The sequence below is a fragment of the Leptidea sinapis genome, chromosome 21 (genome assembly GCF_905404315.1).
Source record: "Leptidea sinapis chromosome 21, ilLepSina1.1, whole genome shotgun sequence".
In the NCBI taxonomy this organism is placed as follows: domain Eukaryota; kingdom Metazoa; phylum Arthropoda; class Insecta; order Lepidoptera; family Pieridae; genus Leptidea; species Leptidea sinapis.
In genome coordinates, this window is record NC_066285.1 from 3,030,665 (window position 1) to 3,319,022 (window position 288,358).

Genomic DNA, 288,358 nt, shown 5'->3' on the forward strand with positions numbered 1-288,358 from the left:
CAAGGTGACGAGCGCAATTGTAATGCCGCTCAGAATTTTTCGGTTTTTCAAGAATCCTGAGCGGCATTGCATTGTAATGGGTATTGCGTATCAATTACCATCAGCTAAACTTCCTGCTCGTCTCGTTCCTTATTTTCATAAAAAAAAATACAAAATAATATAGATGTTAACAATAATTGAATGTCGTAAATTTTGTAAGAATAGAGCCGGTCCCTATGATAAACTAATGATACTTTTATTGATGTACCAATCAATCTTTTTAATATATGGTGTATAATGGATTCGTGATGTAGCCTTGTTTTGTTTACTATTTGTCGAGTCATCAGAATACTATTTGTATCGTCCAAATAAGTTTTATTTTTAGAAACATATATACCTAGTCCTGCCATAAATACTGAAACAAATAAAAAAAAAGTGTGTGCGTGTAATCTTTACGCACGTTGAAGTAAAACTTAATACTAATTAACTTTAGGAATAATTAACAGATACATTAAATAAAGCCTTGTTACCAAATAAGCACTCACGTTTTACAGAGGAGCTTTGTTAGATTTTTGCAAATTTTTTTCCTCGGAAACGCTAACAATATAACTTCATCTTTTGAGCAAAGTTGGCATTTTCTCTACCTAAAATAAAAGAAAGCCTTTATAATAAATGATATTATTCAATCAAGTGATATTTTATATATTTTACAAAGAATGATATAATGTTATATTTTGATATTATTATTCATTAGAAAATAAACACTTTTTACAGGTGAGGTCATTATCAGGTACTTGATTTTCTCTTTTATGCTTATTTATTGATGATAGAGTAAAATGTTCCTGGGATTCCGCCATTTTATTTGACTGATTATTATTTTCATTTTATATTCAATTTATAATACATTAATACCATTCGCTATATTAAAAAGTTTCACTCATTAAATAAAATAATTGATAATAAGAAATTGAAGGTTATATTAGCCCATATTAATATTACGTTGTTATTGAATATTAACGAATATGGCTGTATGGGCTCTGACCCTTTGCCTTTCCTAATAATGGACGAAGAAACCAAAAACAAATTTACGAATGTCGCAAATGTCAGAAAAATTCTGATAACTTATATATTATTTATTACAAAAGTAGTACCTACCTAATAAATAAGCAAATTATACACTTGGAGATTTTCAAATATTGAAATATTTGTTTTAAAACCATAAAATAATAACGGGTTAAAAATTGTTTCAAGTGACTTTTTTACAGAGCGTTACTTCCGTCCGAAAAAAATGGTAAATTTCCCCGTCAGTCGCGCCTAAAGAAGTTTTACTTCTAAATTTTCTATTTCAAGTAACATTCATTACTTTTATAGTGTGTTAGTTTAATACATAAATATAAAACAATTTAAAATCTAAAAATCTTTTTCGAAATGGTCTCCATTGGATGCAATACAGTCCTTTAAAAGTTGAGGCCAGTTATCAATGGAAGCATGCACTCTTTCCATGGAAAAATTCTTCACTGCAAATCGCATGGATTGTTATAGGGACTCCAAAATTATCATGGCATAAAGAGCAAACCGTACTCTATAAAACTGACAATAGGCGACGACGGCCAGTCTTCAGCCCTAATGAAGTCCGAAACGTTCGTTTCCAACCAAGACTGTGTAGACCGAGCATTACGACCCGGCGGCGAGTCTTGCTGGAAGGACCATTCTTGTTTATTGAACATGGTGTTGTTGAGGGGCTTCACTACCTTCTCAATAATGGTATTTTGATACACTTGTGCAGATATTTTGATACCTTTTACACAAAAGTATGGCTCAGACACTTATTGGAAAGATCTTTTTCTGTCAAAACTCATTGTACCTATCAATAGCCCGGTACACAAACATTTTACACTAAGCGTATGAAGAGTTATAAAAATTGCATTTTGCTCAATACCTACTTTGTGTAATGCAATCACAGCGATTCGGTTCTTTTTATCATCTCGCTCCGTTTTAATATCGCAAAATATGTAACAATGTAGTGGCGCCACAATGAGAAAACTCAATGAACAATCATATAAAAATGACAGATTCCAAATTGAAATGTAATATTTTGTTTATTTTTAATTGTAACAGTATATATAGCCAGACTAAGTATCGATATAATTTATTATATCGATATGCATAGAGCTATAAAAATCTTTAATAGTCGAGTGTTTGTATCGCAGTAAACTCAGCATTACATAGTTCAAATTCAAATATTTTTATTCAAAATAGGATGTGACATCTCTTATTGATAGTCAAAAACTACCACCAACAACACAACGTGCAACAAACTCAGCGGGCTTTTTTTTTTCATCGAAAAATTATGTTTACAAAGTAATATTGTACAATTAAACTTATTATTTAATAGCCTGAGGGCGGTCACTCCATTCCCAATTGTGGTATCATTAAGAAAGTCATTTATGTTAGTAACCTTAAGCACACAAACGTTTATAAACAATTCTTTTGAATAACGTAATTCTTTTGTTTTGAACATTTTCTGGGATCTTGTTGTAAAAGCATATACATCGCCCCACAAAAGACTTAGCCGAGTAGTAGGCATTATAAGTTTATGTCTGTTCCTGGTGTTAACATACTTGCAACTCTTTCGACTTCGACCAGAAATAACATGGTTCGTAAAATTGATAACTGTGTACTCTTAGATTATAATTAAGTAAATTTATTGATGTAGGCGTTACTTTTCGGAAATCAATAATAATACAAATGTTTTAAGTTTTCTTAAGTGTTAATTCCGCCAACATTTGTCTTTAAACAATTCCACACGTGTTTCGCTTCTGCACGAGGCATCCTCAGGACATGTTGACTCGCCAATATCTGGAACTAGACTAAGATGCCAGAGTTTGGCGAGTCAACATGACAACTTAAAACATTTGGATGTAATTAAGTATTCTGTCGAAACACAGTAATGCTTACACATTACTGCTTCACGGCAGAAATAGGCGACGTTGTGGTACCCATAATTTAGCCGAGCCTCCCACTGGTAAAAGACTGAAAGTACCGCTGAACCTTTTGGGGTTTAACTTCAATACGCTATTAATCTAAGCTCTTCATCCCCAGCTCATCAACAGGGCAAGTCGCAAGTTTTTATAAAACAGGGGAAACATGAAGAGCGGTAGAAGAGATCCGCGACATTGGCGTACTGGGTAAGCTGAGCCTTCTGGGGCCTGGGCGAATCACACGCAAAGAGCGAGAAGAAGGCCGAGAAGGGAACTGAGCTCTGAGGGACTCTTGACCTAATGGGTCGTTGCAAAGAGAGATTGCCCTCGACGCGGTTACGAAAATTTGTAAGGTAATCCCGGATTCTTTGATTATTATTTATCATTTTCTGCGGCTTGAAGTATTTAAAAAAAAAAGGGGATACTTAAACAGCAGTAGTAGTGAGCTGCTACGTCATTGGCGTACTAGGTGAGTTGGACTTCAGGGGCCTGGGTCACACACAAAGAGTGAGAAGACGCTGTCTTCTCACTCAGGGAGGGAACAGAGCTATGAGGGACTCCTGAATGGATCGTTTCGGAGAGAGATTGCCCTCGACAAGGTTATGAAAATTCGTAAGGTAATTTATTTATTTATTGAGATAGTTACACCAACAACACATCATTATATAATTAAAATTTTAGCTAGTACACAGGGGATAGTACAATAGGACATGTCTATGCAGGTGTAAACAACATTTACAATAGTGAAGAAAAGAAGAACAAACTTGAACAGTTACACAAAATAAAATTAAAGAAATGAAGAGGGATTATGGGTACCACAACGGCGCCTATTTCTGCCGTGAAGCAGTAATGTGTAAGCATTACTGTGTTTCGGTTTGAAGGGCGCTGTAGCTAGTGAAATTACTGGGCAAATGAGACTTGACATCTTATATCTCAAGGTGACAGGCAAAAACCGGCTCTCCATTCATACCATCAGCTGAACTTCCTGCTCGTCTCGTTCCTTATTTTCATTAAAAAAAAAAGCATAAACGTAAAGCCGTTAAGGTAAACCGTATCGAATTTCATTTCAATTTGTTAATGATTTGATTTATCATCAATTGGATAATTAAAACAGTCAATCACTTTCTTGCGTCTGAAAAAACTTAAGAAGTGAACGATATTTTAGTATCAGTCTGAAAAACAAATAGCTTACAAAAGTGAAACAAACTCTCGGATATCCAATTACATTGAATAGTGTTTTCCATTTAATGTAAGCTGCAACTTCAACTTAGTTTCTTAAAGGAAGGTTGGGTCGCTTACAATGAACGTGTTTCCTCCTAAAGTTTCCTTGACGGTTTTTCAGTTGAGCATTATTCAGATAATAGTTTAAATAGGACTTGCTCTTTCTTTATTTTCAATTTTCAAATGCTATAAAAGATTTACTTTAAATCACATTGGATTACAATTTTTTACACGCTTTTTATTAGCTTCACCTGTTTGTTTTTAACCGACTCATGTGAGCGCGATTTCGTCCCACTTTAAACGGCCATACTTCGTTCTTCGTAAATTGATCGAGGACCGATGACAATACAATAATTTGATAAAATCATCCCATTTTTCGATTTGCAAAATTAGATTTCTATTAATTTATATAATTTTTATCTCTAGTCGATAAGGCTGGAATAGATGTAAATTTTAATTTCTATTCATTATGTTCAACCGATTTATCTAATTTAATAACAAATTTTCGAATATCAAAGAAAATTTTTAATTCGACAATATTAGCAAGAATTAAAATTTACAATTTTTGAGGAAAATGCTTTATCCGCTATTGTTATGAATGGTGATTGAGAATGTGACTGTTCGGTCATTGTAAGGTTGGTGGGTAGATTTAAATTCATAGTTTCAACTACCCTCATACCGGTTGCTGGATATCTCGCGCCAATACCCTTAGTGTTACTCTTGTTCGTGACAATTGCGTGCCAAGCACCTCCGAGGAAACCAAAGCAGAGCAATTAGGTGGGAGTTCAAGGTTAGTGGATGAAATTTTTTATTTACCATTGCCTAGCTTTGACCGACAGGTTCTCATTCGAACCACCATCTTTTTTTATAACCAACTATATCTACAGTCCACTCCAGTTATCGAACAGAGACAAACTTTAGATATCAATGTAGATAATTAGAAGTTTACGGATTAAGGGCAACATCTGTATGTCAGGCTTAGGCTGCATTACGGCTATGTCGCTATTTCATTAACCGTACGATTTTGTGACTCAATGTATGTGTAATATAAATGTAACTGGTAACACAAATGTACCACTACAATCAACATTTAATAAATCATGCAGAGAAGACCAGTACAAGCTTCTTCGTCTTCATCGACGATCAAGTCATTGACGATCAATTCATCAACATTCGACAAACGATCATGGAGTCACGATTACGAATTAACCGCAGCCCATACTTTCTTGGGACAGCAGAGGAATCATAGGAGCTTTGCCGACCTTATAGAGCGTCGAATAAACGTACATATCAGTTACATGTACTATAATTATTACTGTGGCGAGGACTGAATTCTGGCCTTCATGGGTCCATGTCAAGGGTTTAACTTTTTTTATGACAATAACGCCCTGCCCATGACAATTCAACAAATGATTCTTCAACAAACCAAAAATCTGAGTGGCACTACAATTACGCTCGTCTCCTTGACACATAAGATGCTAAGTCCCGTTTGCCCAGTAATTTCACTAGCTACGGCGCCGTTCTGACCGAAACACAATAATGTTTACACATTACTGCTTCACGGCAGAGGTAGGTACGGTTATTGTACTCATAATCTAGTCGGCATCCTGTGCAAAGGCGCCTCCCACTGGTAACTTACTTATTGTACTAATTACGCTAAAATCTATCTTGTATTGTATAATATTTTAAAAAAAATACTATCTCTATAAGAATAGTTTTATAAAATTCTCGAAAAGTTAAATTAACGTTTAAGTGAACCAACTAAGAAAATGTCACTATAAAGTCTCATAAGAACTTTTTAAATTATAATAAACTGTAGGACATTGTATCGCTGTAGAACCAACTCTCTATATTTTTAAAATTATACTCCACAGATTATATATACCTTGTCCCATAACTATGAGTGAACCAAATATACCATCTATATATATAAAAATGAATTGCTAGACTAACGAACAGTCTCGCTAAAACTCGAGAACGGCTGGACCGATTTGGCTAATTTTGGTCTTGAATTATTTGTGGAAGTCCGGGGAAGGTTTAAAAGGTGAATAAATGGGAAAATGCTCCTAAATTAAATAAAAACAACAAATATGTTTTTCCTTTAATGTGTCCATACATAATTTCTATGAGAGAATTTATTGACGCACGGTTTGACAGTTCTGCTGTGAAACAATTTCATTACGACAGAAGGGTGCATATTTTACGAAGTAATTTTTGATGTTATTATATATTATTGACAAATTCATACAAAAACATAATTTTATTTATCATATACAGAACAACGTCTGTCGGGTCAGCTAGTATTTAATAAAAATAATAATAGTTTATTATCATGAATTATTAATTTAATTATTTTTATACTAGCTTTTACTCGCGACTTCGTTCGCTCGGAATAATTAATTTGGGCAGCATATTTTACTTTTGAGGATACTTCAAATACAAACTGCTCTTTCCACTGCTTGCGGCACTCATCTACAATACAGCGGATGTCCCTTGTCATTATGAACGGTCTCTTTTATAGTATTTCCCTGTGAACATTAATATCCTATTTCATCCCCATGTAGTTCAAAGTTTCAAAAATGCTCCAACAAATGTTGATAAATTACTTCTTATCAAGTGCCTAAATACAAAGTTTCATGCTAACAAAAAACTGTGGATTGTAGATTGATGGGATTTCCCACAGAAAATTTTAATCTCCTTTTTCATCCCTACACCGTTCGAAATTTTAGAAACGCTAAAGCAAATATTTATTTATTTCTTATTGTTATCTTCTTATCATGTGCCTAAATACAAAGTTTTATGGTGTCATCTTCGATAATGACGAACTTCTATACAAACTTTCATCCTTTATTTATGCTCTTTATACAAAAAATGGTCCTATGTCCTATTACAAGCTCTAGTCTATATCTGTACCAAATTTCATCAAAATCGGTTCAGTGGTTAAGGAGTGAATGCGTAACAAAGTAACTTACATTCACATTTATAATATTAGTATGGATTTCTAAAATGTTCTAGGAACATCTAAATCCTAATGAATATTATAATTATCATGGAAAAAATAAGAGTATCGATTGGAAGTTTCTCGGAGTCCTCGCATATGATTCCAACAATATGGATATCATCTACATATCAGTCGGAAGACGTCTACTTCTGCACAAAGTCCAAAAAAATTCATTTTGATGTTTCACATCTTTCACACACAACGTGACATATTTTGATCGAGTTTCCAAAGGATACGCGATACGTATTTGTTTTTTGGTAAAGGAGGACAAACAGTACGGGTTACCTGGTGTTAAGTCACCGCTACCCACATTCTCTTGCAACACCAGAGGAATCACAGGAGCGTTGCTGGCCTTTAAGGTCAGTTGATGCTGATGATTTAACTATTAAAATTATTAATTTAACTAGAAAATGAATAAACCTTGATGAAACAATAAATAACCTGTAGCTTTTAAAGTGTTTTTGGAACTAATGGCTTTTGTGAACATTTTCGTTTTTATTAAGTTCTTAGGAGCTTTTAGTGAACCTATTAAACCTTCATTCTTTACTCTTTTATTTCCGAGCAAATAAATCTCAAACCTAAAACGGAATACGAACGTAATTCACTCTCTTACAGTCTCAGAGAAAATGGAAAACTTTACAATTGAATTGTGAAAGGCTTCTTTATACAGAATGCTTTTCACTCCGTCGCTCACAATTTTGGGTTCAATCAAAAATCCAGAGTGCCCTGCCCAATAAATTGTGCACTGCAAAGCCTATTATTTACAATCAGAAGACTTCTTGCTCGTCTTGTCCTGTCATCTCATAAAAAAAGCGTAGTAGCAGTTTTGTTAATTTTAAGTGATATCCCTTACTTCTGGGATTAAATATACAATTTTATAAATTAAATATCCAAAATTTATGTACGATGTGGGACTCAAACTCGCGCCTCTCGGGTTCCATCCGAGTGCGCTTGCCAACTGAGAGCTAAACAAGGCATACCAAGATTTACGATCATAGTGTCACTCGAACGGTTGGCTCAGTTAGTAAGAGCGCTCGGAAAGAACGCGAGAGGCGCGGGTTCCAGTCCCGCAGCGTTCGTAAATGTTGGTATAAATTAAGCTTATGTTTCGATAGATATCATCATTTGTCGTCTTGATCTGGCAGACAGTGCCAATAATATGAATCTGGCTCCGCAAGCTTTAATTTTAAATATAGTGATGTTAGGCAGTTCATCATCATATTCTGTATACAAGCGAGCAATGAACTGAAAAATGATGTAAGCCTGTTTTTTGAACCATTTATGGAGAAACCTGATAGAAGTTCTCTGGATTTAATAGATGAAGCTATCAGAAGCCAATTTAAAAATCAATTGTGATATGGATTAAGATATACTCAAATTACTGCTTCCAAAGTGTATGAATTAAGTAAATGCCATACACCATTGTTGAATTATATATTATTTGATGAATAAGTTGCAAGAATTATTGGTGATAAAACAGCGGACACGCCAGCTATGAAGAGGCATAAAGTTGTAATCAGCTGTTACAAATACTGTGCAAATGAGTACTGATCAAAGGGCCATTGCAGGACTTTCGATGAATACAAATAAAACAAAAATTTTGACCAATGGTTCGCAATCCTATAACATCACAGTAAATACGAAACAAATAGAATATGTAAAGGAGTATATTTATCTAGGTCAGCTTATAGCCGCAACTGACACCATGCCTAAAGAAATTTATAGAAGGATAGCCAACACCTGGAAAAGATTTTGGTTTCTTAGCGAGATTATGAAAAATGTAGATATGCCAATTAAAGAAAAAAGAAAAGTATATAATACCTGCATTTTGCCATGTCTAACATATGGTTGCCAAACATGGGCATTAATAGAAAAGTTGTTGAAAAAAATCGAAATCTGCCAAAACGGAATTGAAAGAAGTGTTATTGGAATTAAAAGAAGAGATAAAATAAAACTAACAATAAATTAAGAGTATAACCAAATTCAAAGATGTCAAAACTGTGTGCAAAACATTAAAGTGGAAATGGGCAGGACATATGCTACGTAACAAAAGCGAAAAATGGACAAAAATCATAACGGAGTGGTATCCACGAGAATGCAAAAGAAGCAAAGGGCGACAAATAAAATGATGGTAGGATGACCTTAAGAGAGTGGCTGGCCCAGAATAAATAAGAAATTGCCCAGATGATTGTGAAACTGAAGGGGCAGTTGAGTCCTCGAATTTGCGACCACGTGGAAGGCGAAGTGTTGGTAGGCCCCCCACGAGATGGACCGACGACCTGGTCAAGATCGCCGGAATAGCTTGGATGGGGACAGCGCAGGACTGATCATCATGGCAATCTTTGGGGGTGGCCTTAGTCCAGCAGGGGATATGTCTTCCGGCTGATAATGATCATGATGATGAACAGCTTATACTAAGTTTATAATATTACTGCCAAATTTTAAGATTATATTGTCTGTTTAATTAGATCAGTCTTGTGTATGTATACTTATATTCACAGAACAGGTTAAAGAGATTCTAATTCATAAATTCTAAAGTCTTTTATCTATTCTGTATATGTAATCATATAGTTTTGATGTTATAACTCATTCATCGGTTTTTCAAATTAATGTATCATTAATTTTATTGTGATATGATGCTGATGATCAATCAAGTATAGGCAACATGAAATTTAAACATTTTCATGAAACGCATAAATGAATGAAGAAAGAATGTCCATGGACACAAAATCAGAAATTATGACTTAATCTTAATAATATAATGTCTTGCAGGACATAAAATAACTTTATGATTTTCATATATTAAACGTAGTAAAATCTAAAGATACCATCATGTTTTAAACTCTCGTAGTTTAAGTTTCGATATTGCAAATTTTATTACGTATAAAAATTTAAATAACAATTCGCTGAATTCTAAATGTTATTGGCTTGTTAACTTCAATATCTACGAGTATATTTTAAGAGTTGATGTTAGATAGATGTTTTTTATCTCACTGTATACTTTGAAATTGTCTTCTTGTATTTTTATAAAAATTTGAAATATGTATTAATACTTTTTTTGATTCAGTTTCTGGTATAAATATACTACGTTAAGCCATATAATATGAGCTATCCGCCAGCACATGAGTAACTAAACGCTACAGAGAATAAGCTTCGGGCGGGCAGAATCGTTACCTATTTTGGTAGGGTTTTTTTATGAAAAAAGGGATGAGACGAGCAGGACGTTCAGCTGATGGTAATTTATACACCCTGCGCTTAAGATTACAATGCAGTACCGCTTAAGATTATTGAAAAACCCAAAAACTCTGAGCGGCTTTACAATTGCGCTCGCCACCTTGAGACATAATATGTTGTCTCATTTGCGCAGTAATTACACTAGCTACGGCGCCCTTCAGACCGGAACACAATAATGTTTACACATTACTGATTCACGGCCGAAATAGGTGCCGTTGTTGTACCCATAATCTAGCCGGCATCCCGAGCAAAGGAGCCTCCCACTAGTATCGTTCCTTTACAAATTTCAAGCCTATTTACATAAAATCTTTGTAAATTTCTATATGCATTAGAAGATTTAAGTCATGAATCTTCTTTTAAGTCAGCCTCAGCATTATTCTGATGTTTTTCAATCTCCAGAATAATTCGAATTCTAACACGATTCAACTTTATGAGTTCCATATTCTCTCACAGCTGCTCCCTGCACGTTGCCGTCGTAAACTTGTATCTAACGATAAAAATTTTCTGCTTCCTTTATTTAGACTAACTTAAAATACATGCAGTCTTCAATTTTGCTACAATAGAATATTTTCTTTTTAAGAATGATGTTTATTTTATTTATAACTAGCTGATGCCCGCAACTTCGCCTGCGTAGATAAAGATTATCTCATGTTCTAATTCCAGTTCAGTGTTCCCGTTTTCGCTCCCGTACCCAACATAATATATGAATCTTATTTCGAGCTGATCGACGTGAATTTCAGTTTTTTACAAATCCCGCGTGAATCATGGATTTTTCCGGGACAAAATGAAGCCTATGTTCTTTCCCAAACTCTATTCTATCGCTTTACCAAATTACATCAAAAACGGTTCAGTAGCTGCGGCTTAAAAGCTTAACAAACAAACTTACATTGACATTTATATTAGTAGGGATAGACATCGTCTCCTTTTTATTATAACATTAATAAATAATAATAATAATAAAATAAAAACTAATTTGTCGTTATTTTTATGCAAAAGGTGGGCAAACGAGCGTACGGGTTACCTGGTGTCAAGTGATCACCGCCGCCCACTTTCTCTTGCAACACCAGAGCCGAATTACAAGTGAAAGTGTACGCGATTTTTTTTAAGGTAACCATGTCGTATCGTCCTGCAAACACCGCAAAAGGATGTTCATTCCACAGCTTCGTAGTACGTGGAAGAAAGCTCCTTGGAAACCGCACTGTGGAGGACCGCCACACATCCAGATGGTGAGTATGATATCCTAACTTGTGCATGTTGTGCGGAGGTGGAATTCGGCGGCAGGAATTAGGTGAACAGCTCTTCGGAACACTCCGCGTGATAAATGCAATAGAGGACACACAATGAAGGGATGTCTCTACGCAACGCCAAGTGATCTAGCCATTCACAAAGCACTGAGTCCCCGACAGTTCGTGCTGCTGTGTGTTGCACGCGGTCAAATGGATCGAGCTGATACTCCATATGTGGCCGGAAGTGCGCTAGAATGTGGGTCAGCTTGAAGTATTCACGTGCTCTATTTATAACGCCCAGCTTCGAAGCCAATTTGGCTATGCTCGGCGGAATTGGCTATCGCTCGAGATTTCGAGACCCATAATTCCGATACTAGCGAGACTGTAAGGGAAGTGTTGTCGAAGTGCGGTGATACGACAAATGGTTTTTTATAGTGGTAAACGCGCAATCTTGAGTCTGGGGGTTAAATTGGACAAGGCTCAATTTACTCTATTCCGCTACCTTCTCGATAGAAGAAACAAGTTACTTAGGTCTCTCTCTGTAAGTTCGTGTGGCACGTAAATATTGAGCTATTTAGCGTACCTCTGTTTTCGAACAGGTCAAGACAATTGTGTGATGATTCTCAATTCTTCAGATGTGTCCTTTACATTTCAATAAATGCCATTCATTTTAACAATAATTCTTAAATTATTAAATATGTAATGTATTTTTTTAATGAAATAATAATGAACTATATCATTTTCATGTTACTATAAAACAAACGCGAGGTCTTTTAAGCTTCTAATCAAATTGGCTGCATCTCGCGAGTTAATCGAAGGTTAAATTGGCAAGATACAGCTTAATGAAACGTTTAGCAAGCTTCCCTCGAGCTAGAGTTGGCTCAGAGTTACTAAACTGTGTCAAAGCTATTTCATTTTAAGTTTATTCATAATAATTAGTTTTGGAATTCGTAGCAGGGCTTATTCGTAGCGAAATATCTTTATTAACATTTCTTAGAAGTTTTGTGTTTTAATTATTTATGCAGAAATTTAAACAAAGTGCTCCACTTTTGTCATCATTTGTTTTTGTTATGAGTTGTTTTCACCGTGGCGGCCTCGCTGAAGTGGTAGTTTGTGCCGAAGTCTTCCCAAAATATAGCAAAGGAAGTATTGCTCAATGTGACATAATCAGGTCATATATTGTTTAAAAGAATATATAATTGGCAATTTCTTTAAATAAATTTGACATATTAATATAAAGATAGCACAATATATATATATTTTTAACATAAAATTTAACTTTATTTATTTACAGTGTCTACGGATTGATCTATTATTACTCGTCCCGATATTCGTAACTCTTTTTTATGTTTTTAAATAATTCGGAATAAACATTTATGATTATTATTATTATTAAAAATTCTAATAAGTCGAAACATTTGAGCATTGTTCTAATATTGTATATAAACATTAAAAAAATTACAATAAGTGTAAAATTCAACTATTCCAATTTTCCAAAATGTGTGATAAATATAATGCCTACTTCTCGGTTAAGTCGAGTTAGTACAACATATCCCAGAAAATGTACAAAACAAATGTGTTACAATAATTAAAGGAATAGTTAAGAAACGTTTGTGTGATAAAAGTTACTAAGACAAAACACTTTCTTGAAAATACCACACCTTAGAAATAGAAACCACTCTCAGGCTATGTAATTAATAAATTAAATTGTATTTCTATTTAACAAAAAGAAGCCAGCTAAATTTCATGTGCCTCTTCTTCTCAGGCCAAAGTTTTATTTTTACAAAATCTTACTTTGAATAAAAATATTTGAATTTGAATGGACTTATGATTTGGCACTCATTTTAATTACACTTTAGAGAGAATTAAAGAATGTTTCTGCATTTAGACGAATGAAGTTAAGTTTGGATTTTTATGCCTCGATACCATAATATCTTGAATACCTAATCTAATACCTGTACCTGAGGATACGGTTTCAATAATACGCAACGAACAAATAACTGATAACAACAATATTTTATATCTTTAGTTACAGAGGAAAAACTATAATAAAAAGGCAAGCAAAGTCGCGATCAGAACTTAGCTACCCCATAATAGCTATAGTTTGGTGACGTAACGTGGTCGCATGAATATACTCTTTATATCTAGTATACCAGGATATGGCTTCCGATGGAACGGAGATATTCAATAGTTATGTGATGACTGATTCAAATGATTCAATGAATGAATGGAATACAAAGGATCATTGCAATATGTTGAACGCATACAAAGAGAATGAAGCGTAAAATTAGTTTTTGTAGTAGTACTTACTAAACCTATTCACAAGATCACAATTATTCTACATCGCCATAAAAGCTTGAGACTGAAGTAATGAGAGTGACTCCTTGCCAGAGCTAACAATGTTTATTTACGGCCAATACTTCTCGTCCAGTACAAGATGTTCTGGTGTTTCATTTATAACCCGCAGTGAGTTTTACGACCAATAAACTGGTAATTCCTCACGTTTGTCGATAGCACGCACTTCATGTACGACCTCCAAGTCTGATAAACTTTCTTTATTTTTACTCAACCGTCATGAACTTAAGTTCTTGTAGTTTACGTTTACTCGGTGCTGCTTATGGTTTTCTTATGAAGATAAGGGACGAGACGAGCATGAAGATCAGCTGATGGTAATTGGTACCCCTTCCAATTACAGTGCAGCGCAGCAGAGTGGCGTTATGTCTCATTTGCCCAGTAATTTTAGCAGCTAAGGCGCCCTTCAGATCGAAACACAATAATGTTTACACATTACTGTTTCTCGGCAGAAATAGGCACCGTTGTGGTACCCATAATTTAGCCGGGATCCTGTGCAAAGGAGCCTCCCACTGGTGCTGCCACACTGCTGTTAAGAAATGATTGTAAACATGTTACTACTAATACTAACAAAATATGTTAGAGTCGTTGAATGTTTTTAGAGCTCCTACAGTGATGGATAATGTTTACAAAAAAAAACATAATATAGTAAATAGTTAGTATTGTTTCCGGGCGACACTTCACTCGTATAAAAAATGAAAAGACAAGTATTATGATGTATGTATGACGAAGTAAACGATATTCTATCTGACATCGTGTACTGGTTTAACTTCAACTAATAATCTATGTTTTAAGATAGATTATTGCTTTTAGCAAGAAAACGAAATATATAAATGTAACCGGTTAATAAGGTCTAAAAAACAACCCCCTTAACGCTTAAACACCGAACAATAAATTGATCAAATTCAAATTACTGATTATGTAGCATACTTTCGATATCAGTTTAAAGTTTTTTGATATTTTTTATAGTTACGGAATAATCGCCTGGTCACACTTAAAGATTACATCCTGTATAAAGATTAATTATATGACATGAGACAGTAATTAGCAATACGATTCTCGCTCAGATCAAGTGGAAGCGGAGACTACTTTATGGAATATTAAATGTCACTCATGCTCACTAGTAACGTTGCGATTATTGTATATCAGTAATTATCTATGATAGGCAATATTTGGAATTTGATGTTTATTACCGGCTTAAATCGGTTTGATCAATTTATCGTTCGGAGTACAAGCGTTAAGGGGGTTGTTTTTTAGGACTGGTCACACTTAACGATTACATCCTGCATATAAAAATGAACCCTTATTTTCTATTTCTCCTTTTTTTGTAATGTTTTCTAATATTCGTAACAATAAATTAAATTAAGACTTAATTAATTATTAGATTTTTTTTTAAATGTAATTTTAGCCCCAGTGTTATTTAAAATAACTGTGAATTGTTTGGCAGTAAGAGACAGATCACACACCGTCATATTTTGAACAGATCAGCGTCTGTCGGGTCAGTTAATAATTATTAATTAATTTAATTAATTTAACGTATTTAATATTAATGTAAATGTTACAAAAACAGCAGATAAATAATACACATGATATTTTCTGTACTTATAATTTAATAGCATCGATCTGAGTAATATAAGTTAAATTATTCACCAATTATCCTTCGTTAGAACCGATAATATTTTATATCATTAATTGTAAAGCTTAATCTATAAATTAATCTAAATATAAATTAATTTCTACTATTTGTAAATAAAAGGTAGGTATAGCACAAATTTTTGATGTATAATTAAATTTTAGCAGTCTTTTTAATATATTTTTATATAATTTGTGCCACCATTAGGTACTTACTACAAAAACATCATACCCACACGTATAAAATTTGTTATGAGAAGCTATTTCAAAATATATACCAGTAACAATATTAAATAATGAAATATTGCATTATTAAATCTAAGACACCTAAACTTGTAAAACCTGTAAAAATCCTGTTAAAAAGACTAGGAAAATGTAATTTTTATTATTATTTTGTCAACCGTACTTAATAACTTCGAAATATTACATACATAGCTTATAATAGCTTATGATTCTCATAACAAATAATATTTCCTGCTTATGTATCTATTCATATAACTATATATAAATGCAGCTTTTGAAACTATAATTATTCTATTTAATTTTACATTCACTTCTATTAACATTGTTTGGCCAATCACAAACATTAAGTGCCGTGTTGAAAACTGTTCCTGGTTGACACATAAACTGCACACTTTCGCCATTTACACAACGCCAGTACTGTAAAAAAAAATTTGTTATTCGCATTTTGGTGTAAAATATTGCAACTGCTAATCAATGAAGGTATGTCTTCAGAACTTGAATTAGCCATCATTTAACCAGAGATTTAATAAAAGATAATAATATCTTTCGAGGGATGTCAGAGTTCCTACACTAGAGATAATACAATAAATGTCATAAATAGGGCGCATTAAGTAAAGGTGCTCAAATATGGATGTTTCTGGCGGTCTGACTTCTTACGACTGATACATTGGTAGGCTTGGTGAGGTTCGAGGCTTAGTTGTGATGATTTTACGATTTTTTTTTTATGGAATAGGAGGACAAACGAGCGTACGGGTCACCTGGTGTTAAGTGATCACCGCATCACATTCTCTTGCAACACTAGAGGAATCACAAGAGCGTTGCCGGCCTTTAAGGAAGGTGTACGCGCTTTTTTTGAAGGTACCCATGTCGTATTGTCCCGGAAACACCGCACAAGGAATCTCATTCCATAGCTTTGTAGTACGAGGGAGAAAGCTCCTTGAAAACCGCACTGTGGAGGACCGCCACACATCCAGATGGTGGGGATGAAATCCTAACTTGTGGCGTGTCGTGCGAAGGTGGAATTCGGCGGCAGGAATCAGGTTAAACAGCTCTTCGGAACACTCCCCGTGATAATTGCGGTAGAAGACACACAATGATGTGACGTCTCTACGCAACGCCAAGAGATCCAGCCGTTCACAGAGCACTGAGCACTATTTAAATAATATTAGCTTAGCGTGGACTGTAATCTCATAAGACAATCGCCTAGTATCGATGGTAGACCTTTACACGTGAGTAAATCATATGTTAAATGGAGTAAAGTTCTCTTTTCTGATGAAAAAAAGATCACCGTCGTCATCATAAGTGGTCAAAAAAACCTCTTCAAATTTATTTTAGCCTAGTATTCTCTTGAACAATTGATAATACCTCGTTATAAATATAATATTCAAACATTATAAATGAATATTCATTCATACCTTATCACAACGTTTCTTGTCGGCAATATAATCTTCGTTCGAACTGCAAACTTCTGGACTGTCCACTTCGTTTTCCTGATGAATAAAAAAACATTAGGAAAAGGGCCATTACTCATGACTCATCAAGTTCTTTAATAGAAAGATAGAATGGTTTTTAATTACGCATCCTTAGCTTATTTGTAAATAAATAATGATTAATTTAAATTAGGTTACGTCAAGTTAATGAGACTATTTTACGACCGTTTTCAATAACCTATCGACATAAACCATTGGACTATAACTATGGATAGATAAGATCTTGTCATTAAACGGTGACAGCAATGTATCCGTAACTAGAGATACGTTATTGAAAACGGCCGTTAAACGGCTGCAATGTATGAAGCAAATCTTGTTATCGTCACATTAAAAGTAAATAAAGAAAACATGATTTACTTTACGTACCTACCAGTCATTCTTAATATAGAATAAACAGTTACATACCACGGATCACCAAACTGTTCAATATGTATAATTGTGATAGCCGATTTGATCTTTTTAGTGGTGGTATAAAAAACATAAAAAGTGCCTTCGCCAAGGATTTTACGAGATTCTAAATCTATAGTTATACTAAGCAAATTTCTTTCGATATGTATAAGCATGTAATTGGCATTTAGAATTAAGTTTACTTGACTGATTTGTAAATGTTGCTGTAAACGCTCCCCAAATAAAATCAAATAAAAAAGAAAAATAAAATAACCTGTGTACAATAATTACAACTGGCTGATTTAAATTATTTTTCCTACTATCGTGCGCAAAGTTCGATTTTGCGCATGAATGTGCGTTCGCAAAGTACTACTTTCCCACAGGTTATCAAGACCTTGCGGGAATGTAGCTGAGCGTGCGGGAATGTTTGAAAATAATTATAGTGGTCGAACTTTGCGCAACTACCACTCGTACTGCAGGTCATCTCCTACTTTGCGCAATTGTATCGTTATGTTCTATTATACAAACCGATGGTGGTTGCTCTATTTCATTGATTATTTCTGGTTGCTCAACCGGTGCTGCCGTCGTGGTAGTTTGCTGAACAACCGTGGGTTGCGTCGCAGGTCTGGTTGTCGGTGCTTGTGTTGTTGTGGTGGTAGGTATTGGGGCACCTTCAGAAGCGTCTGAGGGTGTTGAAGGTGGTTTCGCCCATTCTGGCTGCAATGCAATCAGTCAATGTTAATACGTTTTTTAATGGAATACTTATGAACGGATTTTAATGGGTGTCCATGGAGTGCAAATTGGTCCAACTTGAGAGATAGGAAAGTTTTATTTCGATTTGGGACCCATATATAATTATTATTTTATATATTTGTTTTGTATGGACATATTTTCTACAAGAGAATAAATTAGTGACGCACGGTATGACAGTTCCGCTGTGAAACAATCTCATTATAACAACAGGGAGCGTTTTTTACGAAATAATTCTTAATATTTTGAAATATAATAGGCAAATTTCTATAAAACTGTATTTTTTTTATTATCTACAGAACAACATCTGTCGGGGCAGCTAGTAATATTATATGTATTAGTAGCAAGACACCCGAAAGTCAATATAATTAATAACTTCTTTTCTCCGCTCTGTCTATCTGATCCGCAATAATCTACGTTATTAGTTCGCTTTAGGTATCATACAGAATGTAATAAATTGGACATATTCGTCAACTTTCGCAATATCGTTTCTAAGTCATATTATTATTTTGTCCCATATATATTCGCAGCGTAAACAGACTAGAGGGAACTTTTATGATTACGAAAAGCAATAACCGGTATTATAAGATTGTACAAAATCAAAGAATTAATTTGTTTTCTTCTGATAAATTTAAGCTAAAATATAATATTACTTTATTATTTATTGTTTAGCTTCGTTTTTTCATTACTTTATAAAAGCTAAATTCTAGTTTTGATGTATAATGAATAATAACATAGCCGAAATATGAAATATCCTATCAATTACAGCATAGGACGACTAAGGAGAAAAGTGTGCGTACATTGTCTTGTTAAGCACACTTTTGCCGTTCCGCTATCAGATTGCGAATTATATCTCCTTATATTATATGTATAGAACGTCATTGATGTCAATGACAACGCCATATTGGCAAGAAATTAAAAAAAAATAAGTTATTGTGAAGATAATTGAGAAGTAAATGACACTTTATTATATCGTGTTTGGACATTAGAATTGTCACCAATTATAATCATCTTAAACTGTGACTACTCAAAAACATGTAATTTTGAATACAAATGTGGATTGCGATTTGTTAGAAACTTCGATGATTCATTCATCGAATTTTAAGTTAGGTTTAATATTAAGTTAATATTATATCACAATATTGAAATGGGCTGTTAAACAAAACAGTATTGCAGTAATTGCCTTGCAGGAAGCCGTCAGTTATTTTCATAAAACTTCAAAAGCTGGGTATCAGGTTCGTTTAACGTACTTTCGATAAACGTATCAATACGTCCTCACTCGAAGACCATAAAAGATCAAAGCGGTCGCGTGTTATTAGACGTAAAGGTTGCTGATGCTACTAAAACAAAAAATAATTTACTTAAAAAATTCGCTGAAATCTAATAAGAAACAAACGAAAATATCGCGAGGGACGAAAATTCCTGTTAGCTATGGTAATAGTAAGTATTCACGATTTTAAACTTGGACGCGAGAATAAACTCTAATTGCAGCCACTTGCATTCATTTCTCACAAATCACACGATTAAATAGGACAGCGCTATGGCAGCGATGTACATTCCATCATTAGCGAATTATGAAATGTCAAACCTATAATATATTAGTTATTTATGCAACTGTTGCGTAATAAGGGGCATTAAAACACGAATGTGGATTTATCTCACGAGGCGAAGCCGAGTGTGATAATAGTATCACATGAATGTTTTAATATCTAATTATCAACAGTTGCATACAAGACTTTATCTACACCCAAAATATGAATCCTCTAAAAGATTCTGGAACAGTTAGCTTACTGCTAACATTAAAACAGCAAGTCCTAGGAGTAACCTAATATCATCCATTACTTATTATTGCATTAATTATTTAAGTAGTAATTTACATTTTGTATAGTATAATAATTAAAATTCACTTGAATATTATGTTCTTTTGGAAATTAATCGCTCATTTTTTTGTAAACAAAACAATAAAAATATCGACGAAAACCTACTTTTTTTACGGCGCGCGACGTTCTGGTTGTGTGGAACGCGCGTAACCCAAAATGTTCTTTTTTTGAAATTCATACAGATACCACACATCGAGCAATAAGAATGTGGCTGTCTGTTAAAACTCTATGAGCATGAAGGGAGTGTTGTTATGAAATTCAGTACAACTTTACAACACTCTTTTGGATGATGTAATGGTTATTAGAACATAGGGTGTTTTAATGTTGGCAATAAGCTAACTGTTTCAGAATCTTTAATAGAGGATTTAAAGCATGGGTGTAGATAAAATATGTAACTCAATAGTACTAGATCTTCACTATTATTCAGCGGGATAAGAGTGTATAAGCAGTAAATCCTTAGATAAACATAAGCAATGTAACTTAGATTAGGGATTGGTCTCCGCTTTGCTGCAACTAGATACCGCACTCCCTAAGAACAATAGTTTTTTTACACTTAATGGTGTCTTTCAAATTTTGTAACATACGCTTCGTGTTATTGAAATTAATAAAATACAAAATATGTGATCCCAGTGTCTTTCTTATACATTGCAGTATTCATTTTACAAAGTTTTACTGCGGCAACCCGGCATTTTAGTTTCAATTATTAGTAAAGTTGTCAACGTCACACAGAGAGACTGGCAAGAGTACGCCCACTTGGGCGTAGCAATAGTTGCCGCACTTTGCGACTACGCCTGCGGTATATGGTTGGAGCACAGCAGAGACCAATCCTTAATCTAAGCAAGGTTACTTATTAATATAGGATTCAGATTGTGACAAAAGATTTGAGAGTTTTGATATCTATTGTCGCACGTCAAGCCAAATCTTTGTGTTCGTCATTTATATCAAAGTTTTTCTGTTTATTATTCCATTATTTTTGATTGATTAACTTACCGTTGGAGTGGTGTTTCCAGTACGTGCAGGTGGCACAGAATAGGTGCTCATATATTGATGAAGAAGTTTTATCAAAGGATTCTTTTCTCCACATACACCCTGGAAGTCATCCATGTCTATAGCCCAGGTCATAGCTCCAAGGTAACCTTTCTGCTTGATCCAGTTCATCTTGATCTCAACACTGCGCGGATCTTCATAGCCAACCCATTGCGTTCCTTTGTAAGCGTAGGGACACATGCCTTGGTCATCCCATTTCTTGGTCCAACCGTTCTCAGGGTTGTTGACATCCATGCAAATCTATAACATTAGGAAATTATTGAATTTTGACTGATTGGGACGCGTGATTTGCAATTTCCATACAAACTTTTATCGCTGGTAAACTATACGTCGTCCCATTGACAGACAGCGTGTACGGATAAGGTGAGTTACCATCGATAAGTTTATTGGAACAGAAAATTCAACGATAGTTACGATTTTTATCTCAAGTAAGAGATAGACTGAATATTGGGAATGGCCGTTATATAGTAGATACTAGCTGACGTGACAGACGTTATTCTGTGCATTATAAAAAAAAACTCTTACGGCTGGAATTTCGTAAACTCCATTCTTAGCTGATCTCTACTCGGCGAAAAGAATATCCATACTTAATTTCAATACTCTACGCCTTATGGTTCCAGAGATATGATGATGAGTCAATATATAGGTGGAAATCTCTTATATAGATGTGGGCATAAAATCAACCATAAGAGATTCATCAATCAAATCAAATACATTCTTAAGATAATGCATTTGATTTGATGCCATATTTAACAAATTAATAATCAAAATAATTGATTGGAGAAACTCAACCTCAATAGAATTCGAAAGCAAATGAAGAAGAATAATAGTCTGTAAGTCACCTACGAGGCGATATTCTTAAAGTGGCTTTGTCACTTCTAGAACTTCTTATTTTGATCTATTTGGTTTTCATCTGCCTAGTTTGATTTCGAGACGGACCTTGCAATGCGGTGCGGACCTTGAAATATACGCGATACTTATTGACATAAGTATCGCGAAGTTACTTAATTGACTTATCGAAACTTTTATCCAGATTAGCTCAAACACTATAATTGACACTGCAATTTTCCACCTTTATATCCGTTGTTACAGTTTGCACTAAATCACCACTTACTCGATAGCATTGTGTAAGTCACCTGCGAGGCGATATATTTAAAGCGGCTCTGTCATTTCTAGAACTTTCTTATTTAGATTTCTATGGTTTGCACCTGCCAAGATTGATTTCGAGACAGACCTTGCAATGCGGTGCGGACCTTGCAACATACGCGATACTTAAGTCAACTTATCGATACTTTTATCCAGATTAGCTCAAACACTATTAGTGACACTGCAAATTTTCCAAATTTATACAACTTCTCTACATGACCAAACCATATCTGAAATTAAAATTAAAGTAAATATGTTGTGTTTCATAAATCTTTCACCGGAATACTAACTTCATAATAAGCAGAAAATCCGGTAGCATTAGTGAAGGGTGCAGGCAACCCTCCGCCGGCCTCCTTATTGATGTATGTGCCCAACCCGTAGTTAGTGTTGCCAGACGACAAAGTGAAGGATCGCCCGTAGAATGGAATACCCACGACCAATTTGTTTGACGGACATCCCTTTTCTTCCCACAGATTGAGGCCGTCGTTCTGAAATGATTAATTATATTCTATTCATTTCTCACAATTTGTAATCGTGACGTCAGCAAGGTTTATTTACTTGTGGAATCCATTTCAGTGCAGATTTTTGGGTCGGGTGAAGAAAATGTACCTATTTACATATATTTGCTCAGAAACTTTGTAATAGTGCCAAATTAAAGAACAGTAAGAGGTTTTAGAGGATCTTGAGCCATTGAGAAGTAAAGTGCATATGGATACCTCAATATTATTTAATGAAAATAAGGGACGAGACGAGCAGGGCGTTCAGCTGATAATAATTGATACGCCCTGCCCATTACAATGTTGTGCCACTCAGGATTCTTGAAAAACCCAAAAATTCTTAACGGCAATACAATTGCGCTCGTCACCTTGAGACATAAGATGTTAAGTCTCATTTGCCCACAGTAATTTTACTAGCTATGGCGCCCTTCAGACCGAAACACAGTAATGTTTACACATTACTGCTTCACGGCAGAAATAGGTGCCGTTGTGGTACCCACTATCTAACTGGCATCCTGTGCAAAGGAGCCTTCGACTGGTTTTTGTTATAAGTTTTCTCACATTACAAAATTCCTGAGTAATGGGAAAGTCAACGTACCACATTAAGTTTCTCATACGCCCACTGATCATGTGGCCGTTTGTATAGAGGTGAGTGAACATCAGCAAACCCGGCCCAGTTACCACGAAGATCGTACGACATCACGTGAATGGCATCCAACTCTCTGAAAAACAAGAAATGTAACATTTACGAGTCAAATATCTAGACAACGAACGATTATTTTACTAAACATAGACATTTTGGTAATATAAGAAGTATTTTTTATTAAACAACCTAAACAACAAGCATAAAATATTAGAATGATTAATTTAACCTTTATTTAATTTCAGTAATAGAATATCATTAGCCACGGTTCCCCTTTAAGCCAAAACACAAATTTTGCTTACACACTCTACCGTCCAAGTAGTTTTAGCGGCTGCTAAAGGCACCGGTTTGACACTCATTCAGCCAGCATCCCATGTAAAGAGGTCTTACATGGCGTAAGGATTAAATTTTAAACACAATATTACTTGTAACATACTTACCAGTGGGAGGCTCCTTTGCGCAGGATGCCGGCTAGATTATGGGCACCACAACGATGCCTATTTCTGCCGTGAAGCAGTAATGTGTAATCATTACTGTGTTTCGGTCTGAAGGGCGCCGTAACTAGTGAAATTACTGGGCAAATGAGACTTAACATCTTATGTCTCAAGGTGACGAGCGTAGTTGTAGTGCCGCTCAGAATTTTTGTATTTTTTAAGAATCCTGAGTAATAGGCAGGGCGTATCAGTTACCAGCTGAACGTCCTGCTCGTCTCGTCCCTTATTTTCATAAAAAAAATTACTTACTGGCACAAATCAGGTACATGGTATCCCTCCATCAGTCTGAAGTTGGCCATTGGTACAGCAGCAGTAAGTTCCCACCCCTTCCCTGCTCTGATGAATGCTCTTCGCAACTCTTGCACCAGGTACAAGAACTTATCCTTATCGGAGAATGAACCACCTCGGTCAGCTGCTCCTGGGTACTCCCAATCCAGATCCAATCCATCAAACTCGTATGTGTTCAGAAAATCTGTAGATGATCAAAACATTTACTCCAATCTATGTATATAAAAATGAATTGCTGTTCGTTAGTCTCGCTAAAACTCGAGAACGGCTGGACCGATTTGAAAAATTTAGGTCTTGAATAAATAGGAAAACGCTCGGAATTAAATAAAAACAACAAAATAGTTTTCCTTTGATGTGTCCATGCATAATAATAATTTATTGACGCACGGTTTGGCAGTTTTTCTGTGAAACAATTTCATTACGACAACAGGGTGCATATTTTACGAAGTAATTCTTGATGTTTTGAAATACTATTGACAAATTCATTAAAAATATTATTTTATTAATTATATACAGAACAACGTATTTCGGGTCAGCTAGTTAACAGTAAAAGATTAAAAGCAAACTATTTTTTGAAAAATGTCTCCTTATAAAATGGACAAAAGAGATATTATTACTGATGTAACTATTGTTTACGTATTTTATTTTCAAGGTTTATATAAACATTTAATAACAGTATATTATAATATTATGTTTATATACCATTTTGTTCAATGTCTTTTTACCATCTTGTAGGTAGTGACATAATCCCGTTGCTGAAGAAATATTGGGACTTCTAAAAAAACCTGACAACTTAAATTAAGCATTGGTTCAGCGTTCCAACTAGATACCGCAGGCGTAATCGCATAGTGCGGCAATTAGTACTACGCCCAAGTGGGCCTACTTGAGCCAGTCTCGAACAATGTGTGAGGTTGACGTACCACATGTTCTGTTAAGCTTTGCTAATAATTGAAATTAAAATGCCGGGTTGCGTAGTAAAACTTTGTAAAAATAATACTACAAGAATTTAGAAAGACACTGGGATCATCAGTAAGTATTTTGTATTTTATTAATTTCAATGTAAAATAATACGAAATGTATGTTACAAAATTTTAAAGCTGCCATTGAGTGTCAAGATTCTACGCACACACGGCATCTAATAGTTGCCGTAATAACAAAAAGCTATTTGTTCTCAGGTAGTGCGGTATCTAATTGGAGCACAGCGGAGATCAAACCTTAATCTAAGCCTGACAAGTAGTTTTTAGCCATTGCCTAAAGAATTGTTGAGAGACAGAAACACTTCAAAACCTGTAGGTGCAAGGTCAGGGCTATGCTTTTTGACGGTACATCGTAAAACCATCGCACTAAGAGGTAAATGCCAAATTTTATTTATGTGATAAACTGTAAGAGTGGACAGAAGGATCACCAAAACCACCAAGGTTCGATTTATGAAGTGCCTTGTGTTTCCAATCTTCCTCTACGGGGCTGAAACCTGGTCCCTTAGACTGCAAGACCGCCGCAAGATTAATGCCTTAGAGATGTGGTGTTGGAGGCGACTCTTGAAGATCAAGTGATCTTCAAAAGTCGGAGTTCGTTTTTCATCCTGAACCAACTTCTGAACCAACAATTCCATCTTAAAAGAACTGAAGATGAACGAAAAGCTATCATCGACTGTGCAACTACGAAATCTGTCCAGAAATGAAGGATCGATTAAGCGGTTGATAGTGCAGTCCAGGTGGAGGGGAAAAGAGTGAGAGGACGCTCACCCACCCGATGGACGAACCTTATCAGTGACCCAGACACCTGTGGTGGAGTGCTCCCGCAATGCAACAAACTGTCAAAAGTGGAGAACCATCGCGAGGAAGGCAATACGAACCAAAACTAAGGAGACCAACGGCGATTAATGTTGCATCATCTTAGCAACTACGACCACTCGGACAAGAGCGACCGATTGAGAATGTAAGAGAGGCCCACATCAAGATGGTGAAGAGAACTTACCAACAATGCTTCTCACAAATGCCATTCTTGAACTCTTCTCTGCCACCATCCTTGAGTACTTGGAGCCGCCTTCAGCCCATCCACCAACAGCCACCATAAACTTGACACCTGGGTGGGTTCGACGTAACGACGTAAAGTTTCTATAACCCCCCTTCTCTACATCCAACTGAAAGATGAATTAACAGTTCTTAATCAATAACAAAAGTAGTCTAATAATGTGGTATAAGTAAAGAGATAAAGAGAAATTATTCAGTATAGTTTTTTGTACAAGAAAATAATAGAATTTCATAGCAGAAGTAATAACCATATTTTCAACTTATTTATTTCTCATCTAACATTCCGTTCCGGGAAACTCTGATCGCGCGCGGTATGCCTCAAATCGGCGTGATTTTGTCGCGCGCGCAGCGTTCTGTGGAAGCATATTATTTTACGTGTATTAATAGATTGCATAATATAATACAGATGATTTGAATGTATCTGAAATCTATAGAAACAGGCTATAAGAACATGCTATAAACCATCTTGTAAGCAAAATAAGGGTCATAACTTGGTGAGGGAATAGTGTGCCATATGGCACTTTCGATTATGGTGTATCTGAAAAATCTATTGGCCTGGGGCACTTGCCGATTTCGAAAGGTAAAAAAAAGTACGGCTAGGGAATAGGGTATTACTCCTACTACTTGTTGTTTAGTGGAGATATTGTCATAATCTATTAAAAAGCTCATTGTTGATTTCGTAACATATAAATTGTGGCATTACTATATGTAGCCTATATGTTGTCGAGACCTCATGTTAATGCAAAATTGAAATACATTCAGCCGTTTTTGTGTTTTGCCCGTACAAACATACAGACAAACATACAATAACTCTACATACAACCTTTATTGCTATTCTGTTAAAAAATAATCAATGTACAGTTTTAACTTTTTTGATATTTGTATATGGCTTTTTAATTGTTTATATATAAATAAAATTAAGCCGTCGGAAAACAAAAAAATAATTATAAACTGCCCATTAATTTTGGTCGCTTCGTCAAAGTATTCAACTTAAATTTCATACATTGGTAACATTAAGATTTTAAGGGCTCCGAACATAATACAACAATAATATTATTGAATTCCCTTCAACCAATATTGAACTTTAGACAGCTTTTAAGCCTATGAAAACAGCAAGCCTCTAAAGCTAAACTAATGTTAAATGAAAACATAATACATAATATTAACTAACTTTGCAGATAACTTGGCATGTTGTTAGATATAGCCAAGCATCTATAAATAGTTTTTATGAACGCCGACGCTTTATAAGGTAGGTAATGTTCTTCTGATTTCGTCTAGTGTTACAAGATAATATATGCCGCGGTAATTACATCCCATAACATGACCCGTATATATGTGGTACCAGTGGGAGACTCCTTTGCAAGGATTCCGGCTAGTTTATGGGTACCACAACGGCGCCTATTTTGGTGAAGCAGTAATGTGTATTATAAATAGCATTATTGTGTTTCGGTCTAAATGGCGCCACAGCTTGTGAAATTACTGGGAAAACGAGACTTAACATCTTATGTCTCAAGGTTTTTCAAGAATCCTGAGAGGCACTGCATTGTAATGGGCAGGGCGTATCAATTACTTTTAGCTGAATGTCCTGCTGCTTGTCTTGTCCCTCATGAAAAAAAATGTTCGTTTGTCCTTTTTCATATAATTGGAATTGCTTCGAGACTCTTCGTTGTGTGTCTTCTATTGCATTTATCACAAAGAGTGAAGTGCTGCTTTACCTGATCCTTGTCTTCACTTTCGTAAGTAACGCACAAGCTTGGACATCACCCTTACCATGAGGATGTGTAGCGTTAAAGTAAATTTCGATCATAAGTACCCAAATGATTGTAAAGAGCTTCAATACGAGAGACGATACAATAGGGAAACCTTCTAAAAAAGCATGTATAACGCGAGTACTGTGGTGTTTGTAGGAACCGGTGATAATTACTATTAGATGCAGTTTTCCTGGTTGTTTTCTTCTTCCAATAAGAAAATGCCAGATATGACTCTGATCTTAAATCTAATATTTAGCATTTTGGGTTTGCAGGCTAAGGGGACAGTTGTTGTCGCCGCAGACACTGTGCCCTTATCAGATCTACTGTATCCTTTGCCAAAAATATACATATTGTACTGTCATTGCTATTGTTATAAAATAATCATAATCTACTCCCAGGCTGTCCGATCACTAAGATATTCAGCTGTGGAGTAAATCCTATTGATTTACGACACAGCCATTTTTTAATAAAATATTTAAATTTATTTATAGATAATGCCTGAACAGTGGCTGGGACTTCATTATAAAAGTGTATACATTTACCTTTAAAGCTATTATGTATCTTATGAAGCCTACTAGAATAAGTTAGAAGCAATCCCTTATTTCTAGTGTTATAATAATGAAAATTACTAATAAGAGCAAAAAGGTGGCGATTTTTGTGAATGTATATTAAACTTTCATAAATTTTCTGACAATGAGCAGTCATAATATTTAGTTCTTTAATTTTTTTTAATTGTATATCTCCCAGGAGAACTACTTTTATAAAGCTTAAAAGTTCTAGGTAGAGGAGGCTTGAATAAGCTCTGTAGGGAGTTCATGTCGTACTAGATATTTCAAAGCCTTAATCTAATCTAATAAGATATGTAGATGTTTGCTTAATCTGTAGTGGCCAGTAACTGTTCTTCACTTTCATCTTCTTGAGGTGCTAGGAACTTCCTAAAGTTTGTTTATATCTAAAGTATTTGAGAAATGCATTTGAATTTCTGTGGCCCTCAGTTCTCTCCCAATGCCAATTTGTCTGGTTTCTGACCCATTTATGAAGTAGATTTATTACAGTTGTGTTTTCAATTATTACCTCGGGATCAATGACAAGGACTTCATTTGAGTTTTCGGTGACACCGATGAAGGAATATATGATGTGGGTGCAGAGATCCACAGGGATGTCATCGATACCGTATCTGCCGATCCCTGGTCTGTACACCGCCCAGTTGCTGAAGTAACATACTATTCGCGATTTGCTGTCCGCTGAAACATTACAGTAAAATTAACAAACTTAATCGTTATTGTCACTATAGAACAAGTAAAAGAACAGTAGCTTAACTCAGCAGTCTCCTTGAAATTTATACCTACGTTTGGGTGGCGCGCTAGGGTTGGTACATACGAAAAGTAAAATATGTGTTTAGATTTTTATTGGGTGTGTGTTGTTTAAGCTTAGGAATGGAACATGTTATATTAATGATTATTTTTACAAAGTTATATTATAAATAAGTAAATTTAAAATATTTAGTTTTAAATATTCTGTTATCCAATTTTATTTAAATAAAAAATTATAAACGACTCATTGTCCCGTTACCGCCATTTTCAAATAGCGTTACTGCCAACGTTACGTATTGGTGTGCGGACGGCGCGGCGCAGCTAATTTAACTCGGACAGCGACCAGTCTCGGCGTGACACTCAATTGTTTTGCCTTGTCAAGATTGCTTAGCGGCCGTTTACATGTGTGTTTGTGTGCGTGATTCGGTCTTCGGACGCTATAGTTTGATCACAGTAGACATATGTATCAGTATGGAAACTAAGCCTTGTTGATAAAATACACGTAGGTACGTGTGCGTACACTTCATTGAAGCAATAGGGTTGTCAGGTTATTTTTTAACCGGCTTTAAAAAGGAGTTTTGGAACGAAGTTCCTTGTGGGGCGCTGCGGAGCGTAAAAAAGTAAAAAGCGTAAGATTTTTATGTTTAGTGGATGTATACTAGCGATATTTATTTGAAATATTGACGGGAAACAAAATAATATATTTAGTTGATAAAATTTTATCGTATTGCAATACCAACTATCAGAAGGGTAGCCTAGATTGTAGAACGCGCAATGACACAAATAAAAAAAAATAAAACAAAATTTACATAAATTTCTGTGTAATAGAAACATGATGGTACAAGACAAAAAAGAAACTAAGAATAATAATGACAAGCGAGAAGAAGTATCATCAGTCAGCGGAAATGAACGATATGAAAGTGTATTTGAAGAGTATCAAATTAATGTATGATCTACTTTCGCTAATGTAAAAAGTATCCTATATCAGATTAAATGATTCATATTCAGTAATTGATTATTCAAAGAAATAACAATCTTAATAGTCAATAAATCAGGACTTGAATTGTAGAACAGAAAAAAAAATGTTGACAGGAGAAAGAACTCATTAACATTAAAATTAATGGAAATGAATAGTCAAACGAATAACAGATAATAAATAAATATTGACACACTTTTACACAGATTATCTTGCCCCAAACTAGGCATAGCCTGTACTAGGTGTACAAGATAACTGATTAACCTGATTCCTGCCGCCGAATTCCACCTTCGCACGACACGCCACAAGTTAGGATTTCATCCCCACCATCTGGATGTGTGGCGGTCCTCCACTGTGCGGTTTTCAAGGAGCTTTCTCCCTCGTACTACAAAGCTATGGAATGAGCTTCCTTGTGCGGTGTTTCCGTGACAATACGACATGGGTACCTTCAAAAAAAGCGCGTACACCTTCCTTAAAGGCCGGCAACGCTCTTGTGATTCCTCTGGTGTTGCAAGAGAATGTGGGCGGCGGTGATCACTTAACACCAGGTGGCCCATACGCTCGTTTGTCCACATATTCAATAAAAAAAAAGGATAACGATGTATTTAATACAATATACTTAAAACATCCATGAGTCGGAAATAAACATTCATATTCATCATATAAATGTTTACACCTACCAGGATTAATAACTAATAAATAATAATCACAGATAATGAAGGGAAATAGTAAATAAATACTTACATTCGGCTAAAGTGAAAACGGCAAAAACTGCCAACGCTGCCAGTAGCCCTCTCATTATCAACTGAAATAAAAAACAACTATTAACTATATATTTATATATGAGAAAGCTCATGGTCGCTTAGAGGGGCAATGGAGAGCTCGCTATGCTTGGAGTTTCCCTGCGAGATCGAATCAGAAATGAGGATATCCGTAGGAGAACCAAAGTTACCGACATAGTCCAAATGATTGCGAAACTGAAGTGGCAGTGGGCAGGGCACATAGTTCAACGGACAGATGGCAGTTGGGGCAGTAAAGTCCTCGAATGGCGACCACGTACCGGAAGACGCAGTGTTGGTAGGCTTCCCACAAGATGGACCGACGATCTGGATCACTGGATGAGGGCAGCGCAGGATCGATCGTCGTGGAAATCTTTGTAGGAGGCCTTTGTCCAGCAGTGGACGCTGGCTGATAATGATGATGATGAAGAAGTATACATTTAATAATTAAGTAACAAACTTGATTGTAGTTGCAAAAAGAAAATCAGGACAAATTTCAATAGATCATAACGGTTCTGCTACCATGTAAACAAACTGAAAAGGCATGGATCTTAGATAATTTACATCTTTACATCTATAATCTAGATAGAGTGTCTTGGTGTTAGGCAACGCATGACAACAGGCAAGTTTTTTCATTTAATTATGCGTGCATTGCTGAAAAGAGGTGACACCCAAAAAAACGCCTCTAGCATTTCTGAATCTCTCTTCTTTTTACACTGAGTTTTTAATCAGCAAAAGGCCCGTTTAACGTAATTGCTAATATCAAAAATCAGGCGTTTAATTTTAAGCATGGAAATTATCTTTAGCAATGCGAAGAAATATATTTGCCATAAGTCTGTTTGAATCCATTAATCTAATTTGTTGAAGACTGAATTGAAAAATATTGCTTTACCTTTTATTAACTTTTTTTTAGTTTGTTAAGTTAAAAATTTTGTTTTTCTTTTGAGTTCGTGTAAATGTACTTAGATTATAATGGAGCTGACATGTACATACATATAACAGCCCTTAAATAAATAAAGAAAGAAAAAATAAATATATTTTCACATAGCAATACCACGAACCGAACAATACCTACTACAATATGAGCAAAAACTCATCTTTTGTACAAAATACGCTGAATATTAGTTATTACTCTGTCAATAGGTAACGCTGCGTAAATCCTTTACCCTTTTAAGGTTTTAAATTATTTACCTTTACTGTGGGCCATACTAAGAAAAGTTTATTTTATCCATATAAGTAGGCTACTTATTCTTCTTTTGTCAGCTCTACAGGAGAGATTTATTTCAATTACCACATTTAAAAGTAATTTATTTAAATATATATGCGTGTAATAAAATGTTGGGTTAAAATAACTCAGGAAATAAGCAAATAATGACTATTGAAGTTATACTGTTTTAGGCGCGTTATGAAAAAATTATGAGAGTGAAATTTAAAGATGCGCGCGCATCACTCTAACACAAAAGTTTTCTGCCGTTTGCGTCATTCGTTATTTTTTAAGCTATTGCATAGCTTCTATCGCGGGCCTTGAGCGTGGAGACCGAATCCAGAAATTCCGTAACGAAAATAACCTAACACTTACTTACTAGATTTATATAGATATTTCGGCACGGTCATTACAGTTGCCGTGGAGCAGCGGTTATCACGTATGCTTTTTGAGCAGAAGGTCCCAGGTTCGAGCCTTGGGTACATCTTGATTTTTTTTATCACGTTTTTTTAATTTTTATTATTATGACAAGCATTTTTATTTAGTTTCACCTGTACCGTTGTCTGTCTGTAATCAAATCTTGCAAGTTAAATTTTACTCACTTCCTGTTTGCTTTTTTTTAATTAATTTTATCAATAAAAGATACTGCATAATAAATAAATAAATAATAAAATAAATAAATAATTATAATTGCATAAGTTGATAAAAAATGCTATGCAATAGCTTTACGGCGGCAGTCCCCGAGTGCCACACGTCTTTTTTTTTTTTGCTTTCTTCGTCCATTATTAGGACAGGCAAAGGATTTAAGCACATACAGCCCTATTCATTATTTAATAATTAATTGTCAAAGCCATCTTTGCAAGATTTTTACAAAATTGTTCTTTCTAAAAACGTACAATAGCACGACGAATAATGTTTTTAATAATAATTTAATCATTTTAAGGAATTTTGCTTCGTTAGTATGTAAGAACTATAACTTCTTGCACATACATAAGTGACTCGAACCCACGACCTCTCACCACGTTTGGGTGACGTATCGTCATAAGATCTGGTATGCTTTGTTCTACTCTCAGGTTGTGGCTTCATCTACAGGATCTACTTTACAGTGATAACATGAAATTGGATTAGGACTTGAGATGTAGCTCTTGCAAATCTAAACAATTTGTTATATTTTTAAAGTGATAACCCTCACTTCTAGGATTAATACACAAATATAATTGGAAAACATTTAACAACACAAGAATTTTACATAATTAAATTAAACATTTATTAAGCGTATCTTGAATTATTTGAACAAAGTTATCACCGGGCTTAAGATAAAACTGGATTGCATAAATATTTACTGCAAGAGGCAATCGAATAAGGCGAGATTATTGAGATAATGAAGCTGTTACGAATAACGGAACAACTTAACGGAATGTTCCAGTTTGTCACCATTTGCCAGTCCACTGACCTACTGAGTAAAACCTATAGCATACTAAAATAGATCGTATTCATTATTGAGTGGCATTTAAAATGTGAGATCTATTTGCATTCGCGTATTCATGTTCAAGATTATTATCAAAGAAAAATTTAAAGAAATAAATATTATGACTGTTCATTGTCAGTACATTTATGAAAATTTGATAAACGTTCACAAAAATCGTCACCTTTTTATTCTTAATAGTGATTTTCTTTATTATAACACTAGAAATAAGGGATTGCTTGTAAATAATTCTGGTAGGCTTCATAAGATACGTAATAGCTTTAAGGGTAAATGTATATACTTTTATAATATAGTCCCAGCCACTGTTCAGGCATTATCTATAAATAAATTTAAATCTTTTATTTAAAAAATGGCTCTGTCGTAAGTCCTATTACTCTAGCTGAATATCTACGTGATCGGACAGCCTGGGACTAGATTATGATTATTTTATAGCGATAGTAATGACTGTACAATATTGTATATTTTTATTGAAAAGAGCGCAAAAAAGTTTAGTTAGTTTCTTGCGCCGCTTCTTCTCTCTCAGAGCGCCATTTGTTTCCGGTAGTATCTAGTATATTAGAAATTACATCAAACTGAAATCTAAAGTAATCAATTTTGAGAAAATAAATGCCTTTTATGCCTATATAATTCGAATTAATTATTATTTCTTTTTTAAGTTATACTTCTTTAGGCGCGTTATGAAAAAATGATGAGAATGAAATTTTGAGATGCGCGCGCATCACTGTAACACAAAAGTAACATGGTGAAGTTGTTTCCTTAAAACATTCTGACGTTTGCGACTTTCGTTATTTTTTTTTTGGTTTCTTCGTCCATTATTATGATAGGCAAAGGGTTCAGCCCGTACAGCCGTATTTGTTAGTTAATAATTAATTGTCAAAGCCATCGATGCAAGATTTTTACAATATTGATCTTTTAGTAGTAGAATAGCACGAGTAATAAAATATAATTTCAAAGATTTTTGCTTTTTTATTATTTAATGTTAGTCTAAACACACCTCTCTAACACGCCTTTAACCTCTCCAATATTAACAAATTCAAATTCAAACATTTTTTTTCAAAATAGGATGTGAAATCACTTATTGAAAGTCAAACAAACAACTTTCAAAAATCAAAATATCCTTATGACGTTTCGTTTTTAATATTTAATATAATCATTTAAAACATTGACATATTGAGAAAATCTAAAACGTTATGCATTATCAAAAACATGAGATTAATAGCTAACTTCTATTATGAACAATGCACGCACACTAACACAATGTGACGTACAAATCGCGAGTGTAAAACGTAGCTTGTCACGCACACTTGAGTAATCAACCTGGCCTGTTTTCATCTGTTGGATAGCATTAAGAGGCTCTATCTAGTCGCATAAATTATCGAAGCCTGTATTCATAACGAGATGTGGGTACAACAACAAAACAAAACGCAAAAGGAAAGTCGACATATAAACATGTTTGTATCTTCAGATAATTAACATAACGGGAGCAGGTTTGACATCTGCAGAATCTCTAAATACATTTAATTTATCAATTACGGATGCAAATATATTCGCTCTTCAGCCGTCTGTCGCCATATTGACTATTTCTCTACTAACTATGGGTCTTACCATGCGAAATATAGTTAAATGGGCACTTTGGAATAACGGGTTATAGAATTATCTGAATCGAATCAGCACTTATTTAATTTCTGGTTGAATAATAATAATATAATATAGACATTTATACCATATCTCTAAACAAAGTGTACATTTGAAATATTGTTAGGTTTTTCTTTTGGTTGTTAGTACAATTGTTATTTTTTTTATTCAACTGGAATATAATCCATAAATTCTAGCCTGTAAAATATTTTTTTAATGTTGTGCATTTACAGTTTGACATTAAGTTTTGCCATGAACTGTATTATATGTAATGTCATTAGACGTAAGTTTCGATTTTTGTAAAATAAATATCTTTGAATCTATGATTTTTATAGTGATATAATTTTACTAATTATAATGATAATATATAATATAACTTTATTATTTAATAATTATAATTATAAAATTATTATTATAACATTTGTATTTTGATTTTTTCACAGGTTCAAGAGACTTCAAGAGACCTGAGTATATCGTTTTAATTTCAACTCGATACCTCCACGCGTTCCGGAGATAAAGGGGCTTAACAGACAGACAGACCGATGGGCAAACGTTTGGACAACAAAGTAATCCTATAAAGGTTCTCTTTTGAAGTATGAAACACTTAAAATACCAATGAAATGTGGGTAGAACTTTAACATTGCAAGTTGAGCAACAGTTCCTCAGTTAGAAACTTACTGAAATCACCATGTTTGACCTTTCTCGACCGCCGTTTTCATTGAGTATTAATACTCAATCACTACTTGTACGCTGGTAATCTACATATCACCTGTGAGACATTTATAAGGTGCCTATTTTAAAGGGACTAGACGAGCATGACGTTTGGCTATAGGTAATTAATAAGCCCTGCCCATTACAATGCAGTGCAGCTCAGGATTCTTGAAAAACCCAAAAATTCTGAGCGGCACTACAATTGCACTCGTCAGACACTTATGTCTCAAAATGACGATGACAATTTCTTAATATTAAGCCTCAATTTCCCAGTAATGTCACTAGCTACGGCGCCCTTCATACCGAAACACAATAATGCTTACACATTACTGCTTCACGACAGAAAAAGGCGCCGTTGTGGTGCCCATAATCTAGCCGGCATCCTGTGCAAAGGAGCTTCCCACATGTAGTTCTTCTTATATCGATTTCTATGTTATGCACTTGCTTATACTTTATTGTAACAAGCTAATAAAGTCTCGGGTTAGATATAATATTCTAAAATGAAATCACGACATCCTGCAAACGTATACAATAGATGTATTATTCAATGTATGTATCCCATTACCATTCTGTTCACGACATCCCTATTGGAAGTGCAAACTATGTTTTCCTTATTTCAACTTTTTCCTTGAGCAACGTTTGCTTATGATGAATATCTATATTCTTGCTTTGTGATCAATTGACAACATGTGTTTAGCATAGAAAAACGGTTAAGGCGAAAAGTAAGCAGAAAACACGCAAACATGGTGATTTTAGACAAGTTTTGTGGTGAAAGTATAGCATTTAGAGCTATGAACACTACTTAATCCTGTTACACATATCCTTAAGTCTTATTTGTAGGTTGCTAATGCTTGCTGTTGGTTATAGTTAACACTGCCGAGCCTTTTTGAACTACCACATTTCTTTTAAGTTAAACAAGTTTTTTGGCATGGTGTGACGCATTTTTTTTTTATACTTCTCTCAGAAAAGTTATTCTTGTAGCTTGTACTTTTTTTTGTAGGTTCATTTATTCAGATAAGTAGTGAATAAGGAGGATTGTAAGCATATAAACTGTTTTCCACGAAAGAATTTTGAAAATATTGGCTTTGTTATATAGATGGCGGGCCGGCAGCCGTAAACTCATATCGCTCAAGGTCGCTGGCATTTAGTGTCGCCTTAAGTAAGCTTTCTCATTAAACTAAGAACTACTTAATTTGAATAATTGCTGCATTTTTTTTCTGTAAAATGAGTTCATATTTCTTTCGCAAAGTAGTGGTAATACTGAAATTGCAACTGTATAATTTGCATCCGTGATATAAATGGTCAGTCTCCACTTCGAGGAACAAAGTCTTCCGCCGCGTCTGTCTGTCTGAATAATAATGTCGCGCTAAATCCAAAACTCCTGCACTGATTTTCATGCTGATGTTACTAATGGATAGCGTGGTTCTCAAGGAATGTATAAATATATAATTTAAGCTTCTTTTTTTATGGAATAGGAGGACAAACGAGCGTACGGGTCACCTGGTGTTAAGTGATCACCGCCGCCCACATTCTCTTGCAACACCAGAGGAATCACAATAGCGTTGCCGGCCTTTAAGGAAGGTGTACGCGCTTTTTTTGAAGGTGCCCATGTCGTATCGTCCCGGAAACACCGCACAAGGAAGCTCATTCCACAGCTTCGTAGTACGAGGAAGAAAGCTCCTTGAAAACCGCACTGTGGAGGACGCCACCCATCCAGATGGTGGGGATGATATCCTAACTTGTGGCGTGTCGTGCGAAGGTGGAATTCGGCGGCAGGAATAACAATTATATTCCCACACACGCAAAATAGGCGCACATTCGTCGAGTTGCGGAAATTGGCCCGATTATACCATACATAACAAGTATATATTATTTGTTAAGTTTTTGTATACATTTACGTTATTAAAGGCATTTATTTTTCTCAAAATTGATTCCTTTAGAATTCTTTTGATGTCATTTCTAATAACTACTAGATACTACTACCGCTTCGGAAACAAATAGCGCTCTGAGACAGAAGAAGCGGCGCAAGAAACTCTCCCAGAATTCTTTTTTTACGCTCTTTTCAATAAAAATATACAATGTTGTACAGTCATTTCTATCGCTATAAAATAATCACAAATAATCACTGGGACTACCCAGGCTCTCCGATCATTTAGATATTCAGCAGTGGAATAATAGGATTTACGACAGAGCCATTTTTTTATAAAACATTTAAATTTATTTATAGATAATGCCTGAACAGTGGCTGGGACTTTATTATAAAAGTTTATACATTTACCCTTAAAGCTATTATGTATCTTATGAAGCCTACTAGAATTAGTTACAAGCAATCCCATATTTTTAGTGTTATAATAATGAAAACCACTAATATATTTGTTGGAGGTGTCATAAAAAAATAAGCCGTCTGTGAGCTTTCAACGAAAACGCTGTCTAAAACCTTTGAAATATAATAAAATAATGTATGGTGGAATTGTGTACCTTTTGTAGGTCTATAGAAAATTCTGCGATGGCATATCAGTGGCCCATATGTCTATCTCTCAAGAATACTATATCCATCTCAATATTTTATTTTAAGTTTGGCAATTGGACGTAATTCCAGAAAAACGTTCCAAGCCACAATCATGTCGAAATTGAGTTAAGAACACAAAACTGTCACGTGATTCATATTAACGGACTGACAAAAAATAGCAGCCCTACTGTCATTCTTAAAATGACATCATGACTAGTACCCATAATTTTTTTTTTGTTTTTTTTTTTTTATGGAATAGGAGGACAAACAAGCGTACGGGTCACCTGGTGTTAAGTGATCACCGCCGCCCACATTCTCTTGCAACACCAGAGGAATCACAAGAGCGTTGCCAGCCTTTAAGGAAGGTGTACGCGCTTTTTTTGAAGGAACCCATGTCGTATCGTCCCGGAAACACCGCACAAGGAAGCTCATTTCACAGCGTTGTAGTACACGGAAGAAAGCTCCTTGAAAACCGCACTGTGGAGGACCGCCACACATCCAGATGGTGGGGATGATATCCTAACTTGTGGCGTGTCGTGCGAAGGTGGTGATGGCTGTGGCTTGGAACGTTTTTCAGAAACTACGTCCAATTGCAGTATTTTTTTTTTAATAATGATTAATAATCTACCCCTAACCAAAAGCTGATAATGTGAGAAGGCTTTAATAGACTTCATTAGATTTGTTAAAGACTCCCAGATGCAGGCTCCTTTTATTGTGGAACGCAATACATCCAGTTAGAACTAGATGTTTCATCCTTTCCGAGAGAGACTCAATGAGCCCTAAGGTATTTTTGTGTTTATTTATTCTACAATGACTGGGATTTTCTCTCCTAAGTAATCTTATCAGACCTCTCATTTTTGAGAGAATCTTCTGATATTAATATATAATGTAGGGCAATGCTGTTCAAAACCGTTATTGTTTAAAAACTAGCAATTTGATAATTAAACTAGTTGTTAATTCCTTGAATGTTTTAAATCTCATATTTTTTCTGAGGTCAGCTTGTATTTTATGTATATACATGTACTATCGTTTCTCGCCCGCTACGTTGGGGGAATTTTAAAAGGAAATAAATTAATGAAGGAACGTTGGAATTTGAAAAATAGTAGCCATAAACCATCTAGGATAAATTTCGCATCGAATGATGGTACTTTAATGTCGATACGATCAGTGGTTTAGGCGTGAAAGAGCCTCAAACAAAGACCATTTTCATTATATATATAGATTAAAATATAATACTAGCTAGACGGGTCAGTACCCGAAAAACGTGAAAACTGTATTGCCATAATAGAAATTAATAAAAAAATGCAATAAAAAATTGAGGTATGAAAAATTAAATTACAACCGATTCTTAGAATCTGAATAAAATTACATAATATAAAATTTAATAAAAATCGGTCAAGCCGTTTCAGATTTTGCCAACTAACATTGTGACACGAGAATTTTATATAATACATGCGGACCTGACATACGTTATCCTGAACACACGTGTTTTTGAAAAATCGGTCCAGACGTTAGGAGATCACTAACATACGTAGGAGAAAAATTGGAAAGTAGGAGTAAAAATCATCAAAATCGGTTCAGCCATTTAAGAGGTAGCTCAATTGTACCATCCTCGAATCCACTTGAACACACACAGAAAATTTCATTCAAATCGGTCCAGCCGTTTAAAAGGAGTTCACGTATAGACAAATTATATATTACACAAGCTGCACATATGACTAAGCACGTAGTACTTATAATTTTTTTTATTTCTTATGACAAAAGTTAAGATAAATCTTAACAAAATTTTATTTGAGGTAAAATTTAGTTTATATTTTATCTGCTGAGAAAGTTGGAAAGATATAAAAATTCTAATTAATTATTAATTTTAGACTATTCTTTCTGATTTCCTAACGACGGGGGACACATCAAAGGAAAAACAAAAATGTTGTTTTTATTTAATTCCAAGCATTTTCATATTTTTTTACCTTTTAAACCTTCTCTGGACTTCCACAAATAATTCAAGACCAAAATTAGCCAAATCGGTCCAGCCGTTCTCGAGTTTTAGCGAGACTAACAAACAGCAATTCATTATTATATATATAGATAAAGATATTATAGAAAAAAAAGGGTACGGATTTGTTCTGTTCAAAACTGTTATTGTTTTAAAAAGTGTTATTATTAAACTAATTGTTATTTCTTTGAATTTAATAACAAGATTCCGCTTGGGCGACGACCACAAGAGACGTGTGGTGCATCGTAAGTAATGAGTGATGGCGTCGTCTTTGTCATCTGAGGTCAAAGGCTTCTTATGGTAAGCTTATGACGAAACGAACATTATATTATAATGGTCAACGCTATGGAGTAGACTAAAAAAAAAGGTGTGTGTACTTATGTATGCACGCAAGAAGTTATATTTATTTGGCCTAACGAAGCAAAAATCATTAAAATGATTTATTCTACGTTTTTAGAAAAAAAAAACTTGTAAATATCTTGCAAATATGGCTTTGACAATTAATAATTAAATAATGAATACGGCTGTATGGGCTTGAACCCTTTGCCTGTCCTAATATTGGACGAAGAAAGCAAAAAAAATCACGAATGACGCAAACGGCAGAAAATGTTAGGAACGAACTTCAACCTGTAGCTTTTGTGTTACAGTGATGCGCGCGCATCTTAAAATTTCACTCTCATCATTTTTTCATAACTCGTTAAAGAAGTTTTAATTCAAAAACTGCCTATCACGCGATTATGAGTTTATCACCCGCTGGGAATATTATATTTTATATATGTTACAAAAGAGTTGGTTTTCAATCAATTTAAATTTTGAAGTGAAATTTTCTTTGGGCACGCCGAGCACCTAATTTAGTGGTAAATTGGTATTGTGTGCTTAATACTATAAGAGACAAGTAAAAAATTCATCAAGGCAAGACTATAACAATATATATATTTACTAGCTGACCCAGCAAACGTTGTATTTCCGATATTAAAATCGTGATACAAAAGTAACTGTTGATCGTAGATATGTGAAAATTTGAAGTTGTATGTATTTTTTTATGCTTACTCATAATCAAACAAATTAAAAAAAAATTGTCAAAAAATAAAAAAAATAAAATTGGCGTGGACCTCCCTTAAAATTTAGGGAGATGAAAAATAGATGTTGTCCGATTCAGATCTCAGACCTACCCAATATGCACTCAAAATTTCATGAGAATCAGTCAAGCCGTTTCGAAGGAGTTTATCTACAAACACCGCAACATGAGAATTTTATATATATTTATAATTGTGTATACTCTGGCATGTTTTACTTCTACCCACTGACTTAGTCAACTCTTCGACACTAACTTTTTACATTTCTAATCAAGCCCACTTTTTGCCAAACGAGAGTTACATTTCCAAGAATGACAATACCCACAAAATAAAATACGAATAAAGAACTTTCACTTCAAAAGCCTAAATAACAGTGACAAGTCGATTTAAATCAAAATTGATTACAAAAACTGATTGTAAAACGGTCGAAGTTGTCGCGAAAAGGTTTTAATTTAAACATTTATTTCAATTAAAAATATAAATAAAAACAAAATATTTTCCACATGATGACATACAAATAGATAAAAAAAATATAGTCCATAATTAATGTAATCCCAAACGGCGATAGTTACAGACACAACCATATAAAATATCTGTATCATGTTCTTTCAAACTATCACAAACTATTAAAATATGATGGAACCTCTCCAAATGTATTTATCTTCTGGATAACTGTTTTTATTGATATTTATAAATTATAGGTCGTTTAAGGAATGTTCTAGATTCGAATTCCGATAATGAAAAACATTTAGATAATAAATATGAACATTTTTTTTCTTTGTCACGACTCTTTCATTATACTTATGTAGTGTATTATGTAATTAAATATTGTTATATATTATCTGGAACTATAATAAAGTAACTAAAGGCTATGTCGAATTCAGTGTTAGATAATTTGTGTGAAAGTGCGTATAAAAAGAGCGCAGTTCTGCAAGAGAAATCCTTCTTTAAAATCTAGTCAACTTTTAAAGATGACTTCTCCAATCAGCTTCACACTACATAGGGGTAACTCGTGAAGGATGTAACTATTCACATTTTTTTTTATTCAGATGGGAATGTCTTTTTTTTTATAAAAATACGGGACGAGACGAGCAGGACGTTCAGCTGCTGATAATTGATACGCCCTGTCCATTACAATGCAGAGCCGCACAGGATTCTTAAAAAGCCCAAGAATTCTGAGCGTCACTACAATTGCGCTCATCACCTGAGACATAAGATATTAAGTCTCTTTTGCCCAGTAATTTCACTAGTTATGACCGAAACACAGTAATGTTTACACATTACTGCTTCACGGCAGAAAAAGGCGCCGTTGTGGTACCCATAATCTAGCCGGCATCCTGTGCAAAGGAGCCTCCCACTGGTCTCCAGAATATTCAGGACATCATCTTAAAAACAATGTAAAACATTTCTATCACCGCAATATTAGAAACAGTTGGAATTTTCTGATATATATAGTATTTCTACGATATTTATTGTAAGATATTCGTATTTACATAAAAAGATCTTAACGGGGCTAATATTACTAAAGTTTGTTGAAAGACAGGGCAACAAACGTATCTAGATGACACAAAAACATTTTATCCATAGACAGTCTGGCGGCATAAAATGAATTCAATTTAATGCTTTTGAAAAGTGGGAGGCTCCTTTGCACAGGAAGCCGGCTAGATTACCACACAAGGGTACCACACAAGGGTACCACAACGGCGCCTATTTCTGCCGTGAAGCAGTAATGTGTAAAAATTACTGTGTTTCGGTCTGAAGGGCGCCGTAGCTAGTGAAATTACTGGGCAAATGAGACTTAACATTTTATGTCTCAAGGTGACGAGCGCAATTGTAGTGCCGCTCAGAATTTTTGGGTTTTTCAAGAATCCTGAGCGGCACTGCATTGTAATTTGTAGGGCGTATCAATTACCATCAGCTGAACGTCCTACTCGTCTCGTCCCTTAATTTCATAATAAAAAATGCTTTACAATATTTTGAAAAGATCTCCGTTCAGCCCAAGCCCATTCAAATAACGAGTATTAAAAATTACTGAAGATATTATAATTAATTCATTAATTCGCAATATAACGATATATTTTTTTTAGATAAAGCTTTAATAGAATTAATAAGATTTAAACTATGTATATCAATTCAGAGGGGTATTCATTCAAATAGATACTTGTTCTGGGTTGAAATGTTCTGAATATTATGACAAATTTAGTATTCAGTAAAAAGCAAAAATCTCTTGGTTTAAATCTAGGACGGACACGAAAGATAAACAAATAAACATCCACATTGCCATGCCATTATCTGTCTCATAATTATTTTCCGATGTACAGCATAATGTTATCATTAATTATAAAATTTTGACTTTCTATTTAATAAATGATGAAAAGATATGATGGCGATTTAAATTTTAATTTGTAATGAACAAAATATTATTGTAGATTTATGTGTTATTAAAATATGTCTACATAAACATTGTCTCTGTGACAATAAAATTTTATATTACATATTAAAGAATATATATCACGTTAACATTTATATCGCTACTAACTACTGTTATGAATGAGAATGCCCTACACTTTCGTAAAACATAATTTGATATAATTAATATAATATTCATATTACTAAATACTATTTTATGCCCTTTAATTTTATACTTTACTAGCTGACCCAGCAAACTTTGTATTGCCGATTTTAAAATCGCGATACAAGAGTAACTGTTGATCGTAGGTGGGTGAAAATTTGAAGTTGTATGTATTTTAAATGCTGACTCATAATGAAACAAATACAAAAAAAAATTCAAAAATTTATATTTATTTAACATTTAGATGAAAAATAGATGTTGTCCGATTCTCAGACCTACCCAATATGCACTCAAAATTTCATGAGAATCGATCAAACCGTTTCGAAGGAGTTTAACTACAAACACCGCGACATGAGAATTTTATATATTAGATAAAACTAGGTGTCTCAACTTACTTCGAAAGTAAATTCATCTTATTTAAATATAAAATATCACTAAAATAAATATTCAATATTGGGATCTGGGATTTAATTTTTGAATCAGAACTTGAACAACGTACTCAAAAAAATAAAAAAATAATAAATACTCATCAGCTGTTTCAAAACACTAAAATTATTTGTATTCAATATTAATTAAATGATACTCACAGTGTTCGTTGCGGTGTCGCGTTAGCGATTGCGGTGTGACATCCTCGCCTCTTGGTTTTATGCGCACGCGCATCGACCCTATGCACAGGGTGTTTTCTTTGTTCTTATTACTAACTTGTTTTAGTTTTTACTACAAATTAATATGTACCACAGATGCTGAATAGCAATGTGTATGTTTTTACATTTGTATGTTTTTATGAAGTTGATTGAACTATATAATAATAATTCGCAAATTAACATTATATTTTCTTCTTTGCTTGTGGCCACAAATACTTTACTAGTATCAGTATTATTTTTAACAACTGAATTTTCTTATTTATACTTATCAAACTGTCGAAACCAATCCAATTAGCTGAAATTGTAACCTTAATCTTCGCAATGACGTATAGCCAAAGTTTTCTAACAAATTAGTTGCATCTCCAAATTGTGATTGGGTTTTCTACAAGTCAATCTTATCTCGTCCAACTTTCTAAATACAACAGAATAGATCCAGTGATCTTGTTTGTTTTAATATTCATTGTAGTTTATATGTTAAGGGAAAAAGCTGGTTACTTTATCGAGGTATGGATCTTTGCTATATGTAAAATAATCATAGGTTGAAAGGATTGCAGTATTTTGTTTTTGTTTTGATGAGATACATTTTTTTTATTTACCTTAGATCTGGGTTCTCTCTGCATTTTCTACAGCATTTATCACGGGGCATAGAGGAGCTGTTCGGATTGATTCCAGTGGCCAAATTCCACCACCGGAAATAACGTCAAAATGCAAAATACCACTCACATCACACTTACGTCTGGTATTCCACAACCGCGAGCTTTGCAAGAAATCTCTTGACCCGCACAGCCACTTGCTGGAATCATTTACCGGCTGCTGTTTTCCCGAACCGATACGACTTAGGGCCCTTTAAGAAAAGAGCTTACTCCCACCTCAAAGGCCGGCAACCCATCTCTTGACACCTGTTGTTCCTGTATTCCTGTAGCCTCCCCTGAGCCTCTGACCCGTTTTCCCCCTCTGATATGATAAAAAATCTTCCAACTTATAAATTTCTTTCTAGCTTAACTATTCATTATTGGCACAATAAAAATGGAAATAGAGCGTAATTTTTTCCACGACTTCAAAAATCCTTTTTCTCCGCTTGATTGACGGCATCTGTAAGATTACAGAGAGTTTCTTGCGCCACTTCTTCTCTCTCAGAGCGCCATTTGTTTCCGAAGTGGTAGTAGTATCTAGTATATTAGAAATGACATCAAAAATAATTCTAAAGGAATCAATTTTGACAAAATAAATGCCTTTTATACCATTTTATGCATTTTATGCCTTTTTACAATTAGATGGATTGTTTGCTTTTGGTCATGGTTGGATTCCTCGATTGCTCTGTAGAGTCACATACTAGAAAGCCTACTATGAGAAACATAAGAATAAATTTATATAAATAGAGAAAATTTTATCTCAACACACAAAGTATCTGATCCTGTTTACTGCGTGGAATAAACCAGGCCAACCGGTATATAATATGAAAGACACACTAATTGATTGAAAAACACTCACGATGCTGGATGTAAACAAGAACCACTAATTGATGCTTATGATATTGAAACATAAGATGATAGCATTTGATCGATAGGTCTTTAGTTGATAAAGAGAAGAATCAAATTAATACAAAAAGAAAAGCTAGAGATTCAATAAACTTTTTCTTACAAAGCAGTGATTTGGAAAGTAATTTAATACTATAACTTTTCATTAGCTTTTAAGATAAAGTCAAAAAAGGAATAAATAAAATTAAAAATACAGCTAATGTTTTACCACATAGGCTTTAAATGAATGAAAGATGAACCACGAAAAATCCAAAATAGAATCATCCAAAAATTGCTGCGACTTCATGTTACGTTAGTTGTTATCTTGACTAAGTATTTATATTAATAAATGATGTCAATTTACTGTGTCCTAGTAGACACAAAAAAATACTGTTTACCGAGGACTCTACATCATGTATAAGAAATATTTTCTTACTGTCACTAGGAGCTAGAATATAATCATTTTGTAATGTTATGGTTGGAGTGTAGTTGCAACAAATTGCATCGCAACCTAAAATCATCAACTGTAACACTTCCTTAAAAATTAATATTATTTACTTTTAAATTGTGTTCTTTTACTTAAGACAAGGAGAAGTACTTAATTTCTTGTAGGGTCCACTTAAGTTAATCCAAATTTGCTTCTATTTTTATCTTAAAGCGAAGAGTAAGCAGAAAACACGCAAACATGGTGATTTTAGACAAGTTTTGTGGTGAAAGTATAGCATTTCGAGCTATGAACACTGCTTAATCCTGTTACACATATCCTTAAGTCTTATTTGTAGGTTGCTAATACTTGCTGTTGGTTATAGTTAACACTGCCGAGCCTTTTGAACTACCACATTTCTTTAAAGTTAAACAAGTTTTTTGGCATGGTGTGCCACATTTTTTGGTACTTCTCTCAGAAAAGTTATTCTTGTAGCTTGTACTTTTTTTGTAGGTTCATTTATTCAGATTAGAAGTGAATAAGGAGGATTGTAAGCATATAAACTGTTTTCCACGAAAGAATTTTGAAAATATTGGCTTTGTTATATAGATGGCGGGCCGGCAGCCGTGAACTCATATCGCTCAAGGTCGCTGGCATTTAGTGTCGCCTTAAGGTCATATATAAAGTACAAAGAAAATTATTAAAAGTATTTAGAATGAGAACTCGGAGGAGACCTATCCTAATGTTTGAGGATTAATTTATCAATTTTCTTAAATATTCCATAATCAATAGCCCTAGCATACCTTGTAGAGCAACATGCATACTCAGAGACTGATAAATATGGAAGAAGCATGTTTGGACATAGGAACTCTTCCCCGTAATGATAGTTTTATTTTAAAGTAATCATAGTATTGTAAATATATATAATAAGATTGGCTTTGCTTGAACAAATTATGATCCTTTTACTGATAGTAGGTATTTTAAATATTACTCGACTTTAACCACTTCTGTTTGGTAAACTAGAGTTTCTAAAACAATGAAATTTGGTAAACTAATGCAGTCTGGGTTGAAGACGTGACTAAATTTAGCTCAGCAGTATAGCACCCGGATTCATTTACAAATGTATTATTATTAGGTATGTTATGTTGCTACAGATATACGTATTTATAATTTACACTAGCATGCCAATGGTAATTTTTCCTGTCCCAATAGTTAAAAGTTCATCGGGCACATATACATATTTCAAAGCAATAAAATTAAAATTCTCAATATTACCGAAAGTATTTTCATCCGATGAATTTGAATCTGTGTATAATTTAAGTTTTATTAAATTGCCTAAAGACCTATTGATGTAGAAGTAAGGATTGTAGATGTGGAAATAAGTCATCCGGGCTTGGATTTTTTTTTTACTTTATCTTACTGCATCATGTAAGCCAAGAGAATAATATGAATAAAATATATTGTATTTGGCAGCATTATTATTCTTCTTCAAAATAAAAAATATTCTAATAAATACTGCTAGTAAACAGTACAATATATATTATAATTAAAAATAATGTGTTTGTGTGTAATGAGATTTTTTTTTTTACTAAATGTATTCGAATGTTAACCCGGAAGTTATACCTCTTTTGTCTGTCTTAAGCTACCTTAACTTTTACTTCAGATGCCCACAGAAATTTGTTCTACTTATTTATATTGTAAGATTTAAGAAAATTTTTGTGTGTATGTTTGTGTGATAACTTTTTAATCTAGGAGTCGAATTTTAAATAATGCTATCTAGCAGTAGGCTAATCCTATCAGCTATCCTTGAATATGAATTTTTGTAAAGTTAGTTTAAAGAAAAAGAAACAGCTTACTAATCACCAAAAATAAATGTTAATGAACGATATAGATACACCCTGTATGGAAGCTATAATTGAGATTGTACTCCCAAAAACTGCACAGAGTTTGCAGTTTGAGAGTCAACCAGATCAGGTCAAGCAACGGTGCAGAAACCAGTATCAATATCCAACTGTTAATCCGCCCTTATATACACAACATTCGCTTTTGTATGCTCTACTAAATACATCGGCACACCCAATAGTGGAAGGGGTCATTTATGATTTATAAATTTGTTTTATGAAGATAATCTTGTGTTAGTGTAGTAATTACTATTCTTTAGTTATTTAATAAGTTTGTCGGGGAAAAAACTAACTACGGTTTGTCGGGATAGGATATTCGCGTCTCGATCTACCATTATGATAATAAATGGCCGACGGCCCATCGACCCACTATTCCCATCCCACATAAGGGCCGTTAGGATTCTATGGTCTTTGTTCATATTCATTTCGCAGTATTTGAATTTAAATGAAGTCTTAGTCAGTTGTGAATTATTAAAGATCTGTCTGTGCTCACGACTTCATCGGCACTTTATTCAGTTAAACCAAAATCCCTTAAGAATTTTCAAAAATTTCATAAATAAAATAATCTCCCCCATTAACCCCAATAACCTACCCCTGAAAAACCTACGTGCAAACGTTATTGTACGATTTGGTTGGGGAACCGAAATAATCGTGATAGGGCAGGGCAACAAACAAATTAACCGACATATTTATAGTAACTATTATGTGGTTATCACCTTTTATAGGGTTACTCCTACTATTTAGCCATAAAAATAATTTATTATATTGCCCCTGAAGATGTGATCCTGCAAAGCTCACAAGACATCGGGTTAATAAAAATGTATATTTGTAAAACTAAATCCTAATGTTAAAATACAGTTACAATTACGCGCGTTTTATGCTCTAAAAAGTATTTATATTAATAAATTAAGAATTAAATTTGATATCAGTAGAATTACTACTTCGCTAAAAAAGCGTACACCTTCCTTAATGGCTGGGAACGCTCCTGTGATTCCTCTGGTGTTGCAAGAGAATGAGAGAACCAGGTGATCTGTACGCTCGTTTGTTCTGCTTTTCGATAAAAAAACGCTTCGGAGAGAAATGGCTCTTTCAGAGAAAAAGTGGTGCAAGAAACTATCACATAAAAAGCTCACCAAACCAAAACGAATAACGATTGGATGTATTTGTGTCACGCCACTCTCTGCCTTTGTTTGTCATTGTCATCGCCAGAGAAGCGTGGGGTTGCCCTATTTAGGAATGATAACCCCTTTCAAATAGTGCACTACCAACTTACGTACAAATTGAAAAACATATACTAGCTAGGTACGGAAATCTCTTAATATACAAAATATTAAAATAACTAATATTTACTTAGTCTGGCAATAAATACTGTTACAATTAAAAATAAACAAAATATTACATTTGAATTTGGAATCTGTTATTTTTATATGATTGTTCATTGAGTTTTCGCATTTTGGCGCCAATACATTGTCCAATATTTTGCGATATTAAAATGGAGTGGGGTGATAAAGAGAACCGAATCGCTGTGATTGTATTACACAAAGTAGGCATAAAGCCAAATGCAAATTTAAAAACTCTCCCTACGATTGGTATTAGTAAAATGTTTGTGTACCGGGCTATTAATAGGTATATTGAGACCTCCTCTGTTTGTGACAGAAAAAGATCTGGCTGTCCAAGTAGTTTTCGTACGAAAAAGGAGGTCAAAGCAGTATGGGAAAGAATTCGAAGAAATCCTGTTCGAAAGCAAAAAATTTTATCTCATGGATCTTCTTGATTTTATTTAGATAGCACCTAGAACCAGGTCGAGTATTTTAAAAGATGACTTGGGAATTGCAGCCTTTAAGAGACGTACTGGTCATTTCTTAACTGTATATAATTTAAAAAAGAATACGGTGGTAAAATCGAAGCAACTACTGAAGCGGTACGCAATGGAAGGTCACAGAAAAATTTTGTTTACGGATGAGATTTTTTTTACAACTGAGCAATAATTTTATATGATCTTTAAAGTGAATTTAGTCGTGTTTGTCCGTTTCACTTATTTTACAGTTTGTTTGATTTGCACTATGTTTATTTGATGTAAATACTAATTTTAACAGCGAGCGGATCGACCTGTTTTGTTGTACTGTGAGTGCACTCACAAGGATTGCAAGGTGGGCTATATGTTATGATAGTAATATATAGTACTTATTAGATTAGGTACTTTAGTATTAATTTATGAATGTAAGATTAAGTGTATATAAGGTACCGTACGTTATTTTTTACTTTTTTATTTTATTTTTTATTTATGGAATAGGAGGACAAACGAGCGTACGGGTCACCTGTTGTTAAGTGATCACCGCCGCCCACAATCTCTTGCAACACCAGAGGAATCACAGGAGCGTTGCCGGTCTTTAAGGAAGGTGTACGCGCTTTTTTTGAAGGTACCCATGTCGTATCGTCCCGGAAACACCGCACAAGGAAGCTCATTCCACAGCGTTGTAGTACGTGGAAGAAAGCTCCTTGAAAATCGCACTGTGGAGGACCGCCACACATACAGATGGTGGGGATGATATCCTAACTTATGGCGTGTCGTGTGAAGGTGGAATTCGGCGGCAGGAATCAGGTTAAACAGCTCTTCGGAACACTCCCCGTGATAAATAAGTTTATGCTCATTTTATATGTTAATTTATTTTTATAAGATGAATGTTACACTAGCGCATTAGGAATAATCCTGTAAGGCTAGATGTAAGTGTTGAAAACAAATAAATAATATAAAAATCATAAAAAGTTTTCCCGACTTACGAACCATCTTCTTTGCCTTTATTCTTTGACGCGTCCTTACACAAACCTTAACAATATATAAATATCTAGTGGCTTAGATCTAAAACATCTATTAAAAGGTCGTCAAAAAATGTCCCAGCGGCGTTGTGTATATGTATACATAATTTTATACAGATAACATTAAAAAATTCATTCAAATTAATACCTTATTTCGTGTCAGTGATGGTCAAAGCATATTATATACGCTCATTAGAAATGGACGCGAACAAGAGGCGGGAGCATTTTGTGTTAGCAATAGAAATGTAACTGTCGAACGGTTGGCTCAATTGGTTAGAGCACCGGCACGGAACGCCGGAGGTCGTGGGTTCGAGTCCCGCATCGTTCATAAAATTTTATTTTTCAAATTTTATTTGTGTATTAATCCTAGAAGTGAGTGTTATCACTTTGAAAACATAACATATTGTTTAGATTTACAAGAGCGACATCTCAAGTCAATTTCCTAATATGCAAATATTGGGGTTGAGCAGGTTATCAATTGTAAAGTAGATCCTGTAGATGAAGCCACAACCAGAGAGTTGAACAAAGCAAACAAGATTTTATAACGATACGTTACTCGAACGGTCGGCTCAGTTGGTTAGAGCACCGGCACGGAACGCCGGAGGTCGTGGGTTCGAGTACCGCATCGTTCATAAAATTTTGTTTTTCAAATTTTATTTGTGTGAAATGTAATAGTTTAGCAAACTGATTTAAACAGTCATGTTAGTATTACAAATATGATAATTTAAAGGGACACATACCTGTAATACGACACTTATTTTTAAGTTTGGATTTGTTGTTATTTGGACAGTTTTTCACTGAACACTTTGTGATTGCGTGGCATTGTATTCAAAGCGCGGTCGAAGCACAACTGAACAAAAACTCTGCCTAATAGACCCGTATGCAGAGTTTTGATAGAGACTGTGAGTGTAGTTGTTTATTGTGCGTCAATGCTTACGGGGCCTTATGGATTAAATTACTTGACCGTCATTGTTTCATATTAAGTCCAATAATGATTTGCATCTCAGTGAATGACTCGAAGATCGTATTCATTGTTATACTTCTCTGGAGGTCGTGTTGAGTGGTCAGGTAATCTATGTATAGGTAATATAGGTAGCGCATAATAAAATCGTAGCCATGCGGCGTCTGTACATCAGTTTAAAAAAATAACTATATACATTTCGTTTATACATTATAGAGTTCCTGATATCGTCAGATATAGCCGTGAGGATTTTATTATTTGAGTTCTTATTACTATGGCAGGAAAGTGTGATTACATTGTAAACACACTTTTCTCCTTAGTCGTGTGTCAACTGTCACTGACCGAATCGGGTTCTAAATTCAACATATGTAGGTAAACCTGCACTGAATAAACGGTTTACATTGCTGCTTATTGAACAAGAATATTTTAAACAACTGGAGTAAATGCGGCAATGTATAGATATAGCAGTCAAAACTTATTATGGTGTGATTTGTGGCATGTTCCATATTACGACTTTGTTTCTATGCGACGTGATTTGTCTTTACTATATGTATTGAACGACATTGTTATAATACCATTAATATTTGGGCTTATGCGAGACCAATTACCACTACTCTTATTACACATTACTATTCTCGACCAGTTTACGAGTTCTCGATTAACCAGTGGCTCCTTTGAACAGGATGCCGGCTAGATTATAGGTAACACAACGGCGCCTATTTCTGTCGTGAAGCAGTAATGTGTAAGTCCTGGCTTCCTAACATCAGACTAACACAATTGTCAGCAACAAAAAGTTAATAAAATGTGATGGTACTATAAATTATTATTTTTCAATTAACCCGGTGACATCAAAGTTTCGAGGTTAATCGAATGTCATTCACATTAGGTGAAAATTAGGTGACACCAATAGTTGAGTTTCTCACATTTGATACATAAGATATTTATTACCTGATGGTAGATGAGCACCTCGGCCCTTATTCTCTTGTAGCACCAGAGAAAACACAAGTGGGTTGCCAACCTTCAAAATAAATGCACAACTACCTTCATACGCCAACAACACATTGGAACATGGCGGGCGAGAATTCTTCCCATTGCCAGGGGCTTCGTGGTGGAAGCGCCACGCATTAACAAAATATTTTTTTTAAATATACTAATTACAATAATGTTTCATTTAATTTTTTTTTTAAATTGCTTATTTGATGTCAATATCTACCATTAGTAAATAGACCCGAGAAGACAAGGCACAGGAAACACATCGGGCCACATTTTCTCGTAAAATTGTGTAATTAATCCCAGAAGTGAGGTTATCACTTTAAAAACACAACAAATTGTTTAGTTTGCAAAAGCGACATCTCAAGTCAATTTCCTAAAATACAAATACTGGGGTTGAGCAGGTTATCAACTGTAAAGTAGATCTTGTAGATGAAGCCACAACCTGAGAGTTGAACAAAACATAAAAGATTTAATGAACGATACGTCACTCGAACGGTTGGCTCAGTTGGAATGAGCTCTCGCACGGAACGCTAAAGTTAAAATTTCATAAAAATTTGTTTTCAGTTTTATTTGTGTATTTAGAAAATATACTTAAGTATGCCATAGTAGGTTATAATACTTACCAGATAAAGCATTTTTATCAATTAACTAAACATTTAAATAAAAGCTGTTTTAAGTTATTTAAACCTGGTATTGATGCGTTTACAGCTGGATTTTATGTGACGTGACCCACTCGCCCGTTTGCCTACTCTAATGTAAAAAAACACAAGTACTTATATAAATGATTTGAGTTTTCTTTAGGGTTAATTGCCAATATCTGACACGATACTTCAAGTCTTGTGCCAGTTTTTGGCGAGACAACACGTCCTGAGGATGCCTCGTGTAGAGGCGAAACATGTGTCGAATTGTTTAAAGACAAATATTGGCGGAATTAGTCTCGTGCCAGATTTTGGCGAGACAAAACGTCCTGAGGATGCGTCGTGTAGAGGCGAAACACATGTCGAATTGTTTAAAGACAAATATTGGCGGAATTAACACTAAAGAAAACTCAAATCATTTATATAAATATGGATTTCCGCAAAGTAACGCCTACTTCAATAAATTTACACAGGTACTAGTCACAATAAAAGTTAAATAATCATTTTTTTTTAAACAGATATAGAAGAGAGGTGGTCAAGTAACAATAATATCTTAAAAAGGAGAGGACGGTGGAAAATTCGTCCATGATATACTTATTAGTGAATGCATTCAGTTAATTTTTTATTTCTTTTTTTTTTGCTGTGGGCATCCCTAAGGCAATCTAGTGTTAATATCTGACCAATGAAGTAAAATATTTTATTACAAACTCGGTGTTTATATAAATAACAGTGGTATTGTGTATTACTTTATATAACTTTAGCTGGTTTGCCTCTCCTGTGATCCATCAGCTGTTATAAAAATGATGACCCGAGGAAACAAAGCCCGCCAAGCTGAGGAACACCTCCAACTGGCCCTCGTGAAGCTGAAAGAGTACAAGGGACAATACGAACAGCTTCTTAAAGAAAGGGATGACAACGATAGAAAACTCGATGTTATTAGAGGAAAACAAAAACTTGCGTACAATACTGTTTACAGCCAATCAAAGCTTTGAGCAGTGTAGAGGAGAATACGAGGAAACCTTAGATCTTGTGGTAAACCTAAAATCCCAGCTATATGAGGCTGAGGATGTTATTACCTCTCTTAAAACATCAAGTCAAGTCCCAAGGCTTCCCAAACCCAATGCCTATTTGATTTGGTTGGGAGTGCTTAAGCTCACCAGCCAAAGCCCAGTTATATTCAAACTGCACGCCTATTTTTGGATGAACTTGTTTCCGCTGTGTTTTCTGGTTGGCTTACCATCAAAAATCACGTCCGTTTTCCGTCGTTGCTAGAAAAATGTGATCACTTTAAAGTGAATATGGTGGATAAAAAATATTTGAGTTTTTTCTCCTAATTATTATTATTAATTTATCTTGTTTAATATATAAATAATATTTATTTTCATTCAGAGCATTAAATAGGTTAAGACTGAAGCCTAGCTATAGCATACAAAATATTACGAGTTGGGGAACTCAAACAATGATTAATGATCTATAAATTTATACTCCTTACAACGAATTACGAAGTTCGATTGTAATTGTTTGAATTCCTAGCTTTAATTCTATTGAGGTTTCTGGAATAAATAGTAGGTAATCTGCCATAGTTGAATCATTTGCCATTGCTTTCAATAACCGACATTTTAAATTATTTCTGACACTAATCTGAGGATATTGACTTTGGTAGTTAAAACGTTGAAAATTTATTTAAATGAATTCAATGCAATTGTTAACTCTATTATTATATTTTTCCTCGCAACTCTTCAGCCGAGCATCTTACAACACAACCCATACAATATGTTAATCATTAGTACCACTTGCACTGTTTCGAAAAGCGAGAAATATATTTCGAGAATCTCTTACTTACTTAAAAATGACTTCTGACTGATAGAAGAATCGTCTGTGTATGTGGAATAAAAGATAAGTAATAAAAACAAAGGGGGTGACTAAAGAAGAGTAATTATAGTGCACATAAAATTCTTGCTAAAGGGGCGGAATTGCTCCTGATATTCCTCTGGGGTTGCAAGAGAATATGGAAGAAGGTGATCACTTAACCTCCTCCTCTTCTATAAAAATAGAAGATTTTCATGTAGTTTGGCCAGGTGGACAGAGTATAATTAGTAGAATTATCAAATGATTATCAATAGTATTAGAGTAGTTAAAAGTAGTAATGTTTCTTACTATTGGATATCAGGAAAAAAAATCCGTAGACATTTGTTTATTAATTCGTTGAAGATGTTCGAATGATGAACACAAAATATAGATATAAAGTTCTATATAGAATAAACTTGACAGAAAAATTAGTTTAAAAGTTGAACGCGTGAGCAACATTTACATAAATTATGCATGTTATTTACCCTGACTCAACCCAAGTATTGGCTGCAGTGGATCCCGTGCTCAAACCGAATGAATCTAAATCTTAGATTGAATAGGGTAGCCATAAATATATTTTATTGAGCGGACTCTAATTTGAGTTTGATAACGTAAAATACGATAAACTAAATTTAAATAACTCATGTTTAAGATAATCAAATCCTTGAGAACAATTTTCAATTATACTTTATGTAAAAAATTACAAAACTAAGGCTCTATAAGGCTAAATCGCAGCTCCGGCCACACTTTAGTAGTAGTACTTGGGCAAAATCAAAAGTGTTTAATTCTTGAAAGCTACTTATACTACCTAGATTCCTCTGGTGTTGCAACAGAGTATGGGTATTGGCTAGCATCAAATGACTGTGCGATTTTTGTCTTCCCTATCACATGAAAAAGTAATGACAGTAAAATAAATAAACATAGTTGTCCATTAGTATGTTTTACTCTGATTTAAAGTATATAGTGACTAGCTTCTGCCCGCGACTTCGTCCACGTGTAACTCGTTTATATCGTAGCTCTTTACAACGATAATACGACTCGCTTGACAGACTCTAGCAGGTAGGTTAATGAATAAGGTTTATTCGCTATTTTCGCTATGGTGGTAGACTTGTGCTGAAGTTTACCAACAAAGTGATATTACAAATTACAATGCATTATTGTAAATGCATGATATTATTGTTGTTTAAACAACAATATTGTAATTGTTGTTGCATTAGCTATAGTAAGTACTTCCTTATACACTACATTAGTGGTCCTGCCTTGAGGTGCTAGTATGACCAAACTGCTCGGCGAACTTACTCTTAAACAAGCCACGTAAAGCTGCCTGTGTGAGAAGCAGTCCCCCTTAGGTTAATCCCTGCCGTTTTTAACGACTGACCCGACCCTGTGATTTATTAATGGCCATTGCAAAACAGACAGAGGTGGTATTAGAGGCATGCGTGGTATATACATGGATTCACCTCTATCGCAACCAGTAATGACAGTTGCCTCTACCACATTGTTATGTAACGGTTTAATCACAACCTGGTCCCGTTGTACAACTTGGGAGGGTTCAGATTACGCAGTAACATTACTGGAGCACCTACTTTAAGGACAAGTTTATGGGTTGGTAGTCCAGGCGGATTGAGTGCATTCAAGAATTCCACAGGATAATGAACAGCATCATCCGTATTTACTACAGAGTCCACAGAGTTATATTGAAGTTCTGCGCCTTCGAACGCCTTCAATAAAGTGTCATTAATGACAGAAGCTTGGTCGTTCTTAGGACTCAGTATAGCACGTTCACACAACCACTCCATGGCTTTATTGGGCATCTGGGTAAATTCGGGCTATTAGGTCTTGAACGGTGTGCACAACAGACGCAACTTCTGGTGGAATTACAATTTTGCCCTCAGTTATCGGATATTCTCCATTCCCTATTTTAAGCAAAAGATCGGAGAATTCCCTGGCGCACACGTCGCCCTTAAGATTTACTCGCATGTTTTATGTAATGTTTAGTTTTTTAATTAAGGGCCAAATATTTGACGCCTTAATGCATGCTTTGACTTCGTCAGCTCGAGTTCCCCTCGACTCTACGGGTAGAGTTTGACGAAAGTCTCCAGCTAATTAAACTGTGACCCCTCCCATCGTCAAGTTGTTCCCTCGGATGTCTTTTAGGGTTCTATTTAACGCTTCAAAGGCCCCCTTGTGCGACATTGCTTTGTTTTGGGATATTGTACAATGGAGTTTCAGTATGATTAAGATTTAATAAGTCTGTAAGTAAAGAAAAATTCAAGAGGCAGCCTGAAAGCCGTGTGAGCAGTTTTGCATCCCTCCAGTGGTGTAGCAGCGATTCCTGATGACGCGACAGCCAAAGCGATACACCTGTTATTTCTTTCTTTTGCTAATATTAAATTTATAAGAAAAGTTTTTCCAGTGCCACCAGGAGCATCGAAGAAAAAAATATCCCCAATCTCTCTTTTAATACTGGCTAGAATTTGTTGAAAAACATTTGCCTGTTCGTCTGTCAATAATTCCTCGTGATGCGATAATACTACCTCTCCCAGGGCGCAAGGGTCATAACTTGTCTCTCGTAGATATTCGCGATAATCCAGGTTTACTGCGGATCTTTTTGGTTTAGGTAAACCGAATTGATCCAAATGTTTTCCAGCTTGTGCTAAAACTACATCTTCCGTCAATGTCAAGCATCTGTTAAACACCTCATTCATGAACATTCTCCGCACCATTTTGCAATTCTCTTTCAAGTTGCCGTTAAATGTCTTCCGAAAAACTGTCCCTATATTTTTCCCAAAGGCTCAAGGGATGAGTAAGTTGACAAAAACCTATCATTATTGTGAACAGTTCGCGCAGCTTGAAAGGAGAATCGCACAATGCAGCTTTTTCTAAAGTTGTGTCCCAATGTTTATCGTCGTCTAGCAGTCCAAGGGTGTTACACACTAATTGAAATGTTGGATGGAGGATACCGTTGACAGTTTTTAAATATTCGAAGGATGTCGGCCCTCTAACCTCAAGTAATAAGCGTAGGTGGTCGGCACTCGGTGTTATTTGGATGTATCGTATAGACCCTACCGAGTAAAACGGCAAAAATACACGTTTGTTTTATGGAAGCCACCTTAAATATTTATTTTATTCTGTTTTTAGTATTTATTGTTATAGCGGCAAAAGGATCTGTGAAAATTTCAACTTTCTAACTATCACGGTACATGAGCCTGGTGACGGACAGTCAGATAGACAGACAGACAGATAGGCAGACGGACGGACATCGGAGTCTTAGTAATACTGTCCCGTTTTTGCCCTTTGGGTACGGAACCCTAAGAAAAATTGATGTGGGCACTCCATACCATACTACTACAACTAAATGTAAAAAAATCTATTTAAACCAAACGGTTTGGGCTGGGCGTTGATTTAAGTGAGTGAGTCAGTCAGTCAGGACTTTTACGTTTATATATATAGATTACAATATAATAGTGTACTTGAATCTTAATAGTTCAAAGCCGGGAGAAAACTTTACTTATTGGAAATGCAAAAGAAACAAAATTTTCGAAATTTTATAACGAATGGAAGAAGAGGAATAATTAAATAATGAACCATTAAGATGCATTTAACTTATTTACTGTTGCCTCTCAACATATTCTTGGTATACCTTATGTACATTAGTGCATTTTCTAGAAACTGAATAATCAGGAGCGAACAGATTCAGTTGAGTTTATAACTGTCTTTTGTTGGGTGATGTAAATGCTTTTATAATCCCAGCCTACTCATCACGCCACGTAGACTTCTAAGGCAGCTAGCAGCAGTCATTTTAAAATGTGTGTGAGTACCGCAAGAAAACCACTATTTTGTACTTTGAAGTCATTCAAGACTATGAATTCAGCTGTGCAAGGGCTTCGTCAACTAACAATTGAACGTCTATTATGAAATTCAAAAGAATTTAACGTGGTCAATGAAACGATTTGTTCCTGCATTACAATTATGGGAGCTGTACACACTCGTAGATATAGACGTGGTCATTGTGATGATGTTAATATGCTGCACCGCTTGGGATGTGTCGAGATGTCAATTTCCGTCACTAACAACAAGGCCAGTTTGGACGGCGACCTCTCAACGCGATGGAAGAGAGATAATTATGTGATATCACAAAAACATGTCCATCTTAAGAGACCCAAAAGAGAGAAGCTTCGAAGTTAAAGCGCATGCAACGCAGAGCATCTTGAATTGTCGGGAACCCAGTGCTTTTTGAACGGCTGGATCACTTGGCGTTGCGTAGAGACGTCACTTCATTGTGTGTCTTCTACCGCATTTATCGCGGGGAGTGTTCCGAAGAGCAGTTTCACCTTATTCCTGCCGCCGAATCCGACCTTCGCTCGACACGCCACAAATTAGGATATCATCCCCAACATCTGGATGTGTGGCGGTCCTCAACAGTGCACTTTTCAAGCAGCTTTCTTCCACATACTAGAAAGCTGTGAAATGAGCTTTCTTGTGCGGTGTTTCCAGGACAAAATGACATGGGTACCTTCAAAAAAAGTACGAATACCTTCCTTAAAGGCCGGCAACGCTCCTGTGATTCCTCTGGTGTTGCAAGAGTACGCTCATTTGTCCACCTTTTTCCACAACAAAAAAAAATAGCAGTAGAAACTCACCTAACGAACCATCTGCTCGTCTGATCTATTATTCCTATAAAAAATATTAAATGATATAAAATTGCCAGACAAATCTTGATATAATAGTCACCCTAACCAAGCTTTGGGTGCCAATGGCGTGGGCGTAACTCAAGACGTCAAGCTAACGGAAGGAAGAGCGATCGACATTGACAACACGCGTGCCACACACCGACCGAATTATAATATCATCACAATAGAGTTGGGGACAAAGAACTGGCATAATATGGATGTGTATATCGGGCTTAATGTAAATGTGAGTCACAAAACGAAATAGTTTGTTTTTTGAGGAATCGTTCGTGAGGAAGCTTTGCATCGTTACTTTAAAGGTTCTTAGTTAAAACTAGGCATGATGATAAATTTTGAAAAATTGATATTGACTATTTTCCATGTCCAGTTTCTACAGAAATAAAGCTTTGCTTGAATTTTATAGTAGTACTAGGGAGAAAAGTAGGACACTGCCACCCACGATTGTAACAATCACAATATTCCGCGGCTGAGAATGACTAATGAGAAAAGTCGTCATGCCGGGAGAGAATCGGCCTATTTTCTCCAGGGTCCAGGGGTACCAGGGTCTAAAAGTGAGCTTTCATTGAGGTGGAAAAAAAAATACAATGTCATATGAAATTCATAAAGTAAAAAAAAACGCGTCATGGCGGGTTAGTGACGTCAGCTGCATGATTGTTAAAACGGACTCTTAGAGAATTAGTTGATGGAAATAAAGTTGGCGGAGTTTTTTGCACGTCTTCAGAATGTGAATGTGTTATATTATTTTTAATGCAGTACATATACAGTTTATGTTATCATCTATCTTTATATATATAATGAAAATGGCCTTTGTTTGAGGCTCCATCACGCCTAAGCCACTGATCGTATCGACATGAAACTTCCACCATTCAATGCGAAATTTACCCTAGATGGTTTATGGCTATATGGCTAATTTTTTTAATTCCAACGTTCCTTCCTTTTAAAATTCGCCCAGCGAAGCGGGCGGGAACGGCTAGTATAATATAAAAAAGTTTAATTAATTGATAACAAAAAGAACATTCACGTTTTTCAGTATACATCTCTAAATTTAGAGAATAGGAATATAGTAGTTAATACTAGCTTTTACTCGCGAATTCGTCCGCGTGGGATAGTTACTTTGGGCAGCATTTTCATTTTTGGGATGCTTTGCCAATAACACATACAAACTGCTCTTTCCGTTTGCGGATATCCCTTGTCATTTTGGACAGTGTTTTAATGGTATTCCTCTACTAACTACTATATCGTATTTCATCCCCATGTAGGTCACACTTTCAAAAATGCTCGAACAAATGTTTATAAATTACTACTTATCAAGTACCTAAATACAAAGTTTATGGTATTATCTCCGAAAATGGCGAATTCCTATTCACACTTCCATCCCCTATTTAAACCCCTATAACAACCGCAATTAAAGCCTATGTCCTTTTCCAAGCTCTAGTCTGCCTCCGTATTAAATTTCATCAAAATCGGTTTAGTGGTTTAGGCGTGAATGCGTAACAAATAAACTTACATTCACATTTATAATATTAGTAGGGATTGTTATTATACACAGAAAATCTAAACGGTGGGCTGTTTTATATGCATTCATTGTGGGCAGCATTCGAAGACGAACACTTCCGGTTCCTTACATCATTCTTTACCAAAGCTGTATTTCATCGTAAATTTTTTTCAGCTATTGTTTATTTTAACATTCAGTATTGTATAGTATATTGTTCAAGGCTACGTAACGTATCATGGTACCGGGGCATCCATCGCTTAATGGTACACGAGTGTTATCATACCATGACACTTTGATAAGGTTTGATTGAGGTTACTTCGGATAAGCTTAATTATAACTAGGATTACGGATGCTGAGCCTACCTGCCTTTCGTGCAATGTGTCACGAGATAAGTTCCCACAAAGATTAACTTACTTAGAAACACTTCTATGTATTTGTTGTGCATAAAATAATATTACATTAGGTCGTCTGCTATCTATACTAGTCTATTTAAGTCTCACACATACACAGACTGTCATCGCTAGTTGTAACCCACACGAGTTACTTTTCCCTTAATACCATTAACGCGAGTGTTACACATTTAAATAAAACACTTTTAAAGGATTAAAACGTGTGTCATTGTAGGTAACTGTATTTTACATACATGAGTCAACCTGAAAACGAGATCTGGAAAGGTCTTGAAACGTCGGTCTCACTAAAATAATAATTAAAATGTTACTTTTCATTTATTATACTCGGAAAGTAATGTTATTTTGATCTGATTATGGGGTGGAAAATGCTGCTTCCCTCCATAGAGAGGGAAAAACTCATGCAATTTACTTCCCACCTAAGGGCCGGAATGAACTTTAAAAATAGAACTGCTATCAGCCGGGAAGAGCTTAATGTAAAAAAAAAATAATTAAAAAAAATGCTGCGGCCATGTGACTTTCTAAACAGCCAGTGTGAACTTAGCGCAAACTTCTTTGAGCGGAAGAAGCCGCAACGCGGTGAGTTTCATATTTAAAATTTAAAAAGTCGACATAAATTTTCCTAATTTGAAAATTAATTTTAAATAGGTACTACTAATATTATTATATATTATCAATAAATAGTTTAGATAAACAACTAAGTAGTTTTATTTTCCTCATATTCGAAATTAAAAGTAGCGTGTTCAACACGCGTGGTAAAAGAATCAATAATCAGTAAAAACACAGTTACAGATACTCGCGTTTTAATCCTTTAAAAGTGTTTTATTTAATTGTGACAATTAGTTATATTAAATATTTTAACTGTGCACACATAGGAACGTATTTAGATAAATAATATTTAATAACACTAATTACGCTAAATCTACCAGTGGGAGGCTCCTTTGCACAGGATGCCGGCTAGATTATGGTTATCACAACGGTGCAAATTTCTGCCGTGAAGCAGTAAGTTGTAAGCATTATTATGCTGCCTGAAGGGCGCTGTAACTAGTGATATTAATGGGCAAATGAGACGTCTTAACATCTTATGTCTGAAGGTAACGAGTGAAATTGTATCGAGGCACTGTACTGTAGAGGGCGTATCAATTACCATCAGCTGAACATCCTGCTCGTCTCGTACTTATTGTCATAAAAAAAAATGAATTTGATGTTAATTTCGTTTGTTTTATAAGTATATGTCAACACAAACATATTCTTAATTTTCATTGATCCCATTCTATCTGAACAAAGGCCGAAATTTAAAACGTAATATTGGTAACTTACAAATGCAATCATAAGTTCATCAATATAAATTGGAGCGGATGCAGTCTCATGTGAAATTGAGTCTGTATAAAATATATTGCATGAAATAACAACGAGCATAATAAATGGAATGTTGCTTTCAGGTATAACTATCCCATATGGAAAAAATATTACAAACATTTAAAGGAACTTAATGTCAAAATCATTTATATTATACCTGCTCTTAACGTGCCCTTTAATTTGAAGTGTCAACTGGAATTAAGTGCATTTCGACTCTGTTGCAAAATATATTTTTCTTTTTTACTCATTCAGTTCATACCCTCTGTTTAATTGTTTTTTTATGAAAATAAGGGACGAGACGAGAAGAGAGTTCAGCTGATGGTAATTGATACGCCCTACCCATTACAATGCAGTGCCGCTCAAGATTTTTTAAAAATCCATAAATTCTGAGCGGGTCTACAATTGCGCTTGTCACTTTGAGACATAACATGTTAAGTCTCATTTGCCCAGTAATTTCACTAGCTACGGCGCCCTTCAGAACGAAACACAATAATGCTTACACATTACTGTTTCAGGACAAAAATAGGCGCCGTTGTGGTACCCATAATTTAGCCGGCATCCTGTGCAAAAGAGCCTCCCACTGGTGGTCTTATAATCCTCAAAACAATGTTGAAGAAAAAATTTATTAACTCATAAATTAAATTAAATTTTGTATCAGAAATGATATACTATGTATATCTAAGTTATTGAACCTAAGAATAGCGCGCAGGTGGAAACGCTTTATAACTATAAACTTTGTTCGTGATCGAACTGTATAAATAGCAAACAGCGATAGGTATTAGTTTGAAGTAGTATTAACGTAATAACAATTATGGAATACAATACGAATCTACAATCACCAAATAAATTGCTCGGATGCACGCCTTGACTTTTCAAAGCTTTGTTGACATTAAAATAAATGCAGTTAGATAGTAAATACCTACTGTTAAATTATTAACAATTGATTTTAATAATATGCTTATATGTTTTGGAGTGATTTGCCGCTTCAAAAATCAGCCACCGTTGTACTTCTTCTTTAGAATTTAGCGTCACAACCCAAGTTTGATACTCCCATTTGATGCTGCTGCTTTTACTCACATATCGTACCAGGTTTGTGATCTGCTACCGATCTTGGTATAAAAGTATCCACGCCCTGTAGTGTAACATCGGCCAATGCAACAGCAGAGGCAGAAACAGAACAGAAAAAGGAACGTATCCTATCGCAATCTGCTCACTTGTAGTGCCAAAAAAATGATATTCTATTTTTTATCCAGGGTATGTGTCGCATAAATACGTTGTGTCGCATGGTCGAGACACCTGCGTCGCCCGACGAATAACAAGGCTGGCGGCACCTTCGTAAGGTAGACCAGGTCGGCGTTTGGAGCTGGTAGAGTCGTGTTGTTGAATTGTTTGTCCTCCTGTACTTTCCCGGGGCGTAAAAAGAATAGGGGAGTCCCAGGCCCATGGGTGTCGTAAGAGGCGACTAAGGGCTTTTTAGAAGTGGGAGAGCCACGCTGCCGTCTTATGGCGTCAGCACAATCGGGCCAGACTCGTCCGGGTTAATTACCACACTCGCAGAGAATACCGGCGTGAAGTAGCGGCCTAGTGCCGCTATGTTTCGCATAGGTTAGTGTCGAGGACCGGAGGCCATATTGGGATAGGATGCATTTCTTTTTTGCATCCTACCCTTAGGGCAAGGTTTGTTTCCCTCCGGATGATCCTAGTGCCTTCGCCGTTGCAGTAGCCGTTGTGATACTACAGGGCATGGATATTTTTATACCAAGCTCTGTAGTTCCGATCGGTGGCAGATCACAGCCCTGGTTCGATGCGTCAGTTAAAGCAGCATCTGATAGCAAAAAACAGGCGTATCAAACTTGGGTTGCGGAGCTGAGCTCTAAGGATCCGAACTACAAAGTCCTGAAGAGGAAATATAAAATATTCACATTTTTTAAGCGGCAAATCGCCCGTGCGCAATCAAAGCACGTCGTCAAAATCGGCGAGCAGCTTTCCAGTTACTCAACAGGAACACGCAAGTGACACACGGTCGTTGTCGAAATCTGCTATTGGTAACTTCAACCAGCCGTCCCTGCCGCCGTTGCACATGAAATGACACCCCGGCCAATACGGAAAAAGAGAAACACGATCTCCTGTGCGCTCTTTTTGCCTCCGACTCGATTCTTGACGACAACGGAAAAACACCGCCGACCATCCCGCGGCGTCAGAGCTCTATGCCTGAAGTTCAATTCAGACAGAAAACTGTTAGCTGAGCTCTGTTTTCGTTGGACATCAGAAAGTCGAGCGGGCTGGATGGCATTTCTCCAATCGTGCTTAGAACCTGTGCCCCTGAGTTGAAGCCGGTGCTAATGCGTTTATTCCGACACACAAGAAGTCAGCCCTTGTCCATCCGATCCAAAAAAAGGTCACAGTTCAGATCCGGTAAACTACAGGCCTATAGCTATTACCTCCCTGCTCTCCAAAATCATGGAGAGCATAATTACCCGCCAGCTCTTGGTATACCTAGAGGGTCACCAGTTGATCAACGACCGACAGTACGGCTTTCACCATGGTCGATCGGCAGGTGATCTTCTGGAATACCTAACACATAGTTGGGCGGCGGCTATCGAAAGCAAGGGGGAAGGCCTTTTTATTTTATTTTTTTTTTTATATGAGAGGGGGCGAGAGGCTCACGGGATGGGGAGAGGTGAGGCAACCGCCCGTGGACATCCGCAACAACAGGTGTGTCAAGAAATGCGTTGCCGGCCTTTAAGGTGGGAGTATGCTTTTATCTTGAAGGTCCCCAAGTCCACAAAGTGGCTGTGCGAGGCAAGAAATTTCGAAGAAAACGCGCGGTTGTGGAAAGCCAGACGTCTACGTGATGCGGATGGTTTTTTGCACGTAATGTCCGATGGTGGAATTCGGCCGCTGGAATCAACCCGAGCAGCTCCTCTGAGCACTCCCCGTGATAAATGCGGTAGAAGATGCAGAGAGAACCCACATCTCTACGCAATGCTAGAGAATCAAGCCGATCGGAGATGACTTGATCGTCGATGATTCGAGCCGCTCTTCGTTGTATGCGGTCAAATGGAAGAAGCTGGTACTGGGGAGCACCCGCCCTGAGGTGAGAACAGTACTCCATGTGAGGCCGAATTTGCGCCTTATAAAGTTGCAGGCGGTGGCTTTTAGTGAAGTACTGTCTCGCCGTTAGAGGAGTGATCTCGAATCGAGGGGATACGACAAAGGGAGACTTTTTAGTGGTGAACGCACAAACTTGTGTCTTCTTGGGGTTGAATTGGACTAAATTATGTCGGCCCCATTCCGAGACTTTGCAAAGCATAGTCTCGATTTCAGACACAAGTTTGTTCCGGTTCTCGTCGACGCTATCCCGGGACATGTTGGCACGGCCGGTGTAGGAAGCATACCCTGTGCTATCGTCTGCATAGCAATGAATATTGCTGATTTGCAGCATATCATTGATATGCAGAAGAAACAGCGTAGGGGATAGCACGCAGCCTTGCGGGACACCAGCGTTTATGGGTTTTAAGTCGGAGCATGCACCGTTGATAACAACCTTGATGCTCCGATCAGCCAAAAAGCTAGTGACCCATTTGCACAACTTCTCGGGCAGCCCATAGGATGGCAGTTTCGTTATAAGCGCTTTATGCCACACCCGATCGAAGGCCTTCGCTATGTCCAAACTCACCGCCAACGCCTCTCCCTTCGACTCAACCGCTTGCGCCCATTTATGGGTGAGGTATGCAAGAAGATCACCAGCTGAGCGACCCTGACGGAAACCGTACTGGCAGTCGCTGATCAGCTGGTGCCCCTCTAGGTATCCCAAGAGCTGGCGGTTGATGATCGACTCCATTACTTTGGAGAAAATGGAGGTAATGACAATAGGGCTGTAGTTGGACGGATCTGAGCGTACACCTTTCTTAGGGATCGGGTGCACTAAAGCCGCCTTCCATAATTTCGGGACTACGCCTGATGAGTAGGAGAGCCGGAAAAGACGGGTAAGGACCGGCGCCAGTTCCGGAGCACATGTCCGCAGCACTATCGGCGGAATGCCATCGGGCCCGCTCGATTTGTGAATGTCCAAGGTGAGAAGCGCCTTAAGCACGGCACTATGCCGGATTTTTACCTCCGGCATATATGAATCGCACCGCGGAATATGCGGTGGTGGTGCACCTTGGTCATCCAGAGTCGAGTTGGACGCGAAGAGGGAGCCCAGGAGATCAGCTTTCTCTTTCGCGTCATAGGCCAGCGAGTCATCATCCCTGTGCAGTGGCGGAATGGCTGGCTGGCAGAAGTTTCCTTGGACAGCCTTGGCGAGCGACCAGAACGCACGAGTTCCCGAGGGAAGGCGTGCAAGTCTCTCGCCAATTCTGCCAATGTGCTTTGACTTCGCGTCAGCAATAACTCTTTTGAAGGACCTGGAGGCATGATTGAAGTGTTTTTTAAGTTCGCTGGAATTCAAATCCTTAGATACCACCGCATTGACCCAAGCCTGATAGCACTCCTGCTTTCGGCGAGAGGCCATTTTGCAGGAGCAGTCAAACCATGGTTGGGACCTGCCACCGATAGGCACAGAGGAGGATGGAATGAAGAGTTCCATACCTTGCAGTACCACATCAGCAACAGCGTCAGCAGCGGCATCTCCCAGCGAAAAACAGATCTGCCTCCACGGGTAGGATGCAAAAAAGCACCGCATCTCGTCCCAATCTGCTGACCTATAGTGCCACACGCGGCGACAACCTAAGAAGCGGGGCCGTGTTAGGCGCGTGATCGGCACGGTGCTCCGGATCAGGCAGTGGTCCGACGATCCCAGAGGAGGGTCAACGGAAACTAGGTAGCCTGGCAGTTGGCCTGGATATAGCGAAGGTCTTTGATCGTGTATGGCACAAGGCGCTTCTCGCAAAACTTCCATTCATTTGGCCTTCCCGAGGGCTTATGCAAGTGGACCTGTAGCTTCCTCACTGGGCGCAGCATTCAGGTCGTTTTCGACGGTTATTGCTCGAATCCCAAGCCCGTGAAAGCTGGAGTGCCCCAAGGCTGTGTGCTATCTCCCACACTGTTTCTCCTGCATATCAATGATATGTTGGACACCTCCAACATACATTGCTATGCAGACGACAGCACGGGCGATGCCATATACACGGGCCATGGCAAGTCTCTCTCGGAAAATCATCGAGCAGTGCCGGGAGAAACTTTTGTCTTCTATCGAGTGCTCTCTTGAGGTCGCGGAATGGGGTAAATTGAACCTTGTCCAATTTAACCCCCAGAAGACTCAAGTTTGCACGTTTACCACTAAAAAAACCTCATTTGTCGTATCACCGCTCTTTGAAAACACTTCCCTTGCAGCCTCGCCTAGTATCGGAATTCTGGGTCTCGATATTTCGAGCGATTGCCAATTTCGCGGCCATCTGGAGAGCAAAGCCAAATTGGCTTCGAAGAAACTGGGCGTCATAAATAGAGCACGGCAATACTTTAAGCCGGCCCACATTCAAGCGCTGTACAAAGCGCATGTCCGGCCACATATGGAGTATTGCTGTCATCTCTGGTCTGGCGCACCCCAGTATCAGCTCAATCCATGTGACCGCGTGCAAGGCAGAGCAGCTCGAATTGTCGGGGACCCGGTGCTCTGTGAAAGTCTGGATCACTTGGCGTTGCGTAGAGACATCGCTTCATTGTGTGTCCTCTACCGCATTTATCATGGGGAGTTATCCGAAGAGCTGTTTCACCTGATTCTGAATTCAACCTCCGCACGACATGCCACGTTAGAATATCATCCCCACTATCTGACCTGTGTGGCGGACCTCCACAGTGCGGTTTTCAAGGAGCTTTCTTCTACGTAGTACAAAGCAGGTAAAAAAAAGCACGTACACCTTCCTTCAAGGCTTCTCCTGTTCCTTTGGTGTTGCAAGAGAATGTGGGCGGCGGTGATCACTTAACACCAGTTGACCCGTACGCTCGTTTGTCCTCCTTTTCCATAAAAAAATCACATCTCACGACATCTTTTGAGCCTGCCTGCGCCTTCTCAATATTTTATACGCTTAGAATACAGAAAAAAACAGAAACCGTCGACGTGCTCAATAGCGAGGCGGTGTTAACTTGTAGTTCATTAAAAATGGCTGTACTGTTCACAACTAGTTGCAGGTCAGTTTTATAATAACGCCGTTGTGTAACTTTCTTCTTTTTCACTTGTAAAAACACCAGGCATGCAAAGTAATCCAATGGGAGTACATTTCATCTGTAAAAGCAGTAATGCATGGAGTATGGAACACTGAACAGGAGTGGGGTTAGGTGCATGCAGGGACACATTATTTTGAACGCAATGTGCTGCGTAGAAATGTGATTAAATCATTAAACACTCCTTCTGCGTTTATACGATTCAGGAAAACACAGGGAGATAGCGTTGTTAACACAAAAATATTTTTTATTTATTATAATTATTTTTATTATGTACTATGCCAACTGAGCTAGCTCAGTCTGCAGAGCACTGGCACGGAACGCCAGAGGTCGTGGGTTCGAGTCCCGCATCGTTCATAAAATTTTGTTTTCAAAATAATTATTTCAGAATAAAACTACTAAATACATAATATCATCATTTAATACCCCATATACATTGTAAAACAATATTTATTCTGATTATAGGTACAATAAGTATTGAATTGACACAGATAAATAAATAACACAAAATATACAATCAATACTACTAAAACACAGACTAAGTAACTACAAAATACAATAAACACGGTGATATTAGAGTGTTTTTGGTCAGGAAAATCAAAAAAGTCAATTTGTAATAGTTTTTATTTTCACTCCTATTTAGAAGTTCTTGGCTCGTACGTTGCATATATTTGCCAGTTTAGAGTTTTCTTCAATTCACAATAAATCGAAGTTTCCCGCGCCTTTTCGATTTGTGTACTTATTTGCTTTAATCATTTATGGGTCTAGATAAAATGTGAGAGTGTGAAAAAAAATTGAGAGTAACAGTTATCCTCTATTTTAAGCAATACACGCACACTATCACAAACTGGCATACAAATCGCGAGTGTAAGACGTAAGCTTGTCACACACACTAAAGTAATAAACCTGGCTTGTTTTCATCGATTGTCTAACAGCAAGAGGCTCTATTTACGCATAAATTATCTAAGCTTATTTGCAATTAATGACGACAGGTAAATAACTCTTTGTCATGAAATACAGTTTAAGATATTTCAGGGCAATCTTTAGAGGATATGCCCTCATATTCATAATCCCCATTATTTTTAAAACACAAATTTCTAGGCCGCACATTTTTATTATTATTATAAAATTCCATCGCGTCGACCCCATGTAAACATATAAACACGATTAAAGGGACAATGTGCAGACCAAAAACACTATAATCTTAACAAATGAAAATACATTCTATAAACAAAAATGTACAAATAGATTGAAAAATAATTTTTGAAAACTTAACAACGCATTTATTTTATAAGTACTTCTAACATAATATCAGTAAGGAATATAGATCAATTTACACAGTATACAGTATTGTTAGTACATATATTTATATATAATATAGATTATATAGGTAAGTTATATTAACAATCGACTACAACGAGGGTTAAGTCATAAGAGGTTTAAAGCTTTACTGTATAGGCTCTTACGATTGGCCTCCTAATACTAATAGATAAATTTTTAATCATATCGACCATAAACAGAAAATATTAATCTTCTTTCAGTATGTGTATATAAAGATTTATAAAATTCACGCTTCAGTAATGCCTAAGCCAATATGAATGTTATAGAAAATCGTTTGTTCAATCGTGTTGTCAGTTTTTAGGTAATTTCATGAGCGTTGCAGCAATGTGCAAGCGAGCGCGCGAATCGATAATACTACTCTAGTGCAGAGAGTAGGCGGCTAGTGTAAAGAACTAATCATCAATTTTCATATTAAATTTGTATGAATTGTTCTTACAAAGTACATTAAAGTTAATCAGCACCATTCGAAAATTGTTATCCAAATATTTGTGAATCGTTTTAATGGAACGTATTAGTTTTAGGCGATGATTTATATATACATACAATAAGAAGTAAAATAATTATTTTCTATTTATTTCCGATACAGCACAAAAGGCCTATGAACACGTCAATGAACGAGCGAAAGAAACACCCTTTATCAAACAGACTTCAACGCCTAAGGTTTAGTCCTGCACGCTGGAGGCTTATAGAGGGCGTGTGGTCAGCTGATCTTTAAATATGTGTACAAAGGTAATAATTTATCAGTTATATAAGTTCATATAAGTTAATACAATACTATTAGTAAGTAAGTATATCACAAGAATTCTAATTCGTTGGTTACAAAAGCAGAATAGGTACTTGTAAAAGCATTAATTTACATTATTAAACTTTCGTGAGACATTATAACTTTAAATTTTTTTTTAATTTAATAACACGGCTTTAATCACGGTTCATCGGTATGGGTACCAACGTTGTTTCAGACCATTCGGTGGTAATTCACCAGGGTGAGTGGAGTCGATTCGTGATAGCCCGTCTCATACTGCAGATTTGTGCTCGTAGGGCGCGGCTTGACAGGGCCCCGCCCTACGGAGTGCGCCGGCGGTGATGTCGAGCACTGTGTAAATGAGACTTGGGGCTTACATGTGAACAAAATGTCTATTGGACATTGTGGGTACATTGAGTATGTATACAATGGAACAGTGAGTATTGTCGAGCCATGTCATTAAATTAAGCATTATTTTATAACAACCGATATAATTATTTCGAGTATGTTATAGCATATTTAATATAATGTAAACGTTTTTTGTTTTAAAACTACGTTAAGAATTCCAATAAAGGTGAAAATACTATTGGCTTATAATACATTGTTTCTTAATCGGCCGTTCCCAATATACTATCAGCTACAGATAGAGATAAATTACTACCTTCTACTGTCAGTAATTAGCTGTCAATAATCTGAAGCTGTCGCAATATACCCGATAAGTCATTCTTATCGCCTTATATATTGGGACGCGCAAATTGCAATTTCCATGCAAACTTTATATCGCTGGTAAGCTATACGTCGTCCCATTGACAGACAGCGTGCACGGATAACGTGAGTTACCGTCGATAAGTTTATTGGGACAGAAAAGTCAACGATAGTTAATATTTTTATCTCAAGTAAAAGAGAGACGGCCGTAAGTATCCGTATAGTTACAGTAATATAGTACACCCCATCTGTAGATTCAGGATGAAGAATTCATTGCAATGTACTCGTAAATGGTACTATCGATGGTACAATTCAGGAAGATGATGCAAGGACTAGTCGACTACACACAACAGTGGGCGTGATGATAGTAAAGAATCAAAGAATATGGTTGGTTTAAAAAAAAATATCGTGAAAGGATTGCAGAGGTTTTGATCACGGACGAGTAAAAAAAGAAGGACTCCGCGCCGTGATATTAGCAAGTGAAGCACAGTTATGCTAGTGTGTGTGCGGTTACGGGGGATACTAGATACACAATTCTTTCTCCCTTATATGATATATGGCCACAAATACTTACATAGTATCGTTTTTACACGTTTTCACAACGCACGACAGCATTTTTAAAATATTTTATTGAGACGCAAACTGATCTGTCATAGACGATGACAATTCTCATAATGGTCGCCTATCGGCCAGGAGTAGTGTAAGTGTGTGCGTGGGGCTATGTATTTACACGTTAATAGGCTTGTTTTGGTGCTACACTTTTATGTAAGGTGACACGGAGTCCTTATTTTTATACTAGTCTGTGGGTTTTGATATAAGTATTGAGATAAAGAAGATATTCAATAAGATAAAATAATAAATACGACAATCGGCCATATTAACTGAAAAATGTGACGTCACTGATCAATAATCATCAACGCGTCACTTGAAGTTTTGGTTGATATATGACTTCATGACCCGATTATGAGAATTTGCAGAGAATTTAATGAAGTGTGTGCTGATTTTGATATTATCTTTACAAATATAAACTTGTTAAAAAATACTCTTTATAGAACTTGCTAGTTTACGTAAAATCATTTAATGATTAACTACAATTTCGTCATAATGTCATTTCTGTTGTGTCCACTTATTATTTTTTACTGTATTTGGTGAATGATTTGTACAATTTTAATTGGATCTCAGGATCATAAAAATATTCTGTAATTGTTATTAGATGATAGTTATATCTTGTTATCTGTTATTGTACCTACTTGTAAATAAATAAATAAACAAATGACACTTAATTTTGTGGCGTTTAAAGTAGATTAGCCCGTCAAATTATTTGAATCAGTTTTTATTTCAATAACATCAAACGAGTAGTTTTTAGTTACATTAATGCCCGCGTGATGTCATAACGCGCGCCGCTATGAGTGGAGTGACATCACAGTAGTTAGTGACCCCTCTCCGCAGTACTTACATGAATAATAATAATTTTATATTTCTAGAAAGCTTTTACGTCGTATCCAATTTTTTTACCTATTTTTTTAAAGGTAAAACCCAAAACTTGATGATAGGTATACTTCGATGTGGTGTACGATTCTGTTCTTAAAATTTGTTTCTAACTTCTGTTGTTACTAAGGCAAGAGTTAAAGCCGAGATTGTTCTCGGCCAAAGATATGGTAATTACAATATCGTAATTAAGAAATAAAATATCTCTTCTTGAAGATTAGGTAACTATTCTAAAATCCGATTAGGCTTAGAGATGTTGACATTTTTACACCTTTCACCAAATAAAAAAAGACCATTTCACATAGATATTATTATCTATTTCGAATTGAAAGATACTGGATTAATTTATTTCTCCTAATTTGGGTCGCTGTTCAAAGAGAATATTTCAGATTTATTTTAAGATAAGCTTTAATTCACTTTTATGAATTGCTTCTATGTATTTAATATTACTAATATTTACCCATTGTTTTACATATAGCATAAGTATGGCATCTTAAACACTTACATTTGGTTTTCTGCTGACCAACGTATATATTAATAGTTATTTATGCAACCGTTGTGTAATAAGGGTCATTCATGTGATACTATTATAACCTATAAATAAATAAACCCACATTCGTGTTTTAATACCTAATTATCAACAGTTGCATACAAGACTTTATCTACACCCATAATATGAATCCTCTATAAAAGATTCTGAAACAGTTAGCTCACTGCTAACATTAAAAAAGCCAGTCCTAGTACCCATTACATCATCCAAACGAGTGTTGTAATGTTGTACTGAATTTTATTACAACATTCGTTTGGATGATGTAATGGTTATTAGGACATTGGGTGTTTTAATTTTGGCAATAAGCTAACTGTTTTAGAATCTTTAATAGAGGATTTAAAGCATGGGTGTAGATACAAGTAGTTACAACATAATACATACATGTACTTAAATTTATGTTAAGTTCTTAATTTAACAACAATAATAGGCATTTTGCAACAGGAATGTACTAAATCTGAGCAATTCTAAGACTCAATTCCTATATTTCCTAATAAGCAGATATGGCAATCACTTGATATGTACAACAATGATAATATAATTTATTAAATAGGCCCGTTATCAAATGTGTTTTGTACAAGTTCAACTTAAATATCAATAAATAAAACCATTAACTAATTAATTTAAATTAAAACTAAAGGATTATATCAGCTAAGTGTTGGTTACATTTATAGGCATTTTATGTAAAGGTTATTTACATAAATAGAGGGCTAGTAGGTTAACGAAATAAAATCATAACCACAGTTGTCCTGTCCAAGGTACTTTTACGGAATATAAAATGTCAAAAATGTATTTTTCTTTCACTGACCTGTATATAGTATACCACCACTGGACTGGCGGCTATCAGTGCTTTTTTGCCTGTTTGATATTCGCCATTTCGGTGCTGTTGGCCATGTAGCGAGAGTCTGCGGTGCTAAAACTAGTGATGACAACCTCAGCAAACATCGATATATGGTGGGAAAATATTTACAAAAAAAAAAATGCGTACTTTATAACGTTGATTTTTGAAGTATAAATAACTCAAAATGCAAAAATACTTCTGAGTATTGTACGTTCCTTCGCAGCCATTTGTATTATACGTCAAAATTAGTTATCTGGACGCTCGCGAGTGGCGCTCTAAATATGCACAAAAATTTGCTGTCAAACATATGGAACAGCCTGTCCAGTGGTATTTATACAGGTCAGTGATTAATGCCTTAGATTAAGTATTGGTCTCCATTGCGCTCCAACTAGATACCGTACTACCTAGGAACAATATAGCTTTTTTATTACGGCAACTTAATATTTTAGTGTGTATTAGCTATTTGAAAAGATGCTTGTTTGAAATTTTATAAGTTATTTTTCTTGTAGTATATATTTTTACAATGATTTTTTAGTTTCAATTATTAGCAAAGTTTAACAGAACATGTGGCACGCCAACGCCACACATTGTTCGGGACTGGCCCGAGTATGCCCACTTGGGTGTAGTATTGTTTGCGACTACGCCTGCGGTATCTAGTTGGAGCGCAGCGGAGACTAATCCTGAATCTAATACGATGGCATTTGCCAAGGAAATGTAGTTTAAATACCTACTATTTCCTCTTGCGAGACAATCGGAGTAGTACTTTTTTTCGGGACCTTAGTTACTATCTTTGTTTTTCTGTGTTCTTGAAGCCTGAATTCAAATGATATTGGGAAGGCTTCCATGGAGGCGATAAAGTAGCAAAAACAGTTTGCGTTCATTTATCGCAAGCAGTTTTTGCAAAATTTGATAAGGAGGTACGCCATTTGCTTTATATATTATAGCCGTGCCAAATTTGGTTGAGAAAGTTTAAATCACATAAGTTATGGCAATTTTCGGGCGTATTTATTATTATTACTTAACATTAAATGTAAAGTTTGAATAAGTACAATTATTTATATTTTGATTTTAAAGTATTTTAGGTATTTATGATGATAAATAATTTAATTAATTCTTTGCTTTCTTTTTTCATCTCGTAAGTACACTGTCACGATATATATATATATATATATATAGCACAAATATGCCACAGCAAAGTTCCTAAGCGATGTCATTGAACGCAGGACGCAATTTCTATGAGAGAATTAACTGACGCACGGTTTGACAGTTCTGCTGTCAGGTAGCATATTTTACGAAATAATTCTTGATGCTATGAAATATTATTGACAGATTCATAAAAAAAAAAAAAAAGTTTTTTATTTATTATGAACAGAACAACGTATGTCGGGTCAGCAGTCAGTTAGTAATCCCATATAAATTACCATTCCATATCCACAGTTCCTGCATTCGCGGCGTATTCGCGGAACATATAACCGGGACGAGCGTCAAGAGCTTTTACTGTATAAAACAATCTATATATATAAAAATGAATTGCTGTTCCTTAGTCTCGCTAAAACTCGAGAACGGTTGGACCGATTTGGAAAATTTTGGTCTTGAATAATTTTTTGTGGAAGTCCAGAGAAGGTTTAAAAGGTGAATAAATAGGAAAATGCTCGGAATTAAATAAAAACAACAAATTTGTTTTTCCTTTGATGTGTCCATACATAATTTCTATGAGAGAATTTATTGACGCACGGTTTGACAGTTCTGCTGTGAAACAATTTCATTACGACAGCAGGGTGAATATTTGACGAAGTAATTCTTGATGTTATGATATATTATTGACAAATTCATAAAAAACATTATTTTATTTATTATATACAGAACAACATCTGTCGGTTCAGCTAGTATAGTATAAAAATTACTTGGCTTGTGCTCTGAATTAGTATAAAATCGTCAAAACGAGAAAAGCTTACAAGTGGGCCGTGTATCAGACATACATTTATGGCGCGTTAATTTTGGCACAACATTTCTATCGCGTCATATTACATAATGCTCCTGCATTAAGGCCGCTATCCCAAGAATTCGCCTAAATATGGCATAATTGAAAACATTACTTTTACGGTTTACATAAAGCTTATATTTTTACAAAAAGTAATTATATATCTACAGAATATTAGAAGAAAATTCATTTTTTAAACCTTTTTTTATTTTATAGACAGTTTGAATTTAAATCACCAAAATACCCCTTACTTTTACTGTTGGAGCCTAGTCATTCAATCTAGATAAAAATAACACGCAAATTTATTAATTGTACACCAATACTATTTAAAATGACATACTTTTGTAAAAAAAATATCATGTTTGTAATAAATTAAAAATGCTTCTAATTCTGAATTGAAACTATAGCGATCGGCTCGGTCCCCAGCCTTAAATGTGACGCGATAGAAATATACGTGTACCCACGTGTTTGCATTCAGACGTACTCCAACATATCGATCAAATAAATAACGGCTCTGGAGGTCTATTACCAAAATCGAAAGACGAAGTTTCGGTCCGAAACGAAACGAACTTCGAATTAAATCCTATAATGATGGACTTTTCGGAACCATAGACATAACCATGAAAAGTGAAGTTGTAGTTATGATCTTGTTAATGTTATACAAAGAATAAGTTAATGTCAAGTGAATTTGGGAATAAGGTAAACGAAAGACAGAATGTCTAATCGCGAACTTTGTGTCGATCTTCGGGTCTGAAACACTTTCGTTATAGGAAAATGTACGAACCGTCAACAGAAACTTGGTATTTCAATTTTGGTAATAGGGCTCCTGGTGTACTATGTATCGCGATTCAAATGTGGCGCCACAAATGTAAATGTGGCATAAAATAAATTATCTGTAACACATAAAAGTAATGTCTTATATTATCTATGGTACTAGGTAAAGAAGTTTTCTCTCTGTTGATATATCGGTAGCTCAACATCTGGTGATCGGTCGGAGTCCTCAGCAACCTCATGAGTCGGTAGATCTTCTAATGCTTTCACTGTATATAAAAAAAGATTGAATTATTTTCAAAGCATATATAAAAGGCTAACTATGAGGAAAGTTACAGGTGAGCTGATAGTAAAAAGAAAGATCCATACTTGTTTAAGAATAATTATAGACAGATAAGACTGAGATCTGAAATATACACAGACAATATTGAAAAGATAAAACGTGTGTGCTGCTAATATATCTCTTTTCTGTGTCTGTAGAAGATCGAGACCTACGGATACGTGCAACAATCGAAATTCTGTATATAGATAACTAGACTCCACTTTTTCAAAAAACTTCTTACCGTTTTTAGTCTATGGCTAGATAAAGGCTACCAAATACTCAGTCTTTCAAACGACGTGTTTTTATTACTTCTTCATCATCATCATCATCAGCCGGAAGACGTTCACTGCTGGACAAAGGCCTCCCCCAAAGATTTTATTACTTCTTGTCTATAAATCTAGACAAGTATACGTCTTCAATTAGCAAAATTATTATGTTTTATAAATGTCAATTCATTCTAAAGCTCTAGAATATTATCAAATTTAGCAATTTAATTGTCATTTTATACTTTTTACTAAATATTTTCTTAATCTCAATATTTACCATTTATTAATATTATTCACATCACTGGGTGAGTATTTCTTTATAATAATTTAAAGCATTTATTATTTGATTCCGCAACACGCAAGAAACTGATTCCTGCTCTTTTCAAATTAACATTAGCAGCTTCAACATTAAAAAATATTTATAGGATGCTTGTAAAGTGATGATATAAAAATATTTATATGTATCTTGTTGATCCTTAACTATATCCAGGTTGAAGATATTAGGGATTGAAATAGTTTTTATTTAATTTATTTGGGCAGCATTTCGATAGCAGCGGCACCAGTAGTGCTAACTTCAACTAGGAGCTACCCCCGTGGTCTTAAAGATATGAACATAAATATTAATTCTTATATGACTTACTGAATAACTCTAACCTAAATTAATAAGAATTTTAGGCATTTCTAAATATACTGCTGTGCTCTTAAATATAAAAATGAACTACAAGTAATGGTCGAAACACAAAACTCTCATTGACTTTTTTTGCCTCAGAAAACTGTCACGAAAATCTACGAAGATGTTTTGTGAGGTTTGGACAGGTTGCACCATTTTTGGAGACACAAACAAGATTTTTTCGAGTCAACTGAGGTTTAGCTCTCTTGCAACACCTAATTACAAGAAACTTCTAAGTCTAAGTCTAAGAATTGTACACGCGTTTATCGAACACTCACATGTCAGACTAGAAACAATAAAGCTTAAGTATTACAATGTGTGGTAAGTGTATTTTTACGTCCCTCGTACGTGGGACATATTTCCAGACTCTGTAGAAATGCCTCTGAGAATTTCGGCCATGTTAATGGCAAAATAGTGTGTTTACACTACTGTGTGTGCACCACACTAATGCACAACTCAGATCGAACTCAAGATCAAAAGAATTCTATTTAGGTATTTTGCAATTTAGCAATTTGCCGAGTATAATACTCGCTTAATAATTGTGACGCCCTTCCGGATTTAACGGTCTAGGCACAATCTTGGTTAACAATCCTAGTAGGGAGGGAAAAGAAAAAAAAAATACAAATTGATGCCTAGCAAAGCTCCACCTATCTCTCTTAAATTGGAGTAATGGGGAGATTCATTAACCAAGGCTGAAATATACCATCACAATGCACAGCGTTTATATCTGTTCACTGAGTATAGGTGAAAAATATTCTTTCACAACAAAAATCGTTATAATATCGTATCACAGCTTTGTGTTTCGACCTTAAATTAAATTTAAAAAAAAATGCAAACACTACTCACAACATAATGCATAAAACAAGCATGCTGCAGCGACGCTGCCAAGGACCGTCCGAACGCCAATTAAGTTTATCAGTTAGCGAGTTACGTGTGCAATGTTTGTGAGTCAGTTGGTTGAGGACGGCCCTTGCTCGCTAGTGGTACCTGTGGAACGAGACATCAAGCTGTTTGTTACATGCGTGGACGCACCACACGTGATTGTGCCGGTTGCAATAAACAGATTTCAGAGCAACGGATCATATAAAAATGTGAAATTGATTTTAATCTGGATTAAACTGTTAGTTAAGGAGTTGTCGATGTAATGGTGCATTGAAAAGTTCCACAAAAAAGTTCGATTATCGTGCACAAAGCACTGAAACAAATTGATTCAAAAATGGACAATTTGATTTTATTACTTCTGCTCTAAAAAAGGCTGAATATGCACTATCAAAAAGCTGATTTATAATATGGATTCAAAATCAATCCCCAATTATTAAAATAAAATGTTTGAATTTTCAAATTATTAAATACCACACCAGTAACAATTGTCATCAAAGTATTGATCAGTTACCTTGTTATGGTTAACATGCATTTTTTTTAATGGCAAAAAATTACAAAATTATCCAATAAGGTTATAAATATCTAGGACATACATGTCGGAGATGCAACAAAAAGACCGAATATGGAATAAGAACATAATCTGAGTTTATGTAATTCTTGATTAATATTTTCTCTGCCAATTTTAGTTTAGTGCAACCGGGCATCAGAGTTAGTCACTACATGACATTTCACGTCCATAATACAGGAGTAATATTAATATTCTTGAAGAAGGTATTTTTTTATTTCGATATATTACGATTATTTTCGCAAAAGGTACAATATCAATTTTATGTTTAATTATATTCAGGAAACGAATGATGTTTCATTCGTTAATTGCGTACTGTTGTACGCAATTAATTTTACTCCATTATGGACGTGTGTAGATTATATTTTGAATCATCTAAAATTCACTTGCGAGTTTTAAGCTATTTAAGCAAACATCACAAGTGCACAACGATAATTCCAATAAAAACAACAAAATTGCATAGTGCAAAAAGAACACGAGTTAAAATATTGCTAAAATCAGTTTACTTAATCGTGATTAGTTAAAATCAAAAATAACATCAGCGTTAAAAACGTTAAGAGAAAACCAAAGTTGTAAATTCTGATTAAATTAATTCAATTCAAAATACTAAAATGCATACTGTATAAGCTAACACAAAACAAACATATAAATACATACAACACACAAAGCAGGGACAAAGTAACACGAGTTTCGAATGGAAATATAATATATAGGCCAAAGAGGATGTAAATACTATGTAATAAGAGGCGGAACTGTCTAAGTAAAAATTAAAATTTAGTTTAGTATGAAACGTGCAGTTATTTGACATAAGTTTGATGTAGTAGTAGTAGTAATTACAGTATCGCGATTGGCCACGAAATATAGTCCAGCTAAGTTTGAAAGCGAACAGTTGCTTATAACGTTGTGGATTTCGGCTATGTCCTTTTTTGACAAGATTATCGCCGTCATCTGTCAATCTTTCAATGACTGCACGTTTCATACAATCGAGTGAATCGCATCTCTGGACTTCATCACTATACATATCGGTCATTTTGTCATAGACTATGTTAATAAAATTTAAAAACAAAATTTTATGAACGATGCGGGTCTCGAAGCCACGACCTCTGGCTTTCCGTGCCAGTGCTCAGCTAACTGAGCTAGCCGTTCGAGTGACGTATCGTCATAAAATCTTTTATGCTCTGTTCAACTCTCAGGTGTGGCTTCATCTACAGGATCTACTTTACAGTTAATAACCCCAATATTTGCATATTAGGAAATTGACTTGAGATGTCGCTCTTGTAAATCTAAGCAGTTTGTTATGTTTTTAAAGTGATAACCCTCACTTCTAGGATTAATACAAAAATAAAATTTAAAAAGAAAAATTTCAAATTTTTAAAAAAAGAGGTCGTGGATTCGCGTCCCGCATGGTTCATAAAATTTTGTTTTTAAATTTTATTTCTGTATTAATCCTAGAAGTGAGGGTTATCACTTTAAAAACATAACAAAGCGTCTATGTTGTTGTCATAATAATATTTGCGTTGTCGATGACGTCATAAGATGGCGGACTCGTGTTACCATGCACGTGCTACTAGATAATTTATACGTCTAGATAAGAGCCTCTTGCTGCTAGACAACCGATGATAAAGGCCAGGTTTAATACTTTAGTGTGCGTGACCATCTCAATTTTTTTCGACTGTCAGTCTATCTAGACGTATAAATGATAAAAGACGTATACATCAAATAAACATCAATGTAATTGCACTCACCGGCGATAATTTTGCTCATCTCCGTGACCTGCTTGGCGAGTATTTGGTTCATCTGAAGTAAGTGTTCCCTTTGACGTTTCTCTGGTCCGTCCGGGCTCTAATAATAAGCACACGTATAACAGTGCCTTTATACAGCCAACATTCGAAGCAATTAATTTGAATGCGCTTACAGATTTGGCAATACCGATAAACTATTATAATATTGTGTAGTTATTAATAAATATAGACTGAGTAACAGCGGTTTAGAGAGCGGTCGGTGACCTTTATTTATGACAATAAGACGCGACGAGTAGGAAGTTCAGCTGATGGTAATTAATACGCCCTACCCATTACAATGCAGTGCCGCTCAGGATTCTTGAAAAACCCAAAAATTCTGAGCGGCACTACAACTGCGCTCGTCACCTTGAGACATAAGATGTTAAGACTCATTCATCCAGTAATTTCACTAGCTACGGCGCCCTTCCGACCGAAACACAGTAATGCTTACATATTACTGCTTCACGGCAGAAATAGGCGCCGTTATGGTTCCCATAATCTAGCCGGTATCCTGTGCAAGGGAGCCTCCCACTGGTCGTTCATTCCACGATTAGGTTAGGTTACGCTAAAGAAATTTGAAAAATTTGATTATTTAGGGCTATATCTCACTGGGACACCACGGTGGTGCAACCAGTTTGGTAGCTGACGGACACCACGGTGGCGCAACCAGTTTGGTAGCTGACGGACACCACGGTGGCGCAACCAGTTTGGTAGCTGACGGACACCACGGTGGCGCAACCAGTTTGGTAGCTGACGGACACCACGGTGGCGCAACCAGTTTGGTAGCTGACGGACACCACGGTGGCGCAACCAGTTTGGTAGCTGACGGACACCACGGTGGCGCAACCAGTTTGGTAGCTGACGGACACCACGGTGGCGCAACCAGTTTGGTAGCTGACGGACACCACGGTGGCGCAACCAGTTTGGTAGCTGACGGACACCACGGTGGCGCAACCAGTTTGGTAGCTGACGGACACCACGGTGGCGCAAACAATCTGGTAGCGCGGCCAGCTCGGACGCGTCATGACTCTATGTCTATATGGTGTCTAGTTTGGTTAAGCTACCTATGAACTTACTGCAAGCAGTCGCGTCACCGTGGTATCCGGGTGAATATAGCCCTTAAAGTCAAAGTCTTTACTACCATTGGCAAAATTTATATTTTATCTTTGGTAAAAGTAACAAAAAATGGTTACGCTGGTATGGGCATGTAATGCGTAGAGACGAACATCACATGACGAGACGAGTCATGGATATGGATGAGGTGAAGAGAGTGGGGTGGGGTGCTTATATCTTAAAAGGCGCCACACGCTTTTTTTACAATAAAATATATTTTATACACTATTTTCAATTTAAATTTATTAAAAATTATTTTCTATTTTTTAGTTGAATTTTAAGTATATAAAGCGTGTTTTTTAGTTTTATTAAACTATTATTTATTTTTCATTTTTTAGTTAAATTTTCTATAAAAGCGTATTTTTAATTATTCCTGCCTTATCGACTATAGATAAAAATTATAGAAATTGACAAAAATCTTAGTTTGCAAATTGAATAATGGAATAATCTTATCAAATTAGTGTACTGTCATCGGTCCTCGATAGATCTACAAAGTTTGAATGAAATCTGGCTGTTTAGTGGGTCAAAATCGCGTCTAAAGGAATCAGTTACATACATACAAGTGAAGCTAATATAAAGCGTATAACAACAGGGAGCATTTTTTACGAAATAATTCATGATGTTATGTTATTGACAAATTTATAAATAACAGTATTTTATTTACTATGCACAGAACAACGTCTGTCGGATTAGCTAGTATTCCTTATATATTAAAAATACTAGGTATTGCCACATTTGCAAGCGCAGCAAATCTATGATACGGTTTTAATTACAATATGTAAAATGATTGATGTAAACTGTAAGAAGCATGCGACGATTCATACGATACGAAGTTCAAAGCACAGCAAGACAATAATGATGAAAACTACAGCGACTAAGAACAATGTCACTATATACATATAGATATGAAACATTAAAGTAATGTAAGAATGTCAATATCATGTAAGATCGAAACTAGTCCATGAATTAATAAACACGTGTATTTGGATGACGGTCAAGACAGCTTCTAGCTCTAACAAAGACGATGAAATAACTACGTAATAAGAGGCTGCCTGAGTAAAAATTGAAATGTAGTTTGGTATGAAACGTGCAGATAGATTTGACATAAGTTTGATATACAATATGGCGACGAAGTATAATCCGTCTAAGTTTGAAAGCGAACACTTGCCTAAAACGTAGTGAATTTCGGCTATCTTCGTTTTTTACAAGATTGTTGTCGTCTGTCAATCTATCAATCACATTTCATGCAATCGAGTGAATCGCTTTTTTCGTAGAGAGTTTCGCTAGGTGGCTTCTAAATTAAATTATATGTCAATGAAATGTAGTGGACACTAAATATGATATGGAATGCTCTGATTGGTCGCTGGGAGTCTGGGAGTAATATTATCGCGCGCTGATTGGCTCCCGCGAGTGTGCACCTGTTTACTGGCCAATGATAAATAAAAGCAGTGGAGATGCAACATGGCGGCCAATAAACACATTTCCGATGTAACTATTTGATTGGTGTAAAGAAAAAGTGTACAGCCGAACGTATTAATGAACTCTGATCTTGTTTATTCACCTTGTTAGGATCCGCTGAAGTGCTCGTAAGCATTTTCTTAATTGATTCAACTTTCTCTTGTCTCTTTTGCTGTTCCTCTGGCGAAAGTTCTGGAGGCTAAAATTGCAAGAATATCATCAGTCTTTCTCTTTTTACATCAGTTTTTCTTACTACCTACGTTTTTAATTATAAAACAAATTCAAAATATTTCTGTCTCAAGTCAAACTGTCTGTCAACAGTAAATTGAAATACATAAAAACAATTAATGTCAAACTGACATAGTTACAGTTAAGATAGTTACATTTAAATGACACCTTTTATAGGGATGAAAAAATACTTTATTAATTATTCATTTAGGGCCGTTTTCAATAACTTATCTTTCCTTAGTTTAACTTACTAGAGGTAGACAAACCTATCCTTTTACGCTTATTTACATTTGAATAACCTATCGACAGATAGCATTGGACTATGATTAATAATAATATAACTATATTGGACATAACTATGAATAGATAAGATCTTGTAATTAAAAGGTGATAGCAATAATATCTGCTACTAGAAATTCGTTATTGAAAACGTTGTCCAAACAATCGAATTACAATTGAAAATAAAACATCGCATAAATTTTTTCCACCTTTGCTACTACAATATTACTTTGATACTCGAGGACTATCTTTTATAATTGGTTTGATAAGATTCCATCCCATTAGCAAAGTATATTACGATATTTATACTATCTTTTTGAGTTTTTCAAAGAATTATATTTATTCTTTAATACCAGGCCATAATTTTAAGAAGTATTATGTCGATAATCGTATTAATATAATGGCATGGACATTTATTTAAGGTTATTGTCATAATGTACGATGCAAAAATAAATCCTCCAAATTCTTGGAATGTTTCCTATAAAATTGTGGTAAAGTTATATTTGTAATTTTCTTAGACATGCACAAAAACTTATCAGTTTTGTTTATTTGCTCACGACACGTACGGGCGAAACAACATCTGTTTGTTTCGCCAGTATTTAATAAGAATACATCAAATACTTATAAGTCATACCTTTTCAGGTATATACCGTTCAGGTATAAGAATTTTCTGCGGTGCAGCTAGGAGCTGGTCGATGGAATCTGTCATCTTTTTGGAAGGTAACGCAGAGCGTACCACGTCTGGGGCTGCACCACGTAGAGCTCGCTCCATATCCGCATCGTCCACAGAACGGGCCATAGCCTGCTTATAAGATATAATGAATAATTATGAGATATACGCAGATCAAAATAAACTGCCCAAAAAAACTTGCCTCATGCTTCAGTGTACATAAAAATAATAGATATTATTAAATTCAAAAGGCGATCGAAATAATGACAAAACAAAATAAATTTTTAACTTAGCCTTAAGCTTACCGTATGCTACATTATAATGTAACCTTACCTAAAAGAAGTTTTAATAATTATATTGATAATGAAAGAAATAGGTCGGATATACGTTACCATACAAATAGAATATTTAAACTCAGTAAAACTCATTTTGACAAAAAATTAAAAAAAAATGTGTACGAACAATGGCGACTTAAATAAGCACATGGGTAGAACTACTTGACCGTAATCATAAAAAATATATAAAAAAATAAAAATACATTATTCACCTAAATAAATAAATTTTCCATAATATCATTTCAAAACAACCTCTAAGGAATCTAGTAGCCGCGCGCTAGTGTAGCCTATATAAATACCTTGTTTATTTTAAAATTTCAATTTTTTTTTTAATTTTAGAATATTTGTTTTTACGATTAAGTTTAGATAGCTCTATACACGTGTGTTCATTCAATGTAGACACTATAGCGTCACTCTGTATAAATGATGAATTCCTTGTGTCGTATTGCTAAATAAAAAATCTTCGCCTTTTCGCAAAAATATAGCCGCAGCAGAAGAACACTATGTAGGTATCTTTAATACAAACGTCTGTAGTACTTAGATTTTTTGCTGCCATAGTTATCTATGATTATGTATTCTCATAGTAAATGTAATGAATATTAATTTCACTTCATACTATTATTATTACTATATAGGGAGATTTATCGAAAAACTTTAGTATCGGAAAATAGTTAGGTTCCGCGCTCTTATTGTAATAGATTTTATTTTTTTTTCGAACGCGCTATTAGAAAAATAATATTACAATAATGAAATTTAAATGTTCAATAATCCTTACAAAACCCACGGACTAGTAAAAAAGGACTCCGCGCCATGATATTAGGAAGTGAAGCACCTTTATGCTAGTGTGTGTGCGGTTATGGGGTATACCCAGTTACACAATTTTTTCTCCCTTAAATAATCATATATCCAAATACTTTTATAGTATTGTTTTTACACATTTTCACCAAGCACGACGGCATTTTTAAAATATTTTATTGCGACGCAAACTGATCTGTCGCAGACCATGGCAAATCTCATAATGGCGGCCGATCGGCTTGTATTAGTGTAAGTGTATACGTGGGGCTATGTATCTACTCGTTTAACGGCTTGTTTTGGTGCCTCACTGCTATGTAAGGTGACACGGAGTCCTTATTTTTTTAACTCGTCCGTGACAAAATCAAGCAAGAAATTTTCTGAGATAACCACAATTTAAAAAAAAATACTTTAATATAATATTCAATACTCACATCATGTTTGTATCCTTCTCTAGGCAATTCATTCAATGTTTTTGCGCTTAAATGATGGGGCGCAGTATTATGCCTTCTCTTTTCTTTGGGCACTTGTCGCCGATGAAGAGACCCATTATTTTGCGTATCAGACATTTCCGTAATAATTTGTTTAGCTGCCTCGCTCTTAAATATCGGTGAAAGTTCGAAATTGGATCTCGTGAGACTCATTACGCTGCTGGTTTTAGAAATCGGATCATTAGTCAATGTTCTAGAACTATCCGTGGGACTGTTTAAGTACTGCGTCGACGTAGACATTTTGTCGTATGGCGACCGATCGTAACTCTTTTGGTAACTGCTGCTGAGAGATAAGTCACGAGAGAAGTCGTAGTTAGATAGAGATGGACTTGAAGGATATTTGGGACTCAATTCCATGTTTCTTTCGAAGCGTAAGTACGGTGCTTCTATATTTTGCTTCGCGGAATATTCTTCGAATTTGGTATAATCTGTGCGCGGTACGGACGCTGCTCGATAATTATGCAGTGGTTGTACTAGTTCTTCTTCGAGAAACTGGTCAATATTGGTTATGTTGTTGCCAGACCAGTCGGACATGGGTTGGAGAGATCTCTCTCTATCTCTCTGTCGGCGTTCGCTCTCTCGCTTGACAATTCGCACTGTTTTTATTTCTTGTTTCTCGACGTTTGATAAGTTACCTGAAAGAGAGTTTAGAATGGAATCATTATTACATGCTATTCGTCACCGTGCAGAGCATAATTCATTGATAAAGTTACTAAAACATAAATGACCTTCTTAATGATGCTACAGATTGGGAAAGGAGCGACCGCCCTCAGGCTATTAAATAATAAGTTAAATTGTACGATATTATTTTGTAACCATATTTATTATGAAAAAAATAAGACAAGCCCGCTGAGTATCTTGTACCCATTGTTTCTCAGGTCTGAGATCTTTTTGGAATGCGTGGTAGTTTTTGACTTTCAATAGGTGATACCATATCCTATATTGCTAAAGAATATTTGAATTTGTATTTAGCGATAACAAACATGTTAAAGACATTCCCGACTCGTGCTCACACCAGTTTGTCACACCAGTGTGACTACGAGTAATTTTTTTCCTCATCGTCACACCAAGGGTTTTACTACACCCTGTTGGTAATTGACAATTTTTAGATGACGTCATAACATAAAGCTATTGTTAATGTCAAATACAGCGGCCTGTCAAATGTTTCAAATAAATATTCGTAATTGACTCGATATTTCACTTTTTAACATTAACTTTTTTTTACAGTTACATATATATATATATATCTCTAGTTTATTGTATGTAATTTTATAATACGTACAAGTATTTATTTTACAAAAAACTGATGAATATAATTTGTATTATTCCTAGCTCTGTCAAGTGCTCAGTTAGTAAATTTGATTTTTTTATAGTTTCGACATAGTAGATTTATGGGAAGTGTCTGGCAATACTATTTATCAATTTTAACAAGATTCTGTGTAGTAAAGACCAAGAAAAGTGGATCATCGTGCTAAGCAATGACTGGGCTCCTTGTGTTACTCCATGTTTATACTAATTTTTGTAAGAATTACTACTTACTGAACGCGGAGTGTTGCATATCCTGGCTGCTCATTGGCGATGTGACGTCATTGGGACTTCTTGTGTCGACGTACAAAGGCTCGACATTCTGGCCATAATGCCCTGGACGCAGAATCTGGCTATCATAGTCATAATGGTGGCCGTGGTCCTTCGTATGCCCTGTGTCCAAGTTTGTTTCTTGCCAATTTGTGGTGACCCCTTGTTGTTGACGATTTCCTTTAAAAGATTAATATAAATATAAATCTTTAATAATCTTATAGCAAAAGTTTTTATGTATGGATGTTTGTTACTCTTTCAAGCAAAAACTATTGAACGCATTTTAATGAAACTTTACAATAATATATCATAGACATCAAAATAACATAATCCATAAATTATTAAAATATTGTGTATATGTATCAAGTAAGTAGGAAAAAGTTCTGGCTACTGCGAGCTATTGTTGTTTATGTCATTTCATGTGTATTTCATGCCGCTAAAAAAGTGAACCATACATACAAACATAATAATATCTTAATATATATGAATTACGTGTCACGTTGTTCGTCCGCGATGGACTCCTAAACAAATGAACGTATTTTAATGGGGATTACTTCATGGAGTGCAGTTTATTCCAACTTGAGAGATAAGATTTGGGCCGCATACATTACTTTTATTTCCAATATTTGTTTTGTATGGACATATTTTCTATGAATGAAATATTAACGCATGGTTTGACAATTCTGCTGTGAAACAATTTCATTATAATAATAGCGAGCATATTTATGAAATAATTATTGATGTTATGAAACATTATTGACAAATTCATAAAAACAGTATTTCATTTATTATGTACAGAACAACGTCTGTCGGGTCAGCTAGTATACATATAAAAAATGATAACTTATTTCTACTGCACATTTGGTAGTAGCAAATTGATCTATAAATCAAAATAAATAATTTTATTTGCTTCTGTAATTTAAAGTAGTTAAACTTTGTCGTTCACATTACAACATTTGAACAAATATTTTAATAGTTACGACAATGACCAACCAAGTGCGCGATACTATGGTGCGGTCCGGCGGCGGGCGAACTACTGAAAAGATTTAATTCATTTTTGCATTTTTAACAAGAGGTTGGGACAACTGATAATGATAATAATAATAATAAAAATGATAACTAGTTTAAGTGCTGTTTTTTGTTTCTATTATTTTGAGGTACAGATATTCTGTTTATTTTTTTGTACCGAATAAGCAGAATGTTAAACGAAGTTCAGCCCATCCCATCCCTCCAATCCCGACAACGCACCCCATTGCTCGATACACAGAAGTGGACCACAAAATCAACAGCCTTACCACGTGGATATCTTATAGCACCGCGGGCACCGAGTTTTTAACATTAGTAAAATAACTATCGTACCAGGCATAGAGTCGTGTGTCGTCTGCAAGGCTTGAGATTGCTGCGTCAGAGTTCTCACCGCTCTACTTAGCTCTTGTCGTTGACGCTGTAGCGCTGAAACTAGCTGCTGAACACGTGTCACCTCTGAGGACAAATCTTTTTCATTAAAATATAATACGTTTCAAAGGATTGAAGGGAAACTGAATATAATATTGATTCATCATCATCAGCTGGAAGACGTCCACTGTTGGACAAAGGCCTTCCACAAAGACCTCCATTGGTCCTGTGCTGCCCGCATACAACCTATTCCGGCGTTCTTGGGCCTGCCTACCAACACTGCATCTTCCGGTACGCAATATATATTATTTGGTGCAAATTTACATTATTAATTCAAGGTGACGTTTCCAGAACAACGTTTTCAAAGGTGCAAATGACTACGAAATGTGGGCTTAAATAAAAATTGAATTGTATAAATATTGTCTTCACAGATGGACATCAGATGTAATGTAAAAGTCGTGAAGCGCGGTGCGGATATTTTGACCATACGTCTTGAAACAACCGGGATGTTGGTGATAACATACCATCCAGCCCGATGTTCATTCGCTGATCTCTCATGAAGCTCCTCCTCCTCTCGTCGTATTCCTCATTGCTGAGGGTCGTAATTCCTCTGAGGATTGAACTTTCTGACAATAGTTCTGTTAGTATAGTCTATGTCTCTCTTTGGCTACATGCAGTGCTCAAAAGAGGTTAACTGTCAACCTAAATTTTTTTCGACGTGTTCACCGCTGTCACAGTCTATCTAGACGTATAATAGGTATTTATGCAACTGTTATGTAATAAGGGGTATTAAAACACGAATGTGATAATAGTATCACATGAGTGTTTTCATACTTAACTATCGACATTTGCATACAAGACTTTATCTACATCCATAATATGAATCCTCTATAAAAGATTCTGAAACAGTTAGCTTACTGCTAACATTAAAAAAGTAAGTCCTAGTAACCATAATATCATCCAAAGGAGTGTTATTATAAAAACGGATGATAATATAATGTTGTACTGAATTTCATTACAACACTCGTTTGATGTAATGATTATTTATCTACACCCATGCTTTAATTTCTCTATTAAAGATTCTAAAACAGTTAGCTTATTGCCAACTATAAAAAACCCAATGTCCTAATAACCATTACATCATCCAAACGAGTGCTGCAATAAAATTCAGTACAACATTACAACACTCGTTTGGGTGATGTAATGGTTACTAGGACTGGCTTTTTAAGGTTTATTTTTATTTTATTTTATTTCTTAGGGACAACAAACAGTTCACACAATACATTTTACAATTTCAAAGTATAGTAGATATTAAATTAATTTTAGTGAGAACCCACACCGTTATCCACAGTTTATACCCACATTCGTGTTTTAATACCCCTTATTACACAGCACTTGCATAAATAATTTTAATATTAATAAAGGTGTTAATCTTTAATAGAGGATTTAAAGCATGGGTGTAGATAAATGATCTAAAGTTTTCGCTTCAAAATCCTTACCATCTTCCAGCATTGCGGTGGGATGTGATTGGTGCGGGGGATGGGCCGGGTGGTTTTGATGCGGCGCGGACGCCCGTCTGGCTCGCAAGGCACGCCGCAACTGCTGCAGTTCACGCTCCAATCTTGCATTCTCAGCAACTGTGTGTTCCAATTTCTGTAACAAGCATTACTATGACAACGAAACTCTATTACTCACTGAGGGAATAAAGTTAGCGAATTCTACGAGGGTGCAGTTTTTAGGCACGAGGCTAAGCCTTGGGTCTCTATACACCTGAGTAGTGGGATCGCACTTTCCCTGAGTAATAAGTGCTTACTATCTACGTGCAATAATAATATTAGGAAATTAACTTCAAAAATAAATTCAACATCTTAGATTAAGGATCGGTCACCGCTACGCTCCAACCGATACCGCACTACCTAAGAACAGTAGCTTTTTTATTACGGCAACTATTAGATGCTTGTGTGTGTTGCATCTTGACACTCAATGGCATCTTTCAAATTTTGTAACATACGCTTCGTGTTATTTTACATATATACCTAAATTAATAAAATACCAAATACTTTCTGATGATATGTGATCCCAGTGTCTTTCTTATTTCTTGTAGTATTATTATTTGAAAAGTATTACTACGCACCCTGACATTTTAGTATCAATTATTAGCAAAGTTTAACAAAGCATGTGGCATTTCAACTACACCTGCAGGCGGTATCTTTTTGGAGCGCAGCGGAGACCAATCCTTAAACTAATTACTATATTACTACATATTAAAAGCTATTTGAAGTCATTTTGACATCTCATTTAAAAAAGGTTTTAACATTGTTTCTATATAACATTGTAACTAGTCAGAATTATTTAACGAACTACAAATATATACATACAAAATGGAAATGTATTTTCATACAAGTTTTCTGCCCGAATATTCGTGGTTTTTTGTTTCTTATATGGGCCTATCTGGCCATTAAAGAAACATTTCTCTGTTTTGAGGTTAGTTTACATCAATTTGATTTTCAAGAGAATGCGTTGCCTTTTCATAGGAGTGATGCCTGGGGACAGAGGACATCTCTCTCCCGGGAGGAAGGGTACTCTCACCCCACTCCGCCCAAGACATGAGACTAAATTATTACCAGATTATGTCTTACCAAATAAACCTTTTAAATACTAAAGAAAAGACTTTTTGTCATTTCACCGAACCAACTCTGGCATTTGGTCAAATCATTAGATTTGTTTCGAGATGATAAAATCGTGTTGTTATTTTAACATCCTCAGTGATATGACCAAATCACTGTTTTTACCATATCCCTGCGACATACATCGCCCCACAAAAGACTTACTAACTCGACTTAGCCGAGTAGTAGGCATAGTTTATATCTGTTCCTGGTGTTAACATTATGGTTATGACCGTTCCTAACTAATTCACTTATGTACATACACATAACATTATCAAGAATATTTTGAGAAGCAACAGTAAAGATGTTAATTTCTTTGAATTTTGCTCTCAATTATTCCTTAATTTTAATTAATAGTATCATATTTATTATTCAAACAAAACAAATCTTATAACTATATTTACAATACTACGACTACATAAAATTAAAACTTTCATTACGTGGAAGCGTACCAAGAATACTGGCAGCATTATCGCGTTGGATAGCAAGGCTGATCCGTTGACCGAAATAGCTGCCAGCGCTTGGGTTTCCAGTAGCCTTATTGAGGCGCGAAGATAATATTTTGAACATTAATAGTAGAAATAAAAAAACTCCATACAATAACAATAATAAGTGCATGACATAGATGAAAACCTTATAAACCTTAGAATTGTGCGCCAACATCGCATGGACGCGTGCCAGTTCAGCTTCTAACCCTCCGCCCGTGCCAGGAAACTCATCTAACTTCATTCCGTTCACTTTCTGTCGCACACCTGTAGACAAATTATTAATAAAATCAATATTTACCTTCTTTTGTGACAATAAGGGACGAGACGAGTAGGACGTTCAGCTTATGATAATTGACACACCCTACCCATAACAATTGTAGTGCTGCTCGGGATTCTTGAAAAACCCAAAAATTCTGAGCGGCACTACAATTGCGCTCGTCAAGATGTTACGTCTCATTTGCCCAGTAATAATACTTACACATTACTGCTTCACAGCAGAAAAAGGTGCCATTATTTTACCCATAATCTAGTCAGCATCCTATGCAAACGGAGTCTCACACTCCCCTTTACAAAAATACTTAATTAAATCAATAATTTTAACGAGCTACGGCTGAGAGTTCGAGTTGAATCGCGCCTCTTACTAATTATTGTCCACCAAAATCTGAACAAAATATAAAACAACGCACTCTTTCACAACAAAAATCTTAGATAATTGCACAAAGTATCTATACTAATAAAGCAGGCAAATTGATTGGAGAACCGTTTTTTTTCCTTCTGTTATACTGCGAAAACTACTAAACCCATCGGAATAATACTTATACCATTAGATGCAGCGTGTTTCGGAGAAGGTTTTAGTACATAAATTATGGTGATTTTTTATCCATAAACAATAAAAACCATAACGAATAATAAACCATAAAAAAATCTGAAAATGACATTTCATTTACATGGCAAAACAACGTTTGCCGAGTCAGCACTTGTATTGATACTAAATTAAGAAATATATCATATTATTACATTATTTTATCTAAGAAACAATGAAAAATTTTCTTTTCATAATAATACCATAGATTTAGCTAAGACAATATTGTCTTTTTTAGAATCATGCTAGTTAGATAGGTTTGTAGTTTAACCATTACAAATAAGAACATTAAAATACTAAATTTGTATCCAAAATTTATAAAAGATGCGGAGCTCGAACCGCGACCTCTCGGGTTCCATCAGAGCACTCCTCCATTGAGCCAACCGTTCGAGCGACGTATGGTCCATAAATCTTAGAATGACTTGTCCAACTGTCAGGTTGTAGCTACAGGATCTACAGTTGATAACCCGCTCAACCCAAATAATTGCAAATTAGGAAATTGATTTGAGATGTTGTTCTATAAAAATATCTAAACAATTTGTTTTTTTTTTTATCTTATTAAAACATTATCTTTTCAATCACTATAAAATTTTTACCTGTTAGTAAATTATCGATAGCATCCTTGTCAGTTTTCAGTCCTTGTAGAATGGACGCTTCATCGGCAAGTTCCTGTTCTAAAGCCCACAATTCAGCCACTCTTACTCTAGCGGCCTCTGTCTCTAATGGTTTCCCAGCTGCGGCACTTTCCAACCAACTGGAAAAATGTTTGAATTTCTTTAATCACATCAGACAAAAGCACTTAGTCTATGTTACGTGTTTTAGGGTTAGGTTTACTCTATGACGTGTATGTTTTTTTTGGCTCAGAACACCACCATTCATAGATCCATTTCTTATATAACTACTTCTTCAATCTTTATTCACTGCTAAGCTTTATAAGTTATTTAATGCAAGTCAGGATGAAGTACAAGAGTAACAATAGCATTCAAATGAGTGTAAAATTTAAAAACATTAAACCCTTCCCAGAAATCTTTATCATTTAAATAATCTTTCACATTATATTAGGCTTTTAATTTTCTCTTCTCATGCTCTGAAATTGCTTATTTGTGCACGATATAGGCTGCACAAAATCGATTTTTGTGCACAAGTGCATTAACGTATCTACTCATAAATATATCTATATTAAGGCAAAGAAAGTGAGCCATACTGCCAAATACAAAAAAAAAGTTCAGAGATAGAATCTGTTATTTTATAATATTTACTTTAATTAATTTGCCTCGTGTGTTTTAAGACATAAAAGATATTAAAATTTAAATTAACATACGGTAGGTTATTTAATTAATTAAATATATATATATATATATATTACAAAATTATTTTGATGGTAGGCTGTATAGGTATGGAGCCCAAGCCTAATATCAATGTCGTAAGATTTTAAAAAAAGCGGCGGGCAACAGGTCTTGTTTTTTCGTGCGTTTATTAATTTCGTCAAATTTGCTAAAATTGTCCATGTCCATGTTAAACTACTGTTTTATTTCCTCGCAATCGAAATGAAAAGCAGTGTTTATAACTCGTCCACAAAACACATAAATTACACACAACCATTTTATCCTCGCCTTCGGCTGGGGTGCTAAAAGTCTCGGATAAAAATGGTTCGTTTTGTGCACTCGTTGTAAAATCTACTATTTTACAATACATTTCATTTTTTTGAATTGGTAATACTTTAATATCATTTGGGAATTTACTATAAAATATCCCACACACATATAAACACAATCCACTTTAAAATATTTTGCAATTTTACGGAGCCTAGTAGATGGCATTGCGAGTTTATCTTTGCATCGAGTATTGACATTATGTACATCACTATTCTTTTTAAATTGGCTACTATGTTTATGAGCGTATAGGAGGTTCTCGTATATGTAGTGGCAGTGTACTAACATATTAATTTCACTAAACTTTTCTCTCAATTAATCGCTTGAACGCATTTTATAGACTGCTCGAATTTCCCATACATTTTCTAGCATATATTTTCGAACAAGTGATTTAACCATCTTATTTAGAATATAAATATTTAATATTGAAAAAATATGGTAAGAAATTCTTTTATACTACTTTGAACCAATCAATCTTTTAAAACTTCTAGTGAAATATGTATTTTATTTAACATTCTCGTCGCCACCTTTGAAATAATTTTCATTAAAGGGTGCCCAAATGATAATGAGAATAAAAGATTTTTCATAATGTAAGTTAATAAAATAGTTATTTACCGCTGTTGTTCTAAAGCATGCTCCGCAAGAACTTTATGCCGTAGTCTCTGATTGCGTTCAAGTCTCTCAATCGTCGATCCAGGTCTATTGTAAAGGGAACCCAGTTTGACCATGTTGTCAACTAAATGCACCAATGGTTTACTCTTAGCGTACTGTTGTTCCAAATCCATCAGTTGCATCTTTAATTGTTCTAGTCTTCGTAAGCTTTCTTCGCGTTCAATGGCTTTTAAGGAACTGAGGCATTCCTGAAAAACATTATAAAAATCCAATTTTAACCTTACAAATAAACTTGATATAAAGTTATACCTGAGGATTAACCAAGAATATGCCAACTGTTAACTATATCGCTGAAAACCCTGTCAATACAATGATATAAAAGGTTTTCGAATGTCAGGCAGCTATGCAAATAAACGCGGTAAAAATTATACGTCAGAATAAACCAATTTAATCGAAATCACAATTTGTAAATGTATTGCATATTTTTGGTTTGTTCTCAGGTATACTACGTTTATTTGTATGGCCGTGTGTGTTTTTATTTCAGAAGAATAAGCAATACCACAAAAAATTAAAGGAATTGAGAATCTTATTTACAACGGTGTATTATTTAGAGATGAATTATTGCCCGAGTTCATTCTAGTTATGCACTAGTATGTATATCACATAATACAACAAAATTGGAGCAGCAATTTATTTCTGTTTATTGTATTGTTGAATACATTTAAAACATTTCAGCTAATTCGGCCGAGTAGCGTTTATTAACTCAATCAACTTAACTTTTTGGGACTAACTTTAACTTAACTAATTGGGACGAAACAAACATTAAATGTCAAGGGAAGTTTTCCAAAACACATCTTTTAAAACGGCCTTCAAATCCTTTAAGCCAATTCTGAGATTAGCATGCACAAACAAAAGAATAAACACAAAAAATCTACTAAAACTAGTATATTTGGTCTTAGTATAAAGCTGATAATAATATGAACAAACAAAAAAGCATAGAAACAAAACAAAATAAGCACCTCTATGCTACTGATCTGAATACAGCACTGTTCAATGGAGCGATGCGTCGCCGCATGACGTCGTCTTAACTGTATCAATAGAAGAACCAACTCCTCATGACTCCTACCCAAGAGTTCCCCTGCCGTCGGCACTTCCAATAACTCACGCGCTTGCATTTCCTTTTGCTGACAAACACACATATACTAATGCAACATAAATTAACAAAAAACAAAATATATAAATAACATAATATTATGCGATAAAGCTCCACTTTATGGTATAACAAAAAAAATACTGGTCCTAAATAAGCTATCTTAGGTATCATGCTACAAATATTAATGATATTACGAATTGCTCGACCAGAGACGATACGACGGCGTGAATTATCACCTTATCATGAAATGTGCAGCATTAAATGTAAAAACTATTATGAATTCAAACCTCCATACTACTGATACGTCTCGGATGCCATAACTACGTAGCTACATTGTGTTCTCTTTCTCTAACTCTACAACACTTATGTTCGCCTAGTACATAAAATAAAAATGCGCTGTGCTAGTAGTGCATGCATTTCTTTATTATCTGTGGTGCAAGGGGAAAGAGTTTTTTTGTACCATGCACTATTTATAATAATATCGACACACTTTTACACAAATTATCTTGCCCCAAACTAGGCATAGCCTGTACTATGGGTACAAGACAACTATATATTTAATACAATATACTTACTTAAACATACATAAATATATATAAACATCCATGACTTGGAAACAAACATCCATATTCATCATATAAATGATTGCACCTACCGGGATTCGAACCCGGGACGTCAAGCTGTTTAACGTGTCAAAGAACGTCATTTCAATAAGATTTACGTCTAGTATTTTAAACTTACCAAATCGCTTGTATCTGTGTTTCTCCTTACTCTTGGGCTTACAGCACTTATGGGTTGTTGAGATGCTCTAGATGGAGATCTAGATACAGTCCACGAATCTTCTGTAGGTGACAATGCGTTCAACTAAAAGCAATATATATCAGTTTACTCAAGGCCTGATATAATCATGAAATATAAAGTCAATTTTATCGAAATCTCGTATTCGAGACGGCGTAATTCTGTAGTGACAGAGGTAGGATAAAGAATAAAAGTTTTAAACTTGGAGTAACTTTACTTCACGATTTATTTGAATGTCGTGGTCGCTGTACGTGCTGCGAAACACGGTGCCCACTGAAAATCAGTGTCAAGCCTCAGAGGGCTCGACGTATACTGAGTGGGCCTCCGATTGGCAACACTAAAGTGATTGCACTGCTTCTTAATGTTATTGTTAAATTACTTATTTTGTTATAGGTTCCTTTGTTTAATGATATAAATTTCGACCTAAAATGTCCTGCAGTGTAATTATGTTGCTAATAAAGTTTATTATTATTATTATTAATAATAACACAGTACTATTATAGCCAAGAAACAAAGATAATAAAGTTGCTGATAATAATATTTACATTTTGCTGTGATGTCGACATCTGTTGCAAGTTGTACTGGTCACCCGATTCTTCCACCCATCTTACTCGGGGACTAACTGCTCTGACCGGTATGTTCCCGTCTCTATTATTTCGGCCAATTGAAGTGTTGCTACCAAGGCATGATTTCTTCGATAATATTTGTTGATTTACTTGATTGTTGTTTTTATTTGTTTCGTTAGCTGATATCGTCATAGATGCTGCAAATTTCATTACACCATTAAATACTAGGCTAAATCAGTACCCATTTCAAATTTAAAGTCACAAAAAATATTTTTATATTAAAATAAACAGGATAAAGTGTGCTTTTATGAAAAAATTCATATAGTTTGCTATTTACAGTGTTAAAGGGCAATTCATGCTTTCACACGTTTATTTCTATATTACACCTTATCTTGTTTCTCAATCTAATTCATCTCATCCATAAAAATGCCAAACAGTTATTTTAAATATATAAATGATATAATCACGACTTTGCTTTGCCGATAATCAAAGGAAATGTAACTTACGTAAGTTATTGAATGGATCCACATCTTAGTGGGTACCTTCATTGCTTGCATTTTCTATTCTATTGTTCAAACCACAAACAGCTTCATTCGCACCAACACCTACGACCGCACCCCGTACGCACCCTGATCCACCCTTCATTAATCCGCTAGACATCAAATCCCACTGTCTCAACTTTTCTCTATCGATTTCAAATTGTTTCTTATTTTTCTCCAAATTTAACAGCTTATTAGAATCATTTGACTGTTCTATTGCTAACTGTTCATACACGCCTTCATCAATTTGTTCGTTGACTTCTGTTTCATTTGCAAGACTCACGTATACGTCGTTATCGTCTGTCTTGTTAGACTTGAGAAGACAATTACCTTTAACACTGCCTAACGCTTGTGCTTGCATATCGCAATTAACATAGGTTACATTCCTGCTGACTTTATTCCCAGCATGTTTCTTAACACGTTTTATACTGTTTAGATCTTGAGTATTTGGAGATTGTGTATAGTCTGGCATCGAGTCTAAGTCATCCATTGAACGAGCGTGTCTATGTGAAACACGCCTAAGATTATTTCTCCATAAAATATCTTCATCCCACTGTTTTTCTCCGATACATACATTTTCATACGCACATGCTTCAGCTTCAGCGTCATAATACACAGTTGTCGAAGAATTTTCACTGCAGTGGGATGACATACTACCTACAGATACTCTTTCATTTAATCTAGATTGAGCAACCCCGCTTTCTACAGATAGTCTTTCAATTTGGTTGTTTGAGGCGCTATTTCTCTTACAGATTAAACCAGGAATTAGATTTATAGACTCAGGTATTTTAGAGTGCTTACTTGTGGTGGATTCATAAATATTTTTTGTATCGATTTCTGGATCTTTTTCTGCCACACTCAGAAATTCAACCGACACACTTCTAGCAGCAGCGAGTTCAAATGAATTATTTGAATGAAAATAATTATTGGCATGAATAGGATTTTGAATATGTGAAATTTCATTCTTTTTGTGAAATGGTCCTCTCCGTCGTTGATTGTTTAATTTTCTGTGCTTGTTTGTATTTTTTAAATAATGTGATACTGGTAAAACATTAATTTGCTCCTGTGATGACAGATCAGAGTAATAGTAAGGAGCACTTTGTTCAGTAGAACTATCTCTGCTATGATATCCTGTAGTAGAAGTATTGTTTTCGTTTTTAAGGTTTGTCTTTTCAGTCTCAAACTCTTTGATCTTGTCGCCGATGTTATTGTTGTTTAAGTTCTTTCTAGTGAGTGTTTCACCTTTATAATTTTTTGTGTAGAACGAAATGGGTGAGTTTAAAATACCCACTGAACTGCAAGAACTTTCCGATCCAATATACCCTGGTGCTTCTTGACTTAGATTTTTGTACTGGATGCCTATATTATTTTCTCTTATTGAACCCCTATTTGAGTAAGGATTGCAAAATTTATCCGTGCTGCTGTTTACAGGAGTACTGGATGATCGAGCGTGTGAACAAATACTAACACCGGGATTACCGCCTTCTGAGAAACGTGGACGTATGTCTGATACGTCATGTGCCGATAATAATTCATATTGTTCCAAGTCCGTCTTCGTTTGCAATAAATGTGAGTCTTTGTCTTGCTGTTCCCGAGATTTATCATATCGGGGTTGATTTTCATCTCTAACAGATTGCTTTTTATCTGTGGCTTCAAGATCACGCCCACTGACATCTTTGATGTCTATTAACGCTTCACTTTCTTTTAAACTATTAATTTCTGACGAAAAATTGGATTGATCAAACCTACCGCTCATATCAGATTCCAAGGATAACCTAGATGATCCTCTTTCAACATTACAACTTCTAAAAGAATCTGAATCGATACAATCAGAACTATCACGGTTTGCGTCCAATAACGATGCACTTAAATAATCATTAAACGAGTTATCTATTTCATTTATTTTATTTCGATCATTAGCTAAGTTTGCTCTGCTATGGCGTATTTTTTCACCTCTTGTAAGAGTGTCGTGGATAGACGTCCGACTTCCATAAATCATAAGAGATGTTGCTTTCTTCTGAATTTTATTCATATTTTGATTCTCACTAGTCAGCATTTTCAAAATAGAATTGTCTTGAGAAATATCCGACTTATCTAGTTTATCTAAGATATACTTAGACAAAGCTTCATCTGTTAAACCATCACAAGAAGCGGATAAATTAGGTACATTTTGAGGTGATATCGCACTGTTTTTAAAATCATCCCGATTTGATAAAAGAGTTGTACTACTGCCCAGATAGTAAGATGCTGGTCTAAAATTATCTGATATGCTGAATCTACTAAAAGGCGTTTCTAATGATATTTCTTTGTAACATTCTTCATCGACCTCAATTTGGTCTCCTTTTTCTTTTAGCTTGTCTGATTTTGATACTCTCTTAATCGTGGGGTCTTTTGTATCAGCAAAATTAGAAGCTGAGTCAGATTGCAAGTTCGTACTCTCATTTCGCATAACATGATTAAGTTCCATGTAGACTGGCTCAGGCTTCATATTATTAACGCAGACTAGTTCATAAGTTTGGGTGTCATCTTCGTCAGTCCCTAAATTCATTTCCACATAAGGATTATCTTCATACATAAAAGGCATGGCCTGATCAAAAACACTTAAACTATCCAATATTATTTGATGAGCAGATTCTATGGAAGTCATTTTCCTAGGACTCATTGGTAAATAATGATCTTCACCTACTTTGAATACTGGAGGTATCCCAGACGCGCTACTTACATTTTCTTTATTTACAGTCAATACTTGATTTTGCAAAGGCTTCTCATCACTGTCGGATTCAAATAAAACCTCATCCAAATCATGGTCTGTATATTCTACTTGAATTTCGGAATCAGATTCGCTATCGTGGGTTTCATAGCCATCAGTTTTTGTTGTTTGGGAACTTTCACTGTCGTCTAATGTCTTTAACGCCTGACACTTATCTTCAACTTTATCAATTTCTTTCATTTTAACATCTTCTTCGTCAGTTATAAAGCAAATATTTTCATATGAGTTAGCAAGTTTATTGATTTCGGGTATTTCAGAAGATTTTTCAGTTATATCAGCGGAAACGGACAGGTGCGGGGTTATTGGTCGTAATGCTGTAGAACTTTTTACATCCTCTACTATAGACCTTCCTGCCTGCCCTTCGTTTGAGTTTTGTGGTTCAGTTCCGGGTGTTTCCTCTGGGGTGCAAAAGCGAAGATATTTTAATGTGCTATTTATTTAATTATTAATGTAATGGTTAGTTCCCGATCGATTCCCTGCTCTGTTGTTAAATACAATACTTATTCATTTATAAAATGCAGACTACAACCACCACCAATAATAAATGCGAGTGTTAGTGATACATCCCAGCAGGCAGGAAGGTACCCTTCAGAAAAGCGAAGTCCTCGTATATAAATTGCATTACAAGTAATATAAATAAAATAAATCTACTTTAAATGGCATTTTTATATCATCCGTATATCTATCATAACCTCATATTAAACACTGACTATTAAAGATCTACATACAACGAATAGCACGAAATAAAAATATTAATAGCTATATTATATTGAAAGGATCTATCATTATTTTTTACTCTCTCATGCATTTACTATCATTATTAAGTCTAGTCATGCTTGCTTTAAACAACATAATTTTACATATAATATTAACTAGTTTGAAAATGACCTTTATATTTTACTCAAATAAACTTAAAAACTGTTTAGGAGAAACATACATGCTCACTCATATTAATTTAACTATCATGTTATATTAGTCACTAACCTTCGTCATCAGAAGAATAGCTGTTATATGGAGCATTAGAATGAGTTTTTGGTTTATATTGATCTGATCTCAATGATTGACGACTTTGATTCAAAGACCTTGCCAGTGATATGGTTGCTGGCGTACTTTTACGCGTGAGAGGTGACTGTAGCATTCGTTGCTTCCATTCCTGTAAGCGTTTCATCGACTCTTCTCGCTGAAAATAACAAAGTCATAAAAGGTAACTTTCCATTTCGTTTCGTTATTTTATTTTACATTTGGCATTTTAATTATTTTCATAATAATAGGGATTATACTAGTTGTTTGACTTACCTGTTGCACTTTCTTTTCGCCATCACGTTCCATAGTTGAAGGAAGTCTAGCACTAGCTGATCTCATGAAGCCATCGTTATTAAGTTCAAGTTTAGCATCTTTCATGAAGCTCGCATTAGATCCATCACTCATGACACTTCCACTACGGTTTAAATAATCCTTTTGGTGTTCGCCACCTTTTTCTTTTAACATCCAGTTAGAGTTCGCAACTTCAATATCACTGTACTTCGAAGTATAGCTGACATTGTCTCGATTATGTCTTCCACTAAATTCAGTTTCATAATTATTATTTTCGGAAATTTGGGTATACGGCGATGACAATTGTTTCTCGGCCAAACCACTGGCATACTTAGCTAATGGTATCTGTATATTTCGCGGTGCTAATCCTTGCTGTTGCAAGTACTGCGCAGACTGACGCATCTTCTCTGCATATCCCTCTTCCGAGTAATATGTTTCTGAACTTGGATCATAAAAGGAGTTAATATCAAGACTAGATTTCGGTCGTTGTTGATGGCTTGCACCCTCGCCGACGTTTCGAGCAGGAAGAGATTTATTTAATAATTCATTTTTCGACTCGTACTCTAAAAAGTCTGCGCTGTGGGGCCTGGGCATTTGTTGTTGTACACCACTAGCTTGCATTTTTTTTCTACGTAGAACTGATGGTCCACTAAAAACTTTTTCCTGGGGCTGCTAAAAGAAGACAAAATATTACAGTTAAAGTAACTATCACAAATATTAAGGTACAATGTAAAATTTAAGTGAAATCTTACTTGATAATTTTTTTGAGACGTAGCATGACTTGATATACTAATATTATCACGCTGTGAGATATTTGGTGATTTTGCGGCTTGTAGTTTCGGTAATTCATTCTCATTCGCGTACGGAGAATAAACATCTTCATAATCTCCATTTTTTCCTTTCTTATAATGATTCAATGCAGCTCGGCTGTAAGCATCTGGTGTTCTCGTCTCTGGTACTCTATCATTTACAGTACTATTAGAAGCACGTGATTTCAATGTGCTTAGTTCTCCGTAAACATCAGGATTTGCTTTTTGCTCAACGTAAGTGTTGCTTTTATTTTTAGATTCTAAATAAATATCATTTTGGGACGCATTGGATTTAGTCTTATTATCTTCGATTTGGTTGCTGGGAATGCTATTTGCTGCTAATCTGGTATCTTGTGAAGGATAGTGTTGCAAGAATGGATTAGTTTGTAAATTGCGTTGTTGGTTGTAAATATACTGTTCTTGTTGCTTGTGTTGACTTAGAGATCTTGTATCATATGAAGATTGAGCGTTGTAGGGTGATATTGCATCAAGGTTTATGTCCGACCTATCCATATTTTTTGATATTGCTGGATTATTTGTGTTCTCATTGTGATGTTTTGTTTGATAGACAGTGTGTTGTGGCTGAGTAGATTGTTGATTCGGTGGACTAGTCTTGTAGCTTGCTTGATATTGTGTTGGAGCTGTACTCATGTTATATTGTGATGCCGGTGTTCTTAAGAGATCATAGTTTGGGTCATATCTGCAAGATCAAAATTTAATTAATAGATTGTTCTGAACAGTCCGGTTATATTTGTAGTGATTGCATAACACGTACATGTCAGATCCGGGTGAATTATATCCATCATTTGAACGACGAGGCTTCGGTGGTGCGTTTGCATATGTAGGTCCGGGTACTTCATCATCATCCTGTAATGTATTTACTATATGGTATCAATTTAAAACGTCACTTTTTATGAAACGAACGTGTCCTTTGTAAGACAAATTTAAGCCACACTGATAGAAAAGAGATCTAAATAAATTTCAAGCCTAATTGGTCGGAAAAGTTTGGGAGGGATTAAAAACCTAGCATAACCTAACCTAACTAACCTAGATATAACGTTTGTGATGTTTTATTTATCAATAGCATAGAAAAATAACATTTTTAATCGTTTATTTTAATACTATCATCTGTCATTTATCTGACATTCCGACTATTTTTTGACATTGTAACACCATTTAAAGAACGCAAATAATGATAACAATACAGGTTTAGTATAATTTATTCATTTAAATTTCTGTACTTTTTTCTCATAATAACTATCGTTGACTTTTGTGTCCCAATAAACCTATCGATGGTAACTTACCTTATCCGTACACGCTGTCTGTCAATGGGACGACGTATAGCATAGCAGCGATAGAAGTTTGTATGGAAATTTTAACTCACGCGTCCCAATATAAGGGGATAAGAATGTCTTATCGGGTATTTTGGGACATCTTCAGATTATTGACAGTTATTTACTGACAGTAGAAAGTAGTAATTTATCTCTATCTGTAGATAGTATATTGGGAACGGCCGTTATAAAACTGGGCATTGATAATCTACTGACCAATCAATTGGTCTGTGATAATATATCTGAATTTCTTTGTTCCTCTATGATATTTTATTATGATTGTTACTAGTATTGTGCGGCTTTAATGAAGGTATTACAAACCTCAGCTTTAACGGTGTCCCGGTCATTCTGTCTCTGCATTTGGTCACTGAAACAAATGAAACGCCTTTATACACGACTAATATTTTTGATACTCGACTAAAAAGGAGAATGGGCAAAAATGTGGGAGGCTACTTTGCAGAGGATGCCGGCTAGATTATGGGTACCACAACGGCACCCACTTTCTGTCGTGAAGCAGTAATGTGTAAGCAGTATTGTGTTTCGGTCTGAAGGGCGCCGTAGCTAGTGAAATTACTGGCAAATAAGACGTAACATCTTATGTCTCAAGGTGACGAGCGCAAATAATTTTTGTGTTTTTCAAGAATCCTGGACAGCACTGCAATGTAATGGGCAGGGCGTATCAATTACCATCAACTGAACGTCCGGCATCCTGTGCAAAGGAGCCTCCCACTGGTGAAATACCTACTTCTATGCCAAAATCATTCAAATCATTTGTGCCATAATCTCTGAATAGTTCTTTATACTAAGACCGTTATTTAAATGTTGACCGTAAAACACAGAAAATTAAGGCTGCTTTTTGTAATTCTCGGATATCTCTTGAACCCCAATACTTACAGCGGTGCTTCAAAATAATGAAATTAAGTATAAAATAAGCTTTTCACTGATAGGTTAGATATATAGGTTTCATGAGTTGGGTAGGTAGATCACTTTCCCCATTCTCTTTTGAGAATTTTAATAGCTTTAAATGCTCTTTTATTGTTTATCTAGGCATGTATGAATAAAATAGAAGCGCCTGTTTTTACTATTACATTAGTTTTCCAGATTTCCTATCTGTTAAGATTTAAATAAGCAATTCATTTTCTTATAGGAATAGAAAGCCACCGAGCGTACGGGTCAGCACTTAATGTATATCTTATATATAAAATTCTCGTGTCATGGTGTTGTAGTTAAACTCGTCCGAAACGGCTTAATGGATTATCATGAAATTTTGACTGCATATTGGGTAGGTCTGAGAATCTAACATCATCTATTTTTCAATCCCCATAAATGTTAAGGGTAGTCCAGCCCTAAATTTTATTTTTATTTTATTACGATTCAGCATTAAAAAATACAAACAACTTCAACTTTTCAGCCGTCTACGATCAACAACTATTTTTGTATCGCGATTTTAATTTATTATTCTATTCCATCCACAGATCCGCAATAGGGTTGCAAGGTGGATATCGAATATAATAATTATTGTAGTACGATATATTTGGTATGTCTGAGAATCGGTCGTCATCAATTTTTTTATACCCCAAAAATTTTAATAACTGTAATCTTTTATTACTTTATATGGCAATACAACGTTTGCTGGGTCAGCTAGTAATAAAATATAATAGTACCGGATCCGACAGACGTTGTCCTGTACACACGTCTTAAATTTTAAAAATCGATCCAGCCGTTACGAGATCACTAACATACACATGGGCAGGAGAATTATATGGACTGATTTGAGAGTCTAAACCAATCTCAAATTCACTGAAACACACAAAAAATGGTCCAGTCGTTTTGGAGGTTGTTCAATTGTGAATTTAAACCATCCTCGAATCTACTTGAAAACACACAAAAAAATCATCAAATCGGTCCAGGCGTTTAGGAGAACTTCACTGTCCACACACGTACAGAAGAATTATATATATAAAGATAATAAAAGTTAACCGCCCCTACTTAACACATAAGGAATCACAGAAGCGTGGCCAGCCTGAAAAGTGTACCCATGTCGTATCATCGTGGTAGCACCGAGCAAGATATTTAATTTCCTAGATGGTTGAACGAGAAAATATTACGTATAACGTTACAATTAATGCGTGTTTGTGGCAAAATTCATTTAGGTCTAACAGAACACTCCCCGTTATAATTTATAAATATATAATTTATGTATATATTATTTACCTAAAGTTCTGCATCAACGCCGCCATTGTAAGCGCCTTAACCCACTTCAACATGGAGTCTTGATCCAAAGCCGCTAACACGTACGTCCGCATATTAGCGTGTTCTAATTTAAAAGCAAACTTCCTCATCACCTTATCTTCGCTCGTACACGCTGATACCTTATACGACGGCAGCAACACGGACCCCAGCAGTTTTTCTTCGTCTTGACCTAAAGGGCAATAACAGTTAGATACATCTGACATCTTTACACATTTAGATAAACGACCAAGTTTCGTCCATCTTACAAGATACACAAGATACTTACTTGCATTTAAAATTCAAATTGTTTCTGTTATAATAAGGAAACTTAAATGGAAGCGGACGGGGCATACTATAAGAGGACGAGAGAAATGTTGTAGAACTATAATGAACTGGTATCCGAGAGACAGAAAAAGAAACCGAGGTAGACCATTTAGGAGATGGGTGGACGAGATTAAAGAAATTGCCGGTATTGCATGGACTAGAATAGCTGAAAACAGGAGTCTGTGGAGGCAGTTGGAGGAGGCCTATGTCTTTAATAGACAAACAGACAAAACTCATAATAATTCAACTAACTAAAAAATGTAAATATATATATAATTTATGAAGTAAAATACTGTAATTTTTTTATAATAATGCATGTGAAATTAGATCAAGTATTTTGTCTGAATAAAGGCTATTTTATTTTTATTTATTTATTAAAATTCAAATTCTAATCATTTTATTCAAAGTTTGATTATACTATATCGTTATGTCCATTTTATCTGCCTTTATTACAGCTACTTCCTTCTTCTTCTACTTCTTATTTAATTAATGCTATATTTAAAAATAAATCATACGTATAGATACTTACTTTTATAATAAAAGAGACAGTACTCGGAAAGAACGAACCACCTCTTCCGCCAAACTTTAAGACCATCAGATCCTTGCTTATACAAGATTCCTGATATTGTTACTGGTGCTGAAGGGATTCTCTGCGCCGTTGGTGATCTCAAGGCTTGGCCACTGCTACTCCTGCGACTTTCAGATGAAGGGGATTTGATGCTGGGCGAGCTCGACTCACTGGATTTTAATGGAGACAGAGGAATATTCTTCAATTGATTGTTAAAATCAGACGGAGGCGAGCGACTTTTTGATAGATCTCTTTCATTGTGACCTTTGTACCTTTCTGTCTCTCTGTTTCCGTATTCTTGATTATACTGCCATTCTCTGTCTTGTTCTTTATTCTGATTATCTCTCTCTCGATATTCATTATTTTTCGCATACTCATCTATGTCTTTATGTATATCTGCACCATAATCTTTAAAGTCATTCCTGCTTCCATATTTATTTAGGTCTCCGTAAGAAGAGTCAGAATATATACTATTTTGCAAATTTGGCGGGGGTTGTATCCCATGTATTTGCTGAAGTAAAAGTTGTCTTTCAGCAAACTTTTGTTGCTGATGCATCTGTGCTTGGCTTTGGTAATGTAGCTGCTGTTGCATCTTCAGCTGCTGTATTTCATTGTACTGTCTTCTTAATAGTTCTGTGTTACTTTGAGGTCCTATTCTATTCGTGTATGGTAGATAAGGTTTAGAACCGTATTGATTTACATTAGGCCTATACATTGGTTGATGATTTTGGTATATTTGATTATCTTTCGGTGGGTTACGTTTTAGGTAGTCTTGATAAACTTCAGCGTTGTATCCTTTAGGTATATTTTGCATAATATCATAGTTAACATTATGGTCAACGTGTATTTGATCGCTTCGTTCCGTAGATGGTGATTGTTGATAGTTATAATTATCATTGGCACCATAATGTCTGGCGTATTCATGATTATGGCTACCGTATAACTCGTGTCTGTTCTCAAGAAGAGGAGATCGAGCATTCATATTAGCATGATATTGATTTTGAACTACATGTTGGTGTATGACGCCGTTTGGTTGATTTTGTATGGGTTGTGTGGAATTAGCGTGATTCGACATCTGTTGTTGTGAATATATCTGGTCTGGATGGACATGATGGGCCATGAGATGCTGTTGGGTGAGAGGTTGCTGCATTGAAGGTAAAATCTTCTTATTATCCATTTGGAATTGATTTTGCGAAACGGGAGGATCAATCCTGAAACAAAGAATACATATTGAATACTTTACTCAAATTTTTCCATTTTCTATGTAATAACAGATTTGCAATTGTGAACTTGAATTGATAATTCGATAAGAATATATGTACCGAAGATATTACAGTAGCATAGAAAAAGTACGTGAATCTACTATTGCTGTAACCGATTTTAACTGACAAGTCGTAAACAGTCAGCCACGGTTGGTATTAGCTTAGTAGGTATTTTGAATGTTAAACCACTTGCCAATGCACACAATGACAAATATAAATCGATCACGCTTTTTCGGGCTGTCACTTGTCATATTAGCATATTCTAGGAATATGATTGTTGTAAGGATAAAAATTTAAGCCCCAAACCATCATATCGATACCTCAGTTCCAAAAGTGTAATTAATAATCAATTAATATTATTAAAATAATTCACCACCATTCACGCGCGAGCGGTTCTAGCGGTGACACGCAGTGCTAATCGTTACGTTATATGTGACAAGTTATTCTAAAAAGATTAGTTAAAATTTAGTCAACTCAAGTATTAGTAAATATAATAGTGAATAAGGCGTAGCGGACTGTGCAAAGTATGCATTAGTGACAAGTGACGACGAATTAAAATGTGTGACGTGTTGTTTGCATTACCACGCTTGTGTTGGGATATCGGAGACGGAGTACAAAATACTTCCAATGAATTAATCAGTCTGAAATTCAGTAAGTCTGAATACAAAACATTAGTTGCGTAACAACATAGTATAGATAGATCTTAATATGTTCGTCTATCTATTCGTTGATGGTTTAGATAAAAAGAGAATACGGAAGAGTCTTAAGTATGATGAACGCAGAAATGATCATAATGACCGGAAGCGTTTTGTTTCGAACTGTCACTGTCAGCGGCAAAATGCTTGACATTTCCTTACGTATAATGATCATGACCAAAACAGAGCTTTGAGAGCTGACCAGACGTGTCACTCCGCACTTTATGTAGCGCAATTACGGGGCAAATGAGACTTGACATCTTATGTCTCAAGGTGACGAGTGCAGTTGTAGTGCCGCTCAGAATTTTTTGGGTCAATAACCTTGAGCGGCACTGCATTGTAATCAATTACTCTTCTCAATCAAGTCTTCTCGACTCGTCCCTTATTTTCATAACATACCTACAAGCTGGCTACCTCGATATGTATTTTTTTTGGCCTTTTGCTGACCGGGTTGCGCGTGCCGCATTTATTAATATCATAGATTTATATATTTTTGAAGTGAAAATTTCTATAGTCGCGTCGGGCACTTTTTGGTAGAGGAAAATCTTATGGGTTCGCGTCACCAACATGCTCATTAATCGCAAACGCCATATATATATATGTATTAACGTATTGTGCAACATACTTAGTGCTGTGTATATCTTATAAGTGAAATTGAATCGGTTTAGTGAAAAATTCGATGTGTTAGGTCTGTACATTGTTGAAATAATGTTTTTATTTGATTACTTAATATATTATTGAAAATAAGTTTTAAAAATAAATAAAAAATTAATAATTTAAGTAATTATTTTTAAACATTATGAAATTTTAATACTAGAAGTTTTCACTTCTGTTGGCAGTCTCTACAAATGTCAATTTTTTTTTTGTTTTAAATGGTCGGACTAGCATCCTACCCACTACTACTAGGTACCTCATTATAAAAAGTAAATAGTTTCGTCACATTGGTGCTAATAAATAGCTGAGACAGCTTTACTTATTAGCAATGTTTTACGTTTGATACCAATGGGAGGCTCCTTTGCACAGGATGGCGGCTAGATTACGGGTACCACAACGGCGCCTATTTCTGCCGTGAAGCAGTAATGTGTTAGCATTTTTGTGTTTCTAAGCTAGCGAAATTATTGGGCAAATGAGACTTTACATCATATGTCTCAAGGTGACGAGCGCAGTTGTAGTGCTGCACAGATTTTTTGGGGTTTTTCAAGAATCCTGAGCGGCACTGCATTGTAATTGACAGGGCGCATCAATTGCCATCAACTGAACCTCCTGCTCGTCTCGTCCCTTATTTTCATAAAAAAAAAGATTTGCGAGCTTCATCCCTGGGTAAAAAACGTATAAGTAAGTAGGTGCGAGAAGATCGTATGTGGGTTATTTAATTTTTCAATGTGTTAAAAATCCACCGCAGCATAAGCTATCACCGCCGTCATGAATGTATTTGGCTATGATGATATACAAATTACTTAAACTAGTCTGAAGGATTCTGAAGCTGATCGCACTAAAATAAACAAAAATCTCTTCGATTTTATCGTTCCAGACCACAATAGTTTACAAAATGTTATAGTTGTTTACAGCAACACCACTGTTTGCACGAGGTAACCAAAGTCGCTATTATAAACAGTGTTTGTCTATTTATAACAAAAGCTGAACTCTAGACTGCAAAAAGTTGTTTAGTCTGTGATAATGTTAAAATATTGTATTAACTGGTTACACAGTAAATAAGTAACAGTTGTACACTTTTTCTTTGTGTGAAGCGCCTTCATTGTGTGTGTTTTTGTGTTACACTTTAGCATTTAATCAATTTGTTATTTTAAATTAATATATCCATCACTTCTGGGATTAATTAAACTCTAGGGTTCCATCCGAGCGCTCTTGCCAACTGAGCCAACCGTTCGAGAGACGTATTGATCGTAAATCTTGGTATGTCTTGTTCAAATCTTAGGTTGTAGCTGCACCTACATATGAGATCTACTTTTCAGTTGATAATCTGCTCAACCCCAATAATTGAATATTAAGAAATTGACTTGAGTTGTAGATGGAGCCACAACCTGAGAGTTGAACAAGACATACCAAAATTTACGATCCATGAGTTACTCGAACGGTTGGCTCAGTTGGTAAGAGCGCTCAGACAGAACCCGAGAGACGCGGGTTCGAGTCCCGCAACTTCATAAATTTTGGTTAAAATTTAATATTTAGCGTTTATTTGTATACGCTGCATATTAGCTTCTGACTGGACGGATTCTTAAAACGTGATTTTCACCCATTTCAGGACGTCCGATTTAATTCCTACCAAAATTTATGGACGATACGGGATTCGAAACCGCTTCACTCGGGGATGCGTCTTAACGCACTTACCAAGTAAGGCAACCATCCACAGTTGGTATTGTACATATACACAGGTTGTATCATACTTACAAATCAAATACTTCTATGAACGACATAAACTATAAAATCACATTTTTATGGAATTTGAGGGCGATTGAGCGGCCATTTGAGCCGGAAGACTTCCACTGCTGGACAAGGGACAACCATTATTAGTCCTGCGCTGTCCTCATCCAACCTAATCCGGCGATATTCAACAGATCGTCGGCCCATCTTGTGGACACTACGTCTTTTGGAACTTGGTCGCCATTCGAAGACTACTACCCCAACGGCCATGTGTCGGTCGAGCTATGTGTCCTGCCCTGCCTGAGTATTTAGGCAACCATCTGGGCTACGTCATATATGCGTACCAGATGGTAATTGTTTACCGCCACCCATAATATATTTAACAACACCAGAGGAAAACCCTCTCAATCGGTAACGCCACACATCCATGTCCTTGCCATATATTTAGTTTGTGGCTTGTGATGCGATGCTGGAATACTGCGGCAAGGGTCAACTTAAACAGCTTTTTGGAATAAAATAATTAAATAACGTACTGTTATATTTGCACTGTGTCACAGCACATTTCTCCAGAATTTGCAACGGTTGGCTATCGGCCAGCGCCCGGCCCAAATGAACACATTTAGAGCGCGACACTTCGGCCCCATTCGCTTCAATGTCAATACACAGATTAACCTACATGACTAGTTCGTGATATTATACTGGGAAATGGTCACCTGGACATTGTAATAGGCCGATTTTTTTTTCTTGATTAGACCTCTATATAGTATGATCGCTACGTATGTGTTGTACTTTAAAAAAAAAGGATATGATTTGGTTTTCCAGGCCTTTCCAGATCTCGTTATCAGGGGGTTGCATATGAAATGAGTCAAGATTGTATTTGTCATAGTCGTCATTATGAAGTTTGGCGCCATTTATTGCCTCGGAGGTGGTACAATTAAACTCGTTATGATCCTTCAAAAGTGTTTTATTTAAATTATGTGTAACACACGCGTTTTTAAAAAACTATTAATCAATAATTTAGTTAGTAAGTTAGTTATGTCAGTAAACAAACTGTTATGTTTTAAAAATGATATCTCTCACTTCTAAGATTAATGCACAAATAAAATTTGAAAAACAACAAAATATTATGAACGATGCGGGACACGAGCCCACGGCCTCCGGCGTTCCGTGCCGGTGCTCTAACCAACTGAGCTAACCGTTCGAGTGTCGTATCGTTATAAAATCTTGTATGCTTTGTTCAACTCTCAGGTTGTGGCTTCAACCAACATCGTTCATAAAATTTTGTTGTTTTTCAAATTTTATTTGTATATATCAGAATATTACTGCGCTAATATTTGTATTACAAAACAAATGCACATAAAAGGATATCCGAAATGTAGTACAAAAATAATTTATTTAACTAAAACGCAGACAATAAAGTAAAACTTGAAATCTCGTTGTAAAACTTCACTACGTCCGCATCGTAGCCAAAGACAATAAAGAGGCAATTTAATAAAACCTCATCCGGTCGAGGATAAAAGTTGTTGAAAGAATAGCTTTGAAGACTCCTCTCGTAATAACTTTCGTATAATAACAACTTCAACTAACGACCGGGATCATTTCTTTATTAATAATTAAGTTTTTGACGAGTTTATACTCTTTATAGAGTTAATTTTCAAGATAAATTTGATTTATTTTTTAGTACATGAGAATGATTGATGGGCATAATGTTGCCTTTAGAGAAAAAGCTATTTTATACTTTTACTACATTCAATAGTTTCTTGCGGCCGTTCTTCTGGGGTCTGAGTCACACTATTTTGAATGGGTGGTAGTTATTGACGTTCAATAACGGCCGTTCCCAATATACTATCTACAGATAGAGATAAATTACTACCTTCTACTGTCAGTAATTAGCTATCAATAATCTGAAGCTGTCCCAATATACCCGATAAGTCATTCTAATCGCATTATATTGGGACGCGTGAATTGCAATTTCCATACACACTTCTATCGCTGGTAAGCTATACGTCGTCCCATTGACAGACAGCGTGTACGGATAAGGTGAGTTATCGTCCATAAGTTTATTGGGACAGAAATGTCAACGATAGTTACGATTTTTATCTCAAGTAAGAGATAGACTGAATATTGGGAACGGCCGTAAGTGATTTTAAATCCTATTTTGAAGAAAAATATTTGAATTTGAATAGCTAGCATTTCGAGCGTTAAACAATAAAAAAATATTTTGGGCCGAACGTATAAATAGATATTTTTTTTATAAAAAAATTATGAGTTGCAGTGTTTCTATTTGTAAATATATAACTAAAGGGGCAAATATAAAAATTAAACATCTTGTGATCAAGTACACCTTACCACACCTACACAAATAGTAAAAAACATGTGTAGACATATATATATATATAATGACGAAGATAGGCTATTTTACTGAAAGAAGACTTTATGTTATTTTTAAAATTTAACTTTTAAAAATAACATAAAGTATTCTTTCAGTAAAATAGCCTATCTTCGATATTTAAGGTACTTTCCCTTCATGTCCCATAACTTTGGGACACCTGTATATGTTAAGATATATATATAAAAGTATGTAATTCAATAGTATTCCTATCGATTTAACTGGTTTAAACCGGGGAAAATGCCGTAAGATGAGGTCGTATGTCGGTCGGGCGATGTGAGGCTGGTCCTGGCATTCCTCGGCGAGGTGAACAACCTACGAGAACCGTCCTTGGCCAGCGAGCTCCTTTCTACACGGAGACCTATCTCGACGATTTATTACAACTGCAACGTGAACTCAATCACTAAGGCTGGTTTGCACCAACTAACATTAGTTTACGGACTCTAACACACACATGTTAAAGTTATACACCGGTTAAGTAAAAAATGTGTTGTTGACAATTTTTCGATGACATCATAATTTTAACTGATAACCGTCCAATCTTCGCCGGTTAAAGCTATTGTTAATGTTAAATAAGCTAAATAGCTATATGTCAAAAGCTTTAAATAAAAATTCGATATTGACTCGATATGTAACATTTTAATAATACCTATGCCAAGGAATATAATGGTGCAACACATTCCGCAGTACATGTTAAAGTCAGCGTTACTGTTAAGGACGCTATCCCAAGAAATCGCCAAAATAGCGATATAAATCCTATAGTTTTACAAAAATAATTATACAGGGTGTCCCAAAACTCAACGATAACCTGGTACCGGGCAAGAAGCCAAGGTATACCAGTTATGAAAAAAATAAGAAAAAAAATCTATGTCACTTAGTGACACCCTTTGTCGCATTTTTAGGTACTGTGATCGCAATTTTCACAATTTTACAGTGATTTTTTTAATAATGTTATCTCAAATAACAGTGCTATTAATGGTAACCACAAATGAAAGTAATAATCATTGTTAACTAAGTAAAATAAATTAAATTTTGACGAGTTATGGTTTATAAAATGTATGTCAGTCAACTTTGACACTCTACGTTGGAAAAAAAATGTACTACACTACCTATGGCAAGTTTTTCAAAGATGGCCCATTTAGTCTAGATTTCAAAATAGTACAACACTTGCCACTTTTCTTGCCAATAAAACTGCTATTTCGTATGCTAGGCGTAGGGATCCCTCAGTAAAAAAAAATACCTGATATTCTTTTGTTTGAAAAGTTCGAAATCTCCATTATTTGTTATGAACAAAAGTGATAAAAAGAAATGGATAGTAGTTATGGTATTTGTCAAAACGAGACGTTACTATACGTCTCACTCACAACGACTCATCAGTCGTTCATAATAAAATTTAAACAATAACATTTAGTACGCATCGTTTCTTCGTTTACTGCGCGTCTCTCGTAATCGTGTCACTTTCGTATTATCGACTTTGGCTTGTGTTACCCTGGACTTGATACTCTATCCGTACTTGACGACTCTGGCTTTGTTTTTTTGGACTTTGTGCTGTGCAAACTGTGTGTAAACAACATGCCGCATTTGTACACACCGCAAGAATATGCAAATATGCATCTTATCTACGGTGAGTGCCATTGTAATGCCTCTGCGGCAGCTCGACTGTATCGGGAGAGGTACCCGAATGTGGAGCGGCACCCAGATTGTCGTGTCTTCCAAAATGTGCACGCATCATACTCGGAAGGACGATTACCCAGTGCTTGTACATCTGGTGGGAGATCTCGAAGGAAACTACGACGCTGAAGTTCTGAATGAAGTTGAAAATGACCCCAGTACCTCAGTACGTGCGATTGAAATTGCAAAGGGTGTGGCGAAGAGTACCGCACATCGAATTTTAAAACGATACGATTTTCATCCTTACCATGTACAACGTGTGCAGAGCTTGTTACCACGTGATCACGCACCCAGAGTTGATTTCTGCAGAACCATGTTAGCGAAAATTCGTGAAGATCCGGATTTTCTAAATAAAGTTTTGTGGACTGACGAATCGACATTTCAAAGACATGGTTATTTAAACTTACATAACCTTCATAGTTGGCATACGTATAACCCGCATTTGATGCGTGAGGATCGATCCCAATACCAATTTAAAGTCAACATGTGGACAGGAATATTAAATGGTCAAATAATTGGACCATTTGAATTCACTGAAAATTTAGATGGCGCCACCTACTTGCAATTTCTTCAAAATGATTTGCTGACATTGCTAGAAGATGTACCACTCAACATCTACAGAGAAATGTGGTATCAACAAGATGGTTGCCCAGCACATTATGCCCGGCCTGTAAGAGAATATTTAAAGGAATTATATCCCGGTAAATGGATCGGACGCTTTAGACCAATTTCATGGCCCCCTCGGTCCCCAGACCTGAATCCAGTAGACTTTTTTTACTGGGGATGCATAAAAGAAAAGGTCTACTCAAAACCAATTCAAAATGTAACAGAATTGCGCCAAAAAATTGATGCAGCATCAGAAGAAATCAATGGGAGGAGATTTGCAAGACTGGTCAACAGGTCATTTCTGAGGCGATGCAGAGCTTGTATTCGTGCTGGAGGGAAACAATTTGAGCATCTGCTTTCATTTTAGGAGGATAATAAAGTGTTACGATAATTTACCGTTTTATTTTGATTAAATTTTCCATGAGTTCCTTTCGCAAAAAATACGAAATAGCAGTTTTATTGGCAATAAAAGTGGCAAGTGTTGTACTATTTTGAAATTTAGACTAAATGGGCCATCTTTGAAAAAACTTGCCATAGGTAGTGTAGTACATTTTTTTTCCAACATAGAGTGTCAAAGTTGACTGACATAAATTTTATAAACCATAACTCGTCAAAATTTAATTTATTTTACTTAGTTAACAATGATTATTACTTTCATTTGTGGTTACCATTAATAGCACTGTTATTTGAGATAACATTGTTAAAAAAATCACTGTAAAATTGTGAAAATTGCGATCACAGTACCTAAAAATGCGACAAAGGGTGTCAAATTTTTAACATTTTCGAAAAATGTCTAACATCGCTTGACTAAGTGACATAGATTTTTTTTCTTATTTTTTTCATAACTGGTATACCTTGGCCTCTCGCCCGGTACCAGGTTATCGTTGAGTTTTGGGACACCCTGTATATCTAGAGAATATGATAAGAAAATTCATTTTTTGTTTACATTCCTATTATATATATCATAGACAGTGCGAAAAAATTCACCAATAGGTACTCCTAACTTTTACAGTTGGAGCCATGCTAATTTTGGATTCAAACTGGATAAAAATTGTACGATAATTTATTAATAATAATAAAGTACCACAATAGCTACTAATTAAATTTATTAATTATTAAAAAGAAAAATTTATTATTTTTGTAATAAATTAAAAATGTTTCTAATTCTGAATTAAAACTATATCTTGTGCGAGAGAGATAACCTAGCTCCACTCGATTCCCCAAAGCCTTAACGTTAAATTTGACTTAAACCTTAACTATAACAGCTAATACGTTGCAACCCCGCCTTAGTTTTATTTAACTTGGACTGCGACGGTTTTGAATACTTTCAGCGGAGTAAGAAGCGGTGCGCGACGAGGGGTGAGACGAGATACAAACCTAAAATCATAGACCATGACCACTCATTCATCAGCGTACCGACTAACCGTTTTATTCATAACTCTATGTGCCTATAAAACCTGTATTTTTAATGAAAATTAGGCACGAGACGAGCAGGACGCTCAGCTGATGGTTATTGATACACCCCACCCAGTACAATGCAGTGCCGGTCAGGATTCTTGAAAATTCCAAAAATTCTGAGCGGCACTACAATTGCGCTCGTCACCTTGAGACATGTTAAGTCTCATTTGCCCAGTTTCAATTTCACTAGCTACGGCGCCCTTCAGACCGTAACACAGTAATGTTTACACATTACTGCTTCACGGCAGAAATAGGCGCCGTTGTGGTACCCATAATCTAGCCGGCTTCCTGTGCAAAGGAGCCTCCCACTGGTAAAATCAGCTATCGAAATGTTTTGTCAGAGTTAAAATGACGTTTAACAGAAAGAGACTAACATAGACACAGTTGGATTTTTTTTTTTTTTTTATGGAATAGGAGGACAAACGAGCGTACGGGTCACCTGGTGTTAAGTGATCACCGCCGCCCACACTCTCCTGCAACACCAGAGGAATCACAAGAGCGTTGCCGGCCTTTAAGGAAGGTGTACGCGCTTTTCTTGAAGGTACCCATGTCGTATCGTCCCGGAAACACCGCACACGGAAGCTCATTCCACAGCTTCGTGGTACGAGGAAGAAAGCTCCTTGAAAACCGCACTGTGGAGGACCGCCACACATCCAGATGGTGGGGATGAAATCCTAACTTGTGGCGTGTCGTGCGAAGGTGGAATTCGGCGGCAGGAATCAGGTTGAACAGCTCTTCGGAACACTCCCCGTGATAGATGCGGTAGAAAACACACAATGAAGCGACGTCTCTACGCAACGCCAAATGATCCAGCCGTTCACAGAGTACTGGGTTCCCGACAATTCGAGCTGCTCTGCGTTGCACGCGGTCAAATGGATCGAGCTGATACTGGGGTGCGCCAGACCAGAGATGACAGCAATACTCCATGTGAGGCCGGACCTGCGCTATGTAGAGCGCTAGAATGTGGGCCGGCTTGAAGTATTGCCGTGCTCTATTTATGACGCCCAGTTTCCTTGAAGCCAGTTTGGCTTTGCCCTCCAGATGGCCACGGAATTGGCAATTGCTCGAGATTTCGAGACCCAGTATTCCGATACTAGGCGAGGCTTTAAGGGAAGTGTTCTCGAAGAGCGGTGATACGGCAAATGGGGTTTTTTTAGTGGTAAACGCGCAAACTTGAGTCTTCTGGGGGTTAAATTGGACAAGGTTCAACTTACCCCATTCCGCGACCTTCTCGAGAGAGGACTCGATAGAAGACACAAGTTTCTCCCGGCACTGGTCGACGTTTTCCCGAGAGAGACCTGCATGGCCCGTGTATACGGCATCACCAGTGCTGTCGTCTGCATAGCAATGCATGTTGGCGGTGTCCAACATATCATTGATATGCAGAAGAAACAGCGTGGGAGATAGCACACAGCCTTGGGGAACTCCAGCGTTCACGGGCTTGGGATTCGAGCAATAACCGTCGATAACGACCTGTATGCTGCGCCCAGTGAGGAAGCTGGAGGTCCACTTGCATAAGCTCTCGGGAAGCCCAAATGATGGAAGTTTTGCGAGGAGCGCCTTGTGCCATACACGATCAAAGGCCTTCGCTATATCCAGACCAACTGCCAGGCCTTCCCCCTTGCTTTCAATAGCCGCCGCCCATCTATGTGTTAGGTATACCAGAAGATCGCCAGTCGACCGACCATTGCGAAAGCCGTACTGCCGGTCGTTGATCAACTGGTGACCCTCAAGGTATACCAAGAGCTGGCGGTTAATTATGCTCTCCATGATTTTGGAGAGTAGGGAGGTAATCGCAATAGGCCTGTAGTTTGCCGGATCCGAACTGTCTCCTTTTTTTGGGATCGGATGGACAAGGGCTGACTTCCATGAATCAGGGACTACGCCTTTTGAATAAGAGTGCCGGAATAAACGCGTTAGCACCGGCGTCAACTCAGGGGCATACGTTCTAAGCACGATTGGAGAAATGCCATCCGGCCCGCTCGACTTCCTGACGTCCAACGAAAACAGAGCTCGCCTAACAGTTTTCTGTCGGAACTGTACTTCAGGCATGGAGCTCTGACACCGCGGGATGGTCGGCGGTGATTTTCCGTTGTCGTCAAGAGTCGAGTTGGAGGCAAAAAGAGTGCACAGGAGATCGGCTTTCTCTTTTGCCGTATGGGCCAGGGTGTCATTCCTCATGTGCAACGGCGGCATGGACGGCTGGTTGAAGTTACCAAGAGCAGCTTTCGACAACGACCAGAACTTGCGTGTTCCGGTCGGGTAACTGGAAAGCTGCTCGCCAATTTTGACGACGTGCTTCGATTTCGCACGGGCGATTTGCCGCTTAAAAAATCTGGAGGCACGGTTATATTTCCTCTTCAGAACTTTGCAGTTCGGATCCTTTGAGCCGAGCGCCGCAACCCAAGTTCGATACGCCTGTTTTTTGCAGACAGATGCTGCTTTAACTGACGCATCGAACCAGGGCTGTGATCTGCCACCGATCGGTACTACAGAGCTTGGTATAAAAATATCCATGCCCTGCAGTATCACATCGGCTACTGCAACGGCGCAGGCACTAGGATCATCCGAAGGGAAACAAACCCTGCCCCAAGGGTAGGATGCAAAAAAGGAACGCATCCTATCCCAATCTGCTGACTTGTAGTGGCAAACGCGGCGGGTCGCTGGTGGTCTGCGACGTTGGCGTCGGATAGGCACTACACTCCTGACCAGGCAATGGTCAGACGTTCCGAGAGGGGCGTCGACAGAGACCTGGTAACCATCGGGATGTGTAGTCAGCAGAAGATCTAATAAGGACGGCATGTGGCTATCCACATCCGGGAGCCGCGTCGGCGACTCAACCAATTGGGACAGACCATACGCCAATGCAAAATTATGCACAGATCGCCCTGCGTAGTCTGTGGTACGTGATCCAAGCCATTCGGCATTGTGCCCGTTGAAATCACCCAAGACTACGATTTCAGCGGAGGGGATCTGAGCAAGCACGTCATCAAATGCCGCTTGAACGCAGCCCATGAGGTGATCCGTTTCTGCGTTACCACTATGGGACCTGTAGACACACGCATAGATGCGGACGCGGTCCTCTAAATCTACGCGGAGCCAGAGAGTAGACAGGCCCCTACCCTCAAAATTGCCGAGACGGCGACAGCAGATATCCTCCCTAACGTACACACATACCCCGGCATGAGGCATGAAATTATGCTCAATTTTGTACCCGGGGTACGTTAAATAAGACGTATCGCTAGGACGAGATATCTGCGTCTCCGTAAGGAAACACAAGGCCGACTGCGACGTCTCAAGGTGGTGGTGGACGGCGTTTAAGTTGGAGTGAATTCCCCGGATGTTACAAAAGTCCACATTAAGCGTGGAGCGGGGTGCCGTGGTGTTGCTGCCCTGTTTGTCCTGTGACATACACAAAATAGATAGCTAAAACTGGTTTTAATAAGCGGTTGGTGTTATTTTAAGTGAGACGGTTAAAAGATTCGAGGATTATATAGTATATCAGTATATCTAAACACAGTAACATGGGTTATGTTCTCTGAGCAACTAGTATTTAAGATCTTGATTGATTAAGTAACCTAATCAACCTCTCTAACTCTTTTGACGACGACCTCACCCACGACCTCTGACGTTCCGAGCTCTAACCAAGAGTTAGAGGGGTTGATTAGGTTGCTTAATCAATTTTTTAAATTTGATTTTAATCAAAACAATTTGTTATGTTTTTAAAGTGATAACCCTGACTTCTAAGATCTTGTTATGGTCGAAGTCTGAGTATTTCATTGGATTTTGTTCACAATTTCATAGATTTTCTCTTCTGTATATATCTATATATATATATATAAGAGATTTCCATGTATATAGTCACTCATCACGATATCTCTGGAACCATAAGGCGTAGAGACTTGAAATTTGGTAGGAATATTCCTTTCGCCGAGTGGAGGTCAGCTAAGAACAGAATTTACGAAATTCTACCCGCAAGAGTTTTTTTTTATTATAAACAGAACAACGTCTGTCGGGGATGCTAGTTATTAATAAGATTAAATAGGTGAAGTAACTTCTTATAACGTAAGCGTACTGCCAGTGAAAGATTCGTCAATATAGTCATAGCCGTTACGAAGATTAGTGATGTTTCCAGCCTGGAACAACTCTTCAGGCAGTCAAGCTTTTTAGAAGTTAAGTGTTCTTCTAAAGATGTTAGTCTCGTATATACCCAAATTACAATTAAATCCTTTCAGTAGGTTATGTCTACATATGTCTACGTAAATAGGTATTCATTTTTTAATCCACTATATAATTATTAAGGATTGAATAATATTTTTATTATATACATTTTTCTGTATTCTGTTTAAATTATTTGAAGTTTATTTAAAAAAAACATAACAATGTTTATAACATAAAATGATTACGATACTAAAATTGTATAAAATATAAAAATAGCGGTCGCTCAAGCAGAGGTCGAAATTCGACCATAATTCATTTAATTTTAAAGTGTGAACTTATTAAGGGTTTTTTGTCAAAGAATATTAAAATGTATTTGTGTCATTCAAACAGTAGTTAATGTAATATTTATTTTAATTAATTATAATTATAATAAAAACCATAGGTTTATGCATTTCATCTCCGTATAAACTTTAAAAGTTTTAAATTCCACAGTAATCCGTTTGTGCATTTTTTTAAAAAGGGGAAAAAAAGTTTTCGCTTTACGAAAATGCGTTTATGCACTTCTTCTCTATATAAACGTTAGCATTATTGAATTTTACGTTCATCTGTTCGCGCATTTTTAAAAAAAAATGGTACAAGTTTTCGCTTTACGTGTTAATATAATATAGATAAATAGTAAATTAAATTAGAACTTATGTGTCATTGTTATTTGTTAGAAGAAATAAAGTATTGTATAATAATTAATAATATAATAAGTAATAATTAGGCCACGTTCAGATGACAAGCGCTCAATTTTTGTATAGTGTTCACATAGTACGCGTTTGTCAGGCGTTAAATGAGTGCCGCCCTGTTTCAGTTTGAGTTCTACATTTGTCGTAGATGGACGTAGAAACAATTTCTTCTTTTCTTCATTGTCATGTCCTTTACAGAAAATAAGGACGAGTTCATTCCAAGCCCGTCTTCTTAAATTCTTATCTGAATAATCGCTACTTGTCATTTCCCAAATCGCAGGACGTTTCTCTATTTCATCAATTAATAATTCCATATTAAAAGCTTCGGTTTTTCATGTCGGACGAACTAGATGAACCCTAAAATTAAACGAACGACAACAATCGAACGCAAGCGTAGCGTTCAACGGCCTGGATAAAATGTATGTAATTGTAAACGCGCGTTATCAAAACGCGCGTTGAGCGCTTGACATCTGAACGTGGCCTTAAGTAACTTCTTTAAACAAATACAAGTTGTGTATTAATAAACAGAATGATAATAAGATCAAGTTCCTAATCATAACAAGAGAACAGCTGAGATCCAGCTCGAGTATCAGTTCCCATGCTTAATAAAACTTGTCTGAGACGCGTTTTAGCACCGCATTATAACTAATCTATATATATACAGTATCCGATAAACTCTTGTGATTCCTACGGTCCTAGTATGGGCCGCGGCTCGTTTGTCCTCTTCCAAGGTAAATAAAAAAGAAATGAAATCAGCCCGTCCGACAATTCTTTGTAGTTTTTCTAGGTAGATTTTCATTCTTTTCTTTCTTTCTTCTTACATGTATATTACTAATTGACTAATTGTAATTGTGACTACTCACCGATTCTCATATTATTAGTCTGTTGTTATATTTTGTTGTACTATTATTAGATATTAGTGAATCTTTTGTTACTTTTCATACTCGTTTGCTTTGTACGTAAATTACTTACTTTTTACTTTTAAGATAATTTAAGTTTTCTCAGTAAGTGAATTGTTAATTCTTTTGAGAAATAAAGATTCTCAAACCATATTAATTGGGGAGTAAGGGGAAGAACGGACAAACATCATCACAATACAAGTAATGGAACAGTAGCGTAACTTAGCGGTCTCCTCGAAATTTTTACCTATGTCTTGGCGGAGCTCTAGAGTTGGTACATCCAAAAACTTTGAAGACGCGAAGGGCGCGGTGCTGTTAATTTAACTCGGACAGCGACCAGTCTCGGCGGCGCGTGCGGCGGCACATTAAATAATAAATTGTCTTCCTAATATTGTGTTTCTGTTTAGGAGTGTTGAGGATGTTAGATCTGAGATTGTTGCTCTTAAAAAAGATCCTACAATACTAAGGCTGGTATCTGGGGACGTTCACTGTAGTTCTTTTGAAAATAAGGAAAGAGACGAGTAGGACGTTCCGCTGATGGTAATTGATACGCCCTAACAATTACAATGTAGTGCCGCTCAGGATTCTTGAGAAACTCAAAAATTCTGAGGCGCACTACAATTGCGCTCGTCACCTTGAGACAAGATGTTAAGTCTCATTTGCCCAGTAATTTCACTACCTACGGCGCCCTTCAGACCGAAACACAGTAATGTTTACACATTTCTGCTTCGCCGTTTTGGTACCCATAATCTAGCCGGCTTCCTGTGCAAAGGAGCCTCCCACTTGTAAGTTGCAGTAAACTCCGAATCGGGCCGGATCAGTGGCGAACTATATTATGCGGAAGCCTGCATTGTATTGACTGTGTTGTCAGCGATTTAGTCAAAATTTTGCATATTCCTGTTTTATTCTTAGGTATAACTTTAAGCAAGCTTATATGTAAGGTTCTAAGAGTAAAAATACTGTTACGGTAAATAATTTCGTTTATGTTCTATAACAACCTTTCACCCTTCGGCCATAACTTCGGAAGTCGACGGCCAGAACAGTTGATATCGTCACGCCCAGCTGCCTCGGCCATGACACCACACAATGAGTTTGATAATGGAAACCGCCTAGTTGTTTCTCGTTTTGCGTAATAGTTTAACAATATTGATACATAAATAAATTGAAAGTGATGTGCAATTATTCAGTAGGTAATGTTTCAAATTCAAATATTTTTATTCAAAATAGGATTTAAAATCACTTATTAATCGTCAAAAACTGCCATATCAATGATGCAAGACACTCAGTGGAGTTTTTTGAATAAAATTTTGATACAATATATGTAACATCGTTCAATATATGTAATTTTTTATTAACCTGACGGCGATCGTTTCATTCACAGTCTATAGTATCATTACGAAAGTCGTAAATGTTATAGTAACCTTTACCACACAAGCGTATTTTAACGTTTCTTTTGAACTTTGTAACACATTCAATTTGTAGATTTACCTAGGTACGTAGTTACATACTCTATTTAATAATATATCTTATATCTTTAAACGAGCAATTCTTGTATATATATAATCTGAATCTCGGAAACGGCTCCAACGATTTTCATAAAATTAAGTATGCAGGGGATTTCGGGGGTGATAAATCGATCTAGCTAGAGTTCAATTTAAAAAAAATTGTTGTATCCATTTTTGAATGAGAAACAGCTACAATAACATTAGAATACAAAGGTAAATTTCGCCACTATATACAAGACTATTATAGCTCAGATGGGACATTGGGTGATCCGGAAAGCAGAAGACCCCGGTTCGAATCCAGATATACTATTAGTTTTTTTTTTTGTTCAAGTTTTGTACATTCTTAAAAATCCGAGCAAGGCTCGGTCGTCCGGATATTATAATTTACGTGACACGTTGTTTGTCCGCGATGGACTCCTAAACTAATGAACGGATTTAAATAGATTACTTCATGGAGTGCAGTTTAGTCCAACTTGAGAGATAGGATAGTTTTTATTTCGGTTTGAGACCCATAATTATTTTTATTTTCCATGTTGGTTTTGTATGGACATATTTTCTATGATAGAATTTATCGACGCACGAATTGACAGTTCTGCTGTGAAACAATTTCATTATAACAACAGGGACCATATTTTACGAAATAATTCTTGATGTTTTGAAATATTATTGGCAAATTCCTATAAAACAGTATTTTTTTTTATTATCTACAGAACATCGTCTGTCGGGTCAGCTGGTATAATATATATATGAGGTCGGTATTTAGTTGACATATAATTTTATTCTTACGCTTCCAATATCTACCTGATTTTGTTATAATATATTAAGCTTTCAAATTTAGAGCATAATATATTCAGCGATAATGAACTGTTGCACAATTTCAATAACTATATTTTGGGTTCACTTGATAGTAAATTATCATTGTTCTTAATCCTTATAATTTTTTGCTAACTTTTAACTTTTCGTCCCAAAAACTAGCAACTTGACGTGATATTTCGATCGGCCGTCTATTAATATGAGAATATGTAAGTGTACTTTTTAAAGTTCATATTATGAAGGCATTGGTAATAAGTTACCCGTTACCCTGTAAAAATTGGAACGTATCCTGTACCTATAATTACATCGACAACCACTTCATTGTACTCTACCGTAGATAATAATTAATGATAATCTATACTAATATTATAAAGCTGCAGTGTTTGTTTGTTTGTTTGAACGCGCTAATCTCTGGTACTACTGGTCCGATTTGAATGATTCTTTCAGTGTTGGGTAGTCCATTTATCGAGGAAGGCTATAGGCGATGTTTTTTTTTTTTCAAAATTAGGGATCCGTAATAAAATTGCTATTTTGTAACACAAGGTGTAAAATCGAAAACCTATTTTTGCGTGCGCTGCAAAAACTATTGACAATAGAACAAAATGATGTACAGGCTATAATATAGGCAATATTTTATTACTTATAAAACTATCGCGTGAAAAATACTTTATATGGCAAAACAACGTTTGCCGGGTCAGCTAGTATAAAAATAAAATTGTAACAATATATTCAAAATCGGCGTTTGCCCGCAATGATATTACATATAGTACTAAATATTATTGTTTGCCCGTAACTTCATTCGCGTGGATATTTCGATTTTTATTTGTTGACCAAGAATTCATATTGGCCCTTTTAGTGTTAAAAACGAAAACGAATCTATCCCACTAGAGCCGCACATTTTTCCGGGATTGTATATCCCCTATTCCAGACTATAATCTATATCTGCTGTGCAAAATTTAATTGAGATCTATACAGCCATTGTGTGCAAAATATACAGACATTAACCCCCTTATTCATAATGGTCCGCTAACTTTAAACAGCCGCTTAGGAGTGTTTTTTCTCATTCTGACTTAGGTCAATAGAAGAGGACAGAGTGAGAATTAGCAATGCTTTAAGTTAGCAGACTATTATGAATAAGAGGGTTATAATATTAGCATAGATAATGTAGGTACCTAATTTCCCAACTCTTGTGTAATGATTGGTTTACCGAATCATAAGATTTCTTGTTCATTCAATAACTTCACCATTGTTCGTAAAACAAAACAATAGTACAAAAAGATAACGCAAATTCGATTTGATTAGACACGTTTATGTACTTGTTGCTTTTACGAGCGAATAATGAAACGTGCGTGACTTTTGATATAATATTATTAAAGGTACAATGTTGTAACACAGACATAGAAAACGGACTGGCTTAGAGACTGCCGCAATTTTATTGATATCGTTTCTGCATGAATGGGACGAGTAGGAGATGCAGCCAGGGGCGTGCATATCATATAGGCAATTAGGCGGTGCCTACATCGTTATGAACCTAAATAAATATAGCACTAGTGTTAAAGTAATTACTTAATTATTATTTAATTGTATATATTAGATTAATTCATAAAATATTATCCCTGTTGTTATGATGAAATTGTTTCACAGCAGAACTGTCAAACCGTGCGTCAATAAATCCTCTCATAGAAAATATATGTCCATAAAAATATATATATTGGAAATAAAAATAATTATGGGTCCCAAATCGAAATAAAAACTATTCCATCGCTCAAGTTGGACTAAACTGCACTGCATGAAGTAATCCCCGTTAAAATCCGTTCATTAGTTTATGGGTTCACTGAAACAAACATCAGGACACTGGATATATATATATATTTATTAAGATGGTTACGGGTAGTGTTAGAAGATTGATAATGTAAGTTTACCCTGATTAATAGTATAACCAAACCGTTTTGGGTACAGTCCGAAAATTTAAGCAAGATTAATTTATATTCAACGTTTACCGTTTTACATCTGTGTACAACATAATTATCCCCATTGTCAATGTGAGTCAGTAAGAAACTTAGAATATTGACACTATATTCTGAGGTAAGGAAGTATGTCATTTCACTGGTTAACATTAACATTTCAAATCACATCACGACGCAGTCTCAATCTACATTTGTAAGTCATAACCACGATATTCCCGCAAAAACTAGGAGTGTTGGAACATTTGCATATTCACGAGTTTAGCGTAGTTTACGGTAACGATTCATTTGTAGATGTGCTGTATTCATAATCTGAATACCAACTGCGAAGCTTTCCGTCTACTTTTAAAGAAAAAAGAACCAAGAAACAAAAGAACGAGTCACTCGCTGGCCGTCTCTTTATCTGTCACGACCAAATTTCTCTTGAGTAGTGGAGGTAGACCTTTTTTTTAAATAGGCGGACGAGTGCAAAGGCAATCAGGATTTTGCCAAAGACCGAGTTACTTTTTGGATCATGGCGAAAAATCCAGTTAACTTTTAATTACAACTGGCTACTTGAATGATCTTTGGCTTAGATAATAATGGCATTTTATTCAAATTTACCTGTATCTACAACAAAACAAACAGTGGAATTTGGTAAGTACTCTTGGTATTACTTTATCCAAGAGCCTTGCAAATGTTTTTTGCTGCCATTCGCTACATGTGGACCTAACCAATAACGGCCGCTAATATTCAGTCTTTCTCTTACTTGAGATAAAAATCGTAACTATCGTTGACTTTTCTGTGCCTATAATATACAAATAGCTTACTTAGATATTCAAATTCAAATTCAAATATTTTTATTCAAAATAGGATGTGAAATCACTTATTGAAAGTCAAAAAAAAACTACCACCCATTCCAAAATAAATGCCTCAGGCCTGAGAAGAATGGGCGCAACAAACTCAGCGGGCTTTTTTTTTTCATCAAAAATATGTTTTACAATTAAAGTAACATTTACAAAGTAACAAAGTAACATTGTACAATTAAACTTATTATTTAATAGCCTGAGGGCGGTCGCTCCATTCCCAATCTGTGGTATCATTAAGAAAGTCATTTATGTTATAGTAACCTTTACCACACAAACGTTTTTTAACAATTCTTTTGAATAACGTAATACTTTTGTTTTGAACGTTTTCTGGGATGTTGTTGTAAAAGCATATACATCGCCCCACAAAAGACTTACTAACTGGACTTAGCCGAGTAGTAGGCATCATCAGTTTATGTCTGTTCCTGGTGTTAACATTATGGTTATGACAGTTTCTAGTAAATTCACTTATGTGCCTATGAACATACATTACATTAGAAGATAGAAGTTTGTATGGAAATTTCAACTCACGCGTCCCAATATAAGGCGATAAGAATGACTTATCGGGTATATTGGGACAGCTTCAGATTATTGACAGCTAATTACTGACAGTTGAAAGGTAGTAATTTATCTCTATCTGTAGATAGTATATTGGGAACGGCCTTAAATCTCTCCTAAATATTTCGGGATATAAAATTCTCACATACCCCAATAAATAAACATAAATACATACACGAAAAAGGCGCTCACTAATGCTCACAACTGGCTCAAGTCTCAACAATAATATCTACTACGGTAAGTATTTAATTAAAAAAGTTTTAGTCCAGCATTATCGCCGGAAACTCGAAAAGCAGAGTAACTTTCATATCCCACGACACACAATGTTTGGTACACTGGCGTTGTATACACCTGTATGTATGAACTTTGTGTGATCAGGTTGAAAGTGAAACTTTGGTTCTCTTGAAATTTGCATATTATTTTGCACTTTTTATTATATATTTAATTGAGGTATTTACGGGTTCTTAACAACAACTCGACGTCTACTCAAGCCCAGTGTGACTCCATTGCATACGATGCCGGCTAGATTATGGGTACCACAACGGCGCCTATTTCTGCCGTGAAGCAGTAATGTGTAAGCATTACTGACATCTTATGTCTCAAGGTGACGAACGGAGTTGTAGTGCCGCTCAGAAATTTTATGTATGTATCAATTACCATCAGCTGAACGTCCTGCTCGTCTCGTCCCTTATTTTCATAAAAATAAGCCCTTGGGATGGATTTAGTCCTCGACCGAAAATATATGAACGCGTAAAGTCCAGCGGCTGATGAATCGCTGCGCAAGTAAAGTTACTCGTCGAGCTCGTCGGTCAGGCGTACGTCCGCGTCGGTCTGCTGACGCACTATGGCGATAAAGAGTTATAATTCGACCGGTATATAAATATAAAACGTCGCTGTGGTAGGTACTCACCTAACCTCCAAATACAAAGAAGCCTCCCATTGGCGGTAATCGAGACTCCCTCAACCCTCCACAGTATTGCTAACCCTAACTTGCCTCGCCTTATATTTATCTACATGTTTTAAATACCGATTGTACAATAGATACAATTTTCATTAGATAACCTACAAAGATACATAAACCGGGTTATTTTTTTCAATTACGCATTAAAAATAATTTCACGCTCCACGGCATTGCTTGAGATAAACTGTATTCAAAAGCGTTCACTATGACAATGAGTTCTTTGACAATAATTCTCATTTCCATGCCTCGGTGTGTTGTATTGTACTTAAAATTAATTAACATGGCTCCTTTCGTTTTATACGCTTTTTATATGCAGTAATATTTTTCATAGTTGGTTGTTGGCACGACTAGTAATTCTGGGACTATTTACAATCACGCAAAAACTTTGTTGAGTCGGTCCCGGGTTCGAATCCCGGTAGGTGCAAGCATTTATATTATGATGAATATGGATGTTTGTTTCCGAGTCATGGATGTTTATATATATTTATGTATGCTTATATGTATTTATGTATGTTTAAGTAAGTATATTGTATTAAATATATCGTTGTCTTGCAACCAATAACACAGGCTAAATGCCTATAATTTGGGGCAAGAAAATTTGTGTAAGAGTGTGTCAATATTATTATTATGATTATACTATGTGTTATTATATATATACCTATAGGAATAAAAATATTTGGTGGAGAAAAGGCTTTTTATCCAGAAGTAACCGGTTCGTTACCCGCCCGCCACGTAGGTACCAATATGTTACGGTTAAAGAATTTATTGTGAGGCAACTATACACAAACCTGCGGAGATATTTTAAAAGTTGTGTGGGAAATTGACAAACTGACACTGAGCCTAGATGGGCTTTAACCCAGGGTTTTATCACGCAAAATAGGGTCCACAGCAAGCGAAAATACCCTTGTATACGATATAATACTAATATTTTTTTATGATAATAAGGGACGAGACGAGCAAGACGTTCAGCTGATGGTAATTGATACGCCCTGCCAATTACAATGCAGTGCCGCTCACGACTCTTGAAAAACTCAAAAATTTCTGAGCGGCACTACAATTGCGCTCGTCACCTTAAGACATAAGATGTTAAGTCTCATTTGCCCAGTAATTTCAGCTACGGCACCCTTCAGACCGAAACACAGTAATGCTTACACATTACTGCTTCACGGCAGAAATAGGCGCCGTTGTGGTACCCATAATCTAGCCGGCATCATGTGCAAAGGAGCCTCCCACTGGTGGTTTACCATAGGGAGTGACAATGAATAAAACATTGCGATAATACTTGGTAAACTTTATGAAGCTACATCAGTTCATAAGCGGCTGTGACATGGGGAGAAGAATTGATAAGAAACTTCCAGTCCATCTTTTAAGCATTGTAATAATAAAATTACTTGGCCTACTTAAGTAATACAATACTTTACAGCTTCTAGTGGTATCATCATCATCAGCCGGAAGACGTCCTCTGCTGGACAAAGGCCTCCCCCAAAGATCTTGACCAGATCGTCGGTCCATCTTGTGGGGGGACCTACAAACACTGCGTCTTCCGGTATATAATATATTAAATTATATAATTTACTAGCTGACCTGACAAACGTTGTTCTGTGCATAATTTTAATACACTGTTTTTTTATGCATTATAACACCAATAATTATTATAATATAGAACGTCATTGCTCCCTACGTTTCACAGCAGAACTGTCAAACCGTGCGTCACTAAATTCTCTCACAGAAAATATGTCCATACAAAATAAATATTGGAAATAAAAATAATTATGTGTTCCAAATCGAAATAAAAACTATCCTATCTCTCAAGTTGGACTAAACTGCACCCGATGAAGTTATCCCATTTGAATCCATTCATTAGTTTAGGAGTTCATCGCGGACAAACAACGTATCACGTAATTTATATATATTAAGATTATATTGTAGTGGTATATAATGTATATAATACATATATTAAATCATCTTTTTCTTTAACTTAGTGTAAGTTAATATTTATATCTGTAACATAATTCGATAACAATTCATGTGAGCCAAATGCGGGCTTAATCAATGTTTGACTTGCTTAAACATACACGGTATAAAGTGATAATAATTTTCTCTTGATACTAGGGTTGCTAACCGTAGATACTTTATAGAGTTCTCTTAATAAAATACTCTATTTTCATAGCCATTTTTTCTTCGGCACGCCAGCCATCTCAATAAACAAAAAACAATAACAATAATTATTTAGATTTACCTTGTTTTGCACACATATTCATAAAACTGGGGATATTCTGATGTAATTTGAATGTGACAAGTTGTGAGAGAAATACGCATTTTTAAATATCTATAAGTAAATTTATGATATTATTTTTAATTAGTCCGTGCTCTTTACTAACCCTATCGGAAATCAGTCATTCAGTACTACTTTCAAAAATAATTGGCAACCCTACTATTCTATAAAAGATAATGTATATATAAACTAGTTTATTTACAATCATTATCTTGGCATATATGTATCAGGTATACTTAACTAATAATAATTATATAGGTGCACCTAAGAATTTTTTTAATATTAAACATATTTTGACCACAATTTAATGTACGTATTTATACAGATATTGTACTTGTATTCTTTTAAATTAATTGCAGATAGTATGTTTTTACGTAACGTATACACTACATCAATCTAACATAAGTTTTATAGTAGATTTTTAAATAATATCTTAAACTTCAATATTAATTGAAACACAGCCCTAAGTGTGTGCGAATTGTGCTATTGTGTATATTTAAACTAAACATAATGTTATGTTTTTAAAGTGATAACCCTCACTTCTAGGATTAATACACAAATAAATTTTGAAAAATAAAATTTTATGAACGATGCGGGACTCGAACCCACGACCTCCGGCGTTCCGTGCCGGTGCTCTATCCAACTGAGCCAACCGTTCGAGTGACGTATCGTTATAAAATCTTGTATGCTTTATTCAACTCTCAGGTTGTGGCTTCATCTACAGGATTTACTTTACAGGTGATAACCTGCTCAACCCCAATATTTGCATATTAGGAAATTGACTTGAAATGTTGCTCTTGTAAATCCAAACAACGTGTTATGTTTTTAAAGTGATAACCCTAACTTCTAGGATTAATACACTAATAAAATTTTAAATACAAAATTTTAAGAACAATGCGGGACTCGAACCCACGACCTCCGGCGTTCCGTGCCGGTTCTCTATCCAACTGAGCCAACCGTTCGAGTGACGTATCGTTATAAAATCTTGTCTGCTTTGTTCAGCTCTGAGGTACTAACAAAATTCGTTCATAAAATTTTGTTTTTCAAATTTTATTTGTATATTTATACTAGCTATACCGACACGTCTTAGGGACCTTCAAGAAAAGTGCATACTCCCACCTCAAATGCTGGCAACGCATCTCTTGACACCTGATGTTGCGGACTACCATGGCCGATTGCCTCACCTCTCTCCGTCCCGTGAATCTCTCCGAAATCCGTTTTCCCGCTCTTATATAAAAAAAAAAGCTTTTAACCGCTTCTTCGTCCGCGTTGAAACTTACTTTGGGCAGCATTTTTTTTTACTTTTCAAATAATACAGAATATACACACAGCTCTCTCTCCGCTCTTCAATGACACAGCGCATATCCCTTGTCATTGTGGAAAGTATCGGTCAATATATGTATTATATATATATTATATAATTTATTATATAATGATCGGACAGCCTGGGACTAGATTGTGATTATTTTATAGCGACTGTACAATATTGTATATTTTTATTGAAAAGAGCGCAAAAAAAGAATGCTGGGAGAGTTTCTTGCGCCGCTTCTTCTCTCTCAGAGCGCCATTTGTTTCCGAAGCGGTAGTAGTATCTAGTAGTATAAGAAATGACATCAAAAAGAATTCTAAAGGAATCAATTTTGAGAAAATAAATGCCTTTTATGCCTTTATGCCTTTATCTGTAATAGTATTTCCCTGTGAACTTTAATCTCCTATTTCATCCCCATGCAGGTCGAATTTTCAAAAATGCTCGAACAAATGTTCATAAATTATTCCTTATCAAGTGCCTAAAAACAAAGTTTCATGGTTTTATCTTTGATAATGACGAATTTCCATACAAACTGCCATCCCCTATTTCAACCCCTCCATTTAATTTTCTCTCTCAAGCTCTAGTCTATCTCTGTACCAAATATCATCAAAATCAGTTCAGTAGTCCGATGTTAAATCGAGATGAGTATCCATTCAGTTGTTTCGACACAGATCTGCCGTCACTCGAGTTATCTTCACACCTGCGACCACAGACCTAGTTAAATATTTGTGTGTAAACAAACGCATTAGAGCTTAACTGTAGTTCTGAGATAAAGAGGCCCTTAGCGACACGTATTACGAAAGTGTTGGTTAGTTTGGTGTATCTTTCGAATATGTGTAAACACACACACACACATAACACTGTTCTTTTTTTTTTCTATGAACATACGGGACGAGACAAGCAGGACGTTCAGATGATGGTAATTTATACGCCCTGTCCATTACAATGCAGTGCCGCTCAGGATTCTTAAAAAGCCCTAAAATTCTGAGAGGCACTACAATTGCGCTCGTCACCTTGTGACAAGTTACAATAAGATGTAAAGTCTCATTTGCCGAGTAATTTCACTAGCTACGGCGCCCTTCAGACCGGAAAACAGTAATGTTTACACATTACTGCTTCACGACAGAAATAGGCGCCGTTGTGGTACCCATAATCTAGCCGGCATCCTGTGCAAAGGAGCCTCCCACTGGTAACTTTTCACTTTACACATTATACGTGAATAAACGTTAGTCTTAGATACTTTATTCGTCTAGATTCTAGAATCTAAGACTCTAGAATCTCAAAAATACGCCTGCGGTATCTGGTTGAAGCGCAGTGGAGATCAATCCTTAATCTAGGCACGCAGCATTTCTCAAAATAGAGGCTAGTTCTAAACTCAATTATTTTCGACTTTTTCACAGCTGTCATAGTCTATCTATCTCTAAATTGAGATAAAAATCGTAACTTTCGTTGACTTTTCTGTCCCAATGAACTTATCGACGGTAACACACCGTATCCGTACACGCTGTCTGTCAATAGGACGACATATAGCTTACCAGCGATAGAAGTTTGTATGGAAATTTCAATTCACGCGTCCCAATATAAGGCGATAAGAATAACTTATCGAGTATATTGGGACAGCTTCAGGTTATTGACAGCTAATTACTGACAGTAGAAGTTAGTAATTTATCTCTATCTGTAGATAGTATATTGGGAACGGCCGTAGATGATCTAAGAAAAAAAAATATATGCATATTATATTACATTTTACTATTAGATATGAAAGTGAATGGAGTTAAACATCTGCGGTGTTAGTATTTTCAATGGAAGCGATAAAAGGCTTCGTGGGATTAAGTGGGATCTGTTTCATTATTACGAAGAAATTGCAATATAATTTTCGTTATAGCAATCGTAATTTTCAATCTACAGTAAATTTTTTACGTACTATTTACTGTAGAGTCAAAGCTCCTTTATTCACGTTATCACTATTCGCGGATTAAAAAACTTTCCTTTTCTAAAATGCTTAAATTCCCGGCTACGGCGGGGTTCTTATTCAAAATAACCTCTTCAGAGCGTCTGTAGATGATAAGCATTCGAAGTTCGCCCGAAACTTTGACGTAAGTATTTTGTTTGAACACCAGAAGTTACAACGCTGTATTTCTCGCTACAACTGTAATAATTTCCCAAATGTTCTAACAGTGAAATTAGAGGTACCTACGCACGAGTTTAGCTCAGTCATCAAAAATTCCAATAAAATTCATGAAAACATTTGGTTACAAGACATGATGTAAATATAAATTTTTAATAAGTAAGTGAATAAATCCTAAGTAATAAATAAACTTGGTTTAAAGTTACACCTGAGAATAAACCAAGAATATGCAAAATGTTTACAAATAGACAGTTTGCTTATGATTGGTTTATTCGGACGTATTACTTTTCCTGCCTTTATTTGCAAGGCTGACTGACATTCGGAAAATTTCAGAATTAGGTATATTTATCTTGACTACATTATATCAACAACATTTGTAAGGCTGTAAATGTATAAGTAGGTACATTGTGAATATTGGCACTATTAACGATACCAACTGCTGTCAAACAGCAAACGCACCTAGCTGGATGAAATCCTAAAAGTATTAGGTACAAAAGAAGTCTAAAATACATTTCGTCCAAACGCCAATGGAAAAATGTTCTGAAGTACCTACTGTCACATTCCTAAAATCCTTTCGCATAACGTTCCGACATCAAACTCAAATGTCAAATAGCGGATTGCCTTTGCATCACAACATAGAATACCTACTACAAGTATTTCGTACTACAGAACCGGTTTTCTTACATTGATATTCAAGTACCAACGTGTAAATGTAGTGTGCCACATAAAACCAGCTGCCAGTAACCTACGAAGTGCGTAATGTACCTACTCAATGTTCTCAAAAGAGATCAGACAACTATTTGAATAAATCTTCACGCAGGAATATTTCAAATTTCGAATAGTTTGATGAACTCGCAAATGACTCATTTAAATTCAACCGAATTGTCAATGACATTACAATAATTTATAACTATAGAAACAATCAGGTTTTCCAAATTTAAAATGCATTAGTGTATCAAATGCCTATCTATAATCTACATAAAATTATTAAAGTATCTATTTGTAATATCAAAATAACACAATTACTAAATATCTAACTAAGAATTACACGGTGATTATAGCAGAAAACCAATTAGACAGCTCATGATGTCATTAGTAACTACTTAAGGTTTCTTTTTCTTTACAAAATGGTTTAGATTGTAGAGCTCGGCGCAAAAAATTAAAACCGTTGCGAACAAAAATCTGATTTAATAGTCTGACAGGTTAGTTTGATAAACGCTCACGCAGGCGAAGTCGAGGGTCTACACACACACATATATATATTAAACAGGCTGTTTCCCGCAACTCGACGTATACTGCGCGCTTATTTAACTTGAAGACGGCCCTGACTACGATATTTCAATTCAAGCCCTTTTCGGCATGTAGTTTAACGGCCGTTCCCAATATTCACTCTCTTACTTGAGATAAAAATCGTAACTATCGTTGACTTTTCTGTCCCAATAAACTTATCGACGTAACTCACCTTATCCGTACACGCTGTCTGTTAATGGGACGACGTATAGCTTACCAGCTATAGAAGTTTGTATGGAAATTGCAATTCACGCGTCCCAATATAAGGTGATAAGAATGACTTATCGGGTATATTGGGACAGCATCCGATTATTGACATCTAATTACTGACAGTAGAAGGTAGTAATTACTCTTTTGAGATTTTTTATGATCACTTATTTTTCTTTTTGTTAACGAAGGCACACAATACGTTGAGTAATTTTCGTGCATCACTAATTGTAAATACATTGTACATAAAATATAATGTATTTAAATATAGATTTAAAATTTAAAAGAGTGCCAATGAGATTGCTTCTCATTAATTCTTAACTTTTCCCGAAGTGGTGGTAAAACCTTGGACACTCAAACTTCAGGTAATTTAAAGAATAAAAGGAACTAATGCCTAAACTAGACATTTCTATCTTCAGAGCAACTATTTATGCTTGTGAATAGAAAAAAACAAAAGCCATTCGGCACAATGCGGGACGCTCAAAGAAATACTTAGTAGTCTTACGGTGGCGTGTCATTCAACAGGCACAAAGCACAGATAAAAAAATTCTAACAAAAAGGTTCGAAGTTCGACTACCTGCTTGAAACACTCCGAGTCCGGGAGAGCCAGTTTTAATATCCGAATTCCGCCATGTCGATGACACATCGCTGCTTAGACTTTTAAATAACTAAAACTGCATATTACTCGATTCATCGAAAAAACTGAGTCACAATAAATATTGAATAATAACGAAAATTCTGACGATCGTTAATTTATCATTTCAATTCGATTATTCTATTAATTGAATCGATACGTTCAGTCATAAAACCCTGGTAATCTTGGTGATATTGTTATTAATAACTTTAAATATAAAGAGTTATATTTATGAAATTACGTCATCTAAGCTATAAAAACGTTAGTAACGATAGATATTGTCACACTAGTAATTAGTTTTTAATCGATATTTCCATTACGTTTCTATTGTACGTACTTGTTAAGTATTACTTATTATGGGTAATTTGTTTCTTTTGTGTTCAACGAAAAATATGAGATAGACAACTCGTTCTAACTTATTACGGTTACTATCCGTCCGGTTTAGTCCGGACATGTCCGGACTTTTAGACTCTAGTCCGGATTTGGTCCGGATTTTATTTTTAATTAAATGGAATATAGTAATAAAAATACATCTTAACTTTTATCAAATAAATCTTTAAGATACGAGATCAACTTAAAAGAGATCCTTCCGGAGATTTATCGAAAAATAAGGCTTTTTATGTCAGGACTTGCAAATTACTAAATGGTAACACTGTACCTAAGAAGGTACCTATTGGCCTACGGACTTACATCCCGTGCCAATAAATAAATAAAAAAAAGGAAGTTATCTATTTGGAATTATTACAATAAATATTATAGGATTTTTAAGGTAGTGATAGACTATTGTAACTAACAATTATTTCTACGAATTTTATTCAGAATGTTTGCTTTTTATATTTACAAAAAGAGGCGAAAATAATTGGAAGAGTAAAAACTAAAAAGTCCGTCCGTTACACTTGTTTGTTCCCCTCGCACCCATCTCTCAAGTCTCACCTGTCTACAAAATTTACTTTAGGTTTGGGGTGGCCGAACCTTTTGTTTGACTTTAGAATTATTGCTATTAACATTATGAAGTCAGTTTGAGTAAAGAAATTTATCCACAACTTGTTTTGCTATCTAATAAAACTGTTATGACTTTACTATTTATACTTATAACAATATAGTCTAATATATGCATAGGTACCAGTTAAAGCTCATAGCTAGTCAAACAACTTACAATATTAAACAAATAAATCCGGTTTCAAGAAAGTCTTAATTCTTACCTTCAACAGTGGAGTCAGCACTATGCAATCAGTTTTTCTCTTGTGATGTAGATTTTAGCATTATCCATATCCATCCACCCTAATTCACGACACTACACAAAACAAAACACCAAACTTTTCAGACTTAATTAAATTAATAGAATATTATTATTGCGTTAAATTCCAACTATATACCTATATTTGATTTGATTTGACTGAGCATTTATTTAACTAACGATGTCATTAAAATTACCGTCTATGTCTAATTTATTTATATTTAATATCACATCGTTTTTAATTATCTATGAACATATACGATGATACGACTGTACAGTGTACATAATATCGCAACTACTATAATACTGGCAGTAACATACCAACAGCATTGCGTTGCCAACAGCAGCGTGGGAGGAGTAAAAGAGATAGCCTTATGCTATATATGTACAACTGAGCAAGATAGAGATATATACGTCAGTGATGCACGAGTTGGGTCTATAATGCAGCCAATAAAAAACAGTCGCTTTGACTGTGCGTTCTACTATCATGTAACTGGATATCCGCTATATCATCATAATACTGGTTTTACCTGTCCACAACAGTTCGCTAAAGGTAATTTAAATTCTTCCGGAGTGTAAAATACAGCCTGCATCAAAAACCTTCGTCGTGTAGCCGTTGAGACTGCGTTGTAATTATCATAACTTAGGGCTTACACCTACTTACATATTACTTTTAGTGTGAAATCTAAACGATTTAAATTTAATCTAAAGGTACCAAGTCGGTACGTAAAAGTACGATATTCGAAATGCATTTGTAACTGGACATAAATTCTTACGTTTTTATAGTTATTACTTATAAGTATATTCAATAATTACCAAAAATAATCCTAAAACCATTTTTAACATAAGTACATATTATTAGAATATTACAAGAACTGAAAAAACGATTTAAATAACTTTTCTCAATTGAAAAATTACACTTAAAGAGAAAATAATATACCACCTTAGATTTTTACTTATAATTTACCATTAAAAAATCTATTTATTTTTTTACATATTTTATTCATACGTATATTACTTGTTGACGCTCTTCTTCTCCCTTTTACCTGCTATAGGTGTCTCACTCTATTTAAAATACTTAAATGCCTATAGATTAAATCACCGACGACAACTCCGTTCGCACAATAATAAAATTCCTATGTCATATATATATAATTCTTGCGTGCGTGTGTATGTCACTGAACTCCTCCTAGACGGCTGGACCGATTTTGATGAAATTTTTTATGTGAGTTCAAGGGGAATCGAGGATGGTTTAGATTCTCAATTCCGTCCATATAATATAATTCTCCTGCTCATGTGTATGTTAGTGAACTCCTCCTAACGGCTGGACCGATTTTTCAAATTTAAGACGTGTGTACAGGACAACGTCTGTTGGGTCCACTAGTAGATATCTATAACAGTTTTAAGGTCTGCATATTTTTAATTATAAGCAATGTGTATTATTCTATTATTATATGTATATTTTCTTGTGACTTCAAAAAGAGATCCAGTTAACCTATTTTAAGAAATAAACTATTTAAATTTGAGTAGGTATGTTTTGACCCCGTAACCATATAATATATAAAAAAAATATCTTGCAGGTTATCATTCTGTTGAATAACTACAAACAATCTGCGAAAACCCCTTTTATCTGCGCTTTTCTCAATGTTTGAGTGAAGGTATCCAGATGATATTAATAAAAACATAATATATGAAAACCTTCTAATGAAAACTCGCTCTAAGTCGATAAACAAAACAGGCGGTCATTGGGACTGCTGATAGAAGAAAAAACTTAAAGTTTTATACTTAAATGAGAATAGAAATTTATTGAATTGATAATACTGACACACTCGGATACAAATTATATTGCCCCAAACTAGGCATAGCCTGCACTATGGGTACAAGAAAACGATATATTTAATACAATATACTTACTTAAACATACATAAATACAAATAAACATCCATTACTCGGAAACAAACATTCATACTCATCGTATAAATTGATTGCACCTACCGAGATTCGAACTCTGGACCTCTACACCTCAGTAGGCAGGGTCACTAACCACTGGGCTATAGGTGGTCGTCGAATTAAGCGTTACTTTGCAGGAACATAATAATTCAAATGTTATGCGTTTTCTTGACGTTAAGATTTGTCTTAAACTAATTCCGCATTCTGGCGCAAGACTCTCTTTGAGTCTCGTTCCAGAATTAGGCGAGTCAACATCTCCTAGGGATGCCTCGAGTAGAGGAAAGACACGTATCTAATTGGTTAAAGATAAATATTAGCGAAAACTCATATTCTTTGTAAATTGAACCTTGTCCAATTTAACCCCCAGAAGACTCAAGTTTGCGCGTTTACCACTTATAAAAACCCCATTTGTCGTACCACCGCTCTTCGACAATACTTCCCTTATAGCCTCGCCTAGTATCGGAATACTGGGTCTCGAAATCTCGAGCGATTGCCAATTCCGTCACCATCTGGAGGGCAAAGCCAAATTGGCTTCGAAGAAGCTGGCGGTCATTAATAGAGCACGGCAATACTTCAAGCCGGCGCATATTGTAGCGCTCTACAAAGCGCAGGTCCGGACACACATGGAGTATTGCTGTCATCTCTGGTCTGGCGCACCTCAGTATCAGCTCGATCCATTTCACAGTGTGCAACGCAGAGCAGCTGGATCACTTGGCGTTGCGTAGAGACGTCGCTTCATTGTGTGTCTTCTACCGCATTTATCACGGGGAGTGTTCCGAAGAGCTGTTTAACCTGATTCCTGCCACCTTCGCACGAGACGCCACAAGTTAGGATATCATCCCCACCATCTCGATGTGTGGCGGTCCTCCACAGTGCGGTATTCAAGGAACTTTCTTCCTCGTACTACAAAGCAGTGGGATGAGCTTCCTAGTGCGGTGTTTCCGGGACGATACGACATGGGTATCTTCAAAAAAAGCGCGTGCAGCTTCCTTAAAGGCCGGCAACGCTCTTGTGATTCCTCTGGTGTTGCAAGAAAATGTGGGCGGCGGTGATCACTTAACACCAGGTGACCCGTACGCTCGTTTGTCCTCCTATTCAATAAAAGAAAAAAATTGGATAAATGAGAATACTAAGGTATTGTTTTATGGGTACTCAGGGCTATTAAAAGCAAAGGTAACGACGTAATAAAAAAATAGAAAACATTCAGTAGAGAGTATACAAAAATTGAAATAGTTATTCATTTGATTGAGCAAGGTTTAGTGGATATAAGCCTTAGTCGCAGCATTACATTAATATCATTGCCAATTTTTTATTATTTAAGTGAACAGGTCCTTTCAATTTGGTCTAATATACCTAATTCTGATAATGTAATCCGCCAGAAACTGATGGAACTCCTCAATTTCAATATTTTAGTATTTTCAAGAGTAAATTTATATTTTTCATTCAAGAAGCATCATTTGGTAAGCTAATGTTTGAAGTGATTTTACAAGGCAGCTATAAAAAACAAAACCTTTTTGTAATCGAGTTGATTATCTATCAACGTTTAAAACGTAAGTATTTTTATTGCTATCCAAAAAAATCCAATTTCAGTGTTTTATTTAAGTTCGTTCAACATTAATTTTATCCGGCTTAAGGTGCGGACTAACTATGATTGTCGACGCTACAACCAGCCCTGCAGTATTTGTGCTGGTCATGTGGCTAAGCTGCAAATGGGTATTTATTTAATTGATTTTTTCTTTTGTTTTTTCAAAATTTACATTTTCAATTGAAAAATTGTTCGGTTTAAGTTTTAGAAAAGTTCTAATTCTATTAAATTCTTATACAAAAAGAATATTGTTATGACTGAAAATTCGGAGATTTTTGACTCCAAAGTTTATTTTAAGGAAGCAACTTCCAAATTTTTTATTGGATATATCAAATTATATATAAATATTCTATTTGGTTCAATTTTTTTTAAGTCCTTCTTTGTGCACTTTATTTTTTTGCGTCGGAACATTTTCATTGCGATATGTTGTAATCGACTCTCTAAGAAACCAATTTTTGTGCATATTGAGGTATGACCGCGCCTTAACAATAAAACCACAGAAAGAGATAGATACTTACGTATAAAATAAGATCAACACAAATATCAAACATGAAAATTAAATATTATAAATAATTATACTACCACAGCAGGGAAAATCACTAGGCGCAACAATTGTTATAACAAATTTTCACAATTTGAAAACGCAGGAAAATAATACAAGATAGGTAATAAAGCTTCATGAATAAGGAAATATAATTTTGTTCAAACAATATGAAAACTTTCTAGTTACGTAGAATACGCAACCAATACAAATTGGAGAACTTGTTAATTTAGAACGGTTACCAAATAACACGGTTCTTTGTTTTTATTCACTAGAATTGATTCACTATTGATGAATGCGGTTAGTTTTTGTTAAATTTTCACTACCGGACAAAGACGCTTCACTTTTACCAATTAGCCAGGCGGCGCACGATCGTTGACAAAGCGATGCTTTGTTTCCAAAAACAAGTGAAACTCCACAATCTTTGTTATCGGCACACTTTTCCGGTACGCAGTCAATTACATCAAAGATTTCGTCTTCTATACATACTGTCTTTAGTGTGCATAAGATTTTATTGTAGTCTTAACCCTTATAATGTATTTTTATGTATTTTATCATACAAATAGATGTGGGTATATATCTATGGAACCAAAACTATTGCACCGATTTGATGAAATTTTCAGGCAATTCAGATTCATATATTTTTATTGAAAATAGGATTTAAAGTCACCACTACCACCTATTCGAAACTATAGCTATGCCCCAGACTTGAGAAGAACATAATATTGACAGAAGAACAATTTGTTTTATACATTTTCAGGGTTCATGTTGTAAAAGCAAGTGTTGTTGCTTAACAAAGTATGGTATTAACATTACCATCATTACAGATTCTAGAAAGTTTGCTTATGTGCCGATGTACTTATACATTTCATTATCATTAAAAATAAAATGATAGAGGTTATCAATTGTGTGCGCATCACAGTAAAACTACTGGGTAGAGTTCAATTAAGTCTTGTGTGTGCGTGTACGCGAACGAAAACGCGAGTAGTACTAGTCAAGAATATGATTAAGAGGCAACAGTAGGTAAATGTGTCGATTTTTTAAAACTATTTTTGATGATTCTTTGGCCTTTTTTTGCCCTCCTCTTCAGCAAAACGATGGTATTTATATCGGCTGCATTAACGCCGAATAATGTATGTCTTAAGACATAATACTATGACAATAACTAAATATATTAATAGGAAGGCTTGCCTGCGTCAGATAATTGTCTAATCTTGTAAACTGCTACTGATGTTTTCTGTAAGGCCGATTTAAGATATTTAAATTTTGGGAAGAAAACCACCCGTCCCGCGACACGTTACAAGCAATGTCGTAGAAGTCGACAATATTTTGTTAAATATTTGGTTATTCCAAACAAATGAAGTTGCAAAACTGTCGTTATATTATAAAAAAAATCTGCTGCCTTAAACAAAATTTATGGACTTGCAGACGAAGGGTTGAATAATTATAGTACAACATATCTTATAGTTAAATAAACTTTCTATTGCATGGGGCCAGTTTGGAATTTAAACTTGGTTTCTCTCATACTTTTATCTTTCTTTATCATATTGTTTGTTGCTGTTTCACGCATACATTTCATTTTTACTATTCATTGTTCCACTTTTAAAGTAAAGTTGTACTCCACAACTAATCGGACTTTATATTGAAATGTCATTAAAAGATAATGAAGGAACGCTGACATTAAAGTGCTCTTAACGTAAGATACACAATTAAATAGTATAATTATTATAGTCCATTTCCTTTGCTTTACAGATATTATAATCGAAGTCTATTTTAAAAGAATGCTTTATGAAATGTGGAATTAGTTAGTGAGATTTTTAAATGCTCGTATTCGGACTTGTCAAATTAATTGTCTCACCGCTAGCGACGAACGAAAAGCGAATAGGGCTAGAAACTGGAAACGAGTCAGCGAGAAGTCCGAAGCGTGTATAGTTCCGATAGTTTTGTTCCTCGGCTGTATATTGAGTGTAGCTACTGTTCAGAGTTGTAATCTAGCGCAATGGTCGATTACTGTAGCAGAGAATTATCGGTGGAAGTCATTCGGCGAGTTTTTTTAAACTACCAAGCAATAATTGTTTAGAGACTAAGAAGAATAATACGTATTAGTAGGTATCTTTGATAGCTCACTCAGAGCTCGTGTGCGTACGTCGCTGCCACTGTTGTACACACTAATACATACACTTACATAAACAGTTGCACACATACATACACACGCACGTAGGCGCACACATATCTTTTCGGTTTTTGAGTTAACTAATCGCTCCAGGGCACAGCCGGTCCAAGATTTGAGTCCTGCGGACGGATGACTCTTTGCGGCTGTTAAAAGAGTTTGTAAGTGTTGAAAAAGTACATATCATGTTATTTCTTGCAAGATGGGATGGAACACTTCATATGCGATTTCAAACTCGCAACTGGTTTTCCATATCACTCGAATATGTTTATATCTTTGTCAAGTCTTTTATTCAGCTTAAGATGATTATTTGTTTATTTTAGTGAAAGCTTCATAGTAAGTGCGACGGCCTATTTATAACAATGTAGTGCCGCTCAGAATTCTTGATTGAACCAATATTCTGAACGTCACTATCTATGTATCACTTTGAGACATAAGATGTTAAGTCTCATTAGCCCAGTAATTTGACTAGCTTGTAAGCTCCAGCTTATACTACATATATCTACCCTGCAGTTTTATTGTTAAATGATGGTTTTTATGACAGTGCAATATATGATAAGCCTGACCTGGATCGATATCTAGGATTATATCCAGATAAAGGAACTCGTAAACGATATTTTGTTTCTTCATTTTATTAAATATGATAGCCAATTTAAGAGTCTACAACACTAGCTCATGCACTCAACGTTTAAATAAACTTTTAATATGAAAATATAATTTAATACTTTATTTATATTTACTTTATTTAAGAAAAATAGCGTTATTTAATTTTACATGTACTTACAATTAATGAAGTACATACCAAAGAGGGAATATTCGTATATTTTTCTTCCATCTATATCTACTTTTTAATAATATATATTGAAAGCAAAAACTATCACAAAAAGTACTATATAAAAGTATGGAAAATTATAACGAGTCGACGTGCACAAATTAATTGAATGATTTGAAGCCTGGGAAGAGTCTCGAGATGCGCTTGCCGTCTTTTGTGATTTAACCAAGGCTTTCGATTGTGTTGAACATGAATCATTGGTCACAAAACTTCACTATTACGGCATTACAAATAAAGCATTGGACATAATTATACCCTACTTAATTTGTAGACTAAAAATGGTGAGTGTGAAAGGAAAGCGGTAGTCTGTATCAATCGTTAAGAGGGGGTTTTAACAAGGCTCAATTTTAGGACCTTTTTTTTTCCTTATTTAATTTAATGATCTCCATTATATCGCTAAAGATGTAACTAATGTCTAAAATACACCGTTGTTTACCAATGCTTTTACTAAAGTTGTCCCTACATTAATGGTAAACAACGAGATAAGTGTTATGCAAGTGTCAATTGACGTACAGCTTAAAAACAAGAAATTATATTATATGTAGTTGATACCATTGTTTTTCTTAGAATAACGTTAGATGACAAACTCTAATGAGGATCATATATATACTACTTATCGAGATTTGATCTGCTGAATACACAGTTAAAAAACATTGTTTCCTAGCAGACATTGAAACTTCAAGATTGTTATATTTTAGTTACTTTCACACCATTATGTCATATGGTGTATTGTTATGTAGTAATGATGCTGATATTAATTCAATTTTTAGTGCTGCAGAAAACACCTACTCGGGCTATTTATAGATGAGGACCATAAGCGTCGCTTAGATCTAAACTATACTATAAAATATGACTGTATTAACGTGTACATATGAAAATTAGTATATGTTCTATGAAAATGTCAAAAAATTTCAAAAGAGAGATTTCTTTACTAGAATTAAACAAAATTGTCAAATTGTATTTAGAGGTATTTAATGTAACTTGAACATTCTTTTTATACGCTTTATATTAGCTTCACCTGTATGTTTGTAACCGACTTCTTTAGGCGCGATTTTGACCCACTTTAAACGGCTAGATTTCGTTCAAACTTTGAAGATTTATCGAGGACCGATGACATTATACTAATTTGACTAAAAATTGAAAAATAAATAATAGTTAAAAAAAACTAAATAGCACGCTTTATATAAAATTCAACTAAAAAATAGAAAATAAATTTAAATTGAAAATAGTGTAAAAAAATATATTTTATTGTAAAAAAAAAAGCGTGGGGTGTAGAATAATTATTATTTTAAAAAAAGCACTTAATACATATAAACATATTTTTCCCAGACTTCAAATTCGCTTGGCGTCGCTTTTAAAGTTTTTTTACAAATATAATGTCTAGCTCAAAATAAAACTGCATTATATTAATGTACGCATTGTTCTAAAGCTCACTAAAAATATAAAGTTCACTAAGAAAATATTTGACGCTTTTTACATCACCTATTTTACCAGATGAGTGGAATAATAGGCGAGGCCCTTTTGCAAGGTAGAATGTTGTAAAAAGAATATCACGTCAATAGAAAGCTAATATTGATCGACTGCTCGTCCTAAATAGGCAAATAGCATCGAGTCGACAGTCACTCGATGCGTGCTTCGACTTTTAATACGTAGATCGAGGTGATAGGTAACCTCTTTACTGACAGCAATGACTAATGACTAACAAGTTTATATATTTTTGTCTGTCTGAAGCTTATATTTGGAACCAGATTTTTTTTAATTGTATTTAATTTACAGCGTTCATATTTTTTTTAAGTAGAGGTCAAACGAGCATACATACGGGTAGGGTTGCCAACCTTACCCTAAAATAGAGTATTATAGGAACTCTATATCATGTAGGCGTACTCTATAATCTATAACACTAATAGAGTATGCTAAAATGCCAGTCTATGTATTGCAAACCCATTATCATAAACAAAAAAGTCAACTAATTATCTAATGTTAGAATGTTCCCAAAAATACAAAATAAAACCTTTCTTAAATATATAAATAATACTCTTTTTTGGGGGTCCGTACTCTCCGCTCTCGAGAGAGCGCTCCGACGGTACCCGAGAGGTGTCGGTTTCGAGTCCCGCATCGTTCATAAATAAATTTAATTCAGTTAATATCAGTTGACCTGCAGAAGCTGTATACCCTTAGTATGATATGCTATAATATGTATGTATGTATGACACCATGTTCTTTTGATACAAAAAAGTTTTCGTGGTCAGAACTTAAGCTGGTGAATAAGTCAGAGGTGTCACGAAGGTGCTCGGTAGCACTGAGGTATTAGTGTTATTAACCTCGCTTTTATGAAGTTTTCACTTGTGTAGGGCTCTTTAAATTACTTGCTGTTTTAGCGCATATACTACACGCGCTGTCAAATTACATAATTTCGCTAACATATAGATAGACGGATAGACATTGGAGTCTTAGGCTGATATAGACCGTACTTAGACTTTACTTACGTAAAACTTAGCTGAGTTCAAGCTCAGCACAATATTTGATTTCGTTATTACAGTCATTTGACAACTGAAATTATGCTAAGACAGCCCAACCCAAATATTTACGTTAGTAAAGTCTGAGCAAATTCTAAGACCTCAGACTTAGTGACAGGGCTTCCGTTTTTTTTTAAGAATAGGAGGACAAACGAGCGTACGGGTCACCTGGTGTTAAGTGATCACCGCCACCCACATTCTCTTGCAACACCAGAGGAATCACAAGAGCGTTGCCGGCCTTTAAGGAAGGAGTACGCGCTTTTTTGAAGGTACCCATGTCGTATCGTCCCGGAAACACCGTACAAGGAAGCTCATTCCACAGCTTTGTAGTACGTGGAAGAAAGCTCCTTGAAAATCGCACTGTGGAGGACCGCCACACATCCAGATGGTGGGGATGATATCCTAATTTGTGGCGTGTCGTGCGAAGGTGGATTCGGCGGCAGGAATCAGGTTGAACATCTCTTCAGAACACTCCCCGTGATAAATCCGGTAGAAGACACACAACGAAGCGACGTCTCTACGCAACGCCAAGTGATCCCGCCGTTCACAGAGCACTGGGTCCCCGATAATTCGAGCTGCTCTGCGTTGCTCGCGGTCAAATAGATCGAGCTGATACTGGGGTGCGCCAGACCAGAGATGACAGCAATACTCCATGTGTGGCCGGACCTGCGCTTTGTAGAGCGCTAGAATATGGGCCGGCTTGAAGTATTGCCGTGCTCTATTGATGACGCCCAGCTTCTTCGAAGCCAATTTGGCTTTGCCCTCCAGATGGCCACGGAATTGGCAATCGCTCGAGATTTAGAGACCCAGTATTCCGATACTAGGCGAGGCTTTAAGGGAAGTGTTATCAAAGAGCAGTGATACGACAAATGGGGTTTTTTTAGTGGTAAACGCGCAAACTTGAGTCTTCTGGGGGTTAAATTGGAGAAGGTTCAATTTACCCCATTCCGCGACCTTCTCAAGAGAGGACTCGATAGAAGACACAAGTTTCTCCCGGCACTGGTCGACGGTTTCCCGAGAGAGACCTGCATAGCCCGTGTATACGGCATTACCAGTGCTGTCGTCTGCATAGCAATGTATGTTGGAGCTGTCCAACATATCATTGATATGCAGAAGAAACAGCGTGGGAGATAGCACACAGCCTTGGGGCACTCCAGCTCGGGCTTGGGATTCGAGCAAAATCCGTCGATAACGACTTGTATGCTGCGCCCAGTGAGGAAGCTAGAGGTCCACTTGCATAAGCTCTCGGGAAGCCCAAATGATGGAAGTTTTGAGAGGAGTGCCTTGTGCCATACACGATCAAAGGCCTTTGCTATATCCAGGCTAACTGCCAGGCCTTCCCCCATGCTTTCAATAGCCGCCGCCCATCTATGTGTTAGGTATACCAGAAGATCACCTGCCGACCGACCATGGCGAAAGCCGTATTGTCGGCCGTTGCTCAACTGGTGACCCTCTAGGTATACCAAAAGTTGGCGGCTAATTATGCTCTCCATGATTTTGGAGAGCAGGGAGGTTATAGCAATAGGCTGACGTCCAACGAAAACAGAGCTCGCCTAACAGTTTTCTGTCTGAACTGTACTTCAGGCATAGAGCTCTGACACCGCGGGATGGTCGGCGGTGTTTTTCCGTTGTCGTCAAGAGTCAAGTTGTTGGCGAAACTAGCGCACAGGAGATCGGCTTTCTCTTTTGCCGTATGGGCCAGGGCGTCATTCCTCATGTGTAACGGCGGCATGGACGGCTGGTTGAAGTTACCGAGAGCAGCTTTCGACAACGACCAGAACTTGCGTGTTCAGGCCGGGTAACTGGAAAGCTGCTCGCCGATTTTGACGGCGTGCTTTGACTTCGCACGGGCGATTCGCCGGTTAAAAAAAAGTTGGTGACCTTAAAAGCGATTAAATACAATCATAAAAACACCGAACTCAGTGTCAACAAATAAATAATAAATATCAAAGTGCATTTTAAATGTTCTGGTCACCCACGCCAATATGAATGCTACATCATATCTACGCCTCATGACAACATTCCAAATAAAGTGTCCTCACAAATGATGTCACCTAAATACTGAACAAGTTGACACCACTCCAAAGCTCTGCAACTGGTCCACGTTTAACTGAGATATCATATAAATAGATATCTATTTGTATCAGTACAGATATGTTGATAAATCGAATGTCTCAATAAAAACGGCTCAGCAAGGGCTGGCACATGACAGATTCCTGACTATCGTACACTCCTAGATCATTTATACGTCTACATAGACTATGACAGCTGTGAAAACGTCGAGTTTGAAAAAATTGAGTTTAGAGCTAACCTCTTTTTTCTTGCAATAAACGCACAGTAACACAAAGACAAATGGCGAGTGTCAGACGTACCTTGTCACGCACACTAAACTAATATTCCTGACCTGTTTTTATTGGTTGTCTAACAGCAAGAGACTCTATCTAGACGTATAAATTATCTAAGTGTAATGTACTACGTTAGATTAATTAATTAATTACCTTTATTTGTAAAATTAACAAAGAAAAGTGGTTTTCTAATTCCAATTACCCAACCTAGAATCGAACTATGAGAAAAAACAAAATTAAAAAATATTAGAAAAATGGTACCGACTTCTAATATGCATATTGTTCTATGAGACTAAAACGTAAAATTCGACTCACGTCCGTAAAATACTGCTATTTGTACAATTCTTCTTACCTTCTCTTGTAAAGTTTAATAGACTTTATAATCTGTATATATAGAAACTGGCTGACCCAGCAAACGTTGTATTGCCGATATTAAAATCGCGATACAAAAGTAACTGTTGATCGTAGATAGGAAAATTTGAAGGTGTATGTATTTTTTTAATGTTGACTCATAATCAAACAAAATTTTAAAAAATGTCAAAAAAATTAAAAAATAAAACTTGGTGTGGACCACCCTTAACATTAAGGGGGATGAAAAATAGATGTTGTCCGATTCTCAGACCTACCCAATACGCACTCAAAATTTCATGAGAATCGGTCAAACCGTTTCGAAGGAATTTATTTACAAACACCGCGACATGAGAATTTTATATATTAGATTTCGTGTCACGTTTGTTGTCCGCGATGAACTTCTATTGAACCAATTTTATTAAAATCTAACTTGAGAGATAGGATAATTTTTATTTCGATCCGCACCCCCTTAATACTTTTTCATTACAAATTTTATTTTTGTTTGAATAATGCTATGAGAAAAAATTTGATGCCCAGTTTGACAGTTCCGCTATGACATTATTTCATTACAGGAAAGAGGAAAATCTTAGATTATGGATTTGTTTCTGCTGCGCTCCAACTAACTAACGCACAACCTAAGAACAATAGCTTTTTTATTACGGCAACTATTAGATGCTTGTGTGTGTTGGTTCTTGACACACAATGGCATCTCTCAAATTTTGTAACATACGCTTCGTGTTATTTTACATAGAAATAGCGTTAATATTCTAAGCATTGAAATAAATAAAATACAAAATACTGATAATATGTGATCCCAGTGTCTTTCTTATTTCTTGTAGTATTATTTTTACAATGTTTTACTACGCATCCCGACATTTTAGTTTCAATGTATAGCAAAGCTTAACAGAACATGTGGCACGTCAACGTCACACATTGCTCAAGACTGGCTTAAGGCGACACTAAATGCCAGCGACCTTGAGCGATATGAGTTGACGGCGGCAGCCGCCATCTATGTAACAAAGCCAAAATGTATTTTCAAAATTCTTGTGTGGAAAACAGTTTATATGCTTACAATCCTCGTTATTCACTACTAATCTGAATAAATGAACCTACACAAAAAAGTACAAGCTACATGAATAACTTTTCTGGGAGAAATACCAAAAAAATGCGTCACGCCATGCCAAAAAACTTGTTTAACTTCAAAGAAAAGTGGTATTTCAAAAAGGCTCGGCAGTGTTAACTATAACCAACAGCAAGCATTAGCAACCTACAAATAAGACTTAAGGATATTTGTAACAGGATTAAGTAGTGTTCATAGCTTGAAATGCTATACTTTCACCACCGCTTGGGCGTAGTATTAGTTGCCGCACTTTTTGTTTTTGTTTTTTTTGAGACCAATCCTTAATCTAAGTTCCAATGATTGAGTTTCGAAATTTTGTACATAAACATTTGTTTAGGTGAACGAGCCGCACCCGTCACCAGCTAGTAAAATATAAAAATAAATAGAAATCAATGATTTGAGTGCTCTATACATTGAGAGCAGATGAAACGGAGTCCTCTCAAAAGCTTTCTTTGGCTATTGTCCTGACAGCTACGCGTGCGGATTTCTTTTACCATTGTAAAAAGCAATGCCTTGCCAAGACAATACCTAACAGTTGTCATGTCTATGAAGTCGCTATAAAACAACTGTCTTGACGGAGAATGTTTAATACAGCAGAAGCACCTCTGAATAATGGATACCCTTTAATTTTTATCTTAGAGTGTGTTACAAGATAATTATCATACTTTTGAATTGATTACTCGACTTAACATCCCACTGTTGTGTTCACTTGTTTATAGGCATTATTATGCATCAATACAATATTGATTTTTTAAATTTACAGACGTTCATTTCAAGATAACTGCTTTGTATTCAGTTTTATTTTAGGTTGTCTGGAAGAGATCGCTTCAAGTGATAAGACCGCCCAACGCGTATCTATTTATGAACCGTTTTTATAATTTATTTTAAAATCTGTCTGGTAAGTGTCTATCCATCTATCTATATATCTAAAAATATGCTTTTTGTTTAGTTATCATGGAAAAACTTAGTCACGATTTTAAAAACTATTTTACTCGCTGTGGTTGTACTTTTTTTCCATTATGTTCTCACAGTTATTAGAGATCCTTGAAAAAATTGCAATAATAATCCGAGGCATTTGGCATAAGGCTAATGTTGAGAGTATGCTCTGTGCAGCAAAAACTATTGATGTAATTTATTGTAATTATTATAATGGGTACTCACCATATATATTTTATTCGCCGCTCCTGTCCGCTTCGCTGGGCGAATTTTAAAAGGAAATAAATTAATTAAGGAACGATGTAATTCGAAAAATAAGTAGCCATCCAGGATCTAACTTTCTATATATATAAAAATTAATTGCTGTTCGTTAGTCTCGCTAAAACTCGAGAACGGCTGGACCGATTTAGTTAATTTTGGTCTTGAATAATTTGTGGAAGTCCAGAGAAGGTTTAAAAGGTGAATAAATAGGAAAATGCTGCTAAATTAAATAAAAACAACAAATTTGTTTTTCCTTTAATGTGTCCATACATAATTTCTATGAGAGAATTTATTGACGCACGGTTTGACAGTTCTGCTGTGAAACAATATCATTACGACAGCAGGGTGCATATTTTACGATGTAATTTTTGATGTTATGATATATTATTGACAAATTTCTTATAAAAACATTATTTTATTTATTATATACAGAACAACGTCTGTCGGGTCAGCTAGTCTAGGATAAATTTCGCATCGAATGGTAGTAGTTTCATGCCGATACGATTTATTTATTTAGATAGTTACACCAACACCACATCATTATACAATTAAAATTTAACAAGTACACAAGCAATAGTACAATACGACATGTCTTTACAGGTGTAAACAACATTTACAATAGTGCGAAAAGAATAACAAAGTTGAACAATTAAACATGATAAAATTAAAGAAATGAACAGTTAAACAAAAATGATGATAAAACATTACTTTACGATCTGTGGTTAAGGCGTGATTGAGCCTCAAACAAAGACCATTTTCATTATATATGTATAGATTAATTTGGTGCCGATATAGTACCCGTCATAATAATTACTAATTGATAATTGAATCTGCCTCTGTAAGACGAACCTCTAGGGAGACTTCGGAAGAGTTTTCGGCTTAGCCTGGTTTTGACAAGTGTAATAATTAAAATGTTTCGTATTATGAAAAAACAGAAGTATTTTTAGAGGGTGTAAAATCAACCTTACCAGTGGGAGGCTCCTTTGCACAGGATGCCAGCTAGATTATAGGTAGTAATATGTAAACATTACTGAGTTTCGGTCTGAAGCGCGCCGTAGCTAGTGAAATTACTGGGCAAAAGAGAACATCTTATGTCTCAGGGTGACGAGCGCAATTGTAGTGCCGCTCAGAATTTTTGGGCTTTACAAGAATCCGGAGCGGCACTGCATTGTAATGGGCAGGGCGTATCAATTACCATCAGCTGAACGTCCTGCTCGTCTCGTCCCGTATTTTCATAAAAAAAAAAAAAATCATGAGTACTAATTCGTGAGTACATGAGTCGACTTCCATGAGCGATTTCTAACTGTTACAGTTATTGTAAGCAATTTTTGCCAATTATTGTGTAAATACTTAAGGTTTTTTGTATTAAAAATAAATTAAGATTTCAGGTCTTTTTTTGTTACAAAATTAACTTAGGTTTCGGGCAAAAAAAAAAAATTGAAAACCGTAATCCAATATTGTAGCATAAGCCCGTTCGTTGAGAAAGAGACACGCCTTCATCTTATAGCCTAAACACATGGTTGAATTTGGTACGGCCGGACCATCGAGTCGTCGCACCATTTGGTTCGGCGTCGTACTCGGTACAGTCTGGACGGTAATAATATTAATTTTGTCCGATGGAGAATGCGACATACCATCGAATATGGTCCGCTACCAGGCTGTGTCCGATGATCCGGCCGTACCAAATCCAACCACGTCACAATTAGGCGTGCACTTCAAATACCACTAAATAAAAGTACTCTGTGCGTTCTGACGTCATGCTGCGGCTTATAAACAAAATCTAATGGTCAGATTAAAACAATTTGTTATGTTTTAAGGTGATAACCCTCACTTCTGGGATTAATTACACAAATTAATATCATAATTTATGATCGATACTGTCTATGCATTTTGAAGCCACAACCTGAGAGTTGAACAAAGCATACAAGATTTAACACCGATACGTCACTCGAACTGTTATATCAGTTGGAAGAGCGCTCGCACGGAACGCTAGAGGTCGCGGGTTCGAGTCCCGCACCGTTCATAGATTTTGGTTATTTTTTTTTTGTGTAATGGTCAGATTGTCTTGCAAGTAAGCGTGTGCTCGTTGTAGATATTAATAATTACTTAGAACTTAGAGCAAGTGCTGTTTAATATAGAAGGGGCATGCATGTGTTGTGGTAAATATTAAGTACTCGACATTGTTGAGTATCTCCATTACAAGTGGTTATTTCCAGGCTCCCGGTCAATGATGCGCCACGCAAAATCTATACTATAATATTATAAAGCTGCAGTGTTTGTTTGTTTGTTTGTTTGTTTGTTTGTTTGTTTGAACGCGCTAATCTCTGGTACTACTGGTCCGATTTGAATGATTCTTTCAGTGTTGGGTAGTCCATTTATCGAGGAAGGCTATAGGCTGTTTTTTATTTTTCAAAATTAGGGATCCGTAATAAAATTGCTATTTTGTAACACAAGGTGTAAAATCGAAAACCTATTTTTGCGTGCGCTTCAAAAACTATTGACAATAGAACAAAATGATGTACAGGCTATAATATAGGCAATATTTTATTACTTATAAAACTATCGCGTGAATTATACTTTATATGGCAAAACAACGCTTGCCGGGTCAGCTAGTTAAGAATATTTATATACAATTATAAACCATAACACATACACGTTAGAAAGACAATAGTATTTTTTTATGGATGAGGAGGACAAACGAGTACGGGTCACCTGGTGTTAAATGATCACCGCCACCCACATTCTCTTGAAGGTGTTCGCGCTTTTTTTGAAGGTACCCATGTCGTATCGTCCCGGAAACACCGCACAAGGAAGCTCATTCCACAGCTTTATAGTACAAGGAAGAAAGCTCCTTGAAAACCGCACTGTGGAGGACCGCCATACATCCAGATGGTGGGGATAATATCCTAACTTGTGGCGTATCGTGCGAAGGTGGGATTCGGCCGCAGGAATCAGGTTAAACAGCTCTTCAGAACACTCCCCGTGATAAATGCGGTAGAACGCTACGCAACGCAAAGTTATCCAGCCGTTCACAGAGCACTGAGTCCCCGACAAATCGAGCTGCTCTGCGTTGCACGCGGTCGAATGGATCGAGCTGATACAGGGGTGCGCCAGACCAGATATGACAGCAATACTCCATGTGTGGCCAAATATATAATTTAGTGCATAAATGAAAACCTACGGCTAAATACTATAGTAGATACAAATATGTATGGTTCACGCAGATAGTTAAAAGTTAATCATCTCTCTGATTATATCATACAGGATATACAAATTATTTGAAAAACACATATCGTTGATGGTTTTCATTGTACAATCCAACTATATAATAAACCTACGTCTTTGACCTCAAAATAAATTCAAATTCAATTTCAAATTCAAATTCAAATATTTTGATTCAAAATAGGATATATAATCACTTATTGAACGTCAAAATCTACCACCCATTCAAAAGAGACTGCCTCAGACCTGAGAAGAATGGGCGCAAGAAACTCAGCGGGCTTTTTTTTTATATAAAATATGGATTACAATGTAATATCGTACAATAAACATAATTAAAGAGCCTGAGGGTGTTCGCTTTAATCCCAGTCCGTGGTGCCAAAAAGAAAATCGTTTATGCTATAATAACCTTTCCCACACAAACGTTTTTTAACAATTCTTTTAAATTTCGTAACACATTTGTTTGGTACATTTTCTGGGATCATATTGTAGAAGCATATACATCGCCCAACAAAAGACTTACTAACTCGACCCAACCGAGTAGTAGGCATAACAAGTTTATGTTTGTTCCTCGTGTTAACATTATGAATGTCACAGTTTCTAGAAAATTCCTCAATGTGCTTATGAACATACAAAACATTATCAAAAATGTATTGAGAAGCAACAGTCAAAATGTTTATTTCTTTAAATTTTTCTCTTAATGATTCTTTAGGACCTAGGTTATAAATCGCGCGAATAGCCCTCTTCTGCAGCACAAAGATAGTATTAATATCGGCCGCACTGCCCCATAACAATATACCATAGGACATAATACTATGAAAATAACTAAAGTATACTAATCTCGCCGTATCTATGTCAGTTAACCGTCTGATTTTCTTAACCGCATATGCTGCAGAACTAAGCCTAATATGATCTGAATTTAAATGACGTTACAATTTTCTTGACAGGATACAAAGGGAATATAAAGAATGTTCAGGCTTCATAATAGATTTTTATTTATTTGATACAAAATCCTTTATATTTTGCAGTTCAATTCTTAGCAGTCTGTCCTTCCGTTTGCTATTTTAACTATATAAAACGTAACATAAAATTTAATTGGAAATTGAATTTAATACAACGCATTTACGCATATTTTACATACACTATCTTTAGTTCTATGTTCATTTTAAATAACAAACAGCATGCAAAAATATTAAGACCAGGAAGAACAAACATAAACTTATTATGCTTTCTAAACGGTTAAGTCGAGTCGTAAGTTTTTGTAAGATTTGGCGATGTGCTATTACAACATGATGCCAGGAAATCAACAAAACTAACGTGTTAAGTAATTCAATAAAGTTGTAAAAATAGTAGTAGTAAGTAGTAGTAATGGTTATTATATCATAAATAACTTTCTTAATGATACCACAAATTGGAGATGGCGCGACTGCCCTAAGGCGAAATAAATAATAAATTTTATAGAAACAAAATTTAATAAAAAAACAATTAGGAAAAAGGTTGACTCCAAAGGCCATCTCTGCAACTTCCCGCTAATTCCATACCTAAACGCTTCAAATTGTACTTATGACGATTTTGAGCTCTCCATGAGCTCAAAAATATGATTGGTGTTGTTTTGAGCTCTTTGAGCTCAAAAGTCTGGTCTAAAAATTTACTAAAACACTATTTAATGAATTTTCAAACGGCAAAAACTTTTGAATGAATGAACCGATTTTCACCTGTGGCAGATTTATTTTATGAAGATTAGAGTAAGCGTAATTGGAGCATAATTTAACTTTTTTAAGAAAGGCTTATTAATTTATTAACAGCGGCAGAAATGGCCTTTATAATCGTTAAATACTGACATTCTGACTCTTTCAAGACATATAAAAACGTAAGCAATGGAGGTTTTCAACTAACACAATGATAATTGTCTTACATTTCTGCACTTCTTCTGTATATACACTATGAGAATGCTAATGCATGCTTTGCCAGACAATATTTTTGGAAAGGTATACAGAACAAGTAAAACTAATGCGAATCTGAAAGGCAAATTAGCAATAATTGTTTTATCAAGGTAATGTCCCGGTTCACAAGTCCGCCATTGCTATTGTTGCGTTCGAGATGCTGGCTTCGAAATACCCTAGATACCCCCATATTCACACGACCTAGCCCTCAGTGATTCCTATCTGTTTCCAAGGTTAAAGGATTATTTAAAAGGGCAGAGATTTGTTGATGATGAAGTACAGGATTTATGTACCATGCATTCAAAGGACTTATTGTATATCATATTGTTTGCATTTTCAGATGTTTGTACAATTTTAAAGTTAATACTAAGGCCCTAAAACTTTGTTTTTTTAATGAAAATAAGGGACGAGACAAGCAGGACGTTCAGCTGATGTTAATTGATACTCCCTGCCCATTAAAATGCAGTGCCGCTCACTAGTCTTGAAAAACCCCAAAAATTCTGAGCGGCACTACAACTGCGCTCGTCACCTTGAGACATAAGATGTTAAGTTTATTTTGCCCAGTAATTTCATTAGCTACGGCATCCTTCAGACCAAAACACATTAATGTTTATACATTACTGCTTCACGGCAGAAATGTTTACATAAGTATATTTTTATATTTATTTCTTAATTATTTATTTTTCGCGGGCGCCATCACGACCATGTAAGTGACGCGATCCCATAAGATTTTCCCCTACCAAAAATTGCCCAATGCGGGTAAAGAAGTTTTCTATTCAAAAATCTTTCAATATTCTTACCAGTCAATCAATATTCTTTTAATTTGCTTTCCGATAAAATGAAATAATTGATATTTACTGACTTACCATTCCCATAGATGAACGAGGCAGTCGAACATGACGCAACCATTTTCCGCGCTCATACAGGAAGCAGGAGCCGCCGCCATCTTGTTTTTAACTTATTTAATTTAACGTAAATTCCTTTCGTCGAATCGAACATCGAACGTTTATCTGGAAAGCAAATAACAAATTACAAATTTGATAGACCAAATCATCGGTGTTGTAATAAAATGAAAGTGAGATTGAATATCTATTTGATATAAAATTACTCGAAACTAATTTACGTTATTTAACAGCGATTGCATAACGCTCGGAAGAAGGTGCTATTAGATTTCTTTGTTAAAGTTATTTGGTGTACATTACTGCTGCTAAAAATATATGAATTATGTGTTACATTTTGTCGTATGCGGAGTGCAGACTACCGATAAGGACAACTTGATACGCAGTACAAAGATAGATATATATTTTAAGAATACTATTTATTTTCCAAAACGACCCGATGGTATCGTTTTTCTTTTTGTGCAGTTTCGGTTTTCATGTATGTAGTTACGTACCGTTACGAAATTTAAAGTTACGTTAAGTTGCTTTAAAATAAAAGAATTGTTAAAAAAACGTAAGTGTGGGAATGGTTATTATAACATAAATTATTATTTTTTGGTTTTTGACGTTGAGTAAGTGATTTAGAATTTTATTTTGAATAAAAATATTTGAATTTGAATTTACCGGCTACCGAGTAGGTAAAAAACGATTATTATTTTTACAATACCTACCTACCAAATAACAAGATTAACAAACAGATCGAAGATAAGAAAAATTTATGAACAACGATTTTTAAAATCACTACGTGCTCACTCATGCATGTACGCGGACGAAGTCACGGTTATCAGCTAGTTATATTATATTAGAAGAACTGACCTCCACTACTATATACCACTGGACTACAGTAACTGGACTGGCGGCTGTCAAAGTGCTTTTGTGCCTGTTTGATATTCGCCATTTTGGCGCTGTTGGCCATGTAGCGAGAGTCAGCGGTACTAAAACTAGTGATGACAACCTCAGCAAACATCGATAGATGGTGGGAAAGTATTTACAAAAAAATTGTGTATTTTATTACGTTGATTCTTAAAATATAAATAAAACGGTAAACGAACGAAATTAATTCAAAATGCAAAAATACTTCAGAGAACGTTCCTTCGCAGCCATTTGTATTATACGTCAAAATTAGTTCTCTGGACGCTCGTGAGTGGCGTTTCAAATAGACACAAAACATTTGCCGCCAAACATATGGAACAGCCTGTTCAGTGGTATTTATACAGGTCAGTGTATTAGAAGAGCGACTTCAACTAGAGTGACATAATAACTAGCTGTCGAAGTTAAGTGTTATAGTAACAAACTGAGACGTAGTGGTGTACCGCTAATTCAGTTTATTTTAACGCTACTTGTGGACCGGAGATATTGCATCTCTCCTATCTAGCCGTTCAGTACTTAAATCGTACATATTTCACAGAATTGAATCGCTTCAAATTCGAACGATTTCGACCACAAAAATTGATCTTTCGTAGAAGACGAATGAATTATTTATGAGTCGGTCACGACGTGCTATGGGCTGTATTCATATGCAAATGTGTTAATATTACCATAATTTTTACTATTACCATAATTCTTCTGTTCATCCTTCACATGGTCGTACTTGCATACATACAGGTAATATTTAGGTAAAATACCTACATAAAATATTTAATACCTTCACATACTAATGTTAAATAATACCTTGTTTTATAATATTTAAAACGTGGAGTGAAGGTGCTTCCCAATACTGTTGAAAATTCAACATGAGGAGGGTAGCAAACTACATTTTTTTTTCCTGTTTTTGCTTTAATTTATTTAATGGCATAAATTATGCATGAAATTTTAATTTGCCTCATATATTTTTTTTTCGAATCTGTATTATCGTCATATCGTAGGTTATATGTATTTTTTTTTTTAAGTTTTTATTACAACCCATAAAATATTGTATAAACAGTGAAAAATAAGAGAGTGGAATTTAAAGTTACAAATAGGGTTACCAGTTGTCAACACGATCACGGGTTATATACTACTAATAGGGAAATAATAAGTAATATATCAACGAAATTTTCAAGCAACACGGTGATGATTATTGATCGAGCCGTGACGTCATTCATGTTACAGTTAAGGCTGGGGACCGAGCTAACGCCCTTGATGAATCTAGCGGTGCTAGGTTACCTCTCTAACACAAGATCGCCATAGTTTTAATTCAGAATTAGAAGCATTTTTAATTTATTACAAATATAATACAATTTCCTTTACAAAACTATGTCATGTTAAACAGAATTGGTGTACAATTAATAAATTTCCCTACAATTTCTATCTAGATTGAATGATTAGCATGGCTCCAACTGTAATAGTTTGGGGTATTTTGGTGATGTTTTTCGCACTTTCTATAAAAAAAATAGAAACGTAAAGAAAAAATGAAATTTCTTCGCATATTCTGTAGATATACAATTTATTTTTTGTAAAAATAAAATTTTTATATAAACCACCAAGGAATGGCTTCAATTTTGCGCTATTTTAGGCGATTTCTTGGGATAGTGGCCTTAAAATGGTCGATCGCCGTATTGTATACTTTTAATTCATGAAATGTGTTCAATCTCATTGTTTAATACAAATATGGGGCATCTTTTTTACTGATTATTTATTTTGGAAATAAACGGTATTAACAAAAAATATATGATAGACATTCATTAATAAAACTTATCCAATAAGAGTCTCCAATGTTACAAAAATATTGGAGGATTAACATGATTTAATTAATAATATTAACTAAAACAGAAATCTAACAAATTAAAAATAAAGACATAGAGAGAGAGAGACGATCTTGAGAATTAATTGAACTGAAAACAATCACAGCTAGCATTCCTTAAATTGTACATATCTTTAAAATTGTTAAGAGAGAGATCACATATGTATTTATTCATAAAAATTACTTAATCAAATAATATTTTGTAACTAAAAGCTGTATTCTTTGTTTTTTTAATAGTCTCCTCAGTCATCATAGTCAATTTTATATTTGAGACGAAAGTTTCCTCACACTAACACAACGAATTAGCCAGGTATTCGACGTAATAATACCACCCTAACCGCAGACAGTAAACAGGCTTAGTGCTTACTGAGTAAACTCGTTACTTGATGCAGTTTTTTTCTTTTTAGCTTGACAGGCAAGGGGTATAAGGACTGTAAGTACTAAATTCTACGTGTTTGATCCCCGCTTGAAAGTTTAACACGTCTGAAAGTTATTAATAATACATGAATATGTTTCGGTATATCTTAATATATATAAATTATGTGACACGTTGTTTGTCCGCGATGGACTCCAAAACTAATGAACAGATTTACGTGGGGATTACTTCATGGAGTGCAGTTTAGTCCAACTTGAGAGATAGGATAGTTTTTATTTCGATTTGGGACTCCTAATTATTTTTATTTGCAATATTTGTTTTGTATGGACATATTTTCTGTGAGAGAATTAATTGACGCACCGTTTGACAGTTCTGCTGTGAAACAATTTCACTATAACAACAAGGAATAATGTTACGAAATCATCCTTGATGTTATGAAATATTGTTGACAAATCCATAAAAAACAGTATCTGTCGGGTCAGCTAGTACTAATATATGGAGAGCCGTTTTTTCCTTCGGTTATACTGCGAAAACGTGTTTGTTGATGATATCTTATCCGGAATCTATATTTTTTTGGAAATACCTATAGACTACCTAGTTTGTACTTCCCATACGATTGATATTAATCAATGACGAGGGCTTATCAACAATAAACGCAGGTATTAGGCTCATTGAACACATCTTTGACGCCTGGGAAGAGTCACAGGATGCATTAGGCATTTTTGTGATTTGTCCAAAGCATTTGAATGTGTCCACATTAAACTTTACATCTAAAATTAAAGCATAATGGAGTAAATAATACAGCTTTAAATCTGTTAAAATCATATTCGACGAAATAATAGTCGACGTAAACGTCAAACAGTCTTCGGATAAACATGTAGGAATAGGTGTTCCGCATGTTTCTATTCTCGGTCCTTTCTTGTTTCTTATATATATTAACGATTTACTTTTTGTGATGATAGTCATGAGATTTTATTGTTTGCTGACGATACATCACTTATTTTTGAAGTGAAGTGACGTGCAGATATTGATGACGAGGTAAACAATGCACTCTCAGAGATAGTGCGTTGGTTTGAGAATAATCTGCACTTAAACAGTAAAAAAACAAAGTGTTTACGGTTCATTACACCAAACACAGCGAAGGTACAAACCAACGTACTTATGAATGACCAGAGATTGGAACTTGTGGACACTACGGTATTCTTGGGTATCACGGTAGATATAAAGCTTCAGTGGGGTCCACATATTCCTAACTGAAGATAGACTCATTTCTGTCGAATATGCCTTTAGAAATATTAGAGGGTACTCGAATGTTGCTACGGCTAGTTTAGTGTACTTTAGTGATTTTCACAGCATCAAGACGTACGTTATTTTGCTATGGCGCAAAAAAGAATGCTGGGAGAGTTTATTCTCCGCTTCTTCTCTTTCAGATGGCCATTTGTTTGCGGAGTGGAGGTAGCTTTAGAAATGACATCAAAAAGAATTCTAAAGGAATCAATTTTGAGAAAATAAATGCCTTTCTATGCCTTTTGACGCGACCAATGACGTCACATATAGGTTCGACCAGTGACGCGTCTTGTAAGTTTGAATTTCTCTGCCTTATTTTTCAGTTTCAATAAAGTATTTTAATATATAATAATAATAACTATATAAAAAAAACCTTTAAAAGTTAAGCCTATAAATAATCTAGGAAAAAATATTTGAGACAAATTTAAATTTTATGCATATTCCCAATGATTGTTAACGCAAAATGAATAATGAACATCTTAAGTACGCTCCAGTTTTACCTACTATTTGAATCCATCATAAGATACTTCAATATTGCATATTGAAGAAATGGCTATAAGACTCAGTTTTGTGTGTATGTACATAAGCACATTAGCAATTTTCTTGGAACTGTGATGAGCATAATGTTAACAGCAAGTACATACATAAGCCTGTAAGGCACTCGGTTGAGTCGAGTTAGTTACTCTGTTGTTGGGTGATGTATATATATATATATATATATATATATATACATATATACATCACCCAACATATATATATATATATATATATACTAGCTGACCCAGCAAACGTTGTATTGCCGATATTAAAATCGCGATACAAAAGTAGCTGTTGATCGCAGATGGGTGATTTGTTGTATAAGTTGTATGTATTTTTTAATGCTGACTCATAATCAAACAATTTAAAAAAAAGGTCAAAAAAATTAAAAAGAAAATAATGGCGTGGACCACCCTTTAACATTTAGGGGGATGAAAAATAGATGTTGTCCGATTCTCAGACCCACCCAATATGCACTCAAAACTCCATGAGAATCAGTCAAGCCGTTTCGAAGGAGTTTAATTACAAACACCGCGACATGAGAATTTTATAAATTAGATATATATGTGCGTTTACAACATGATCCTAGGAGAAACGTATAAAATAAATGCGATGCGAAATCTAGAAGAATTGTTAGAAAACGTTAATGTGGTAAATATTACTGTAGCATAAATTACTTTTGAAATGATACCTTTTGAATTGAGCGACTACCCTCAGGCTATTTAATGAATTATTTTTTTTATAATGCATTTTAATTATAACAATTCTGAGTGTTTGCGCATGTTCTTCTCATGTCTGATATATCTCATCAAATGTGTGGTATCGACGTTCAATAAGTGGTTTTAAAATTCTTTTCTGAATTCGAAAATCGATTCAGTTCAATAGAATTTAATTTATTGTCATTACAACAGCTGTTAGCACTAATTACATAATCAATCTACTAAGTTACTACTAAGTCTACTACTAACACCCAAAACTGAGGCAGTATTAAAATTATCGTTGAAGAAAGTATGACGAAACAGTTGACTCACAAAACAAAGATCGTTTATTTGAATAATAAAAACGACGTAAACATAATAAAACGACAGAGAAGTACGTGCTTCCATTGTCTTGTGTACTTGTGGACGGAACATAGAAACTATTTAGACCGCAGAGTTTACCGAGAACTAAGTTGATACTCTGTGGTCAGAATAACGGCGCTTTATATCTACCTTCTATTATCTTTGGATCATAAATTTATTCCGCTAAATGGAACAATAGATCCTGTTATCTGTTCCTGTATATTATTCTTCTAGATATAATAGATTAATGTATTAATGAACATTCTTTTTTTAAACAATTTGTTATGTTTTTAAAGTGATAATCCTCACTTCTAGGATTAATACACAAATTAAATTTGTTAACAAAATTTTATGAACGATGCGGGGCTGGAACCCAAGACCTCTGGCGTTCCGTGCCAGTGCTCGCCCAACTGAACTAACCGTTCGAGTGACGTATCGTCATAAAATCTTGCATGCTTTGTTCAACTCTCACTCTTTTTTGTTATTTGGTTGAGTTCTCGTGCCAGTTTTCATCATGCTCGCTTAAATGTCACTGCTTGTGGCGGCGACGTGGGACGGGTCTTCGGGACCCTTCCATAAAATATGGCCGAGGCAAGCGATGGCTGGCCTATGCGTCATGCTCATGAACGGGCATGGCTGCTTGTGGTGGCAGGATGATCCTGTAGCCAGAACCTCTGCTTGGTGGTCGGAAAATACCTTTATTTATTTACGGTGTGTGTGGATTGATGCCTCCACTGTACTCAATAACTCTTGTTTTTACGTATTAAAAGTATCTACCTGGCATCCTGTGCAAAGGAGCCTCCCACTGGTAAATGTATGAAAATAATAACCAGCTACATATTTAGGTGTCGTTTTTCAGGCTTTCAACCTGAATTTCACATAACGTAAGTATTGCTTCATCTTAGAGCATTTCAATTTATATAAACTAACGAATGCGAGACAAAAGAGTTGATATAATATTTAATATTATGACAACGCAATCTATAGTCTCGCCTGAATGGTTACATTCTTTAGCGCTTGATAATAATTACGTAATGATCGCTATTTCAATATTGACATTTGATCTTCAACAGCCTGCAGTATGTTGAAGATGTATGTTGTATGTAACGAGAGACTTTTGTCACATTAATTATGCATACTATAGCTCTGGGGTGTTATTAGGGTTTGGAACTCTCGGTTCGTATGTCACAGCCACTTTTTTCCGAAACTATAAGACTTATTCTGTTGAAACTTGGTAAGTAGATGTATTCTGTGAACCGCATTAAGTTTTTAATACAAAAAAAAACAATTAATTTTGGTAGGTTCCCCATTGTTTGAACTGACACTTGATTTTTTTTTTCATGAAACCCATACGTGTTATGTATGGATAGGTCTTCAAAAATGTGACATCGTCCGAGAAGGCAAACCCAACTCTTACTCAAATTTTAGAATATATCTTTATGAAATAATGATAATATGTCTTTTATGTCTCTCTGCCAGTCTCAAACACGTCATGTTTGTTCAAATTCAAATTTTCAAATTCAAATAGTTTATTTCTCAAAATAGGATAACCGCATCACTTTTTGAAGTCAAGAAAATATACAAATAATAGGAATAATACAGTCCTACTGCTAAATTATTTACATTGCTTTAATCCCATGCACTTTTATCTGTTATATAATCTTTAATTGTATAATAAGCTTTTTTACAAGTTTCTGTTTAACAAATATTTTAAACTTTTTTAATTGTAGTTTGCAAATTTCTTCAGGGATTTTATTATAAAAACGGACACATTGTCCTCTGAATGATTTGTCTTTTATCGTTAGCCTTGTGTGAATCAGAGCAAGATTATGTTTATTTCTAGTGTTGCAGTTATGAATGTCACTGTTTTTTTTTTAAACGATCTATATTTTTATGCACAAATATTAGGTTTTCAAATATGTATTGACATGGTACTGTTAATATGTTGATCTCCTTAAATTTAAATTTATCTCTCAACGAATGTCTATTGGACAGATTGTAGATTGCTTGAACAGCTCTTTTCTGCAGCACAATAATCGTTTGAATATCACTAACGTGTCCCCACAGTAATATACCTTAAGCCATAACAGTATGGAAATAACTAAAATATACGACACGTGCCGTGTCTTCGTTTGTGAGCTGGCGAATTTTCCTTACAGCAAATGCTGCAGAACTAAGTCTATTCGCCAAACCAGCTATATGTGGACGCCATTGGAGTTTTGCGTCTAAAGTAATACCCAAAAAAACTGTGGTGTCTACAAGTTCCAAGTACTCCCCGTTCACAAGTACATTTGAATTCACCTGACTGACATTTGGGGTTATAAATTTAATACATTTAGTTTTCTTACTATTCAAAAGCAAATTATTAGCATTGAACCAATGAACAATTTTGGATAAAGCATTGTTTACATCATCCAAGACTGATTCACGTCTTTTAATCTTAAATGTGTCATCAGCGAATAGAACAATTTCATGATTATCCATAACAACATATGGCAAATCATTTATATAGATCAAGAATAGAAATGGACCAAGAATTGAATTGTGGGACACCCATTTTTATGGTTGGTCCAGGGGCGCGCTTTCCATTTATATCAACAGTCTGAATTCTATTTTCTAAATAAGAACTAATAAGTGTCAGCGCATTGTTCCTGATGCCATAGTGTTGTAATTTTCTGATAAGAGTCTCGTGTTGGACGCAATCGAATGCCTTAGATAGATCACAAAAACACCGAGCGCATCCATTGAATCCTCCCAGGCATCATAGATATGATGAATAAGCTCAACACCCGCATCAGTTGTTGAGCGACCTTTCGTAAATCCAAACTGTTTACACGTCAGCAAAGTACTATAGTGTGTCTGCATTTGATTTAAAATAAGTTTTTCAAAGATTTTACTGAAAACAGGCAATACAGATATAGGTCTACAATTTGAGAGATCACTAGTATTACCTGATTTAAAAACAGGTATTGTCTTACTGTATTTCATCAGATCAGGAAAGGTACCACAGTCAATACATTTATTAAATATTATTGCTAATTGTGGAGCTATGACAGAGATTATAGTTTTAATTAAACTGACAGAATGACCCCAGAGGTCAATTGTATTTTTTAATTTTATAGAGTTAAATACTTTAACGACCTCAGTATAGTGCACATATTGAAATTTAAAATATTTAGAACATTCTACGACATTTTCTTTCAACATAGTTTCAGCTAGTAGAGGTGAAGAATTTAGGGACTCAGTTGTTGAGATTGGGATATTCAAAAAGAAATTGTCAAATAATGAAGCTATTTCAGTTTCTGATTTAACCGTTTTCCCGTTATATTGTAGACAATAGTGCAATCAGTCTTATGTGATTTAGACTTTCCTGTCTCAGCATTAATAATGCTCCATGTGGTTTTTATTTTATCATTGCTATCTTAATCTTTTCACTTAAAAAACGAGATTTAGCTGTTCTACATACTATTTTAAATATTTTGGAATATTTTTTAACATAACTAATGAATTTAACACTTGTGTTAAATTTTTTCTCATTATATAATTCATACAGTCGTTTTCTACTTTTATGGATGCCTACAGTAGCCCAGTCACTAAAGCATGGCCTTTTATTTATAAAAATAGTCTTGGGTGTAAATACTGAGTTATATTCCTCACTAACAATTTAAAAAAATGCATTATAATGTGTATTAGGGTTTCCACATACTTTAAGTGATGGTAGTTTTAACATCAAGTTATGTTTAAACATTTCAAAGTGTTTTGTGGGTTCCAATTATATTGAAGATTAGGCGAAAGAAACAGACAGTTTTTTTATAAAAATCAGTGACGAACTGGCGACTCTTGCAGCCCAATGGTTAGTGACCCTGGCTTGGAAAGTATATTGCATTAAATTTATAATTGTCTTGAACCCATAATAGGTATGGGCTATGCCTAGTTTGGTTCAAGATAATCTGTGTAAAATCACCACCATTATTATTATTTTCTCTTCGGTCCATAAGTCCATTGTTAAAATTAATGTACATTTAGTAAACTGTCATTTTGTTATTAGATACAATTACCTATTATTTATATGTGGGATATATATAATGTTTCTTACAAATAATACCATTAAATGGGTGCGCATGTGGTAGGTGATCACTCTAATACATTACACACACACATTAGGTGATATCTTTTTTTTATTATGCGCATGAAATCACGCTCCGCTCAAGGTCCCTGTCGGGGCATTCAACCATGTAATGTTCTCATAGCAATATTTTATTATATTAGAAAATATTAACTAACTATAAAAAATTATGAGTGATTTACTGGCTTGAAATATGAATATTGATATCGGAACAGGAAGGTCAATAATCTACATGAATATTCATTAGTTTGACTACAAGAAGCCAAGGGTGCAACTTTCGATTAGAATTACATACATGTTACCAATTATATAATATAGACTAGCTGACCCAGCAAACGTTGTATTGCCATATAAAGAATTTAAAAAAAATTCAATAATTAAAATTTTTGGGGTATAAAAAATAGATGCAACTGATTCTCAGACCTACCAAATATATCGTTAACATAAACGGCCGTTTTCAATAACGTATCTCTAGTTACGGATACATTGCTGTCACCTTTTAACGACAAGATCTTATCTATCCATAGTTTATTTATTTATTTGGGCAACTAACAAATTACACTTTTTACATCCTTCAACTTAAAATATAATAATAATATGGATAAGAGTTAATTCACTTATAAGCTACCACAGCATTCATAATTTTTGCTACGTTTATAAGACAGTAATTTTAACAATTTAAAAACTGAAATCTATAAATATTGTAATATATAATTTAAAATATGAAAACAGGGTTTCTACGTGTGTAAATTAAGTACATATTTTGTTTTTATATTGAGCAAGCGGAATGAATAAATCAATGATCTGCGATTTGGCCAGTGAGTTATATGACCTACAGAGCCTAGAAATACGAGGGGAGGCTGATAAGTAATCTACCTAACTATGAAAGAAAAGACTTTGATGGCTTTTTTTCTTTATTTTTCTATATAGTCTCCTGCAAGTGAAATACACTTATGACATTTGCAAATAAGTGATATCATGCCGTTATAATAGTAATTTTTATTTTGCTAGTCACAGCCTCCTTCATTTCTTCGTCCGTCGAAAATCTGCGACCCCTCAATTTTTTCTTTAAATCTTTGAATAAGAAATTGTCACAGGGAGCCAGATCTGGACTATAAGGTGGTTGGTTAATTTCTGTGAAGCCGTTTTTGCTCAGGGCTGACCTCGCCGTTAAGGCTGTGTGTACAGGAGCATTGTCTTGTAAAATCAGAACACCTTTGCTGAGTTTGCCTCTCCGCTTTTCTTTAATTTGTTCACGAAGCTGGTCAAGCAAGTTTGCATAATATTCAGCATTCATTGTTGTATTTTTAGGCAAATAATCTATCATCAAAATCACTTCGACATCCCAAAATACGGTGGCCATTAGTTTTCCAGCCGACGGCCGAACCTTGAACTTCCTTGGCGGCTTTTCTCCTTTAAATTTCCATTGCATTGACTCTTGTTTGCTTTCCGGATCCCACTGGCGAATCCAAGTTTCATCACGGGTCACAATTCGAGAGATAGTCTCTTCTTCTTTACCTTTGACCAGGTCTAGAAATGTCAACATTCTACTCGCCTTTGTTTGTCAAAGGGGGTCAACATTCTAGGGACCCAACGCGCGCTCACCTTGGACATGCCCAAATGTTCGTGAATAATTTCATGAACTCGTTCCTTGCTAATGCCCACATCTCTGGCTATCTCCCACTGCTTGATTCGCCGATCTGCAAGAATCACGTTCTTCACCTTTTCAACATTATCTGCGGTAACAGCAGAAATTGGCCTTCCACTACGTGGGTCGTCTTCCAGGCTCTCACGGCCATGTTTAAATTGCTTCGACCAAAACTTTATGACGAATTCAGAAGGACTTGAATCACCAAATACCTTTAACATGCGCTCTCTGATCTGCGTAGGCGTATTTCCTTCTTTACTTAGGAATTTAATCACTGCTCGATGCTCAAATTTCATCATTTTACAATTTTCTTTCGACATGGTGAAATCAAAGCCGCGCCAAAAAAACAAAAGCAAGCGAAAAAAAATAAGCGTCATAATTTTGAAAAGATTTGAGATATGATTTTGCAGTGGCCAGTTCGATTTTCAAAACTTTCTTTAACAAAGTAGATTTTATATCAGCCACCCCTCGTAGTTGCTTTTTGACCCAGATTAGTCCTAGATTGTGGTACTACAAACAACGAATAGGCATTTTTTCTTATTAATTTTGGAGGAACGTTTATTATGAATTTTGATAGCAAGTATGGAGAATCTATTTTACCCGCTAAAAATGTTGTGTAAAAACAAAAGAGCTAACACTATCCTTCTATCCGCCAGTGGGATCACACCATAAAGTTTTAGCCTTTTTTGGTAGCTTGAGTGCTTTTTCGCTAAGAAGTCATTATAAGATATCTCTCAATACGCTTAATAAATATATCATACTGTGGACTCCAAACTACACTGCAGTATTCTAAGATGGACCGTACAAAAGAATTAAATAATGTTATTTTGGTAGAATGAGATTTAAATTCTTTGGTATTCCTAATTATAAAACCAAGTATTCTGAATGCTTTATTGGCTATGTTGTCTATATGTTTGTGAAATTTTAATTCTTTATCAAAACAATTTCCGAGGTCCTTTAATTCAGTAACATTCGATAGGCCTTGAGCATTTAGAGTATACGTTTATATTAACTGTTGTATCTTTATTACGTGTAAATTGCATTGTAAAGCATTTGAATGTATTTAAAGACATATCGTTCAATTTGCACCACTCAGTCAATCTGCTTATATCTTGTTGAAGTAATTTGGTATCTTCAAATGATGTTATTGGCCTTAATATTTTGATATCGTCAGCATATAGTAAGTATTTAGAAAATTTAAAACAGTGTGTTATGTCATTTATAAATATTTAAAATAATATTGGACCTAGATGGGACCCCTGTGGGACGCCTGATATATTTTTGTAGGAATTAGATACGAAACCATTGATTACAACTGTAGAGTGTCTATCTTGAAGATAGGAGAAAAACCATTTCAAAATAGAACCGGAAAGTCCTAGTTTCTTAAATTTTTCAATCACTATTATATGATTAACGCGATCAAACGCTTTGCTGATATCTGTATAGATCACTTCCACGGGAATACGATTGTCTATTGATTCCAGCAAAATATTTGAGAATGATACTAAATTAGAGACAGTGGAACTCAACTTTACAAACCCATGTTGTTCATTAGTTATGGTTTGTTTTAGATACCATGTTAATTTAGAAGTTATTAGTTTTTCAAGGACCTTACCAAAGTTCACTAAGATTGATATAGGCCGATAGTTGGAGACGTGGCATTTATCTCCGGATTTATACACAGGTACATTTTAAGCGTTTTTCCATTTTTTCGGGAATTCGCTTGTACTTAGAGATTTATTAAATATAATTATAAGCGGAGCACCTTAAGACATTACTGCATCTTTTAATAAATACTGCTGGAATGCCATCACTACCTGCACTCTATTTGACCTCTACAGAACCTAATACTTTACGGACCTCCGATTCGGTAAACAATAAAGAGCACATCGACAGAGCTGGTGACACATCAGTACTAAAACTAAAAGGGGTGTTACGGTTTACATAAGTATTATTATTTGTTAATGTGTAAGCCTCCGCGAAGGTGTTAGCAAACAAATTACATATATCAGTTCCGTTTGTGACGACCGTTGTAATGTTGTACATTTGAGAAGGATATGCACTGCAGTTCTTCTTCTTATGTTTAATGAATGTATATAATAATTTAGGGTGCTTTTTCATGATATTTCGGTTTTGTAAATTTAATTTTCGTAGCACATTTTTTCTAAACTTTTACACCTTTCCCGTTGATACGAATTCCAGCTTATCCCTAGGGTTGCAAAATATTTGTCTTTTTTGTGAAGTTTATATTTTGAGTTAATAGTGCAATTATTTTTTAGAATACCACACAGGATATTTTCTGTAGCCCAATTTTCTATATGGGACATATTTGCTTATCAAGGTATGGAGTTTAGCATCAAATTTTGTGACCATCTCTATCACAATCTTGTAAAATATGTATAGTTATGTGAAATATAGTTATATGTAGTTCAATACTTTATGTCGATAGGTTATTGAAATGTAAATAAGCGTAAAATGTTAGTTTTGTCTAGCTTGATATAAAAGAGTGGCAATGAGTTTCTTGCTACTTCTTTTCATTAGCTCAACCCTTTACGTAGTAGCGGTAGATTCAATAAGAAAAAAATATTTTTTTTTGACATTCATAAGTGTCATTCCGTGACCTACGTGAATAAACTGATTTTGATTTGATTTGATTTGATTGAAAACAGCCGTTATTGTATTGGATTGCCATCTTGTAACTCTAGCGGATTTGTGAATGGAGCAGAATAATATAATAATCGCGATCAAAATAGTTGTAGATCGTATAAGGGCGAAAATAAGTTGTATTTATTTTTCAATGCTTAATCATAAAAAATAAAAAATTGTCAAAAAAATAAATATAAAAAATTTATGGGTGTGTCACCCTTATCACTTAGGGGTAGGACAAATACGCACATTTTTTATCGTCAAATAAATTATCTAAGCCCTCACTATTCATAGCTTAGATAGACATATTTAATATACCCTTCATAATTGTACTATTATATATACTTTACCCTTGATACAAATGTAGATAATAATAAGTTAATAGAACTGAGAATACAGATGCTGATCTCAACTCTTTACACAGTAACTGCAGTTTTTAAAGTTCGAGTTTCACTGTGACATTATTTTTATATTGGCCCTAGATAAGTGAATGTGTTTTCGTCCTCTTAAAAAAAAAATTGATGCTTATGGTGGTAGATATACATGAAAATATTTGTAGAATAATAATTTTCTTTACTTTCGCTTTGACTACTGTGCTACTTTTCAAATTTAATAATTATAGTTGTATGGGAATATTTTAGGAGTGGTTTGACTAAGACACTTGAAATTCAGCTTCACTTTAACAGGCACTGTAGACATGACTATAAAGTAACGTATATATTGATGTTAATTTGAACTTGAGGTTCTATACGCTGTTAAGAAAAAGAGGCGGAGACGCGCATCGAAATGAGATCAGTACCTCTACTATACACCACTGGAATGGCGGCTGTCGAAGTGCTTTTGTGCCTGTTTGGTATTCGCCATTTTGGTGCTGTTGGCCATGTAGCGAGAGTCTGCAGTACCAAAACTAGTGATGACAACCTCAGCAAACATCGATAGATGGTGGGAAACTATTTACAAAAAAAATGTGTACTTAATTACGTTGATTCTTGAAGTATAAATAACAGGGAAAACGATCGAAATTGATTATTCAAAAAGCAAAAATACTTAAGAGTACTGGTCGTTCCTTCGCTGCCATTTGTATTATACGTCAAAATAAGTTCTCGGGACGCTCGCGAGTGGCGCTTCAAATAGGCACAAAAGATTTGCTTCAAACATATGGAACCAGTTGATGCAGTTGTATTTGTACAGGTTAGTGGTCCGAGGTGATACCACAATTTTACATTATTATATATTACAGGAACCTACAAGTGTTTAATCAGGTTTTTTTTTAATTTGTAATTATTGATAATTTCATATGTTGCCTTGCCCTTTGCCGTTCATTCTTGCATTCTGCAGTTCTGCAATTTTCAGTGCATTGATTCAGTTTTAAGTATTGCCATGTCTTTTTATGCCTTCCAGGTCAACGCGGAATTGGTAATCGTTTGGGTTTCAAAACCCAGAATTTGGATACTAGGCGAGGCATTCAGGGTAGTGGTCAAGCAGATCGAGAAAAATTACCTCAATGTATACACTAATGTAAATATTATTACTTTATAAATAAAGTACAAAAAATATTCGTTTTATTAACCTCGCCTTAATGAAATTTCCACTTGTAACACTCGTGTTTTTAATAATAATGGCGGAGTTTGAAAAGGTTGTAGAAAGTTCGGAAGCATGAAGTTGGCTGTGTAGTAAATATTATATGAATCAGTAGTGTTGTACGGAACGGAATCGATAAATTCATTGCGGCGGTCTGCTCTATTTAATACCGGAAATAGCTTTTGCGCAATATTCATTTGTTATCATTTTGGCAGTATCTATCAAAACCGTAGCCTGATTGAGTCAATTTACGATAAAGTGAGAGACAGAAATATCGGTCTAAATAGTTTTACAGGATATAGCTATGGAGTTGTACAATCTGTCTAGTGTCTGGTATAACCTCCATTGACTGTCAGGATCTGGGTACCCTTATTAAGTTTACCTATCTATTATACAAATTGACTACTCTTAAGTCTTCATTGACTCTTCTTAACAACTCACTGACTCTTGAGTCTCGTGCCAGATTTTGGCGAGACAACACATCCTGAGGATGCCTCGTGTAGAGGCGAAACACTGAATTGTTGTTGAATTGTTTAAAGGAAAATATTGGCGGAATTAACACCAAAGAAAACTCAAATCATTTGTATAATTATGGATTTCCGCAAATAACGCCTACTTCTAATATTTGTCTTTAAACGATTCGACACGAGAAGGTCTCGTCTCGTGCCAGGTTTTTTCGAGACAACACGTCCTGAGGATGCCTCGTGTAGAGGCGAAACACGTGTCGAATTGTTTGAAGACAAATATTGGCGGAATTAACACTAAAGAAAACTCAAATCATTTGGATAAACTTCTCCTCAAAAACTATTCCACATTAAACCCATTGTGTTATGAATGTATGTAGGTGCTATGCGAATATCACTACGGAGAGTTCAATATCTAATTAACTTCGTAAGTAATATTGTAATACAATTAAAAGAAGATGTGTTCTACTTTCAAGTCATAATGGAACGGTATGCTGCGATAATTGTTGTCGAATTGCATACCAGACATTACGAGTGGGAGGCTCCTTTGCACAGGATGCCGGCTAGATTATGGGTACCACAACAGCGTCTATTTCTGCCGTGAAGCAGTAACGTGTAAACATCACCGTGTTTCGGTCTGAGAGGCGCCGTAGCTAGAGAAATTACTGGGCAAATTAGACTTAACATGATGAGTCCCAAGGTGACGAGCGAATCAGAATTTTTTGGTTTTTCAAGAATCCTGAGCGGCATTGCATTGTTATGGGCAGGGCGTATAATTACCATCAGCTGAATGTCCTGCTAGTCTTGTCCCTTATTAACATAAAAAAAACATAGGAAAGTATTAATTAAAGCAACACACGCGTCCCACCTTAGAAATAAGAACTAAAAACAGTATAGAATCTGTAGAGTTTCAGTCATCAGTAAGACTCTATAAATATATAAACTTTTTATCTAACGTTATGTTCACTTTGGTGTGCCCTTTACACAAGGACCCTTAAGATGAGGGTTGATCCCTTTCTTGCTTCTTATCCCTAAATATAACACATTAAAGTCGTAGTAAGATAGCGTCTCTATGCTCTTATCTTACTCTGTGACAAGAATACTAATTTTACCACAGAGTAGAAATACTATGTCACTGGAATTTGACCGTGGAGGAAGTATGAGTTTAAATTTACTAATACTCACAAATTCTATTGTGTTCCTGCTTTCTTTCGTGCTTTTGCCAGATCATTTCAGGTAAAAGTAAACAATATTTTTACATAACAAGGGCCCGAAATTAGAATTTTTAAACACATAATAACCACGTATGTCGAATCGACAATATATTCAAGTTTATTATTTACATGCTTAGATTAAGGATTAGTCTCCGCTGCTTTGCAACTAGATACCGCAGGCGTAGTCGCAAAATTCGGCAACTAATACTACGCCGAAGTGGGCGTAATCGAGCCAGTCTCGAACAATGTGTGACGTTGACGTGCCACATGTTCTGTTAAACTTTGCTAATACTTCAAACTAAAATGTCGGGATGCGTAGCAAAACTTTGATAAAATAAAACTACAAAAAATATTCTTATTTCTTGTTGTATTACTTTATCTTTTATTTTTATTTATTTATTTATATTAGACACTGTTACTATTATTAATTATGCATCAGTTTTACGAGAAGTTGACTGTAAGTTATTATTATAATATATATTATACTAGAGGTTTGTCTGATTGTAGCTTGCTCTATATCTTTTCTGCTTATATTTTCATTCATTTCATTTATTCACGTCGACGTGATAGCTCAGGTTTTAAGGATTCAAATAATATGTTGCTATATTAGAATAATTTTAATTGGGGTTTGAAAATTTGTTTATATGAAGTTTTTGCGGGACGCTATTTTTTTTTAGTTATGGAAGATAAGGAGATGAGAGCATACTAATGAATGTATGGGCTGTCCGCTGGCCATTCCCTTGTAACGCCAGAGGAAGAGCGTTGCTGTCCTTATAAGGTGAATAAATGTACATACTTACATATGACGGGCGGGCGAGGATCGAACCTTAGGCACCGTGGTGAGAGGCTACAGCTCAACCAAGCAATTTTTTTAAATATATATTTTTAGATTTCGATGGGATTAAGCAGAAAAAACATTTAAGGCTAAGTCAATAGTTGAGGGATTTGTAAAACTAGTGAAACAAAAATTAATGATAATTGTGAATATAAACCGATTCAGCGTCGTGTTAGCAGCGCAAATGACAGCTAAAGTCAAAGTAAAAAAAACTTTATTCAAATAGGCTTAAACTAAGTGCTTTTGAATCGCCACTACAAATATTTCTTTTAAATTACTGAATTTACCTTATTTTCGTAAATAGTTGAGCTCGTGAGAAGAACATTATATAAGAAACTCAACGGCCACTCTTTTCAATCAAATAGACTATTTTACAATGGCTGTAATATACATAACAAATTAGTTTGTAAGGTGCTGTAATCAATATATGAGTCGTGTTTAAATAATAAATAATCTGCGAGGATGAAGTCGCAGGCATAAGCCAGTGTTACATAATATATAAATGTAATGACTCACAGTTAAACTACCTTCATAATGATACCATAATGACAACCAAGATACATTACTATAAGTGAAAGTGTCTCGACCACTTGGTAATTTTAACTTGAAGGTAGGTTGAACCTACTTATATGGTGGCAATGATATTTCACTGTGTGAGATAAAAGTAGGAATATAAATGAATAATATCTTATTATTTTTTAAATATTAATTGAATTGATTCAATATCTATAGCAAGTAAAATAGATACTTTTTTAAGGATTGTAAAATTAGCAAAATACTTAGGTGCTACTAACATGAGACTTTTTTAAGAAGCCCTTTGTTTGAAGGTTTTTTTTATGTGACGGTCATAAACAAGCCTGACACTTGAGTCACAAATAGACAATAATTCAAAAATTGATTTCCTTCTATAATCCCTGTGTATTCATTCAAACGAAAAAGAGTGTGTGTATACGCACTTATGTACGCACTCAAGGAGATAAACTTCTTTGGCGTAACAAAACAAAAATCCGTGAAAAAAATTATACCTACCTATACGTTTGTACAAAGAAAAATATTGAAATAAAGAAGATATTAAATAAAACTACTTACAATATTATTATACTGCATAATTTAGTTTAAGAACGGTTATTTAAATATCATTAAATTATTTTTATACAATTAGAAAGAATTTATTTCTTTATAATTATACAAATTGTACAATATATTGAAATTAATTTATCCTCGTCAATTGGCTTATGGTAGTTGAAGTTTGATAATATTTAAATGGCCTAGTTGACCAACTTACGTAAGGATGTCGAATTTGCGTGCGCATCGTAAAATTCATTCTGATAATTTTTCCCTAACGCAACAAAAGTATTACTAAAAGATTTTGGCTATTTTAAACCGACTTCAAAAAAAGGTTCTCAATTAGATTTTTATGTATGTACATCGATTACGCTGATATTTATGATCAAATTTACGTAATTCTTCTTTAGTTCGATGCGGAATGGATGCCATTTGCCATGCTATTAGAGGAAGCTATCCCGCTCAAAGTCACGCGTGGCGAGTGTAGGGATCTATTTTACTATTACATTCGGCTTGGCATCTACTTAAAACCCATCAATAGGTGGCAAATAAATAAAAATAGTATTTTATTGATATTAAAGGCAAAGGTTTGCATAAGATGTGTATTGTATTAAATTTTTATTAAGTTATTTTATACTTCTCAGTTTTTGAAGTCTGTTTTTTTAAATGTAGTTTTTTGATAACATAACAAGTTGTAACTTCAATATTTTAAGATAACAATTGAGTTAACATGCCCTTTGTGTGAGTGAGTTAACATGCCCTATCAAACGTGTATTTTAATGATGCACTTAACTTGTAGACACACTACAATTTCTCTTTCTGATAATCTGTGGACGCTGGTTTGACAGCTTTCCACGCACGAACCACTCTACTAGTTTTTACACGCGTTGAAAGTGTCTGTCGTAGGCTTGAGACTGGAGAGTAAAATCGAATTTTGCTGTTATTTATTATAATATCTGAAAGGCCAAACATTGTTCGCTATTTATTGATTCCGCCGTCTTGACGATATTATATTGTTTGTGTGTGTGGGCTAGCAGGAGGGTTACACCCGCGCTTACTGCGACCCTTTTCGATTTTATCGTATCCTTGACCCTTCCATGTTAAGGCATCTTTCCAAACCAACTGCTTCTGTCTTGGTGCTAGAACCATTTAATGACTTCCATTGGATTAAGTTCACTTAATCATCATCATGTCATCTTTCTCCTAGAATTGAGAAAAGGTTACATCCTTTCCACGGAAGACTCTTTATCAGGTGGACTCAATGAGCCCTATGGCATGTGCATGTTTGTTAAGTGACAAGTAACGGATGTGCTGCTCTTAATTGGGCTGTTTTTAAAGAGAGTTTATTCTCAAAATCGAATCAAAGCTCTAAGAAGTCTTTTATTATCTTAGGTCTTCTTTCCTTTCCCAGCGCTGTTTGGTCTGGTTCATGGCCGAATGAGATGATCCTTTCTGGTACATTGGTTCTACTCGTAATTTCAAAAAAGTTCTTAAATAATTGGCTTTTCATCCTATTCACACCTTTTTCTAGAATCTAGATTCGTTCTTCTATCATTTCAATAGAACCATAACTCAGATATTTGATACAGAGAATTGATACAATTTCCGTATTTTGCAGGTTAACTTCATAAAAAAGTTGAACAGTCAGTTGTGTTTGGAGAATAAGAAATTCTTTAGGATTAACAAATAACTTTGTGGCGTCAGATCGTATAGGTATAGTAGATAAGATCAAATCTTATTGCCGTTTGTTTAAAAGATTACCAGCATAACTCGACACTCCAAAGAATGTTTAAATAACATTGGGAGGTCTTTTGTACTAGCTAGCGAGTCAACTGCCTCTCCTGCCTGCTTTCGACTTCACAGGGAGAACCCTGGAACACAGGGAGAAGTAGCCATTTCAGCGCCACCTTATTGCATTTCAACATATAATTAAATATAAAGTATGGGTGAAAGTTTGTAATTGTCGTTTTATGCAGGGAAATTCAATCATTTTTTGTAAGGTATAAATATCTTTTTAATGATTCTGGCTCTCGATAACTTTACGTTTTCTAAAACTTCTAAAAACTTGTCGATTGCCAAAGTCGGACTAAGAGATCAAAAATATGCGGTCAATGTTTTTAGTAGTTAGTACAGAAAAAAAGAATTATTATAGATTAAACTTTAATGAATTATGTCTAAAATTGTGGACATAATGCTGGGGATACACATGCCCGTAGCTTGCACATTGGCATACCAGCTCCTTGCACGTGGCATGCCTGTAACTGGCATACATGTAGCTAGCACAACATTTGATTCACTAGCATGCCTGTTGAGGGAGAGATGCGGGGGGTAGCCAAAATGGCACGTGTAGCGCGACAGCTACGGGCTTCAGTGTGTGGGATTTTGTTCAATTCACTTCGATTGTTATCCATTTTTAGGGTGCAAGAATAGGTACGAGTTCTCTCACAAACTGTTCTAAGTATACGCGATGGTATTACTGGTAAGCAAGGGCACAACCTGCATTACTTGCAAATGTATCCGCAGTGTGCTAGTTTCTCGTAAATGCCAGTAACTTTCATGCCAGCTACTTTCCTGATTACTGCCATGTGTATCACTTCCTTAATAGTTATTAATGGTAGAGTATCAATGTAAACAATAAAACTGTGAATTCAACAGCCAATATAAATGAAACAGTGTATATAACCCATAAAACAGAAGATATTTTTTCAATAATTTTCAAGCTTGCTTATTCCAATAAACGTGCAAAATAAGAAAATATCTTCACGGCATAACATGAGCTCAGTAACAACTGGAACATCAATACTAGGTTAATGCCTTTTACAGGATCAACCTACATAATGAACTATAAAGAAAATGTTACTGTCATGAGAAAAATGATAGTAAACTAACTGACTCGGCAGACGTTGTTCTGTAGATAATGAAAAAAAGTACTGTTAAATAGGAATTTGCCAATAATATTTCAAAACATCAAGAATTATTTCGTAAAAAATGCGCCCTGTTGTTATAATGAAATTGTTTCACAGCGGAAATGTCAAATCCTGCGTCACTAAATACTCTCAAAGAAAATATGTCCATACAAAAAAAGATTGAAAATAAAAATAATTTGGGTCCAAATCGAAATAAAAACTATCCTATCTCTCAAGTTGGACCAAACTGCACTCCATGAAGTAATCCCCATTAAAATCCGTTCATTAGTTTAGGAGTCCATCGCGGACAAACAACGTGTCACGTAATTTATATATATTAAGATTTATTGAATGGACGCTCAACTGATACCCAATCTCTAATTACTTAAAAACCAGTCAAAATTCAGTCAATCTAGTGAGTGCACAAACAGTCGCAGGCTTCTTCGAACAGGATGCCCGAAAGGTTTTAATATATTTACCTGACTGCACCGGGAGGGGAGTTATGTTTTTCGACATATACTGTGTATGAATTGTGTATATATGAATGGTGTATTTAGATTCATATTTGCTGTGAGAGTGATAGTGACATTGGGAATATCAATGTAAAATAAAAACAAAATGGCGGATTTTTGGCGCTAACTTCAAATGCTTGGCACGCTCTCCAGCCTTTTTTTATGATAATAAGGGACGAGATGACCAGGACGTTCAGCTGATGGTAATTAATACGCCCTGTCCATTACAATGCAATGCTGCTTAGGATTCTTGAAAAACCCAAAAATTCTGAGCGGCACTACAACTGCGCTCATCACCTTGAGACATACGATGCTAAGTCTCATTTGCCCAGTAATTTCACTAGCTACGGCGCCTTTCAGACCGAATTACAATAATGCTTACACATTACTGCTTCACAGCAGAAATAGGCGTCGTTGTGGTACTCCTAATCTAGCTGGCATCCTGTGCAAAGGAGCCTCCCACTGGTATTCACTGCTTAAGTCTCCTTTTTTCCATCTGAACGCATATAAGGAAGACCGGATCGGATGATCGACGATCAAGTCGTCTTCGACCGGCTTGGTTATTTGGCGAAAGAAGAAGAGTTATAATACCAGCAGTATTTTTAAACACCGGACAGTACGTCAAAATGCGAAATTCCATCCGCATCATGTTGAGGTCTGACATTTTACAAACGCACCTTTTATCAGATTTTTATTGACACGCGTAGTTATTTTGCAGAATCATCCGCTGGCTCCTGTATTTCCGAATCTATACGACACAGGGACCTTCAAGGCTATTATTACCTCTGGCATTGCTGATCTCCATCTCTCTTGCTGGGTGGATGGTTCTTTATTTTCTATCAGGTACCTAAGCGTAATAAATATAAAAAGCAACGAACAGAAAATAAATATAAGAGTTTTTATATTATAGGTACTAGTGGTCGCACAGAAATTAGGCTAAAACTTATATGTGTGTCATGGAGGAGTAGGTAGTGTGTTAATGTATTAATAAATCATTTTATTAAAAAAAATAGCTTCATGCACTTTATCTCCATATAAAGTTTAACATAAAATTTCACGTTTATCCGTTCGCGTTTGTTTGTTATCTACCTAAATAAAAAAGGGGGTACAAAGTTTTCGCTTTACATTATAATAAAGATATTCTCAAATATGAAATATCTTAAGTCTATAGAACAGCTAAAGTAAGTACCTAAATCAGTAAAACATTTGTAGAGAATATAAAATATAAAACACTAAAGTAATATTGATATTACTATGCACCTACATAACTATATAATGTTATAATATATATGTATAGAAAGCAAATTTGCTATAAGAATGATACCTATTTTATATACTACATTAACTTAATGCATACGTACTTAATAATTTTAATTAATTCTGTCGTTACATTCAATAATAATAAATGAAGGAAATTATTCGAATAACTCAACTTTTTTATCTTTCTTTCAGCAACGATTTATCATTCGTTTTAGCTGTAGTTTGTTCATTACATTTGAAATTGAAAGATAATAAGTAAACCAATATCGATTCTACAGATTAATAATAATTAAAGGCACATTAAATCGCAATAAAATTAACAACTAGGTCACAATCCCAACGTGGCGATAACGTATTACTTACCCAGACTTCCCGAAACGATTCTCTGTCGCACTTCAGATCAATACTTCACTTACACACTAAGCAGTCAATAGAGACGAACTCAAACACGATTCTGAGTGTTTTTATAATGAATATGATTTTAAAATGTGAGGAAATAAATGAGAAAAGCGATCTATCGATTGAACGGCGCTCGGCCGCTCGTACCGTCATGTGAATGCCGGGTGATGCCGGTACTGGGTAGAACTGCGCGCGTTTTTCCTCTTTCCCTATTTCCTCAGCTTTGCGGGGATGGGCCGTTGGGGTGGCAATATTACAACTCCACGCTCTTCAAGTTTCCTTATAAATAAATCTAATTAAACTAACATTTAAATGATTGTCCGCTCATGAATTTTTAACAATCTTTTTAATTTTAAATTGACTTGTTGTAATAGGAATAGTTTGTATAAGTTTGCTAATTTCAAGTACACGCACCTAAGTATCGCTGATCTAAGGACGATGAATACTATCTTTTCTAGATACAGTTTTTACTAATACGAAACGATAGGGTTAATCAGTTTAATGACAGCCACTAAGTTGCCTATAATAATGAAAGTTAACATTGAATAATAATTAGTTCTATTGTGTTTAGTTAATTGTATAGATTAAGAAGTGGTATAATGGTTGTTTTCTTATTTTAATAAAGATTATTATTATTATTAGTGCATGATTATTGTAAATAGAGGTCGCCTATGTTTTTATAGTAAACAAAATAATCAATAGTAGCCGAGAAAAATTACATGTTTACCTTATCGTTGAGTAGGTACTGAATTTTGTTATTTAAATTCTTAATTTAATTTTTTTTTTTTCATGGAAAAGGAGGTGTAACGAGCATTCGGGTCACCTGGTGTTAAGTGATGACCGCAACACCGGACCTACAGTTTGTAAAGCACTTGAATTTGAACCGGTTTGATGTATTCATTGCCTTGTTTTATTTATGACCGCAGTATCTTTGAAGCCATTTTGTTTTTGCTTTCCAGCTGACCGCGAAATTTGCAATCGTTTGAAATATCCAGACCCAGTATTACACTGAGATATAAATATGTAATGAAATTTCAAATTACTGATTTATTTGTATTGCGAATGTATAGGAATTTCTTAGCCAAATAAATATTGATTCCGGCTAAGTAATCACCAATAAACATATATTAAACCTTCTCCGAAACTCGCTGCATCTTATGGTGAAAGTATTATTCCGATTGGTTCAGAACTTTTCGCAGTATAACCGAAGGAAATAACAACTCTCCATGTATTAGTATAGATATTTATTAGCACGGACTAGTAAAAAAAATAAGGAATCACCTTTCATAACAGTGTAGCACCAAAACAAGCCGATTAACGTGTAAATACATAGCCCCACGCACACACTTACACTACTAATGCCGATGGGCGGCCATTATGAGAATTATCATCGTCTGTGACAGATCAGTTTGCGTCGCAACAAAATATTTTAAAAATGCCGTCGTGCGTTGTGGAAAAGTGTAAAAACGATACTATAAAAGTATTTGTGGCCATATATGATTATTTAAGGGAGACACACTAGTATAAGGGTGTTTCACTTGCTAATATCAAGGCGCGGAGTCCTTCTTTTTTTACTCGTCCGTGATTTATTAGTATAGATTTCTACTAGAAATACAACATGAGCAGCCGACCTTAAATGGCCTTGCGGCAAGTTCTGAATACCGTGTAGTGTAAAAAGGGTGTAAGCACTACATACTCGTCCCTTATTGCACAAGCTGTTGAGTGCACTCGAGTGTGAAATTAAAGATAATCATATCTCAATGAAGTATTTATAGGTATTTATGCCTACTCGTCCAAGTCCATTATAAGTTATAATTTTAATTGCAATAATGTAATAATAAGTATGTTGAAATGATTTTTCAGGAGTAAGGATACTGCATAAACAACCATGCCTCAATAATAGTCTAAAAATTATAAATTGTGATAGCATATAATCGAACATAGACTACAATAGTGAGGGATGCAAATATTAATTACCTACTGTGTTCTGCAGTGGGAACGAAATGCCGTAGATACATGGGGCACACTAAAAGTTTTGCACTTCTGGCTTATCGGAACTATTTGAATTTCGAATGTTATTTTTTTTTGAAACGTTGCAACCTTCTTAGTAATAAAAAAATCAATTGGAGGGAAATCAGTTGTCAATTGTTTTTTATCACACATCAAAGTTCTACGGAACGAAAATGTAATTAGGTCGAAAAGATTCTAGAGCGATGATTTTTTATGATTTTAAAAGGTCTCTCTCTCTGAAAGACTGTGCCGCTCGTCTTCAAAATGCTTTTGGGAGAGAAGCACCTTGCTTGAGCACCGTGAAGCGATGGTTTGCTGAATTTGAGAGAGGTCGGGGTTCTTTACATGACGAATTTGGTGAAAGGAGGCCTCAAACTGCCGTCAACGAAAATAATGTGGCTACTGTTAAGCGGCTAATTGAAGTAAACCCGCGGATTACCTATAAGACAATTCGAGAACTATTGAGGATTGGTATGTGCCAAATTCAGAAAATTTTACACGAAGAATTGAAAGTTCGGAAACTTTGTTGTCGTTGGATCCCTCATGAACTGACAGCGGAGCAGAAGCGGGCTTGCATTGTATGGTGCTCACAGATGCTAATGAAGTACGACCACGGACATTCGAATGCTGTTTATGACATTGCCACAGGAGACGAAACGTGGATTTATTGTTTTGAACCCGAAAACACACAGCTTATCTTGAGATAGGTGTTTGAAAATGAATGATGAGAGAGATTGTAAAAAAATAATCGCATTTTTTTTGTCAGCCATCTGCACAATTCCACTTGAAGATCAAAAGAGTGTTAATGCCGAGTGGTATTCTAGCATTTGTTTACCCAGGGTTTTAAATAAAGTTAGCGAGAGACGACTAAAAAGCCGCGTTTTCCTACATAATGACAACCCTTCTTCACACACGGCCTACAAAACCTTCCTTATTAGCTTCCGAAAAAGAATAACTCGTCACCCATCCTGCACATGGCCCCGACCTAGCACCCTGTGATTTCTGTATTTTCCCCAAAATCAAAGATTTGATGAGAGTTTCACTTTTACCAATTCCGAAGAGGCAGTGATAGCGTTCAATCAGCACGTAGAAAACATGCCTTCAGATCTGTGTTCCTCCTGTTTTAAAAAATGGTTCGATCGCATGAAAAAGTGTTTAAAATGTAAAGGAAAGTATTTTGAAAAGCAATAAACATAATATTTTGGTTATAACATGTTGTTTTTTAAGATATGCAATACTTTTAGTGTGACCTACATATAAGGATATAGTATGTCAAGATTTTGGCTTTATTGGTTTTAGTGCCAAGGTGCATACAAAGCTGCCCATGGTCTTTTACAGAGAGAATAGGAGGTTGAGGATAACTTGTTGACACAACTGAACGAGTGAGGCATAAAAGACATTTATTTTCTCAAAATTGATTACTTTTTGATGCCATTTCTAACGCTACCACCACTTCGGAAACATATCGAGATCTGAAAGAGAATAAGTGGCGCAAGAAACTCTCCCAGCATTCTTTTTTGCACCACAGCAAAATACCGTACGTTATGATGGTATAAAAATAACTAAAGTACACTAAACTATCCGTAGCAACATTCGTGTACTCTCTCATCTTTCTAAAGGCATATTTGACAGAGCTGAGTCTATCTTCTAGTTGGGAATATGTGGACCCCACTGAAGCTTTATATCTACCGTGATACCCAAGAATACCGTAGTGTCCACAAGTTCCAATCTCTGGTCATTCATAAGTACGTTAGTTCGTACCTTCGCTGTGTTTGGCGTTATGAACCGCACACTTTGTTTTCTTACTGTTTATGTGTATATTATTCTCATTCACAACGCACTATTTTTGAGAGTGCATTGTTTACCTCGCCATCAATATCTGCACGTTGCTTCACTTTAAAAATAATTGCAATATCGTCAGCAAACAATATAATCTCATGATTATCATCAAAAAAGGTAAATCGTTAATATATAAGAAATAAGATAGGACCGAGAATAAAAACCTGCGGAACATTCTATTCCTACATGTTTATCCGAAGACTGTTTGCCGGTTACGTCGACTATCTGAACTCTTTCATTTAAATAGAAATTTAACAGATTTAGGGCTGCATTTTTATTGTATTGTATTGATTTACATAATCCCGACGCACACTTTTCGAAATCAGTAGATTCTGTATTTTAATAAGTGATTTAGGAATCTAACTTTGTATAAAAGCTACTACTACCCACTACCTAAGCTGAGTGTAAGCTTAGCATAATCTTTGATTTCGTTTTTATAATCATTTGACTGCTGAAATTAGACTGAGCTTAAGCTGAGTTTAAGCTAAGACAGCCCAATTTAAAGGAATGAACTTCCATTCCCGACTCGTGGTCACACCACGGGCTTAACTACACCATTTATATCTTAAAGTTAATAGTGTGTAAAGTACAATCTGTCAAAACAGGCAAAGATGCATAACTTTTGTACATAGGTGTAATAATTAACGTAGTATTTCCATAAAATGGCCTAAAGACATATAATTATTAATAAGTTTCGTTTGCGTGTAACTTATCTTTTTCAATTTATCTCTTTTTCCTTGGGCTTCTTTCAATGTCAATTTCCATGTCCTCTTTTAAGACCACTACGTCCGATCAGAGTCCGATCCGTATCCTTGAAAACACAGGTCTAGAAATCTCGGACCGAAATCGGCTATTGCTTACGCACTAGTCCGATCTCTGATCCAATTCCAAGCAATTCAAAAATATTTTCCGTCCGTAGCCATTCGTTATCTAAACTATCGAGAATGTCGAGATCATGAGAATAGAAATTGACACATAACTTATATCAATTACCAACAGGGTGTAGTAAAACCCTTGGTGTGACGATGAGGAAAAAAAAAGTACTCGTAGTCACACTGGTGTGACCACGAGTCGGGAATGACTTCAAGTTGTATGACACTCAGCTAATTTTTACGTGAGTAAAGTCTGAGCAAACTCTAAGTAGGCTTTATAGATGTCAGCTTTAGATTTTAACAAATAACTGTCAAAGTATTACGTGGTATTTACTCTCCTTCCTGCTCGTTTAAGCTATTCAGTCTGACAGAATCGATATCGGTCCATGCAGCCATAATCAACCCCAATATTCTAGGGTTCAACCCTCGTTGTCGAGCGCAGAATGATTTATGTGTTGTTTATTATTGAATTAATCACCGACATTTCGTTGATAATAAAATAACCAGAGACGACTTTTTACTTAGGTCTTACTCTATAGAGGTACCTTATTTTGAAGTGACGTAGGTACTTACATAGTGACTAAACTTATTATTACGTTACATTTTACAAGTGATTTAGGAACTCTTAAAAAATATGGCACGTAACGTGGGAAGGTGTGTAATAGGGCTTTCCGAGATCTCGGTATTGCGGGATTCCGCGCCATTTTCCAATCCCGCGAGATACGGGATTACGAGCGCGGGATCCGCGGGAATTGCGGGACTGAAAAAAAGCGTGCATGCGATGCAAAATAGGATAATCTGCGTGAAATATTATTCTTTATAATTCAAGTTATTAACTGTTTCGTATTTTTGTGAAGTTTATTGATACATAAATCTTTCATTCACGTACGAGGGCGGCACTGAAAATTTCGGGAATCAAGGAGCTGTCACAACATTACTATTTAAAAATGCATTTATTACTTTTCGAAGTATTCTCCTCGAAATTTGACACATTTTTCCATACGATGGAACCAATCATTCAAGCAACCATTCCATTCGGAAGTTGGGGTCTCCAAAATGGCCGTTTTGTAGGCGTCCACAGCTTCTTCAGGTGATGAAAATCTCTGACCACGCAATTCATTCTTTATTTTAGGGAAAGTATAGAAATCATTAGGGCTTAGGTCGGGTCTGTACGGCGGATGGTCTAATAATTCTATATTTTCTTGCTCTAAAAACTCTTTTGTTCTGTGCGCGGTGTGAGAACTCGCATTGTCGTGATGGAGGATGATGCGGCGGTTGCAGTTCTCTTTACGGAGTTCAGAACGACCTGTGGCAAACAAATGCCAGCCCCTTTCTGCATTAACCGTTCTTTGTCCCTCAAGAGGAATAGTCGCAACATGGCCGGTTTTGGAGATAAATGTGGCCACCATTTTTTTTGCAACACTCCGTGAACGAACAATTTTTGTTGGCTTTTACTCATTTTCGAACACCCAAACTCGTGACGGATTTTTTGTTTCGGGTTCGTACGCGTATATCCAGGATTCGTCACCTGATACGATGTTGTATACAGCATTTGAGGATCCTGCGTGGAATCTTTCGAGAGTTCTGACGCACCAAGTAACGCGAGCCACTCTTCACAGAGCAAATGCGGTATCCATTGTGATAACAACTTTTTTACACCTAATTGTTCATGCAAGATTATTTGTATTTGACTCATGCCAATGTCTAAAGTTGCCTGAATTTCGCGGTATGTCACATGTCGATCTTCCTCAATCAGCTTACGCACAGCATCAACGTTTCCTTTGGTGACTGCAGTTTTTGGACGACCTTGACGGGGATCATCACTGAGCTTGACACGTCCACGTTGAAATTCAGCAAACCAGCGATAAATTGTGGTTTTGGATGGGGCTTCTTCACCAAATGCAGAAATCAACACATCACAACATCATCAACACACTGTTTTTGTGTTAAAACACTTCGAAAGTCATAATAAATCATCGCTCTAGAATTTTCTCGAGTAAATTCCATTTTCTCAACGACTAAAGAAGTTTGACAAGACCTTGTGACAAGACCGAGAATCTTTTTTTAAATAAATAAATGGTATTCGATTTTTAAAAGCAAGGAGTTTTCAATTAAATTAAGATTTTAATATGACAGGAACAGTGGAAATATTCCATTCCCGATACTTTTAGTGCAGCCTATGTACAAACCCTTAAAATGAATACCGCCCACAAGTGTGGAAGCAGAAAGGGCATTTTCTTCTGCAGGCTATATTGCATCTAAAATACGCAGTAGTTTGGCAGACGACAGTTTAGACATGTTGTGTTTCCTTCGCAAACATTTTCAGTTAAGACTAAAAGCTGGCAAACTTAATAATTTCATAATAATTTATCAGTTTAAAATGTGGTTTTTTTGGTTGATTTTTTAATTTTGATTTGTATATCTTTTGACAACGATTTGTTTTGTTTTGATTTGCTTTTGATTCAGAAATTGTTATTGTTTTTTTTTGTGAAAACAAAACAGCATAATTTGATTGATCTCTTTTTAATAGTTATATGTACGTAAATAAATGTTGAGTTGATAAATTCATTGTTTGAAAATGTGCATATTTTCAATATTCGGGATCCCGCAAATACCGAGATCCCGCGGGATTGAAAATTCGTAGTCCCGCAAATGCCGAAATTGAATACAGGCCGCGGGATTAGAAGCCCTGTGAAACATCTATATGAATAATCTAATTTCTAATAAATGTAAGGAAATTAAATATACGAAGTAAAATAATTAAAAAAGAATATAAATTGTCAGCTCACTGGTATGATTGGCCTTTGTTGATGATAGTTGAGATAAAAGCCTATCCATTAGAATTAATTTACATATGAACATGAAAGGTATGATTTTGGCAGGAAAATCAGCGGGCTTCTTCTTCTTTTAAAATCTCGTTACAACTAAATCTATTATTTGAATAGCCTAATGGCGAACGCTCCATTCTCAATCTATGATGTCATTAGAAAGTAATTTTGTTATAAGTATTAGTAACCTTAGATAATTATCTAGAAAGAGTCTCTTGCTGTTAGACAACCGATAAAAGCAGGCCAGGAATATTAGTTTATTGTGCGTGACAAGCTACGTCTTATACTCGCGATTTCTATGACACTTTGTGTGAGTGAGCGTGAATTGCTCAAAATAGAGGTTAGTTCTAAAGTCTATTTTTTCGACGTTTTCACAGCTATCATAGTCTATCTAGACGTATTAATCATAAAAGTATGTAACCTTTACCACTTAAACGTTTTTAACAATTGAAATTGAAACTTTTGAATTTCGTAACCCATTTGCTTTGTACATTTTTTTATTTTATTTTTTCTGAAGATTTAGAGCACTGTTCACAAAATGCAAAGAAAATACTTAATCAAATAAAGGACCCTTAGAGGGCAATAATAAATCTTCACAATAAGATAAGCAATAATAAGCACAGAATACCGGCGTGAAGTAGCGGCCTAGTGCCGCTATGTTTCGCATAGGTTAGTGTCGAGGACCGAAGGCCATCCCTTCCCCTCCCCCTCCCCCCAACAAAATTTGAGAGCGGTCTAAAAAAAGAAATTATCCCAGGAGGGTACCGGCTCTACCAATGCCGGAGAATCCCTCCCCGAGCACTCTCGCTCGGGCTGCTCTTCGTATTCTGGGAAGGGCACAGAACCGCGAATGACCGAGGACAAACGAGGCAGTAGCACCACGGCACCCCGCTCCACCTTGAGACGGCGCAGCCGGCCTTGTGTTTCCTTACGGAGACGCAGATATCTCGTCCTAGCGATACGTCATGTTTAACGTATCCCGGACACAAAATTGAGCACAATTTTTTGCCTCATGCCGGGGTATGTGTGTACGTTAGGGAGGATATCTGCTGTCGCCGTCTCGGCAATTTTGAGGGTAGGGACCTGTCTACTCTCTGGCTCCGCGTAGATTTAGAGAACCGCGTCCGCATCTATGCGTGTGTCTACAGGTCCCATAGTGGCTACGCAGAAACCGATCAACTCATGGGCTGCGTTCAAGCGGCAATTGACGACGTGCTTGCACAGATTCCCTCCGCTGAAATCGTAGTCTTGGGTGATTTCAACGGGCACAATGCCGAATGGCTTGGATCACGCACCACAGACTACGCAGGGTGATCTGTGCATAATTTTGCATTGGCGTATGGTCTGTCCCAATTGGTTGAGTCGCCAACGCAGCTCCCGGATGTGGAAAGCCACTTGCCGTGCTTATTAGATCTTCTGCTGATGGAGTCTCTGGAGATCTTCCCGATGGTTATCAGGTCTTTGTTGACGCCCCTCTCGGAACGTCCGACCATTGCCTGGTCAGGAGTGAAGTGCCTATCCGACGCCCACGTCGCAGACCACCAGTGACCCGACGCGTTTGGCACCAGATTCAGAAGTCAGCAGATTGGGATAGGATGCGTTCCTTTTTTGCATCCTTCCCTTGGGGCAGGGTTTGTTTCCCTTCTGAAGATCCTAGTGCCTGCGCCGTTGCAGTAGCCAATGGTTCTTAAGAGGAAATATAACCGTGCGTCCAGATGTTTAAAGCGGCAAATTGCCCGTGCTTAATCGAAGCACGTCGTCAAAATCGGCGAGCAGCTTTCCAGTTACCCGACCGGAACACGCAAGTTCTGTTCGTTGTCGAAAGCTGCTCTTGGAAACTTCAACCAGCCGTCCCTTCCGCCGTTGCACATGAGAAATGACACCCTGGCCCATACGGCAAAAGAGAAAGCTGATCTCCTTTGTGCTCTTTTTGCCTCCAACTCGACTCTTGACGACAGCGGAAAAACACTGCCGACCATCCCGCGGTGTCAGAGCTCTATGCCTGAAGTACAGTTCAGACGGAAAACTGTTAGGCGAGCTCTGTTTTCGTTGCACGTCAGGAAGTCGAGCGGGCCGGATGGCATTTCTCCAATCGTGCTTAGAACGTGTGCCCCTGAGTTGACACCGGTGCTAACGCGTTTATTCCGGCACTCTTATTCCAAAGGCGTAGTCCCTGACTCATGGAAGTCAACCCTTGTCCATCTGATCCAAAAAAAAGGAGACAGTTCGGATCCGGCAAACTACAAGCCTGTTGCTATTACCTCGCTGCTCTCCAAAATCATGGAGACCATAATCAGCTGCCAGCTCTTGGTATATCTAGAAGGTCACCAGTTGATCAACAACCGACAGTACGGCTTTCGCCATGGTCGGTCGGCTGGAGATCTTCTGGTATACCTAACACAAAGATGGGCGGCGGCTATTGAAAGCAAGGGGGAAGGCCTGGCAGTTAGCCTGGATATAGCGAAGGCCTTTGATCGTATATGGCACAAGGCGCACCTCTCAAAACTTCCATCATTTGGGCTTCCCGAGAGCTTGTGCAAGTGGACCTCCAGCTTCCTCACTGGGTGCAGCATACAGGTCGTTGTCGACGGATATTGCTCGAACCCAAAGCCCGTGAATGCTGGAGTGCCCCAAGGCTGTGTGCTATCTCTCACGCTGTTTCTTCTGCATATCAATGATATGTTGGACACCTCCAACATTCATTGCTATGCAGATGACAGCACTGGTGATGCCGTATACACGGGCCATGCACGTCTCTCTCGGGAAATCGTCGACCAGTGCCGGGAGAAACTTGTGTCTTCTATCGAGTCCTCTCTTGAGAAGGTCGCGGAATGGAGTAAATTGAACCTTGTCCAATTTAACCCCCAGAAGACTCAAGTTTGCGCGTTTACCACTAAGAAAACCCCATTTGTCGCATCACCGCTCTTCGACAACACTTCCCTAAAAGCCTCGCCTAGTATCGGAATACTGGGTCTCGAAATCTCGAGCGATTGCCAATTCCGTAGCCATCTGGAGGGCAAAGCCAAATTGGCTTCAAAGAAGCTGGGCGTCATTAATAGAGCACGGCAATACTTCAAGCCGGCCCACATTCTAGCGCTGTACAAAGCGCAGGTCCGGCCACACATGGAGTATTGCTGTCATCTCTGGTCTGGCGCACCCCAGTATCAGCTCGATCCATTTGACCGCGTGCAACGCAGAGCAGCGCGAATTGTCGGGGACCCAGTATTCTGTGAACGGCTGGATCACTTGGCGTTGCGTAGAGACGTCGCTTCATTGTGTGTCTTCTACCGCATTTATCACGGGGAGTGTTCCGAAGAGCTGTTTAACCTAATTCCTGCCGCCGAATTCCACCTTCGCACGACACGCCACAAGTTAGGATATCATCCTCAGCATCTGGATATGTGGCGGTCCTCCACAGTGCGGTTTACAAGGAGCTTTCTTCCACGTACTACAAAGCTGTGGAATGAACTTACTTGTGCGGTGTTTCCGGGACGATACGACATGGGTACCTTCAAAAAAAGCGCGTACACCTTCCTTAAAGGCCGGCAACGCTCCTGTGATTCCTCTGGTGTTGCAAGAGAGTATGGGCGGCGGTGATCACTTAACAACAGGTGACCCGTACGCTCGTTTGTACTCCTATTCCATAAAAAAAAATGCAGATTGAGTACCAGCTAAGTGTTTAATAACACTTTCTTTATACCTGACCAGCCCACAACCGAATATATCAAGTTCTGAATTGGTATCGTTTAACTTATTGTACTCGCGAAGAATTCGATAATCGGAATTCGATTCGGTTATCATCCTCACCATCTGGATGTGTGGCGGTATTGAAGGAAGCTCATTGTATACCGCACTGTGGCTCTTCCACGTACTACAAAGCTGTGGAATGAATTCCCTTGTGCGGTGTTTCCGGGACGATACGACATAGGTACCTTCAAAAAAAGCGCGTACACCTTCCTTAAAGGCCGGCAACGCTCCTGTGATTCCTCTGGTGTTGCAAGAGATTGTGGGCGGCGGTGATCACTTAACAATAGGTTAAATTAAATTCACAAAAAAGGAAATAAGAGAACTTTATAAAAAATGTTTTACTATTTTGATTTAACGACAAGTGTTCAATTGTTTCATATTTATAACTACTAAAGTGTAAAAAAAAACAATATTGTTATTTATTACAGTCATTAAGGCCAATTCGAAGTTAATTTAATATTAATAAAGCTTATGTTGAGTATAAATGGCATTTTAACCACGTTTTACGGAGGCTCACAGTGGTGTACATAGTGATGTACGAATGTGCCCCACACCGTATACGAAGGTACCCCGCGTATGGGTTGCATTCGTACAATTTCCATTTTTTGGAAATAGCACCACAACTTGGTTATAATACGTCGAATCAACATACAACTATGTGTTATACTAGTGCTAGAGTAAGAAGTGTACAAATCCTACCTGCTCTCCCCTATTGCTATAAGACTTTACTAAAGCCAGGCTTGCCATTCAAGCTTGTCTCGTCGATTAATGGATTGTATTCAGTCAAAGATTGTATCCATTTAATTTAAACGTAATATTTTCTACCACTTTCACGAGCCAATTAGAGTCTGCTTCACTCTGTTCTGGATGGTCGCGAGTGTTGTTTCTACATAATTATGGTGAAATGCTGCTAGATCTACTTGATTCTTACAACAGATCTAATAAAATCTATAGCAGTGGTATTTTCACCTCGCTGTCAACTATCTGCTTTAAGTAAGAACCCTTCTCTATTCGGGTGTCAAAATCGGGGCGGCCCTGGCAATCTACTCATAAAACTCCCTCGGAGTAATGAAGAAGCATCCCTGATGCTGAGGATAGTGGAGGGACTGGTGTGATGTGGTGGTGAGTGGTGTGGTGACTTTGTCAGTCCTTGGCGAGACGGAAGGAGCAACCTGAGTCCTAGACATCTGTATCTCTGAGAACTCAAGGACCCGTTTATCTACCGACTCCATCAGCTGAGCCATCCTTTGAGTGATCGTATTCCATTGTGTTGCTAAGTCATTGATGGAAGCCTCATAGAAGCTTACCTGGTTCTTGAAAGATTTATTGGCGAGTTTGATGTCCGCCGTAACTAAAGAAAGCTCCATGATATTTGTTTTGGCATTGAGAGAGGAGCCCGCCTGGTCGGTCAGGCCCTCTTTGCATGCGTTTGATAGACACTCTCTCATTGGGGGAAAGTCTAGTTGTGACCGGGAAACTTAAGTCCTCTATCACTCCCACACAATCTCTAGCCCAGGGTTGACTGCCTCGTGTACGTCTTTTAGACTTTTTTTATGGAATAGGATGACAAACGAGCGTACGGGTCACCTATTGTTAAGTGATGACCGCCGCCCACATTCTCTTGCAACATCAGAGGAATCACAAGAGCGTTGCCAGCCTTTAAGGAAGGTGTACGAGCTTTTTTTGTAGTTACCCATGTCGTATCGTCCCGGAAACACCGCACAAGGAAGCTCATTCCACAGCATTGTAGTACGCGGAAGAAAGTTCCTTGAAAACCGCACTGTGGAGGACCGCCACACATCCAGATGGTGGGGATGATATCCTAACTTGTGGCGTGTCGTGCGAAGGTGGAATTCGGCGGCAGGAATCAGGTCACACAGCTCTTCGGAACACTCCCCGTGATAAATGCGGTAGAATATAGACAATGCAGCGACGTCTCTACGCAACGCCAAGTGATCCAGCCGTTCGCAGAGCACTGAGTACCCGATCTAACTAACTAACTAAGTAACTATATAAGATCTCTTGACTCAGCGGGTTCGGGCCCTCCTCTAGTAGGCGGGCAATTTTGTCTTAAAGAGACGATTCAGGGTCTGTGAGTCCAGCACGGAAGCCTACGGGTTCTGCGCTAGATGTTTTCGGCACGACAGCATTATGTTCTTGGGGTATAATAATTGGGGCGTTGGTGGGGACCCCAGAGCGAATTATATCTTGTCCGGTCATCACATCGGAAATCCGGGACAATTTGGCTCTATCAAGAGGAAGGGCTAGCCCTGATCTTTCCTTCGAACTCAGTTCGGGTAGAGGTCCAGCTCCGGAGAGTAATGTCTTTTTTTAATACTGGGCTCTTAGCTTTGCTTTTTGGTGTGGACGCTGGAGCAGATGGATGCAGGATGGATTTTGATTGAATGATAAGCACGGAATAACAAAAGTTGTGGAAATTTAGTATTATTTTTTCTTTTAGTTTAGAATTAAATTAGTTTATTGTATCTGGCCCACATGCGGCCACTACTTCATATATATATACAGATAATGAGCAGTATTATTCATAATGAAAACGAAGATGGTGATGGACTATTTTATTGGTTTTACAGAGGAGACGTTTTCATATTGGACCGTGGTTTTAGAGAAGCAGCTCCTGTACTTCAAGATTTTGGATATGTAGTGAAAATGCAGTAGCCTAGATTACCACGCGAGAGACAAATTCAACTAGCCATCACGTCTCACCTTTCAAGTAACGGTCGTACAATTTTGCTGCAGAAGTAAAAAATGTTTAGAATAACAATTTCTATCAAAATAGTTACTTAACTTTTTTTTTTTGGTCGACCCTTTCAAATTTTGGTACGTTTTGAATGATCTCCTGACAATGCATAATTCATTAATTTAGATGCTCCTATCAGACACATAGGTCTTTCTTTATTTTATTCCCCGATTAAGCTTCATCTGTAACATGGTATAACTAACTCGTATGGGTGTGATTTCTTGAATTAATCCTGGCAGTGAGCTGTAGCTAACAGTGGATATCACAATTCAAATGTGAATTCCTAAAAACCTGATTGTTTCAATGGTAAGATGTTCGATGATGAAGTGGACATGCACGAAGTATACCTAGTAGATCGAAAATCTACTACTACTAATGAGAAACGATTGGTGAATAATAAGGAACTCCTCTGAACTGTGGTACCTATGTAAAAACGATTGAATCGGTTTTGATTTATATTGAAACAATCTCGGTAATTAAACTGAAAATCGACGAGGCTGTGGGGTCTATGACTCTTGCCTGGCTCGGATAGATGGAAGGTATAGATAGTAGACCGATGGGGTATCTATGACATTGACAAATTAATCGAATTTAAAATTTAAAGGTTTTTTTTTTTTTTTTGGCGGGAACGAGTGAACGAAGGAAGGCGCGCTTATACAAAAAAAAATTGTTTAAATTATTGTTCATAGTGCATATATTTTTCATACTTGTAAATTGTTTATCCTGGTTTATAAATATTCGATTTTTGTATATATAAATTGTTAAGTGCGCTTCCCCATCGCCATGGGGAAGCGTACAGGTAAAAGGCCGAAGAACGGCCAGAGCGACGCAGAACCAGCAGACGAACTTCCCCTATCCGAATCCTCGGTATCTGACGCGGAGGTGACTGAACGTCTCATTGTAAGAAGAAAGGATAAAGAGAAGTATACCCCTTATAGAGCGACAAATTATTATAGGTTATACGACGAAAATTCAAATAAGAAGGAATTTATTGTATTTCTCAATCGCAAGCAGGGTGAAGTCAAAATATCAGACAAGGACAGGTTGGGTCTGTCAAATGGAATCAGGAGGCATTGCGTATCGGGTGTGTTGCACCTGAGGTCCGTTAATGCTTTTAAAGTTGGTGTTACCTTTGACCTGCCTAACAATGCGAATGTATTTTTAAAAAATGAAAAGTTACTTAGCGAGTTGGAGATGGTTGCCTCAATTCCGGCTTCTGAAACGGAGGTCACTGGAGTTCTTACTTCTGTTCCCACTGATTACTCCAACAAAAAAATTCATCAATTAATTGCATCGAGTAAAAAAGTTATTGCTGTGAGAAGGTTCATGCGGCGAGTAAAGGACCCACAGGGTGTTGTCTCCTTTGTTCCAACGCAAACTGTTGCAGTCACATTTGCATCAACGTTGTTACCTGAGTATGTAACACTTGATCACTGGAGGCATGAGGTTAATGTTTATGTACCCCCTATTAAACAGTGTCTACGCTGTATGAAATTTGGCCATATTGCTAAATTTTGTAGAAACAATGAAGTTTGTTCCATATGTTCTGACAATCACAATTTTAAAATGTGTCCAAAAACTTTAACAAAATGTGCCAACTGTGGTGGAGATCACATAGCTATCTCATCTACCTGTCCTCTGAAAAAACAAAAAATTGAAGAAAACAAAGTGAAGTCCCGTAGTGTTAGATACTCAGATCTCTTCAATGAATCTGCTTTCCCTCAATTAAACTCAAAGTATATTGACACACACCTGAGCAATCTTATAAAATCTGACAAATTTATGAACCTCTTGGTTGAAGCAGTTTTACAAATTTGTACAAATAAAGATAAGTTAACTATAAATTCAAATAGTATTAAGGAAATTCTGAATAACACTTTTAGAAAAAAGACACCTAGTTAATTGTTATTATGGATACATTGAATATAGTGCAGTGGAACGCTCAAAGTATTATTAGTAATAGGCTTATTTTTACAAGGTTTTTATATGAAAATCATATCCATATTGCTATAATTTCGGAAACTTGGTTAAAACCACATCAGTATTTTTTAATAAAAGGCTATAACACAATAAGGAATGATTGTGGTAATAAACACAATGGTGTAGCAATTTTTATTCATAATAATATCACATTTTCTAACATAAATACATATTATGATAGTGCTCTACAAAATGTTTGCATTAAAATTAAAATTAATAACAAAGAACTGAGTATTGTGAGTTTTTACAGTCCTTCCAATTCAAATCCTCCATTTAATAAAAACAATTTAAACAGTTTAATTAAGTCCATTCCAGAGCCAATGATATTTGCAGGTGATTTCAATGCTCATCACATGTTGTGGGGATGTGTTGATACATTGCCTCGAGGTAAAGATGTTTTAGAGGTTATAGATGAGAATGGTCTTGTTATTCTGAATAATGGTCAAGCTACCACAATAGGATCTCCATCTTGGCGTCCTAATGCTCTTGACTTGACTTTGGTAACTCCATCTTTGGCTCTTTTATGTGACTGGTCAGTTATTGACAGTCCTCTGGGCAGTAGTTATCATCTCCCTGTAATAATAAAAATGGCAGTAAGTAGTGATAGTATTAGTTTGCAAAACACATTATGTAATAATCTACATTTGCCCACTCACCCTAATTATAAGCAGGTGAATTGGAATATGTATAGTAACTTAGTTGTTTCTTATTTGGATGATGTTAAATTTGACACTTTATCTTCAATAGATGCTTTTAATTCCTTTTGTAATATTTTACTTTCTGCTGCCAAGCAGTCAATCCCTAGCTGTCTGTTTTCCAAAAGTTCTAATAGTAATAATGCTACTAGTTCTTGTTCACAAAAATCTTTTAAATATCCTTGGTCGCCTTGGTGGAATCAGAGGTGTACAGAAGCAGTTTTAAATGCTAAAAATGGTTACATTAATTTTAAAAACAACTCCACTGATGAAAATTATGTGGAGTTTAAGAGATTGCGGGCTTTAAAAAAACTTATCTTAAAAAGTGAAAGAAGAAATAGCTGGATAGGCTTGTGCAATTCATTTAATCGTTGTACTCCTTTGTCTTCAATTTGGAAATACATGCGCAAATTTAACAAAACTTACATTCCTGACAGTGTGTTGAATGATAGTTGGATTCCAGATTTTCTACAAAAGTATACTTCTGACTTTGTATCAAATGAGTTAACTAACTATGTAAATGTTGTTAATGATAGTAATAAATATTTGATAGAGCCTTTTTCTTTACAAGAACTAAAATCCGCTTTATTTACTAGAAGAGATACATCTTTCGGTCTTGATACCATTCCATATATTTTACTCAAAAAACTTAATTGCCACAGTCTCAACATCTTTTTAAATAATCTTAATCGCCTATGGAAGGAGAATACTATTCCTGCAGAATGGAAAACAGACTGTTTAATCCCAGTTTTAAAGCCAGACAAAAATAAAATGATACCTGACTCTTATAGACCTATAGCTCTCACGTCTTGTGTTGGGAAGATATTTGAGCAGCTTCTGAAACAACGTCTCGAGTTCTTTATAGAACAAAATTGTCTTTTGCCTAATAATCAGTTTGGTTTTCGCAAAGGTCGGTCTTCTAGGGAGAGTATAGCGCAGTTACAGCTTGATGCGCATCAATGTTTAGCAAGTAATCAATATCTTTTGTCTGTATTTTTTGACATCTCAGGTGCCTTCAATAGTGTAAATATTGCCGTGCTTTGTGACGAGTTATCAATGTTAGGGATACCAGGTAAAATAATAAATTGGATGCAATCCTTTTTGACTGACAGAAAAGTATATGTAAAATTTAATAAACATTTGTATGGACCACGACTTTCTTCTCTAGGTGTTTGTCAGGGGGGAATATTGTCTCCTTTAATTTTTATTATGTACATAAGACGATTGAACCTTATTTTGGGGCCAAATATAGTAAACCTACAGTATGCAGATGACTTAGTCGTCTATGTATCGGGAGTTGATCTGATTAATTTAGCCGCTACTATTAATAAAGCACTTGTAAATTTATATCAATACTTTTCTTATCTTAATTTAAATGTAAATCCAACCAAATCAAAAGTCTTTGTGATTGGTCGTAAACGCATCATATTGCCTCCCATTTTATACAATGGCATTCCACTGCCTATTTCATGCGACATAAAATTTCTAGGTGTAACATTTACTCCAAAACTTTCTTGGAAAAAATATACAGATAGTGTTATAATTAAAGCGAATAAAGCTTATAATGTATTAAAATCTTTGTGTGCAACGTCGTGGGGAGCGGACCCTAAAATATTGTTAATTTTGTATAAATCGCTTATTCGTAGTCATTTTGAATATGGCTTTCATTGTTTCGCCGCAGACAGCAAAATTGTTAATAGTCTGGATAAAATACAAAATAAATGTATGCGTACAATATTGGGTGCACTTAAAACTAGCCCAATAGCTGCTATGCAAATCGAGGCCAACCTTCCTCCTTTGTGTATTAGATTTAGTTATCTTAAAGAAAGATTTATTTTAAAGCTCTATAGCTTGCCGACGAACAATCTTCTTAAGAATCTTATTGCTTATCAATCGTCTTCATTTCCGAGACAGTTGTTTATCTTGCAAGATTTTTCTTCATTTTTTAAATTTCTACAAGATTTAAATATTCATCGGAATAATGATATACTTCCCTGCCATGCAGGTTCTTTTCGATGTAAATATTCTGCAATTAATGTTGTAATAGATCCAAATTTAACTTCAAAAGAGGAGGTTCATGTATTATTGTCAGAATGGTCTAATTGTAAATTTGTTTATACGGATGGCGCAAAAAACAATAATAATGTTTCTTTTGCAATCTACCTTCCTGAAATTAGGAAGGGTATTGGCTTTAAGATTAATAGATATGCCAGTATTTTTACTGCTGAAGCCGTCGCTATTCTTTTTGCTTTAAAGCATATTAAGAAACAAAATCAACTTAATAAGAAGTGGGTAATAGTTAGTGATAGTATGAGTGTGTTAAAAAGTTTGTCAAATAACAAAATGAGTGCTAACATCAATTACATCATTTTTGCTATAAAGGAATTGTGGTTCGAATTATGTTTAATCGATATTAAAGTGGATTTCGTTTGGGTCCCGTCCCATATAGGAGTAGCAGGAAACGAAAGCGCTGATTTTCTAGCTAGAACTATCATTAATATATCCGATCTATCCCTATATCCTGATTGCAAAGATCTAGACATTAACATACCATATACAGATATAATAAGTAATCTAAAACAGCGTATGACTCTTCTTTGGGGAAGATATTGGTACAATTGTACAGAAGTTGAAAATAAGGCTCATTCGTATACTTTGTTAGATAATCCCGTTAATAGCACACCCTGGTTTTGTAAGTTTAAAAATAACGCTCACAGAAAGTTCTATACTACAATAACACGAATGCGTATTGGTCACTATCGATTGAATTTTCATCTTCATCGCAAAAAAATTGTCTCCTCTCCTTTTTGTGACCATTGTAATAAGCAACAAGATCAGTCTCTGGATCACATCTTTTTTGATTGTTCGTCCTTTGGCATACAGCGCCTTGTGCTGATGGATGAGCTACTGGAAATATATGGTGCACCCAATATAATCCCGCTCTCAGTAATAGATCTATTAGGACACATCAACTTATATGTCCTTGTATAAATTTGTATGTAGTACTGTAAATACATTGTAATTTGTAGATACATACGTTGTAAATTTGTTTATAATTATGTAAATACGTTATAACTTGTACATATACAACTAGTAATAGCATAGCGCAATTCGCGAACTGAACAGATAATGTAAATAGGTAGGTATTATTCTAAAAAGTTATGCAAATTACACTGGATTTGACTTTAAGAAAAGGGGAAAATTATTAGAGACTATATTACTGGATTTGGACTTACTAAAAGGAAAATATGGAAAATATTCTTTAGAGAATTATACATTAACGGAAATGGTAAAATAACTGATGACTTTAAGACTGGATTGGATTTGATGAAAGAAACTACTATAAATATTCGCTATCGAATATACATAATTGGAAAAGGAAAATGGAAATAATGTAAGATGAAATGAGAAAACTGGATTGGACTTTTTGTAAAACAAAATAGTGAAAATAATAAATACCAAAGAAATGAAAATACTAACGACAAGGCAGTAAGGCCCCTGGCTATAGCCTGTTCGAAAGAACGAATTAATATTAAAAAAAAAAAAAAAAATTAAAATTTAAAAATTTTAACGACAATCTCCGAGATTAGGGAATACCGAATAGGGAATAATAGAGTAAAAGTTATCTGTTTTATTTTTTTCCAACATATTTCTAGTAAGCATTGAAAGTGGATAGTTGGGTAAATTGTTTTTAATTTTCAGCACAATGTTGAATTTGGACACTGAGGTCAAAGAAATCGAAAAAAAGATTTTAAATCACGACGCATATGGAAAGCCGTAAGTACAATATATTATTGTATTTACTTATGGACGAGTTGTTCAAATTATATCTCTCGTAAAAACTTATAAATTATAGGTATAAATGGTCACCAAGAGATTTCGAGCTAGGTGCACCTCTAGGACAAGGAAAGTTTGGACGTGTTCATGTTGCAAGGGAAAAAAAAACTGGCATCCTTGTTGCGATAAAAGCACTTCTTAAATCTCAAATACAACAGTCAAAATGTGAAAGACAAGTTTTACGAGAAATTGAAATCCAATCTCATTTGAAGTAAGTTGTCCTGTTATAATATGTGCTAGTCTTTTTAAATTTATAAATAGTTTAATTATTAATAAAAACCTCCACTAAACCTACCTGACACCCATGTCAGCGCACACACTGCAGGCAAAAAAATAAATGCAGTTCTGGTGGCATCAAATAGCTGATCTTGTTAGGAGATTCATTTAACATTTAGTAAAATATTTATGCCTGTGCGAAGTCTGCTACTCAAACAGGTCACTTCTAATATTCTGCAATCCTTTTTTGTAAAATTTTCTCTCTTCTGCACCATCCTGAAACCCAAGATGCATGAGTGTTGGTCCAACATATGGCAAGTTTCCGAAAATTCTAAAGGCAAACTTATGAAGAATTCCAACCTGAAATCCCTAAAAACCTTGGCTGTCCAAATTTAAAATTCTCAATAAAAGTTATATCAACTTTTTGTTTTTTATGTTTAAACCATGCTGGTACTCCAGTTATTCTAGCAAAACTAAGAATCAAGAGACAATTCCCTTTCTGAATGTTGGTAGATGTGGTTGGTGTGTAAATGAGGGAAATTTGGATCATATGTTCTTTAAGTGCCCTTTAATGTAACCTTTATACAATATTATACCTACTGAAGTTCCCCGCCCATCATCCTTTAAATGTCTCTTCTCCCTAGTTTTCACTTCTTTTGTAAGTATTTTGTGTGGATTTATTAAAAAGAATAAGATTAAGTTGTAAATATCCCTCAGTATATTTAATAATTTAAGTAATTATATTTGTGTATGTCCTTTATAGTCTAACAGGGCAAACAAATATACATATATTTGTATTATGTATAAAATAAGAAAAAAAAATTGTTGCTATCTTTGCTATGTTGCACCAATAGCCAATAAAAATAGAAAGCAAATACTGTCTCTTGTGGTATACCTACCACAGTAGGCAGAATAGAGTAGAAAAATAATGTTATCAATCTTTGTTTTTCAGGCATCCTCATATTCTGCGTCTGCTTACATGGTTTCATGATCAGAACCGAATATACCTTGTGCTAGAGTTTGCAGCTGGTGGAGAACTCTACAAACAAATAACAAATGCGCCAAACCATCGCTTAACTGAAAGTGTAGCAGCAAGATACATTTATCAGGTAATATATTTTATCAGTTTTACTTGACTGAAAGGTGTACGATCCTGATAAACTTTCACAATGCTGCTATTTCTACCTAACTTTTAACAATGTTTCACTTTTAGATCTTACCTTTGCTTTTCAAGAAGTTATCCATCATTACAGAGAAACAGGAAATGTGTAGGATGTTAGCTAAATGAAAAATCCTGACGAAATCCTTCATTGTGGAAAACCTTCAGCTATTTCAGTTAATTAGTAAATATTTTGCGCCTAAAGATCCAGTTGTTAATGCCATCTCCTATCAATTATAGTGCATGCTACTATCACTTGTCACAGATCCTGTTTCTTCATTGATAGATTCTTTGTTCTTCATGTTCATTTGAATGTATGTGTGTGTTGTCCCAAATTTTCTGCTCTTTAAGGACAAACTGATGAACGCAGTCCATCAGTATGGTCGGAACTTAAACAAGTATTGCCTTTAATGTTGTTTTAATTGGTTTTGACTGAGTATATAATATATTACTTTGTAGGATCTTATTTGTGTAACAGGTGGCAGATGCAGTTGAATATTGTCACAAACATCATGTTATACACAGGGATATAAAACCAGAGAATATATTATTAGCAATGAATGGAGATTTAAAATTAGCTGACTTTGGGTGGTCAGTGCATGCACCTTCAGAAAGGTAAAAAACATTTGTGTGTTAAAGGTTACTATAACATAAATTCTTAATGATTATCACAGACAGGGTATGGAGTGAACACCCAAACGCTATTTAATTATACAATACTACGTTTCTATTGTAACTAAACTAAGTAAAAATGCCTACTGAGTTTCTTGGACCCATTCTTCTCAGGTCTGAGGCATACCATTTCGAATGGGTAGTTTTTAAATTTCAATGAGTGATTTTAAATCCTATTTTTAATAAAAAAATATTTGAAATTGAGTTTTGAATCAGTTTTATGTGGGAGAGTAGATATTTCCTAGAGTGCCTGAGAATTTTTTTGTGTCATTTAGGATGCAACATGAACTGCCACTCTCTTATACTATTTGGCCAATCACCAATTTTTGTAGTGCAATAACAGCGAAACAGCAATATTAATACAATAGGATTATTTAAAATAAATGGTTCCTGATAAAATAATTTATATTTTTTTATTACAGTAGAAAAACATTGTGCGGTACACTGGACTATTTACCACCTGAAATGATAAAAAAAGAAATATATGATGTGACAGTGGACCAGTGGTGTTTAGGTATCCTGCTGTATGAGCTTTTGGTTGGGAAACCACCGTTTGAGAGTGAAGGGCAAGACAGAACACAAGAAAGGATATTGGCGTTAGACATGATTTACCCAGCGTGTGTACCAGATGGCGCTAGAGACCTCATTTCTAAGGTATAACTCAATATTAGGTATATTAATAATGAATATTTTTTTTATAATTTGTAATTATAGCGCGAATTCAATGAGCCGTGAGTTCAGTAACATGCTCATTGGAATGAACACTTTGAACATATTAATTGAAGCACAATTTAGGTGTGACTTCAGTATAGAAATATGTATCTTGATATATTATAACTTGGAAGTATGTATATTAATTGGCTATAATGGTTTTTTTCAGCTTTTACAGCCCTCAGGCAGAAATAGATTGTCATTAGATGGAGTAAAAACACATCATTGGGTCCGAAAATTCGTAAAAATTAAACCAATAAGTCTCTGTTGAAGTGATTAATTAACCTTCTGAATCATGTTGGTATTTATTAAATTATATTAGACTTGAAACTATCCCTGGCGTTATCATATAATTGTACCTAACAAAACCAGGTGAAAAATGTGATGTTAATGAATGAATTGGTTACTGACTCAATTGTAGCAGATGTATGTCAGAGAGGAATTATAATTTCGATTTAAGGAGAACGACAAGGAGAGAGTTTGGGGAAGAGGGGGTGTTTTCTCTGACCCCATAGTATACTTTATTTTTATGAGCAAATCTATAGTTTCACAGTAAAAAAAAATTAAGTTCAGTAAAATTTGAGGTTATGTTAACATTTATATCAAATAATACTAAATTGATTTTTATAAACATTTATTTAATCCACTATATACATATTTTATTACTTTTATCACATAGAACCTAAGAAAGGGCACATCAATATGTTCTAAACTAAGCTAACCTAGCCTCTTCTCGTCGTAAAGTGATTTCAATTTATTTCAACAAAAAAAAACACATATTTAAATTTTAAAAATTACGCTATTTCTGAAGATAATCAGTGAAACATACATATTTTTAAATTTAATGCTTAATCTGTACAAAATCTACAGTTTCACCGAGTTTTTATTAATTTATTGAGTTATATTAACAAAAAATTTGCCACTATCATCTTCGATTTTCAGATGAAAGAAAAAATACTCTATCGAATGGCGCACGATTTAAAAACCGACCCCTTATTTTTTCACTTCCATAATTGGTTCTTTTTCTGCACACTACACAGAAAAAATGACCAAATCCTCGTTACTATCGGTGATCTTATAAAGTTGCACCCGAACTGGTATAAAAATAACGCGAGCCGCTAACTCTGTAACTTATAACTGCATAAGGGCCGGTATCCACCAAAGCGGAGAAGAGATGTATTTTGATGACCAACCAGATTTCGTTATTTCCTATCCGCTTAGCTTTGGCGGAAATGGATCAAGAGGAGAGGAGATGTCTTCTACAGAATTATCTGCCGCGTCGAGCGATCAAGCGGCGCGGCAGAACTGAGATGCGTGTAGGATGTTTCCTAGACATTTTCCGTCTTCTTCCGTAGATATCACTTTTTTTTATGGAAAAGGAGGACAAATATTTTATTTTTATTATAATACCATAGATTAAGCTAAGGCAATAATGTCTTTTTTTAGAATCATCATAGTTCGATAGGTTTGTAGTTTAACCATTACAAAATAAGAACATTAATATACTAAATTTGTAACCGATGCGGGACTCGAACCTGCGACCTCTCGGGTTCCATCCGAGCGCTCCTCCATTGAGCCAACAGTTCGAGCGACGTATGGTTCATAAATCTTAGTATGTCTTGTTCAAAGGTACTCATAACATCTCATTTCCGCTTTAGTGGAAATAACGCGGCAGCTTCGCGGCGCATCTACTCTACGCTTTGGTGGATACCGGGCCTAATGCGATAGGTACGTACCGTCGGGCGACGTGCCGCACAGCGTCTCTCTAATGCGGTATATTAATTTATTTTTAGAAAACGACGTTACAAATTATATTATATTTTTGATTTGATTTGATTTACCGACAAACAAAATTGTTTTAGTACTTATGTAAAGTTTTCGTGTAAACCGCATCAAATACTTTGCTTGATCTAAGAATTAGCGGAGACATTGCCCGACTTTGTATTTTAGTATGTACAGAAAAAATATTAAAATATGTGTAATTTTGACGAATAGTTATATTACAAATTATAAGACTGAAAATTATTATAAGTTCATTTTTGTGTCTTAAATAATATATTGCCAATGTATACTTAAAAACACTCGTCTATTAGAATTTAGTTCTGCTTAAAATTATTAAAAGAACATTGTTTGTTAAACATATTCAAAAATTTATGCCATTTCAAAATGTGTTTTGTTCAACTCCCTAAAATTTACAATTACTTTTATAAAAATATTAGTATAGATCAAATACCAGTAACCTGCAGCACTGATTTATTAATATCGAAAAAAATACATCAGCTCGAATATAAAATTATACCCCCGAAATACGTCGGGGTACCAGTGCTCTGTGAACGGCTGGATCACTTTGCGTTGCGTAGAGACGTCGCTTCATTGTGTGTCTTCTACTGCATTTATCACGGGGAGTGTTCCGAAGAGCTGTTCAACCTGATTTCTGCCGCCGAATTCTACCTTCGCACGTCACGCCACAAATAAGGATATCATCCCCACCATCTGGATGTGTGGTGGTCCTCCACAGTGCGTTTTTCAAGGAGCTTTCTTCATCGTGCTACAAAGCTGTGGAATGAGCTTCCTTGTGCGGTGTTTCCGGGACTATACGACATGGGTACCTTCAAAAAAAGCGCACCTTCACCTTCCTTAAAGGCCGGCAACGCTCTTGTGATTCCTCTGGTGTTGCAAGAGAATGTGGGCGGCGGTGATCACTTAACATCAGGTGACCCGTACGCTCGTTTATCCTCCTATTCCATAAAAAAAAATTTAATTACACCTAGTACTTCGATTGATGTATTTTTTGTTAGTGAAAAAGGGGGACAAATGAGCGTTCGGGTCACTAGTGTTAAGTTCTTGCCGCCACCACACAGCTGAAGTTGAATGTGAAGCATCTCTTCGAAACACTCCCCGTCACAAAGAAGCGACGTCTCTACGCAACGCCAAGTGGTCCATCCGTTCATAGCGCACCGGGTTCCCGAGCAGCTCTACGTTGCACGCGGTCAAATGGATCGAGTTGGTACTGGGGTGCACCAGACCAGAGAGGACAGTAATAACCCATGTGGCCGGATCAGCGTTTTGTGGAGCGATAGGATGTGGGCTTGAAGTAATGCCGTAATATAGCACGGCGATACCTTAAACCGGGCAGAGCCAAATTGGCTTTGGCGTCCAGATGACCACAGAATTGGCAATCGCTCGATATTTGGAGACCCAGTATTCCGATACTAGGCGAGGATTTGAGGGCTATTATCATGTGATACGAAAAATGGTTTTTTTCGTGTTAAACGCTCTGAACTGAAAAAACTTGAGTCTTCTGGGGTTAAATTGGACAATATTCAATTTACCCCAATCTCAAGAGAGAACTCGATAGAAGACACAAGTTTCTCCCGGAAGATTTACTCGACAAATGTTACAAATCATCGCCACACTATTATTGAGTATAAATTAAAAACGAAGAGATATGATTATTGGATAGAAATTGTTAATATTTTTAATTGCGATATCACCATTGTTATGAAGAAAATGGAATAATTGTTTGCTTCATTTGGACGAGATTGGCAAAGATGTGAGGAAACAAAAAAATCTGGTATGTATAACATGTTGTCAGTGTTTTTCAATCTTATTTATTACGCGACTCTATATCAAGTTGAAAAATTGTGGCAAACCCCTTGTAAATCAGATAAATAATGTATAATTTAATTAAAAAAACAAAAATATCCAGAGCTGGCAAGAGAAGCTCTAAAATTATTAGTACCAATCACCATCTGTGTGACCTCACATTCTCTTCAATGGTGACATATATGTAGACTAAAAAGACTTCCATTAGAAAATTATTTGATATCATTTCAAATGTTATACTAAAATAGCACCACGATTTGAGATATTTTAGAAAATTAATCAAGCCCATCCTTCTTATTAAATTTTTTTTTATTGTAGTCTGCCTTTTTTCTTCTGCCGGTGACCCCCCAAGTAAGGCTCGGGGTCGCGACTCACAGATTAAAGACTGTTGTAATATATACACGAAAGCTACATACAATGTATCCACCGTCATGTATCTAATCTTAGCTAAATATATAAAATTCTCGTGTCACGTTATTTGTTGCCATACTCCCGAAACGATTTTATGAAATTTTATATGTAGATACATTTGAGAATCTGTCGTTATCTATTTTCGTAGCGCTAGGTGATCCAGATTTTTCCTATTTATATGACAACAACTGTGCACGACAAAAGGACAATAATTTATAGTTAAGTTATAAATCTATAATTATCATCTTAGTGTCGTTATATGTATAAGAACATACATACAATCACGCCTCTTTCGCGTAGGTGAAGGCAGAGACCACTTGTTTCGCTTCGTCCACTTTCATTATTCCTTTCATACATGCTCTTCGGTTTAGGGTACTCTTGACCTGGCCTTTTTTCAAGACGTCCCTGATTTGATCTCGAAACGTCCGCCTAGGTCTACCCCTTCCAACACTTCCATTCACACTGGCCTTATACACTTTCTTCGTCAATCGTTCTTCCTTCATTCTCTCGACATGGCCAAACTATCTCAGCATACCTTACTCAACTTATGTCACAACATCTTCATTCAGACCAAAATGTTTCCTTATCTCACTATTTCTTATCCTGTCACTCAGATTAACTCCTATCATACTTCTCAACGCTCTCATCTCAACTGCATTTATTCTGCTTTCATGTTTCTTCTGCCATACCCAACTTTCACTTCCGTACATGAGTGTTGGAACCAACACCCCCTCATGCACAGCCAAACGAGCCTTATTAGACACCTTTTGCCTGTTCATAAAGGAGTGCAAAGCTCCATTCATTATGTTTCCTGCATTCACTCTTCTTTCAATATCACTCTCATACTTTCCATCTCTTGTAAATTTAGAACCCAAATACACAAACTCATTCACCTGTTCAATTTTTTCATCTCCAATAACGATATTGCAGTCTGTCATTACCTCATCTCTTTCAAACACCATCACCTTCGTCTTCTTTATATTCATCTTCATTCCCTTTCTACCAAAAGATCCATTCATAGCAGTTACCATCTCCTGCAACTCCTCGGCCGAAGATGCAAGTAATACTTGGTCATCAGAAAAGAGAAAACATTTGACGAGTAACTCATTCATTCTCAACCAACTTTCATTCTCTTTTAAATCTGTCAAGCAATTGTTCATGAACAGATCTAACACCTTTTTCGATATTAAACCATTCGTGTATGCCCCGTTTATCCTTACACAAGCACTAGGATCTCTATAAAGAGATTGTAATGCTCGTATGTAAAAACTTTTGATTTGTGCGTGGTGTGAGAACTCGCATTGTCGTGATGGAAGGTGATGCGGCGGTTGCAGTTCTCTTTACGGAGTTCAGAAACGACCTGTGGCAAACAAATGCTAGCATACCATTCTGCATTAAACGTTCTTAGTCCTTCAAGAGGAACAGTCTCAACATGGCCGCATTTGGAGACAAACGCCACCATTTTTTTTTGCAACACTCCGTGAACGAACAATTTTTGTTGGCTCATTTTTGAACACCCAAACTCCTTGTGACTGATTTTTTGTTTCGGGTTCGTACGCGTATATCTAGGATTCGTCACCTGATACGATGTTGTATACAGGATTTGAGGATCCTGCGTGGAATCTTTCGAGAGTTCTGACCAAGTAACGCGAGCCACTCTTCACAGAGCAAATGCGGTATCCATTATGAAAACACCTTTTTTATACCTAATTGTTCATGCAAGATTATTTGTATTTGACTCATGCCAATGTCTAAAGTTGCCTGAATTTCGCGGTATGTCACATGTCGATCTTCCTCAATCAGCTTACGCACAGCATCAACGTTTTCTTTGGTGACTGCAGTTTTTGGACGACCTTGACGGGGATCATCACTGAGTTTGACACGTCCACGTTGAAATTTAGCAAACCAGCGATAAATTGTGGTTTTGGATGGGGCTTCATCACCAAATGCAGAAATCATCCAGTCAATACACTGTTTTTGTGTTAAAACACTTCGAAAGTAATAATAAATCATCGCTCTAGAATTTTCTCGAGTCAATTCCATTTTCTCAACGACTAAACAAGTTTGACAAGACTGAGAATCTTTTTTTAAATAAATAAATGGTATTCGATTTTTAAAACCAAGGAGTTTTCAATTAAAAAGATTTTACTATGACAGGAACAGTGGAACTATATACTATGCACAAAGAGAGGAAGGAACTATTTACAGCTCTCACAGCAACAGCAATAATCTGATTACTGTGAGGGGGGATAGGAATAGAAGAAAAAGGAATGTTTTGCCGGATGAAAATGGCATTACCCGCATAGCCGTCATCTCTGTCATCCCGCAAACAGAAGAAACCAGGGACCCGAAATCGGGCTCCAGGCCTCAGCCATATCTCCGAGATGGCAATTATAACAGGGCTGTGAAGGCTTATTAATGATATAAGATCTTGTTTCTTAGCACGGATACTTTTACAGTTCCATTGCAGAAGTTGAGGCCATTGTTCAAGATTTTGGGCAACGTTGGGCGGAAATAGAAGTTCGCTGCATGGAGCAACGATGCTAAGGAGCAATGACGAGAGGTCTTCTAACATTTTTCCTTGGGATTGAAGGAAGTCGGGTTGGCTGTTACCAAGAGCACAGCCATTGGGTAGGGAGGAGGGTGGGAGATTGATGATAGCGTCATGGGCCTGTTTATTGTAAACCTTTGCTAAGGGGGAACGGGGGCGAGGAGAACGAATAATTGTCTCCCGATAAGATCTTTTAGGGTTGGAGCTGGGTCGAGATGAGATGGTAGGGTGGGAAGTGTTAGCGGGCAGAGGGGACAATGTAGGAGAGGAGAAGAATTCCCTTGTCATCTCCGCATATGACCTGTGGACTGGGGGGAAACTGGCCGATGCATCTAAATACGATATATTATCCTGGGACATACTAAGCTTTAGGTTTTCTTGGCGTTAAAACTCTGGACAGTCCATCGCAGGACTCGCCTGTGTGGAGCTGGGCACATCTGTAACACCTGGGCTTAGACCTACACTGTGCTTTAACGTGGCCAAAACGACAGCAATTCAGGCACTGAATACTTGGGAATTTATAGATTTCTACGGGGAGGGACGTATAAAATGAAAAAAATTTCGTGGGAAGCATCTGGCCTCTAAAAGTCAAAACAACCGATTGAGTGGGCAACCACTCGACAATACCTTCAGTGATGTTCTTGCGGCTTAAGCGGCGGGCTTTCAAAACCTCCCCACAGCCAATCGGCAGTTCCAGGGATTCGACAAAATCCTCCATAGACCAGTCCATAGGGACACCTCGGACTAAGCCCATCCGAGTAATGTTAACGAAAGCCAACACGTCGAAACTCCGGATGTGCCATAATTCGGCATTGTTTTAGTACGAAGTGAATTGTCTTTAGGTATAGAACGTCATTGATATTAACATTGAAAGTTAACATGCAGACAGAGGAATGCTCCAGTTATTAATATTAGTTTAATATATTTTTTATTGACTTCATAATCTGACTGTACATACATATTTTATGTTATTATAAATAATAAACTATGTAAATTAAGAAATAACTATAGCATTCGAACGCTCCCGGAAGACATTGGGTGCGGCGGGCGTCCGTACACACATATATACACCGTCATCGTCGAGTTTTCTTCTCACCTCCTGTATGAGGGCGAAGGGAGTATGTCAGACTGAGCCCTATACCCTGGCTCTTCTTCTCCCAAGACTTTGGGAGAGTCTTTGGGTAATTACCACGAGTCTTTGCTATTCGCTTGGATCACAACTTGTTGTAAGTACCAGTTTATATTTTTTTAATGAAAATAAGGGACGCGACGAGCTGGACGTTCAGCTGATGGTAATTTATACGCCCTGCACATTACAATTCAGTGCCGCTCAGGATTAAAAAACCCATAAATTGAACTGTTATAACTTTTAAAACACTAAGCGATAGCATCGCGTTGCTATTGCACGTGTATTTGCGCTCTAAAATATCCGAGCTATTCTCTTGCTGTTATCTTTTATTTTCATTAGATATTTGATAAGTTTTTATTTAAATAAAAATATTTTAACAAAAAAACAACCGATTTCAAAAACACTATTTAATTAACAATAGATATAATATGCAGTAAAAATTATAAAAATAATTGCGTATTTTTATACTATCTAAATTATTAATCTAATTCTAGTTACGATTATTGTTTTTTTTGGAAGCGGTGCCTTCCACCGCGACCCGCTCTCGCCTCTCGTCCCCTCACGACTTAAGCACATCTCACCTATAACTATGTATGTAGTTACAAACTTATCTTGGATGACACAGACTCCAAAAATTACAGTAATCGTAAGTAGAATTAGATTAATAAATTAGATTGTATAAGAATACGCAATTATTATTATACTTTTTAGTGCATATTATATCTTATAGCAATGAACGTAAGCGCTTTGCAATTTGATAACACACAGAAATTCTGCCACTGTTCGCACCCTTACTGTAAGTCGTTAAGGAGTCCCATTGATCATCATATTCGACTACGACAATTACTTGACCATAATTATGTTATGGTAGATGACTTAAATATCCGGATAGCATAAAAAAGAGTATCGTTAATTTGCTCCTATCAATTGAAGAGTTAGGTTACTTTGTTATGGATTCCGTAATCAGAACCTAACTAAACTCTCAACAAACTATCTTTGAAATATATCCATTTCAATAAAAAATAATTATCAAAATCGGTTGGCGCGATATTGAGCTATTCTTAAATTTATCATCCACTTTGCTATACGTATGTATAGCAAATTTATGACTTATGGTTTTCTCATGTATATCACTGTCAGATCTGGACCAAATTACAATGGGACTACACGGGAAGCACCAGCTTTCCAATAAAAAAAGAATCATCAAAATCAGTTTACCCAGTCGAAAGTTTTGAGGTAACAAACATATCGACGAATTGAGAACACAATGATAGCGATATAGTATCTGGAATAGGAGAAATAGAAGAAAGTGATGATTCAGCGTTATAGTAAAAAAAATATATAACTTCATAACTATGGTTAATAAATAAATCTTATATAAAAAATACGAGTACCATGTTTGTTTTATTTCCATATAAATAGAAGGACAACGACAAGTTTCTACCTAAAACCGATACATGTATGTAATTTATCAATATACATGCAAAAGACGCTTAAAAAATTAAAAAAGATTTATTTTTCGTACGAGAAAGTAAACTTTTTTGCACTATGACGATGTAATATAACCATTTATTTCTAACCTTCGAAAAACCTTCCTCTGCTTTTTTCTCATAGTTATTGTTAGATTTTTTTTAATTCTGTTTTGGCTTGAGCTGGTGGGCTCGTTGCTGTGCTCCAAATAAAATAGTAAGAAAAGTGACAAGTGACAGCTTTCATGTCTTAAAAATTTATAATCATAAGATTTTTTATGGAAAAAAGGCGGGAAGTTTAGAAGTAGGCGGACGTCCTTTTTTGGCAAAACTTTTGAAAGTTAAATTAATTTGATATTATAGGATCAGTTAAGTTGTAAGGTGTATATATAAGTAGTTAGTGTTTATTATTTATAGTTTTAGTTTTTTTCTCTTCACCTGGTAAGTCATTTTATTGTATTATATGTAAATAGAATTTTTCTCTTGGCGTCCATGTTGGAGCCCGAAGACCCTGGAGGGGCATCCCTCCAGGTGTCTCATGTAGTCACAATAGATGCGTCGGGAATGGAAACGGAAAGTTCAATTATAGATACGGACTGTTCGGAAAACACGAAATCAATTAAAAGAAAGAGAATCTCAGATAGAAATCAAAGGAAGAGAAAAAATCACAGATATAAGGGTCCATCAGATTCCCAATACTCTCCCAATGATTTGAAGGATAATGTTATTCCTAACATGCTTGAGTCTAATGATAAAAACACCGAAATCCACCATAATGAGGCTGTTCAGTCTAATAATATCACAAGTAACCCTCGGTCTGCTCGGTCACTTTACCAAGCGTCAGACCCTGCGCCTTATGTTGTCCATGTTCAAAAAATCTTACTACCAAATCAAACAGGATCTATTCACCCAGTACAATTTGGATTTTTCCTTAAAAAAAGTTTGATAAAAAACATTGTAGAGGGAAGCATCAAAAAGATTGGAAGGAATAGGTTGTCTTTACAATTTAAAACATTTCAGGATGCTAACACATTTCTAGATCACAAATCTCTTGATGTTAATAAATACAAAGCATTTATTCCGGCCTTCACTATCACCCGCATGGGAATTGTGAGAGGTGTGCCATGTGACTGGGATGAGAAAGATATTATAGAAAATATTGAGCTTCCGCAGAACTGTGGAAGCATTTTGAAAGTTCGGAGATTAAACCGAAAGGTATATGATGGAGAGACACCCAAGTTCATTCCAACTGAGACCGTAGTTTTAACCTTTGACGGGAAGGTGTTACCTCCCAGGGTCTTTATATGTTTCAATTCCTTATCTGTAGAGCTTTATATTTTCCCCACGCTGCAATGTTTTAATTGTTGCCGTTTTGGTCACACCAAAATGCAATGCAGAGGCACTCCAAGGTGTTACAAATGTGGTGACAACCACTCAGGTATAAGCTGTGAGACTGAAAGGAATGATGCTGTCTGTATCTTATGTTCTGGTTCCCATTTCGCAACCGACAAAAAGTGCCCGGAGTATGCTAGACAAAAAGCTATTAAGGAAACAATGGCTAGAAACTCTATATCTTATTCAGAAGCCAGTAAAGTCCATCCACCAGTTTCGAAATCTTATGCTGACGTTCTTGCTTCTGCTTCATCGGCCCCTACTGGTCCAACTATTACTTATTCCAACCCCAATAATTTAACAAGCCTTTCTAAGAGTCCCACACAGTCATATAGGAAAACAGTATTCTTGAAACCCAAAGTTCGTCCCAGAAATTCTAGTAAGGGATATGATCAAAAAGCGCATGCAGAGCTTATCCAAGATTACAGCAACATTTCTTCCTTTTCTACAGGTTGTCTCAAAAATTACAATGATTTGTCAGAAATAATAACAAAGGATCTCATCATTTCTATCATTCAGTACCTTTCACAATCTAATATAATTAAAATACCGTCCAACGATGCTGCTACTTTGAAAAGTTTTTTAAATCATGGCCAGTCAGGACCATCCACAAAACCAGTCTCTAGTGATTCAGTGGAATTGCCGGAGTATTAATAGTAAAAAAAGTGACCTAATTTATTTATTGAATAGTTACAAACCATTTGCAGTCTCTCTTCAAGAGACTTGGCTTCGTCCCGGATTCAATTTTAGAATTCCAGGACATATCTGTCTTAGAGAAGACAGAACAGATGGGTATGGTGGAGTTGCACTAATTCTTAGAGGAGGTGTGCCCTTTGTCCACATACCCATCCCTAATCACAGTGATAAATTTTCCATTATTGCTGCTAGTGTAAATAATATTTGTTTTGTAAATATGTATATACCTCACCCTTCCACTGAAGTCTTTGATGATATTTGTAGCATTCTATCTTCACTCCCGCGCCCTATTTTAGTCATGGGAGATTTCAATGCACAACATTCTATGTGGGGAAGTTCTAAGTCTGATCATTATGGGGCTAGAATCTTAGACATCTTAGATGATAATAATTTATGCCTTCTAAACTCTGGCTGTTCTACTAGAAGGTCACAGCCCCATGAGGGTATTAGTGCACCAGACCTAACCCTGTGTAGTCCCTCCCTTGCCCCTACATTAAACTGGTGGCCTCTATCGTCTTCATATGGAAGTGATCACTTTCCACTAATTGTATCATTTCCTCAAAAAATTAGCGAAAAGTTGTCAAAGTCTCCTTCCCGGTTAAAATATAAACTTAAGGATGCTAACTGGTCATTATATAGAGATAAAGTTCAACAAAATTTATCAACCATACCTCCACTAAATGATAGCAATAATCATCTTTGTAATGAAGCTTTTACACAGGCCCTACTACAGGCTGCTGAGGAAGTTTTTCCTATTAAAAATAATAATGGCAATGGGTATATTCCATCACCTCCTTGGTGGGACAGTGAGTGTTCTGCTGCAATAGCTGAGAGAAAGATAGCTGAAAAAAATTACAGAGAAAATTCTACATCACAAAATTTTAATGTTCTTTGTAATATTATAACTAAAACACGTAAATTATTAAAACAAAAAAGATTCAATGGCTGGAAATCTTTTTGTGCCTCAATTTCACCAGACATTTCTCCATCTGAAGTTTGGCAAAATATTCGTAGATTCAGATCCTCTTTTAAACCTCCAAGGTCTCCTCTTATGGATAGCAGTACAGTTGATTTGTTTCTTGACAGATTAGCTCCACCATTTGTCCCATCTATAGATAATATGTCTTCTAACTCACAGCTTTCTCTCCTCCCCCAGCATGATAGTAGCAATTCATTCATTTCCTTTAGCCTTTCAGAACTCAAAGGGGTTCTTTCAAAACTAAGGGACTCAGCCCCTGGTTGTGATGGAATTCCATATTCCTTTTTTCAAAACCTGAATGATTCCTGCCTTTCTTATTTTCTCAGTTTAATTAATTCAATCTTAACATCAGGTAATATTCCTCCATCATGGAAAATCCATGAAGTTATCCCAATACACAAGCCCAACAAACCGATTAATGATCCATCATCATACAGACCAATTGCATTAGCTCCAGTTATGTCCAAAATTTCTGAACATTTAATTAAAACTAGACTAGAATGGTTTATTGAGAGTAAGGGGTTACTATCACCAAACCAGTTTGGATTTAGGAAAGGCAGGAGTACAATGGATAGTCTCAGTATTTTTATGACAGACTTAAGATTGGCATTTTCTTACAATAAGTCTGTGTTAGCGGCATTCTTAGATGTGTCGGCAGCCTATGATAATGTCAACCTTTCAATTCTGAAACAAAAAATGACTAATTTGAATATCCCACAAATTTTTATAAGCTTCACAATCAATCTTCTCTCTGGTAGAATGCTTAAAGTAATATCAGGAGACTCCTACCAATCCCGTATTGCCTGGAAAGGTTTACCTCAGGGCTCAGTTTTAAGTCCTTTACTTTACAATATATATTCTCATGATCTGGAAGCCTCCCTTAAGGGTAAAGTTAACACACTCCAATATGCAGATGATTTACTCCTCTATGTGTCTGGTGATTCTGTAGACAACATGTCTGATACTATGACACATTCCCTTAAGTTATTAAAAGTCTGGCTTGACAATAACACTTTAAGCCTTTCGGTTCCTAAAAGTATTATAGTCTTATTTTCACGTATGAGACTTCCTCCAGCAGTATCTGTATTTTATAATAACATTAGAATTCCCACTAAAAGTGAAGCAACATTTCTTGGGGTAATTTTAGACTCAAGACTTACAGGAAGCCCTCATTGCTACTATATAAGTGCCAAATGTGAGAAGATTATAAACATACTGCGTTGTCTCTCTGGAGTTTGGTGGGGAGCCCATCCTTTCTCTCTAAACCTTCTATATAATGCTCTAATAAGAAGCATTTTAGACTATGGAACATTTATACTTGAACCCTGTAATGCAGTAGCTCTCCATAAGTTAGACATTATCCAGTCTAAGGCTCTGAGAATAATTGCGGGAGCTATGCGGTCGAGCCCTATTAACGCTTTGCAGGTGGAATGTTCTGAAGCCCCCCTGCACCTCAGACGTCAATTTCTTTGTGACAGGTTCCTGTTTAGAGCATTTCAAGTTTATACTCATCCTCTTTACTATAAGTTACGGTCTCTGTTGGAATGTATGGATTATTCGTACTGGGCTCATAAATCGCCGCCATGCCTTATTGTTAGTCTCCAAAAATACTTAGCTCTTCAAGCTCCAACACATAGATCACAATTTCTTCCTATATTTTGTGTTAACTATGATGCATTAATTTTAAATCCATCTATTTTGTTTGACTTTGGTGTTTGTAAACAAGATCCTTCTGCCAATGCCAAATTTATGGATATTATTGACAGTGACAGCCGATGGAAACATTGCCATTTAGTTTTTAGTGATTCTTCCAAACCCGGTCCTGAGAAGTGTGTGGGAGTTGGCATTTTTCATCAACAGTTTGGCATTGTACAGAAAATAAAATTGCCTCCAGAGACTTCAGTATTTACTGGAGAATGTTTTGGTCTGCTGAAGTCTCTGGAATACATTTTAATCATGAAATTAAAAAACACAATAATTTTTACCGACGCTAAAAGTGCCCTACAAGCCTTGGACAGATTTCCTTTTAGCAGTAACAATCATCCAGTCATTATTGCATGTCGTGATTTATTGTATCAATGTTGTAGCAAAAATTACACAGTTTCCTTTGCTTGGATTCCGGGGCACTCAGGAATCTTTGGCAATACCAAGGCTGATAGCCTTGCCAAAGCTGCGGTCAATGACGGAGATCTGGTTCCGTACCAAAACTTTTGTTGTGATTTGGCCCTCCTTCCTAAATCCCAGTTATTTAACTCTTGGACACATATGTGGCTTTCTTCAAGTCAGACTAAAGGTCGATATTACAGCACGATCCAGGTGGATATACCTCCTAAACCGTGGTTTTCAAATCTGACGTTTGGTAAAGCTACCACTTCGACTCTTATTCGTATGAGGCTGGGCCATGCATGCATTCCCTTGCATCTGGCAAGGCTTAACCTTTTGCCTAGTGATATATGTGAGTGTGGTAATGACGTTGGGGATTTTAATCATATATTCTTTGCCTGTCCTCGACATGACCGTTCCGCTTTTATTTCCTCGCTTTTGTACATTAAAATTCCTTTTCCTACTTCAATTTCTGTCCTTTTATCTAATATAAATATTGATGTATATAGAATTTTAGCTAGTTTTATTTTTCTTAACGATATAAAATTATAACCATTTATGTACTTATATACTAAATTTACCTGATCCTTTTCCAAATTCCGTTCCAATTCTCAATCCAATGACACACTTCCTCACCTTTTTGTATGGCTGACGCACAAACCGTGCAGGCCAATAAATGGCGCAAAAAAAAAAAAAAAAAAAGATTTTTTATATCTTTGGAAATAAGTAGGTAGAAACTTGAAAAGGTGTTAGCACATTCAATTTGTAATTTATTACACGTAAAGGTAAGAATTACGTGATGCACACGGACTTGTCCGCTCACCTACACTCAGACGAATGCAATGTCTTCATAAAGAAATTGCAGGATTGTCATGTGGAGGTTAGACTTCATTTATGTATTATATCTTAGAGGCAGTTAAAGTTTAGAATCCCTTTAATAATTAAACTAACTGATAAAAGATCTTACTAATAATTTGGAGTGACATTTTAATGTATCTCTTCGATAAGATAATTTAAATAAATTATTAATTAGATCTAGGTACTATACCATTCACTTTGATTGTATTGATAAATTATTACTCTCTGGATTTGCTGACCGAGCAAAAGAAATTATTGTATAGCTTTGTTTCAGCATTCATTTTTGAAGTTTATTGGTTACTGCAATGATTATGATCGTGATATGCGGAAATGCTTGAAAGCCGAACGTTTACAACGACAAAAAAAACATTATGAGGACTCTTTAATAAAACATGCCGCTATTCGTGCTAGAATTCAAGCTCAAGAAAAACTGAAGAAAACTGAAAATTTACAATAACTGAGAGACTGCTACAATCAGACAAAATGTGTAATATTTTAGAATCAATAGATTTAAAAGAAATAGATAATTTTAAAAGCTTTACAGATAGATATTTCACAAAGAGGTTTATTGTTAATGCAAATGGTGTAAAGAACAATGACATTATGTTAATGTTTCACTCAAATAGAATAACATTGTTGAGTCTTGCCCCAAGCCATTTCTTCTTCAAGAACCCTCAAACATACAGTTTGAACTTCTTTGTGGGAAATGTAGACAGACTTTGTAATACTGTCAAGGGTAAAAGTAAGAAAGGGGGCCAGTATTTGACTCCAAAATCAGTCATTTGCAAGGTTGAATATGAAGATGGCACAAACTTTGAAATACCATGTGGAATGAAGAGCACACTGATAGAAATAAATGAAGAACTAGTGAAGAACCCTCATTTGTTAAAAGAAAAACCAGATTCTGGTGGATTTATTGCTATTATGCTTTCTAGTATTGCAATATCAGATGCTACTAAGAAGGAACTTTTAACATTCGAGGATTATTCAAAACTTGTTAGTGATAAAGTAAACTTATAGTAGATTACATAGTTAGTTTGTAATATGATTTTTATTGCAACATTATCTGGCTTAATTGTATTTGGAAACCACTAATAAGTTTAAATGGAGGAAAAAGGGAATGGGCTTCTCATTCATGAAATTCTAACAGTACAACAGTACAGACAACATAAACTAAATACTTTGTGTGGTAGTACTACTGGTAAATGTTACTGGCATTTTACACTTTAGTAATATTATAGTAATAACATTGAAGGCTCATATTTTTATAGCAATTGTGATTTTTATACACACAATCAAATTAATTAGGTATGAAGGTGGCCTCTGCCTTGGCCACAAGTAATTTTTTTTATACAAATAAAAGACCCTTCCATGTATCTTTTTCTGAATCTGTTTCGCCACTTTCTGTCAAGATGGTTTAACTCATTGTCAACCAACAGTAGTTTTAGTTTACTTTATACAGAGTTTAGCCTAGGTTAAGGATTGCTATGCTTGCTTGATTGAAAAAGTATGCATGACTGCCCATTACAATGCACAATTCTTTATAATAGAGTAATTTCACTAGTTTCACCTTTTTATGCAACACATTGGAATATGGTGCCCAACTAGGCTCCATACTTTGCTAATGTATCATCCAGCTAGATTATGGATACCACAACAGCACCTTTTTCTGCCTTGAAGCAGTAATGTGTAAACATTATTGTGTTTCGGTATGAAGGGCGCCATAGCTAGTGTAGTAGTAACTTTTAAGTCTCATTTGCATAAGGGCAAATGAGACTTATGAGTGCCATTCAGAATTTTTGGGTTTTTCAAGAATCCTGAGCGGCACTACATTGTTATGGGCAGAGCATATCAATTACCATCAACTCAACATCCTGCTTGTCTTGTCCCTTATTTTCATAAAGAAATACAAAATGCTGTCACTGTCTTCATAATATTATGCAAAGATTACTTCTTACCTCCACTCACATGGATGATCCGGCAAACATTGTTGTAAATGATGATGTGTTGACTGTATAGAATGGGGGTGTTATCAAGATATTCGCGAAAAAAGCTAAATCCTACTGTACTGAACTGTGGACTGTTGAGAATAGTTTTATTGAAAAACTAATTAGAGTAGAATATCTGTAGCACTAGTCTACGCATGTATGTGTGTTTGTGTATATCTGTTAATATTTGTGTATGTAATAACAGCGACAGCCGGCCCGTCACACAGTGAGTGACCACCCGTATGTCAGTCTGTCGACGGTCTGTGTGTATATGTTTGAATGTGTACCTGTAGTTTGTGTATTATACATATGTATTATTGCGTTGGTAATGCAGGACGAGGGTAGCTCGTCGGGAACAGAACCGGACATTAAGACGACAGTCGCCTTATCTGTCCTATGAGTTCGAAGTTGTTTATTGTATGCTCCGACTTGAGCAATGGCCCGATATTTATTTAGTTTCTGATCGAATGTTCTAGAATCTAGAGCATCGATTCCTCACGCCCGATTCACTCTTTATTATCTCATAAATATACATATACAGTTAACAATTTAATTCTTATGGGGTTTCTCCTATGAGATACATCCCGAGGTGGTGAGGTGATCACCTGTTCACGCGCGGTTTTGATATTGCGAAGCAATTTCGCTTCCCGCATATTTATAAGGCCCCTGTCCCCACCCTCAGATGTATCAGACCTGAAAATAGTAAATGTAGAAGGTTAACTACAGGCATGTTGCGGCGAGCAGATCACACCATCATCTGGTGGGAATTTGGCCCGCTAGCGCTACGCACGCCTAATCGTTCCGATTAACTTCTAAATTACTGAGAATACAACGACGGAGAAGAGCGAACGAACGAAGAAGGTTGTGAGCGGAAGAGAGTTTTGGATAAAATTATAGAATACTGAATTTTTAATAATTTTTTATTCTTACTATACATTATTAAGTCTTATTCTAACGAAGACAATGGTAGAGACCGTACTACTATCATAAGTTGGTGTGGTGTTACACTAAAATATTTATAAACATTAATAAATAAAGTAGATATACTAACAAAACTTTATAATAATGACTAGATTAATGAACGTCTGCCATAGTTAGGTTATTTGTTAATTAGGAAAATGGAAATATTGTTGTTTTCTAAATTATTACAAACTACTAACGGAAAAAGGAAAAATCTGAAAACAAGTCATTTGGCAGTCGACACATTCACGTCAACAATAAAAAAGCGGATATAAGCAGGAATTAAAGCAAATAAATATAACAACGAACAAATAAAATGCGATAACAAACCAAAACCATCTTTGCCCAATTGATAGAACAAATGCATAATGTGCCCAAAAATAATCGTCTTCTTTATTTGCTAAATATAAAAAGCGGGTTGTAACAATTTATTAGTTTTATTTCAAGTCTTGGGCATTCCCTGCGGTGTGGCGGTCTCGACCATTTTCTTGTATTTTCCGACGAGTTCAGGCAAGTCGTAGGCAATGGCAACATCGAGCTTCGTGATGGGGCAGCCACGGAAATATGTGCAAGTGGCAGAGAGTTGTTGGAATTCGTACAGAGGATTGAGTCTGAAGAAGTCTCTATATGTTTCAGGGTCTGGTAGATCATATCTGAAAATCAAAGCCAAAACATATTGTTATATGTATAATATATCCTAATATTTTCACTGAACTGATTTTACTTTCAAAGAGATGGAAGATATGAAGGAGATATTGAAATGATAGTGATTGCGGGGAACTGTGTGAATGGAGCGCTGCATGCTTATTATGAATGGCTGTCTATAATGGAGTGCTTGTCGCCACGTTAATGTACGGAAGTGAGAGTTGGGTATGGTAGAAGAAGCTTAAAAGAATTAACGCTGTTGAGATGAGAGATGATCACCGCTTAGTATGTGTGAGGTGAGACTGATTGATGGATACTGATTGCGTTAATACAAGCGCGCTGTGGACTGAAAGAAGATTTTGTGACAAGGACTGACAAAAGAATGCTGAAATGGTTTGGAAACGTAGAGCGAATGAGTGTAGAAAGAATGACTTATCATATATATACGGCAAGTGTGTGTGGGCCAGTCGGTCGCGGGAGACCTCGTAGAACATTCTGACATTTTGAGAAAAGGAAAGGTCCGAAGCATCCGCGACCGGCGAGTATGTATGAAAAGAGTAATGAAAATAGAGGAAGCGCGTGAGGTTTGTAAGGAAAGAAGCAAGTGGCATTCTATTGTCTCTGCCTACCCCGACGGGAACAAGGCGTGAGTATGTGTGGGTGTGTGTGTTAAAGCACTACCACAAAGAAAAGAAACGGCAAAAGAAAATCTATTGGAATACAGTATTTTACTTATGTCATTGCTATAAGATTTGATGAACACTTACCTAGAAATATTAGTGAGTGTGCTAAGACCCTCGTAGATGTGGTAGTTTTGAGGATTTTCTATGATAGCATCTGCGATTAGTTTTCTGTTTCCGAAAATGGTCTTGTGGTTATAATATGTGGTCAGGTAACAGTCGACCATTTTTGCGTGATTCCTTACACGGACCTGAAAGATGATGACAAATTAACTAAAATAAATTAAAAATAAACATGACAATATTCATTGAATCATGCAATCAATTTAATGATTTTTTTTTTGAAGTTTTGTTTTGATTTGTGAAGGTGGTGATTTGTCAAGTTGTGGATCATTTCAGCCTCCTGAATTATGAACGAATTTCTCGGATAATTCATAAAATATATTAGGTATATATAATTAATATATCTATACTAATAAACGGAGAGCCGGTTTTTCCTTCAATTATCCTTCAAAAACAACTGTACTTAAACCATAAGCTTCAGCGTGTTTCGGAGAAGGTGTTATTTTAATACATAATAATTTGTGGGCGGCGATGATCACTTAACACCAGGTGACCCGTACGCTCGTTTGTCCTCCTATTCCATAAAAAAAAAAAATATGTTGCTGATTCTGGGACGTAGCTTTTTGACTTATAAATACTCAGTACAAATAATTCAGACAATGACATTTCATTACATATTTAAGGGCGTTCCCAATATACTATCTACAGATAGAGATAAATTACTACCTTCTTCTGTCAGTAATTAGCTGCCAATAATCTGAAGCTGTCCCAAAATAACCGAAAAGTCATCCTTATTGCCTGAAATTTGGACGCGTGAATTGCAACTTCCATACAAACTTTATGTCGCTGGTAAGCTACACGTTGCCCCATTGACAGACAGCGTGCACGGATAAGGTGAGTTACCGCCGATATATTTATTGGGACAGAAAATTCAACGATAGTTACGATTTTTATCTCAAGTAAGAGTTAGATTGAATGTTGGGAACAGCCGTTATATAATAGGCGGGCGCGGGTACGGCAAAAAAATGTCTGCCGGGCCAACATGTCTTGTTAATTGTAATTGTGAAATATCCAATTTCATAATTATTTTACTGAATACTTCTATATTATGTACTCTTACATTATCCGCATCGCGAGTAATAGGGTTAATTTAACTGATTATCTGAACCATAGACTTAGATACAATATATTATGCACATAGACGACCTGACAGCCCGATTATGACTAATTTTGATGTATAAATGTGTGCGTTAGCTAGATATTCAAAATTCTAAGGACCTAATTCCAAACGTGGCTGACTGTTTACTACTTGCCAGAAAACATTGGTTACAGTTAAACTAGATTCGCTTTTCTTAAAAATAATTACTTATATCTCCGTTATGTTCTTTTTCTTGTTTTTTTTTGGAAATTTGATTGTAATTTATACGCCCTGCCCATTACAATGCAGTGCCGCTCAGCATTCTACGAAAGCCTCAAAAATTCAGAGCGGCTCTACAATCGCGCTCGTCACCTTGAGACATATGATGTTAAGTCTCATTTGCCCAGTAATTTTACTAGCTATGCGCAATTACCCCACATGCTGCGGGTAATTCCGGACACCAAGTGTTTTGTTTTTTCCTCAAAATTTGATTTTATACTAAATATTTATCAAAGTTGATTATGAGAGTACAAAAATGATTAGCTTAAATTAACATTTATCAATAAAAGACTTTTATAACTTTATTTCTTTTTGTTTTATTACAGTTCTCCCTTAGGTGTTCAATTACCCCACCTTCCCCTACGCCGGTATAATGTAAGTTTATGGTCTGAATTCACTCCTTAAAGACGAAGCATAAAATAAGAGCCTTTTCATCTTTAACAAACAGTACATGAAGACAAAGGTAAGGCCAAATGAAAGGGTTCCAATTGGTTTTACTTCTACTAGATAAAAGTTCAGAAAGATTCGCATAATTTAACTCTTAATGACGTAATATTTATGTAGTTTCAGTAAACTTACCGCAAATCGCCTGGCGCTGGCAATCTTGTTTTCAATGCGTTTGTCAATTGCTTGGCGAAGGTCACGCAAAAGTTCTCGCTCTTGTGCCAGTAGCAATCGAACCGGTGCGCCCGCATCGAAGGGCATGGACCATAGAGACACTGTGTACATCACGGGTGGCTGCGGGGAGCTCATCAGAGGGGAAATATTCCAGATTAAGGCACTCTGTACACGCATCAATTCTTCTGGCTTCACAATGTCGGCTTTGTTTAGGACAATTCGGGTCTACAAACAATATAATTCAGATTATAATCTTACTTTTAGAACGCTAGTTCACTAATGTCGCTATACATGACATCTGTCTTCATCTTAGATTAAGGATTGGTCTCCGCTGCGAGCCAACTAGATACCTACCGCAGGGGTAGTCGCAAATTGCGGCATCTAGTAGCCCAAGTGACGTTGACGTGCCACATGTTCTGTTAAAGTCTGCTAATAATTGAAACTAAAATGCCGGTTTGCGTAGTGAAACTTTGTAAAAATAATGCTACAAGAAAGAAGAAAGATACTGGAATCACATATCATCAGTAAGTATTTTGTATTTTATTAATTTTAATGCAAAATAACACGAAGCGTGTGTTACAAAATTTGAAAGATGCCACGCACACAAGCATCTAATAGTTGCCGCAATAAAAAAGTTATTTTTCTTAGGTAGTGCGGTGTCTAATTAGAGCGCATCGGACCCCAATCCTTAATCTCATATTATAATAATTTATATTTTGTCGCGTTCCCCAAAACAACATGTAATAGTACAAATTCCGCGGTCCATTCTAGTTTGTAGTTCAGTTTCAGTAGGTAATCTTTGCCACTGGTAAGGTGACGCGACACATGCTCTATTATAAATTAAAATGTAAATCTCGAGACTAGTAGGAAGTTCATCTTCGAAAGATGAAATTCTCTTACCGTGGAGCCTTGCCCATTCAAATAAAAAGAGAAAGTACTGGGTGCATCCTATTTGCCTTTTTTGACGATTTTTATAGTCGTCGCTTAAAAATCATAAAGGAATGGTTTATCTCTCACTAACTCGATAAGATGTTGCATATCGGTGGACTGATATACGACCCCTATGATATTGAGAGACAAGTTGGGTTGCCTCATGTCTGTACTTACACTACCACCTATGCCTTTCAAAATAATGCAACAGCAAAAGTTCATAATTATTTAATTTAATTTAGCAGAAGTAAGTGTAGTAGTTGTAGTACTGCTTTAAATATCTGCAAAAGGAACGATGGCTGGTCCATGTGTCAATTGTGAACTGGTTCTATAGTCACTAAATCATTGTATTTGTTGGATTCGATTACTAATAATCACAGTTATCACGACTATCATATTAACGAAGCATCCTCACATAAACAATAAATTCAAGCTCTAAAGGTTGATGCATCCAATATTGGATAATTTATATTATACAATTTATTCTTTATCACTTATTATGAAATATTTGGTATTTTATTTAACTTTCATATACTGGATGCAGCACCTTACAAACTTTTTTTTTTGTGTACAGTATACAGCCATTGCAAAATACTCTATTGATTGAAGAGTGGTCGTTGAGTTTCTTGTATGTTCTTTTTACGAGCCCTACCATATCCGAACATATAGATGATTCAGTAATTTAAAAGAGATATATATTGTGACGATTCAAAAGCGCTTAATTGAATCCTAAATGAATAAAGTTTATTTGACATTGCTTCAAAAGAACGCTGTAGGTACATACTTAGTTGTAACTGCTAAAATCTTCCGCACAAATGTTTGATTTGAAACTGTTCCCCAATTATTATGATTCGATAATTTCACTGACGACGACGTCAACTCCAATATCAACTCTCACTATCCGGATGTCTTTTGTTCCTCTACGGTTTACAGTGAGAAGAAATGTAAGTGCAAAGGACTTTCTTCCATGTGCAACCAAGCGATGGAATGATTTTCCTAGCGAAGTGGTTTTAGTCTGATAAAATATGGGTATTTAAAAAAGCGTGTACACTCGCCGGAAATGCTCATGAATATCCTCTATGGTGGTCGTATGGTTGAAAGAGAGTATGGGAAGCGGTTATCACCTACCATGAAAAGGACGCTCATTAATTGCCCTCCAGAAAAAAAACTCGATGACTTTGCCACTGTTACCTGTGATTCTCTGCCTTTTAGTTGATCTAGTATAGCTTCTGTTTCGGGACCAACGTCAAGCTTCGAAGGATCGTACACGAGGAATATTATATCCGCTCGATCAATAAACCACTGGCAGGCATCGTTGAAGGGAAACACTCGTGAAACTTGCTTCCTTACTTCTAAAATACCAGGAATCTCCACGATGTTCACCTGAAAAACGAATAAGAATTTAATTTTGACATTTCACAATTCATGATTTAAAAAAAATTGTCATGTAAACTTCATCAATGTGTGGTTAATAATACCATGTCTAGGCAGCTACGATACATTGTGACTTTTATGTCAAGTGAGTAACGAGAGATTTATCCCTTTGTAAGTACCTTTTGTATATTTGAGAAATTACAATGGCAATCAAAGCCTGAAAAAATGTGTTGGTTTGCAGAAAATGTCGTAGAAAATTATTGTTATAATGCCTGTAATCTTTCGTTACTCCAGCAAAATTATTTAAGCTCGCGTGAAAATTGTAATTGCTTATCAAAAGAGAATAGGAATAGGGTGGGGGTGTATGTGTCAGTGTATGTTGACAGATTTTACCTGAGATTTTATTCGTGTAAGTTCATTTAACTTATTGTGACTTTTTTGCAGCGTTATTTTAGTTTTAGGTGCTGTACTATTGGTATCTTCAGTTTTATATTTAAACAGCGCCTAAAGAACTCTAACAATCCTTAAATTTTAAGTAATTAAGTAACGCTTTTCTATAGGGCCGGCAACGCTCTTGTGATTCCACTGGTTTTGAAAGAGAATGTGGGCGGCGGAATCTTCCTAGGCAAATGAAGTAGCGAGTAAAAACTAGTCAATAAATATAACGATAAATGACAATTCACCTTTTCCAATAACTTGCTGGGGTATTTAAGACCTCTCAAACGCTCCTCTAAACCTTGGCCAAATTTTTGCAAACCAGAGAATGTCCAATCAGCAGCTAACTGGGTGCCGTCTAATACTTCTGGATCCTTGCCATGCATTAAAATGTTGAAGTAAGCTGGCGATGGTTCTGCGCCTGTAATGGGTACGTGCATAATATTCTGCTATTGGATACCGAATAAATAAATACATAATTACATTATACTCGAGAATGGACAAAACTCAAGAACATACCTGTTCTTAAAGACCATTCAGTAAACTCTAGCCCGGTAAGATAGTTCAAGATGCTAGATTTGCCCCCACTCCATGGTCCCATAAATAGCACAAGGGGTTTCGAAAATATTTCTGGATCACCAAAATGTCTGTTGCTCAAGTCTCTGTATTTATAAAGGCCTTCTAACGGCTTGATTGAGCCCTCATATAATCTTTTCAAGTCACGCAAAATTATGTCAGCGGATTTCTCCACTATTAGTTCAGCTTCACTAGCTTCTTCATCTAACCTCAGTATTTGTATGATGTGCTCACGACTTCTTAAGTTTTCTGGAATTTCTCCTGTCTGTAAATATGATATAATTTGTTAAATGTAACAGAACGTCAAATAAAATACATATTAATTAATTTACTGAATATTTACCAATAATAAATCTTCCTCAGGCGCTCCCTCACTACGTTCTTCTTCAGAACCAGTTTCAGCAGAATTTCCTTCATTCCCTTCTTCACTTTTAGCATCATCGTCTTCTTTTGACGTTTCATATTCCTGTGCCTCTTCATCTGTAACATTTTCTTCGCCTAAGTTCTCAGAAGATGTTTCTTTTTCTTCAGTACCCTTTTCTTCTGCAGATTCTTCGTCAGATTTATTTTCTTCTTGCGAGTTATCATCGTCTACCTTTTCAGGGTCTGCTATGTCTTCTTTACTAACATCCACAGTTTCTTCAGAAGCAATATTTTCTTGTGATTCATCTCCTTCTTCTGTTTCGGATTGTTCTTTACTCTCGTCTTTCTCATCTTTGTCTAATGTATCGGAACTTGGTAAGTCCTCTTGAGATTCTCCATTTTCGTTGGTTTTCTCTTCACTTTCATTCCCAGATTCATTTACAATTTCACTACTTTCACTTTCTTGTTCATCTGCTTCTACACTTTTTGCGTTATCTCCTTCTTCTTGGCTTTCTTGGTGGGTATCTTCTTGCGAATCTTCTGTACTGGTTTCTTCAGCTGGCATAATTTCTGACTGTTTTTCAGCACTATCTTCTTGAATAGAAGTTACAGCTCCATCCTCTTGACTTTCTGCAATTAAATGTTATAAAATTTTAAAAGTTTACAGAAATCAGTATCTCAGAGTTCAATATTATACCTTTTTCGTCTTGTTCATCAGCAGATGCTGCCTCATTGCTGTCTCCGTCATTATCAGCAGCTTTTTCCTCAATAACTTCTTCATTTTCTTCCACTGCCATACTTTCATTCGATTCGTTTTCGTCCTCATTTTCTTGACCATCTTCGTACGAGACTTGAGACACATAGGGTTCATCTGCTACTTCTATTGATGGTACATCAATTTCTTCTTCATTGCTTACTAGTGATTCCTTGCTGTTTTCTTCATTGGCTGAAGCCTCCCCGTTTTCTAAAGAAATGTCCTCATTTGTATTATTATCTATACTAATTTCACTTGAGTCTTTATTTTCCCCTGAACCTGAAAAAAAATAAATCGTTAGTAGACAAACTTAATTTGCTACTTTACTTATTACTTCAACAAATATTTTTATGTTCTGTACAGTAAAATGCTAAAACTAATTAATAAAATAATCCCACGTAATGGTTGTTTCGCTGTTATACATCACCTTGTTTCATTTCATAAATGAAATAATTTTTTTCTTAAAAATAATACAGTTTTCCATCTGATTGTGTTCCCTAAATATAAACATTTATAACTAAGTTAATAATAAAATAAAAAAAATCAAATTACTTTGTCAATACCTGGTTCTGAATCTCCCGACTCGAGCTCTTTTAGAGCTTTTTCGATGTATGGACGGCATTGTGACTCTAATGGTACGTCGTCATCGGCTGAAACAATGAAATATACGTAAAAAGAAGAAAGATTACTTAATACCTGAAACAAAATTATGGGTTGGACCAGCAAACATTACATGTCTACAATATATGCATACCAATTTATCCACTGAAACATCTGATATGTCATAATAAGCCTTGCAATAAGGATATCTGACTACTTAGATTTAGGATTGGACTCTAACTAGATACCGCACTACCTGAGAAAAAAAAACTTTATTGTGGCAACTATTAGATGCTTGTGTGCGTGGCATCTTGACACTCAATGGCATCTTTCAAATTTTATAACATACGCTTCGTGCTATTGTACATTGCAATTTATAATATATTTACTTATGATATGTGATCCCAGTGTCTTTCTTATTTCTTGTAGTATTATCTTTACAAAGTTTTACTATGCAACCGGGCATTTTACTTTCAATTATTTGCAAAGTTTACAGAACATGTGGCACGTCAACGTACGTCCTTTTGGGCGTAGTAAAAGTGCGGAAACTTTGCGATTACGCCTGCGGAATCTAGTTGAAGCACAGCGGAGACCAATCCATAATCTAAGTCTGACTGCATATTTTTAGAACAGTGTGGTGAAAACCTTTATTAGGAGAACCACGGTGAGCCCACCCTTAGCGGAAAACCCATCGTTAGAAGCTAAAAAAAAATTACAAAAAAAATACCGACTTTTACATACTTTTTTGAAGCTAATTTAATTTAACAATTAAGAAATTCAATAATTAACAATATAGAGCATTGCCTGGCACAAAATACACTGGCCTTCAAAAGTAAGTATCACACATTTAAAATTGGGATAACGTTTTAAGTTCACAAGATATACTTTCGAAATAAAAAGGACTCTAAAGAGAATTTAATTTTGTACATAAAAACTTTATAGTCGGTAACCTTCTTTTAAGAATTGGCTGAAAAAAAAACTTCAAAAACAAAACCATTCCTTTTTCAAAGTGGACGTTTCCGAATTACAATTTTACCATTCACATTTTTCTTTCTGTTTTAAATTTTTTTCAAGATCGATGGGTCTTGCTATACATTGTCAGGGTCGATGCTAAGCATAACATTTATATATCATGCCTCTTTCAGTTGAAGAATGTGCTAGGATCATGTCTTTTCTGGAACTAGGCATCAGTATGCGTCGCACTGCAAGAATGGTGGGTGTGACGGTAAGAACGGTCCAGAAGGTAAAGCGAAGGTACGAAGAGACTCTACACCATCTGAGAAGACCTTGTAATTGCAGACCCAGGTGTACCAGTGCCCGAGAAGATCGTTATATTATTTCCACTGTGTTAAGAAAACGCCACCAAAATGCAGTTGAAGTCCAGCAACAGCTACTTAAGACCCGGAGGGACTACATTAGTGACAGTACAGTGAGAAGAAGACTTGCTGAAGCAAATTTGAAACCCCGAAGACCAGCGAGTGAAAACCAAACTCGAGAGACAGCATCGAGTAGCGAGACTGCGATACGCCCGTGAACACATGCAGTGGGATGAAGAAGAATGGTCAAGAATTTTGTTTGCAGATGTGTCTCGATTCTCCCTTTACACTTCTGATGGAAGGCGAAGTATTTACAGGTGACCTGGTGAGCGATACCTTCAAGCTTGCATCTCAGAAAGAGTCCAATATGGTGGAGGCAGTGTACATGTATGGGCTGGCATATCTTCAGAAGGTCGCACAGAGCTAGTAGCCATAGAAAATGGTACCCTCACTGGGCAAAGATATACTCAAGAGATTCTCAATGAGTATGCAGGGCCGTATTTAGCAAATATGGGTGATGGATCGATGCTGATGCATGATAATGCCCGGCCACACACGGCTCATATCGTACAAGAGTATATTCAGGAGGTCGGTATCAGCGTGATGGCTTGGCCATCAAGAAGTCCTGATCTCAACCCGATTGAACACGCCTGGGATGAGCTTGGGAGGCTAGTCAGAAATCGCAGACCACCACCTACTACCCTCAGGGCACTAAAGCAGGCCCTGGTAGAAGAATGGGAGAATATTCCTCAACATCGGCTCCGAAACCTAGTGTTCAGTATGCCAAACCGGCTCGAAGCTGTAATCAGAGCTCGAGGAGGCAATACCAGTTATTAAAAATTAAATAACATGTAATACATTTTAGTTGAATTTTTTTACTCTAAACTAAAAATGTCTATTTTCATTGTTTTATCTTTTTTAAGTTAAAAATGTTACCAATGTATAATTTTAGTTTCTAAGAATTAAAGCCTATAAAATTTGCAACAAAACGTTTTTAATCTTAAATCTCTACCTTCTATAGTTAAGAAAAAAAATTAATTTGAAAAGTGTGATACTTACTTTTGCAGGCCAGTGTATATTGGTCGTAACCCGTAGATTGGGAGTTATTAGAAAATAATATAAAGGGAAGCCTGTTGGCAATGGCTATTTTTTTTCTGGTCACACTGTTTTAAAATATGTATATATAATATGTTTGAATGTGAAGTCAGAATTTTGATTATTTTACACTCCTTAGTTACGAATACAGATAGTGCGTTTCATGACAACTCTAATAAAGCTAAACACGGCTGGAATACTTTGCTATGTTACCACACCGGCGCATTTTTCTGTCGTGAAGCAGTATCTAATGTGTAACCATTACAAAGTTTCCGTTTGAAGGGAGCTAGCCCAGTAAAATTTAGTTACAACACACCGCGCACAGTTCTGCTTGGCAGTGGAAAATGGTGCCCAACTAGCCGCCATACTTTGCTAAGGTGTCATCCGGCTAGATTATGGGTACTACAACAGCGCCTATTTCTGCCGTGAAGCAGTAATGTCTTTCGATCTGAAGGGCGTCATAGCTAGTGAATTTATTAGGCAAATGAGAATTTACATATTATGTCTCAAAATGACAAGCACAATATTGTAGTGCCTCGCAGAATTCATGGGTTTTTCAAGAATCCTGAGCGGCACTGCATTGTAATGGGCAGCGCGTATCAATCCTGCTCATCTTGTCCCTTATTGTCATAAAAAAATTTCATCAAATGATACTTAATGTTATATGTCTATAAATGAGCGAGTATTTACTCACAGATTTGAATTTATAATAAGATCAATATGGAAGTTTAGATAATTAAAAATCCAATTCAAATCAAATGAATAATTACTTTATTCATGTAGGTCACGGAAATGACACTTATGAATGTCAAAAAATATTTTTCTTATTGAATCTACCGCTACTTCGTAAAGGGTTGAGCTAATGAGAAGAAGCAGCAAGAAACTCATTGCCACTCTTTTATATCATGATTTACATTTTCTTCGATTTACAAATTATTTCAAATACAATATAATATAATATGTAAAGTGATGCAACAAACATACTCAAACGTCAAATAGTCAATGCCTTACTCTTGCAAGGCAATTACTTTTTTTTTTTTTCAAAAAAGAAATTGTATATTAGTAATACAGAAGTTATTGAGTACAGTAGCCGCATCATCCACACCGTAAATAAATAAAGGTATTCAGTGAGCATTTTATAGGCGACTATAAATAATATATATATATTCCGTCCATAAACAGCGCAGTTCTAAAGACCTGTCATAGAAACTCCTCTTTTTTGAAAGTCGAATAAAAATAATATTGAGCAGTGTTAATTGGAATTTTTGTATTTCACTCGTAACTTATTAGTAATTTTAGCAATTAAAATACGCGCGTAGAATGACAATATAATTGTTAGCAATTAAAATACGTGCGTAGAATAACGTCGACGTCATATGTAACCTTAGGTATTTTGGTCAGGGCTAAGCATTTATGAACCCGGTGCGCTTTCCGATGCTAAAATAGATCGAGACCAGCTCCCAATCAAAACAACTAGCAATTAAATCATAGTTGACGGAGAAATAAAACCAGAGTAAAGAAAATTAAACCAATGTTTAATTTTCTTTACTCTGGTTTTATTAGAAACCGGTAAAAAATTCTGCTTTTTTAAATAATTTTAAAAAAGCAGAATTTTTTACCGGTTTCTATATAATAGAAATATATATTTATTATAGCGACGAGCGTGTACGCGTATGATTGATCACGTACAATAAAAATCGTAATCTCCTTCCCACAAGCACACAGCCGGTCTGAGGTTCGAGTCTCCTTAGGAGACGCCCCGCGACTGTTGTTGCGTAGTCTTTGCGGCCTCCACGGCCCACGTCCTACTTCGCTGTGAAAGCCAGGGCTGCTAACAGCACAGAGGAGGTTTTAGTCGGTATGGGGTGTCCGCTTACGCGGACACTCGAGTCCGACATATTACGCCCCGTTCCGGGGCGTAAATACGTAACCGTATTTCCTCCTCTCAAAAAAAAAAAATAAATAAAATAAAAATCGTTGTTTCTTAAAACTTCCACAACTTTATAATAAATGAAGATCCCAATACCTTATTTTTTAGATAGACCAAGTGTCTAATGAATAAATTTTGACAACTTAAATGAAATCTATCCGTATCATTATATTAAGAATTATCTCTTTAGTTTTTATCTCGGCTATCTCATATTAAGTGATCACTGCTACCCATTTGTTTTCCTATAGAAGCAGATTTATGTAGGATACGAAGGTTAACTGTAATATCCATCTGTATATCTGTCTTACTTAGGACCCTTCCTTGCTCCTTGACACCACCGATATAGTAAGAAGACTAAAACGAACAAAATCTTTTGAGTTAGTGAACTGCTAGTGAATAAGTGTAATACAATATAAAAAATAGTGATATTATGAACAAAGTGACTTCCCCTTAATAGAGATATTAAGAAATGTGTTAATGGACACATTCTTAATTAAATCAAAAGTATTATTAAGTTTATGTTAAAGTAGAATTAATTATTAGTCAGAGTTAAGGCTAGATTGTAATGCAAGTCGGGCAACATTATAACTATATAATTCTTTCCTATAGGGAACATATCCCTATAGGAAAGAAAAAAAAACTTAGGACCCTCTTTCAACCGACTTCAAAAACAAATGAGGAGGTCCTCAATTTGACTGTGTTTTTTGTAGGTATGTTTGTTTATTGTTGTACAATATGTACGACGATTTGAATATTTTTAAATGAACTGGTGTAACTACGCACATACCTACTCCCGACTTAGTACCGGTAGACTGAAAAAATCAGTAGGAAAAGATATATTAGAACTCTTTTTTCGGTTCTTTTGTGAGTATATTATCAGGTGCGTTCGTAAAAGAAATCGGAACCTAGCTTAAAGTTCGGAACAGTGTGTAAGTTTTCGTCCCTATTTCCATCTTTGTAGCAAGAAATCTGATATAAGTAGCAAGTATTAGATTATGTACATAAATATAATCATCACAGTCTCCTAGCAGATCGAAATTATGCCGCCCTAACGTTATTCTTCCACTTGCAATCAACCCTTTCATTCGTGCTACTTTTTGATCTGGTTTCTCTTACGTTCATCCCCTTCGAGCAAATATTTAGTAGATCAAATTTGACATTTGTATAGTCGGCACTTATGCTTAGTTAGTTTGAACCACTGCTCAGTCGGTATGCTATTTTCAGAGTGGTTTGGTTGTAACGTAGTTTTGTTCCTGTGTGATGCAACTTGCATGACAATTCTCTTGGGAAAGATTGTACATAGTGGTGTTATGGGACCTTCTGCATCAGACTGGGATTTGGGGATATTTAAGCCCCATGGTCGCTGAAGCCTCTTCTGGTCAGTCGCCCGATTTGATGTGTGGTTATACCGCCACTGCTTGTGTGAACCTGTCGCGCGAGCAAGTGAGCATGCTTATTGGGGCCGGAATAGGGTGTTTTTTGACAGTGAGGGATGAGACGAGTAGGATGTACTGATGGTAATTGATATGCCCTGCCCATTACAATACAGTGCCGCTCAGGATTATTGAGAAATCCAAAAATTCTGAGGGGCACTACAATTGCGCTCGTCACCTTGAGACATAAGATGCTCAGTCTGGTTTGTCCAGTAATTTCTCTAGCTACGGCGCTACGACTACTATGACGCCCTTCACACCGTAACACAGTAGGTAATGTTCACACATTACTGCTTCACGGCAGAAATAGGCGTCGTTGTGGTACCCATAATCTTGCCGGCATTCTGTGCAAAGGAGCCTCCCACTGGTACTTTTTATTAGTAATGAAAAAGAGCGGATTCAATGACGCGTGTTCTCTCAGTACTCTCATTGACTTGTTTGACGCTATTTTTTTAGTTAACTTTGTCTATCGAACCTTAGATTCATTAGGAGAATAATTGATATAATTTTTATATTGATATTTGTTTACATCCCATATCTAATCGGGATGCATGCCTTATTCAAACTTTTTATGATTTGTCACCAACTTGAAGACGAAAATTTATTTTTTTTTTTTTTTTAATTTACTTGAAAATTTGCTCAGGTCTCAAGGATGATACAGTATTTTTTGTACTTTGAACTTGTGTTCTAACCAGGATCACCAAGATATTTAAAAAATATTTTCAAACATTAGATGTAATAAGAAATCGAGCAGTTTAATTATACGTAGGTACTGATGATGAATTTTCATCAAAAATAATTAATATCAGGGGCGGATCTACTTAAAGGCTTTTTGGGCTGCAGCCCAGGGCCCTTTGGATACAGAGGGCTTCTAACCGAACTGAAAACAATAGACGATATTGTCAATAATAAAAATTATGTAGAATTAAAAAAAATCCGATCATTAGGTTGGCAGCACTGCGATCAAACAATCCGTGTGCGCATCTATCAAACGGTACCCGTTCCGTTTGATATGAATTTGAATTCCCCGTCGCTTGTTTTCGGTCGGTGTATTCCGTGTATTGTCTACTAATGGAGACTAGTGCAAAAAATATACGTTTTCTTCTCTGCTTCGACCCATATGTGGGAACTGTTAAATCGTGAAACAAAACTAAAATTTACGTTAAAAAGTTTAAGCCAGATTAGATGGTCTTGTCAGTTTGATGCTGTCAGAGCTTTAAAAAGTACTTATGATGGCATTCTGAAAATTCTCAATAGCTTCGGCAAAAATGACGATAAAAATGAATAATTTATGAAAAGAAACTTGTTGATGTATTCCCAAACTGCCATACCATCTTAAAGATTTTTATAACGATGCCGATCACTAGCTGTGAAGCGGAGTGCTCTTTCTCCAGTATATAGAAAACAAATACAGGTCAACTATGTCGAACTATCGACTAAATCATTTATCAGTTCTCTCCATAAATTGCGATTTAACAAAGGACTTACAGTGTGATGGCCAAATAAAAGAATTTGCAGCACAAAAATGCAGACAGGTTGCTTTATAATTTACATAAGATAACCATTCATAAACTGTCAATTTATTTTGCTATAAATAATGTTTTAATAAATAAATAAAATATTTTGTTTTCCTATTTTCTTCCTGTACTTAACATATTATATAATATATACCTAAATCACTACAGAAAACAGTTTTTTGACAAAATGGCAATTGGCTGAGTATTTAGGTAGGGCCCCTCAGCAGTTTTAGCCCAGGGCCCCACAAATTCAAGATCCGCCCCTGATTAATATATATTGTACTGTAAAAAAATATAAAGCGTTGTTGCTTTAAGAAGTAGAATATAATATTAAAATATGTAGAGTTCGTTCCATAAGTTTACAGTATGGAGAGATTCCAATCTAGAAGAGATATGGAAAAACTTAGGTAGTTATGATTTGTTATTTTTCTGTGAAAATTATTGGCATAGGTATTTTTTGGTCAAGTGCGAGAAAGAGAGATGAATTATGATGAATTTTTTTCCGCATCGACTCAATTTTATATGAGGATGAATTCATTGTAATAAGAAAAAAAACTGAGTATCATATTTAATAAAATGAAAATTGTTTGTTATTTATTTTAAGTGACATCACTCACTTCCAGGATTCACCCGAGAGTTATACAAACATTTACACATCCAGCGGCATGCGGACATTCATAAATTTTTCGTACAAATTAGATGTTTATATTTTATAAAATGTTTTCTCATTATATATAGCATAAAGCCAGTTCGTGCAAAGTACCTGAATCACAGTCACAGTAAGATACTTATTACGTAGTAAGTATCAAGTAAATAATTAAAAATATTTCGATTCAGGTGATTTAATCAAAATTATTAACCAAGCCATATAAACATCACTATATAAAGTCACGAATTATTGGGCTGTATGAGTGAAATTAGAGTGACCGAAAGATATAAGAAGGAAAACGTCCTCCACATTTCGCCAAGTTTAGTTACACACTTTTTTGAAGGTACATAGGTCATATCATCCTGGAAACACCGCATCAGATAGCTCATTCTATAGTTTTGTTGCAAGTCGAAGACAGTTCCTTGACTATAGAGGTATATGTGATCATTTTTTGGAACACCATTACGCAAAAACTACTGGATATCGCTATGGATGTAATTTTCTTCGATTAACATTTGTATACATTTTGTCGTTATATTGTAAGGCTGAACCAGAGTGAATTGTGACCGGGATTCACTGGTACAGTTATGAAATTATAGTAAATAGTAGATCTTGAGCCGCTTCTTCTCTCCCAGAGCACCATTTGTTTCCGAAGCGGTAGTATATTAGATGCCTTTTAAATGAATTGTAGTGCAAACGTAACCTAAAGCGCTACTTAGCAACTTTATTCGCATGCCATGATAGCCTTGTTCCTCATCAAAAAATGCCTTCAACCAATATATTGTTACTTTGATCTATAAAAAAAAACTGTGAAAGAACTTTTCAAAATATAGTATGTTTTTTCCGATTGTTACCTTAAATTTTTTTAAATATTTAATCCGAGACAGCTTTGTCGATGGTATGATATGGTGCGAATATTTCCCATTTGTTTCTTTTTTTTTTTTATTTTTCTCTGTGGCTGCAGTATTTGTCCAAACTCCCAAATAAGGATATACTTTACTCTACTTTACTTGATTTTACTATAGCAAAATGATTTTTGTTATTCTGAAAAAAAAAATTTTTTTTTTGCGACGAGGGTAATACTAATAACCCACCTTCAATTGAGCTGGTTTGTAATAATTATTATGTTCAGACATTTTGCCTTTATAGTTTACTAACTGATTGACCAAGCACATAGTAGGTGCTGGAAATAACTCGAACAAACGTGTATTTCCAGAGATTTTAGTCCTGCCTCGATCAGCAAAATTCATCAAAAACCATTTGTTTTGAAGATATTGAAATGTACCTATTGTTTGTGTAAAAGTAGGGGTTTTGAAGATCTATAAAAATACTAGGTGACCTGACAGACGTTGTTCTGTACATACTAAGTAAAATACTGTTTTTCTATGAATTCGTTAATAATTTTTCATAACATCAATAATTATTGTTTCGTTACATATGCTCCTTGTTGTTATAATGAAAATGTTTAACAGAACTGTCAGACCGTGCGTCAATAAATTCTCTCACAGAAAATATGTCCATAAAAAACAAATATTGGAAATAAAAATAATTATGGGTCCCAAATCGAAATAAAAACTATCCTATCTCTCAAGTTGGACTAAATTGCGTTCCATGAAGTAATCCCCATTTAAATCCGTTTATTAGTTTAGTAGTCCATCGCGGACAAACAACGTGACACGTAATATATATATTAAGATTGCTCGTGTATTAGAAGGTTTTAGATATACAAATGTTGTATGGTTGCAAAGTTCTATAAAAATCCATTTCTAACATTGTTTAGCGTGAATTGCATTGAAAGTTATATTATGTAATTCATTTCTTACGCGTTTTTCAACTTGCTTATCATACAAACTATATGTGTCAGACAGCCAACAGCCTTAATATTTTTATAAAAACCCTGTTAAAAATACTAAAAATTTAAATTAGTTCGTTATAATATTTTAAACTTCGTAGATGTAATATAAAGCGCTATGTATCACTTGGGGAAAGTGAGATTTCACTACTCGGTTGTATTGGGGCACTCATCTTCGTTTCGTGTCTACAAAACGCACCCTCGTTAGGAATCGCTTACATAATGTGTACAATTAAGTTAACATTGTGCTCTAGGTGTTAACGCGGGTACTTCTAATTAATACCCACAACTTTTTCGGATCCTTTGCACGTCTATGTCAGCTAGTTACCCGCTGTTTGTTTGTGGAACTGCGTAGTTCTCACACTCCAAAGGAGAGGATTCCAACCAAATACGGAGGCAACCCTTAGACATTTTGCATTTTTAATGTTTTAGTAGATATTAATACTATAAAATAGATAGATAAAATTTAAAACAGCTTAATGTGAAACTTTTATAATGATTGCAGTCACATTTGACGGTTATGACAGATAATCATTAAATTACATAAAAGAAAGATACAGGAAACGAAGAGTACCTACTAGTTAAATACCTATGTTTGCAAAATTACTCAAGGGCGGCAAGGTCACATCAAGTACGAGTATGGCGCTTGAAATTCATCAATTCTTTGAATACTCTACATATAACAAAGTTTCTTAAAATTTACATGAATCTGCTAAAAAAAATTATTGAAGTAGGCGTTACTTTACGGAAATCCATAACTATACAAATGATTTGAGTTTTCTTTAGTGTTAATTCGGGCAATATTTGTCTTTAAATAATTCGACACGTGTTAGATCAGATCCTCATCGATACAGATCCTCAGGACGCGTTGACTCGCCAAAATCTGGCACGACACTGATTTACAGATTCAGTCAGATTGGCGGAATTAACACTAAAGAAAACTCAAATCATTTGGATGATTCTGCTAACTCGGCACAAGTAGGTACATATGAGTCAATAATTTTAATATCTAAATCATCAGTAGAAATCAATAGTAATGATGTGAATAACAAACTACTAGGTGAATAATTATTTTTTTAATCAATTGAGGTACAAAAACAAGAAGGTACAACGCTTTTAATATTAAGTAACTACACATTTAAGTGAAAGATGACTATGTATTAGGTCATCTGTTATGCAAAAGTTATGATGTGATTTATTTCCGTGACACATTTTTATAATGTCGTCACGAATCACGATCCTATCGTTTTTCACAAGATGGCGTCGCCTAACGACAAATCCCTGTATTTCTATTTATATAGCTATGACGAGTCTATCATCTGGCGTTGGCGACCATCGTCAGCTATGATTTATACGATATTGTATATAACAAATGAATTGGGTCACATAACCAAATAATAGTGTAAGTACCTAGATACATAGTTTGTAAATTAGTTTAAGGTTATCGACAAGAATAGAACGCAAACGCGCTTTTTACATAATTTCAGTGCAAGTTACAACGAAAATAACTCTAGTGACGTAGATCGAACGCAAAGCGCGCCTCCCACTCAAAAATCTGATGATGGAATAATTTTACCACGGTCGAATAATTCTTACCTCTCGTTAGCGCGAGTGCCGAGACGGCAAGAAACATGCACAACATAAACCTCCATAGTTTTGACCTCTTGGTCCACATTTTCATAAAAGTTCAGCCCGGCAATCCGGGCCTTCAGTCATTTGCACTCACACGCGCGCACTCTGACCGTCGTTCTACGAACGCGAAATACATCTACACTAGAAGCGAACTTTTCACTGTCGCGATCTAATACGGCATGCAATCCCGTAGGAATGCATCTCGAATTAGAGGAACTCCATTGAAATGCGGTCAAATGCGAGCCAAATATACAATAATGGAGTGATGAATGATCGCGTAATCAACACATTAAATGGTCGTAAAACGTGGGGCGACAGTGAAAAGGGCGCGACACTTCGCGTTTAGACATTGGATGTTCCAGCGTACTCTATTTCCGGAGACAGCACAGCATCGCTGGTCGAAGGAGTACTGGCGCAAGCGCAGGCAGATCCCCGCGCGAAAACTTTAGGAAAACTCGTGCCAAGTGCTGCGGCCGCGGGGGAGGGGCTTGTCATCTTCATACGGGATCGCTGCTGCACGGGATGTTACAAATTACGTATCCATTATGTATATTATCTTACTGTGGTTATTCAAACTTATTAACTGATTATGTTTTAATAGAAAATAATTCACAATATAAATGATCGCGTTTTTAACCAATAACACTGTCTAGTATCTACTTATCTAAGTATATTAAATTGATTTCACTAACTTTTACGATCGACACATTTTTAGTAAGTATATATAATATATGAATATACAATTTTATGGTTCTTTATGAGAAGAGGAAAGACAGAATATCGCACGAACTAACAAGAGATCATAAGATCACATCATAGTTCGTACTGCTGGAAAAGTTTGCGAAGAGCATAAATAAGCCCCGTTGAAGACACTATTCAAAAGAGGAAATATAGGTGGATAGGCTACTTTGAGACAGGCAAACTACATCAGCCATCAAACTTTGGAGAGGGACCAATAAAGAAGCAGAGATAAGCACAACCCTTAAACAGTAGATCAAAATGAAATGACATAGCGGAGATCTGGTGAGAAAAAGATGCAGAGGAGGAAGGCTGAATTTGGGGAGAAGTGAATCAGATGGCCTAAAAACGCCTTATATGGTGGAGTCGTCTAAGATCTACTAGTGAACACGATCGAAGACCACGACATCTTTATGTATAACCATATAGATTTCCTAGAAATAACATAATATACTAACAAATTACATAATATACTTAGTCTGGCCATAAATACTGTTACAATTAAAAATAAACAAAATATTACATTTGAATTTGGAATCTGTCATTTATACTTATATGATTGTTCATTGTGTTTTCTCATTTTGGCGCCAATACATTACGTATGTACGAAAAAGGTGGTCAAAGCAGTAAGGGAAAGAATTCGAAGAAATCCTGTCCGAAAGCAAAAGATTTTATCTCGGGAGATGAAGATATCACCCAGAACCATGTCCCGTATTTAAAAAGATGACTTAGGACATGCAGCATATAGCTCTAAGGAAGCTTCCCAATTAGTCGACAGAGTGCAACGTGGGCACTATCCGACTTAAGTGATGATTTGGCGGGGTATTAGCTATGAAGGAGTGACTGAGCCATACTTTTGTGGAAAAGGTATAAAAACATCGGAACAAATGTATCAAGATACCATTCTTGAGAAGGTCTTCCAGCAAGACTTGGCGCCGGGTCATAAACCTCGGTCTACGCAATCTTGGTTGGAAACAAACGTTTCGGACTTTATCAGAGCTGAAGACTGGCCATCGTCTAGTCCCGATCTGCTGGATTATGATTTATGGTCAGTTTTAGAGAGTCCTGCGGTTTACTCTAAACATAAACAATCCGTACGTTTGGCAGTGAAGAATTATTTTCCTATGGAAAGAGTGCGTGCTTCTATTGATAACTGACCTCAAAATTTAAAGGACTGTATTGCAGCTAATGGAGGCCACTTCGAATAAGTTTTTTATATTTTAAATTGTTTTATATTTATGTATTAAACTAACACACTGTAATAGCAATAAATGTTTTTTGCATTAGAATTTTTGTTTCAGTATTTATGCCAACACTAGTTTTTTTAAATATTTACCTACACTTTTCAAGGATTTTTTTAAGGTTTGGTGTACGAGTTTGTGATGATAGCTCGTCTATTCCCAAAGTGTGATGATATCATTTCCAGATTGCAGGGGGAACGGGACGTGAACCAAATACCGAGCGAAAATAGTGCTTTGAGAATGGAATTACCAAGAGTTACAAGAAAGGGGTTTATGCCAGTCCTCAATGAAATCCGACTTAGATATTTTGTTCTGGATCCAAATAGCGGACCATGGCGTGGTTTCATATGAAGGAGCTAACCCCTTTCGAATGATAAATAAATAACGCGACGAAGTTCGGATGTGAAGAACAATTATTATCTATTAATATTAAAATACTTCCTGATAACAAACTTATTTTAAATAGGAAAGAAAAATCCCTTTAGTGGTATTATAAGCAAAAGAGAACAAAGCTGCTGTTATCGCTTGACCATCACATAGATAGGGTAACCGCCCGTCCGGATTATTCCGGACATGTTCAGATTTTGTCCAACTCTTCTAACTTGTCCGGATTTTATTTTTAATTATATGGAATACCTACCTACAGTTATAAAACTACACGTTAACGAATATCAAATAAGTCTTCATAAAGGCTTTAATTTTACGACAAACGGAATCCAAAGGACATCAATTAAAAACGGACGATATTTTGTCGAAATATCAGGCTTTTTCCCAGTACTTTTCAAATTATATACTTAATGGTAGCCCTTCCAACAGATGACCTTTCCAATAAAACTTGCCCTCAATTAAATTGTTTCAAATCTTCAAACATTTGTTCTTCTTGCACTGTGTTCAATATAAAGGAGAGAATTTATTGGCTCATAAAAACAGCGCTGAGCCAAAAGATTATCAAGTTTAGAACAATAATGATTAGTGTCCGATGATCGCCGGTGATTAATATCGTGGCTTGCAGAACAGTGTGAGTTGGCACAGACCACCGCTGAACCGGACACTCGCTAGAACATTTCAAACTGACATTCCCGAGATTATTACGTGTATTTTACTAACGGTCCTTTTTGAAGTGTTTTAGTAATCTGTATAGGTTCTACCCCTACCTACATGGGCGCCAAATTATACAATTCAATAATTTATTTCGATAGACATTATTATATTATTTCATAGCGCCTTAGCATTGTCCACATAAATCAACAGCGAACGAAAGGTCTTCCCTTATCTTTAACTCTCGCCACACATATGTTTTTCTTTCGTTCGTTACCATTCTATCGCCGTAATTTGTTATATATGGACCCGGCCTTTAGGCGTCGATCAAACTCCAAAGGGCACGGACGAACTCCAGTTAATTTGGTCATTACGCCAGCCCGGGGGTTATGGGTTTTGAGTTGGATCTTAGGTGACAGTTGATATTATTCTAAACTTATTGATTTTAATTAATAACGAATAAAAATTACATATCAATCTATAGAATAGAAAAATATATGAGGATGGCCATGCTTCATTTTCAAAATTTTCTTGAAGCTTTTTATTTTTATTTGATGTTCTTTTTTTTGAACTGTTAACAATCAAAAATCATTTTCTAATTGAAATATGTTTCTCTTTTTAATTTTAATGTCCAATATTGAAAAGAATTTCAGTTCACACAGGTATGGTACTTATGAGGCAAATGGACTACTAGTGAAGTAAGTACAAAAGAAACTGTTGGAGAACCCAAAATTACTTGCTGTGCAATTGGCCGTTCCAAAGGCTAAGCACAGACTAAGTGCCAATATAGAGAAATATGTAGTGAGGAATTTACTCTGATAGCCAGTAATCTTGCAACACAACTGTACATAGTCTGTAGATTGTCGCATTATAATAAAAAAATGAAATTAAAAAGAAACTGTAAAAATATCTTTATTAAAGAAGAATAATTGTCCTTATATTATATGAAATAACATCTAATTTTTATTAATGATCTATTATGATCAATTCATCTATACTCCAATCCTCATAGGAATGATCAGGTAAGTATCTCCTAATAATAATTGGTATTTTTCTCTGTTTCAATTCTTTCATTGCAATTTGAAGTGGATCAGTTTCTCCTTCCAACTCTACCATAACTGGTGCACACATAGCAATTTGTAATGCTCTTGTACCTGAAATATAATGTGTCAAATGTTAGATATCATATTTATTTGATCAACATAAGCGTGCAAATTCAAATATTTTAATTCAACATCACTTATTGAATGTCAAAAGCTACCACCCATTCAAAATACTGCCTCAGACTTGAGAAGGCCTTTATTATAAAAATATGGATTACAATGTTATATCATAATCAAATCAAATCATTTGTTTGGTACATTTTCTGGGATCATATTGTAGAAGCATATACATGCCCAAAAGATTTATTTACTCAACTTAACCAAGTAGTAGGCATAAAAAGTTTATGTTTGTTCCTCATGTTAACATTATGATTGTCACAGTTTCTAGCAAATTCCTCAATGTGCTTATGAACTTATAGAACATTATCAAGAAAATATTCAAATGAGATATTGTTTAAAGAATAATGTTGATTCAACTGATTTTATTCATTATTATATAAAACTAGCATTAATTTGATCATTTGTTTGTAAATATTTTTATTAACTTTGCTGTCAACAACAGACATATGACAGGTTTCCAAAACTTCAAAATGCAAATTTTATGGAGAGCTCCAACAGGAAATCCTCAAAAACCATGGATCTCCAAAACCTATACATGAATGTGAAAACTGAAAGACATGCTGGTACACGGAGATTGAGAATCTAGGGACACTGTTAGTGAGTCAGCAGGTCTCTCTTTTGCAACACCAAAACTTTTATGAAATCATCTACCAAAGAAATGTCCTCACCCATCTTAATATGAATGACATAAGAAAAATAATATTATGAATTCTAGTTTTGACATTTGTATGTTTGATGAGTTACATAAAATCTATGATTACACTCAATGACAAGGATACATAACAACTCATAACCACAATGTGCCTCAACTTGTCCAAAATGTGCACCAACATTCACAAATGTAACGACAGTTGGTTGGCTAAACAATAATTAAACCATTCTAAGCATGTAAGTTACAATTATTTTAGCACTTTTATGTTATAATTGTGGAGTTTTAATATTATCAGCATTAATAATAGAAAACATGAAAAACATCATGAGGTTTTCCAGTATTACTGGTATGGTCATTGGCTAGCTGTCCATGTTGACACTAAATAACAGCCCTTCATCAATTTTCAAAAGCAATATGAGACAAATCACAAGAAATGGTTTAGCTAGCTTTAGACACAAACAACTGCTTTTAGTAGCATGCATGTGCGTTTGCAGGTCAACATGACCTGCAAACGCTAGGCAGAGTAATAATTAATAGCAGTTTGGTTGTAGAGAAAATTGGAAGATATTCGAAATTACACTATGGATAAACCACATATTCGGGTGTTAAGCATGGTATTGTCATACAGTGTTGAATGTTTACACAATATGGATGTTTTATATATTTGATATTGAAAATATTAATTGGAGAATTCACTTTTTAAAAGATTGCATTTCGTAGGTCATACCCAATACTCGAGCTCTTTCATATTTGGTCATGTATCTTGTCGTTATTCTTTTTGACTTCTCCACACCACCACCAGCTTGACCAGGTGCAAGGCACTGAACGTTATATCCATCTTCCTCTTGTTCCTCCGCTTCCTCGATATTATTATCTTCTTCTACTATATCATCATAATCACCCCCCGCATCTTCCCCGTCATATTCTTCATCAGCCATTCGGTACTTTTCTTGTCAAAGGTTTGATACGGATCTTACAATTTGTTGTTGTTGTTTATCAATAAGATAAGTATGTTTCTGAAACCTACGTACTCCTAGTGAATTTCCTTATTACTAAGCACTTTTACTATACAGAAAATATTAAATTAATTAGAATGTTTTATTTACAGTCAAGTAAAGTCTAAAGTGTGTAAAATGCAGCAAAATGTAAACTCAAAAGTCAAGTCACACTGTCGCACATGCACATTTCGGCGGCCGGCGCTATTGTTTTTTTAAAAATCGCCCAGGCTATAGTCTATAGACCATAATTACCTATTATATGCAAAGGTACACAAAAAAATTAATTAAAAAAATTAAAAATTTAATTTAATACACCTGTAAGGCAAACCTTTACCTTTAATTTTAATAAAATATTACTATTTATATGTGCTACTTATTGATAGGTTTTAAGTTAGTACCAAGCCCTAAACAAAATAAAACTTAATATTAAAAACTGCTTACTTACTGTAATAATTTAGGTTGTCTGGCCACGAGCGTTTGTCCGCTTGGGTTTTTTTATTCTAGAAGAACCTTTATTACATTTTATTAATATTAAAGGTAAAGATTAGGTGTGCATTAGAGGTGTATTAAATTGAATATTTAATTATTTGATACTTTTCAGTTTTTAAAGTCGGTTTTTTCTTATTTTTTAAGTTTTTGTGTCAGTTAATAATAATAACCTGGATGAAAACTCCAAAAAAAGCCGTACACAAAAAAACAATTATGTCATCCAGGTAGACGAAAATTTTCATATAAATGTTCATAAAATGAAAACTACTGGGCCAAACTATGTAAAATTTTTATGATACCAAATGGCATCTATTTCGTATAAAACAAAAAAATAATTACGTAAATCGGATCATAAATCTTAGAGTAATCGGTGTACGTACATAAAAAAATTGCATAACTCTGTATACTAACGCTGGACTGGAGAACGCAGTGGGTCACGGAATTGAACCCACGGAAATTATAGCTGTTTAATTTTGTTTTTAGTTTCTTGAACTTTTTGTTTTTACTTTTTACTATTTTATCAAAATTTTGCCTAATTTACTATTATAAATATCATAATTTAATATTTTAAATTTACGTTCCATTTATACGCATAACATGGAAGAACAATTCCAACTGCTATTTGACACGTTAAAAATCGAATTAAAAAACCAAACAACTGAATTCAACGAATTCTAGAAAAAATTGATGAAAAATTAAGACCTTTGCTAGAGAAAATTAAAATATTAAAACTTAAAGTGGGAAACTTGGAAAAGGAGGTGGAGTATTTAGAAAGAGAGAAGAGGAGTTAAAATATTCATGGATTAGAACAAAAGAAAAAGTCAACTCATGACTTAATTCAAAATATAAAGAATTTTTTTATCGATGAACTTAACATAAATATAGAGATAAATAAGATCTATCGTATTGGCGTGAAAAATAAAAATGGGAAACCGAGGCCTGCACTCCGTTCATTGGTTAGTAGGTGGAAAAAGTATGAAATTATCAGGAACAAAGAGAAATCAAAGGTGTTATACATATCAGAAGATTACTCAAAGGAAACATTAGAAATAAGGAAATCACTACAACCCAAATTAATAGAAGAAAGGAAAAAAGGAAACTATGCATACATTAAACATGACAAACTAATCGTGAAGGAAAATTCAAGGGCCATAGATAAAAGAAAGAGAGAGATATCAACTTCACCGCAAGTTTATCCGCAACCAGGAAAACAACAAACCACAAGCTCACCAAAGAACAACAAAATAAATGCAATCGATATTATGAAGAGTCGATCTCACCCTCATTCAACTACTTCAACAACGAAACAATAGCAATTATCTACCGGTGATCGGAATCAGAAACATAGTAAAAATATAACAATGAATCAATAGAAAAGAAACAACCTTCCCCAAGCCGGCTGGTCCCCGTGGGGAAAAAAGACCGCAGCCCTCGAGCGAACACTAAAAACTCGACTCCAATGATAAAACACTCAGAACAAAATTTTAAGATTGGTACATTTAACGTAAGATCTTTGGCAACAGCAAAATGATTTATTGAACTTACATATCAGCTCCATAAAATAAAAATTGATATATTAGGCCTTGCAGAGGTTAGAAGTATGGGCTGTGCAATTGAAAAATGAAGATTACATCTTTTGTTACAAGGGCGAAACACTAGGCCTCTATGGAGTTGGCTTTTTAATAAAAAAGAACATAAAAATAAAATAGTAAGTTTCTCAGCGATTTCAGACAGAGTTGCTGTATTAATAATGAAATATGACAACCAAATGCTTACAATAGTACAAGTGTATGCACCAACTGAAAGGGCAACAAATAAAGAAATCAACTCATTCTATGAAACTTTACATGTAGCTCTCGGCACTGAAGGAGAAAATATTCTAGTTATGGGTGATTTTAACTCAAAAATAGGTCAATGGAGAACAGAAGATAACTTTGTGTTAGGAAAATTTTGATACGGAAAAAGAAATGACAGAGGAGATAAACTAATTCAATATGCACTAGAACATAAATTGTCATTCATGAACACCTTTTTTAAAGCACGAGAAAATCGGAAATGCACATGGCTCGCCCCTTGTGACAACATAAAAAATTAAATCGATTCTAAAAACAGCCCTAAGCAGATAAGAAGCGTGGAAATATTACATGGATTAGGATTTAGATCTGACCATCGCTTGGTAAGAGCTACCTACACACTATATAAAGGCAAAACGAGTAGAATATCGTTCAAAGCACAACCTAAGGCTCTCAGGACGGAAGAGGATAAATCATCGTATTTAATAAACCTCGAAACCAAAATAGATCAACTGGAAACACAACATGAATAAGAAGAAGCTATTCAAACGTTTTACAATAAACTGGTCAATATTATCAACACCAGCCTTGTACGTAATTCCAAAAATAAAGAATCAAAAACCATCCATAAAATACTTAGTGAATCTACTCGAACCCTCCGAAAAAAAATCGAAAGAAATGAAGGAAGAATTGAGCAGATTATTAGACTACAAAAACCACAGGAACAAAATAATTGAGACTAGTCTACAGGAATACAGAAAAGCACAAAGAAAGCCTATAAGAAACTGACCATGCACAAAAACTGGATTACAAACATAAAAACAAAATCAGAAGAAACCAAGACTAGACCAGACATCATAAACGTTGCAACAAATGTATATAAGCAATTATATGAAAAATCATTAAACTCAGCATATTGTACCACTACAATCGATAAAATAATGGTATATCATCGAGACAGAAGCAATCCAGTGCCGCCAGTGAATATTACGGAAGTCACCAAACATATCCTAAAACTCAAGGCAGATAAAAGCCCTGGTGCAGACGGTATTCAAAACGAAGCCTTAAAAACTGGAGCTGCCCTCCTAGCCCGGGTGGGCTTGTTAATAGGTGTGTTGTTGAATAGTTGTGTAAGTGGGTACTTACACACCTATTCAACAAAATTCTTGACATCGGTATGGTACCAGATCAGTGGAAGAGATCAGACATAATACTTCTCTACAAGAAGGGAGATCCCCGAGATATAGCTAACTATTGCCCTATAAGCCTTTTATCATGTGTGTATAAACTGTTCACGTCAGTCTTACAAAGCCGATTAAGTCCGGCAATCGATGAGCTCCAGCCGATAGAACAAGCGGGAAAAAGTTATAAACGAATATGTAAATTATTATATTAATGAATTATTCAAACTGCAATTCTAATAATATAAAATAAAGTGAAGTGTTTAGTCAACTCAATGACGTTCTATAATCTATACATATAGACAATGCACCTCATACAAAATCAACGCCGAAATATGAGCTCAAGAAAGTTAGCCCTCCAGATTTTTTTTTATTTTTTTTTTTTTTTATTACATCGTTAGTTCACCATTTGTTCTTGATTGTTCTCTATAAACATTTGTTTGTTCTCGATTTTTTTTTTTAAATTTGCAATTCATTAAAATTGGTTAGGTTAGGTTATGTTAGAACAGTTAAAACAACGCACGAGCCGAGCGTAGCGTGCCGCGTTAGCGGCCGGCGAGTGCCAGAACCAAATAGTAGCCGTTTCCCCCCATTTTTAATTAATTGTTTTTAAATAAACAACAAAAGAACAAACAATTATTTATAGCGAACAATTAAGAACAAACTACGAACTAACGATATGCGATATTGAAAATTCAAAAATAGAAAAAGAATTTTTTTTTAGGGGGCTAAGTTTGATGAGCCCGAAATATGGCACATGCTACAAATGACACCATAATAACCTTCGACAGCTATGTCTATACATTTCTGCGGTTACACCAGATTTTTTTAAATATTATTGGTCAATAGGTAGCAATGTAAACACTATTTTAGTTTCAGCTGCGTATTTTGAATTTAGAGCCCGATTTAGACATTCACATCAGTGGAGTTAGGTATTTTTTTAAACCCAGACGAAAAAGAGGATTGCTATAAGTTTTTAACCGAGTTCACAAAAGGAGGAGGTTCTCAATTCATCGGTCTGTTTTATTTTTGTTTGTTACCTCAAAACTGTGGACTGGGTGAACCGATTTTGATAATTCTTTTTTTATTTGAAAGCTGGTGCTTCCCGTGTGGTCCCATTGATAATTGCAACCAAGAGAAAACCATAAAAGGCTTCAATTTGCTATAAGTATGTGCGCGACAAATTTACGAATAACATAATATCGCGCCAACCGATTTCGATAATTATTTTTTTATTGCAATTGTGGATCATACTTCAAAAGAAGTTTAGTTAGCTTCTGATTATGGAATCCATGACAAAGTAACGGAACTCTTCAATTTTTATTAGCAAATTAACGGTACTAGGCCAAATCTTTATTATGCTATCCGGATATTTAGGTCAACTACCGTAACGTCGTTAAATTCGGTCAAGTAATTATTGTAGTCAAATATGATGATCAATGGAACTCCTTAACGACTTACAGTAAGAGTGCGATCTGTGGCAGAATTCCTAACTGTCTGTAATAAAATTGCAATGCGCTTACGTTCATTCCTGCATTGCGAAATTGAGTAGATATACACAATTTTAGACAAATTATTAGTTGGTGTAGCTCAGATTCACTAAAAATCTAAAAATAAAATTAAAAAAAAAAAACAACCGACTACAAAAACACTATTTCAAAACAATAGATATAATATGCAAAAAAGTATGAAAATAATTGCGTATTTTTATACAATCTAATTAATTAATCTAATTCTAGTGACGATTATTGTTAATTTGCAGTCGGTGTCCTCCCGCCGCGGCCTCGCTCTCGCATTTCGCCAGTCTGTCCTTGTTGAAGTTCGTCAGTCTGTCCCTATTTTCCGATCAAGATCTGTTCAGTCGGAGGTTTTTTACGTTTTTAATTTAAATCACATTTATAATATAAAGGAGATAGTTTCTATGTTTATTTAATGGCTTGTTTATATTTGTTACGTTGCGTTGTAAAGGGATTTGGATATAATAAGCTATGGTAACCTTTAACAGAGAAACTAATACTCAAATATAATATTTTTATTCACATAAAACAATAAGTTAAACTGGTTATTCAAATGTTAGGTTCCTTAAACTAAATAAAATTTGTCTTTTAGACTAAGATATCTTTTCCAGGGTATATTTTTAGTATATGCAGTGTAACAGGACATTAACATAACATAACAACGTATGACTGGTTTTGTCAAATTTTAAATGAGGTTAAATCCAAAAAACTTAAATATTTTAGTTAATATAAATATGCTTATTTGGTTTATAAATTTCTTCACATCTCACTCTTGCTACCAACCTGCGCCAATTCTCTTTCATTATCTCGTTTACGGGATAGTACGTATCAATCACTAGGTAACGATACTTCTGTGATAGCTTGTAAATGGCACTAGTATGTTCACGTTCTTGTAATCCGTTTACATTACACAAAATACAATATTCTTAATTAATGTTTAAAACGCCTTCAAAAAAAATTTTAACAAAAAAACAACCTACTTCAGAAACACTATTCCAAAACAACAGATATAATATGCATTAAAAAGTATAAAAATAAACGCGAATTTTAATAAATAACGACAATTGTTATTTTTTATTTTTAGTGAATCTGTTGTACACTAACTAATAATAAGTCTAAGATGTGTTGGTACTTAATATAATAAATACTACTAAATTTTGCAATGCAGCAATAAACGTAAGTTGATTACTGACTGTTAGAAATTCTGCCACTGATACTATTAGGCACCCTTGTTTAATTAAGCATGTAAATAGTGTAATTTGTTAGTTGCCTAAATAAATAAAAAAAAACATACCGATTAATCGAGAGCTTCCTCCTTTTTTGAAGTCGGTTAAATAGAGCGAAACTATTGTTTTAATTTCTGACTGTGTCCTTTCATCTGCCCCATTCTGACAAGCGGGTCTTGTCTGGGGACTTGTCAATAATTAATAATTATATTTAATGAAAAAATATTAAAATACTTACGCTTTTTGCATATCAATCATGAATAAATAAAATAAACTTACCGATTATAAGTCACTACATCTTTTTTTTGAGTCGTTAATGTATTAATTAAGCACTTTTCATAGCACACTTGGGTTGTTGATTGACACACAGTTGACACATGACTGAGGAGAAAAGTGTGCTTACATTGTCTTTAAGCACACTTTTGCCGTTCCGTTATCAGATTGCGAATGATATAGAACGTCATTGAGTCAACTCTGAATTTTTTTATTTGATTGCATATAAATTAAATAATAATAAAAAACTAGACTTAATGTCTTAGTTGCCAGGACATAAAATTCTAATAAAAAAAGATATGTAAACCCTCAGCTGTAGCCTGTAACACAGAGTGTTCAGATTAATTGATAGGTAATTATTGTTAAAGGGATACCTAGTTTCCGTAATACATTGTAGTGTTTAAATTCTCTTTGGTTACCGCACCAGCTGCTCGTCATAAAATCCCAAAAAAAAAAACACCAGCTGCTGTAGCCTCAAGTCTGTAATAAAAAATAAGTTTATGACCTTGTAAGCTATGGGAATTTTTTAATAACACATTTTAGGTTCGACTTATTTTTGATAGGATTTAATTATTTACTAATTATTTTAGTAAACAACAAAAATGGCCTTTAATCCTGTGACTCATGTTTTATTTGACATGGATGGCTTGATTTTAAGTAAGTATTGCTGTAAATAATAACCATTAACCTTATTTGGTCAAACACTTTAAAAGCTATTAACTTTTTGGATGAAAAAATAATGCATTTTATTATTTACTACCTACCTAAACTTATCTGTGATTTGAATAATATATGTCTTGGCGGGAAAAGAGTTTTAATTTTATTAAATTAAATAAAATAATTGTGTGAACTAAGTTCAGTATTTTTGTTAGTGGTAAATATCAAAGTTCTGAAAGAGAAAAAAAAAGGAAAGTATGAAAATATTATTGAAAATGGAGCCACAAAATAACTACAAGCCCTTTGTAAAAAGTGGATATCACTGATCATACAGTTATTATAATATAGGCAGGAAAAATACAGATTTTTTCCTGTGGCATTAATCATGATCCTGATCTTCCGTTGAGACAGTCTTAGTGTTAAAGCTATTAACATAATATAACACTAAACATATTTAAATATATAAGGTAATTACCTACTAACCATGCTACCAGAAATTAATGTCATGAGTACAAAATTATAGGTATAGGATGATTCTTGAAATTATAAGTAGAAGATGAATAATAATTAATCTATGAAGTTAGCTAAATTTTTTTGTATGTCTTCATACAAAAATATTTAACTTTTAGCAGTAATTCACTTTCCAAATATTATGTATATCTCGACAAGTGGATATGCAAAGTATTTTCTTATATACACCCATTAAGACAGTGTTTTGAGCCAATTAAATTTACGATGAGTTACTTACCTACACACTGTAGGTTGGAAAATCTGAAGTTCAATATATTTGATAGAGTTTTGCTAGACATAGACATGTCCTAAAAAGGCTGAAGGGAGGGAAAAGTTCCGGAAAAAGGAATTTCCCTCTTCCAAAGCCTGCAAAAACTAACAAATCCAATATCACTAAAACTACTATTTAAAAAATCCATACTATAGTTCATAATGAAAATATAGCAATTAATAATCTAGAGGCAATAATGAGCACTATAGACATTTTCAATGACATTTAAGTGGTCTAAGCACATTAAAGATATATTTTTATATTTTAAAAAAAAGTTAGTGGTATTTTTATCTACTTATAACATAACACAACATTCATTAGTAAGAGTAATGATAATCCATTAATATAAAACCTAATATATAATTTTGTTGTTGACATACAGGGTTATTAGAAATTCAACATATTCCCGTTAGGTGATAGGGTGACTATTTGGGAAAATTACTACCCTCATATGCATAATGCAAAAGTGAGCCATATTTAAATTATCAGGCTTTTTAGCTTTTTAAACAAAAATACAAAATCACAGCATCAAAAACTTTTGAAGAAATATAAAAAAAATTATCACAATGGGAGCAGACAGTTCCTGCTAGAACTAAACTAAAGTTGATCCTTTAAAATTAATTAAAATCAGTAGAATATAAATAAAACAAGAAACACAATTAATGTGAAATACAATTCAGAACCAGGAACAGTTCAGCAGTAATTAACAATTAACAATAAGTAACAATTAGATATTTTGTAATTTAGCCTAATTAAAGTTCTTGCTCAAAGTGATTATTCCGCATGGTATTTACTACGTTTATAATTTTTGATTTGAGTTCTTCCACTGAGACTTCGTAAAATAGGGATTTCATGTAACCCCATATATAGAAATCAACCGGTGTGTTATATCCGGACTCCTCTTAGGCTACGGAATTGGTCCTTCTCACCCTATTCATTAATTGGGAAAATGGCTATCGAGCCATCGCTTAACATTGACGTCAAAATATGCAGGACATCCATCTTGCTGCTATAATATCATGTTTTGCCTTGTAGCCAATGGCACGTCTTCGAGGTGGTCAAACATTTCATCAGTAAAATTTTTTTGTAAGCTGTAGCACTTAGAACGCACGGTAAAATATGTGGTCCGGTTAAATTGTCGTTAATTATTCCCAGCCGCACATTGACCGAAAAACGGCGACACGCAAGGGCATACGTCGAATCACCAACAACCCTGTATATACCACAGGACACTTGAGTCTTTAAATGAAATAAATATTTAAAAATATAAAATTTTCAAATACCGAAACTAGACGTACCTAAAATAGTAAGCTATGATTTATATTAATAGATGTTTATAATGTTAATGTGCACCCCTTTACTGTAACTTTTGTATGAGATCTTGTCTCTAGGGTTATTGAATATGTATAATAAAATTCAATAAAAAAGCTAATAAAAAATGTTTTGTTTAATTTCTCTTAACTTTTGTGACAACCCTATCAAAAGACGTAACGATTTTATCCGTTCGGCGCGGTCATACCTGAATATCCACATAAATTGGTTTCTTAGAGAGTCGATTACAACATAATGCAATGAAAATATTCCGACGCAAAAAATACAGTGCACAAAGAACGAACTTTTGAACCGAATAGAATATTTATATATAATTTGAAATATCCAATAAAAAATTTGGAAGTTGCATCCTAAAAATAAACTATGGAGTCGAAAATCTTCTAATTTTAAGCTTTAACAACATTCTTTTTTTTAAAGAATTTAATAGAATAAGTACTTTTCTAAAACTTAAATCGAACAATTTTTCAATTTAATACGTAAATTTTGAATAAACAAAAGAAAATCAGTAAAATAAATGCCCATTCGCAGCTTAGCCACATGATCCACACAAATATTGTAGTCTTGGTTGTAACATTTACAATCCTAGTCAGTCCGCGCCTTACGAAGCTTTGCCTCTACCTAGTTACTCACGCTCCCATACATACGCCATACGCTCGTTTGTCCACCTCTTAATAAAAAAAGATCGTCGGCGCATAATTGCAAATATATTATGAGGGGTGATCACCATCATCGTTCACATAAATAAATAGTATCATTGACTCTACCTTTCAGATACAGAAGACCTCTATACAATTGGATTCCAAGAAATCGTCTCGCGATATGGAAGGGAGTTTACGTATTCGCTTAAAAGTAAAATAATGGGACAACACAGCAATGAATTTGCAGTTTCCATTATAAACGAACTGGATTTGCCAATTACGGTCGAAGAGTTTCTAACAGAGACACGAAAAGTCTTTAATGAGCTATTTCCGCTGTGTAAAGTAATGCCAGGTATGATTTGTTAACGGTAGAAATAAAATATTGTTCATAGCGCCGTCGTATCACAGAAATGTAAGATGCGTCAAAAACTTTGCGATAAACTTAAAAAGCTTATCAATTTTTTTGGTTTCTCTTGATTACGTGGGTAACACTGAATATGTATAGAACTGGCCAGTAAGAAACATTGCTAATTAAAAGTTTTTTTGAATTTCAATTTTAGAACTCTTTGGTAGCCTAATGTAGTTTGTAATAATGTGATGTTTTGTTTTTGTGAATTGGCGGCAAAACTAAAACTCTTGTTACACGTGGAAATGAACCTAACGCGAGAAAATTTTCGGTCAATGGTTTATTATGACTTTCGTTGTGGGCTTAATGAACAGCAAAGTTATGGTAGGCTGCGATTAGCATTTCTTAATGAAGCCCCATCTCGTGCCACTATTTACAATTGGTTTAACGAGTTTAAGCGTGGACGTAGCAATCTCAATGATGATCCGCGTGAGGGATCAACTGTGCGACGCTCGATAGAGGAAGGAAGAGAGTGACCTATCAGCAGATACGGGCAAGCCTAGGCATTGGTATGAGTCAAGTTCAAAAAATATTACACGAACATTTAGGCGTCAGGAAGCTTTGTATCAGATGGATTCCCCATACTTTAACCGACGACCCGAAACACCTTCGCATGGACTGGTGTCGCCAAATGTTAGATAAGTTCAACGACGGTAACTCAAATGCTGTATTTGACATCGTCACAGGTGATGAAAGCTGGATCTATTACTACGAACCCGAAACCAAAAGACAATTAGCTCAGTGGGTGTCTCCTTTCGAGGACCGGCCAACTAAGGTAAAGAAAGGAAGAAGTCAAGGAAAAAAGATTACTGCTTCATTCTTTGGTTGGAAAGGTCATTTCGCGACAGTTGTGCTAGAAGATGGAAGGACAGTTACTGCAGACTGGTATGTCAATCGCTATTTGCCCGTTGTCTTGGAAAAACTTCGACATCAGCGCCCTCGAAGCAGGATCCTCCTAAACCACGACAATGCTTCAGCGCACTCCGCAAAACGGACTGTTGAATATTTGACTATGGCAGGTGTCGAGATAATGAGTCATCCGCCATACAGTCCTGACCTGGCGCCCTGCGACTTTTATTTATTCCGAAGAACTAAAGATAAAATTCGAGGTATTCGCTTTACGAGCCCTGAAGATGCGATGAAAGCGTACGAAAATGCCATCGAAGAGACCCCTAAGGAAGAATGGGCCCACTCCTTTTCTCGGTGGTTCCATCCAATGCGACGATGTGTACCTAGAGAGAAACGGAGATTACTTCCAAAAACAATAAAAGTATTGGCAACTTTCTACATTAACCCGTTTTTCATTTTCTAAGCATTTTCAGTGTTACCTTGGTATCTAATTAAAATATAACCCATACATATATTATATTCATTATTTATATGCTAACTAGGGTTAATGCTTAGTTAGCTAGCTAGGGTATAATGAAATTTGGTGTTTTTTCTTCGATTTATGCGAGTCTTACACATTTAGATAATACACCTTTTAAACGATTAAAACGCGTGTAATTTTTATTATAATTTTAGCAAACCCGACGTTTCGTGACCTTATCAGAGCACGTTTTCAGGGGGACTTTAAAATGTAACTTTTAAGCATCTATCTAATGTAAAAACACAGGTTCAATTACACGCGTTTTAATTCTTTTAAAATAATTTTATTTTAATGAAATACTGCTATCGCTAGTTGTTGAACTATTATCAAAACCAGTAAAATAGCATAGTATTTAGCTATTCAGTACTTTCGTCTATTATATAATAGAATAACATGGTCGATGTTTATTTTTTAAGTGTTCGGCCGTTTATTATATCATTATACAAACATTTGGAGCTCAAAAAGAAATGTACACACACATTGATTCCCTTTATATAGGTACTCATTTCCTATTATTCTAGCCTTATTGAACAATGTAATATTATTGCAGGAGTTGAGAAACTAATCCGACACTTGCACAAACACAAGGTTCCTATAGGATTAGCAACGAGCAGTAGCAAGGAGTCTTACGAGTTGAAGACACAAAAACATCAGGAATTGTTTTCTCTGCTGCAATACAAAACCTGGGGGTCATCAGAACCCGAAGTAACGAGGGGCAAGCCTTATCCAGACATATTTTTAGTGGCAGCTTCTAAGTTTCCTTCTAAACCAGACCCAGAAGAGGTAAACTATACAAAGAATTACCATAGGCGATATGAATTCAATAAATAAGTCAAATCGTCAATCACTTAACTGAGCATTCATGGGGTGCGATGTGACGGATCCTGCCCAATAGGTACTTGTATCTAATTGTCTATTTCTCATGCCACAACACTTACAATACTACGTTTTTTTTTAAATCAAATTCGTAAGTACTCTTTACTTTGGATATGCGTACCACCTGTGCTCTAAATAACTGTTTCAACACCCCAAATAACAGGAATATCCTGATAAGTATCAATAGTATATAATATACAGCAGTGTACTGGGGCATATACGATTATTTGTAGACTTTATTAATGTTCTTATGAAACAGGAGTTAAATATTTTTTTAAAGAAAAGAAAGAAAGAAAAAACATTTTTTTTAAATGTATAAGTAGTATGTACACACAAATACAAAAGATATAAAAAAGCAAAAAACAAAAAGACTGAAACATTTCTACTACGAGTATATATGATTCAAAAATGGTCTAAAGCATATTTACTAGTTTGAAAAACAACTTCTGTTCTTTCTTCTCTTCTGTTGGGCCCACACAGAAAAATCTAGTAGAAGTGGCATCATGTCATTTTACTATGAAAACCGATGTCGCCAAGCTCACACATATATCTATTAAATAAGTTATACACACTAAATTCCGGGTTTATGATAGGCCTTAATTCACAATCACGAAAAGACATCACTACAAATTTATTTACATCAATTTCGAACTTAATACAATTACGTTAATCTCATATTCTTAAAGTGAATATGACAACCTCAGAACTTTTTCTTAAATTGCGAAAAATAACATAAAAAACTTGAAGTAATAGGAACTCTGCAACCATAGATTTGACTTCTGTCAAAATACCTAGTGTTGTACGAAAATGAATAAACATATCGATGTTATTGAAAACTAAACAATAAAATACGTCGTAAGCTAAAATAATAATAGGCCAATATTTTTTCTTAGGTATAGTTTTATTTAAAAGGATGGACAATATTTAGCTCAATTCAAATAAAATCAAGACAGCGTACACGAATAGTATTAGAAAGTTACAATATCAATATTATATTTATCTGGGACACGCATAAAATTGTTTTTTTTTTTTTAAGTATTTATCATTATTCTGTATAAAGCCAGGGTGACCCCTGTAAGAATAAAATTTTCACTAACTATGGCGCCCTTCAGATCGAAACACAGTAATGTTTACACATTACTGCTTCACGGCAGAAATAGGCGCTGTTGTGGTACCCATAATCTAGCCGGCATCCCGTGCAAAGGAGCCTACCACTGGTGAAGTGGATCACCACCGTCCACAATAACATTAATTACTAATTATTCAATTTTATTTTAGTGTTTAGTATTTGAAGACTCGGTCAATGGTGTCAAAGCAGCCCACGCAGCCGGAATGCAAGTGATATTAGTTCCCGACCCACAACTAGACGTTACTTTGGCCCCTGAGGCGACGCTTATTATAAAATCTATGGAAGAATTTCGACCGGAGCTTTTTGGCCTACCCGCATTTGATACGTAAGAACTTGCAAATTAAAATAATTGGTTTGCTTTTCTTCGTAGGTTAAGTAGAAGAATGTATTGTGTAAAGCATTTCTTTTTATTGTTACTGTTGCTTAAATTTTTATAAATGTTGTTATAATAAATAATGCTGTTACTAAAGAGCTATTATTACTAACGTAAAGAGAAGCTATCCAAAACATATAAGCTATATTCTCCCATTAACTAAAAGTTTAAACAAAAGTTACGCAGCAGCACTGTTACAGTAATTTGCCGTTTAAAGCGTCGATCCCACTACGCGTGGTCTAGCAATCAGAGTCGATTTGAACTCAGTCCACGGTCACACTTGCGCAAAATGCGCGTGGGCCGGTTAAGTTTGGAGTTCAGTTTCAGTATGTAATCTTTGCCACAGGTTAGCTTACGCGACAAATTTCCGTCCAAGCATTTGCATTTCTTTGATGATTTATATAGTCCTCGTCACTTAAATCATAAAGGAGAGGTTTATCTCTAACGACTATCTCGATTAAATGTATCTTTGGACATTCGTGCTTGAACTTGATGTCGACAAAAATAGAACTCCGACAGAACGCGCGTTCACTTTGACCGTCGCTATGTTTAGGATTCTATAGGCCCACGTAGGTTGCAGTAAACATGGGGCGGCGACTCATATTGTATCAGAACCACCTGTACTGATCGCTGGGAATCGCTCATGGGGTAACAGGAGCGCTATCATTATGATTAAACAATCATACTTAAACCGCCGTGGTCACCGCCTGTAGTTCATGTTTAGAGTGCGTCGGGAACGGAGCTGGGATAGTATTATAATGCCGTGATGTGCTATTCGGTATATATAGTAAGACATCGAGTATCGATCGAAGAAGTATATTTTTTTCATCGGTAAGTAAAAATAATAATGAATGCAGTGTTTGCATCAGTCATTTACATTCAATAGAAAACTCGCGATTGTGTTGCGTTTGTGATTTATTTGTTATTTAAATTATAAATATCTAAGTCTAAATCATATCATCACCTTCAGAAGAACAATTAATTAGTTATTTAATTACCAATTCATTTGGGGTAGCGCGATATTGAGTATTTATAAGTAGTTAAAAACAGTAAATTTCGTGAAATTTACATTTATTAATTCGACGTAATGCCTTTCCTAACCCCAATTACAGTTTGCATGCGATCTTTCAAAAGTAACCAATTTTTCAATGAAATCCTGCGGTATGGCATCCCATTCTTCCTTGATAGCAGCTTGAAGTGCTCACAGGCTCCGTATTTCTGGCTCGTATCCGTGTTTTGATTTCATCTCATAAGTGCACAATGGGCTTGTGATCTGGGCTTCGAGCAGGTCATTACCGGCACCTTATACTGGCGAATATCACAGCGGTAGGTATGTGGTTTTGCGTTTTCATGCATGAATTTTCGCCGATAAATCCCGAATAAGGTACTACGTGCTCATCCAATCAAAATATTGCCGTGCAGTAAATCCTCTTCATTGACGACCGGTATTTGGTCCTGTGATGAACACAAGTTTCGTTTTTGCCTCCTGAGACATGCCTCCCGAGATGTTCTAGGGAGACACCAACCACCGGAGTATGAGACACGATCCGATACGCTGGGTCTTCGGTAGACTCTTCCCCGTCCGTCATTGCTATGTAGACAAATTCTGCACTCGCCAGACAAGTGTTAAGTACTGTCCTCCATTGATCCATGTTTCCAATTTCCATGGACTCGAGCAAACTGAAGGCGTGCTTGTCGGTGGCTTCGGTTCAATTTTGGGTCAGTTGTTGAGTTATGTGGCGTCAAGCCACAATCGGATAATCTTCTTCTAACCGTCCACCGCTTATCTCTACTTCTCTGCTGCTATCCGAGATGCGAGGATAAGGAAATGGTCATCGCGCTGGGTTGTAGAACGTTTTCGGCCCGATCCTTGTCGCCAGGTAAAGCCACCGGTTTGGTCATTACTCTGATATACGTCTAACGACATGTCGGCTTTTTGTCCTGCTTCAATTAGGGCAACTACTTGGGCTGCTGCTTCCGGTGTCGTATATATATCTTGATATGAATGCGTTATTCGTTAGTAGATCTTTCAGGCTGCGCGTTGGTATGCAGATGATGTGATTTTACTCAACCTTTGTCGTTTTATACCTGTTTATTATAATCCCTAAAATAACGTTAAAGGAACGAGTAATTAAGACCTCTTTGGATAAACTTAAGGTGACCATATGATTTTGATTATAAACCTATTTCTCAATCAATAATTAGTAAACTGAGCTCGGACCACTTTGGTCAATTAGCCTCTTTTGGGAACAAATGTACTTCAACTAAAAAGTTTATGTTTGTTCCGGTAAACAATAGGCGAATGGAGAAATATAGAGGCAATGTTTCAGAAAAACTCTCAAACTTGTATTTGAATTATAACAGTACTCCAAATGAGATGTATGGTAAGTTATTTAAAATAATTAAAACAGAGTTTGCTTCTATATTTACTTCAAAGACAGTCAACTCAGGTGGTCTCTTGTCATTTAACAACTGGGCAACAGCTGGTATTCATAGGAGCAGACAACGGTTATATGAACTATATAGTGAGAGATCATCATGTAATCATGATGCTTCTTTCCTTGTATATGTGAAAAATTATTCAAAATTATTTAAGAAAGTATGTACTATTGCTAAGTCAATGCATATTAGAGAAATAATTAAAAATGCTTCAAATAAAATAAAACTGACTTGGAAAGTTATTAACTGGGAATCTGGAAGAGCGAAAGACTGCAAGTTTGAATATAATCTAATAATAAACAATACAAAAATCCACTCTGAGCAGGAAGTAGCTTCTGTTTTTGAAAATTTTTTTTCTGACATTCCAGTTTCCATCTCAAGAGCACCCTTGTCTCCTCCACCAGCGTTGCCGAGTCAATTCTTTTGGAAAATGTTAAGGAATGTAAACAAAATTTCAAATTCAGTGTTGTTAGCCCAGCAGAAATAATTAAAACTTTCAGATCCTTAGAAATGATAAAAACTGCTGATATATGGGGCATATCTGTAAAAATAATAAGTTCTGTTATTGACGTCATAGCACCATATCTAGCACTAGTTTTTAATAGCTGTATTGAACATGGCGTGTTTCCTGACCTTCTGAAGTATAGTAAAATTACACCAATATTTAAATCGGGACTCACTTCTGACCCGAATAACTATCGCCCTGTTTCGGTGTTGCCGACCCTTAGTAAAATTTTTGAAAAAATTATTTTAAGCCAAATGCTTACTCACTTTAACACTTATAAGTTACTTCATATAAAACAATTTGGCTTTACTAGGGGACGCTCGACTACGGATGCAGGTGTTGAACTCATCAGGAATATTTTTGAGGCCTGGGAGGAATCACAGAATGCACTTGGTATCTTCTGTGATTTATCTAAGGCTTTTGATTGTGTTAAACATTCAACGCTGGTCAGGAAGCTATGCCACTATGGTATAAGAGGATCTGCACTCGATCTTCTGATCTCATATTTAAATAATAAGATTCAGAGGGTCGAGGTGAATGGCAGGAGATCTCCTGGGACTCCTCTCGATATTGGGGTACCACAAGGGTCTATTCTTGGACCCTTGCTCTTCCTAATTTATATAAATGATCTACCTAACCTTGTAGAAAAAAACACAAGATGGTATTGTTTGCGGATGACACTTCACTTATATTCAAAGTGAAACGAAGCCAACTTTTATATGACGAAGTAAACAATACTCTATCTGACATCGTGTACTGGTTGAGCGCCAACAACTTATTGTTAAATAATCATAAAACCAAATATATTAAATTCACCGCGCCAAATGTCAAAAATGTAGATGCGAATATTTTGTTAAATGGAGAGGTGGTAAAACCAGTGGAATCTGCTATATTTCTTGGCATTACTCTTGATTCCAAATTGCAGTGGGGCCCCCATATTGAAGGATTGGCGAATAGGCTTAGTTCTGCAGCATATGCGGTTAAGAAAATCAGACGATTAACTGACATAGATACGGCGAGATTAGTATACTTTAGTTATTTTCATAGTATTATGTCCTATGGTATATTGTTATGGGGCAGTGCGGCCGATATTAATACTATCTTTGTGCTGCAGAAGAGGGCTATTCGCGCGATTTATAACCTAGGTCTTAAAGAATCATTAAGAGAAAAATTTAAAGAAATAAACATTTTGACTGTTGCTTCTCAATACATTTTTGATAATGTTTTGTATGTTCATAAGCACATTGAGGAATTTTCTAGAAACTGTGACATTCATAATGTTAACACGAGGAACAAACATAAACTTGTTATGCCTACTACTCGGTTGGGTCGAGTTAGTAAGTCTTTTGTTGGGCGATGTATATGCTTCTACAATATGATCCCAGAAAATGTACAAAACAAATGTGTTACGAAATTTAAAAGAATTGTTAAAAAACGTTTGTCTGGGAAAGGTTATTATAGCATAAACGATTTTCTTAATGGCACCACGGACTGGGATTAAAGCGAACACCCTCAGGCTCTTTAATCATGTTTATTGTACGATATTACATTGTAATCCATATTTTATATAAAAAAAGAGCCCGCTGAGTTTCTTGCGCCCATTCTTCTCAGGTCTGAGGCAGTCTCTTTTGAATGGGTGGTAGATTTTGACGTTCAATAAGTGATTATAAATCCTATTTTGAATAAAAATATTTGAATTTGAATTTGCAGGCAAATTGTAACCATTATGTGTTATTAAAATGCTCACAGTTACTTTAATTAAATCGAAGTCGCATTTGCAACCAAAAATAAATAAAAGTAATATTTACGTTTCAAATGAAAATAAAAAGGACGTGCTATTTTTTTTCTCTCGGGTGTATCTTATTATATTATTACAACTGACGGCAGAAATTTTCTGAAGTTAAATGTAGTGTCTATTCAAAGCAAAACATAAAATATACACAAGAAAAACTTTATTGATTTAATATTTTCTCCTAAAGTATATCTGACTAGTTCTTACAGTAGCTAAATACAAGTAGCAAATAATAAAACATAATTGCGAAGTTATTTAGTTAAGATTCTTTTTTTTTCTTAGGCGTTTCGACATGATTATATATTTTTAATTTAACACTATATTAAAAATAACATTGAGGTAGTCGTGTTAACTAGTTATATAGTAGGTACCTACGTAGTCATATAATGTTACTATAAACATTTTAGTATCATAATTATCGCCTTAACATCATAATTGTATAGGTGTGGCAACTAACTACGGGACGAGACGAGCAGAACGTTCAGCTGATGATAATTGATATGCCCTACCCATTACAATGCAGTGCTGGTCAGGATTCTTGAAAAACCCAAAAATTTTGAGTGGCACTACAACTGCGATCTTGAGACAGTTGTTAAGTCTCATATGCCTAGTAATTTCACTAGCTACGGCGCCCTTCAGACAAAACACATTAATGCTTACACATTACAGCTTCACGGTCGAAATAGGCGCCATTGTGGTACCCATAATCTAGCTGGCATCCTGTGCAAAAGAGCCTCCCACTTTCTTGCAAGATTTATGATCTTTAACACTCTTTTATAGTTAAGATTGCTCTAATCATATGAAGGTAAACCAAATAGTTCTGGTTGGAATTCGTCTAAGGAACTTAGAACTAATGTGGCATCTGTCAAGAGCTCTGGTTCTATCCGGGGATCCGGAATAACAACTACTTGCATATTAGCTGCACAGGCTGCCTTTATTCCATTCACTGCATCCTCAAACACAAGACACTGCAAATATAAAAGAATTATTGATTTTTTTTTACAATATGTGTTAATTAGAGGATGAAAATGCAAGTTAATACCAATAGGAAGAATAAATTGTATTAATTTGTTTTTCAATTCAGTTATAGGTGATATTAATATTGTCATTTGTATCTTTTCAATAAATTACAGTGGTTATTTATTATTTATAGTAACACTAGCTGAACCAGCAAACTTACAAAAATTCAATAATTAAAATTTTTTTAGTATTAAAAAATAGATTACGACCGATTCTCAGACCTACGAAATATACATATATAAGAAAGAAAGAAAATATATTTATTGACAAAATGGATACATAAAAATACAAAATTAGCACCGCTTTCCGCACTAGGCATGCCTGTATAGCGGAAAACAAGTGAACATACAAATACAATTCAGTTACAAAACAGGTTCATGAGTGAGCTTCAAATTAAATTTTTAAATGAGTTCTGAAAATATTTAATAGAAGTAAAGTACTCCTTTCTTAAATTAATTTAATATGTTATAAGTAACCATTATCTATGTGTTTAATCACGTACATAATATTTATTTATGATTTTAGTAGTGATCTGGCAGAGTATGTGAGTGTGCGTTTTGAAAAATCTTAGTGGGTTATTTTAAGCAAGGCTTCGGTAGAGTCGTAGTCTACGGAATGCAGTATATCCTTAGTTGTCTTTTATTTTTAGACAAATTAGTAATATTTTCGAGCTTATTTACTTGACTAAATAAATAAGGAAAGGGAAATGAAGGAAAACGTTGAGCATAACTGGTTTTTACAAGATTATGAGGGATTTTAATTCGTCTAGTATTATTTCGGGATAAATATTTGTTTCAAATATTTTATGGTAGGAAGTTATGGCTTTTTGAATATATAATTGCCTGACGGTAAGAACCTTAGCCTCTTTGTATAGCGAATAAGTAGGTAAGTATGGAAGCGTTTACGAAACATTACCTTTAAAACAGATCTTTGTGCCCGCTTCTGCTTTAATAAGAGTCGTTTTAGAAGCATTACCCCAAGAGGCAATGCAATAGAGGAGTAGAGATTGGCAAAGTGCGGTGTAAACTAGAAGAAATGTTTCCTTACTAGAACCATTCCGTAGAAGTTTCATAAAATGAATTGTTTTGCGAATTCTTGACAAAATAGATTGTATTTGTTCAAAAAAGTTAGTCTTTGGTCTAGGTATACACTTAGATACCTAACAACATTAAGCCTATTCAGAGTAACACAAGAACATGGAATTATGTCATCAGGGCAGGTGTGAATTTTTAAGGAAAGATTTGGTGGAGGAGATATTGGTTGGGATTTGTGGAAGCATACATAGTGGGTTTTGGAAATGTTTAAGGATAATAAGTTATGCTTTAGCCACTTAGATATTTTGAATATTTCGTTTTCAGCTTTGCATAACACGTTTTGCCATGTTGAGTCTTGTAAGATCGGAGCTGTATCATCGGCATAGCCAATTATGTCAACGTCATCGCTAGCTCTAAATAAGTCTAGCATGTCATTTACATAAATAAGGAAGAGTAGGGGTCCAAGAACGCTTCTTTGGGGTACACCGAATTTTACAATAGATGTTGAGCTAGAGAAACCATAAATTTTTATACTATGTTGCCTATTCACAAGGTATCTCGAAAACCAGTCCAAGGTGACAGCCCTGATCCAAAGCAGTTCGAGTTTCTAAAGGAGGATAGGGTGGGACACAGTATCAAAGGCCTTGGAGAGGTCCAAGAAAACGCCAATACAGCTATTCCCATTGTCAAGCGCATTTGATACCCTTCCAAGAAGAACGACACTGCATCTTCCGTTGACATTTTCCTACGGAAACCGAACTGATTAGGTGATAATATATTTTTAGAGTCTAAAAATCTCCTAAGCCAACTATCGACAATTTTCTCTAAGATTTTTGAAAACGCAGCCAGAAGTAATATGGGCCTGTAGTTGGAAGGGTTGGTATTCGAGCCACCTTTGTGAATAGGCACAATCAAAGCATTTTTCCAGCATTCAGGAAATACTCCAGTGGACAAAGTAAGGTTAAATATGTGACATAACGGTAAAATAACTATAGGAGCATTTTATTTAATAAGAACATTGCTAATTTTATCTAAATCTAGTGCGCAATTGTGTTTTGACTGTTAGATGATTGAGTATATTTCTTGCTCATCGCAAGGATGGAAATAGTATCATGGGTAGAATTGGGAAGGTAAATATTCGATGCCAGCTCGAGCTCTTTTTTGTTTAAGTTAATTAGGGATTCATTAGCTAGATTACTTCCAATATTAGCAAAATAGTCATTACAAAGAGTTAGAGAATTTGCAGGAGATCCACAGATTTTTGTTAATTCGTTACTTAATGAACTCTTTTTATTAATATCACAAATTTCATTTATTGGTTGCCAGAACTTACGAGGATTATTTTTATTTTTGACTAATTTATTGTGATTATATTCACACTTGACTTTCTTAAGTAGGTTATTTAAGAAATTCCTATATCTATTATATATAACTTTTTTGATAAGACTAGTTGTATAATTTTTCGATATCATGTGTAACTTGTCTCTGTACTTCATACATTTAATTAATCCGGGAGTGATCTATTCCTTCAATACGAATTTAGATCGTGGAATAGTTTTCATATTAGTGTGCTTATATAGGGAGGCGCTAATTGTGGATGAGAAATTCTCAGCGGCTGTTGAATCATTACCACAGCTTAAAACATTATTCCAGTCATGAATTTTAAGATCTTCCTCAATCGCTGAATAATTGATAGCAGGTAAAACACGATCGTTTTGATTTGGTAGTTTTAAACCATGTCATGATATGTAATAGAACTTAAGTAAACAATCCCAACGGCATCAGCTTTTAAGTTAACTAAGATACGGTCTAGACAAGTTTTACCGTGTGTCGGGATTGTAATAACGGGTTTTAAACCGAGCTCAGCAATAAGACATAGGTACGGATCATTGTTATAATTTTTGCCGAGGATATCTATATTTGGATCACCAGCCAAAACCAAGCCCATAGTAGGTTTGTAATAGTAAAAAGTATCTTAATAAAAACTAAAAATAGAACCTTAATAGAATAATATTTAAACAAAACAATTTTTGTTTTGTATATATATATAATATAAATTAAAGCATATTGAACCCTTTTTTTTTAAATTAAAATACATATTAATTTAATTGTAATTATATACTTCACATAAAAATTTACGGCCTTACAAATAAAATTGGCAGAAAGTTATAACGTTTCCTGTGGTTATTTGCAAGGCAGCTTGTCATTCGGAAGACTTCAGAATTAGCATTGTATTTTGTCAAAGATATTGTAAACATTTTGCATATTCTTTGTTTATGCTTAGTTATAACTTTATACCAAGTTTATTTGTAAGGCCGTTATTGTACAACAATTTCTGTATTTGATTGCCATCTTGCAACCCTATTGTGGATGTGTGGATGGAACAGAATAATATAAAAATTTTGATTAAAAAACTGGTGTTTATCATAGAAGGGTACAAATTTGATTTTGTACGTATTTTTCAATGCTTAATCATAATAAAATAAAAAAAGTCAAAAAAATTTAATATTTAGGGGTTGGGGTCACCCTTATCATTGAGGGGTATGAAAAATAGATGTTGGCAGATTCTCATACCTACCCGATATGCTCTCAAAATTTTATACAATTCGATTCAGCTGCTTTGGAGGAGTTTGGTAACAAACACCGCAATACAAGACATTTATATATTAGACTAGCGGACCTGACAGACATTGTCGTGTTCACATGTCTTAAAAAAAAAATTGGCCGTTAGTAGGATTTCACTAACATACACATGGGCAGGAGAATTATATATGGACTGAATTAAAAATCTTAAGTGTAAACCATCCTCGAATCCACTTGAACACACACAAAAAAAATCATTCAAATCGCTCCAGCCGTGAGGAGTTCACTGTCAACTCACATACAGAAGAATTATAGATTATATTATAAAGATATATGTTTTAAACTTACATTTTCTGGTTTAGGATTATCAGGAAACTTTGAAGCACAGACTAAAAATATAGCTGGGTCTGGTTTTCCTTTCTTCACATCTGGGTCAGAGGAACCCATAGTTAGGTGGTGGAATTTCTCCAAAAATTGTTTGTGATTTTGCATTTTTATATTAACACTGTCTTGGCTTGAGCTTGTAGCAAGAGCTATAGGCACTCCTTTTTTATGCAAGTGATCAATCAACTTTGTAGCACCTACAGTAAAAATTAATAATAAACAAATAGTTTCTATTGACTTTGAAAACTTTTCTGTAGCATTTATCTAAATTCTGTAATATATACATACATGCTGTATATAATATAATATACAGTGTTTATTATTTGTACAATATACAGGATTAATGAATTTTGAGCACTGAATTGTTCAATTATATCCAGTTGATGAATTACTAGTTTATTGATGGCACCAAAACAACATCTGGCAATGAGTTCCAATTATAAAAGATGCTGTTACTGAAAAAGTGATGGGTAGCCAGAGTGCTAGTAGGAACATACATTAAACATGGATTGTGCCCACGAGATCACTGCTGATTAAATTTTGTTAAGAAGGATATCTTGTATTTGAAACAAATTATACCTGTGGTTGCCAAGAATTTAGTATGTATCTAGGATGTCACCACTGAGACATCTTACCTCAAGGAGTAGTAGTGTGATTTAGAATATTTCATCTTTGCTTGTAGGACATTCCAGATAGAGCCTGGGGTATCTTGGTGGCCAGCCTATGGACATTTTCTAGCAGTTTTATATGCTTAGTAAATAAGGACCCTTACTTGAACACCATTTACTAAGAGTGACCTTAATATCTTGTCTTGTACATTTTTAGAAACTTCCACTGAGAATGTTTGAAAAGACCTTTATATCAAAAAGATCAAAGAGTTTTTTTTAAAACTGCAGTGACATGCACAGCCTTATTTAAATCAGAAGCCATAAACACATCCAAGTCTTTAAAGTTTTGCTGTGGTAACTATATTCCCCCAATATACTTGGCTGGGTTTAGTTTGATGATGCAGTCAATAGAAAAGCAGACCAAAGGCAATTCTTCAAGCTATTTGACCTGAGTGCTGCTGCTAAATTTCACCTTTACATGACACCACTAACTTGGATATCATCCTCACCAACAAGATGTGTACAGTTTTCAAGGAACTTTCACTCAGAAGACCCACAACAATCCTGTGATAGTGTTGTAATCATGCATGGTGGTGGAGGTGATCACCTTATAACACCTTACCCATATCTTCCTCAAAAAAAAAACCATGCATATTCCTATACTTACCTTCTTTATCTTATCATCATTTAAATTAATATTCTTACCAGGCATTAATTGAATATTAGGAAACAGGACTTCATATTGTTTTTGACATTCAGCCAAAAACTCCTCTCTATTGATTGGTAAATCCAGAGATTTAATTATATTATCAGCACATTCCTGCCCTTGGAACCCCAGAAGACTCTTCTTTAAATCCCAGGTGAATGTTTTTCCGAACATAGCGCAAACATTTTCGAATGCTTTCGTATAGTACTTCTCAGAATCTACAAAATTACAGTCACATTAATTTCAACAAACTCCTTTAGCTATCTCTCACGTTTCAATAATTATTTATTAAAATTATGTAACAACCAATAAGAAGTCCATCTAAGTCAAATAAAACATGGGTAACCGGTTTAAAATTCATTTTATTTATATTATAAGTCAGAATCAAATACTATTAAAAAATTTATATCTTAAAAGTAAAGTTGTAAATTAAAAAGGAAAATAAAGTTTCAGTTGGTAGCAGGTAGGTAGGGTAGGTTTCAATTTTCAAGTTCAAAATTATTCGTCATTATTTTATCATCTATCTTTTCTTATTGTGGCTTCTGTGCAAGGGCCACCACAATTCAGCCAATGTCAAGTTTAGGTAGACCACCAAGCTTTGAGTATTTAATTGGTCGGAGATTACAAATTAGCTAGTGCTTACTGTAATGATCTGTGCCCAGATTGAACTTAATAGTATTTTGTTTAAATATATTGTGTTCATAAAATATTTACAAAAGGAGTGAAAACTACGGAGATTACGCATTTCATGGAGTTGGGGCAGGCAGATGCCTGGTGTAGGGTGCCTATAGGTGAAACACGTGTCGAATTGATTGAAGACGAATCTTAGCGTAGCTCCAATTAATGTGAGCATTCTTGAGTGTATCAAGAATGCTCACATTAATTGGAGCCTTTTTAAGGCTAAGAAAGACTCCGAGTGGAACTTCATTTTGGTCAATTTTGATTCTAATGTTTGTTAGCTTTTTTTGTTAGGTCGATTATTGCAGACAGTGTATTGGAATAAGGTCGGAGCCACGTAAGTACTCGTTTCATAAAAGAAATTGACAAGTTCTTTGGTTTTACCTGTTTGAATACTTTGAAGATGACAGGTAACACAGAAATTGGCCGACAGTAGGATTTAGCCTACTACCAATGTTAATTGGTGTCACTTTAAACTATATGAGAAAATTCGGGTTTGATGATTACTTGGGATTGAATGATTTCTTAGTGTTAACATCGACTCCAGAGTGAGTATTAGTGTTTGATGCTTAGGTTATCAATAATTTTCTTATGGTTATTTATTTCATCAACTGATGCTAGTTGTAAGTGAAGCAGGGTTTTTGGGATATCTTTGTTACGTGTTTCGAGTATTGAGAGTTGAACAAGGCATACCAAGATTTACGAAGCATACGTCACTCGAACGGTTGGCTCAGTTGGAAGGGCACTCGGACGGAAACCGAGAGGTCGCGGGTTCGAGTCCCGCATCGTTTATAGATTTTGGTTACAAATTTAATTTGTATGTACTATGTTAGGTAGTTAGTCTAGACTCTAGTCTTCTACGTAACAAAGGCTTATCTTATCTTAACTTATCTTATTTTAACTCCAAACAGACAGAAAATGTAGGTACAGATATGCCCATTTAAATATACATAAAAAGTTTGTGTGTACTGTAAGGCTTTTTGTTTACAAAAATCCTTAAAAAATGTTATTCTTCGCGATATTTTACGTTTCTAGAAAGAACAATATTATAAAGAAGGTATTAAATACAATATTATTACAACCAAGAAAATTCTAGTGTACCGCATAATTTTGATAAATAACGTTTATTTAAATATTATTAAATTGTCAGGATCTACATCATTTGTGTTACTATTCGTTTGTAAGTTGTGGTCGAAACCATGGTAGTATACTTCCTTCTGATGATGTAAGAATTTGTTGTTGACGGGATTCGGATTCGAGCAATATCCCTTGACAACGCCTTATAGCGTGGCGGTACAATGGCTATATTAAAGGAACACACGGGGTGAACAAATTATATATTTAGCCATTATTTTGGAAATAAGGTTTTAACCATCCTTACGCGGTCCCACTACTAGGCACGAAGTAGGTGTCAATGTTTACGCTAGCCCGCGGCTACTAGATTACATAAATGTTGTTTTGAAATGATATTTAGGGAAACAATTTATTTTAAATTTGTTGCTCGGCATATTTTAGAGGACGGAACCCAATAAATAAAGCCGCCGCCGTCACAGGCGCCGCGACCGTTTTGTATTCACGGACGGTATTATGTATGTTAAACTAACCTTTTTTTGTTTTGATTAAAACTTTAACCCCATTCTAAGCTTATTTCTGCAATAAAACAATAAAAAAAAATTAAGACTGCGTGTTTTAATTGATTTCGATAATTTATTGCCGTGTTTTACAAATTTATTGATTCAATCTTGTATCTAAAAGCTTTTAAATTGCTATAAACTCGTTAATAACTTTAAGTGTTGACAGCTATTTATATTACTTAGTTACTATTTATTTTATTTTTTTAGTAAAGGTCGAAAATTTAAATAGCTATTAAAATATTTACAAAAAAATGTAATAATTAATAACAATGACTAAAAAATGTAATAAAACTAAATAAACGGAGTATTGGAATTTAGTATCTACCTTTTTGAAATAGATAAAAATTCTAAAATTTGTGTTGTGTAGACCTAATTTTGGCTTGATTTTCGAAAAAAAAAATTACATAGGTAATATGTAGGAACTTATTTCCGTTTCATAGTATTTTATATATCCGTTTGTATCCAAGTCAAGATGTATTTGACATTGAATTATTAATAGCGCCAAAATTATACAAGCTTCTGGAAATTTCGAAAGCTTTCACAAAGCCATTAAAAAAAAATAAAGATCATCTAAATTTCAATACAGAAGACCTGTGAACCATAAATTTCTGAATTAAAACCCGAACACATACCAAAAAAGAAGAGTTATAATGCCAAAACCCACTTGCCTACCGCAAGTCACATCTCCGAGGCAATAAATGGCGCTCAACTCTACTTTTTTTTTTATTTTTTGATTTTTTTTAAAAAATGTACCTACCTTATGTAAAAATAAAAATATATCTTTAAAAAAGTATATAATATAAAGTATATAAGTGAATAATAATAATAACAGATTAAAGAGGTTCCCTAGCATTATTTGCGACTACATGTCCGCAGGTCATTATCGAATCCAAACTCCAACATGCCCAAATGCCCAATGCGGTATTTTACTATGGGGTCATGCTGCTGATATTGATATAGTGTTTGCTCTGCAAAAGAGAGCTGTTCGTGTTATATATCAGCTTGGTTATAGACAGTCTCTCAAAGAAAAATTTAAATAAATAAATATTATGACTGTTCATTCTCAGTACATTTATGAAAATTTAATATACGTTCACAAAAATCGTCACCTTTTTGCTCTTAATAGTGATTTTCATTATTATAACACTAGAAATAAGGAATTGCTTGTAACTAATTCTAATAGGCTTCATAAGATACATAATAGCTTTAAGGGTAAATGTACACACTTCTATTATAAAGTCCCAGCCACTGTGCAGGCATTATCTATAAATAAATTTAAATGTTTTATAAAAAAATGGCTCTGTCGTAAATCCTATTACTCCACTGTTGAATATCTAAATGATCGGACAGCCTGGGACTAGATTGTGATTATTTTATAGCGATAGAAATGATTGTACAATATTGTATATTTTTATTGAAAAGAGCGCAAAAAAAGAATGCTGGGAGAGTTTCTTGCACCGCTTCTTCTCTCTCAGAGCACCATTTGTTTCCGAAGCTATAGTAGTATCTAGTAGTTGTTAGAAATGACATCAAAAATAATTCTAAAGGAATCAATTTTGAGTAAATAAATGCATTATAAGCCTTTTTATGCCAAAATATAACAAACACCAAAACAATGATGTAAAATGCTTAGTATGGCGGACAAATAAAGAAATGTTGTGTTTTATTAACATTCCGAGATAGATTTACGGCCGTTTTGAATAACCTATCTATCCTTAGTTTAACTTACTAGAGGTAGACAAATCTATCCTTTTACGCTTACATACATTTCAATAATCTATCGACATAAAGTACCTATTGGTCTATAACTATAAGTGTGTAACACTGAAAATGTTTAGAACTGGCCAGTTAGAATAATTGCTAATGAAATTTTTTTTTGAATTTCAATTTTAGAACACTTTGGTAACCTAATGTAGTATATTGCTTTAATTTGTCATTTGTTTTTGTGAATTGGCGGCAAATCTAAAACTCTTGTTACACGTGAAAATGAACCTAACGCGAGAAAATTTTCGGTCAATGATTTATTATGACTTTCGTTGTGGGCTTACTCAACAACAAAGCTATGATAGGCTGGGATTAGCATTTCTTAATGAAGCCCCATCTCGTGCCACTATTTACAACTGGTTTAACGAGTTTAAGCGTGGACGTAGCAATCTCAATGATGTTCCGCGTGAGGGATGTCTTTTAACAGCGACTACTGAAGATAACATCAGTGCTGTGCGACACACGATAGAGGAAGATAAGAAAGTGACCTATCAGCAGATACGGGCAAGCCTAGGCATTGGTATGAGTCAAGTTCAAAAAATATTACACGAACATTTAGGTGTCAGGAAGCTTTGTACTTATGGATCCCCCATATTTTAACCGACGACCGGAAACACCTTCGCATGGACTGGTGTCGCCAAATGTTAGATAAGTTCAACGGCGGTGACTCAAATGCTGTATTTGACATCGTCACAGGTGATGAAAGCTGCATATATTGCTACGAACCCGAAACCAAAAGACAATCAGCTCAGTGGGTGTTTCCTGTCGAGGATCGACCAACTAAGGTAAAGAAAGACAGAAGTCAAGGAAAAAAGATGATTGCCTCATTATTTGGTCGGAAAGGTCATTTTGCGACAGTTGTGCTAGAAGATGGAAGAACAGTTACTGCAGACTGGTATGTCAATCGCTGTTTGCCTGTTGTTTTGGAAAAAAATGCGAACGAAAAACGAGAGCAGCGCTCTCGAAGCAGGATCCTCCTTAACCACGACAATGCTTCAGTGCACTCCGCAAAACGAACTGTTGAATATTTGACTATGGCAGCTGTCGAGATAATGAGTCATCCGCCATGCAGTCCTGACCTGGTGCCCTGCGACTTTTATTAATTCCCAAGAACTAAAGATGAAATTCGAGGTATTCGCTTTACGAGCCCTGAAGATGCGGTGAAAGCATACGAAAATTCCATAGAAGAGACCCCTAAGGAAGAATGGGCCCACTGCTGTTCTCAGTGCTTCCATCGAATGTGACGATGTGTATAGAGAGAAACAATAAAAGTATTGGCAACTTTCTACACTAAGCCGTTTTTCATTTTCTAAAAATTTTCAGTGTTACCTAGGTATTGGACATAACTATATGTCCAATATGTCCGATAGATAAGATCTTGTCATTAAACGTTGACAGCAATGTATCCGTAACTAGAGATACGTTATTGAAAACTGCCGTTAAGCGCTTATCACATTTATCTGAACTTAGTCGTCTAAATTTAGTATTTACTAAATTTAGACAAGCATAATCGTATTCAGCAATCTAGCTTCCTAAATTCAGAAGAAAAGCACTTATTACACCTCACTGAATTTAGTCGTCTGAATTCAGTCGTTACAAAATTTAGACAAGTATAATCGCATTCAGCAAGCTAGCATTCCAATTTCAGAAATAAGAATGGTTTCTGACTGACTGAATCATTTAGAAGCCTAATTAGAAATGCATTTAGGAAGGTGTAATCGCTCGTAATAAGTTACTGAATTAGTCGCTCCAATATGTGTCAGGTTATTTTTGTCAGCAGGGGTTGGGATAGTAAAGAACTGAATTATGAAGAAGTTTAAATCTTGTTGAGAATTTCCTATTGCAATAAAATTAATCTTAGTGTTACGAAGAATCTGTCTTTTGCACTAGCAAGAGCTTTTGAATAAAAGGTGTCAGAAGATTGAATAATATGTCGATCGATCTCGAATCCATTCATAGATAATTTCTTTCTCAGGGCTAGGCAAAGGCCAATTTTTTTGTGTCTGGAGTCATCCTCGTATACGACACGTCCGATTTCGTCGCGCTTTAAGTGGTAACTGATTCAGTAACTAAATTTAGGACAGTGTGATAAGAAACTTCTAATTTGTAAGTTGCTTCTGAATTTAGACGACTAAATTCAGTCAAGTGTAATATTCGCTTAAGGATGGTTTCTGAATGACTGAATCATTTAGAAGCCTAATTAGAAACGCATGTAGGAAAGTGTAATCGCATTTAGTTACTGATTTCAGTCGGTGTGGAGGACTTATCTAATTTTTATGTTTCCGAATAATAGTGATAGCCTAAACGTGTTTCAGAGATAGTTTTTGGCAGCACGGCTTGGGATATTAAGGAAATGAAATTTAAATTTTGATATGAATTTCCTGTTGCAAGAATTCTTAGTGTTACGACCAATTTTTCTGTCAAATATCACAGCACGTTTCATGCTAAACTAAATTATAATTTTTACGCAATCCCGCCTCTTATTACGTAGTATTTACATACTCTTAGGTACCCATGTTGTATCGTTAAGGAAAAAGTGTTATGTCTGTAAGTATGTTTGTTGGATCACTTTACATATTATATTATATTGTAATTTAAATGATTTGTAAATCGAAGAAAATGTGAATCATGATATAAAAGAGTGGCAATGAGTTTATTGCTACTTCTTCTCATTAGCTCAACCCTTTACGAAGTAGCGGTGGATTCAATAAGAAAAAAATATTTTTTGACATTCATAAGTGTCATTTCCGTGACTTACACGAATAAAGTGATTTCGATTTGATTTTTGATTTGGTTTGATTTGTCCGCTTTCATGCGACTTTTCCTCTCCCACTTTCTTTATGTACCTGTACATTCTATTGTTGATGTTTTTTTTATTTTTTTGATGTAAAGCAAATTAATAAATAATATTAGGCAGTTTAATTAAGTACGAGTATTTTATATATTAGGGGCAACCTCGCACTCAATAGTTCCTTATGACGAAATGAAAATATTAAAAAAAAAAACAGTTTCTTATAAGAAATTACGTAACACACGCTTAATGGCTTGTAATAAAAAACATATTTCATATTTTACAGTTTTCTATTTGAATGTATTTCTCAATAGCACTTCTACCACTATTTTCACAATAAAATGAATCATCAGATAATTGTTTTCCGCTTCCGTATAACGAAATATGAGAATGTCAACTTATCAATTGTCATTAGCCTTTCATAATTATTGTCAATAAGTCATAACAAAAACAAAACATGTGCCAAACATAGTAGAGGAGCCCAAGTGGAGATTTTGGGATTTATTCGAGTGCGTCCGAACAACATAAGAGGGGCAAACTTGCGCCTTGTGAAGTACTCACATATACCTTAGCCCTATATATAGGGTCAAACGTCAAAAGCAGCCGATCAGATAAGTAAAAAAAACGAACCTTAGAACAACTCGAACGCGTCAGATTGAGGTAAAGTAGGTTTATTATGCAGTAAAATGTGCATGTCAATAATCTAAAAATTTGAGTGTTACATAAGGAAATTGGAAAGTCATAAAGTTTCAAACCAAAAATCTTGAAAGTTTTTTATCAGATTAAGGGAATTCCTCCACACAATTGTCATACTATTTAGTCAGGACGACAAGGATATTAAGATGAACAGTCTATATAATAATCTGACTTTTTTTCATTTTCAAAAATCGGTCATAACTTTTGGTCACGTCTAAATCGTCAGTCTTTTGATCAGAAGCTACAGTAGGATCCACTTAACATCTCCCTCAATGACGTGGTGTAAAACATTTTTTCCTTTTTTCTACCCCTTTGTTTGGCCACCCCCACCATGCAAACCAGCAGATTAATATTTTTACGTTATCAGTAACATACACTATTAATATCTGAAGCGCTTGAGTATTTCTTTGTGACATTGTGTCTGCCTTTTTACATTGTTGTACACGCTCTATCAGTGACAGGTAACACATCATATAAACCTACACAATCCAATAAGTGCCGTTCGAGTAAATTCCCATTTAGTTTATTTGGCTCTTTGTACCTTGTATATAAATTGACATCATTTCAACAACTATTTTAATAGGAACGACGATGACCAACTGAGTGCGAGTGGGCGATGCTAGATATGGTGCGAACTACTGAATAATTAAAATTTTGCAATTTGAACAAGGGTCGGGACGACATATTTTCACTAATGATTCTGGAACATATATTTTATTCCATAAATACAATATTTGGTTTGTTGCAAATGTCAACATCAAGTGAGGGGCTTGAGTTGTCTTATAACTGGGTGACCTTAATTAATATAAATT

General features: G+C 35.5%; 8 protein-coding genes and 1 long non-coding RNA gene across 19 annotated transcripts; 3 read left to right on the forward strand and 6 right to left on the reverse strand.

Moving 5' to 3' along the window:
* Window positions 1-15,586: 15,586 nt before the first annotated feature.
* On the reverse strand, window positions 15,587-45,178 carry LOC126970514 (endochitinase). The gene is made up of 11 exons (XM_050816469.1): window positions 45,117-45,178; window positions 31,309-31,369; window positions 29,350-29,519; window positions 26,469-26,634; window positions 24,453-24,675; window positions 23,665-23,788; window positions 22,860-23,057; window positions 21,367-21,663; window positions 18,275-18,463; window positions 17,285-17,359; window positions 15,587-16,286 (listed from the first exon to the last, which is right to left on the reverse strand). Exons 2-11 carry the CDS (start codon window positions 31,361-31,363, stop codon window positions 16,161-16,163), a joined length of 1,623 nt encoding a protein of 540 aa, XP_050672426.1. The 5' UTR covers window positions 31,364-31,369; window positions 45,117-45,178; the 3' UTR covers window positions 15,587-16,160.
* A 25,614-nt stretch (window positions 45,179-70,792) lies between these two features.
* On the reverse strand, window positions 70,793-187,749 carry LOC126970504 (uncharacterized). Of its 7 annotated transcripts, none has more exons than XM_050816448.1 (23): window positions 187,602-187,749; window positions 162,927-163,070; window positions 110,273-111,522; window positions 109,402-109,609; window positions 107,509-107,554; window positions 106,632-106,723; window positions 105,800-106,556; window positions 105,030-105,719; window positions 104,718-104,913; window positions 100,404-100,621; window positions 99,802-99,924; window positions 98,927-99,091; window positions 97,911-98,155; window positions 96,240-96,397; window positions 94,936-95,045; window positions 93,127-93,280; window positions 91,592-91,714; window positions 90,197-90,412; window positions 88,601-89,292; window positions 87,004-87,174; window positions 85,966-86,061; window positions 83,256-83,352; window positions 70,793-79,074 (listed from the first exon to the last, which is right to left on the reverse strand). In XM_050816448.1, exons 2-23 carry the CDS (start codon window positions 163,004-163,006, stop codon window positions 78,968-78,970), a joined length of 5,994 nt encoding a protein of 1,997 aa, XP_050672405.1. In that variant the 5' UTR covers window positions 163,007-163,070; window positions 187,602-187,749; the 3' UTR covers window positions 70,793-78,967. The 7 variants fall into 7 exon arrangements, with proteins under 7 accessions (XP_050672405.1, XP_050672404.1, XP_050672403.1 ...); XM_050816447.1 differs by having other exon boundaries at window positions 87,004-87,171; window positions 94,927-95,045; XM_050816446.1 differs by having other exon boundaries at window positions 94,927-95,045.
* Window positions 187,750-203,771: 16,022 nt separating this feature from the next.
* LOC126970547 (uncharacterized) lies at window positions 203,772-205,391 on the reverse strand. The gene is made up of 3 exons (XR_007730658.1): window positions 205,145-205,391; window positions 204,328-204,595; window positions 203,772-204,244 (listed from the first exon to the last, which is right to left on the reverse strand). It is a non-coding gene; the product is annotated as an uncharacterized LOC126970547 (long non-coding RNA).
* Window positions 205,392-207,922: 2,531 nt separating this feature from the next.
* On the forward strand, window positions 207,923-213,086 carry LOC126970531 (aurora kinase B-like). Of its 3 annotated transcripts, none has more exons than XM_050816496.1 (7): window positions 207,923-208,143; window positions 208,223-208,414; window positions 209,372-209,528; window positions 210,057-210,193; window positions 210,673-210,904; window positions 211,131-211,258; window positions 212,591-213,086. In XM_050816496.1, exons 1-6 carry the CDS (start codon window positions 208,073-208,075, stop codon window positions 211,230-211,232), a joined length of 891 nt encoding a protein of 296 aa, XP_050672453.1. In that variant the 5' UTR covers window positions 207,923-208,072; the 3' UTR covers window positions 211,233-211,258; window positions 212,591-213,086. The 3 variants fall into 3 exon arrangements, with proteins under 3 accessions (XP_050672453.1, XP_050672454.1, XP_050672455.1); XM_050816497.1 differs by lacking the exon at window positions 212,591-213,086 and having other exon boundaries at window positions 207,928-207,987; window positions 208,069-208,143; window positions 211,131-211,294; XM_050816498.1 differs by lacking the exon at window positions 212,591-213,086 and having other exon boundaries at window positions 207,958-207,981; window positions 208,069-208,143; window positions 211,131-211,294.
* Window positions 213,087-225,997: 12,911 nt separating this feature from the next.
* LOC126970540 (protein Abitram) lies at window positions 225,998-227,198 on the forward strand. Its single transcript, XM_050816509.1, has 2 exons — window positions 225,998-226,082; window positions 226,430-227,198. Exon 2 carries the CDS (start codon window positions 226,639-226,641, stop codon window positions 227,173-227,175), a length of 537 nt encoding a protein of 178 aa, XP_050672466.1. The 5' UTR covers window positions 225,998-226,082; window positions 226,430-226,638; the 3' UTR covers window positions 227,176-227,198.
* A 1,847-nt stretch (window positions 227,199-229,045) lies between these two features.
* On the reverse strand, window positions 229,046-249,507 carry LOC126970510 (sarcalumenin). 3 transcript variants are annotated; one of them, XM_050816459.1, is made up of 11 exons: window positions 249,350-249,507; window positions 248,947-249,123; window positions 237,522-237,608; window positions 236,902-237,237; window positions 236,185-236,834; window positions 235,785-236,106; window positions 235,514-235,686; window positions 234,648-234,839; window positions 232,488-232,751; window positions 230,516-230,679; window positions 229,046-229,756 (listed from the first exon to the last, which is right to left on the reverse strand). In XM_050816459.1, exons 2-11 carry the CDS (start codon window positions 249,029-249,031, stop codon window positions 229,546-229,548), a joined length of 2,484 nt encoding a protein of 827 aa, XP_050672416.1. In that variant the 5' UTR covers window positions 249,032-249,123; window positions 249,350-249,507; the 3' UTR covers window positions 229,046-229,545. The 3 variants fall into 3 exon arrangements, with proteins under 3 accessions (XP_050672416.1, XP_050672417.1, XP_050672418.1); XM_050816460.1 differs by having other exon boundaries at window positions 248,947-249,099; window positions 249,350-249,452; XM_050816461.1 differs by having other exon boundaries at window positions 248,947-249,118; window positions 249,350-249,386.
* Window positions 249,508-252,894: 3,387 nt separating this feature from the next.
* Window positions 252,895-255,060, reverse strand: LOC126970543 (DNA-directed RNA polymerases I, II, and III subunit RPABC2). Its single transcript, XM_050816512.1, has 3 exons — window positions 254,981-255,060; window positions 254,602-254,897; window positions 252,895-253,153 (listed from the first exon to the last, which is right to left on the reverse strand). The coding sequence occupies exons 2-3, from the start codon at window positions 254,810-254,812 to the stop codon at window positions 252,966-252,968; spliced, it is 399 nt and encodes a 132-aa protein (XP_050672469.1). The 5' UTR covers window positions 254,813-254,897; window positions 254,981-255,060; the 3' UTR covers window positions 252,895-252,965.
* Window positions 255,061-261,708: 6,648 nt separating this feature from the next.
* On the forward strand, window positions 261,709-269,008 carry LOC126970535 (pseudouridine-5'-phosphatase-like). The gene is made up of 4 exons (XM_050816503.1): window positions 261,709-262,008; window positions 264,893-265,111; window positions 267,085-267,317; window positions 268,689-269,008. Exons 1-4 carry the CDS (start codon window positions 261,954-261,956, stop codon window positions 268,866-268,868), a joined length of 687 nt encoding a protein of 228 aa, XP_050672460.1. The 5' UTR covers window positions 261,709-261,953; the 3' UTR covers window positions 268,869-269,008.
* Window positions 269,009-273,793: 4,785 nt separating this feature from the next.
* LOC126970536 (pseudouridine-5'-phosphatase-like) lies at window positions 273,794-280,472 on the reverse strand. The gene is made up of 4 exons (XM_050816504.1): window positions 280,290-280,472; window positions 279,983-280,201; window positions 278,634-278,866; window positions 273,794-274,616 (listed from the first exon to the last, which is right to left on the reverse strand). Exons 1-4 carry the CDS (start codon window positions 280,342-280,344, stop codon window positions 274,440-274,442), a joined length of 684 nt encoding a protein of 227 aa, XP_050672461.1. The 5' UTR covers window positions 280,345-280,472; the 3' UTR covers window positions 273,794-274,439.
* Window positions 280,473-288,358: the final 7,886 nt, after the last annotated feature.

What these genes read in the sequence shown, in the direction of transcription:
- LOC126970514 (XM_050816469.1), bottom strand. Translation starts at nt 31,363, where the DNA reads ATGAGAGGGCTACTGGCAGCGTTGGCAGTTTTTGCCGTTTTCACTTTA. An exon ending in TCCTTGTCATTGATCCCGAG is followed by an intron (nt 26,635 to 29,349) that starts GTAATAATTGAA and finishes TTCATCTTTCAG; the next exon opens with TTGGATGTAGAGAAGGGGGG. An exon ending in GATTTTCTGCTTATTATGAA is followed by an intron (nt 21,664 to 22,859) that starts GTTAGTATTCCG and finishes CTAATGTTATAG; the next exon opens with ATTTGCATGGATGTCAACAA.
- LOC126970504 (XM_050816442.1), bottom strand. Translation starts at nt 163,006, where the DNA reads ATGGCGGCGGCTCCTGCTTCCTGTATGAGCGCGGAAAATGGTTGCGTC. An exon ending in CTGTCTCTTTTATTATAAAA is followed by an intron (nt 109,610 to 110,272) that starts GTAAGTATCTAT and finishes ATTGCCCTTTAG; the next exon opens with GTCAAGACGAAGAAAAACTG. An exon ending in AATTCACCCGGATCTGACAT is followed by an intron (nt 106,557 to 106,631) that starts GTACGTGTTATG and finishes TTGATCTTGCAG; the next exon opens with ATATGACCCAAACTATGATC.
- LOC126970531 (XM_050816496.1), top strand. Translation starts at nt 208,073, where the DNA reads ATGTTGAATTTGGACACTGAGGTCAAAGAAATCGAAAAAAAGATTTTA. An exon ending in CAGCAAGATACATTTATCAG is followed by an intron (nt 209,529 to 210,056) that starts GTAATATATTTT and finishes TTTGTGTAACAG; the next exon opens with GTGGCAGATGCAGTTGAATA. An exon ending in GTGCATGCACCTTCAGAAAG is followed by an intron (nt 210,194 to 210,672) that starts GTAAAAAACATT and finishes TTTTTATTACAG; the next exon opens with TAGAAAAACATTGTGCGGTA.
- LOC126970540 (XM_050816509.1), top strand. Translation starts at nt 226,639, where the DNA reads ATGTGTAATATTTTAGAATCAATAGATTTAAAAGAAATAGATAATTTT.
- LOC126970510 (XM_050816459.1), bottom strand. Translation starts at nt 249,031, where the DNA reads ATGAAAATGTGGACCAAGAGGTCAAAACTATGGAGGTTTATGTTGTGC. An exon ending in TGATGAACAAGACGAAAAAG is followed by an intron (nt 236,835 to 236,901) that starts GTATAATATTGA and finishes ATTTAATTGCAG; the next exon opens with AAAGTCAAGAGGATGGAGCT. An exon ending in CCAGCGCCAGGCGATTTGCG is followed by an intron (nt 230,680 to 232,487) that starts GTAAGTTTACTG and finishes ATCATCTTTCAG; the next exon opens with GTCCGTGTAAGGAATCACGC.
- LOC126970543 (XM_050816512.1), bottom strand. Translation starts at nt 254,812, where the DNA reads ATGGCTGATGAAGAATATGACGGGGAAGATGCGGGGGGTGATTATGAT. An exon ending in TGAAAGAGCTCGAGTATTGG is followed by an intron (nt 253,154 to 254,601) that starts GTATGACCTACG and finishes ATTATATTTCAG; the next exon opens with GTACAAGAGCATTACAAATT.
- LOC126970535 (XM_050816503.1), top strand. Translation starts at nt 261,954, where the DNA reads ATGGCCTTTAATCCTGTGACTCATGTTTTATTTGACATGGATGGCTTG. An exon ending in CATGGATGGCTTGATTTTAA is followed by an intron (nt 262,009 to 264,892) that starts GTAAGTATTGCT and finishes TCTACCTTTCAG; the next exon opens with ATACAGAAGACCTCTATACA. An exon ending in CTAAACCAGACCCAGAAGAG is followed by an intron (nt 267,318 to 268,688) that starts GTAAACTATACA and finishes ATTTTATTTTAG; the next exon opens with TGTTTAGTATTTGAAGACTC.
- LOC126970536 (XM_050816504.1), bottom strand. Translation starts at nt 280,344, where the DNA reads ATGAATTTTAAACCGGTTACCCATGTTTTATTTGACTTAGATGGACTT. An exon ending in CTTAGATGGACTTCTTATTG is followed by an intron (nt 280,202 to 280,289) that starts GTTGTTACATAA and finishes GTAATTTTGTAG; the next exon opens with ATTCTGAGAAGTACTATACG. An exon ending in ATAATCCTAAACCAGAAAAT is followed by an intron (nt 274,617 to 278,633) that starts GTAAGTTTAAAA and finishes TTATATTTGCAG; the next exon opens with TGTCTTGTGTTTGAGGATGC.